General features: G+C 42.0%; 1 protein-coding gene across 1 annotated transcript; it reads left to right on the forward strand.

Annotated features, from left to right (window-relative positions):
* The first annotated feature begins 376 nt into the window (after window positions 1-376).
* On the forward strand, window positions 377-121154 carry LOC126458002 (ATP-binding cassette sub-family C member 4-like). The gene is made up of 22 exons (XM_050094775.1): window positions 377-580; window positions 6065-6287; window positions 9828-9984; window positions 10167-10305; window positions 10528-10638; window positions 17062-17295; window positions 20040-20326; window positions 38864-39047; window positions 41506-41685; window positions 43874-44088; window positions 58889-59262; window positions 60796-60875; window positions 61675-61825; window positions 70137-70243; window positions 73358-73478; window positions 76321-76491; window positions 92882-93009; window positions 95452-95697; window positions 106059-106228; window positions 110999-111128; window positions 119039-119149; window positions 119615-121154. Exons 1-22 carry the CDS (start codon window positions 377-379, stop codon window positions 119639-119641), a joined length of 3750 nt encoding a protein of 1249 aa, XP_049950732.1. The 3' UTR covers window positions 119642-121154.
* The last annotated feature ends 167204 nt before the right edge of the window (window positions 121155-288358 follow it).

The following is a 288358-nucleotide window of genomic DNA, read 5'->3' on the forward strand; positions in this document are numbered from 1 at the left end:
TGAGGATCATCATTGAAAGTATACCCATCGCACATTCCCCCCATTAATGTCCAATAATAGGTATCCTGAGACTTCTCATCAAATAGGGTACTTCGGAATCTCTGTGCCATTTTCAGTACATGGACATTCACTTCCGGAAAATTCCAGCAGTAGTGATCGAAAGACCATGTAAAAACAAAACAGCGTCTCACCTTTGCCTTCGGGGTCCCACGCTCTTACTGTGTCTTACAAGTTTGCCAGTACCACTCCTGAAAATGGCGAAAACAACGACTAAACACTGAGTGATTATTCCTCACACCGGAGAAAAACACCGGCTGCTAGAGTCAGGAAACCGCTGTCCAGTCAGGTAACTGCAAATGCCTGTTTGCCCGGCAGGATGCTGCAGCCCCTGATGTTGGGCTACCTGCTGCAGTACTTCACGCCCCCGCGCACCATGCCGAGAGAAGAGGCGGTGCTGTACGCCGCCGCCATCGTCGTCATCACGGCTCTGAGCACGGTCTCCTTCAACCACTACATGCTGGGCGCACTCAGGACAGGCATGCGCATGCGCACCTCCTGTTGCTCGCTCATCTACCGCAAGGTGAGTTCCACACTTGTCTCTGCCACATTTCTCAAGCATATCTATGAATCTGTGAACTTAAAAATTCAAAGGGACATGGAATGAGTCAGAAAGCCTTCTGAAATAAATTTACAATGAAAAAAAAAGTATCAGTACCCAATATATTGGCAATTTATTCGGAAGTGCCATCTTTCCAAATCTTCCACTTCAAGTATTGGAGCATGCTACTTAGCATGCAGTCTACAAGACTGATACTCAAACGCATCACTCCCTTCGACGGACATATAATGCGAGAGTCATACTTCTGTTCTTTGATGCGAATACTTCGGTAGGTAACCACTACTATTTTAATAGTCTAGTTCGCGGGAAGTCTTTGGTTCTGACATTAATATTTCGAATACTTCGGTTCTCCTACAGCTATTATTATTTGGAACGATGAAGAGCCGCAAAAAAAAGTAAGTAAATAAATAAAATAAAAAAAGAACTTTTGTGGACCCTAGACACAGTCAGCTGCCTCGGTTGAAATGTAGCCATTCAAGAGCACCGCATGGTTTTCAGCTCCATGACACAAGTCTAAGAAGTAGCAGCCCAGATTGTTACAGCACATTCGAAACATCTGGCTCAAGTCTTCCACTCGACTCAGGACCGGTCGACCACGAGCAGTTATTGGGGCCATGCTGTAGATAGTGTGTTTCTCTGAAATTCCGTGAGCAATGCTGCCCTTCTCAATCATCTCTGCCAGTCGCTGGACATCCAAGTGCATGGCCATTCACTTCCAGAAAATTCCAGCATTAATGATCAAAACACCATGTAAAAACACAACACCGTTTCAACTTTTCCTTCGCAGTCCCACGCTCTTACTGTGTCTTACAAGTCAGACCAGACGACAAGCGTTGCTCATTCCAACGTGCGCCAGTCTACAGGCGGTTGTACCGTATTTCCTCGGCGGTTGCTGATAAAACTGTGTTCAACATATTAAATGAGGCTCCCAGGCATGCACGCTGAGTGCACAAGACGATCCTTCCAATTCCCTGCTGCCGTTTCGCTGAGGGATACCATTACTCGCCGTACGTTCGAACTGTCTACAGGCAGTTTTCCTTTTGTGACTGTCTCTCCCGCACACATGATACAGCAGGACAAATCAAGTGAGTCAAAGTCTTAGTGTCTTGAACATCTGTAAATAAGAACCAGTTCTCAGTTTCTTAAATTTCTCACTTTTTTTTTTAAGTTGATCTGTTTCCAGTATACTTATCGGCGATGAACGAGGCTTCTACCACACTGGCTTACATGATACAAGTAACAGTTATTCGTGGTCTTGCAAAACAGACACCTCACACAGAATTGCAAATTTTTTGTCACATTAAATGTCTGACGTCGTTAGCTGACCGGCAGGCTGCCAGATTCATCATTTACTCGATCACATAGATAAACAACTATACTTAAGATTTTTCAAAATACGTTTTGAGGACCGTTTGTAGTTTCAGTATGACACAGCTCCTCCTCGTTGTAAGGATCACAAAGACAGTCATCCTCCAACTTTCGCATGATGCGTCACTGCCAAGTAACATATCTTGATGAAACTTCGACCGCTGATTGAAATAACTGCTTCAGCATAGCATAGAAGGTAACTGAAAGAAAAACACAATGAGACCAACAGAAACGACATTATCATTCAAAGACAATAATTACAATGAAGTCCCCACGATTTACGATGCTCTCCTGGACAATACAAAAGGCGGAACATGGTTCTTAACAGGGTGTGTGGTTACCACGGATGGCAGTGCACGCTTTGCAAAGTGCTCCCATGTTAGACACAAGGCTGCTAAGGATTTCTTCTGGCATCTACATCTACATCTACATACATACTCCGCAATCCACCATACGGTGCGTGGTGGAGGGTACCTCGTACCACAAATAGCATCTTCTCTCCCTGTTCCACTCCCAAACAGAGCGTTGGAAAAATGACTGCCTATATGCCTCTGTACGAGCCCTAATCTCTCTCATCATATCTTTGTGGCCTGTCCGTGAAATATTAGTTGGCGGCAGTAAAATTGTACTGCAGTCAGCCTCAAATGCTGGTTCTCTAAATTTCCTCAGTAGCGATTCACGAAAAGAACGCCTCCTTTCCTCTGAAGACTCCCACCCGAGTCCCTGAAGCATTTCCGTAACACTCGCGTGATGATCAAACCTACCAGTAACAAATCTAGCAGCCCGTCTCTGAATTGCTTCTATGTCCTCCCTCAATCCGACCTGATAGGGATCCCAAACGCTCGAGCAGTACTCAAGAATAGGTCGTATTAGTGTTTTATAAGCGGTCTCCTTTACAGATGAACCACATCTTCCTAAAATTCTACCAATGAACCGAAGACGACTATCCGCCTTCCCCACAACAGCCATTACATGCTTGTCCCACTTCATATCGCACTGCAATGTTACGCCCAAATATTTAATCGACGTGACTGTGTCAAGCGCTACACTACTAATGGAGTATTCAAACATTACGGAATTCTTTTTCCTATTCATCTGCATTAATTTACATTTATCCATATTTAGAGTTAGCTGCCATTCTTTACGCCAATCACAAATCCTGTCCAACTCATCTTGTATCCTCCTACAGTCACTCAACGACGACATCTTCCAGCACACCACAGCATCATCAGCAAACAGCCGCACATTGCTATCCACCCTATCCAAAAGATCATTTATGTACATAGAAAACAACAGCGGACCTACCACACTTCCCTGGGGCACTCCAGATGATACCCTCACCTCCGATGAACACTCACCATCGAGGACAGCGTGCTGGGTTCTATTACTTAAGAAGTCTTCGAGCAACTCACATATTTGGGAACCAATCCCATGTGCTCGTACCTTAGTTAGGAGTCTGCAGTGGGGCACCGAGTAAAACGCATTCCGGAAGTCAAGGAATATGGCAGAGAGTTCCATTCCTCCACTAGCGTGGTAGACAGCTTTAGTATGGTCGTTGGTGCATGTGGACGGGCTAAAATACATCTCCACATCGCATCCCACTCCTGCTGTGTGGGATTTAAGTTGGGGTGAAAGTGCAGGCCAGTCCGTTAGCTGCATATGCTCTCGTTCCAACAGCTCCTCCAACTGCGGCTGTTCGATAAGGTTGCACACTGTCATTCGTAAAATTGAAATAAGGGCCGAATGCATCCCTGATGAGTTGCACATTGGGAAGACGTACAATGTTACAATAACGTTGACCGGTGAGTGTACTGTGGTCAAAGATTTGGAGACCAGTACGCCCATACAACATTACGCCTCCCACACTGTAACACTTGGACCCAATACTATCATTTCGAAGATACTGGACGTGCTGTTATATGGCGATAGATGGGAACATGTAATGCACCCAGGAACAGAATATGATCATTTTGGTGACCCAGGTGCTATGGTGTGCGAAGTCAAACAGTTGCACGGGCATACTGATCTCGAAATATTTGAAAATAGTACACTCGCCCGTCAATGATGTTCTGACAATGTACTTAATCCCCACGTGGGGTTGTGTTCGACCGTGGCTTCAATTTTATGGATGGCAGTCCGCGACCGCATCGCACAGCGCAAGCGCAGGAGCTCCTGGAACGAGTGGATATTTGGCGAGTGGACTGGTTTTTCCCTTTCCCCCGAGTTAAATCCCATCGAGCACGAGTGGCATGCGTTGGGGAGATGTGTTGCAGCACGTCCACAGGCACCAACGACCATCCACGAATTGTCATCCGCCTTGGTGGAGGAATGAAACGCCCTACCAGAAGAACTCCTCACCAACCTTGTAATCAGCATGGGAACACGCTATAGAGCGTGCATTGCCTTCCGTGGTGGTCACACACACTATTAAGAACCGCGTCACGCCTTTTGTTTCGTCCAGGGGTCTATCATGAACCGCAGAGACTTCAGTGTCTTTAAATAAAAGCGTCGTTTCTGGTCGTCTCATTGGATATTTCTTTCAGTTACCATTTGTATTATAATGTAGCTGTTCTTTCTATGTATCGTCCAAGTTCATGTTACTTGGCAGTAACATCATGTGAAAGTTACTGTCGTTCTGAAGTCTTGCAAAAGTAGTGTATTTTCCAGTCGATGAAATGGTCGCAGTTGTTTCTACCTTTCAGTTAGCCCGGTCTGAGAAGTCCATGACCATGGATTTTTATTTGGCATGACGAATGATGGAAAGTCAATATCCGCGAAGAACTACTTTCTCGCACTGTAAATGGTCACTGTAAAGATCTTCGATGATCAACAAGCCATCTTCCACGACTTTTTCCAAATATTTGAAAATTCTGTCAAAGAAAGTGGAAGGTTTAAGTATCATCAATGAATTATTTTTAAGAGTTTCATGAAATATTCATGAAACCCTTGATACTTCAGCACGAAAGAAACAAAACGAACTGCAATTTCTCGATATTTACATTTAAAAAAAAAATTATGAGACTGTTTGTAGGCTAAGAAGCAATTATTGATATCAGTAACGACTTAACAAAATGGCGCTGTTACATTGGTAGAGCGAGGCTGGCACGATGCTTTAACAACTTCTTTGTGACACAATTACGAGGATAATCCCAAAAGTAAGGTCTTCTATTTTCGTATAAGTACATAGACCTGTTTATTTCTACAGCGGTTTACATCAGTTTACAGCTTGAACATTTAGCTATTTTTCGACACGATCACCATTTCTGTCGATGCATTTTCGTAGACGATGTGGCAGTTATTGTATGCCCATGTCATACCAGCTCGCCACCATGCTGTTCAGAAAGTTATCAACCTCTTCTTTCACCTTGTCGTCGGGGCTGAATCGCTGAGACCACAATTAATGCTGACAGGTACTGTGAGACTCTGAAAAAACTCAAACGGGCAATTCAGAACCGGAGAAGAGGAATGTTGAGCAAGGGCGTACACATACACATGACAACGCTCCCCCACACATTGCTCTCCTACAACAGATTCAGTGGAACATAATCACCCACCCACGCTATAGTCCTGACTTGGCGCCCGGTGACTATCACCTGTTCCCTAGGTTAAAAAAACGTTTCGCCGGAAAGCGATTCATCTCCGACGACGAGGTGAAAGAAAAGGTTCATAACTTTCTGAACAGCATGGCGGTGAGCTGGTATGACGTGGGCATACAAAAACTGCTACATCGTCTACAAAAATGCATCGACAGAAACGGTGATCGTGTCGAAAAATAGCTAAATGTTCAAGCTGTAAACTGATGTAAACCATTGTAGAAATAAACAGGTCTATGTACTAATAAAAAAATTGGAGACCTTACTTTTGGGATTACCCCCGTAGTTAGCTGCGTCTTAAATTTTAAGCCTGCCTTCACTCTCTCTCTTCTTTATTTCTTAAGTGTATATAGGTAATAGTTATTGGAATTTGATTACGTTTCTTGTCTCCTCAACAGTATATTTTGAAACATACTGAATCAATAAGCTAAGAGGTTTACGTTGCAAAAAGAGCAATAGACACAAATAACACCGTGTATTTCAGTCCTTACGGCTGAGCCGCACGGCGCTGGGTGAGACGGCTGCTGGGCAGGTGGTGAACCTGCTGTCCAACGACGTCAGTAGGTTCGACCTGGTGTCCGTGTTCATGCACAGCATGTGGTGCGCACCAGTCACCGGCTGCATCTGCGCCTACTTCATCTACTCTATGATTGGTGCTTCCGCTTTCGTTGGAATTGGCCTGGTCTTCGTCATCGTGCCTACTCAAGGTAAAGCCGTCAAGTGTCTATTGTTTTATTTTTATATTCTTGTTGTGAACAGCGAAATTATTCTAGTCGAAGTAACACAATTACTTCTGGGGACTACATAACTACTTCCACCAACTTGGATTGTATCTTAACTAAATGTGTAAGCTTGACTCAAATGCAATATGTTCAAGAACACGCATGTTTGCTGATGCTAGTTCAGTGACCGTTGTGTTACTGTCGTCTCGAATCGTTGTGGCATTACAATCTGCTCGTCCAGAACACTTTCCCTACTTCCTGTTTCCGGAATCGAGCGAATGATTTACTTCCAAGCCGCTCCAAATCATGTTCCTTTCCTGCCTCGCCACTTACATTCCACGATCATTAGACACGCTCATTTTAATGGCTACATAGCCGATTATAACGATCAGACATAAAATGAAACAGACTGCATTAACTGATGTGTCGACAGAAGTGCCGACACAGTGTGGTTTGAGGAGCCCGAAATGCACGCTATAAGCTCACGCAGGATGGCGTGAGATCTGAAACAGGATACGTAATGAATGCTATAAAGAAAAGTACGTAGCTTCTGGAATACTTAACTTTAATCCATCATTTGTATACATCGTTCTTGATGAGACATGCTTCATACGATAACTATCAATTGCTATGGCGCCTTCCTAGGTCGTAGCCATTGACTTAGCTGAAGGCTATTCTAACTATCTTCTCTGCAAATAAACGAGGCTTCGTCCGTTGCATCGCTAGCTAAGTCGTCCGTACAACTGGGACGAGTGCTAGTAAGTCTCTCGAGACCTGCCGTGTGGTGGCGCTCGGTCTGCGATCACTGACAGTGGCGACACGCGGGTCCGACATGTACAAATGGACCGCGGCCGATTTAAAGCTACCACCTAGCAAGTGTGGTGTCTGGCGGTGACACCACATTAACCTTAAGAAAAACGAACTATTCCCGCTCTACTATTCGCTTATTTCTGCCATTCCAGCTAACTGTGAGTGACAAGTACAAAATATTTATTCTGTGACTCTACTTTGTAGGTGTAGCTCACTTTTACTCAGTCTGTAACAAATTACTTACCTTCAGTTGCTTTCATTTTTATTCAAAACATATCTTAATCCAGTGATATTTTATTTGATTATACATCTCTGTTGGCTATATAACGAAAAGGTGAAAGATTATTCGGCTACACCAGAGCTGGCGCTGCCATCAATGAAATTTTATTTTATTGATCTATATTTGACAACAACAAAAGTCAAGAGTACACTTGATCTACGGAATAGTTTTGTTTACACGCATTTTGAAAAGTCGTATCCTGTGTGTGTCGTTCAAATGGATTAATTGGAATACTAAGCTATCATATATTTCTTTTGAACAGTTTATCGCCAATGGAAATTCGTTTAAATTAGATGAAGGTTTATATGAAATACATTCCTGCTTTGCAGTGCTTTACAAATAGACAGATAAATTCAGACGGGTGGTGGTTCCTATGGGACCGAACAGCTGAGATCATTGGTCCCTAGGCTTACACGCTATTTAATCTAACTTAAACTAACTTACGCTAAGGACAACACACACACCCATGCTCGAGGGAGGACTCGAACCTCCGACGGGGGGCGGGGGGGGGGGGGGGAGGGGGGAAGGAAGGGGGGGCGCGAACCGTGGCAAGGCGCCCAAGACCACGCGGCTATCCCGCGCGGCTGAAACCAGACATGGTCATGCTTTTCGTGAAGATGATCCAGCTGAAGAACATCCAAAACTGCAGTCACACATGAAAAATCGAAAACGTTCGATGTGTGGAATTGAGTAACCGGCGATTATTGGTGCATGAACGTCTTAGTATCGTTTGGGACGTTTTAATGAGGATTTTACTGGCTTTGTGCGACAGTTTACTATTTTGGATGCTGCGTGAATCCACCACTTCTTGCCAGGAACGAGACTTCACTCAAAGCAGTGGGATCCTGCAGTAAAGCCGGCCGCTGTGGCCGAGCGGTTCTAGGCGCTTCAGTCTGGAACCGCGCTGCTGCTACGGTCGCATGTTCGAATCCTGCCTCGGACGTGGATGTGTGTGATTTCCTTAGGTTAGTCAGGTTTAAGAAGTTCTAAGTCTAGGGGACTGATGACTTAAGATGTTAAGTCCCATAGTGCGTAGAGCCATTTGAACCTGCAGTAAAACAGGAAAGTCTATTTCAGCTTCTATAAGGTGCTGCCAAATCAAGACGAGACAAATGGGGAAAAAGTAAATAAAATGATTATTATTTCAAACGTAACAGCCATACGGATTGTATCCGAGCGAGCACCTGTTCATCCGAAACATGTCGACGGCAACGAATGTATTCCTTCAGGACTCCAAAAGTACGCAGATCGCAAGAGGAGACTAGTGACTGCATGGAGGATGTTTAAGTGCTCCCCAGCGAAACTTCTGCAACGTACTCGAAACATGTGGGCAGTTCCACATGCTGCCAAGGTTGTTTCGTCTACGCGCAGAAGTTTCGCTAGGAAGCCCTTACACATCCTCCGTGTAGCCCCGATCTCTTTCCATTCGATTACTATATTTTTAGAGCCCTGAAGAAGAACATCCATGGCTATCGACTTGCTTTGGACGAAGAGGTGAACGCCTGGGTACAACCATGGGTCCATAGGCAACCGCCAACATTTTTCCACGAAGGCAGTGACCATATTCTCTAACAGTAGGATAAATGTATTACTTTTGAGATAATACACAGTTTAATTACTTTTTTCCCACCTGTCTTATAGAAAGACAATGGCCACTACATCAAAGGATGCTAAAGTTTCTTTGTGATAGATTACATTGCACAGGGAAAAATAATACCTGATAAGTATTACACAATACAGATTTATTCCAACACGTATGGTTTTTGTTTTAAGTTAGAAAGATGAGTTTATTTATGTTGTCTGAATTCTTCAAGGTGTTCTATTTCCTTTGCAGGAGTCTAATATTTTCAGTTTCTCTCTAATAGTCCTTTGTTACTTCCTGTTCGATTTCAGTTATTTAGTTCTGTGCGTCTGCAACCATGGATGTAAAAAGAAACGTTTCTTTACCGCACACTATGAGTATGACATTTTATCTTCTCCTAATCATCGTCAACGGAAATTGTCAGAAGACCCTTTCATAGGTCGGTACATTGTGTAGAGGTTTTGGAGATAGATGGTAGATGTTCTCTTTACGTCTACACAAACAGTAGTTATGTTTTCCTTATTTCTCAGACATATTACACAATTTAAAAGCTACAGTGAGGCAAAATTTTATGTAAACAGTCTTATATGTGTAGTTCTGCCATTGATGTATTTTATCTGATCTGTCTAGTGATCTAATTCTTGATATGGTAATACATGACGCAAAGGCGCCAGAATCGAATGTTTTTTGTGCATCTATGTATATTTTCATTAGTTTTATCTGCTAATGACTCCCGAAACACTGTCAACATTTCTAAATAAAAACTTGTATCTGAAGTGTCAGAGCTATCATTAACGTCGTTTAACAGCTAATAGATCACACGTTTAAATATCATGTCAAAATTATCTTTCAGCGTATCTGGGCAAGCTCTCATCGAAATACCGCAGTCAGACGGCGCTAAAAACAGACAAGAGAGTCCGTCTCACGGATGAGATCATTTCCGGAATGCAAGTGATAAAGATGTACGCCTGGGAGAAACCTTTCGCTAAGCTAATTGAGCTGGCCAGAAAGTAAGTAACCACTTCCGCGCGTTATCTTAATGTGAGTAAACTGCCATTCATGCCATTCACCACTATCAGTTCTGCATCATTAAATACCGCTGCCTCATGTGATGTCATGTTAGAAATCCCTTACGTTCATCGAGTACACCTCTCCGATATGATGGCACAAATTAAAATATCGTATTTTTCAGGCTGGAGCTGAAGGTTATCATTAAAACATCCTACATACGTGGAATTTTTATGTCATTCAACCTATGCACCACCCGAGTCGCACTGTGTTGCTCATTGATCACGTTTGTTCTAACAGGAAACGACCTTACAGCAGACAAGGTAAATCATAATCATTTCCTTTAAATGAAAATTAATTTTGTAGCATTTAAAAGTTGAGTTACATGTGCATGTTTCCCAAATATTCCCATACTATACTTGCATAAAGCAGCCCAAAGTCGTTATCTAACTGGAATGCGCCCTCTCAATTACAGGTTCATAACTGCAAAGAACGAGTTTTATTGTACATATCTATCTAACCGGTCAATGTGCACGATGTTTCAGGTGTTCGTTGTTCTGACTTACTTCAATGTCTTGGCCCAGACAATGTCCATGGTTTTCGTTAGAGGCATAGCTGAATTAGCTGAGGTGCTCGTTTCAGTCAGGAGAATCGAGGTAAGTACACAATGATAATTACTGAGTGCATTGTTTTCGCATATAGTGGTAAACACATATATCCTTCGAAATGGTAGACCAAATAGTAACAAATACTCATACGCTAGGTTTTCGATATGTTTATTTTTATCTTTTCACGAAGCAAGACAGATGACTTAACAAACTTCTTATTTACTCATGATTTGAATGAGACATGCAAAGAAGTAACGAAGGAAGACTGGAGCGTTTGGCCGACATCGAGGTCATTAAGACGGAGGAGAGACCCAGTTGTAATAAGTGACAGTGGAGGGGGTAAGGCACAGCCTTATCGTAGAAAACCATGTCGGCACAACACAAATAGCTCATCCCACTCATTATAATTGCAAACGAAGATAGTAATCGATCCACTCGCAAATTACTCTCAGTGGTTACATCACGCTTTACACACGCACACACACACACACACACACACACACACAGAAGTATACAGTGATTATTGTTTCCTTTTCGTCGTATGTCTTCTCGTTATATGTTCAAGTGTGTGAATTCCTAAGGGACCAAACTGCTGAGGTCATCGATCCCTACACTTACACACTACTTCAACTACCTTAAACTAGCTTACGCTAAGAACAACACACACACCCATGCCCGAGTGAGGACTCGAACCTCCGGCAGGAGGGGCCGTGCAGTTCGTGACATCGTTATATGTATCTCGCCGGTATTCCAATGACAATCGGATCACACATGGTACATATGCAACATATTTCTGTAATGTGAAGTAAACTTGCAGCGATGACGAAGGTAAACCTGATCCGAAAATTGTCAAATCGAAATTTGCAAGTGAAAATGAGAATTTTAAGTTGGTCTGCTGACGAAAGTGAAAATCCCAGTAGAAAATTTATTTATCCACGCGACTTGCGCAATGTGCTATGTCTGCAACACTTGTTCTTTGTGGCGACTCCCAATTTTTATGCGGGACTACCAACATCGCACAGAGTTCAATCTGACGCTTTCGAAAAACCCCAGGGTTGCTCCAAAAATGCCTCAGGCAGCGAGAATTTGTGGTGTCACCACCAGACACCACACTTGCTAGGTGGTAGCCTTTAAATCGGCCGCGGTCCGTTAGTTTACGTCGGACCCGCGTGTCGCCACTATCAGTGATTGCAGCCCGAGCGCCGCCACACGGCAGGTCTAGAGAGACTTCCTAGCAGTCGCCCCAGTTGTACAGCCGACTTTGCTAGCGATGGTTCCCTGACAAATTACGCTCTCATTTGCCGAGACGATAGATAGCATAACCTTCAGCTACGTCATTTGCTACGGCCTAGCAAGGCGCCATTATCAGTTACTATTGATGCTGTAAAACATGTGCCGTCATGAGCGATGTTCACCATTTATGGATTAAAGTTAAGTATTCCACAGCTACGTCCTTTTTTGCTAGTCTCATTTCCTTGACCTGTTCCAGACCTCACGCCAGCCTGCATGAGCTAAAACGCGTGCCTTTCGGCTTCCTCTCATAGTGGGTTGGCTCTCTTGCCAATCCACAACAGAATTGTTGGCTGAAGCTGGTCACAGGTCCTGTTCCAAAAATGAACAGAATAGAGACAGAAGTGATGACACTTTCTGAAAGACATGACCATCATTTTGCAGGACAACGCTCATGCACGTACAGTGCAAGCTGTTACTGATTTGTTTGACTGATGGGGCAGCTGTGTGCTATACCACCTACTGCACTTCCCTCACTGAAGCCCTCATTAGTTCGAGTTCTAAACTGAAGGAAACACTTCACGGCATTCGCTTCAGAACTGCTACAAATTCGTCGGGCAATAAACCGGGCAGCTCGAACTATCAAACCTAACTGGCACTGCTAAGAGTATCCTACGACTTCCACATCGCTGGCAACGGGTTATACACAAGGCTGGTGATTACTTTGAAGGTCAGCAAAACTTTGAAACACGTATCTATTTTGTATGTATCTATTTTGTTCGTATCTATTTTGTACGAACTGTAAATAAGTAGTTGCCACTATTAAAGTTCCAACCCTCGTACGTTTATTAGAGCGCATAGACAAATATTTGCAAAGTTATCCCACAACCCGTTTGCCTTCTTAACTTTCGAGTCCGTCGTTCCAAGAACAGTGTTCCGTATCTCAGATAGTTTGTATCATCACTTGAGAACACCATGCATGGGAAGTTAATCACAAGGCACAACATGTCAGCTCGAAATTTACTGCAACAGTGTATTATCAAACTCAGTGTGGTGACAACACGTTGCACAAAAACCTTTTCCTGGTTTTTAGCTTTGTAACACCCTTATTTCACTTTTCTCAGTTTGCTTTGAAAGGAGTACTGGGATCACGAACGCCTATGATTGCGTTCTTGCCACTTCACAAAGAAGTGGTACCCTTCATTATTTGCTCAAGAATCAACAGGAAACAGTAAAACAACAAATGGGAACAACTGAGGTGCGATCACTGAAGATCCATAGTTCCTTATTACTCTCATCGTGGAAGCACGTGTAAACAAGTGAAAAACGGTGGAAGTTGTAATCCATTAATTTTATAATTACACTCTAAGGGAACAAAAAACGACGCATAACGATGAAATGGGGCGGAAATTGTTGGATGTGACGTAGATGTACAGAGAAGCAAATGATTACAATTTCAGAAAAGAGAATGATTTACTCAAGATAAAGAGCTTCTCAAATTGAGCAAGTCAATAACGCGCTGGTCCATTTGTGGCCCTTGTACAAGCAATTATTCGGCTTGGAATTGATTGATAGAGTTGTTGGCTGTCCTTCTGAGGCAAATCGTGGCAAATTCTGTTCAACTGGGGTGTTAGATCGTCAAAATCCCGAACTGGTTGGAGAGCCCAGCCCGTAATGCTCCAAAACGCTCTCAATTGGGGAGACATGCGGTGACCTTGTTGACCAAGCTAGGATTAGGCAAGCAGTGAGACAAGCAGTAGAAATTCTCACCGTGTGCCAGCGGGCATTACCTTTGCTGAAATGTAAGCCAGTGTGGCTTGCCATGATGGGTAGCAAAACGAGCCTTATAATATCGTCGACTTAACGCTGCGTCGCGGATAACAACTACAGGGATCCTGCTATTAAAAGAAATCGCTCCCCAGACCGTCACTTTTTGTTGTCGGGCTGTAGTGCGTGCGACAGTCGGTATGGTACCCCACTGCTCTCCGGGGCGTCTCCAGAACCCCATTGACTGGAGTAGAACTGTCTTCATTGATGAGTCCTGCTTCGAACTGAGCCCCAATGGCCAGCGAAATCGTGTTTCGAGATGCTCAACGAGACTGCGTCACCTCTCTGACTGCTGAATTACGAAGGGGATATGATTAACCACTCCAGCTAAGTTTTCGAAAAGTGTGGAGAAAGGTATAGTTTCGCCCAAACACAACCCGCACGTCAAATGGCGCCCACTTTGATGTGTGCTAAAACGTTCTGCGTACCTGTTATCAGCAATTTCAACCACAAAGCAACAAACACAATTTCACGAGATTGTCGTTACATGATTTCGAACAGTTGAATGTGATAATCGCGCCAAAAATAAGAAAAGTAGAGACGCAGTTTCGATAGGTCATTACCAACGAGAAGAAGTTCCTGTCTCTTTCCTAGGGTTAAATTGAACCCGTCCAAAACCAAAGGGGTACTGGCTGGTCATTCTAGGCTCACAAATCCGAAATATTGGGAATCCCTACAAATTTTAACTCTAAGTGGGACAATCAGCCGGAGTGGCCGTGCGGTTCTAGGCGCTACAGTCTGGAACCGCGAGACCGCTACGGTCGCAGGTTTGAATCCTACTTCGGGCATGGATGTGTGTGATGTCCTTAGGGTAGTTAGGTTTAAGTAGTTCTAAGTTCTAGGGGACTGATGACCTCAGTCCCATAGTGCTGAGAGCCATCTGAACCATCTAAATGGGACAAATATCAACTTCTCTTCTTCAGCAAAGAGTCAAGGAGTCATAGTAGATGAAAATCTAAATTGGACTGAGTACGTAACTGTAACGTGAAAGAAGGCATCAGGAAGTCTCCATGCCCTACAAAAGTATAAAAAGATCTTCCCTCTTGGCCTGAAAAAGAAACTTGTACACCGATTTACGCTTCCAGTTATTGACTGTAGCGATATAATCCTGCAAGGCCTTTCTCAGTAAAGCTCACGGCCCCAGAAACTGCTTGGCAATGCTGTGTTCGTTATATCTGTGATATTCTATTCTTTGATCACATTTCACCATCGAATGCACAGCTATCCTGGCTGCGTGCAGACAAGCACAGACATTTCCTTACCTCTGTCTTTTCTACTGTTTTATCAATGAACACTGTCTCTTATTCTCTCCTCGACCTTAATGGTCTTGTCTGAACTACATCGTAGAAACATCCGTCCCCATCAGAGCAACATCCTTTCTCTCCCACTCCATCGTTCAGTCACGTTCTCGAAGTACATCTCAGTAGTAGGAAACCGTTTCCGGAACAACCTCCTGCATTATATTACTAAATAACATCTCCAGCTTCAGAAGACAGTTAATTATATATCCAGTAAAGACAAAAAGATTGCCATTGTCGCTGCACGCACCCCTTATATACATATCTTTCCAACCTAATCTTCCTCATTTCCCAGTATCCTTAGCCGATGACGTCTCCTTAAATTTCCTTTTCCCAGAACTTTCTTTATCAGAAAACATCTATTTTATTGAGCTCTAAATTCTTCTTTTATGGGTCATTATAATTAATGTTATTAATTTCATAATTCTGCATTATTGCTATTATTATTAGCTTATTATTGTTATTATTATTAGTAGTAGTAGTAGTATTACTATTATCACTATTAGCGGCTGCAGTAGTACAAGTAATTCCAGTATTAACTTTGTTGATTCGTAGTCTACTTTACTCACACAGCTACTGCGGGCGCTCAATTTTAATACTAGTTGTCACGATAAAATTATTATTTTCCTAGGTCACTGTGGTGTAATATACACTGTATGTCTGAAACCCTTGGCCGATGTATGAGAGGGACTGTTGTTGTTGTTGTGGTCTTCAGTCCTGAGACTGGTTTGATGCAGCTCTCCATGATGAGAGGGACTGAATGGCCGTAAATCAGATCAGATTAAATAAATAAGTAGATAAATAAATTAAATAAATAAATAAAATCGTCAATTTCTTTTTCAGTTCTTGAATTATCATCATTTTGCTGATGTCCCACCAGGCCTCCTCACGTGTATTTTTGTTGTGCTAGTCTCCGTTCTTTCGGTTCCGCAACACCTCTTTTGCGCTGTAGAGCTGTATCAGGCAAGATACGTCTCGCTGGTTATTTTTGCCGCGCACGGACAGCATAACTACTGTCTCGCCTGCACGAGCAGAGTACTCTGGAATCTCTTTGCCGCGGGCCGGTCGACCTCTGCGTTTCGGATCGCTGTGCGGCAAGTTCTACTTCGGCAGCTGCGGGCAGAAACACTATATCAAGTGCGCAAGGTATAGATATTAGATTTGTGGAGCGCTCAACTGCGCTGTTATCCGCACCCGTACAAATTCCCAATCAAAAAAAGTCCAGTCTCGCCATTTTCACGAATGATGATGAAATGATGCGGACAACACAGAAACCCAGTCCTCGAGCAGAGATAATCCCCGGTCCGGCCGGGAATCGAACTCGGGACACCGCGGTCCATGCAAAATACAGCTACGAACGCTTCTGTGCACATTGGATCCGCTGCTTTACAAGTGCCATGTCAAAACGTTAAAAGACTTCGAGATCATGGTACAAACGATAATAATTTTTCCTTTATTTACAAAAAAGTATGGTTAGTTGGTTGATTCTGGTGAGGACATCAAACAGCGAAGTCATCGGTTCTATCGGATTAGGGAAGAGTGGGGAAGGAAATCGGCCGTCCCGTTTCAAAGGAACCGATTTAAACTATCATTTTGCAAGCTATGGCAATTGTGAGCACTGATTTGGGACGTTAAGAGGCCAATTTACGGATGTACGGAATGCTATTTCTCCCTATGTGCCTGACTGCGATATTTTCCGTGGGCACAGATGCCCGTTTGTCTACCATTCGTCGAAAACACCGTTCCAACAGCAATCATTGCCACGGTCTAGGGTCCATATGGTAGTGAGAAAATATCTGACAACTTTACAGACTAAAAATTTCACGTAGTTTTGAACTTCACATAGCTGCAACTAACTTGCATATTGGATGCTACGCAGAGAGAGAAAATAGTAAAAAAAACTGATTCAGTCAAGGTGACATATGAATGCATGTATTTTAATTGTTCGTTCCTGGACGTACCATATTTTCTAAGTGTTTCGGGTTCCTCGTGAAACAGTAGTCCCTCTAATAATTAGTGGCTCAAAAACGTCGGTTAACTACCCAGCCTACATCATGTAGACTATTTTGACATTTTACGTAATAACGATTTTACATTATATGTTGTTCTCACACAGGAATTCCTGGCGAATGAAGAGATCGCTGAAACGGAAACAAAGTCCCGCGTGTTGTTGAACGGAGTGGACCACAAGGAAGGCAAAGAGGAGAAGGTAGACGACGTTGCGGTCCAGTTGGAGGGGGTGACGGCCAAGTGGGTGGAGAGCCTCAGCGACAACACGCTGGACGCCGTGGACCTGCGCGTGCACCGCGGACAGCTTGTGGGCGTCGCCGGGCCCGTCGGCGCCGGCAAGGTACGGTGCAGAACGTCATCTCAGGAGGAAGCGCCTCTGTGTGCCGCCAGTCAGCTCACGCATCTGCCCTCCACTTGTCTCTACCGTTACTTGCAGTTTCATCTAGGCTGACGAGCAAAGATACGGAACGGAGAACTTCGAACTCTAGTCTAGTGAAAATACCATTTTAATTTGAGTAAATTCCTTTCGACCATTAGGCCGCGTCATTCTGAAACTGAAGCAACTATTAAAACCGACGTTTCAAAAATCCTTTCAGCTGTCTTCTTGGGGGGGGGGGGACTAAGCTGCTGGTTTCTGAGGATGGTCTACTCTATACACCGTCGTATTTCGGTATTCACGTGACATTTCCCAGAAACTAGAAGTTTGCCATGTGACAAACGAAATACGTCAATATATAAAGAAAATCATCCTCAGGAACCAGTAGTTTAGCCGCCCTGAAGGACCACGGCAAGGACGTCGACACGTCGGTTTCATTAGTGGTTCAAAATGGTTCAAATGGTTCTGAGCACTATGGGACTTAACATCTTAGGTCATCAGTCCCCTAGAACTTAGAACTACTTAAACCTAACTAACCTACGGACATCACACAACACCCAGCCATCACGAGGCAGAGAAAATCCCTGACCCCGCCGGGAATCGAACCCGGGAACCCAGGCGTGTTCATTAGTGGTTTTAGATGCGAAATAACGTGACCTAATCCCCAACAGGAGTTAATTCAATTTGATGTTGGCCGTGGAAGCTTTGTCAGTAAGGAAAATTTTGCTTTTTGAGTTTTCTTTTGGAGGTTCTTGGTAATCAGATTTGGGAGAATCAAGTGAAGATTCTTGAAACCAATGCTTTCTACCGCTCCCCTGTCTTTGGAGTTGCAGTGTTCGATACTAGCGTTCAGTCGTTTCTACACTATTCAACTGAGTATCTTAAAATTTAGCCTCCAATTCGTGCATCAGAAACCATAATCCTCAGCTGCCTTGAAAGATTAAATATTCAAATACTTCTTCAGCTCAAATTTTCATCAAATTACTGTATTTCCAACAACTACCAGAAATCAACCTGACCGAGTAACGCTGCTGTTGGAGACTGCACTCTGCGCGGGCCAGGGCTACACGCAAGTGGCTGCTGGAGTACTGGTTATTCTTCATGTATTAATGGCCCCACTAATACATATCGATAAAACGAATATCGCACTACACTAATCTGGGACCACTCTACCGAATAGGCACGTAAAATTAAGCTTCAAAAATAATTCTGTTTCTAACAGGAAACACACTGACGCTTTCCGTTGACACTTTGCGTCGTATGAAACATGTGATGAGCGGTATTGTTCGGGATGACTTCGTCTACATCTATATGTTGTGAAAATTAATTGTTGTGTCCGACTTCTTGGACACTGAGATGGCAATACAGTTAATTAGAACACTCTGAATACGTAATACTTTATTAATAAAACAAAAATTATCTTTGCTCTCCAGGCCCGGGTGTAGCTATGAAACTGCACACGTGGACTTGCGGTTCAGAACACACCACACGAGCCACGAACTGATACAAGATCAGAGTGTCCGTATTGTGGCTTCACTACAGCTACCAGAAAACTCAAGCTCGTTGACACTTGTTGACACAGTTGTAATAGCATTGCCGCGTAGGCACAGTTCAACGGAGGCGGAAGTCTTTTCACCCCCTGACGGTTGACATCGGTGTTTCACGGCAAGTAAACCGGACAACAACGTTACTCCGACAGGAACTTCCTGGAAGTGGGCAGGATCCGACCTCGAAGAGAACTGTACTCCTGGCTTCTCGTGACGTTATTTCAGAGCAGAGGCTCGGCGGTGGCACCTCGGTAACTGCGGAAGACATGGCTTTTTCCTAGTATCTCATTGGTGCATCGTGATACCGCTATGTTGTGCAGTATCTCTGCGGCGGTCGATACTTCTCAATACTCGACGACACCGCATTAATGTTCATAATATGCGGGCATAAAACGTGTTCCGAAATCCTACAACAGACCGACGTCAGCGATACAGAGCTATAGTTGTGTGTATCTTTTCAATGGTCGTTCTTGAAAATGTGAATAACCTGCGCATTGAAACTTCCTGGCAGATTAAAACTGTGTGCCCGAACGAGACTCGAACTCAGGACCTTTACCTTTCGCGGACAAGTGCTCTGCCAACTGAGCTACCCAAGCACGACTCACGCCCCGTCCTCACAGCTTTACATTCGCCAGTACCTCGTCTCCTACCTTCCTAAGCTGTGAGGATGAGGCGTGAGTCGTGCTTGGGTAGCTCAGTTGGCTGAGCACTTGCCCACGAAAGGCAAAGGTCCCGAGTTCGAGTCTCGGTCCGGCCCACAGTTTTAATCTGCCAGGAAGTTTCATATCAGCGCACGCTCCGCTGCAGAGTGAAAATCTCAACCTGCGCATTATTGCAATGACTTGGAACGCTCCCTTCCCGTAGAGATGTAGGACAGACTGCTGCTGGAACAGGAGCAATTTCTTTCACATTCGCTGTGGAGAATTGTGTAGGTATCGCATCACTTCCATTCGCCACTCCTCTTCTGAGCGATTTTACTTACTTTTCTACGCCGCAGTAGCTTATCCCAATATGTATAATTTTTGAGTTCGTGCGTCGATTGAAAGGAGAAACTGTAGATGTTCTGTGTGACAATTTCGCTAAACGGAATTAAGTATTAGTTAATAGTTGGTGTTTGGCAATAAATTAATATTTGTTAATCTGTACGTGTCACTGTTCCAGAGCTCCCTGCTGCAAGCAATCCTGGGAGAGCTGACGGTGAGCGAGGGGACGTGCAAGGCGCACGGCAGGCTGTCGTACGCGTGTCAGGACCCGTGGGTGTTCGCGGCCACGGTGCGCCAGAACATCCTCTTCGGGCTGCCTTTCGACCGGCGGCGCTACCGAGAGGTCATCCGGGTGTGCGCGCTGCAGCGAGACCTGGACCTGTTGCCCCAGGGAGACCTCACCGTCGTGGGCGAGCGCGGAACCTCGCTATCCGGGGGGCAGAAGGCGCGCGTCAACCTCGCCAGGTAACTCTGCTGTATACAACACTATAGGTTCCCACCTGCAAACATTAAGTGGCCACAACTGTTACACCACCTCGTTTGTAACAACAGGCGGGGTTTGCTCTTCACTCTACATCTACATCAACACACATACTCGTATTCTGCAGTCCTCTATACAGTGCGCTGCAGACGGTAAATCGTACCAATACTTCCGATTTTCATTCGTTTTCCATTCCCGTGTTAAGCAAGAGAAAATGACTATATGCCTGTGTACGTGACCTATTCTCTCCTACCTTATTCTCAAGATCTATCTATCTATCTACCTATGTATCTATGGCTTGAGCCTTGTCCCACAGTTACGCAGGGTCAGCCATCGTTAATCGGATTTTGCATGTTAATGGTTAAGGGGTGGCCGGATGCCCTTCCTACCGCCACCCCGTACCCTCCGGGACGGAATTAGTGTACCCCAACTGTCTGCGTCGAGTTTAATTCATGGAGAAGTGCGAATGTGTTCAGATGTCTGCGAGCCGTGTAACTGAGCCGGAACATGGGGACCAGCCCGGTATTCACCTAGCGGGATGTGGAAAACCGCCTAAAAACCACATCCAGGCTGGCCGGCACATAAGCCCTCGTCGTTATTCCGCCGGGCGGATTCGATCCGGGGCCAGCGCGCCTACCCGAGTCCATGAAGCAGCGCGTTACCTTACTCTCAAGATCTCTGCGCGAGATAAAGGATGGTGGCAGCACAATAGTCACACAGCCTTTTCCGAATACAGTTTCTCTAAATTTACCCAACGGGGTTTCGTGAATATGACGCCTTCTTGCAGAGATTCCGATTTAAGTTGGCCGAACATTTCTGTTACTGTTTCTCACTGGCCACAGCGACCTGTTACGACCGTAGCAGAGCGTCTCTGAATTCATTCGGGACCTGTTCTCATACCGTTCTGATGAGGGTAGTACACTACCATTAGTCGAACTAACATCTAGCACACGTTTTCTTTTACAGATGCATTGTATTTCACCAGAAACTTTCCAACAAATCTGTCTTCCAGGCACTTTCCTAATAATACATTTTCATATCGCTTCTTAATGTTACCCCTAAATATTTATAGTGGGTGGTTATAACTACAGTGCAACTACTCATGGGGGTCATGTGTGGACTGTAATTATCGTATGGCAACAAAACTCGGTAGGTATGCCAATGTGTTGATGCGGAACCTATTTACGTTGGAAAAAATTAGTTCATATTTTGACCACCAGGTGCAAGCCTGACGCTGTAGAACATATCGTAGAGGCCTCCAGTCGGCAGAAATTTACCCACTGGGAGGCAAAACTCTGTAGTTGTGACTTTCACATAACTAAGTTGGTGAGTCACCCACCGTCCTACAATAGAATGTTGCCGTCCGCCAACATACCTGGCCATTTGGGATTGACGGCGCGCTTCAGTTTTTAAAAAGTATCCACGTACCTCTGTGCGTTAATTCAAGCGCGCCACCATTTTCTGGCAGGATAATGCTTACCCACATGTTGCCGACTTTGTTTCGATCACGCTGTAGAAGCTTCACTCGTATTTACTTACACATCCTTCGCACAGTCCCAACCTTTCCCAGTGAGATTCCCACATTTTTGGAGCCCTGAAAAAAGACACTCATGGCCGTGGATTTGCTTTGGACGAACGCTTTGGGACAATCGTTTACCTCAGGAAACCGCAAATATTTTCCATAAAGACACTGCGTATCTTGTCTCACCGAGGGATAAATGTGTTAACAGTTATAACGATTACTTTTGAAATAATAAAGAGTTTTCAGAATGAGATTTTCACTCTGCAGCGGAGTGTGCGCTGATATGAAACTTTCCTGGCAGATTAAAACTGTGTACCCGACCGAGACTCGAACTCGGGACCTTTGCCTTTCGCGGGCAAGTGCTCTATTCTGGAAACATCCCCCAGGCTGTGGCTAAGCCATGTCTCCGCTATATCCTTTCTTTCAGGAGTGCTAGTTCTGCAAGGTTCGCAGGAGAGCTTCTGTAAAGTTTGGAAGGTAGGAGACGATATACTGGCAGAAGTAAAGCTGTGGGTACGGGGCGTGAGTCGTGCTTCGGTAGCTCAGATGGTAGAGCACTTGCCCGCGAAAGGCAAAGGTCCCGAGTTCGAGTCCCGGTCGGGTACACAGTTTTAATCTGCCAGGAAAGTTTCATATCAGCGCACACTCCGCTGCAGAGTGAAAATCTCATCCTGGAAACATCCCCCAGCCTATGGCTAAGCCATGTCTCCGCTATATCCTTTCTTTCAGGAGTGCTAATTCTGCAAGGTTCGCAGGAGAGCTTCTGTAAAGTTTGGAAGGTAGGAGACGAGATACTGGCAGAAGTAAAGCTGTGGGTACGGGGCGTGAGTCGTGCTTCGGTAGCTCAGATGGTAGAGCACTTGCCCGCGAAAGGCAAAGGTCCCGAGTTCGAGTCTCGGTCGGGTACACAGTTTTAATCTGCCAGGAAAGTTTTAATAAAGAGTTTATTTACTTTTTTCCCATCCGCCTCGTTTTCATTTGACTCCCCTTTACACATACGTTGTGTCACATAGGCTACTTCATAAAATCTCCTACACACTTTGTTAGAGGGCAGACAGCGCGATCCCAGGTAAACCATTTTTATTTATTAACAAAAACTTTGATCCATGAAATTACAGATAGCATGAACTTAACTGATTAGAACGATCAGATCTTTAGCATATTTTCAGTTTTAATCAACATAATACGTATTAGCATGGTTTTCCTTTTTAATGAAAAGAATAACGAAGCTTGTGCTTATTCAATGTGTTCCCGCCTGATGCAAGCATCTAAAAATGAACAATCTTGTCGTCTTTCTCACGTTCACCGTAGGACCTTGTCAATTTTCTGCTAGTCATATTCATTTTCTTTCGGTATTTCTGTCGTCAATCTCTTGGATCCAAGAAGCACGTATGGTATCTCTCCTGCGCAACACAATTAAAGGACCACTTTTTCGAATCCCCGTAATTGCTTCCTACTGAGATGCATTCTTTGAAATTTCGCTCAAAGGTACCTACAACCTTTCTCTATAAAGGTGCAAAAGTGTGGTGGCCTAGGACCTCACCTTCGGGGTCGACAACGCTTCAGATAGCAAAGTGTCGGCACATGCCAAAAAAATGCCACAGCTCAGAAATTAATGTGACGTGTAATGTGGGTTAATGATGTCATATTGTTAGCAAATTTCACCAAAATTCTGCCTAGTACCACTGTGGATCTTTCACCCAATGGGAAGGTCGTCCATCCCATCTTACATTTCACCACTTGTTTTGACGCCTCTGCGATAACAGACAGAACCGCGACGCCCAGCATTGAAATAACGCGGTTTTATTACAGATGGGCGAGGTAAACATTTCGGATAACGCCACTCAGAAATGACATGAAAAGGCCTCCGGGGACGGCATAAAGGGCGCCAATGAAACCACCCTTTCCTTGCACCGTGGATTCCCACACATTTCGCGGTCGAAAACGACAGTTGAAATTGCGATGAGAGACAGGGCGACGTTCTCGACAACCTTTGACACTGCTGACAACCACGAATGTTTCAGTCCTTCTATGAGGACACCGTGGGACTGCATTCCCACTGAACGTGACTCCACCCCGTTGGAGTGCAGCGCGACCGAATTTCTGCTCTCGTGTGCAGGCTGGTAACAATAGGCACCAATCAAAACCATTCGAGGGAATTTGAACATTATCCAGAGCAGCAAAGGGTGTTTGTGCATTTTCAATCTTCTTGTTTTGTGCCCTCTTTTGGCCTCATCGCCGGGTAGGGGAGAAGGGTACGACACTGACACATGCGTGGATAAAACAACAAAAAGTTCCTCTAAAACCCCCCACCCCCAATTCTACAATACCGTACACACCCACATTTATTGAGAATTTTCAAAAATATGATTTTACAGAGAAAATCTGCGAAGTAGCCCTAGCTGCCTGCAGGCAGCAATCTGGCATCGACGACGTATCAAGTGGTTTCTTACCTGAAGGCGCCTAGGACTGCTTCGCAGCTTTTCTCTGCAAAAACGAGTTCTGGAAACGTCCCCCAGGCTGTGGCTGAGCCATGTGTCCGCAATAACCTTTCTTCCAGCAGTGCTAGTTCTGCAAGGTTCGCAGAAGAGCTTCTGTGAAGTTTGGAAGGTAGGAGACAAGGTACTGGCGGAATTAGAGCTGTGAGGATGGGTCGTGAATCGTGCTTGGGTAGCTCAGTTGGACGCCGGCACGGTAGCTCAGCGTGTTCGGTCAGAACGACCAAACACAACGATCAAAAAAAAAAGTTGGTAGAGCACTTCCCCGCGATAGGCAAAGGTCCCGAGTTCGAGTCTCGGTCCGGCACACAGTTTTAATCTGCCAGGAAGTTTCACATTTTAAAAACTCTCAGTAAATGTTGATTGGGGGGGGGGGGTTTAGAGGGGTCCTTTCCTGATATATTCACGCTTGTGTCAATGTCGCACCTACCCGCCCCCCTCTCCCACCCCGTCATCACACCACAGGAAGGCAGAAAACAGGATGGCTGAAAATGAATAAGCAGCCATTGCTACTTTGGATCACGTTCAGATTTCGTCGAATGGTATTGAATGATCTTTATTGGTACCAGCCTGAACACGAGAGCGTGAACTGCAGTCGTTCTACACTCCGAAGGGGTATGGTCACGTCCAACGGGTATGCAGTCACACAATGTACTCAGAGAAAGGTTGAAACATTCGGGGGTGTCAGAGCGTGAAAAGCTGTCGTCCTGTTGCTCATCACAATGCCAGCTCTCGTTTCGATCGCGAAATGTGCGGGAATCGATGTTTCAAGGTAAAGGTTGGTTTCGTTGGGGCCCTTCATACCATCCCTTGAGGCCTTTTCTTGTCGCTCCTGTGTGGTGGCGTGACTGAAATATTATCCTCGGCCATCCATAAGAAAACCACTTTATTTCAACACTGGGCGTCGCGTTTCTGTCTTCCATCACAGAGGCATCAAAGAGGGGGTTAAATGTGGCTATGACGGTGTGTCACGAGCTTCCAGTTGTGTGAAAGGTCCACGGTGGAGCTGGGCAGAATTTTGGTGAAATTTGGTAATTTTGTGACGTCATTAACCCACCTCACACGCCACATGAACTACTGATCTGTGACCTTACTTCCACATGTGTCGATACCTCGCTGATTTTCTGTACTGCTCGCACACAATCATAGAATTTGCGAACTTTCTACAAGGTTCCCTGGAAAACCGATAGCCAGTGGAACTCGAGCGAACAACTGTGACTCATAGCCGCACACGATCGAATGCCGTTTGCGCATGTACACCTAGCTGTCACAACAGAGAGAATTCTCTCTCTTTCGCTGTTGCTCGTTCGCTTCTGTTCGCTTCAGTGCGCAGCGTAAAAGACTCTCGATGAAGGGGCTGATGGGACTATTTGAATCGGTAGAAATCAAGTGATATCTACCCGTATTAATTGATTTATGACCGCTGCTAACGTGAACTATCAGACAGCGCTGTTTATTGCATCTACATCTACGAGAGCAGAAGTGATGTGCTGGATTAACGATCGCTGAATGGTAATACGTAATTGATTTTGCAGTCATCTTATGTACTGACATGCTGTACCCATTAACCACAGCGTTATCTGCTGTCTAAAGTTGGTAGCTATTGGACCGGCGCCAATACCGATCAACGGCATTCGATTTCAATCGACGTAGCTACTCCAAACAGTGATCGTGCTGAGAGTCTTCTTAGAATACGCATACACTACTGTTATACTCACGTGACGTACTATGTAATAAAAGGGAGCTTCTTTTGCCAAAATTATTGTTTCCAGCCCTCTCACTTGCTGAAACTTCCTGGCAGATTAAAACTGTGTGCTGGACCGAGACTCGAACTCGGGACCTTTGCCTTTCGCTTGCTTTCAAAAACGTTTGACGAGCACATGGCATACTTTGCACAGCCAAGTCAGCAGGCATCCCTGGACATATTTCCGCCTCTCCCAGGCCTTTGTGAATGGCGACATACAGAAGAAAAAACAACAGATTGTGCCCCTGAAAAAGACGAAAACTACTAGAAAATTGTGATTACTACAGCAAGTTTTACACGGCGAAGTTTTTGGGTGCCTTAAAAATTTAAAGCTTTCATACAAAACAGACAATGTAGTGTACACTAATGGATTAATAGCTTCATAAAAAGTAATTATCGCTCTAGAAAACATATTTTACCTCATAATAGATTTTCACAGAGTCTTTTCTGTGATTGAAACAAGCAAAACCACTCTATAACACGACTCGTTCTTCGGGGGACAGGTCAGCGATCTTCCGTGTGAAGCTGACAATGAGAAGTCCCCCGCGCCGATTCTGTACCAATAGTAACGCATATTGGGGTAGACAGAAAAAAGGATGGCGTTCTGTTTCAGTACAATTCTGCAAAGTTTTGCATCTACCTTGAGTTTACGTCAGCGCAAGAACGCAATCACGCTGAAGGAAACGGCGTTATTTTCCGTGAACAGTGTGATAACCGAACAAACGTAAATTACGCAGCGGCTGCTAAAGCCACAGTACTCGTCATTTGGGTCGTTCACGTTATGTTGAAATATCCTTAATCTCATACGCATCCTGTGGTGTCACCGCCAGACACCACACTTGCTAGGAGGTAGCCTTTAAATCGGCCGCGGTCCGTTAGTATACATCGGACCCGCGTGTCGCTACTATCAGTGATTGCAGACCGAGCGCCGCCACACGGCAGGTCTAGTCTAGAGAGACTCCCCTAGCACTCGCCCCAGTTGTACAGCCGACTTTACTAGCGATGGTCCACTATCTACATACGCTCTCATTTGTAGAGACGACACTATAGTATAGCTTTCAGCTACGTCACTTGCTACGACCTAGCAAGGCGCCATATTCAGTTACTATAATTACTATCTCCCGAAAGGTATTCTGAACAGATAATGTTCCGTCAAGAGCGACGTTCATCATTAATGGATTAAAGTTAAGTATCAAACTAATTACGTCCGCTTTCTGAATTCTCATTCCTTGTCATGTTCCAGACCTCACGTCAGTATATTTCTTCCCTCCTCACGCCAGCCTGCGTGAGCTAAAACGCGTGCATTTCGGCCTCCTCTCGTAACACTGTGTTGGCTCTTCTGCTAACACAAAACATCCAATTCCTAAGTACATGATAAATCTGTAATGGATAGAAAATCATTAAGGTACATTAGATTACAGGAAGAGGGAAGGCACATGATAGTGCTGTAATGGACAGGAAATCAGTACGGTATACCAGATTCCAGGAAGGGGCGCAACTGCCGCACCCTGCACCGCCCAATCCACCCACCCCTTCCTTCCGACTCCTCTGACGCCCACGTGTGGCGATTTCCGCTGTAATCTGTCCTACAGTGAGAACAACATACGCGAATTTCAGCGGCAGAACGCAGCACACTTACTTTTCTTGCTATTCTCGTACTTGCAAGTCACAACATCTCAGGCGCTAGACATGCTGCTGCACGATATCGCCAATGTTTACCACTAACATGACCCATGTAAAATATGTTTTCCACCTGATGATGACGGCTAACCAAGAAAATGCGTAGCGGATTTAAAACTTCGTGACTGTTGCAGAATTACACTGTCCAGTCACATTAGTGTGACCATCTGTCAAAAGCCCGAATAACCATTTTCTGCAGCGCGGACCGCACACACAGATACAGCTGGGGACGTGAATGAGATTTTATAGTTGCGACATCCTTCCAACCAATGCTCATCTGAGGAGCTTAAATGTTGGTCCATTCCATCAGTTTCACGATAAAAACACTGGCGCGCTTGAGAATGCCACACACGTCACTCAGCTCGAGCACCGCCGTCAGAGTACTTCTCCACACCTTTCTGCTCGCCGCACATTGCCAACTTTCCCAGAGATGCGTCTTTCCCCTATCTGTCTACTTTGTCTCTCAAAGACTAATTATACTCTCTCCAGTTACATTAATGCGACCACCCGTCAAATGCCTGAATAAACAGCTTCTGCAGCGCAGACCTGTGCGAGACGTGCAAGAAGAGAGTCAGTGAGGCTCTGGAAGGCACCGACACAAATGTGGAGTCATGCCGAATCCAGCGCCGTGGCCAGTTGTGCTAGATTTCACGGCTGAGAATCCACGGCTCCAACAACCAGATCAAGATGGTCCCACAGATTCTCGATCGGGTTTAAAATCGGGGAGTTTGGTGGCCAGCGGAGCACGATAAACTCAGCCTGGCGCCCTTCGAACCACGCACATACACTGCGAACGGTGTGACATGTTGCATTGTCCTGCTGATAGAAGCCAACGAAAATCAAACTGCATGTAGAGGTGGGCATGGTCCCCCAACGGTAGATTCATACTTGTGTTGATCAATTGTGCTTTTCGCCGACCGCGGTGGCCACGCGGTTCTAGGCGCTGCAGTCCGGAACCGCGCTGCTGCTACGGTCGCAGATTCGAATCCTGCCTCGGGCACGGATGTGTGTGATGTCCTTAGGTTAGTTAGGTTTAAGTAGTTCTAAGTTCTAGGGGACTGATGACCTCAGCCGTTAAATCCCTTAGTGCTCACAGCCATTTGAACCATTTTTGAACTGTGCCTTTCAGAATCGCGAGAGCCCTCAAGGAATGTCACGAAAACATTCCCCGGCCCATAACGCTCCCTCCTCCGGCCTGGACCCTTCCGACGATTGCTGCAGGGCGTTTGCATTCAGTCCGATGGAGCATGAAACGTGACTCATCTCCAAAGCCACCTGTCTCCACTTACTGGACGCCCAGTCCCGGTACTGGCCTGCGAATTCTAGGCTTCTCACCGCTGAACAAAGGTCAGCATGGAATGCATGGACTAGGCGCCTACTGCGGAGGCCCACACGTAGCAGCGTTCGCTGAACGGTCGTTGATGGGACACTGTTAATAGCCCCTTGGTTCATCTGGTCGGTCTGTTGCTCAACAGTTACACGTTTATCGACTGTGCACATCTCCACAACTATAATTCACACCTGTCATCTATTGCTCGTAGTGCATTACAGCCACCTCGGCACTGGTTTTGGATAGCACAGATTTGTCGCGCACAGCAGCACGTCTAGAGTTTAGAGACTTAGCCATTTCGGAAACACTTCCACCCGTCGCTCGAAAGCCAATGATCATACACATTTGGACATGCGACAAGTCTCTCTGTTTCGCCAATACGACAACGACTGCACTGTTCTCCGCGTCCCCCTGATGTGCTTCATGTAGCCTCCACTGCTAGTGCTGCCACACGGCGACTGTGAGTGGTTAGTGTACGTTGACGTCGAGCATACGCTGTGGTAACATTGATTTGACTGGAGCGTGTATATATTTTTTCATTAACATATATCTTGTACTCAAACACAATGATTGATATCTGGCGGTCTGCATTGTTGAGCAGCGTTTGGTTTCGCCAATAATTAGTGTCGAACAACAGGAGTTCTTCAGCAGCATCATGCTCATTCTCTTATCATGCCTTATTTAAGCGAACTAGTGCTCCGCTCTGATAACAAGGATGTTGACGGACATCGATTCGAATCTTCATTCCATCTGATACTCCTGTTGTTCTGTTCTCAGCTTGCTGAGATCGGTCTATAAAGAACAGAGAATTCTTCAATGATCAACACTGTCAAGTTCTACATGGCTAAGCATCGAAATAGATGGAGGTCAAATAAAACTGGACTGGAAGACCTTTATAAGTCTGACACGAAATAAGTTACCTTAATTAAAGTAGCAGGAGATGTGTTCTTAATAGAAAATGCTGGTAATCACCACCACTGATACTGATGCAGAAACCACTATATTTTGTCACAAAATGCTGAATAACTTCTCAGGCCACTTTTATTTATTGCTGCATGAGCGAAGGAAGGGCATTTCAGAAATGTGGACAATGTACATCTGACAGCACAAAAAATGGCCTGGGTGATAATTGAATTACCCGCCATGTTGGATAGGAAACCAGTCTCATCACTGGTTGCACAGATCTGCTCAGAAAAGCAAAGAACACTTGTAATTGTGAGTGTACTAGAAGGATTAACACCAAATGGCTCTGAGCACTATGGGACTCAACTGCTGAGGTCATTAATCCCCTAGAACTTAGAACTAGTTAAACCGAACTAACCTAAGGACATCACACACATCCATGCCCGAGGCAGGATTCGAACCTGCGACCGTAGCGGTCTCGCGGTTCCAGACTGCAGATTAACACCTTTTCGACACTTAGCATAAGGACGCACCCTCCAAAACACGCAAGAAAACTGCGTCGCGGCATTTATAGCGTTAATTCGTGGCGTTACAGACCTAGTAAAGGCACTTCATTTCATAACAGAAATATATAAATGTCGACAGCTGTACCATAATGCATTCGTAGCTCAGAGATATACCGGTACGGTAGTTCAACTAGTTCGGTCAAAAAAAGAAGTTGGAAAAAAGTGGCATAGTCGGTGATCTACTAGGCAACTGCCTGGCGACAAAGTTTGATGTGTCCAGTTTTTTTGCGTTACTACGTTAATTCGTTTAATTACTAGAAATCACGAAATTAATAGAAAGAACACTTCACAGGCACAGCATGCGACTTAGTTACCACCTAATATCTCTTCACAGGCCTTTAACTTCAATGTCTGCAGCTTGCGAGAAAAGACGTCTATGAGGTGAGTAACAAATGTCTCAGACTCTGCCATCTACTTCCACACAGCTAGTGTAATGTTCCACAAATCATCTTGTGCTATTGACGCGGGGTCTGGTCAGTTTTCTCGCATGGTCCGAATTGTCATTTTTAGTAGGGTTTAGGTTTGGTGCAGGAAGAGGCCAAACGAAAAGGGACATCTCAATCTGTTTTACAAACAACGCTAGCACGATCGTTGACTTGCGTATAGGGAATTGGTCCTGTTGGAAACAGATTACGCCCTCAGGATGTAGTTGTCGCACTGATGGGGCCATAATATTGCTCATAAGATGGACAGCATCAAGTCAACTATCAATCTTGTGAAGCATTCCAAGTCCACGGGAACACATCCAGCCTCAAACTGCCACCGAAAGAAGGCCACTGCGACATAACTCATGGGTGTATCCGGGACTGAAACGGATGTGTTGTCTGTATACTCGTACCGGGCCATGATCCACTGTGGACTATACCAATTCGTTGGGAACATCACATGTTGCAAGTCACGACTGACATTGCCCTTGGCAAAAGTTAATCGGTAGAGTCGACCATTATCATGGAGCATCTCACTAATGGCAGCATCTTTACTAGTTAGCCCGGCCTCTCAAAGCCGGCAGCGAACCGTATCCGCCGACCTGGAAAACGCGGTAGTACGTTTCAACTGCACAGTTGACAAGTTCATTATCCTGGACAAGTGCTGTTACACGCTAAAGTCCAATTTCCACACGTCTTCTGGTTTCTCCAGTATCTCGGCAACGTATTATATATTGTCATCCCATCGACTCAGGAATGCCACCCCATGCCCTAGCCTCCGAGACTGTCAGCTTCGGTTCCTCCACAAGAGCAATGATGTGAGCACGAATAGACTGCTAGGATGAGGCATGGCGCACGAATAATGTGACTCAACTGAAAGCGATGTGGTGCAGTTATTTGACGTCAGGACAAATGTTGTGCATGCAGGCCAGAATCACTACGACTGATATTGTGTAATATCAATGAAACCGTGCAAATGATTCTTATGCATAATGTCAAACCGTGCGACCGCTACGATCGCAGGTTCGAATCCTGCCTCGGGCATGGATGTGTGTGATGTCCTTAGGTTAGTTAGGTTTAAGTAGTTCTAATTCTAGAGGACTGATGACCACAGCGGTTAAGTACCATAGTGCTCAGAGCCATAATGTCAAACAGAGGTAGTAAATTTAGTTTTCCAGCTCCAGGAAGGTCATTCTCCACCAGAAGTGACTTTCATTGATTCATAGACAAAATTCAGTCTCATATTTAGTGGCAAATTAACTGCACTTCATTGAAATGTCGACATGTGTTTCACATAATACGATGGTGGGGTCCATAAAAAATAAATTGTTAAACCAGAAAAATTTGTTGCTTGTGGTGCAAAAGAAAATCAGAGGGATTCAAAACAGGAGACGCTTCACATATCTACATCCACATCATACTCCGCAAGCTACCTAATAGTGTATGGCGGAGGGTCCTTTCGGTACCAGTATCTGATCCCTCCAACCCTGTTCCACTCGTGAATAGTGCATGGGATGAATGATGGCCCGTAAGCCTCTGTATTAGCTCTAATTTCTCGAATTTTCTCCTCGTAGTCAGTACGCGAGGTGAACGTGGGGGACATTACTATGTTGCCTGACTCCACCTGTAAAGTGATGTCCCGAAATTTCAATAGTAAATCTCTCCGTGATGCACAACGCCTCTCTTGTAACGTCTGCCATTGGAGTTTATTTAGCAACTCCGTAACGCTCTCTCGCCAGCTAAACGATACCGTGACGAAACGCGCCGCACTTCGTTTGATCTTCTCTATCTTCTACATCAGTCCTACCTGATAGGGATCCCAGATAGAATAACAGTACTCAAGAATCGGCCGAACTAGCGTCTTATAAGCCACTTCTTTCGTGGATGAGTTACATTTCCTTAAGATTCTTCCGATGAATCTGAGTCTGGTGTCTGCTTTTCCCAGTATCTGTTTTATATGGTCATTCCACTAAAGGTCGCTCTGGATAGTTACACCTGGATATTTTATAGCAGACGCTATCTTCAGCTGTTTGTCGTCAATAGTGCAGCTGTACAGCAGTGGATTTCCTTATAAAACATATGAATCCTATACCTTTTTTATTCAGCTACAAAAGCTGTTTACAACATTATATCTATTTTATTAACATGCACTATATCTATAGATAAAACCAGGATATTCTATTTGAAGAAAAGAGTTTGTGTATTCTAGGAACAGATTTGTAATACTGCCAAGATCAGTTTTCTGTAATTTTTGAGTAATGTTTCCTTGTCTGTATGTCACAATAATATATAAAAAATATGACTGGTTATATTTCATTCACATCAAAGCTGTATCAAACCTTAAATCTTACTGTGTAATAGGTTTAAAACAAAGTGCAGGGCTATAGATAGAGAGATGCTGAATGAAATACATTTGGCTGTCAAGAGAGTAATGTGTGATGCCTTCAATAATTCCTATAGAAGAAAACTGTCAAGTGATTTTTCACAAAAACCAAAGAAATTCTGGGCATATTTAAAGTCTGTTTGTGGCACCAAAGTTGCTTTCCAGTCCCTAGCAAATGAGACAGAAATGGAAATCGAGGGTATCAACTAATAGCTGAAATGCTTAACTCCATTTTCAAATGTTCCTTTACAAAGGAAAAACCCAAGAGAACTGCTCCAATTTAATACTTGTACCATTGAAAAGATGAATGAAATAAGTATTATTGTCAGTTGTGTTGAGAAACAGCTGAAGTTGTTAAAATTGAACAAAGCTCCAGGCCCTTATGGAATCCCTGCCAGATTCTATACTGAATTTGTGGCTGAATTAGCCTCTCTTCTAGCTATAATCTATTATAGTTCCCTCAAACAAACAACCATATCCCGTTCTTGGAAAAGAGCACAGGTCACATCCATCTACAAGAAGAGTAGTAGAAACGATCCACATAACTACTGACATTGTCCTTGACATAAATTTGTTGTAGAATCTCAGATCATACTCTGAGCTGAAACATAATCAGGTATCTTTAATGGAACAACCTCCTCAATACCAACCAGCATGGATTTCTAAAACATCAATCATGTGAAACCCAACTCACACTTTTCTCACAATAAACACTGAAAGCTTTGGATCAAGGTAACCAGGTAGATGCAGTATTTCTTCATCTGCAAAAAGCTTTTGACTCAGTACTACACCTATGTTTATTGTCAAAAGTATGATCAAAAGGGGTATCATATGAAATTTGTGACTGGATAGAGGACTTTTTGGTAGGGAGGACACAGCATGTTATCTTGGTTGGAGAGTCATCATCAGATGTAGAAGTAACTTTGGGTGTGCCCTAGGGAAGTGTGTTAGGCCCATTTATGTTCATATTTTATATTAATGACCTTGTAGACAATATTAATAGTAAAATCAGCCTTTTTGCAGATGATGCAGTTATCTATAATGAAGTACTATCTGAAAGAAGCTAGGCCTACATAAATATTCAGTCAGATCTTGATAAGATTTCAACATGGTGCATAGATTGGCAACTTGCTCTAAACGTTCAGAAATGTAAAATTTTGCTCTTCATAAAATGGAAAAATGCAGTATCCTATGACTACAATATCAATGACTCACTGTTGGAATCAGCCAACTCATAAAAATACCTGGGTGTAAAACTTTGTAGGGATATGAAATGGAATGATAACATAGGTTCAGTCATGAGTAAAGCAGTTGGTAGACTTTGGTTTATTACTAGAACACCAGGGAAGGGCAATCAGTCTACAAAGGAGACTGCTTACAAATCACTCATTCTCCTATCCTAGAATATTGCTAAAGTGTGTGGGACATGTACCAGAGAGTACTAACAGGAGATATTGAATATATACAGAGAAGGGCAGCACTAATAGCCACAGGTTTGATTAACCTGTGAGAGAGTGTCACAGAGAATTGAAGGAACTGAACTGGAAGACTCTTGAAGATAGGCATAAACTATCCCAAAAAAGTCTGTTAACAATGTTTCAAGAACTGACTTTAAATGATGACTCTAGGAATATGCTACAACCCACTATGTATCACTCACATAGGGATTGTGAGGATAAGATTAGAATAATAGCTGCGTGCACAGAGGGATTCACACAATATTCTTCTGACACTCCATACATGAATGGAACCAGAAGAAACCCTAATAACTGGTATGATGTGATGTACCCTCTGCCATGCACCTCACGGTGGTTTGCAGAGTACAGATGTAGGTGTAGATGTGATTCTGCCAGCCAAATTTTGTACTGTCAAGTGTAAATATTCATCATCTCCACTTTTATATTTTGGGAGGTAAGTGAGAGTGGATACCACATTCCTGGTCCATCACAAACCATCCCAGCATTGAATTGCTGTGAATAATTACTATACTGAAATTTTTGTTAGAGGATTCCAGTGATATGAAAATAGCAACAGACTAGGAGTGTGTTAACAAATGTCTACATTCTTCCACAAATACATATGAGGAAGGTTACTACCCACAACAACAAACTGAAAATGCAAAATGCTAACTCAGAAAGGATGCTCTGACTTCAAAAGTGTACTAAAACAAATATAGAAAAGTAGTGTATTTAGCAGCCATTGGTACGTATTTCTGTAATCTGGTGCAAGTCAGCATTCTAAAACTTTCAGTAAATATTTGCACATCCAAATCAAAATTCTGTGTAAACTAGTACCTGATCATTGTGTTTTTATTAGAGAATGTCTTTCCTGTTAAGCATGCAATGTAAATTTTGCAGTGCCAAGTTTCACCAAGTACCATTTGAGGCACTTTTTCCTGTCCCAAAATAAAGCTCAAGGATGTCAATGTCTGACTGTTGTTGGTTGGGCATATTGAAACCTGATTTTTTTTCTCTGATACTTAACAGCGTACTCTTGTCTTATGCATAACAAATGCAATGCCTCCCACACACCAATTTTTTTAATACAGTGTTCATTGTGTATTACACATAAAATAGAAGAAAGACAGCAAGGACGGTCTGGGCATGTCAAAAGAATTGATGAAAATATTCAAGAAAGTACTTTCATGGCAACCTCCTGGAAGGAGAAGAAGACCATGAAAATTGTGGCAAAGTGGTATCAAGGAAGCGATGGAGAGAAGCGAAATGGAAGAGGATGAGGAAAAATGTTGAGATTGAGGCATTTGGTGACAGAGATGTGTAATACAGAGACAGCAGTAGGATCCCTGCAACAAGGAAGGAGTTATTTCTGTCAAATGTCAAATCACCACTGTGGACCAAACTGAACAAGACATGGCTCGAACTCTCTGTGGCAGGTAAATGGACAGCAAGAGCTGAAGTATTTAGCATGGATGGATGGACTCTTCATTTGTGGGTATAAGTTTTTGGAGGATCTAACTTCAGGCTGAGATCTTCTTCTTTCTAGAGAACATATAGCCTTTTTAGTATATAAAAATATAATCCATGGTCACTCCCTGACATTTAATTTGCTAATCACTTTAATAAACAAACAAATGTTCACAAACACAAAACATTAAAATGTCTAATTATTATAGAGGGTGTTTCAAAGTCAGTGTGACAAACATCTAGGGGTGATAGATCACATAATGGAGAGCAACTATCATTAGAGACAAAATATTCATCCATGCTTCCTGGAGACATCAGGTGTCTATAATAATTGATTGTGCCTCTGAGAGGTATCAGGGTGTCAGTATTCTGTGGTGTTCGTGTGCAATGTGTATTGCCTATAAACTAGTCATATACTCCAAAGGAAAGTTGGTAGGTCAAGCTTCTAAAATGTCTTTTTCCACAAAGAGCCACACATACTTCAGGTTTTTTTGGTTGAAAATCTATCAGTTTATCTATCATATGCACCACAACTGGTTAGTAGTACCTGCTAGTTTGGTGAAATCATATTGTCCCATGGCTAGAAAATCAGTAAGATGGGACCTCACCTCCCAGGAAATGCCAGTGAACATTTTGTCTGCAGCAAAAGTTGTTCCCTGTAACAAGATGTTTTTCACAAAGGCTTTTAAACACCCTGTATATCTAGACACTCTTGTTTGTTGTAGAAATCACCATCACATAAAAGTGATCTCTTTTATGTTATTCACAGGATAATAGTTTGACAACTATACTTTGGATAACTTCCATCACAAAAATCATCACTAACACAACATGCAAAAATGGCTGAGGTGTTCAAAAATACCCACAAATTATTGCTTTCCATTTGATCTGTTATCAACATTAACAGATTTGCATACACGTTACAGCTGGTAGTTGTTTCTACCTAGTACGATGCCTTTGTTTTATCTAAGTTTACTGGTGCTAATTCATAAAGATCAGGTCAAAGTGCTAGTGTCATTTAATGTTACTTCAATTGGTATAGCTAGCAGGTTTTGTTACAATGCCTCAAACATAATTTAACAGAGATGTTTATACTGAACCATACTCAGTGTTGTCCATTACTTAATATCAAAATTTAGAACTGTGAGGATATGAAGGTTAGGAATTGGGTAAACGATTGGACTGTGGAGTCCTGCCAAATCAGCAAGAGGATTAAGAAATGGTGCCAGTCTGCCATATTTAGTCAAGATGCCTCTAACACAGCAGTGTCCTTGAAGCTTTAGACATTCATGTGCATACATCAAAAGCTTGTCAGGAACAATCTGGTAAGACAGTCATCATATGATGATCTTATTTATACACAGGTTCATGGTCTCAGTGTACATTTCAAAAGAAAACATTACCCATTGCAAGCCAGAATTTATTTTCTTTTATTTGCTATTGACCAATTTTGACAAGTATAGTAATTATCAAGCAACATACAAAATATCTTGTTGTGGCATGTTGCTAGAGATATTTCATATATTGCTTGATAATGACTAAACAGTCAAAACTGGCCAACAACAAATGAAAAAAAATTTACAGCCTATAGCAGACGATGTTTTCATTTGAAAAAAGTCATAATATGTGTCGAAAGACCAATAAGGTTCTTCTGCTATGGAGTAGTCAACTAATGGAAATATCAGAATTAGTACTGAACTCCTTAGGCAGTGAATACTAAGTAACTAGGATTTTTAAGGCAAATGTAGTGAAGTGATCTGTGATTTTGGCTCTTCGCAAATCATCTTGGTAAAGAATATCATGTAGAGATTATTGGGGATTCTGGTTACAGTTTTCACTGAAATTTCAGTTATGGATTTGAGTATGAAATTCGGCACATCACTGAGAATGCTCCTTCCACTAATGTAAAAATTTAGTCACCGTTGGCAATACGACAAGCTCTACATGAAATATTCTTCCCAAACTATAAGAGTGAATTTCAGTTTTCTCTCAACAGGGCAGGCAATCACACACATGTGTGACTGATGCATCACCCCTCACATAGTTACATACACATGGCATGCTTTACATTCTAATGTTTCTGGACAGATGTTACATGCATGAGCAATTCCCAGAAGCACTCAGTGTTACCAAAGCAGTGTCTGCTCAATCCATGTGAGTTCTGACATTTTCACTAGTTCATTTTTAGAATAAATCTCTCTGAAAGAAGTGCTGATAAACATCTGCAGGCACAATTGCACTAATTAGTGGAAAATTAAAAATTAAAAATTATTGCACTGCCCTTAACAGTCTTTTGAGCGCTGAGTTTCAGCAGTAGATTTGAATGAGTAGTTATCTAAAATGTAGTTCTAACTCCATACCCTGGGTGTTACTTAGGTTTAGACTCAGCTTTCAGTTAGCATCTTCTGCACAGAGTTGCTACTGTAAATACCTGTGTGAACACATATTTATAAATTAATTATAGAGGCTGATAAGATCTGGTTGTAATCATTTAATATGCTACTGTTGCCTAATAATAAGATAAGCTGTTTACTTGTGTGTTTCAGGGCTGTTTATCGCGATGCAGATGTATATCTTCTTGATGATCCACTCTCAGCAGTGGACACCCATGTGGGAAAACATCTGTTTGAGGAATGCATTGTAAAATTTTTGCATCATAAAACAAGAATACTTGTGACACATCAAATACAAAATCTACCTCATACGGATCATGTTGTGCTAATTGATGCAGTAAGTATGTTGTGAGTTTATACTCATATAACAAGAGCATTAAGTCTTGAGTGTCAAGAGTTACACCCAGAAATAAAATACTAGGTCTTATATTTTTGATTTCAACAATTTTCTAAATATTTATCTCACTGATGTGTCAGTTTTATGATTCGTTTTGTGTGTGTGCGTGGAGGTGGGGGAGGGGAGGTGTCTGTGTGTGTGTGTGTGTGTGTGTGTGTGTGGGGAGGGGGGGAGAGGTTGGAAAATTATTATGTAATGTAGTTGAGAGAAATTCATGGAAATTCTGCACCAGCATGTAAGAACTTATCAGAGAGATTGTGCATGGTCATATAAATACTGCAGATTTGACTTGTGCTGGTTTCTTCTGATGAAATGGTTCATAAAAATTGTTAAAATATGGTAAAAGTTCACCTCAAATTAAGATTCATGAGGTTATTCAGACTTTTGGTACCTCATTTGAATGAATATGTAATATGTTGAATGGTTCTGCATGAAGAAACTGACTGCTTGATGGGCTTAGCATTGATCGCCTCCCAACTGTAAATATTTGAGCATAGACATTTCAGAATCTTGTTTGTAAAAGTTGAAGTATATTCCAAAGAACTTCTGTCATCATTATATGGATTGAGATGAAACGTGCTTCCACCTGGAGATGAATCTGCAGTTAAAATAGTAAGTACCAAATATGAGAAGGAAAAATAAAAGGAAATAAAGAGTAATGTATAATCATGTTTGTCTGTTTAGAAAAGCATAAAAGAGTGTGTGGGTTTACTATATAATGTTCTTGGACCATTTGAATAGTTAGTTGAGCCCTAAAAACTACAAGTAGCATGCCAAATATTGCTCTTTCTGCTGGATACTGTTATGCCAAAAGTGCACGAGTTCAGCAAAGAAATAATTTCTTATGTACTGCAACAGTCCATAAGGGTTTGAGACAGGATTAGCAAAAAGCAGAAAATGATTAAAAAGGTGGTCTTAATACATCATGTGTTCAACATATTCCCCCGTCCCCCTCCCCACTAGACTGCAAAACACATACCATTGTGACAACCATGTAAAACTGTCAGAAAAGTTCTTCTGTGGAATGTTGTTCAACTCACATCAACTCAGCAGTGGACTGAACGTTGGTTATGCCATCAAAGCATTGAGCCTTCATGAATTTCTACACTTTGTCATTTAGAGACAAGTTCTTATTGATAACACCAAGTCTTGCCACCTGTGATCATTTTTCCCAGGAATGAACTGTCTGTGAATTGCATTTCAATCAAGTTGCAGCAGATACCCACATTCATTTTTGTCCAGGAGTCAAGGTGTGTGGGGCAAACTTGGTGCATACTTTTCTCTTTTTCAAAACGTTCTAGAGAATATCTTGAACACTTGATGTAGAAAAATTGCTGTATTGTGAATTGTGAAACAACAATGTTGACTCATTATGGTCACATGTCAACTACTGAGATTGCTTGCTTACAACAGAGTGGTCAAATGCACATCTGTTGTTACAGTTGTTAGTTCAAGCAGCCATGATAGCTACTGCACTTATGCCACTAATATGCCAGGAATAAAACCAGTCTTAGGTCTTTTTGGATGGATGGTGCATCTTATTTCTCAGATTTAGACATGTGATTCTTTTTTTCCCTGTTTCCTGAATTTAAAAAAAAATCGCTTGGAGATACAATATGCTCACCAAATGAGGAGATGACCTATGCTGTAGACAACCATAAAAAGATTCCAAAACAAATTTGTTTCTGAGCAAATAAAAAAACTGAATTTTTCAGGACAAAATGCAGTAGTTCCTCTGAAATCATATTGTGAAATCGAAATATTTTGCAACAATAAATGTTTCTTGCATTTCTTAACTCAGTATATGACTCCATATTCTCAACTATCTCACAATGAATAGCACGCACATTTTATAACAACAAAGAGGCATATTGAAAACTCTGGTATAATGTGGATAATTTAGGAGTAATGGAGACCACTCACTGAATATTAGCCTAGAAACATTTAGTTGCTGACAAGTGCACAGTTGCATCCACACACACACACACACACACACACAGAGAGAGAGAGAGAGAGAGAGAGAGAGAGAGAGAGAGAAAGGGGATGTGTGGGGGGGGGGGGGGGTGCTATAGACAGAGAGAGAGACAAAATTATGCCAAATACTTTGCTGCATACATACAAGTCTCTCATTGTGAGTTAAATAAGAATAAAAGTTAATAGTGTTTAATCAAAAGGATGCATGTACTCTCTTCATGCACAGTCCATCTTTTTTATCATTTTAGGATTATAGTTTGCATATTACTGTTAATTTTGTTTTTCCACTGCAGTTGCATAATGTTTATATGAGTATGTGGCTATTATGATCTATATATAAGGCACATTGCTGGAAATATTTCTTCTTTAAACCATCAAACAGTATCACTGATTTTGTACAATAATTATGTTTTTTATCCAACAGGGGAAAGTCAAAATTCAAGGGTTATATGCATCAGTTGTACAAAACCCAGAGTATGCAATGATGCTGAGCCTTTCAGGAAAAAACACAGATGAAGATGAGTCTGAAGAGAATAAATCATCACAAACATTTGGTAGGCAGCTTTCGAGATTCTCCAGGCAAATATCTCGAGCATCCACACGTGTGAGTAACATTTAGGGACCCATATGGTTGTCTACTTTTAAAGAGCTCCATTCTCAATGTGTGCTGTGTGTGAGGATATAGTTTACATTTGTTACTGGCATTATTCTGTTATAGCAAAAAGTACATGCATTTTTAAGAGAAAAATTTTTAACAATGGATTTCATCTTTTGCTGTATCAAATTAAAAATGCAACAGGAGTTTGCATGTCTGCCTTCTTTTCTATCAAATTTTAACTACCAAAATTACTCTATATGCTCATGTGACAATCCCATCCTCCTATACCTGAAACTATACATAACAATACAAAACAATGGCATTATATTTTCATGGATTTGTCAATAATCATCTCTTTTCCAGCTGAATCATCCAAATTATGCATTATCAGATGCTATTTATTATCCTGCCAATAGATAATATTCCTCTACTGTCTCAGAACTAATATTAGTAACTGTAGGGTAGTATTCAATTATTTCCTGATGCTCACAAGATCAAATGACACAGTTTTACATCTAGAAGGTTTAACGGTTGGAAAATACCCTGAAACATTACTATAATGACATCCATGAATTATCTCACACTAAAATTCACATACTTGTTGGATCTCTTAGTTTGTTCCTATATTGCTTATCCTCCAAATGTTCATAGCAGTTTCATTTCGTAACATTACTCTTGTCACCTTCAAAGACTCTTTGGCCAAATATTCTCTCTGATGCATCAACTCTCTACCCCCTATCTTCATTTACGTATAAAAATTTCACCTAGTAATATTGTCATCTGATATCTGTTGGTCCAAGCCTTTTTGTTTTCATCATTATTGAGGCCCCCTTCTGTTCCACAAATACTTTTCATACATGCAGCCATTCAGACATTGAATATGCAGCATAAAAATGTCCAGGAAACTCATTACCTCGTTTCTTATGATATTAATTTCCTTAGTGATTGAGAGTAAGCATTTTACTTTTAAGGTGCACCTATACAAAATGCAGTGTGGGCTACAATGCTTCTCTTTTGCATAAATATTTTTATTTATTGACTAGAGATGCGTTTCTTGGAGTCCCAGGATATTGGATACACTATTGAAATCAGCTCTGCCTTCCTCAACACAACACATCATTTGGTAAAAAATCTAACACAAACGTATATATTCAGTACACATAGTGTGGGACACAATGCCATTTTCACAAGGCATATGAGTACATACTATATGTCATGAAGTATCTGAAAACAGCTCTGGCAGTTGTCAAGATTTTACACTAAAATGAAATTCACAACCTAGTTGGATATCCAAATGTATTTATATTATGTTTCACAGGGGAAAGTTTGAAAGTATGCAATAATTTTAACATTTTTCTAGTTGTCACACTTTTGTTTTCAGTAATCATCAAACATACTTTTTCTTACCCTGTAAGTGTGAAAGGGATCTGTTTCTGTTTTAGCTATAATACTCTATACAAATACTTCATCATACTCATCAGAGCCTACACACAATGCAAACATCCAGTCAACCTGAAGCCCATTGTTGTCAGTAGGCTTCATACCTATTATTTACGGCATTGATCAACACAAAGAATAGAAGGGTATTTTGCACTTCACTTAACACTTGCCTGATATCAACACAATAGGCAGTTCTTAAAAAAATGCGAAGCTTGTTTTAAGTTACATTAAAAGAAGAAACTGACTGTTGTGTGCTGGTCTTGATCTCATGCTGTAAGAGCAAAAAAATGTCTGTTTAAAAACGGCTTACAAATGATATGAACAGTAAAAACACTTATTTTGATGGTAACAAGTTTCGGTCACTTTTTGATCACCTTCACCCATGATGGTAGGCGGTGGCTCTGAATGGAGAAGGTGTTGCAACTCCATGGACGTCAACTGGAATTAATGTCCATGGAATCACAACACCCACTCCATTCACCAGCACCACACACTATCACAGTATGGTGGTCGAGGGATGATCAAATTCTGACCAAAATTGGCTACTATCGAAATAAATGCTTCTGCAGTTGAGACTGTTTATAATCCATTCTTAAAGTACTTTAACCCAGGAAACTGTTTCTCCATGAGAAATGTTCTCAAAAATTACTAAAATGTTAGTAACATGTTGTTTTTTTAGTTGTCTTTAAACAGACCAAAAGCATGAAAATAACATATGTTTCTGTGAAGTAATATTACTCATTATTTTTTCAAGAGCGCATCTTCATACCACGGATCGCTGATAGAAGAAGAAGAGGATGAAGAAGCACCAGACATGATGGAAGCTACAACTAAAGGAGTGGTGAAAAAGTCCCCATATGTTGGCTACTTCAGATCCGGAACCAACTACTTCGTCATTTTTATGATAATTCTGCTCTTTGCTTTGGCTCAAACCCTTGCCAGTGGATCTGATTACTTTATTTCTTATTGGTTAGTCCTAAAAATTTATACTGATAAGTCATGTATTACAAATGTGTGTGGTTGTCGTAGCACTAGCTTATGTCATTTCAGTGACAACTTCTGTGTGGTGTCTGGAGTGAAGCCTATATCCTTCATATGTGAATTTTGGTCCAATAATTTTCCTGATATTTTTTTCTTTCTCCTGTGAGGATCTTCTCTCAGTCACCCTTGGTGAGTAGCATCAGAGTCTCGCAGGCGTATAGCACCTCAGGTTTGATTACAGTATGTGGTGACGAATTTAGATGGAGGTCATAAACATTTTTTGTTGTAGATACCCTGTGTTTTGTACAACCTGGTGTTCTGCATGATTTTCTCCTTTCCTGTCAGTTCGAGCACTTCCCCTAGGTATTTAAAATGTGCTGCTCTGTGAATCTTGCCATATTTTGTGTTTAAATTCACTAAGTTGAATTTTGTGCAGAAGAACTCTGTTTTTTGGAAGGAGATCTGTAGCCCTACTTTTTCTGAGCACTCTTTGAGTACTTCTATCTGCCTGATTGCTGTTGTTTAATTGTCTGCAAGTAGTGCAAGGTCATCTGCGAAGGCTAAACAGCCAACTTCCAGTTCATCCTTGGGTCGCCTAGTTGCATTGGCTTCCAGTATCCTCGTAATTTCAGCTATTTCTCTCATTCCTTAATGACTTTGTCCAATACTAGGATGAAGAGGTGTAGTGAGAGACCATCACCTTGATGCAAGCCTGTCCTGATCTCAAGAGGTTCTGAGGTTTCCCCTCTAAATTTCACTTTTGATGTCGTGTTTGTTAGTGTCAGTTTGATCAGCCACAAAAAAGTGTCTTGTTGTCCAGACCTTGTTTGTATAGGATTTTGAACAATGACTGGTGGTCAACAGAATCATACACTTTCTTAAAGTCAATAAATTTCATATGACTGGCATATTTCTGATTTTTTATTTTCAGCATAATCTTCAAATTGATGATTTGTTTTGCACAGGAGCAACCAGGTCAGAAGCCCTGCCTGGTACTTGCTGATCTTGTGTTCCAGCTGGTCCTGTGTCCTTCTGAGTAGTCATGCCAAAAGGACCTTGTATGTGACTTGTAGAAGGGAAGTGCCCCTGTTTACATCTGTGCAGTCACCTTTTTTATGTAATGGGTGAGTCAGTGTGCATTTCCAGTCACCTGGCAGCTTTTCTGATATCCAGACGTCTGTGATAATCTGTGTGAGTTCTGTAAGTGAGTGTCCTCCAAGGTTTTTCAGTAGCTTGGCCACTATACCATCTTCATCAGATGTTCTGTTGTTTTTGAGTTTGAGGATGTCTCTGTGGACCTCCTCTTGTGTTAGGGGTGGTGAGTCTGTGTGCTCCTCTGCCAGCTCTTCCTCTAGGAATCTCTCTGTGGGTTCTGGGCAATTCAAAAGTTCTGAGAAATACTGTGCCAACACCTTGCAGTTATCCTTTTTTGTCAGTGCCAATTTTCCATCACTTTTCCTGAAGCAGAGGTTCAGTGGTGTGTATCCTCGGATTTGCCCTGCAAAGATCCTGTAGAAATCTCTTGTGTTGTAGTTACAGAAATTGTCTGCTATGGAATCTAACTGTTCTTTCATGAATTTTCTTTTGAATTGCCTGATAATTTTTGAGGTTCTTTTTCATGTTTCATTGAAAGCCTGTAAATTTTCTGGGGATTTTTGTCTATTGTATTTCTGGTATGCAACTTTCCTAGTGACAAGTGCATTCTCACAGTTGGTGTACCACCAAGGCTGTTTGGTGTTCTTCTTCAGAGGAATGAGGGCTCGTGCTTTTTCTGTGATTTTCCAGTGGGAATTTTGCCAGTCATTTACACATTCTTTTTCCCATGCTTCTTTCACTTCAGATTCTTTGATTTTTCTTTGTGCCAAATTTTGGTAAGGGGGATCTCTTTCTGTACTGGATAAAAGATCGCCACATAGTAGATTTGGAACTCACACAACTGCTTGACTGGTGAGCACCAGGTTTTCTGTTTTCTGGGGTCTTTTCTGAGGGATGTCAACATGAGCTTGAGGTTGTTCTGTTGGCAGAGTTCTATGAGCTGTGTGCCATTTTTGTTAGTAAATTTATGTGCTGGATAATTGCTGACTGTTTTCCTGCATCGTTTTTATCCGCCAATCTGTGCCTTAAAGTTGCCCAGGAGGAGTTTGACGTCATCTCTTGGGACTTTGGAGATCACTTTCTCAAGGGTAGACCAGAATTTTCCTGAGACCTGTGGGTCTTTCAAATTACTCTGGTTAGTGGGCGTGTGTGCATTGATCAGTGTGTACTTTTTGTTCGCGCACTGAACCTGCGTAGTCACTGAGTAGCGCAACATGTGTTTTCATTTGCTGATGAAACAGAAAGAGCTTTCCTGTATGCAGGGCCACCATCTTATGAGCTACTTAGGTTACAGTGATGAGATTTGTGTGTGTTATGTGAATGTATTTCTGTGAACACTGTAATTCTTTATGCAAGTCAAATTTGTTCATTTGTTTTACATACCACACCTTACATTCCCCAGTGTTAACCTTCATCTTATGGGCAGCCATGTTAACTGTGCCATAAGTATTAAACCTATCTATAAAGAACAGCATCTACAATTTCAAAGTTGTCATCCATGCCTTTTGAAATGTCTCATCCACACATTTTATCCCAGTTATGATTTTCTCTTCAAATAGACTGCCAGTCATGTCAGTCTGAACATTTCATGTAAGAATCCAACAAACTCTATCCATTATCTTAGCTGCTCAAAAATTTGACAGTGTCATATCAAAGGAGCATTCCATGTGTTACATGATGCTCATTAGTTGTAAAGTATAGCCTGGATCACAATAAAAAAGTGATCCATAGCTGAGGATAGAAAGGGAAGATGTTGTCAGTTTGCCATTATGGGAAAGTGCAATATTTCTCTTGTAACAGCAGCTGTGTTGTCCATACTGTATTCCATGTTAAAATACAATGTTCAGTCCACTTTACAGGATCATAGTAGTCTCTCTGCTTTCCCAACCAATAATATGGTTATATTTAAAAATTTCATAAAAGAAACACACCACATAGAAAAACAAGTCATATAGGAACAAATCACAACAGTTATGTTACTGATCATAACTGACATCTACAGCTAGCTGGTGACCTGCAGCTGAGGCAGCAGAGCAGTATAAAAACTGCTCTTATTGGTTGTTGCTTTGGTAAACTAGATGTCAGTCACTTTGTTATTCTGGTGCAGGTATGGTTACCATCATTGCCAAGACTATGATTTACTAAAATTATGAACTGAAGGGCTATCAGTATCCTTCTACGTTCAGTTTTTTCATTGAAATGAAATATTACATTCAATATTTTCATTGCAATGAAATATTCTAATTGAAATAAAATAATTATGACTGAAAATATAGGGTAAATAAAGAGAGCTGGACAAAAGAGTGAGTGAGCTGTTTTGTGACAGTGTGAAATAGGAGCATGAGCCCTATGTCTGTAATCAATGTTTTACTCCAATTTATCAACTTCAATCATTTTTAACTATAGAGACATTGAGAGCTTCCTGTTACTACAAGGCACCTTTTAGCTCCTCTTCCCCATAATGTATCAAATGATCAAGTGTTAATTCCCCCTTCACCAAAATAACAAAAAAGATTTGTCTTCTGAAGGATTTTTGCTTCATATGAATGGTGATATCCAAAGCAGTCATTTCTGTGTCTATAGTGTGGGGCAAATGAAAGTGACCCATAGACTGGAGTTCCAGGGTACAAAGAAACACAGCAGAGGAAATGAAATACGGTACAAACCTGACTACTGCAGATGTTGAAAGTGACCACCATACATCACTTGGCACTTTTGGGCCCTTGTCTTTGAGTTGCTGCAGAGAATCAAAGCTTAACTGCTAGAATTGGTGCAATCTCATCCAAAATTTCCTGCTGAAGTTCTTGAAGACTATGAGGATTGTCGTGATGCACCTCAGGCTTGAAGGCTCCGCACACAAAGTAATCACATACTGACAGATCAGGTGACCTGGGTGGCTAACTAGGGTGGTGACCAGGCTGACCTCTGCTGACAACTCTGTCAGGCATGGTGACTGTATAAATGTGTTCCAAGGTTGAGTTGGCTGCATGAGCAGTTGCTCCATCTTGTTTGAAGTAACTGTAGGTCCTTTCCTCCTCTGTTAACGCTGCCGTAAACGGTTCCAAACTGTTGGCAATGCAACATGCCGAAGTCAGCATCTGATGCAAAAAGACGGGACCAATAATGCAGCGTGCAGACACTGTGCACCAAACCCCTACCTTGTGATAATGCAATTGTGTTTTGTGGAAGTTACTGCTGAAAAGAGGTGGCGCAGTGGTTAGCACACTGGACTCGCATTCGGGAGGACGACGGCTCAATCCCGTCTCCGGCCATCCTGATTTAGGTTTTCCGTCGTCCTTCCGAATGCGAGTCCAGTGTCTAACCACTGCGCCACCTCGCTCGGTGAACAAAAGTAGGTGAAATCTCGGCTATTTAAAAGAAATTTCAAGATATTTGTCTAGTTTAAGGGTTGTTAATGACACATACCTCAATGTAACAGTGAATATAGATGTTTATCAATTCTTCTCTTTCTCATTGAGTCTATCATAATTAATTCAGTATTCACATCTTGGAAGTCAGTAGTAATTAAAAATTATTTTAACATTCTTAATGACAATATTATGAGAAGAACAGATTGCTGCTCACCATGTAGGAGGATGTTGATTTGCAGATAGGCACAGCAAAAATCCTGTCAAACAAGTAAGCTTTTGGCCAAAAGGCCTTCTTCTGAGTTAGGCAACATACACACAGCCACTTGCACAAATGCAACTCACACACACATGACACTGTCTCTGGCTGCTGAGGCCAGTTCCTAGTGATACAATGGCAGTGTAAGATTGCTTCTCTCCATTTTCCTTCCTTGCTGTCACCTACCACAAAACAGTCAGGCATCAATGAAACTATTGCTTCACAAGAGTGTACCTGTAAAATACATAACAATACCCCCATAAAAAATTAGTTTACCATTGGAAAGACCAGATTAACATCTGATATAGTGCAAAAGTTCCTTGAAACAATGAATAACTGATCTTTTCAAAAACTAACATTTGGTTATGACATCAGCAAACTAATCAAGGGCCCAAACTCAGTCCTACCACATACAAATCAGACTAATCAGAACAGGTCTATAGAGGGTTCATAGCACAGAACTTGTGTTAATTTCACACAGGATCATAGTGTGCAAAAAAAAAAACAGTTTAGCAAATTTCAAATTTGAAAATCATTCTCTGCTGCATTGGGGATTATTTTCTAGGGCAATGTTGTTGTAGTGCTCTTCAGTCTGAAGACTTGTTTGATGCAGCTCTCTGTGCTACTCTGTCCGTGGAAGTCTCCTCATGTCCGAGTAACTACTGCAAACTAAATCCTTCTGAATCTGCTTACTGCATTTGTCTCTTGGTCTCTCTCTATGATTTTTACCCTCCTTCCTTCCCTTCAGTACTAAATTGGTGATCCTCAGAATGTGTTTTACCAATTGATCTCTTCTTCTAGTGAGGCTGTGCCACAAATTTATTTTTTTCCCAATTCTAGTTATGTGACTTGACCACCTAACATTCAGCATTCTTCTGTAGCACCACATATCAAAAGCGTCTATTCTCTTCTTGTCTAAACTGTTTATCATCCATGTTTCACTTCCGTACATGTCTACACTCTACACAAATATTTTCAGAACAGACTTCCTGACACATAAATCTATACCTGATATTAACAAATTTCTGTTCTTCCAATATGCTTTTCTTGCCGTTACCAGCCTATATTTTATATTCTCTCTATTCAATCATCATCTGGTATTTTTCTGCTCAAATAGCAAAACTCATCTACTACTTTAAGTGTTTCATTTCCTAATCTAGCTCCCTCAGCATCACCTGATTTAATTTGACTACATTCCATTATATTAATTTTGCTTTTGTTGATGGTCATCTTATTCTCTCCTTTCAAGACACTGTCCATTCTGTTCAACTGATCTTCCAAGTACTTTGCTGTCTCTGACAGAATTACAATGTCATCAGCAAACCTCAAAGTTTTTATTTCTTCTCCCTGGACTTTAATTCCTGTTCCAAATTTTTCTCTTGTTTCCTTTACTGCTTGCTCAGTATACAGACTGAATAACACTGGTGATAGGCTACAATCGTATCTCACTCTGTTCTTAACCACTGCTTCCCTACCATGCCTCTCAACTCTTATAACTGCCATCTGGTTTCTGCACAAGTTGTAAATAGCCTTTCAATCCTTGTATTTTACCCTGGCTACCTTTAGAATTTGAAAGAGAATACTCCAGTCAACATTTTTCTATTAAGTCTACAAATGCTTTAAATGTAGTTTTGCCTTTCTTTAACCTATCTTCTATGGGAAGTTGTAGGATCAGTATCGTCTCATGTGTCCCTACATTTCTCTGGAATCCAAACTGATCTTCTCAAGGTTTTTCCATTCTTCTGTAAAGAATTCATGTTAGTATTTTGCAATTGTGTCTTTTTAAACTGATCATTTGGTAATTTTCATACCTGTTAGCACATGCTTTCTTTAGAATTGTGATTACTACATTTTTCTTCAAGTCTGAGATTATTTCACCTGTCTCTTACATCTTGCACATCATATTGAAAAATATTGTCATGACTGGCTCTCCCAAGGCTATCAGCAGATCTAACAGAATGTTGTCTACTCCTTTGGCCTTCTTCTGGCTTAGGCCTTTTAGTGCTTGTCAAATTCTTCATTCAGTATCATATATCCTATGCCATATTCATCTACACACTCTTCCATTTCCATAATAATGCCCTCAAGTACATCTATATACTCCTTCTACATTATTGCTTTCCCTTCTTTGCTTTGCTTGCTCGAAAAATGGGAGTGTCCACAACAAACTCTCTGTGAAGATGTATATGAAAGACCAACAGTTTGTCACCAAGAATGTTGAAATAAACATCCTGGTTCATGTTCTTGGAGCCTAAATGAGTGGGCTCAGGTCATGGTATAAAAAGTACTACCCAAAACACCACAGAAACACCTCCAACCTAAACTGTTTGTTCTATACAGATTAGGTTCAATGCCTCATCAGTCTATATGTGTATTCAGTGTCTTGCAGGACAGTCAAAATTACAACCTGTTTGACCACACTACACACCTCCAGCCAGCTACTGTCCAGATGATATGTTGTTTGGCCGACTGAAGATGTACAGCTGTATGTATTACTGTGAGCAACAGATTCCTATGTGGTATCTAACTCAAAATGTCCACTGCAAGCATTTTGCACCACAATGTTTGCTCAGAAACTGATGAGACTGCTGTGCATTCACTGACACTGGCAATTTCTGTCAGAAGTGAAACTAGTTGTTGTTGACAAATTAGACTTGACCGTGTGGGCTGCAGATTCCTCGACTTGCGCCATAGGGTGGTGGGGTTTCGGATTAGGTCAGGAGTCCACTACACACAACAAGCGGCTACACGGGTAGCAGGGTTTGTGTGGCATGGACTGGGCGGTTTTTTTAGGTTAGATGGCCTTGGGCAAGTACAGAAAGGGCAACAGCCTCAACGGGTGCGGCGCAAAGTCAGGACATGCGGGGACCAAGCAGCAATCGGTATTGTAATTGTCAACTGTCGAAGCTGCATTGGTAAAGTACCAGAACTTCAAGCACTGATAGAAAGCACCGAAGCTGAAAGTGTTATAGGTACAGAAAGCTGGCTTAAGCCAGAGATAAATTCTGCCAAAATTTTTACAAAGGTACAGACGGTGTTTAGAAAGGATAGATTGCATGCAACTGGTGGTGGAGTGTTCATCGCTGTTAGTAGTAGTTTATCCCGTAGTGAAGTAGAAGTGGATAGTACTTGTGAATTATTATGGCTGGAGGTTACACTCAACAACCGAGCTAGGTTAATAATTCGCTCCTTTTACCGACCTCCTGACTCAGCAGCATTAGTGGCAGAACAACTGAGAGAAAATTTGGAATACATTTCACATAAATTTTCTCAGCATGTTATAGTCTTAGGTGGAGATTTCAATTTACCAGATATAGACTGGGACACTCAGATGTTTAGGACGGGTGGTAGGGACAGAGCATCGAGTGACATTATACTGAGTGCACTATCCGAAAATTACCTCAAGCAATTAAACAGAGAACCGACTCATGGAGATAACATCTTGGACCTACTGATAACAAACAGACCCGAACTTTTCGACTCTTTAAGTGCAGAACAGGGAATCAGTGATCATAAGGCCGTTGCAGCATCCCTGAATATGGAAGTTAATAGGAATATAAAAAAAGGGAGGAAGGTTTATCTGTTTAGCAAGAGTAATAGAAGGCAGATTTCAGACTATCTAACAGATCAAAACGAAAATTTCTGTTCCGACACTGACAATGTTGAGTGTTTATGGAAAAAGTTCAAGGCAATCGTAAAATGCGTTTTAGACAGGTACGTGCCGAGTAAAACTGTGAGGGACGGGAAAAACCCACCGTGGTACAACAACAAAGTTAGGAAACTACTGCGAAAGCAAACAGAGCTTCACTCCAAGTTTAAACGCAGCTAAAACCTCTCAGACAAACAAAGGCTAAACGATGTCAAAGTTAGCGTAAGGAGGGCTATGCATGAAGTGTTCAGTGAATTTGAAAGTAAAATTCTATGTACCGACTTGACAGAAAATCCTAGGAAGTTCTGGTCTTATGTTAAATCAGTAAGTGGCTCGAAACGGCATATCCAGACACTCCGGGATGATGATGGCATTGAAACAGAGGATGACACGCGTAAAGCTGAAATACTAAACACCTTTTTCCAAAGCTGTTTCACAGAGGAAGACCGCACTGCAGTTCCTTCTCTAAATCCTCGCACAAAGGAAAAAATGGCTGACATCGAAATAAGTGTCCAAGGAATAGAAAAGCAACTGGAATCACTCAATAGAGGAAAGTCCACTGGACCTGACGGGATACCAATTCAATTCTACACAGAGTACGCGAAAGAACTTGCCCCCCTTCTAACAGCCGTGTACCGCAAGTCTCTAGAGGAACGGAGGGTTCCAAATGATTGGAAAAGAGCACAGGTAGTCCCAGTCTTCAAGAAGGGTCGTCGAGCAGATGTGCAAAACTATAGACCTATATCTCTGACGTCGATCTGTTGTAGAATTTTAGAACATGATTTTTGCTCGAGTATCATGTCGTTTTTCGAAACCCAGAATCTACTCTGTAGGAATCAACATGGATTCCGGAAACAGCGATCGTGTGAGACCCAACTCGCTTTATCTGTGCATGAGACCCAGAAAATATTAGATACAGGCTCCCAGGTAGATGCTATTTTTCTTGACTTCCGGAAGGCATTCGATACAGTTCCGCACTGTCGCCTGATAAACAAAGTAAGAGCCTACGGAATATCAGACCAGCTGTGTGGCTGGATTGAAGAGTTTTTAGCAAACAGAACACAGCATGTTGTTATCAATGGAGAGACGTCTACAGACGTTAAAGTAACCTCTGGCGTGCCACAGGGGAGTGTTATGGGACCATTGCTTTTCACAATATATATAAATGACCTAGTAGATAGTGTCGGAAGTTCCATGCGGCTTTTCGCGGATGATGCTGTAGTATACAGAGAAGTTGCAGCATTAGAAAATTGTAGCGAAATGCAGGAAGATCTGCAGCGGATAGGCACTTGGTGCAGGGAGTGGCAACTGTCCCTTAACATAGACAAATGTAATGTATTGCGAATACATAGAAAGAAGGATCCTTTATTGTATGATTATATGATAGCGGAACAAACACTGGTAGCAGTTACTTCTGTAAAATATCTGGGAGTATGCGTGCGGAACAATTTGAAGTGGAATGATCATATAAAATTAATTGTTGGTAAGGCGGGTACCAGGTTGAGATTCATTGGGAGAGTGCTTAGAAAATGTAGTCCATCAACAAAGGAGGTGGCTTACAAAACACTCGTTCGACCTATACTTGAGTATTGCTCATCAGTGTGGGATCCGTACCAGATCGGTTTGACAGAGGAGATAGAGAAGATCCATAGAAGAGTGGCGCGTTTCGTCACAGGGTTATTTGGTAACCGTGATAGCATTACGGAGATGTTTAATAAACTCAAGTGGCAGACTCTGCAAGAGAGGCACTCTGCATCACGGTGTTGATTGCTCGCCAGGTTTAGAGAGATTAGAGCATGCACGGAGGCTTTCAGACAGTCGTTCTTCCCGCGAACCATACGCGACTGGAACAGGAAAGGGAGGTAATGACAGTGGCACGTAAAGTGCCCTCCGCCACACACCGTTGGGTGGCTTGCGGAGTATAAATGTAGATGTAGATGTAGATCCAGTCCATGTCCCCGTATCACTGTTGTTCTTATGCCACGTTACATTGTTATGGTATTCCTTGTAGACTCTAATATTTTGCAACAATACATCAATAAACTGGGCAACTTCATTCATTGTGTGGTCAGGGGCAAGTCCAAATACAATAGCTCCTCCCCCAAACATTTTGCAAACAATACATCAATAAATTGGACAAACTTCATTCACCATGGGATCATGGGCAATTCCAAATACAAGAGCTCATTTCTGTCATTCAGTCACATGACCAAAGTGATCCCTCTTACTGTGCTGATACCATACCATTTAACTGCCATGACATACTGACCAATGAAGTTCACAGGACCACCTTGTACTAGTTCTACACAATCCACAAAGTTCCTATTTCATTCTTTTAAGGGGATGAGTAGCATTTTGTCTGGTGAGCTTATTTTCGCATCAAATGCAAGAACTAAGAATATTATGTCACATACATGCATAAATTCCTTACAAATAACTCATAAGATATTGGAATTATTGTCACGTCTCTGTCCATTCACTCCTCAATGATATTTTTTGCTGAGCATTTAAAAAAAATGTTCTGCTTGAGCTGGGACTTCCATGATCTCAGCACAAAAACAGGCTTTTAGAGACAGAATCATTGTCTAGGATTCAGAATGAGTTTCTTATTGCTGAAAATGTTTTCAGTGTGCTTCCATGAGACATAAAGAAGGAAACTGGGAACTCATAAAAAAATACATGATTAGCTAATTCTTCTACAAATTATCTAGTTGTTTAAACTGAAGTTTCCTATTATTAAGTGTGTGACTTTTAGAAATATTCATCATAACCCCTTTCCTGTTGTTACACATGCAGATAATTTTTATTCTCTGAGAATTATTAGTTTGATCAAGTAGATATTAACTAAGCTAGCAGCAGGAGATGAAATGCAGCTGTGTAACATAACTGAAAAAGAAGTACTATACTTTTTATTTATTTATTTATTTTCCAAAGTCGTCTAATCTCTGCTAATATCTCTGTGTTAAATTTAGGCTGAATAAGCACAAAGTGCTTTGCAAAACTTTACTGATGACTTTCAGTGCTATTTTTGTTAACATATAAATTGACTCATTCCACATTCTCAGTTGTTCACTTTCACAAATGAGTCTGTAGAACATAAAGGACAAGTGACTGCTGGGGAAATGAAATGGGAAATTTTTCATTTTCTTGTTTGGTAGCACTGTATAAGGTGCATACAGGCAATTCCATATTCTTTATAGATGCCATTAATTGTGTTGTCAGTGCCTCTGTTGACAAATGTTTGCACTTGATTTAATTTAAGTGAATTATGTTCGGAACAGCATTTGAACTGCTGACACCACATGTTAGTGTGAGAATCATCATCTGAGACTCTGTATATGGGTTAGAAACCTATGGAACTGACATGATGTGTTTGAGCATCACATGTAATGTTGTGAACGATAAACAAGCACTTTATATGACACACAGTGAGGACACTGAACGGAATATTACATTTATCAGGTAATCTAGACAGACAGATAAACAATTAAAAACATTGTTTCTCAAGCCATAAACCACATGAAATTGTAACAACAGCGATTATAATGCTTTATAATTTACTACCAAACAGGTGTGGTTTCAAAAACACTGTTGCTTGAGAAGACGGTAGCTTGACTCTATGACAATTGATTTTGCTGTAGCCATACACACAGCTGACTACATTTTAAAAACCATATTCACTGGTAATGAAAAACTATGCTTTTTCCATAAACCCTAAATAAAAGGGCACTCATCTGAATGGAAAATGAGAAAATACATTTAAAAAACATATCAAGAAAAGTAGGTAAAGTAATTTTGAAGGTAGAGGTCCACTGTCAGCTACAGGACACTATCAGAAACAAAATTCCTTAAAAATGCAGGAAACAGATTATTTTTTCATGGCAGTACTCTCACACATTGGTCATAATTACTTAAAATCAGAAGTGCCAAGAATTATTTTAATATATTGGAACCCCCACTGGAATTGTAACCTCCTGGCAGATTAAAACTGTATGCCTGACTGGGACTCAAACCTTACTGATTTGTCTACACACAAGTCGCAACCTAGCTTCACAGCTTTAATTCTGCCTGATCCTCTTTCCAGTCTTCCAAACTTCACAGAAGCTTTCCATAATAAAAGGGTCCAGATTCAAGTACACGGGCACCACATAGTTTTAATCTGCCAGGAAGTTTCAAAACATTGCATATTCCGCTCATGAATGAAAGATTCATTCTGGATTTGTTGTAGTTGCCTAACCTTACACCTAATAATTTTTACCTGTTAATGTTGTGCAAAATGCTACTGAGGGGCCATTATTTCATGAATCCTGAAAAAAGGATGGAAAATGAAATGGAGAAACTGAATGAATTTTTTGACAAATGGTTGCCATATAAGAGTATTTTTAACACTTATGAATGGTGCTGCAGTATTTCAATATGTGAGGCCACTACATCAAGGAAAATGTAGCTTAAGCTTAAGTAAGTACGAGGTGCATTCAAGTTCTAAGGCCTCCGATTTTTTTCTCTGGACTGGAAAGAGTTATAAACATGCGCATTGTTTTAAAATGAGGCCGCATTCATTGTCAATACGTCCCAGAGATGGCAGCACCGTATGGCAGATGGAATTTTACCGCCAGCGGCGAGAATGAGAACTGTTTTAAATACTGAAAATGGCAACGTTTTCCTTACTTGAACAGTGTGCAATCATTCGTTTTCTGAATTTGCGTGGTGTGAAACCAATTGAAATTCATCGACAGTTGAAGGAGACATGTGGTGATGGAGTTATGGATGTGTCGAAAGTGCGTTCGTGGGTGCAACAGTTTAATGAGGCAGAACATCGTGTGACAACAAACCGAAACAACCTCGGACTTGCACAAGCTGGTCTGACGACACGATCGAGAAAGTGGAGAGAATTGTTTTGGGGGATCGCCGAATGACTGTTGAACAGATCGCCTCCAGAGTTGGAATTTCTGTGGGTTCTGTGCACAATCCTGCATGACAACCTGAAAATGCGAAAAGTGTCATCCAGGTGGGTGCCACGAATGCTGACGGACAACCACATGGCTGCCCGTGTGGCATGTTGCCAGGCAATGTTGACGCGCAAGGACAGCATGAATGGGACTTTCTTTTAGTCGGTTGTGACAACAGATGAGATGTGGATGCCAATTTTCAATCCAGAAACAAAGCGCCAGTCAGCTCAATGGAAGCACACAGATTCACCGCCACCAAAAAAATTTCGGGTAACCGCCAGTGCTGAAAAAATGATGGTGTCCATGTTCTGGGACAGTGAGGGCGTAATCCTTACCCATTGCATTCCAAAGGGCACTATGGTAACAGGTGCATCCTACGAAAATGTTTTGAAGAACAAATTCCTTCCTGCACTGCAACAAAAATGTCTGGGAAGGGTTGCACGTGTGCTGTTTCACCAAGACAATGCACCCGCACATCGAGCTAACGTTACGCAACAGTTTCTTCGTGATAACAACTTTGAAGTGATTCCTCATGCTCCCTACTCACCTGACCTGGCTCCTAGTGACTTTTGGCTTTTTCCAACAATGAAAGACACTCTCCATGGCCGCACATTCACCAGCCGTGCTGCTATTGCCTCAGCGATTTTCCAGTGGTCAAAACAGACTCCTAAAGAAGCCTTCGCCGCTGCCATGGAATCATGGCGTCAGTGTTGTGAAAAATGTGTACGTCTGCAGGGCGATTAGGTCGAGAAGTAATGCCAGTTTCATCAATTTCGGGTGAGTAATCCTTACCCATTGCATTCCAAAGGGCACTGCGGTAACAGGTGCATCCTACGAAAATGTTTTGAAGAACAAATTCCTTCCTGCACTGCAACAAAAATCGGAGGCCTTAGAACTTGAATGCACCTCGTACTAGAAATATTTTGATCTAATGGGATTACATTTTCCTGGAGACATAAAAGTGTCATCTCTACCTTCAATATGGACAGAAGCTGAAGTAATGCATCATACTTTGTGCCAAGACTGTAACTTGAACCAGCTGTAGAAGCCCCAGTGCCTTAGTGATGTAGTGATTGGCACATCTGCCTAATAAGCAGGAGACCTGGTTTCAAACCCTGGCCTTGGCACAAAGTATGATGTGTTACTTCAGCTTCTGTCCTTACGGAAGATAAATATTTTGTTTTAACCAATTTCAGAAATCTTTACAGTGGATTCCCAATTGTCTTTCTATTTGTACAGTAGCTGGAATGCTGCAATGAAATACTGCTTTGCAATGCAGATATCATGTATGTGAAGGTATCCATATATCTGTTTTACTTTCCATTTCAGTAAAAGGAATTCCAGTATCAAAAAGCGCAATTTTGTTTTTCAATTAAATATAAGTTTTAAAATAATGTCATGAGATTAACATTCTTGACATTCTGTTATCAGAACATAAAAAGTAAATACCATTTCTTTTTTTTTTCAGGACTACACAAGAAGAGACTAGAATAATGTATATGCAGAAATTGAACAGTTTACTTGATACGAACAGTTCTGCTGTTTATGATGAGTTACTGACTGAAAATAACATGACAAGCCAGGGAAATAAATCATTTAATGTAATGGAGTTTGTAACTACTAATAATGAAACAAATCAAGATAGTCTGTCGAGTGGATTGTATGAAACCGAAACTCTTATTTACATGTATGTGGCAATTATTGTGGGACTACTTGTCATTGCATTCACTCGCTCTCTTACCTTCTACAATATCTGTATTAAAGCATCAAGGAAACTCCATGATACAATGTTTACTAATTTGATGAGAGCACCTATGCGGTTTTTCAACACAAATCCTTCAGGTAATTATCTAAAAGTCATATACAAAACAATAAGTGTTATGTGATTTAGATGGCTATAGTTGCATTTACTGGGTAGTCATTTTATAAAAATATCAGCTAGTGCTAAAATGTGATACAGTAAATGGCTGTAGAAGTAATACAGATTTCTGTTAAGTCACTTACTTTGGCTAAAGGTGACAGACAGCAACCACAAGCAATGCAAAAGAATATCCAAAAAAAGCTTCATATTATTACGATACCATCAAAAGCATCAATAGGTGCCTCATGTATTATGTTTCATTATTTTAAATTAAAAGCTTTTCAACATTACCCGTGGCAGTGTGCAGTCTTACTCAACAATCTTTCATTGTTTTTAACACTGTATTTTGGTTTTGATACTGTTATGCACAACATAATGAGAAATTTTGTTCAAGTACATGAAATTAAATATACCAGATTTGAAATTATTGTTTGTCTGTAACAGATGTCTGTTATTAATTATCTGTAGAAAACAAGCATCTATCATGGATAAAAAATGTGTACAGTTTCAACTAAGATATTTAGGTACTAATGACACCCCATCTGCGCCTCATGTCTATAACTAAATGCTGAAGATAACACCAATAAACCAAAAATGAATCAAAGTCAAAGAAGGAAATAAGAATTCAATGAATTAGCAGAAACAAGTCAACAAAAATTGTGACAATAAATTCTGAGATTAACTGTGAAAGTAATATCGTTGAGAAGCTATCTGTGGATGAGAATTACAAAGAGGAAAAGAAGAGGAATGTAGCATCAATTATGAACTTGTGGATGGCTAGAACCTACAGTATATCTGAAACTTAGTTATTGTCTCCAGACACCAGTACTGGTGCTGGTGTAGTGTTTGGTATCAAGATGACTTTACTATTGAAATAAGCACTGTTACGTTCTACAGCTTGTTCAGGAATAGAATTTTTATTGTTAGCAGTGGACGTATTGGAATAGTTAATTCATTGCTCTTGCTCTTTCACATCATACTTTTCCTTTTTCAATCATCAGTCTTGATTTTCTTTACAATGAATACACTATCCACTAAGTTTTGAAAGGGAATGAATTATCATCTCTTGCTAATTTTTGTAAACTATTAACTTTACTCCTATGAATAAGATGATAATTAATGACAAAATAATAAAATTATACCATAATATTAGCTATAAAATGCCATCATTTGTTACTAAGCATTAATTCCATCATTATAAGTTTCAAGTGAACAATAGTTAGTAATTAGCAATGAATTCTCTAGCACTGAAACATGGACACTGCATTATGACTGGTGGTGTTCTAACATTGTCCTAATAGAAAATAATGCTTAAACCTGAATGACACCGTAAGTATGGGTTTGTGGCACTCACAGAGAAATGAACAGTGTCATTTAATCAGGCAAAAAATGTAATTTTTTTAATAATTACCAGACACATAAACAAAAATTTTCTGTGATTTGAATATGTGAACCATTTTGTTCCAGTATCATTTATGCTTCTACTCACTTTTTTTGTAAACATTCTGTTTCAGGCCGTATACTGAATCGGTTTTCAAAAGACATGGGTGCAATTGATGAAATTCTTCCAAAGGCTATTTTGGATGCTACTCAAGTTAGTATTTCATGATGGATTTTTTTAAAATTAACTGCATTACAGATATGATGTTTTCTATGATGTGTTGCAAAATTATTCAAGCCACAGCTTAGAAAATATAATACAGCTCTTAACATCAATGGTTTACTGATGATACTTAGTTTTTTTTCATGTCATCATAATCGAAAAAAATCATATTCATCAAAATTAACTCTATTTTTGAATTTATGCCAAAACTGAATTTGATCATATAAACTACTACACATTAGAAAGTACAGAATTTTGCTGATTACTACACTAATGATTTGTTCCAGTAATCAAAAAGGCTGCAGTTGGTAACTACCAACTACCATGTGCAAAGGTACATGTAGTTCAGCACTGGTGTTTCACCATAATCAAAAGAAGTATTAATATCTAACTATAGATAGTTACTATGTGCTGATCTCATAATTGATGTGTCATTTATATCTATGATTGTGTGATATGTAATATGGTAACAGAGATTTGATTTGAGACCTTGAGTTAGATCTCAGTGATCTTCATGAATTTTTGAAAAAAAAATATAGCAACCAAATATTTAATCAGGCTGCCTAATAGTACTAAGAGACTCTTTTTAAGAGACAGACTGATAGACAGAGAGCACCTCTGATTATCCATTCCACTCTTTAAATGCATTAACATGTGATGAATATAATTCTTTTAATCATTTCACTACTTGTGCTGTTATCTGAATGCCTTTTTCCACTGTTTTACCATTTATAATTATGTTGCATGATCAATCATTTCTCTGACTGTTTGTTTCTTTTGTAAATTCCAGATTATTATGACTGTATGTGGATCACTAATTATAGCAGTGGTCATCAACTGGGTGTATCTTATTCCTATTATTGTCATGGGTTTACTCTTTTGGTTTATGAGAAAAATTTATCTGAGGTCGTCAATGAACATTAAACGACTTGAAGGAATGAGTGAGTAAGATACATAGTATATAAATATAAGTTGGCAGAGGCAACAATTTTTCAGAGCTGGAATTAATGTGAACATTATATTAGTCCCATGCACGTGCAGAGTAGTTCTGAGCCAATGAAAATAATTGTGACTCATTTTCTTATTTATTTCATGGTACTGCAAGAATTAAATTCTGTTCTTGACAACAATTTTAAGAAAGGAAATTCTGTGATTAGAGTCAGGGGACCATGTAATGACAACCAGATGTCTTGTATATGTCATCATATGGTGTCATTCTGATGTAGTGTGGAGGAGCCTGAGGCCAGCACACCTCTCTCCTAGTGTTTATGGGCTTTCCAGACCATGGAGGCATTACTGTCACCATGAGGCTTGGTGGACTCCATTACAGTCTTCCCACCAATGGAAAATCTCTGGTAGCACCGGGAATTGAACCTAGGTTATTTGCATGACAGTCAGTTACAGTGATCATTCAACTACCAACAACTGTCACATTTTTGGTAACATAATGCTTCCTTTTACTGTTGTTTGCACAAAGAGTATCAAGACAGTTGATTTAATATTGCCTATCAGTAAGAGGAATAAATAGTTTATTCATTGACTGACATTCAATGACAGAAAAACCAATCAAAATCGACAAGATGGAATGAGATGAGAAAAAAGTAAATGATACATATAGAAATAAATTAATGCCAAGTAAATAAAAACAAACAAATATAATTTCATATACTGTACAAGGCAGCAGGTGGACTGAAATTTTTATACAAGCCATGAAAAAGTTCTAATACTAGGTTCAACATACACTCCTGGAAATTGAAATAAGAACACCGTGAATTCGTTCTCCCAGGAAGGGGAAACTTTATTGACACATTCCTGGGGTCAGATACATCACATGATCACACTGACAGAACCACAGGCACATAGACACAGGCAACAGAGCATGCACAATGTCGGCACTAGTACAGTGTATATCCACCTTTCGCAGCAATGCAGGCTGCTATTCTCCCATGGAGACGATCGTAGAGATGCTGGATGTAGTCCTGTGGAACGGCTTGCCATGCCATTTCCACCTGGCGCCTCAGTTGGACCAGCGTTCGTGCTGGACGTGCAGACCGCGTGAGACGACGCTTCATCCAGTCCCAAACATGCTCAATGGGGGACAGATCCGGAGATCTTGCTGGCCAGGGTAGTTGATTTACACCTTCTAGAGCACGCTGGGTGGCACGGGATACATGCGGACGTGCATTGTCCTGTTGGAACAGCAAGTTCCCTTGCCGGTCTAGGAATGGTAGAACGATGGGTTCGATGACGGTTTGGATGTACCGTGCACTATTCAGTGTCCCCTCGACGATCACCAGTGGTGTACGGCCAGTGTAGGAGATCGCTCCCCACACCATGATGCCAGGTGTCGGCCCTGTGTGCCTCGGTCGTATGCAGTCCTGATTGTGGCGCTCACCTGCACGGCGCCAAACACGCATACGACCATCATTGGCACCAAGGCAGAAGCGACTCTCATCGCTGAAGACGACACGTCTCCATTCGTCCCTCCATTCACGCCTGTCGCGACACCACTGGAGGCGGGCTGCACGATGTTGGGGCGTGAGCGGAAGACGGCCTAACGGTGTGCGGGACCATAGCCCAGCTTCATGGAGACGGTTGCGAATGGTCCTCGCCGATATCCCAGGAGCAACAGTGTCCCTAATTTGCTGGAAAGTGGCGGTGCGGTCCCCTACGGCACTGCGTAGGATCCTACGGTCTTGGCGTGCATCCGTGCGTCGCTGCGGTCCGGTCCCAGGTCGACGGGCACGTGCACCTTCCGCCGACCACTGGCGACAACATCGATGTACTGTGGAGACCTCACGCCCCACGTGTTGAGCAATTCGGTGGTACGTCCACCCGGCCTCCCGCATGCCCACTATACGCCCTCGCTCAAAGTCCGTCAACTGCACATACGGTTCACGTCCACGCTGTCGCGGCATGCTACCAGTGTTAAAGACTGCGATGGAGCTCCGTATGCCACGGCAAACTGGCTGACACTGACGGGGGCGGTGCACAAATGCTGCGCAGCTAGCGCCATTCGATGGCCAACACCGCGGTTCCTGGTGTGTCCGCTGTGCCGTGCGTGTGATCATTGCTTGTACAGCCCTCTCGCAGTGTCCGGAGCAAGTATGGTGGGTCTGACACGTTGGTGTCAATGTGTTCTTTTTTCCATTTCCAGGAGTGTATTACTTGTCGTCTTAGAGTAATAATTGCATTATTAAGCTTGAAAATGGGGTATTTTGGGAATAACTGTCTTCTGGAATATATATATAATGGGGTATTTTGGGAATAACTGTCTTCTCGAATAATATTTACCAAATGAGAAAGCGCTTGTAGATAGACACAATAAAAAACACAAACACACACAGAAATTTCAAGCTTTCGCAACCAATGCGGTTGCTTCATCAGGAAAGAGCAAAGGAGAGGGAAAGCCCACATATTTCGTCTTTCCCTCTCCTTCCCTCTTCTCTGATGAAGCAACTGTTGGTTGCGAAAGCTTGAAATTTGTGTGTGTGTGTTTGTGTTTTTTATTGTGTCTATCGACCAGCACTTTCTCGTTTGGTAAGTCACAGCATCTTTGTTTTTTAATATATTATTCCCATGTGGAATGTTTCTTTCAATAAAATTGAAAGAAACATTCCACATGGGAAAAATATATTAAAAACAAAGATTCCATGACTTACCAAACAGGAAAGCGCTGGTAGATAGATACAATAAAAAAACACACAAAAACACACACAAAATTTCAAGCTTTCGCAACCAATGGTTGCTTCGTCAGGAAAGAGGGAAGGAGAGGGAAAGACAAAAGGATGTGGATTTTAAGGGAGAGGGTAAGGAGTCATTCCAATCCCGGGAGCAGAAAGACTTACCTTAGGGGGGGAAAAAGGACAGGTATACACTCACACACACACACATATCCATCCACACATATACAGACACAAGCAGACATATTTAAAGGCAAAGAGTTTGGGCAGAGATGTCAGTCAAGGCGGAAGTGCAGAGGCAAAGATGTTGTTGAATGACAGGTGAAGTATGAGTGGCGGCAACTTGAAATTTGCGGAGGTTGATGCCTGGTGGATAACGGGAAGAGAGGATATATTGAAGGGCAAGTTCCCATCTCCAGAGTTCTGATAGGTTGGTGTTAGTGGGAAGTATCCAGATATCCCAGATGGTGTAACACTGTGCCAAGATGTGCTGGCCGTGCACCAAGGCATGTTTAGCTACAGGGTTATCTGATCGTGTACACCTTCCGGGTTACAGGACTGGAGTAGGTGGTGGTGGGATGGTGCATGGGACAGGTTTTACACCGGGGGCGGTTACAAGGGTAGGAGCCAGAGGGTAGGGAAGGTGGTTTGGGGATTTCATAGGGATGAACCAAGAGGTTACGAAGGTTAGGTGGACGGCGGAAAGAATCACCCTGTAGCTAAACATGCCTTGGTGCACTGCAAGCACATCTTGGCACTCCGGAGATGGGAACTTGCCCTTCAATATATCCTCTCTTCCCGTTATCCACCAGGCCTCGACCTCCGCTAATTTCAAGTTGCCGCCACTCATACCTCACCTGTCATTCAACAACATCGTTGCCTCTGCACTTCCGACTCGACTGACATCTCTGCCCAAACTCTTTGCCTTTAAATATGTCTGCTTGTGTCTGTATATGTGTGGATGGATATGTGTGTGCGAGTGTATACCTGTCCTTTTTTCGCCCTAAGGTAACTCTTTCCACTCCCAGGATTGGAATGACTCCTTACCCTCTCCCTTAAAACCCACATCCTTTCGTCTTTCCCTCTCCTTCCCTCTTTCCTGACGAAGCAACCGTTGGTTGCGAAAGCTTGAAATTTTGTGTGTATGTTTGTGTGTTTTTTTGTTGTGTATCTACCAGCACTTTCCCGTTTGGTAAGCCATGGAATCTTTGTAAGAATGTCATGATTGGCACACTTTCGGAGCCAGTGGCTCCTTCTTCAGGCAGACTTGGTGAGACCTCCATCATACAGGGTAATGGAATTCTAGTCACTGCAGAGGTGCAGTAGATGGATGATTAGAATATCAAGGAGTGGTGTGAAAGGGATTACAGCTGTCAATATGCAGGTATGGTTGATAGTTAGTGGACAGAAGTGTGATGGAGCCATCAGAGAGGTGGAGGTCATTGTCCAGGAAGGTGACATTTTGTCCTGAGGAGGACTGGGCGAAGCAAATGTGAGAAATGTATGTTGAAGCTATGTGGAATGGGAGTAGAGTATCATTGCTCTGATTCCAGATCATAAAGTCATCATTAATGAACCTAAACAAGACAGGAGTATGGGGAGGCTAGGAAGGTTTCATCCAGATGGCCCATACATGTACTAGCATAGGAGGTAGGGTGCCACGTGGCGGCCCTTGGCTCTGCCTCAGATTTGTCTGTATATCTTCTCAAAAACTAAGAGGTATGTGTGAAGATGTAATTAGTTAGATATATATGGATTGAGGTGGTGGGTTTATGCTCCTCTGCCACCAAACTGCCCTCTGGTTACCTTCTACAAATTCCTTACTTCTAACGTGGCCTCACCATCCTCCCACATTTCCTTTCCCAAGAACAGAAACTTCACAACCAACGAAAGAACAGCCATCCACAATCTCAGCAAGACAGACCAATATTTAATCATCCTCCCCACAGATAAAAGCTCCACCACCATCATAATGAATTGCAGCTATTATTTGACATTAGGGATCTGTCAATAGTCTGACACCTCCATCTACAAGCCCAGCCAGAGTGATCCCTAATATGTGTATGTATACTTTAGCTTGAAAGAGGATTTAAGCTAGTGAAGTTTTCAGTGCTGTTTATATGTTTGTTGAAGACTCAGTGCCTATCCTACTAGATGAATTGTTACCTTCACTTCTATATTACTCTAATTTTCTAACAGTTTAGCTCTTCTTAAATCTCCTGTTACATGGGTTAGTACAGTTTACTTCTACAGATGAGTATTTGAGCTCAGATCACTCTCATACAGCTCTGAGGCATATTTACCAAGCGTTTAATTAAAAGCTTACACTGACTGGAAGTTAGAAATGACTAAATATTGTATCAGTGGCCTTTATTTTACTAAATAATTTTTTTGTAAAATGAAACAATGGAAAACTCCAGGTAGGAATATCAACAATGTAGGAAAAAGACATCTTGCTGCTTACCATAAAGAAGATCTGTCAAGTTGCAGACAGGCATGATTAAAAGACACTCACATGTTGCTTTCAGCCACAGCCATTGTCAGTAAACACACACACACACACACACACACACACACACACACACACACACACACACACATGATCACCAACATCAGCAGTGGCATTCCGGGCCAAGATGCTGGAGTTGGCGGTTGTATGTGTGTGTGTGTGTGTGTGTGTGTGTGTGTGTGTGTGTGTGTGTGTGTGTGTGTGTGTGAATGTTTTGTGTGTGTCTCTCATTAATGATGATGGCTGTGCCAAAAGCTACATTTGAGGGTCTTTTAATCATGCCTGTCTGCAATCTGACATGTCTTCCTTGTAAAATGGTATTGTATACTAGGGCTAAAATTAAATGAAATGATTGTATGACAGTGATGTCTGGTAGGTCCCACCAGGAGAAGTTCAGCTGCTGATGTGCTAATCTTTTCAGTTCTTGCCACAATGGAGAAATTGCACGTCCATGATGACAAAATGATGACAAGGACAACAGACCACACAGTCTCCGAGTGGAGAAAATCTCTTACCTTGCTGGAAATCAAACCCGCGCCTGCTATATGGCAGTCAGACATGCTGACCACTTAGCTAAGGGAGCAGACACATTGGGGTTTGCACTGTTTTAAACAGAGTGGTCTTGTATTCAGGAGGATGGAAGCTCCAATCTTCATCCAGCTGTCATGATTTAGGTTTCCTGTGGTTTACTGCCCATTATTTTTATGCACATAATGAACACTTAGTTACATAAGTGTATAACTGAACCCAAATATGGTGATAGAATGGGATTAAAGTATCCTCTGACAAAAAAAAAGAAATATCAGTATCCTCCACGTTGTGGAGTAACAAATATGCAGTAAACATACAGGATGAAAAGTATTAAAACCGACAAACTCTGGGAGGTTGTAGGGGACATCAAAACGAATATTTTTCCCTAATGTCATATTTTCCTATGATGAGTATTTAAACCAGTAGAGGAAGATTTCTCTGGCAGCAAATTAATGAAACCAACAAACACTTTTCCATTTTTTTATGACCAAGAGACAACACATTAACACAACCCAATTTCAATTACAATAGATTTTCAAAAATGCCTCCATTGACACATAAACAAAGGTTACACCATTGAATCATGTTCTGTCGGACACGCAAAACCCCAAGCATATCCTGAATTGTTCCTGCTGCTGCTACTATCCGAGCAACCAGATTCTCTTCTGATGCAACAGGAGTTGCATAAACAAGGTTGTGCATCACTCCCCACGCAAAAAAGTCCAGAGGGACATGTCTGGGAATCAAGCAGGCCATGGTACAAGACCAGCTCTGGCAATCCACATTTCTGGGATTTCAGGAATCGACGCACACGAGGACTGAAATGTGTCGGTGCCCCATCATGTTGGAACCACATGTATTGTCTTGTAGGGAGCGGGATGTCTTCCAGCAGTTCTGGCAATGCTCTGGCGAGAAAATTGTAATAGTGCCTACCATTTAATGGCCTAGGTAGCAGATACAGCCCAATTAAACAGTCCCACACATTAATGAAGAACTGCACTTGATGAGCGATAGTAACTGTGGCATGTGGCTTATCCTCACTCCAATCATGCGAATTGTGCATGTTGAAGACTCCATCACGCCCGAACGTTGCTTCATTGGTAAACAACACAGAGGATGGAAATGTAGGATGCACTTCGCACTGTTCCAGGTACCACTGTGAAAGCTGTGCTCTGGGTGGATAATCAAGTGGTTCCAGGTTGTGGGCACACTGTAAGTGAAATGGAGGTAACAATTGCTCTCAAAGGACTGTCATTACATTTGTCTGTTTCATTCGCATGTTATGTGCAATTGCACGAGTGCTGATTGAAGGATCCCGCTCCACATGCTGCAAGACAGCTTCCTCAAACTGCAGCGTTCTTACCATGTCTCGGTAATCTGCTAAATGACCCAGTCTCACACAGACATCAGTACATAGCAGCAAAAGGTTGTATGATGCAGGATATGGTGATTAGGATATTGTTGTTGATAAACCCATTGTGCAGCTCGTCTATTGTGGTGCGCTATGTAGTACCACCAACCATATCAGTATACTCACTCCAGGTGTATCACTCCATTAGTAAACAGAGACAATGCACAACTACACTGGTGGACAGCAGTTGCTTACAACTGAAGAGCGTAATATGCCTTCTAACAACTAAAGAGCTTAATACAACCTCTAACAACTGAAGAGTGTAATACGGCCTCTGCCAGTTTAAATAATCCTCATAGGAAAAGATGACATTAGGGAAAAGTATTTGTTTTGATACCTCCTACAACCTCCCAGAGTTTGTCGATTTAAATACTTTTCACCCTGTATGTGTTTACAGAGATACTAAAATTTTACTAGGAGAGTTATTTAATACAGTTACACAAAATCAGATGCAGTTCCCAGACTGTAGATGTGGCACAAATGAAACTCAATATTTCAGTTTCACTTACCACCTAATTTAATGGAAACAAATAAATAATGTGATCAAGCATACAAACTGAAAATAAATGATTAAATTCATACCAGCATTTAATAGATTTACTCAGACATTTCAAGCACTACCAATAAACATCATTACAGTCCCTGACTGTCTCTAAACTTGATATTCAATTTATCCTGTCATCAAACCAGTGATATGGATCAATTTCTCCTCCACCTTTGAGTTCTGAAATTCATCTATAGAAGTTATATGGTTGTGTAACCTTAAAAATACTTTCATGTGCTAACTTTTTTTTAATTTAACAGAATATAACACTTTCAAAATCTAAGTGGTCCGATTCGATCTCATAGATACAGTTTTGGTATAAATTAGAACTGTGTAATTGTTGTCACAATCACTGTCAGTTCATTTAAAGCCTCCTGTAGTGTTAGTTGACTTTCATCTCTGTTTCATTGTCAGGTGTCTCCAGTTTTAAAAAAAAGTAATTTATAAAACTATTGACTGATTGTGCACTGTAGGTAGTCTGCATCATATGAGTTTTTTTAAATATTTATTTCTAATTCTGAGTGTTAAATTTCGGTTTTCCTGCAAATAAATACAAGCTATAATTTCATTTCAGCTAAGAGCCCCGTATTTACTCATCTTCTTGCAACTCTGCAAGGACTTACTACCATAAGAGCCTATGGTGCTGAGAGTATACTGAGAGAAGAATTTGACAAACATCAGGTAATACATTCCAGAAAAGTACAAAGATACAGTGTGTGGCTTCTGTTATTATTTTATGGGATATTTCTCATGACCACCTGAAAAAAAGTCAAGTACATACAAGCATATCTCGTTTACAGTTCATACTAACAACTCACTTCATTTTAATTTTCCTGGTGTTCAGACCAACTGATACGGGACAAACCCGAACAATGTGCATATTTGTTGGGATGTACCAAATTTATTAAACTAGATGTAATTTTACATTAAGAGTATCAGTAACCAGGAAAGTTGGTGTAAGGAGCCTAACTTTAGACTGTAGTAATACATGAAACCACAAATGAAAATATTCAATTATGTAACTTGTAAAACATTATCTTTGCTATGATGGATTGTAATATGAAATGATTACAGCTTTACTGTTGGGACCAGAACTTCTACACCTTGTAGTCAGCAAATATCTGAGATTTAAAAAAAATGCAATTTGTATTTTAGAAATTTAGTATGGAAGAGCTGATTTAATAAAAGTACTTGCGGATCATTTGCAACTTTTTTTTTTTTTTTTAAGAAAAAAAGGGGTTGTGTTTCTTAACTTGATGCCCGTTGGGAGGTGGGATGTTGTTTCTAGTATCACTGTCATGTTGCTTCAGAATTTGTGAAAGGCAGCACTGTAAAACAACTGAACTTGATTATACTGGGTGTCAAGTCTGATAAGCTTGTAAGGGAGACTCTATTGAGGAACAATTGCTAAGAAATAAACTTAATATTTTGCATTGTTTCCTTGTTAATTAACATTGAAGTTAGCCAGTCAGACTGTTGTGCACTCATATTCAAGCAGCCCACCACAGACGGTGTCACCAAACATGTTCTTTGTTTGGTTTTATAAAACTGAATTTGAGAACAATACAAAAATTGGACATTGGACAGTAGGAAGAATCAAACTTAAACCAAAGGCTGAGCAGTCTCATGAGCTATCACCTTTGCTATGCAACTGACACTAATTGCAACTGGTGGGTCGCTTAAATATGTGTCACAATGTATCTAATTTATTGTTAACAATTATTTCTTAGCGCATCCTACACTGTAACATCTTTAAAAGCTTTTCACACTGTTTATGACTACACTTTACAAAGGCAGCCCATGGACAGAAATATGAATTGGCAAAGTGACTTCACAGTGCTCAGATTACCTTCTTTGACATTTTGACAATTTAAAAACTAAGTGGGGTCTCTGAGCTGTTACCCCAAGAAAACAGGATTCAAGTATGGTATGGAGGAAAAACTTAAATGAATCTGTAGGTGGTTTTCTTTTAAGTGGTTTATTTACTATTTAGTTATTGATTACTTATTTATTTTTGACCTCATAAAATTGTTTTTACTGTGCAATTTTAGTAATGCTGCTGCATATATTTTTCAGTACAATTGATTAATTATGAACAGTAGGCATGAACAACATGCCCCTCCTTCCCTACCTTCCTTGTCCTCTGTAATAAAAGAACCTTTCCAAAAGCTATAAATGTTTTTCTGCAGTTATCTGTGTCTGTTGATGGTACATGAAATTTTACCTCCTGAACATACACTACTGGCCATTAAAATTGCTACACCAAGAAGAAATGCAGATGATAAACGGGTATTCATTGGACAAATATATTATACTAGAACTGACATGTGATTAAATTTTCACACAATCTGGGTGCATAGATTCTGATGAATCAGTACCCAGAACAACCACCTCTGGCTGTAATAATGGCCTTGATACGCCTGAGCATTGAGTCAAACAGAGTTTGGATGGCATGTACAGGTACAGATGTCCATGCGGCTTCAACATGATACCACAGTTCATCAAGAGTAGTGACTGGCATATTGTGACGAGCCAGTTGGTCAGCCACCATTGACCAGACATTTTCAATTGGTGAGAGATCTAGAGAATGTGCAGGCCAGGGCAGCAGTCTAACATTATCTGTATCCAGAAAGGCCTGTACAGGACCTGCAACAGGCGGTCATGCATTGTTCTGCTGAAATGTAGGGTTTCGCAGGGATCGAATGAAGGGTAGAGCCATGGATCGTAACACATCTGAAATGTAATGTTCACTGTTCACAGTGCCATCAATGCGAACAAGAGGTGACAGACGTGTAACCAATGGCACCCCATACCATCACGCCGGGTTATACGCCAGTATGGCGATGACGAATACGCACTTCCAATGTGCGTTCACAGCAATGTTGCCAAACACGGATGCTACCTTCATGATGCTGTAAACAGAACCTGGATTCATCAAAAAAATGATGTTTTGCCATTCGTGCACCCATGTTCATCGTTGAGTACACCATCGTAGGCGCTCCTGTCTGTGATGCAGCATCAAGGGTAACTGTAGCCATGGTCTCTGAGCTGATAGTCCATGCTGCTCCAAACGTCGTCGAACTGTTCGTGCAGATGGTTGTTGTCTTACATACATCCCAATCTGTTGACTCAGGGATCGAGACATGGCTTCATGTTCCATTACAGCCGTGCGGATAAGATGCCTGTCATCTCGACTGCTACTGATACGAGGCCGTTGGGATCTGCACGGCGTTCCGTATTACCCTCCTGAACCCACCGATTCCATATTCTGCTATCAGTTATTGTATCTCGACCAACGTGAGCAGCAATGTCACGATACGATAAACCACAATTGCGATAGGCAACAATCCGACCTTTATCAAAGTCGGAAACACGATGGTACGCATTTCTCCTCCTTACAGGAGGCATTACAACAACGTTTCACCAGGCAACGGCGGTCAACTGCTGTTTGTGTATCAGAAATCGGTTGGAAACTTTCGTCATGTCAGCACGTTGTAGGTGTCGCCACTGGCGCCACCCTTGTGTGAATGCTCTGGAAAGCTAATCATTTGCATATCACAGCATCTTCTTCCTGTCGGTTAAATTTCGCGTCTGTAGCACGTCATCTTCGTGGTGTAGCAGTTTTAATGGCCAGTAGCGTAATTTGAGAGTTCTTTCAAGTAAACTTTTCTTTCAATACAATTAAATAAATTGTATAATGAATGTAGTAAATCGTTTTGCCTACATTAGGAAATTATCTGTTAACACTAATAAGATAACAGTGAATGGTTACATTTTTACTGTATCATGTTTCAGGATTTACACACTTCAGCTTGGTATATGTTTTTGACGACGTCACAGACATTTGGATTCACATTAGATATTATGTCTACCATTTACATGGCATTCATTTCATTCAGCTTCTTATTTCTGGAAGGTATGTGTAAATTATTATTTTATAAGTTAATGCAATTATGATCAATGATAAGAAACAGTAACTGTGCAGAAACTACTGAATGTACTCACAGAATTGGTCATTGCTTGTTTTTGCCCAAAACATGCTGTGCTTAAAAATTAAGATTTGGTCCAGAAGTTGTCTCCGTTATTTGAAAATGGTATCGTCATGACACCAAGGCGTTCTAATCAGTGGATCTGAACCGGTAATTGGGTCAAAGTTGGAACAATTAGCAGCATCAAATCTCATATTTTTTATATTTTAATTATTTAGTAGATATATTGCCTTAATGCTTCAAAAACTTGTATTTCAAACTGTTCATCTTGCCTAATTCACTTAATGCCTTAACTTGCTTAAAACACAAGACCATTCATGTCTTGCAGAGTTACTACAATATATAAATGAGGATGGGGCCACAATCTTTTATTTCCTTACACATGTTTCTCAAATCATATTCTGGTCGTCATTATGAAGTCCACTCCATTTAGCAATGTTATTTCTAAAAAGAAATACAGTAGAACCCTGCTTTTACCTTCCCAGAATTAACGTTTTTATGGGTCTTGTCAAATTCCCTATGTCCACAATGTTAATTCGCATTCGATTTTGCGTTAACATTTTTATAATTTTCCCGCGATTCGCGCTTTATAAAAAAGTGTTTGTAGAGAAAAAACTGATGTGATTGCCGTTGGCCGTCGAGTAGTGTTTACAAACGTTACGTGGTAAATTTCTTGACACCATGGCGTTCTAGTCAGTGGATCTGAACCGGTAATTGGGTCAAAGTTGGAACAATTAGTGTCATATCTCCTGCCGCTGCCAGGGCCAACTCGGCGCGGTGGCTAATGGGAGTAACTAGATGAGTTCGAATGAAGATACCATGATCAATGACAATCATTTCCAACCTGTCTCTACTGCACATGCGTAGCTTCGAGATTGTTTCGATCGTCATGACATCTTTGTCGAACCATATTTAGCGTGTCTCGTCGTTTGGCCGCATGTAGCGCTACTTGACACGTTCGCTAACTCAAAAGTTTTCGGCTTAAACACAGCGCCAATTTCGTATTTTTTCGTGTTGAACAAGACGAGTTTCGAGAATTTATTCTCATTGCCATCTGCAATATTTACCGGTACGTATGTATTTTTGTGGTGTTTCACAAACAAACGGTGTGTGTGATAGTTTGCGTATGTATGGTTTTCCACATTACTAAGGAGGCACCTGATAACCGCAAAAAGACGACTACAGTGCAAGAAACGCAGAATAACACATATTCAAAATTCAAATTTACGAATCCCTCATCTTTTTCTGAACAATGGGAACAATAAAAAATTAAATAATGGAATGCACTTTGATCTCGATTTATTCAAAATAAATTTAGCTTGTAACAAGACACATTCATATTTCAGTAGTACTCTTTTTTGATGCGTTTAACTTGTTCGAGAGCCACACATTACTCAGCCTATATATGGAAAAAGTTTAAAGAGAGGCAGCTCAAAGTATGTGGCTTGTAGGGTACATGTTTTTCATGCAATAGATGACAGGCACACCATTTTATGTAGAGTGGTATCACACGAAAATGTTTGAATAGTTCAAATGACACATAAAATACCAGCCATGTCTGTTCTAATATAATTTTAATTAAGAGATTGAAATAAGTATGTGACCCAAGGCAGCCAGAGTGTATTCCAAAACATTGGTCATACGAAACCCAACTCATGCTTTTCTCGAATGACATCCTGAAATCCATGAACCAAGGCAATTCGGACGGGGCATATTTTTTTATTTCCCAAAAGCACTTCGCTCATAGCCACACCCAAATAAAACTACACATGTAATACTTACCATTGCCAAACTAATGTACTCTATTAGGTACCATAACTTTGGAGATGCATAACTACGTAAATATATTCCATTGCAAGGTGGATGCTTCAAGAGAGTTGTGGTCATTGGTGGAGGGGGAGTGGGGGGAGGAAGAGCCATTGCACCTGTTCACAGGTTGAACGCACACCGGCAAGCTGAACTATCTGCTGAAAGGGAATGTTAAACTTCACGACTCATTTGCTGCTTTTCTGAAGGAGAAGTTCTTTCATTTCTCATCAACAGTAGTACACTCTTCAGAGATTTGTTATTTTTATCCACAGCAGACAGCTGAAATTGACATTTAATGCAAACATTTCACCAAGAATGGTCACCAATGAAAGCGAAACCACTCATAATCAGGAGCGATTCTAGAAGCCGGTCGGGGTGGGGGGGGGGAGGGGGCATTTGGGGGAATGGAATATCGCTTAACAAAAGGAGAGTTGGGGTCCTCCGCCGACAAATTAGTAAAATTTGGTTTTGCTTAAAGAAGTTTTTGGTAACTGTTTTGAAGTTTAGGGTAAAAAATGTGTATTAATAAATAATAAGACGCCCATTTTAAGTTAAATGATATTTATTGGTTTAGATAGTAAGCTATTTGCTGCTCTTATTCTTTTGTTAAAATGTGTTTGAAATACGTTGCAACTTATATTGCTACATAATTATTTAAAAAATGATTGAATCTGTTTAAGTAATATATTCGCTGATTTCTTAAGTCATTTTATCCAGTGTAATATGATACTCCATTGGGGGGGGGGGGGGGGCTATAGCCATGCAATCGTAAGCTGAATGCAGAAACAAAGGGGAGGTGGCAAGGTGGGGGGCCATGGATGCTATAGCCCCCTTGCCAGCGCCCCTTTGTTTCTGCATTCAGCTTACGATTGCAGAATTATCAGATATTTCTAACTGCAGTAACTTATGTATAAGTAATCACAATAACAAAAGAAATATATTTATATGAAACTCTTACAGATCTGTTTAGTGGGCAAGTTGGACTCGCAATAACGCAAGCCATGAGCCTTACAGGCATGATTCAATTCGGTATGCGGCAGTCGGCAGAAGTGGCCAACCAGATGATGTCTGTGGAGCGAGTCATGGAGTACCTTGGCTTGGAAGATGAACCACTGCTTGAGGCGCCTCCAGGTATTATATCTGTGTCCTACCATTCTACAGCCTAGCTTTTGTGTTAACTGCTACTCAGAGCGACTGCCTGTTTTTTTAATTGCAATGGGCACCATATTTTCGTAGGTGCCAATAAGCATTCAACATAAAGATGCACTTTGTTAAAACCGTACTGCCTCATCTTTTAAGAATATTTTGTCAGAACTCACTATACTTAATATTCTGACAGCTTTAAATAGATAGAGCCTACAGGAACATTCTAAAGGTGTTGCTCTATGGAGAGCCAATACTTGGTAACAAAAATGGAAACCGTTGAAGAAGTGGGAAAACAGTTTAGAAAATATGTAAATCTTCAGGCAGTATTCTTGGATAGTACAGGGTGGTGCACAATAAGTCACTCAATTGAATTTTGACCCTACAAGTATACTACTGGGGCAATAGCTTTCAAATTGTGCGCTCAAATTCGTGCAGTTCATGGAAGTAACACCAGATGTTGTTGTGAGTTCATCGCTTCTAGAGAGCCTGTATGGGGAGAGAGTGGCCAACTGGACGATACGGCGGCCATTTTTCTGCCAAACTGCTGGCGGGAATTTTGAATGGCCAGTAGTGGAGTACACACTCACCGAATCAAAAGCACAAGACAATGTGGCGAAATCATTCGTTAAATGCCTTTCTTTACAGCTATAATATACTCATAGTAACCTACTACGTACAGCACAGGAAAATTTGATACAGTGGCTGAAAAATTATTTGTTACTTGCATTTATCTCCTTTAAAGTTCGTTTACTAGACATATTGCAATGAAAGTAACGTAAATAAAAAAAAATAGTGTATAGCATTTGTTTTGTATCGGAAGTGCATAACGCTAAAGATTTAACGTACCTGTATTACGTCAGATGAATGAAAGTCGTAAGCAGTTGTTTACTTGTGACATGCAAAAAGTGTGAGACGTATTAGTACTGTTTGTCACGTCTTCAAACTTTTTGCATGTCACAAGTAAACAACTGCTTACGACTTTCTTTTATATACAGGGTGAGTCACCTAACATTACCGCTGGATATATTTCGTAAACCACATCAAATACTGACGAATCGATTCCACAGACCGAATGTGAGGAGAGGGGCTAGTGTAATTGGTTAATACAAACCTTAAAAAAATGCACGGAAGTATGTATTTTAACACAAACCTACGTTTTTTTAATAGAACCCCGTTAATTTTGTTAGCACATCTGAACATATAAACAAATACGTAATCAGTGCCGTTTGTTGCATTGCAAAATGTTAATTACATCCGGAGATATTGTAACCTAAAGTTGACGCTTGAGTACCACTCCTCCGCTGTTCGATCGCGTGTATCGGAGAGCACCGAATATCGTAGGGATCCAAAGGGAACGGTGATGGACCTTAGGTACAGAAGAGACTGGAACAGCACATTACGTCCACATGCTAACACCTTTTTATTGGTCTTTTTCACTGACGCACATGTGCATTACCATGAGGGGTGAGGTACACGTTCGACGGGCGTTTCATAGGACGTGGAGGATGCATAAATTGGTCAGCCCGTTCTCCTGATCTTACACCTCTGGACTTCTTTCTGTAGGGTACGTTAAAGGAGAATGTGTACCGTGATGTGCCTACAACCCCAGAGGATATGAAACAACGTATTGTGGCAGCCTGCGGCGACATTACACCAGATGTACTGCGGCGTGTACGACATTCATTACGCCAGAGATTGCAATTGTGTGCAGCAAACGATGGCCACCACATTGAACATCTATTGGGCTGACATGTCGGGATACACTCTATTCCACTCCGTAATTGAAAACGGAAACCACGTGAGTACGTGTACCTCACCCCTCATGGTAATGTACATGTGAGTCAGTGAAAAAGACCAATAAAAAGGTGTTTGCATGTGGACGTAATGTGCTGTTCCAGTCTCTTCTGTACCTAAGGTCCATCACCGTTCCCTTTGGATCCCTACGATATTCGGTGCTCTCCGATACACACGATCGAACAGCGGAGGAGTGGTACTCAAGCGTCAACTTTAGGTTACAATTTCTCCGGATGTAATTAACATTTTACAATGCAACAAACGGCACTGATTACGTATTTGTTTATATGTTCAGATGTGCTAACAAAACTAACGGGGTTCCATTTAAAAAAACTTAGGTATGTGTTAAAAAACATACTTCCGTGCATTTTTTTATGGTTTGTATTAACCAATTACACTAGCCCCTCTCCTCACATTCGGTCTGTGGAATCGATTCGTCAGTATTTGATGTGGTTTACGAAATATATCCAGCGGTAACGTTAGGTGACTCACCCTGTATATACTGAATACCTCTCATAGACAACAAACGAAAAAGATTACAAAAACCAGGTAATTTTAAATGTAGGTTACTGTAATAACGATCAAATATAACAAGAAAACTACCGTATCCCTTCTACCCCACAGTAAGTAGGCCTATTAAAATCTGTCTTCAAGAGTACCTACAATTATTTACTACGAATAATGTTTCAGCAACCACGACGACTGCGGAAAACGTGCTTACAACTTGCCTGTGTCAACAGTCAGGCAATACCTTTACGAACGTCTGCAGAACGAATTACAGATGTCGAAAACAATACTGTACAATTACTAACGTGTTTACTTCAAACATGTACGCCTACCGACTTCATCAGAAAACGCTTCATTATTTCAACTCGTATTTAAGATCGCAAACGCTAATTACGTACTAAAAACAATAAACAACTAAATCGAACATGCATGCACAACGCTTAACAAGTGTCTCAATAATCGTTTACAAAAGTCCTCTGAACTTCAATTCAACTCAAAAGCACGGCGAACATAGGAAGCGCGAGATACGTTTGGCAGAAAAATGGCGCCAAAGCTAATCAACCAATCACGGGCAACTTCATCTATGGCCACTCTCTCTGTATACAGGCTCTCTAATCGCTACCGTTGTGAGTCCGCCATTTCAGTTTGCCGCGATGGTGGACAAAGGATGGTTGCCGTCGCACAAAAGACAAAGATTGTGTTACTGTTCGCGGTGACGAACAGCGTTACATTGACACAGAGAAGGTTGCGTGCTCATTTCGGCACACGGTGAGCTCCCAGCGCACAGACAATACGCAGATTGCATCTGTTTTGGAATGTCGGTGGCCACATGCACGTACTGTATGTTCGCCGCAAAACATTGAAGCAGTTCGTGTGGCTTTGATTCATAGTCCGAGTAAATCAACAAGAGCCAGTGCCGACTTGGGAATTTCAGGCCGATCTGTACGAGGAATTATTCAATCTGACCTGCACTTGTATCCATACAAGATGATTGTGGCGCATAGGCTTACTGCGAGAGATAAGGAGCGGAGACTGCAGTTTGCAGGGTGGGAAATAAAGCAAGACCAAGAGGCAGTGCTACACAACACATGGTTTTCTGACAAAGCTTATTTTTACGTGAACAGTGTTGTGAACAAACAGAACGTTTGATTCTGAGCACGTGTACCTCTGCGATTAATCCACACAAAAGACACCTATGGGGAGAAAGTGTGCATGTGGGTCTCGATGTCAAGCCATGGAATCATCGGTCCATTCTTCTTCGATGCTACAGTAACCGGTTAATGCTATGTACACATGCTGCAAAACCAGTTCTTTTCTCAACTCATGGCTTCATGCCTTCCATTGCAGTCACAATGGTTGATGCAGGATGGAGCACGCCCCCATATTGCCAACGTTGTGCTTGATTTCCTAAACGAAGACTAGGCCTTAGGGTAAAGTCAAACAGATTTCCAGAACGTTATGCAGGAGGAGGAATCTCGCCGCCCCACAGCCCGGATATTAACTCACGTGATTTCTTCTTTTGGGGGTTCCTTAAAGAGAAGGTGCACCACAGAAAACCCGAAAATGTAGTGCTGCTTAGGGATACCCACAATTGTGGAGTTATGCTGCGCCATTCCAGAAGATTTGTGTCAGAGAGTTGTGACAAATGCATGTGTGAAGTTGAAGAAGTTGCAAAACAAAATGACAGTCATGTTGAACATATGATTCATAAGGTTGTATTTCCAAGCTGTATTATTTACTTCTACATCAATAAATTACAAATTCTGTCAACAATAAATGTGTTATTCACGAAACAAATCAGGTGACTTATCGTGCGCCACCATATAGATGCACAGACTGTGTAAACGTCCAAGACATTTGTCTATTCAGCATTAATATGTTGTTTCTGTTAGACGTTTTTGTTCAGGCAAATGAGCTGAGATTATAAAAGAGGTAGTTTTTAGTGAGTTAGATCCACATGATTCCATTTGTTCTTACATGGTGTTATAATAGAGGACATCATGGACATTGAACTCTGCTGCTAGGCAGAAGAAAAAGAGCTACTGTAGAACTGAGCTTATTATTGGCAAACTCCATACAAATTGAATGATATTTTTCTGCAAAAACTCAACAAGAGACGAGGGAGGACATAAGGAACCCACTTTAAGCCATTACTAGCGCTAATAGCTTCACACGCTGACTTGTTGGTGCTGAGTCTACCTCTACAAGAAGATCTATGTGTTGGCATACTTTGTTGTCGTCGTATAGATTGAAAATCAACATTCACAAGAGTGTAAAGGTGTAAGTAAATTCAACAGTAGTCCCATATTTATAAAGAATAGTTTATCAAAGAATGGAAGGGAAAGTTTGAAAGTAGACCAGAAGAGAGCTCCCAGTTGCTTGAGAAGTAATTTGAACATTGTGATTAACAATACACAGAAAACTTGGGAAAATAAGGAAAGAAACATATGAAAGGCCTCTGCTTTGACGCGAAGAGGCTATATACAGAGACTTTGGCGCGAAACACCTGTCATGCCGTGTATTCATGAGCGCAATAATATTTGTCTGCCTCAAAGACCTGTAGTCACCTATCTGTCAGCTACAGCAGTGCATCTCTGTGTGAAAACAGTAAGGTTTTTCTTGACAGATCGTGCGAACTTTGACTGAAGCTTTCCAACAGGAAAGCTAGACGGCAGAACTCGTTTTAGGTGGTCTCGTGGCCGACACACAAAAGTAGTCTGCTCCCCTCCCGTGGTGACTGGATGAGCCGATTTACCCCATATTTCTGTGATAGTAGAATGTGCATACTGAAGCTACTTCGTACAGGCTTATAGAGAGGTTGTGCTGGCTTTGCACATTGGTGCAGCATTAACATGATTGTAAATTATATTGTTTCTCAGATCAGGGAGGATTACATTTCTGTACATCATGTCTTTTGGTGTCATATTTAATGTCGGGAATCTTAGGCATTTGTTCACGTTTTTCGCATCATTAGCACAGGTGGGGATCAATATTCATTTTTTATTCAGTCAAAATTAAAAGAAATTATTTCAATGCTCTTCCAACAGTAAAACAAAATTTCAGGAATTAATAATACGCTCTGATTTTCTGTTGTCTGTAACGGCAGATGGGAATATAAAGACCAATGACCCACTGCATTGTGTTGGTACATGAAGGTTGTTGTCCTGGAACCAGGTAATGATCATTATATTATGAGTTAGTACAGCCAGAGTTTGAAAATTATCCCTCCCCCCTCCCCCCACCCCTCCCCGTGCCTCAGTTTAATCAGTTTTTGCACGTGTTTCGTACCTCCGCATGTTTTCACTTAGGAACCACGTCCTTGAAACATATCCCACTCATTTTCACTGTATTCAAAGCTAGAGTGAAGTAGCCTGCCTTAAGCAGAGATTGCAGATGTATTAAATAAAAATATCAGCTATACAGGTAAGTGCGTGTTGCTGTTGAGCTTTGAGACGCGTCTCAGTGGAGACGGATGTATTGAGATAATTTCTGCTATCATGCTAGCTCAGAATTTTCAATTATTTACATATCGGTCAGATTTGATGTAAAGGGGTAACATTTCAGAGCATAAAACCAGCGTCGTAGCCTGTTATGAATTTCCAGATAAAGTAAGATAAAAAACATTTCGCCAAAATAAAAAAGAGTGGTATAACGTTTCAGAAAATTATTTGTCTAAAAGTAAGAAACAAAACAGATCAGAGAAACATGTGACATGCCTTTGAATGACACTTGAAATCATGTACTGTACACCTGCCGAAATGCTCCTACGTGAGTGACGTAATGAGATCTGCGAGAGGATTTCTGCCAGACAAATATCCTCTAGCGCTCTTTAAAATTCTGGCTTAAACATTGAGCAATCAAAGGCGTGTCAAATTTTTCTCAATTTTATTATTTGCATTTAGACAAATCACTGCACAAAAATTTGACAGTTCTTTTATTTTTTTTTATTTTCAAGTTTTGTTCAGAAACTATGAAATACCGTACAACGTATGTAAATACCGATCGGTATTCTGTTACTGTTAAGAGCATATAGAGTAAATCGACTGAATACAGAGACATTTCAACGTACGCTGTGTTTCGACACTTCATTGCAACAGCTCTCGTGAAATACTAGAGTTTCCCCTAAGATCACTAATCTTTTCTTAATTATCCTGGTTACTCACGGAGAACTAAATGGTATAATTTTTTTTTTTTTTTTTTTGGCAAAAATAAACAGCTAAACCTTACGCTGGTCAGTAATTTGATACCGGAAATCCCATTTGTCGATTTCTCACCCTTCGTTTGGATATGAAAATATGAATAAAAATCTGTTGTTTAATTATTTAGGGAGTCTTGTTTTCGATCCACTCAAACATTTGATTAAATAAATAGGGTGGGCTTTCACATTGCTTCCTTAGAACGCCTTCTTTTTTTATACTCATCTATCTGTTTTATTTTCTTGAAATATTTGTGTTTTGTTATGTCTGTCACCAGGATTGATTTATTCTCCTTATTAGTTTTCCCAAAAGTTTTATTCTTGCTTGTTTATTCACTTTTTCTTTGTATTATATGCAAGTTTTGTTAGACTAAATGTTCTTTTAGCAGTAATTTCGTTTAATTATCAAGCTACTTAGCAGCTGATTTAGAGACAGCTTTTGATAATGTGGACAGGAATGAAATATATTTTCTTCGGCAGTGCGATATAATCTACGCCAATAGTAAGCTGACTGGAAAAGTCACACATGTGGCCATAGTCGGGATAAGTGCAGAGCATAGTTGCTCACTGTCAGGACTGGCATTTTATTTGTGTACTGATGAGGCAATGGGGGAACTAAAAGACCATATCGATGTAGGAGCTGTTTTCTACATACAGAAAGAAAGGAGTAAAAGTCATATGGGAGTTTCTGAGTTGTAGGTTCAACCTCCTTAATAAATAAAGTCATTTTCTGTTTACTTGTGTCTGCAATCCTGAAACATTTTAGAAAGGAGAACATTTTCCATTTGGACTCTGATTAAATGTATTTATACAGCACAACCCGAGTGTCCCTTTTGTGTTATTTTAAAGTGACAGCTGTAACAACACCAGCTGATTAAAGAACATTTTAATTAAGAATACATTTTGTTGCCAAAATATAGAGCATTCAAGAACGATCATTATAACTTTGATCATGTATATTTCCGAAATGGGGTTAGGTAGAAAGGTGCAGTTTGCAGCATAATGTTCACACGCACGTAAAGAGCTTTAGTAGCCATTTAACTGCATGTAATATATTTAAGCCATATCCTGCTTCTTTCCATGTCCACTCTACCATGTCCTCATTAACGTGTGCAGCTACTGCTCTCATGCGAACTCGTAGATCCTGCAGGTCTCGCACCGTCCTCTGGTAAACAACATACTTTACAATGCCTAAAATGAAAATATTTAATGGGAATATGTCTGGAGACCTTGGGAGCCAGGAATTGGTTCCTTCTGAGCCAATACAGTGACCTGGAAATGTGTCGTCCAAAGCCTTCCTAGCTATAGAGGCCCAGTGAGTAGGGTCACCATACTGCTGCCGCATGATTTCAGGTTGCAGTTCTTTGACCTGGGGAAATGGTTGGTTCAAATGGCTTTGAGCACTATGGGACTCAACTGCTGAGGTCATTAGTCCCCTAGAACTTAGAACTAGTTAAACCTAACTAACCTAAGGACATCACAAACATCCATGCCCGAGGCAGGATTCGAACCTGCGACCGTAGCGGTCTTGCGGTTCCAGACTGCAGCGCCTTTAACCGCACGGCCACTTCGGCCGGCCCTGGGGAAATGAAAACTGTTTCAGCGTGTCTGGTTAATCATGAACACCACCTGTTTCAAATATTCTGGGTCATCATCGATGCATCTCAGAATCTCAGCTGCAATTGCTTCGCGCTTTGGCCGGTCATCAGGTTGAAGGCCATGCAGCAGCTGCATCTAGCAAGCATGAAGCTTCAGTCTCTTGTGTAGCACCCTGAGCAACCTGATTGGTGGTCGCTGAAACTGTTGAGACGCTAGACGGATTGATTTGGTTGGCTTCTCGATAAACGCAGGTTGCACCCAGTCCGCATGTGCATCACTCGTGCTCGTACACCCAGAACTGTTCCTCTTCATGGTACTTCTGTATCTTGATTCTCGTGTAGCACTGTCTGATAGTCGAACTCGATCTGACGTACTTCTGCAACATGTCGACTTGTGTGTCAGATTTGGTCTCTGTCAACAATTCCACACACTACTCCATCGGTAGCTTTTTATAAAATTATAGCTCTTTCTACCAAACTCTGAAATGTGTCAATCATTGTAATTTTTGTGGTGAATAAATACACTTAATAACAGAACAGGCACATACTGCTTCCCTTTCTAAAATAATCAGTAAGTGTTTTCTCCCACCACACACGATATCAAAAAATGGCTCTGAGCACTATGGGACTTAACTTCTGAGGTCATCGGTCCCCTAGAACTTACAACTACTTAAACCTAACCAACCTAAGGACATCACATACACCCATGACGGAGGCAGGATTCGAACCTGCGACCGTAGCAATCGCGCGGTTCCAGACCGTAGCCCCTAGAACCGCTCGGCCACCCCGGCCGGCCACACGATATCCTTCTTCTACACTGTGTGTGAGAGTTGCATCCTAAGTGTGTCTTTAGAGTATGGGTGATTGTAGCAGATTTGCGAACAGTGTAGTGTAACGCTTGCACTGTATGATGGCAGTAGAAGGGAGAGGGTGAAACTTGGTGCTACCCTTCGCAAGTAGTACTAAAGGGTCGCCAAGCTTAACGTCCCCACCATACTGACAGAACACCAATTGTGTTACATGCCCTAATTCCTTGGGACGCTGCGAAGAGTCTAGGTATTTAATCCAAGACCATGGCGCAGTTTGATGATCACGCACTTTACTGAACACGCTCATGGGTGCGGTTCGCTACGAACAGAAAATCGGAAAGATACAGTTCGTTGATGACATAGCAGTACTGGCCAAAAGAGAACAGATTCGGATTTGGAAGCTACATACAATGGAATGCGTACTAGCTGATTACTATAATACGCATACGAACAAAAATAATATTATAGACTATGATACTGGTGTATTGCAGCACGTGGATATGCTTGAGTTATACTTGGATGAGAGACTACTGAAGAGGTGGAACATTTCTACCTTCTCGGAAATGGAGTAGATAAAGAAGTAAGGTGCAAGAAAGCCACAAAAGAAAATGGTCACACCAGAGAAAAGATCTTTTTACAGACAGCTCCTAGCGTCCAAAGATATGACGCCTTAGAGCAGAAAGAAAAAACAATGAATCGCTATATTTGGTGCACAATTCACCATGGGAGTGAAGTAGGGACAATGGGGAAGATGTAAATAATACTGTTGGGAGCTCTGAAAAGCGGCGTTACAGGAGAGGGTTGAAGGTTAGGTGGATTAATCGAATAAGGAGTGAAGGCTTCTTGCAACAAGTCCACTACAAGAAGTACCGGATAGAGTACATAATGAACTGAAGAAACAGAATGGTTGGGCACATACAGGGTGGGCAAAATCAAACTCGCCCAGAATGTATTTACAACAACACGGGAGCAACGTTTTCTAGTGTTCGAATTACACTCCTGGAAATGGAAAAAAAAACACATTGACACCGGTGTGTCAGACCCACCATTCTTGCTCCGGACACTGCGAGAGGGCTGTACAAGCAATGATCACACGCACGGCACAGCGGACACACCAGGAACCGCGGTGTTGGCCGTCGAATGGCGCTAGCTGCGCAGCATTTGTGCACCGCCGCCGTCAGTGTCAGCCAGTTTGCCGTGGCATACGGAGCTCCATCGCAGTCTTTAACACTGGTAGCATGCCGCGACAGCGTGGACGTGAACCGTATGTGCAGTTGACGGACTTTGAGCGAGGGCGTATAGTGGGCATGCGGGAGGCCGGGTGGACGTACCGCCGAATTGCTCAACACGTGGGGCGTGAGGTCTCCACAGTACATCGATGTTGTCGCCAGTGGTCGGCGGAAGGTGCACGTGCCCGTCGACCTGGGACCGGACCGCAGCGACGCACGGATGCACGCCAAGACCGTAGGATCCTACGCAGTGCCGTAGGAGACCGCACCGCCACTTCCCAGCAAATTAGGGACACTGTTGCTCCTGGGGTATCGGCGAGGAACATTCGCAACCGTCTCCATGAAGCTGGGCTACGGTCCCGCACACCGTTAGGCCGTCTTCCGCTCACGCCCCAAGATCGTGCAGCCCGCCTCCAGTGGTGTCGCGACAGGCGTGAATGGAGGGACGAATGGAGACCTGTCGTCTTCAGCGATGAGAGTCGCTTCTGCCTTGGTGCCAATGATGGTCGTATGCGTGTTTGGCGCCGTGCAGGTGAGCGCCACAATCAGGACTGCATACGGCCGAGGCACACAGGGCCAACACCCGGCATCATGGTGTGGGGAGCGATCTCCTACACTGGCCGTACACCACTGGTGATCGTCGAGGGGACACTGAATAGTGCACGGTACATCCAAACCGTCATCGAACCCATCGTTCTACCATTCCTAGACCAGCAAGGGAACTTGCTGTTCCAACAGGACAATGCACGTCCGCATGTATCCCGTGCCACCCAACGTGCTCTAGAATGTGTAAGTCAACTACCCTGGCCAGCAAGATCTCCGGATCTGTCCCCCATTGAGCATGTTTGGGACTGGATGAAGCGTCGTCTCACGCGGTCTGCACGTCCAGCACGAACGCTGGTCCAACTGAGGCGCCAGGTGGAAATGGCATGGCAAGCCGTTCCACAGGACTACATCCAGCATCTCTACGATCGTCTCCATGGGAGAATAGCAGCCTGCATTGCTGCGAAAGGTGGATATACACTGTACTAGTGCCGACATTGTGCATGCTCTGTTGCCTGTGTCTATGTGCCTGTGGTTCTGTCAGTGTGATCATGTGATGTATCTGACCCCAGAAATGTGTCAATAAAGTTTCCCCTTCCTGGGACAATGAATTCACGGTGTTCTTATTTCAATTTCCAGGAGTGTAATTTCGGACCGTTGCCGGTTTTATTTGCTAAAGAGCCAGTTTCGTGACAATCTGGCTCCAAGTTTTGCAGAATAGACTTTGCTGGAGGCTTTGCCAAAACAATTCCAATCTTAAACTCTTCTTTTCCGTATACGTTATCCACAAACTGTGCTTCACATAACAATAGACAATGAACATGCGCTGTCTTATTGTGTGCTCCATTTTGCGTTGAATTCAACTGGTCACTAAATACGTTTGGTACTCTCTATCTCTCACTCAGACGTAATGACAGGGCATGCAGGAGAAACGCAAACATGTGGCAGCACCTGATTGATGCATCGAAATACGGTTGTCAGCATTTTTTTAAATTTTATTTATTTTTTACTTTAATGATGTGTATTTCTCCTTTTCATTTACAAGGTCATGCCTGTGTAAGCCACACAGGCCCGGTTCTGTTTTGGCCACCTTGTACTACGACACGAGTAGTTGATGATGCATGAGAAGAACCAGAGGGGTACACCTCTATCTATATTACCATACAAAGAGAAGTTGTTGGTTAAGGTTATTAACGAAACATCCAGAAAAGTTCATGGTCGATTTATTTCAAATTTTTAAACGGTAGGCCTACTTTAACGAACGTTCGCTTGGACACTGCTACAATTTTTTTAGATGTATATGGTACATACAGGATATCTTTTTTTTTTAACTTGAGACAACTAAATATCTTGGAAACCACCAATCGCACGAAAAAAATGTTCTGGGTGGAGGACACGTGTCTGTGCTACGACTGGCCACCACCTATTGACCACCCCTCCGGCGTGGGTGGGGTCAACTTTGTATTTTCAAATGGGAACTCCTCCCCCCCCCCCCCCCCCCTTATTTCTATTGCGTATTCTGACTACGCCAAAAAACACGTACGAATTACTCCAACCATCGCTTACCATTCGTGGTAGATGACAATGTGATAGATAAAATAAAACCAAGTGTGCCTATTTTTACAGTTAAGAACTGATGCATTTAATTTTACATTTTATTTACGATGTAAATGTGCTGTAACAGCTGATTTTCATGTTCGAAATTTACTTTAGTGTTGCAAATTTGATTGTACAGTATACCACGGTTAGCAGTTCCCACGTCTATTTACAAACTACGTTTAGCATGATCCAGGAACAACGGCGTGGATGTAATAGTGTTGAAATAACGATTTAATATGTCTAAATTTCAGAAACCCCCCCTGGAAGGTCACAATACTGGAACCTCTATAGGAAACATTATCAACAATAATCTCGAAAAGATCTTGCCTGATTTACGTGAATTTCTTTAACGATACTCTAATAAAATTCAGGTGGACATAGGCTATATGTTAAGTCACTATGTATATGTTTTCTATTAAAACTGACTGAGAAAAGGAAAATGGGGTGGTATGCAGCGCTGAGAAAATGTGCGGTTTTGTTTTCTCATAGTCAGTTCTAACTACAATAATGGTTCAAATGGCTCTGAGCACTATGGGACTTAACATCTGAGGTCATCAGTCCCCTAGAACTTAAAACTACTTAAACCTAACCAACCTAAGGACATCACACACATCCATACCCGAGGCAGGATTCGAACCTGCGAACGTAGCGGTCGCGCTGTTCCAGACTGATGCTCCTAGAACCGCTCGGCCACAACGGCCGGCTTAACTACAATAGCAAGGCATTTAAACCAGTAGATAAAATTTTCTCCCATATATATTCTTTCGTAATTTTAAACACAAATTACGTAAACAGCTATGTACTGTTTTGTTTCTTCTTCACAGTCAGTTTTAACAGGAAACAGGGAAGTTGTGTTCACGGCTTAACGGTTTAGTATTAGCCTATAATAGTACGATGGAATCTGAATCGTACGAAAGTTCGTAATCCTACCCATTTACAGGTTAAAAGCAACCGAAATCTTGTCATTAAAGCTACTATCCTCATAGAACCAGCAGCCAGAGAGGCCTCTCATAACTTGTATAACAATAAACCTAACCATTTTGCCCACTCATTTTATGTGACTTCAGTTCCGAGTCAAGGATTCGCTGTCAGCAGCAATAAACAAGACTCAAGGTCAAGGAGGAAGAAAGGGAGATTGACAACGAGAGAGGGGAGAATGAGATTAGGATGTCTATCCAATTCCCATACATATTTAGCTATTGTGAAGTATCGACAGGTTCACTAGTATTGATATAAAAGGCAGATCGTAGATGATGACGCCGGCCGAAGTGGCCGTGCGGTTAAAGGCGCTGCAGTCTGGAACCGCAAGACCGCTACGGTCGCAGGTTCGAATCCTGCCTCGGGCATGGATGTTTGTGATGTCCTTAGGTTAGTTAGGTTTAACTAGTTCTAAGTTCTAGGGGACTAATGACCTCAGCAGTTCAGTCCCATAGTGCTCAGAGCCATTTGAACCATTTGTAGATGATGACATATGTAGCAGTTATGCTGAAATGAAGAGAATAGCAATAGGAATGAAAGACTGCGACAACCAGCCTTAGGGGTGATGATAGAAGCACATCTAAGGAGTCACATGTCTACAGAGCAGCGCCGTCACATTTTCACGAACAAATGCATGGAGGTTTTTCCCTGAAGGTGTCACCTACCCACGTCCCTAAACGAGCACACACACACACACACACACACACACACACACACACACAGTCTGTCTCATTCGAAGGTGCTCAGATCATAGATGTTTTACGGATAGTCACGAGGTGTGGCGTTTTCCGAACACAGTTCGATTTAACATCTCACTTTCAATGTTCACAATGTTTCTCTTTGTTGTAGTTTACAGTAGTGTTCCCATCTGTCGCTCTGTCTTTTTCCTTCGTCTTCTGAGTGTGTTGTGCTGTTTGCATAGAGTTTGACAATCTTTTATTTGTTGTGTGTGTGTGCGTGTCTTTGGTGATACTGAGTTATTATTTAGTCTAGCTATGTTCTACATCTTTGTTTGTTATTGTTTTAATGGCTAACATGATCAATGATTTGTTTATTATATGGATTTAGTCATTTATTACTTTGTTGTTCACTTCAAGGGCTCTTAGCGTGTGAAAGTTTTCCCGTAATGTTATAAGTTTTCTGCTGTGATTGTTCATCCCAACAATTTTCATACCATGTTCTTTGTTAGAAGGTTCACAACCACGCTTTATTAGTTGATCAGGAAAGGAGAAATGACTATTTTCATATTTCCAGCTCCATGACATCTAGTTTTGAAATTTGTCTTTTTTTCCCAGATTCACTGATTTGTAGTCCTAATATTCTGACTGGTACATACCAGCTCCTTTGTTTTTGCCTGGTTTCTTTACTAGTTTCAAGAATGAAATTTTCACGCTGCAGCGGAGTGTGCGCTGATATGAAACTTCCTGGCAGTTAAAACTGTGTGCCGGACCGAGACTCAGTGCTGAGTCATAACCAGGAAACTATGTTGATGTATTTTAATATACAGGCAAACATAAATGTAAAGTAGAACCCCATTTTTATTGACAGTGACCAAAATTACCAGACATTTAAAACCCCCAGTCTGTCGTACGTTAGTCTACCACCATACATGGGAAACCTAGCTCCTGTTTTTCAAGTAGACTAATCCTAAACGGAAAAGGAAACAAAGTTTTGCACAAGCCATCGACCGTGGTTATGATATAAAACCCCTCATGTGAAAGAATGTTTGACACAATGGCATGGACTAAACAAATGGGAAAAAACAGAGAGAGGAAGTGCATCCATGTCAGATTGAGAACAGACACGGATGGCCCGAAGATAGCGTAGTAAAACGCTGAAACTGATTGCCAAATAAAATAAGATTGGAAGCTAGAGGGGTGGAAGGTGTTTAATTTGACATCCTGTATCGAACGGCCGAGTCCCGCAATCGTCTCTAAAAAGATCAACATACAGAGACTTGAAACTTCTTGGCAGCTCAAAACTGTGTGCCGGACCGAGACTGGAACTCGGGACCTTTGCCTTGCGGGCAAGTGTTCTACCATCCTTTTTTTCTTTTGTTCGTTATATTTGGTCGTAGCGGACGTCACATGACACCTGTTGAAGTTCGTTGTTGATCCTTTCACCCAGTTTTTTTTTTATTTTTTTTTTTATTGCAGAGACCAGCCAGCTCTCTGGCCGAACACTCTGAGCTACCATGTCGGCTTTTTTTTTTTAATTGCTCTGAGCACTGTGGGACTTAACATCTGAGGTCATCAGTCCCCTAGAGCTTAGAACTACTTAAATCTAACTAACATAAGGACATCACACACATTCATGTCCGAGGCAGGATTCGAATGGCTCAAATGGCTCTGAGCACTATGGGACTTAACATCTGAGGTCATCAGTCCCCTAGAACTTAGAACTACTTAAACCTAACTAATCTAAGGACATCACACACATCCATTCCCGAGGCAGGATTCGAACCTGCGACCGTAGCAGTCGCGCGGTTTCAGACTGAAGCGCCTAGAACCGCTAGGCCACCGCGGCCGGTGCAGGATTCGAACCTGCGACCGTAGCAGTCGCGCGGTTCCGGACTGAAGCACCTAGAACCACTCGGCCACCAATCTGAGCTACCCAAGCAAGACTAACACCCTGTCCTCACTGCTTTACTTCTGTCGGTGCCTCGTCTCCTACCTTCCAAACTTCACACAAGCTCTCCTGCGAACCTTGCATAACTAGCACTCGTGGATGAAAGGAATGCAGAGTGTAAATCTCATTCTGGAAACATCCTCCAGGTTGTGGCCAAGCCATGTCTCTGCAGTATCCTTTCTTCCAGTAGTGCTAGTTGTGCAAGGTTCGCAGGACAGCTTCTGTGAAGTTTGGAAGGTAGGAGACGATGCACGGACAGGAGTAAAGCTGTGAGGACGAGGCGATAGTCGTGCTTGGGTTACGCAGATGGTAGAGCACTTGCCCGCGAAAGGAAAAGGTCCCTAGTTCGAGTCTCGGTTCGGCACACAGTTTTGATCTGCCAGGAAGTTTCATATCAGCGCACACTCCGCTGCAGAGTGAAAATCTCATTCTGGATACAGAGACTTTATTATTAGTTCATTTTGCTAATACCTTCGGCCGTTATTTTTATTTCAGAACAGAAAACACCCAAAGACTGGCCATCAAAAGGGGAAATAGAGTTCCGACACATCTACATGAGATACGGGCCACAGACCGACCCTGTTATAATAGACTTGAATCTGCGGATTAAACACGGTGAGAAGGTAAGTCATTAGTCTGTTTGACCCACAGCAAGAAAAGTAAAAAGTGTATAAAGTGCTTCATCTATAATTAGACTTTTTTTACAGCTGTGACAGTTTCATACTGTTTAGTGATAAATTAACGCTACTCTCAGTGATAAAAAAATCTTTTTCGTTTCTATAAAATGCTTTATGAACTCTCTGCATTCTTCTTCAACTGCTAGTCGCAATCGCTCTTAGAACCATTTCATGCCTGCTCCATTTCCGTACTTGTTTAGTATGGAATCACTTTGCTTGTAACTGAAGCAAATTTCGTCATGCGGAAGGAATCTTTCACTCTTAAACGAAGTTTGTACAACAATGTGATAGATTAAAACTATACAACAATGCAAACTACAGCCCGTTTCCTCGGTATCGTCTTAAAGCTGAGCTGTATACGCACACCTGCCAGCTGGCTTCAATGCTTAAATTTTACTCCATGTCTGTCTTACTTTCAAGCTCCATAAATTTGAAGAACCAGCTCTGTACAGTTTGGAAAGATGAAGAGACGCACTCGAAGACTATAAGGACTAATATTTTTGGTCAGGCTCTAAGCCGTGCCCACTTAGACCAGTTGGTAAGAACATTGATGCAAAACGTCAGTGGTGCGGTTTGGAGAGCCGTCGTGGCACAACATTTACGTAGAACTACAAGCTAGTTTAAAAGCACGAACATGATGCCGCAAAATTTTTGCCACAAAGAGCTACGTAAAATGATAGAGAAAACCCGAACACCAAGAAATAACTGACGTAAATTAATTAATTTTCGGGAATACATTTCTCTCGATATTTAAGCGAATAACGTTGCAGGATCACAGATTAGTGTATATGCGAGAAAAGCTTTTGTAGATTTGGAATGCAGGCACCTTAATAACTAGTGTAACCGCCAGAATGTTGAGGGCAAGCATCCTAAGGTGCATGCATTGTGCCGTACCGGTACCATATGTCATTTTGGTGGAAGTAGTTCCACGCCTGCTTCACTTGATCGGTCAACACGGAGACGGTTGGTTGGTTGATTTGGGGGAGGGGATGAAACAGCGAAGTCAGCGGTCCCATCAGATTAGGGAAGGATGGGGAAGGAAGTCAGCCGTGGCCTTTCAAAGGAACCATCCCGACATTTGCCTGAAGCGATTTAGGGAAATCGCGGAAAACCTAAATTGGGATGGCCGGACGCGAGTTTGAACCGCAGGGACGGTTATTTCCGGCTGTGGATGATGCTGGAGTTGTCGTCCGATGATGTCCCGTACATGCTCCTCTGATGATCGAGGAGCCAAGAGAATATGTCGACTCTCTGTAGAACATGTTGGGTTACAACAGCAGTGTGTGAGCGAGCATTATCCAGTTTGAAAACACCCCCTGGAATGCTGTTAATGAACTACAGCACCAGAATGACAACGAGACTGCTCCTGCTGTCATACGAAATCGCACCCAAAACCGTAGGTCCAGTGTGTCTAGGCTGCAGACAGCCTGGTTGCAGGCGCTCACCTGGCATCCTTCTAACCAACACATGGCCGTCACTAGCACCGAGGCAGAACCAGCTCTCATCAGAAAACACAACAGACCTTCAATCCGCCCTCCAATAAGCTCTCCGTTGACACCACCGAAGTCGCAAACACTGATGGTTTGGGGTAGTGGAATGGACGCTACGGAGCGTCTGGCTCGGATCTGTGCTTGAAGTAACCGATTTGTGCCACTGTGGTCCCAACAGCTGCTCAGATTGCTGCAGCAGACGCAGCACGATGCGCCAGAGCCATACTCCGAACGCGGTGGTCTTCCCTCTTGGCAGTGCCATGTGGCCGTCCAGAGACCAGTCTTCCTGCGACCGTACCTTCCCGTGACCATCACTGCGAGCAGCCATATACAGTGACTGTATTCGTACCAAGTCCTTCTGAAATATCGTGGAAGGGACATCCAGCTTCTAGTAGCCCTATTACACGACCCCATTCAAACTCAGTGAGTAGTTGACAATCGCGTCTTCGTCGTCTTACAGGTGTTCTTGGCTAAATCAACCCATTACGTTCAGCCTCAAAGGTAACTAAAGCTCACGACCATTACAGCACATATTTAAAGCAAACCTGATTTGCTCCCTCGTAGTGGCACTACTAGCGTCACTCTTGTGTGTCTGGAACAAAATCTGGATAGGCGTCATGTTTCAGATGTACAAATACGTCTAACAACTTTCTTTTATCTCGCAAAACTCCTTCTTGGTGTTGGGATTTTTTTTTCATTAATGCATAAGTATTGTATAGTTTCATTTGAACCAGGCTCTGAAGATGGCCCGTCGTGATTCGAGATGCATATGAAGCAATAAAAATCGACTATTTGCGACTGCTATCTGTGTTGTATTGTGGTCTAATTACATAAAGAACTCCTGCGAAGCACAACACTCACTCTGCCACACACCTAGAAACCCCTTTATGCCTTGCAGGTGGGCGTGGTGGGACGCACGGGGGCCGGGAAGTCGTCGCTGATCTCGGCGCTCTTCAGGCTGGCGTTCCTGGAAGGTGAGCTGATGATCGACGGCCTGGATACAGCCAAGGTCGGCCTGCGGGACCTGCGAGCTCGCCTCTCCATCATCCCGCAGGACCCCGTGCTGTTCGCCGGCACGCTGCGCTTCAACCTGGACCCCTTCGACGAATTTTCTGACGAAGTCCTCTGGAGAACTCTTGATGAGGTAAAACACGAAGATGTTGTAGTTTATTTCACCAACAGGAGTAGTTTAGTCCACCTGTTTGTACATTGCTCAAAGAAATGCCACATCAGCCTCCAAAAAGGGTTCATTTAAATGAATATTTAAAGGAAGAGTAGTTTATATGACAACACAGCAAAATGTCAGCATCAATAAGTGTAGTCTCAGCTGTCATCAAAGTCAATGCTGTGTCATCAATTGCAGCAACCGAAACTTGTAATGTCGTATCCAGGTAGCCATGCAGGTAACATATGACACCTTATGGTAATCTATCCCCGATTACTTGTACCTATCGTAATTCGACATTGGTGAGGTTCACTACGGATACTGGATCAGTTACTGCTGCATTGCGTCTCCCACGAGCTCACTGGTGGAGAGATCTAACGAGAGAGCACAGAGCTGTTAGCTGTAACAGGTGTCACAAAAGTCATTCCCTCGTTACAAAAATTCAGAAAGCATATAATATAATTCGTAGAAAAATACTTTTTATCTTGAATTGCATGTGACTTATTTAAGTTTTTGTGTATATACATACATATAGTTATTTTGTTACAGGGCCTAGGGACGTAACAGCAGCGGAATCGGACACCATTTGCAAACAGCATGTACTCAAATCAGATGAAAGTCTAATTTGTCCCCTGATATCATGAGACACAGTAACCAAAAACAGTACAGAGAAAATTCCAGACTGATTTCTTGGGACTTCTCACGAAGGTGTTTCTCACTGTCTGAACATTCTGCTCATTGTGTCCAGGCCTGTCTGTTCTAGGGAAATCACAGATGCTACCTGTTTCCTTAAACTTCGTATACCACATCTTCATGCTTTTAACATCCGGTGGCTGTCTGTGGTATGTGGCGTGGAATTTTTTCTGTATTGTTTTTGGTGGCTGTGTCTCGTGATACCAGAAGACGTATTGGGTTTTCTCCTGGTTTGAGTACATGTTTGCAAATGGTGTCCGATTCCGCTGTTGTTACGTCACTGCGCTCTGTTGCAAACAAAGTATCAGTAACTATGTACCGGCTGATCAAAAAGTCAGTATAAATTTGAAAACTGAATAATGCAGATAGAGAGGTACAAATTGACACACATGCTTGGAATGACATGGGGTTTTATTAGAACCAAAAAAACACAAACGTTCAAAAAATGTCCGACAGATGGCGCTTCATCTGATCAGAATAGCAATACTTAGCATAACAAAGTAAGACAAAACAAAAATGATGTTCTTTACAGGAAATGCTCAATATGTCCACCATCATTCCTCAACAATAGCTGTAGTCGAGGAATAATGTTGTGAAAAGCACTGTAAAGCATGTCCGGAGTTACGGTGAGGCATTGGCGTCGGATGTTGCCTTTCAGCATCCCTAGAGATGTCGGTCGATCACGATACACTTCCGACTTCAGGTAACCCCAAAGCCAACAACTGCACGGACTGAGGTTTGGGGACCTGGGAGGCCAAGCATTACGCAAGTGGTGGCTGAGCACACGATCATCACCAAACGACGCGCGCAAGAGATCTCTCACGCGGACATTTTGTGAACTTTGTTTTTTTTTGTTCTAATAAAACCCCATGTCATTCCAAGCATGTGTGTCAATTTTTACCTCTCTATCTAACTATTCCGCGGTTTATTAAGTTTTCAAATTTATACTGACTTTTTGATCACCCAGTAAGTATACAAAAACTTGAACATGTCACATGCAGCTAAAGATAAAAAGTATTTCTTTATGTGTCATATTTTATGCTTTATGAATGTTTGTAATCATGGAAAGACTTTTGGGACACTTGGTGCTTTCCGTTCCAATACATATATACTTAGGGGAGCCTCCAGGATTTAGAAAATTTCGGAATACACCAATACACAATAAATATTTACAAAGAAAAACAAATATGTTGTGTACCTTCCACAGATACCAGCTGAGATGGTCCTGAATCGGCGTGGAATAAGTCAAAAAATCTTAATCATATTTTCATTTAAAAGGTAGTAAATAGCTTGTCACAAAACATACTACTGTTGAATATATTGAGGCGCATATGTCAGTTCTTAAGCTACAGTATCCATGTGTCATGAAATAGAAAAATAATTTTTCAATACTTATTTAAAATGAACGCATTGCTGCGGTGAATTTCCACACAACTTAGGTTGAACTAATACTCGCATTATTTGATATTAATAGTAACCCACTCAAGTACCTAGGAAGTCTTTTTAGTAATAAGAACAGAACAGATATAGAAATAGATGCCGTTTATCAAAAGCAAACAAGACACTTCTTAGTTTCATGAAAATTCTAAGAAAAAGATCACTTAGCAGTAACTTCAAAATTATCGACCATTATACCTGTGATGTTATATGGATGTGAAACATTAATATTTAGAAATAAAGATGAAGAAAAACTGTTGACATTCGAGTGAAAAGTACTAAGGAAAATTTTTGGACCTGTATACGACGAAAATAACATGGAATCGAGAATAAGAAGAAATGAAGAATTAAGAGGGCAGTACAAACACCGTAACATCCTCGAAGTGCTCAAGAGGAGAAGGTTGACTAGGACAGGCCATATAGCAAGAATGACAAAGAATAGACTACCTAGAATGGCATACAGCAGAACAATAGATGGAACGAGAGGAAGAGGGAGACCCAGAATCAGATGGTTGGATAACATTCGGGAGGACACAACTGGGATGAACAGCAACAGCAACTGGACAAACAGCGCATTAGACAGGCAAAAGTGGAAGAGGCTCATAGAGCAGGCGTATGGTCGATACATGTAATGTAAAGTAAAGTAAGTAAGTAACACACTCCCATCAGTTTATTCTACTTAGATATTTGTCAGTGGAACAGAAGGAGTTGGTCATCAATAAATCCCTTAGGCTCCTTTTAAACTGAACGTTATTAGTGTTAAACTTTTTATGGCTGCCGTCAAGTTATGGAAAATGTCTGTACCTGAACAACTGACACCTTTCTGCAGCAAAGAGATATTAAATCTTTGTGAAGATTATTCTTATTTCTTGTACCGATTCCTTGAACTGAGCTTTTGATTTGAAAAAGAGATATATTTGCAATGACAAATTTCCCCTGCTGAATGTTCCTCAGTTAACGCCACAAATGGGTCTTATTACACCTTTTTCGACCTGTAAAACTGTACCTTGTCTTGATGAGTTACCTCCCAAAAATAATCCCTTATGGCATTATGGAATGAATAAAAGCATAGCATACTAGTTTCTTTCATTTTCGTATCACCTATGCCTGACTACGCACGCACTGTAAACAAAGATTTGTTTAGTTGATTCAACGCATCAAGAATACCAAAATACAATGCAACAACTCAGAAGTTCGAAAATTATAGTGGTTAAATCGGATGTCACCTTGCTGTGTAATGATTGAGAGGAGCCTGGGATTAGAAACTTGACGGATGACAATAAACAGCTGTTCCTGTAGATCAGACCATCTCAAATCAACACGAGGGTAGAAACGTTCTGTGAAAGTATCATTAGTTTTTTATTTAATTACACATGCCATTACGGTAGTAGTTTTAATTAAATCGTCGACGAGCATGGAACGTTGTTCTCGCTCGAGATCACTAGCCAGCAGTTATATACCAACATGACAGAAGTACACTGTTTCCACCCGCACACTTGACTTCGTAAAGTACGAGTATATGAGTAACACACAATGCACGTCACATGAGTAAGCTCTTTAGAATGACATACTGTTGAAATCAGCGACATTGATAAAATAAATAACTGATCATAATACTGCCATGGTAGAAAGTGGAATGCCTTTCAATAAATTTGTAGTTGCGGCATGCAACACGAAAAAAAATTATCATAAGTCAGAAAGCTTTAAATATGATCGGGGAAAAAACAAGCTGCGACCATGGAACTCGGTGATAGCCATAGTCCTCCGCCACACATTCACCCCGCAATGCTACACATTTTCCCCAATGATGAAAGACTTGGCGAAACCTTTGTTGTAAACGTCTTCATTTTGACTGTTTACGAAATGATCAGTCTCGAAAATACCCTTTTCCTCATTACGGAAACGCTTGCTATGCAATAGGTTCTTCATACAAGGAAAGATAAAGTACAGGAGAATCCGTGAGGGAGGGAGGGAGGGGTGGCATTCACGTAAAATTTGATAACGAAAAGAACCAGCATGTGTGAGTGTGTCCTATGTAAAATGAGTTGTGGCATTGTTGCGAAGCGAAAAGCACCTCTTTAGACAGTTCATACGACACTTCGTGTTGACAACATCCCCTAACCTCGTCAGGAGATTTCGGTTTGCGCGTTATGAGCAGAGTCTGTTAGCACCACACCATAGCAATCCCAAAAAACGCCAGTATCGTTTTTCCCAATGACGGCTGGGTCTTATCCTTTTCCGGCAGTGTTTATCCCATATGTTTCTAATGCTTGCTTGACTGCTTTGCCTCGAAGACATAGCCGCCTATAACGGTAATTAAGCAGCTAAAGAAGTCATTTGGGTTCATGTCGAAATGACTGCAACGTTTCTGCTACTGTGTCCGTTTGGTGGGCTTTTTGAGTGCCTCGGAACCTGGCGGGTTGATAACTGTCATGTTCAAAATCTGTGCAAGATGTTGAAAACTGGTCCGTGACTGATTTTCATTATTTCCACAATCGTCTCGAGTGTTATACGCCGATCTTGGAGCACCAGGGCATCCACTTGTCTTCCCCTCCAGGTTCTTTTCAAACAGATGATCTGACTTCGTTCTTCGTTATTCAGACGTGTTCGACCATAGCGGAAGTGTTGGGCCACTGTGTCATATGATTGTGCATTGCTGCCAAACACTTCCTCCAATTCAGCATGGATTGTTGCAGTATTGTTCTCCTCCAGATACATAAAACGAAAAATCCATTTTATCAGTGGGTTGCGCCATTGTGTTCTGGAGTTCTAGTGGCGTCCTAAGGCACTCTATCTCGGGGATTTCAATGTATACCATGACTGCAGACATCCGTCTACACACAAATAAACGAATAGGTATGTAATTTTGTTTTTTCGAGATGTTAATTAAAAATTTATGGCTGGTCGTCATACCGGACATGACGATGCTCACTATAGCTAAGTGTACACGTGGGCGTCCGCAGAACTTTATCGAAGATGGTGCAGAGTGCTAAAATTGCCCTTTTTGATGTAGATGATTCGGAGAGTATGAGAACATGCCATGCCCCAGGTACTAATTTCAACACGAAGTATAAAAAGCGGCAGATTACCTTGATTCCTAAACAATATGCATATTTCAATAGTTATGAGTCTTTTCATATTAATAATGTGAAAACTGATGTTATCACTTTTATTCAACAACCTGTAATTTTATCAGATAATTACATGTAGGATAACCAAAGAATTATGAAATATAAGCCTAAAATATTTAAAATATTATATTCCACTAATAAATTAATAATAAATTAAATTAAAAATTATTAATATAAATATTCAAAACTATCGAGAAAATGTTGTTGGGTGTCTACAAGGATAACCAACAAAAATGCCATTTTGATTTTCCACAAAGTTGAGAAAGAGGGAATATACAAAAAAAACGACTTTCATGACATATACAATACTTTGTTTGCTTATGAAACTTCGTGTCTGATTACAGTGGAAAAAGTGCAACCAGGACAAGCATTGGACTGTATGGATGTGAGAAATCTCCCAGAACTGCTCTCTAATTGGTCGGTAGAACCGACTTTCAATGGCCTAGGATTGAACCAAGGCAGTCTTTGTCTCTTCAGTTTGTCGTATTCTTCTAGGATTGAACCAAGGGAGTCTTTGTCTCTTCAGTTCGTCGTGTTCTTGTGCACGAAGGCCAACTGGAGTGCACAATCCGTAGGTTTATGGCTGAAGGGCTGTGTTGCCCCCCGCAGAGCTTGAAAGGACCTAAATCCCTGGAGAGGACATCTTTCCGACCTAGAAATTTCATACTTTTTTCCTCTTTACTATTACAGAAAACGGTATTATCTTTTTTCGAATGATGTTTTTGCTTCCTAAATTATGTGTAGATGTACACACCTACAGTATACCATGGTGGTGTTCTTCAGAGAGTACTGCAGTAGCTCTGCCGTGTAAGACCGACTGCTTTTTACCCTCTCAGCAATTACCTCACTCAGTTTGCCTCAGCGCTGCAAATTACCAACACATGCAATGCATGCACTGTGACAGCGTGCATGTGCAATCTGCCACCGCAGCATTTGTACCTGGCGCCAGCGGCGGTCGGGCGAAGGGCCACAGTCTGCAGTTCGTGCTAGAAAGTGACAAAGAAAAGATTGAGAACACCCTTTCGGCACCTTTGTGAACAGTTTCGCATCGATCCTGACTGCAGAACAGCGATGAACTCGCTTCCACATCTAGGGATCAGCATATTTTCCCGCGAACAGCGTGAGAACCCAAACAATCCAAGGTACATGACGATTGCTAAAGTCAGAACATTTCCCGTCGGGCTCAGCAGTGTTGAACCTTCAGTTCAGTGGAGTCGCTAATTACACTACTGGCTATCAAAATTGCTACACCAAGAAGAAATACAGATGATAAAAGGGTATTCATTGGACAAATATATTAAACTAGAACTGACATGTGATTACATTTTCACGCGATTTGGGCGCATAGATCCTGAGAAATCAGTACCCAGAACAACCACCTCTGGCCGTAATAACGGCCTTGATACGCCTGGGCATTGAGTCAATCAGAGCTTCGATGGCGTGACAAGGTACAGCTGCCCATGCAGCTTCAACACGATACCACAATTCATCAAGAGTAGTGACTGGCGTATTGTGACGAGCCAGTTGCTCGGCCACCATTGACCAGACGTTTTCAATTGGTGAGAGATGTGGAGAATGTGCTGGCCAGGCCAGCAGTCGAACATTTTCTGTATCCAGAAAGGCCAGTACAGGACCTGCAACATGCGGTCGTGCATTATCCTGCTGAAATGTAGGGGTCGCAGGGATCGAATGAAGGGTAGAGCCACGGGACGTAACACATCTGAAATGTAACGTCCACTGTTCAAAGTGCCGTCAATGCGAATAAGAGGTGACCGAGATGTGTAACCAATGGCATCCCATACCATCACGCCGCGTGATACGTCAGTATGGCGATGACGAATACACGCTTCCAATGTGCGTTCACCGCGATGTCGCCAAACACGGATGCGACCATCATGATCCTGTAAACAGAACCTGGATTCATCCGAAAAAATGACGATTTGCCATTCGTGCGCCCAGGTTCGTCGTTGAGTACACCATCGCAGGCGCTCCTGTCTGTGATGCAGCGTCGAGGGTAACCGCAGCCGTGGTCTCCGAGTTGATAGTCCATGGTGCTGCAAACGTCGTCGAACTGTTCGCGCAGATGGTTGTTGTCTTGCAAACATCCTCATCTGTTGACTCAGGGATCGAGACGTGGCTTCACGATCCGCTACAGCCATGCGGAAAAGATGCCTGTCATCTCGACTGCTAGTGATACGAGGCCGTTGGGATCCAGCACGGCGTTCCGTATTACCCTCCTGAACCCACCCATTCCATATTCTGCTAGATCTCGAACAACACGAGCAGTAATGTCGCGATACGACAAACCGCAATCGCGATAGGCTGCAATCCGATCTTTATCAAAGTCGGAAATGTGATGGTACGCATTTCTCCTCCTTACACGAGGCATCACAACAACGTTCCACCAGGCAACGCCGGTCGACTGCTGTTTGTGTATCAGAAATCGGTTGGAAATTTTCCTCATGTCAGCACGTTGCAGGTGTTGCCACCGGCGCCAACCTTGTGTGAATGCTCTGAAAAGCTAATCATTTACATATCACAGCATCTTCTTCCTGTCGGTTAAATTTCGCGTCTGTAGCACGTCATCTTCGTGGTGTAGCAGTTTTAATGACCAGTAGTGAATAAATGAGAAACGGTGCGAGTATGAGACTAATGTTGCGGGTTGCGTACTTTACAGATCAAGGCGCTTCTGTTAGGTCATGCTGAACCGGCATCTTTCCTTCCAGCTGTATCTCCGCAAGTGTGATGGGTCTGAGAACTGCGACCTTGTGGTCGTTCCATACTCTTAGACTCGTTCTCTCCAGCTAAAGCGTGCAAGAGTGTAAGACTAATTGTGACTTAGTACAGAAGTTGAGTACACGAACTCCCTGTTGTAAAGTAGCACTGGCAAGGCGAAATAACCGATTATCTGGATCAGACGGCTTTAGCGAAGCTGCTTTAAGGAGACTGTGGAGGGTGTAAGATGAGAATTAAGTGATTCATTCTGTACAATTGCAAAAGTGTTCCGTTAGAGGAGGAGTGATGTCTGGCATAAGATCCATGCTATATTCGACGCTTCAAACGAAAACATGCATATATAGTGGTTGAATTCTTGTTTATTCCACCTCCAATGTAGGGAAATGCATTTGCTGCGTCAGTTGAAAACTGGACACATAGCAACGTCACTGTTATGTCTCTAATACCCAAAACTGCCCTATTCTGTATCGTTTTGGTCATGACAGCTTGCGATTGTGAGCTAATAGCGAATTGTGTAACTTATCTTTCACTTCTATAACTTTTTCAAACGCTGGTGTGGATTTATTTTAATAATTATACGCCTTTTAGAGAATGCGCTTCATCCTCTTGTCACGTTTTCTTGTTATATTGTCACAGATTCGGCAATGCTTCAAAAGTGCATGTATGTGCACCTCAGCATCGAATAAAAGGGGGGGGGGGATCCTGCCTGAAACTCAGGCGTATGTGCTTTAATTAATTGAACTATTTGGTTCCAGAGACCTTTTCTAGTCTCATACAGCTATGACGTCTACATATTCAGACTGAAGCAGCAAATAAAAATTTGTACCAAGGCTGGTATCCGAACCTGAGTCTTCTACTCACTAGGCAGATGCGCTAGCCAGTAAGCCACAATTTTTCATTTTTTTTTTTTTTATTTTGTTCGTTGGTTTTGGTCGTAATGGACGTCACATGAGATACGTTCAAGTTCAATGTTGATCCCTTCAGTCAGTTTTTTTTATTACAGAGACCATCCAGGTCTCTGACCGAACATGCTGAGCTGCCGTGCCGGCATACTCGGACAGTGGCTTTGTACAAACTGCACGGACCACCCAAGTATGCCTCCCCCCCTCCGTTCGGATTCCTCGTCACGCTTCAGCCCATTTGATATTCCCATGAACTCTAATAACATTGCAGAGACTCTACATCTATATTGCAATAGCACCTCAGCATCGAACGAAACGGGATATCCCGCGTGAAACTCAGGCTTTGGTACTTTAATCAAATGAAACTACATGGTACCAGAAGGTGACGTAGTGGTCAACACATCTGGCTACTGAGTAGGAGACTGCGTTCGAGTCCCGGGCTTGGTACAAATTTTCATTCATTTGCTTCAGTCTGCAAATATGCATCACAGATGTTTGAGAAGGTCTCTAGAACCACATAGTTTAATTTGATCAGATTAAAATTTTGAACTGATCCACGAACCAATCGGAAAGGTTGTCATGGAAAATCGATAGAAGCTGTTTGCTCTCTAACGTAAAACTGCGACAGACTGTATGGAGGCTGTGCAGAACTGTTTCTATTCGCCCCTGATTCGAAGCCGACCGGAGTGCCCGGGCGGTTCTAGGCGCTACAGTCTGGAACCGCGCGACCGCTACCATCGCAGGTTCGAATCCTGCCTCGGGCATGGATGTGTGTGAAGTCCTTAGGTTAGTTAGGTTTAAGTAGTTCTAAGTTCTAGGGGACTGATGACCTCAGAAGTTAAGTCCCATAGTGCTCAGAGCCATTTGAACCATTTGAACCTGATTCGAGCGCAAAACCATCAATGAGCATTTCCCACGATGTTAAGCAAAGACGCACTTTCTCTGATGAAGGGAGTTGTTAATAAATGTTCATTTAAGTTTATTTGCTCTTTAGACTCTCAGCGATCACCTCAGATAATTGCCCATTATCCCTAAGAGAAGAGTACACGGACTGTGAAGGCGCGCCCACGCAATCTGCCACAGCAGCGTTTGTATTCGGCGCCAGCGGCGGCCGAGCGAAGCAATCCCTGTCGACAAATACGAACATGGCGAGCCACTGCCAGCGGGGCCCCGTCCACTTGCAACTTCTCCGGCGTAAGCAAACGTTCTCGAGTCAGATCAGCTCCGTACCGGTGTGCATTCAGTTGTCAGTGATAGGACTCTGTACTTGGACAGTTAATAGTTCTGTTAACGTTTCTCTAATCTCGTCATCATTCGGCGTGCTGTTATCGGCCGACGTAGTTTTTGTGTATGCAGTGGCTGTCAATAAAGAGTGTAGGCACAGCAAGCACTTGCGGGTGATAAATGAGGACAAGCTGACGGCGGCCGTCTTGTTTTTCAGGTGGAGCTGCGCGAGTCGCTGCACGACAGCCTGGGTCTGCAGACGCGCGTGCTGGACCAGGGCAGCAACTTCAGCGTGGGCCAGCGCCAGCTGGTGTGCCTGGCGCGCGCCATCCTGCGCGACAACCGCATCCTCATGCTGGACGAGGCGACGGCCAACGTCGACAACAAGTCAGTATCCCGCACCTCCACCTCTCCACGACTCTCTGAACAGATTTCAAACCCAATGCCAAAATACTAGTCATCCCCTCAGAACAACGAGCTTGTCTCTTTGAAGCACCGTAGGTAGTGAGGAATTGGTACCACCCATCGCAGACATAAGTCATGGCAGTGAAGTGATGTGTACACTGCTTGATCAATCATATATGGATACCCATATGTAAAGCGGAATTGGTCTTTAGAAGTCACGACAGGCTGGCCAGTATAAAAGGAGGCAGAGAATATTGTGTTGCCACTATAGAAGTTGTGACAGCAGAATGGGTCGGTCAGGAGAGCTCAGTGACATCGAAATTCGACTGGTCACTGAATGTTGCTGGAGTAAGAGCTCCATCACGGACATCCCACCTCTTCTAAAGCTCCCAAAACCGAGTGTTGGTGAAGCGATTGTGCGGTAGAAACATCAAGGAACAATCACAGTTTCAGCAAACAGAACACAGCATGTTGTTCTCAATGGAGAGAAGTCTAGAGACGTTAAAGTAACCTCTGGAGTGCCACAGGGGAGTGTTATGGGATCATTGCTTTTCACTGTACATATAAATGAGCTAGTAGATAGTGTCGGAAGTTCCATGCGGCTTCTCGCGGATGATGCTGTAGTATACAGAGATGTTGCAGCATTAGAAAATCGTAGCGAAATACAGGAAGATCTGCACCGGATAGGTACTTGGTGCAGGGAGTGGCAACTGACCTCTTAACGTAGACAAATGTAATGTATTGCGAGTACATAGAAAGGAGGATCCTTTATTGTATGATTATATGATAGCGGAACAAACACTGCTAGCAGTTACTTCTGTAAATTATCTGGGAGTATGCACGTACGATTTGAAATGGAATGATCATATAAAATTAATTGTTGGTAAGGCGGGAGCCAGGTTGAGATTCATTAGGAGAGTCCTTAGAAAATGTAGTCCATCAACAAAGGAGGTGGCTTACAAAACACTCGTTAGACCTACACTTAAGTATTGCTCATCAGTGTGGGATCCGTACCAGGTCGGGTTGACAGAGGAGATAAAAAAAATCCAAAGAAGAGCGGCGCATTTCGTCACAGGATTACTTGGTTAGCGTGATAGCGTTACGGAGATGTTTAGCAAACTCAATTAGCAGACTCTGAAAGAGAGGCGCTCTGCATCGCTGTGTAGCTTGCTGTCCAGGTTTCGAGAGGGTGCGTTTCTGGATGAGGTATCGAATATATTGCTTCCCCCTACTTATACCTCCCGAGGAGATCACGAATGTAAAATTAGAGAGACTCGAGCGCGCACGGAGGCTTTCCGGCAGTCGTTCTTCCCGCGAACCATAGGCGACTGGAACAGGAAAGGGAGGTAATGACAGTGGCACGCAAAGTGCCCTCCGCCACACACCGTTGGGTGGCTTACGGAGTATAAATGTAGATGTAGATGTAGAAGACCAAGGTAGACCTCGTGTCTGAGGAACAGGGTGTGTCAGCACTGCGGAGGACAGTTATTTAAAAAATCGCTTGAAATCCGAGGAAGGAATTAATCGTGAGTTCCAAAGTGCTACCAGCAGTCCAGTTAGCACAACGAGTGTGTGTTAACGAGTTAAAAAGAATGGGCTACAATGATCGAGCGGCTCCTCATAAGCTTCACATTTCTTTTGTCAGTGTTAGGTGACGCTTGAAGTGGTGTAAAGGATAAAGAACGTCACCACTGGACAGTGGGAGTTATGATTCAAGATATGCCCTATGGCAATCACATGGCTGGGTTTGGGTTTGACGAATCCCTGAGAACGATCTCTCATCATGTATAGCGGCAACAGTGAAGTGCGAAGGAGTTGGTGCTATGGTATGAGGGTATTTTTTATGGTTAGGATGTTCTACATTTACTACGTTAACGGAAACGCTAAGCTGTAGAAGGACTTGAAAACATTTTACAGCACTGTGTACTACATACAGTAGAGGAACAGTCTAGGAATGATGATTATATCATGACAATCGAACCTGTCATAAAGCAACATCTGTGAGACAATGGTTTCCGGACAATAGCATCCCTGAAATTCGCCACACTCCACAAAGGCCTGGTCTGAATTCAATGGAACAGCTTTAGGATGTGTTTGAACATCGATTTTTCTCCACACCCAGCGTCCGACGCCACTATCTTCTTTGGTTTCGGCTGTTGGGGAAGAATGGCTTGCTGTTCCTCCACAGACATACAGACAACTCAGTTAAAGCGCCCACAGCAGCGTTTGAGCCGTCATAATGACGAAGCGTGGAGGCACCGTGTATTAACGTTCACTAATAGGTGAGCCGATACTTTTGATCACGTGGCGTGTGTATCAGTCAGTTGTGTAGAATCAGGTTACTGTGTGGATAGACGTAGGGGATATGACAGAATGGCAGAAAGGGGTTGTCGTGTTTGATGCACCCATATCCACACCATGAAACTGACAGATCTTTTGGTATATAAATGCTTACTATTACGATGTCTACAAGGAATGGTGCACCATTTGCAGTCTTGTAACACAACGTAACACTTTAAAAAAAATCCCTAACCGGAAGGGACCAGAGACGAGTGTCACGTCTTTTTTTGTGACAATCGGTTACAAACCTGACGGGAATGTCTGTTCTCAGTGAAACCCGTGAGCCAGTTTATGAGTGATCATTGCGAAAAGGACTACATGAAATTGACATTCCGAATCGAGTACACAGTGACAGCGCGTCTTAAACGGGCCAAACAACACAGAAATCGGAGTTGTGTAGTGTGGTCAGACAAGTAGCGATTTTGTCTCTTTTCAAATTATGCGAAGCATCTAGAGCACCAACGGTTCAAAGAGGCGTTGAACCCCCTCTGTGTGGACGCTTTTCAGGCCGGAGATGGTTCCGTGATGTTTGGAGGGTTTCTCATAGAATTACCTAAATCTGCTCATTCAGATTACCATGAAGATGAATCAGGACGCCCATCTTCAAGTTTTCGTACTGCGTTGAATGACCCATTAGATTTCGGTTGCGTAGCTGCAGAAACTGTCAGTAGAGACTCAAATGGAATTTATTTAGCTGCATTTCCGAAGCTAATGGTACTTGAACCAATAAAATTATTTTAAAACCTTTGGTGACCATGTGTTTCCCTTTCTTCTACATCTTCGTGATGGGGACGTTGCGGCTTCTCCCGTCCCCCAAGACGAGAACAACCGTGTTCACAGGGCAGCGTAGAGACGTTACTGGTTTGAAGAACATTCAGTCACCGTACCGCATCTCAGTCATACCACTAAAGCATCCCATCTTAATCACATATACAATATGTAGAACTCTTTGGGATAGTGGGTGAAATGTATCATTCCCACAACTTGGTAGCCCTAAAGGATCTAAACATCAGTGGGTGGCTTCAGATGGTTATGGAATAGCTGAACACCCTTTCTCGCCAAACTGAGGCCGTTTTAAACGCTACAGGTGATGTTATACAGAATTTGCGCGATGTTTTCTGTGGAGGTGGAGCTAACGTTTCTGTCCCACGTTCTAACTATATAGGTCTAGAATCTTATTGCAGACTTCCAGGACTAGTAGTAAAGCCAAATCTCTACTCCGCATGTCACCTTGCAGTGTGGTGGGTACCCCATCCTCTACTCCTCACCCAACTCCCCCCCTCCCCCTTCACCAAATGTACCCATTCTGTGAAAAAGTTCTTTGAGTTTTTCTTTGTGGTCATTTCGCTAGACTTGCAACGTACGTCCTCGTACGATCGACAATTAAAGAAAAATCAAATTCATTGTCTTAACTGGCTTTAAAGAGTTATCACAACAGTCTCTCTTTGCTAATGGTAACTGTCTGTTCTGTACTTAGTGCGTGGTGTCAGGCAATATGCAGATGAAGGCTTTGTTATGTGGGTGTGCAAGAAAGGTCTAACTGCTTGACTTCCTCTAGCGTCGAATTTAACACCATTAGACTTTTCTGGGACTATGTGATAGATGTAACTTTCCATTCCTTAACTCACTCGGTTGAAGCTCTGCTTTTAGTAATTCTAACTGCAGTAACAGTGCAGAGATTCTGCCAAAGCGGATAATTTAAGCACATGGTCTAATTTTGTTGTACATGTGTCAGGAAAACGGCATTTTCTTATCCATATGTTTCTGTTAAAACTGTTAGTCATACAGGGCCCACTAAACGTGTTAGAAGTTTCTACTAGGTATCACTAATCTTTTATATATTGTTCATGATCTTTAGTCAGTCATGATCACCAACGCATCTAGTGATGATCTGTATATCTTATGGAGATTCGAATAATATAGATATAGTTGAACTTAGTATGTTACGTTAATATATTGCGGGATTCGATTAAACAAAAAAAGCAAAGCCTTAAGGTTCTTTTTGAGCCTACTGCACACACGAATTGAGGGGACAGTCATTAAAACAAAAGCGTTTCCCGCTGCGGCAGGACGTTCTCATGAAATTTCAATCACCAAATTTCTCCTCAGAGTGTGAAAATATTTTGTTTCTGCCCACCTACACAGATAGAAATGATCATCATAATAAAAAAAGAGAAATCAGAGCTCGCATGGAAGGATTTAAGTGTTCGTTTTTCCCGCGTGCTGTTAGAGAGTGGAAAGGTAGAGAAATAGCTGACAGATGGTTCGATGAACCCTCCGCCAGGCACTTAATTGTGAACTGCAGTGTAATCGCGTGTATGTAGATGTAACATGTATTTGGATATTTATTTACTTAATTATTGATGTGGAGTTTCACTTCTGTTGCTACAAAACAAGCAATTCATTTTTCAGCACTGATTCGTTGATTCAGAAGACCATTCGCCTCAAGTTTGCGCACTGTACGGTACTGACAGTGGCACATCGTCTCAATACCATAATGGATTCCGACAAGGTGCTCGTAATGGATGCTGGTCGCATGGTGGTATGTACAAGTGTTTTTCTGGATCACGTTTTATGTTAGAGATATACAGCAAGTGGACAAAAATAGGGAAACATCAAAAACATAATCCATTACCATGCCCAATATTGTGTAGGAGAGCCGTTGGAACTGAAAACAACTACTACTTGTCTCGGACTGGATAAATACGGGGCCTGTACGGTTTTGAAATGAATTGAAATGAATTTTATAGCATTGTTCCTACAAAACGGTGGCAAGTTCAGTTAACTACGATGGAGGTGGATAGCAATCACCCACCCTTCTCTCCCAAGCAGACCACAAAGGCTCATTAATATTGAGATTTGTTAACTGTGGAGGTCAAGGAAGATGCGACGATTAGTGCTCGTGCGCACAAAACCAATCCTGGACGATGTGAGCTGTGTGAACAGCGGCCCCGTCATCTTGGAACACTGTATTACAATCGGGCAGCAAACATTGTACCGTGGGATGGACATCATCAGCGAAAATGGTCACATCCTTGGCTGTAGTTGGATCTCGCAGAATAACCTTGGAGCCCATGGAACACCTCGATACGGTTGCCCAAATCATCGTCAGATCCCTGTCCTGTTTCACTCTTTGGACGTAAATTCAGCTAAAACATGGAAACAATGAGAAACAAGAGTCATACGACCAAATGACTTTCTTCCCTTGCTCCATAGTCCAGGTTTTATGGCACTGGTACCAAGTTTTCGTGCTACGGGCACTGCACTAATGATGACACGTATTTAAAGTCCAACTCTTCCTGTGATTTCGTACTTATGGAGCTCCGTTCGTGTTGGGTTCGCGAGTGCGACATTCAGCTCTGGAGTGACTTTTTTTTGCATGTGTCGTCTCATTATTTTGTCACAGTACTCTTCAATGACCGTCTGTCACACTCTCTCAGCATACACTTTCGTTTGTGTTGTCACTTACCTGATGATGTTCTTCTGCTTTCCTCGGATGCGGTATAAATCTTCAATACGGTTCCTCTTGAAACACCAAACACTTTGGCTACCTTGATTACAGGAAGCACCCACCGTATGAGCACCTACAATTTCCCCACGTTCGAATTCACTCGGCTCCGACCTAGTGCACTCACAACCACACATAATACTATACTGATTACCACTGACACCTTCAACGTATTGAGCACATTGCACAGGTACTGTTCGTGGTCAAATACACTCCTGGAAATTGAAATAAGAACACCGTGAATTCATTGTCCCAGGAAGGGGAAACTTTATTGACACATCCCTGGGGTCAGATACATCACATGATCACACTGACAGAACCACAGGCACATAGACACAGGCAACAGAGCATGCACAATGTCGGCACTAGTACAGTGTATATCCACCTTTCGCAGCAATGCAGGCTGCTATTCTCCCATGGAGACGATCGTAGACATGCTGGATGTAGTCCTGTGGAACGGCTTGCCATGCCATTTCCACCTGGCGCCTCAGTTGGACCAGCGTTCGTGCTGGACGTGCAGACCGCGTGAGACGACGCTTCATCCAGTCCCAAACATGCTCAATGGGGGACAGATCCGGAGATCTTGCTGGCCAGGGTAGTTGACTTACACCTTCTAGAGCACGTTGGGTGGCACGGGATACACGCGGACGTGCATTGTCCTGTTGGAACAGCAAGTTCCCTTGCCGGTCTAGGAATGGTAGAACGATGGGTTCGATGACGGTTTGGATGTACCGTGCACTATTCAGTGTCCTCTCGACGATCACCAGTGGTGTACGGCCAGTGTAGGAGATCGCTCCCCACACCATGATGCCGGGTGTTGGCCCTGTGTGCCTCGGTCGTATGCAGTCCTGATTGTGGCGCTCACCTGCACGGCGCCAAACACGCATACGACCATCATTGGCACCAAGGCAGAAGCGACTCTCATCGCTGAAGACGACACGTCTCCATTCGTCCCTGCATTCACGCCTGTCGCGACACCACTGGAGGCGGGCTGCACGATGTTGGGGCGTGAGCGGAAGACGGCCTAACGGTGTGCGAGACCGTAGCCCAGCTTCATGGAGACGGTTGCGAATGGTCCTCGCCGATACCCCAGGAGCAACAGTGTCCCTAATTTGCTGGGAAGTGGCAGTGCGGTCCCCTACGGCACTGCGTAGGATCCTACGGTCTTGGCGTGCATCCGTGCGTCGCTGCGGTCCGGTCCCAGGTCGACGGGCACGTGAACCTTCCGCCGACCACTGGCGACAACATCGATGTACTGTGGAGACCTCACGCCCCACGTGTTGAGCAATTCGGCGGTACGTCCACTCGGCCTCCCGCATGCCCACTATACGCCCTCGCTCAAAGTCCGTCAACTGCACATACGGTTCACGTCCAAGCTGTCGCGGCATGCTACCAGTGTTAAAGACTGCGATGGAGCTCCGTATGCCACGGCAAACTGGCTGACACTGACGGCGGCGGTGCACAAATGCTGCGCACCTAGCGCCATTCGACGGCCAACACCGCGGTTCCTGGTGTGTCCGCTGTGCCGTACGTGTGATCATTGCTTGTACAGCCCTCTCGCAGTGTCCGGAGCAAGTATGGTGGGTCTGACACACCGGTGTCAATGTGTTCTGTTTTCCATTTCCAGGAGTGTATAACAGTGCAACCTGCAAACTTCGCTAATATCTGTATTTATGTTCAAGCATGCAATTCTCGCGGGGTTTCCATATTTTTGTCCAACCCGTATATGTTTCCTTGCCATTCTTCACTGTGAAGACTTTCAGTTAATAAGCCGGCCGTGGGTGGCTGAGCGAATCTAGGCGCTACAGTCTGGAAACGCGCGACCGCTACGGTCGCAGGTTCGAATCCTTCCTAGGGCATGAATGTGTGTGATGTCCTTAGGTTAGTTAGGTTTAAGTAGTTCTGTGTTCAGGGGACTGAAGACCTCAGAAGTTAAGTCCCATAGTGCCCAGAGCCATTTGAACCATTTTTTCTTTCAGTTAGTAACTTTCACCATAATTCACTAGAGATAGAAATTGTATTAGAAACGTTCAGCTCTTGGGACGAAGACCTCTACTGCAGTCTACACCCGTACATTAAACATACACACATAAAAAAAAGTTTTGCACCACCTCGGTTCCGAGAATTCTGGAAACAGTACAGAAAAATGGAATGGAGATCAACATAAACATCATTTCGCCTTTCTTATTGCTCATGAAAACTACATACTACGTGTTGTACCACCACACACCGAGACGTTCAGAGGTGGTGGTCCAGATTGCTGTACGACCCATACATCTAATATCCAGTAGCACATCCTCTTGCATTGATGCATGGCGGTATTCGTCGTGGCATACTATCCACAAGTTCATCACGGCACTATTGATCCAGATTGTCCCACTCCTCAACGGCGATTCGGCGTAGATTCCTCAGAGTGGTTGGTGGGTCACGTATCCATAAACAGCCCTTTTCAATCTATCCCAGGCATGTTCGATATGGTTCACGTCTGAAGAACATGCTGGCCACTCTATTCGAGCGATATCGTTATCCTGAAGGAAGTCATTCAAAAGATGTGCACGATGGGGGTGCGAATTGTCGTCCATGAAGGCGAATGCCTCGCCAATATGCTGCCAATATGGTTGCACTATCGGTCGGAGGATGGCATTCATGTATCGTATAGGTGTTACGGCGCCTTCCATGAGCACCAGCTGGGTACGTAGGCCCCACATAATGCCACTCCAAAACAGCAGGGAACCTCCACCTTCCTGCACTTGCTGGACAGTGGGTCTAAAGAGTTCAGTTTAACCGGGTTGCCTCCAAACACGTCTTCGATGATTGTCTGGTTGAAGGCATGTGCGACACTCATCGGTGAAGACAACGCGATGCCAATCCTGAGCGGTCCATTCGGCATGCTGTTGAGCCATCTGTACCGCGCTGCATGGTGTCGTGGTTGCAAAGATGGACCTCGCCATGGACCTCGGGAGTGAAGTTGCGCATCATGCACCCTATTGCGCACAGTTTGTGTCATAACAGGACGGCCTGTGGCTCCACGAAAAGCATTATTCAACATGGTGGCGTTGCTGTTAGCGTTCCTCCGAGCCAGAATCCGTAGGTAGCAGTCATCCACTGCAGTAGTAGGCCTTGGGCGGTCTGAGCGAGGCATGTCATAGACAGTTCTTGTCCCTCTGTATCTCCTCCGTGTCCGAATAACATCGCTTTGGTTCACTCCGAGACGCCTGGACACTTCCCTTGTTGAGAGCCCTGCCTGGCTCAAAGTAACAATGCGGACGCGATCGAACCTCGGTGTTGGCCGTCTAGGCATGGTTAAACTACAGACAGCACGAGCCGTGTACCTCCGTCCTGGTGGAATGATTGGAACTGATCGGCTGTCGGACACCCTCCGTCTAATAGGCGCTGCTCATGCATGGTTGTTTACATCTTTGGGCCTCTGAAAGGGACTGTGTCTGTGATACAACATCCACAGTCAACGTCTATCTTGAAGAGTTCTGGCAACCGGGGTAATGCAATTTTTTTTGGTGTGTGCAGTATACATACTTGTGTGGCTTACGTCCTTGTACAAGCTTATTTTGTTGACACCATTTGGCCGATATGGATGAAAGGAATGTAACTGTTTCGTGAAGGTGATTGATGAGTGCATTATAGTGTAGTGTCTTGTTTGTGTTGTTATTGTTTTCCGTGATGATGATGCTGGTGATAGAAGTTGAAGGATGAAACTCAGTGTTGCCACATAGCTTGCTCCTTACTACGCACAGTTTTACTCTTTACAGCGAACGTTGGTACACATTCTACGCTACTAACTTTCTATCCATTGCTGGTCGTGTGTCGTTGGTGAACTTTTAAATTTCTTCTCCACAACAGGATTCAAACTACATACCTCTAGCTCAGAACGTCGGAACTGCGTCCGCAGCTCGTGGTCGTGCGGTAGCGTTCTCGCTTCCCACGCCCGGGTTCCCGGGTTCGATTCCCAGCGGGGTCAGGGATTTTCTCTGCCTCGTGATGACTGGGTGTTGTGTGATGTCCTTAGGTTAGTTAGGATTAAGTTGTTCTAAGTTCTAGGGGACTGATGACCATAGATGTTAAGTCCCATAGTGCTCAGAGCCATTTGAACCATTTTTTTGTCGGAACTGTGTCCCACAGAACACTGGTGTTAACGCGGAAAGTGAATAAGAGCTCCGCGAAAACTATTAATAACACGGCGCTTTTCTCGACATTTTGACGATACTAATTGCTTTTTAAAATTTTGTTATGATTTCCGTGTTAGTAGTTATAATTTAAAACTGCAGTAATCACTGAATAAAAAAAGTTTTCATTTTTAAAAATTTCAGCTTCAAAATAAACAAGGTCTTGAAAATAAACTAGGTATTCCATGAAAATACTAGGATTCTCAAAGTGTTACGTCAGAGGCAAAGTTTGGTAACCTCTGCTCTAGCTGGAGATCGGTGGAGTGTGATTGAGCTCGACTATTGAGGCGGATATTTGTGTTGTGTTCTAATCCGTGTGGTGGTCAAATTTAGCTACAATGGAATCGACAAGGGAAAGCGTCGTACCGCTGGCACAAAAGGGGAAGGCGGTGAATGTTCATACTTACTGAGTAGTGAACCCCCACTCTGCTGTTCGAAATCTTAAGTTAAAAGTAGTAAGTTTTATTTTTTTACAAAGCTAAACTTGTGCGAAAATCAGAAATTTGCAATGGAGGTATCTTATTCTTCTACAAAGCTAAAAAGCAAACACTCAGGTGTGTCATAACGAAAGTTCTCTGTACACATTTTCGAAGCTTCAAAACTAATTGAAATGTTCAATAAGATTTTCTTTCTGCGCCGGAGGATGCACTGGTGTGACTGACAGATTAAAAATCTTTTCCGGACAGAGCATCGAACTGGGGACCGCCTTTCAGAAGCAAATGCTCTACCAACTGAGCTACCCCACAGCGACTACCGGTGCTTCCTTACGGCAGTACTTGCGGTAGTACCTCATTTCCTATAATCCAAACTTCACGGAAGCTCTCCTGCGAGAGCTGTAAGACTAGCACTCCTGGAAGAAATAATATTGTGGAGACATGGCTTAGCCATGGCAAAAGTCCCGAGATCGAGTCTCGATCGAGTCCACAGTTTTAATCTACCAGGAAGTTTCATATCAGCACACACTCCGCTGCAGAGTGAAAATTTCGTAATGGAAGCATACCCCGGGCTATAGCTAAGCCATGTCTCTGGAATACCCTTCCTTTCAGGAGTCCTAGTCTTGCAAGTTTCGCAGGAGAGCTTCTGTGAAGTTTAAAAGGTAGGAGACGAGATACTGCCGGAAGTGAAGCTGTGAGGACGGATCGTTAGTCGTGTTGACCACTTGCCCGCAAAAGGCAAAGGTCCCGAGTTCGAGTTTCGGTCCAGCACACAGTTTTAATCTGAGACCTTTCTTAATCAGGAGCAACTGTTATCTAAATTTATCCTCAAGAATTTCCCCTCATATTGGTGATATGAAGAATTTGCTGCCGTGTATATTCTCTGTAACTGAAACAGTCTCGTTTATGGATTGATTCTTCCTAGTAACTATCGTCCACCGATAGATCACAGCGGTTTGTAATAATATTTGAAGATGCCAGCTTACTTGTCGTAAATTCTAACACTGCATCATCTCACAGCACCATTAAAACGTAACTGTTAAATACCACGGAACACAGGACAAAATGCACATCGGCGTGGTGAGATTGTTACTCACAGCAGCCGCTGACAGTTTTTAGTCATCTCGTATATAGAGTCGTCAATCGCATTTTTTTCTGCTGTTTGACAGATATTTGCAATTTCTTTATTTGCGATGTGTAGTTGGAGTCCGCCCAAACAAATACTGCTCATCAAGTCTTACACGTGCCGTCCAGCGCCGACAGAAAGAGTCGGTTTGTTTGCCGTTACGAGCAAAATTATTATTTTTTAAAGCGAAATTTTACGTTCCAGCTCGATTGAGCGGTTCCAGATTAGTTTACTGCGAGATCAGTTTTATCGGTATGTATTAACAAGGACAGCAAAACACGAAGATAAACCAGAACTCCGGCAGCAATTACTGAGCGGGGCTGTGGCTGCTGCAGTGTTGGCTATTCTTCGTGTTTCACTGTCCCTGTTAATACATGTCGATAAAATGAATGTCGCACTAGTCTCATATTGGACCGCGCAATCAAAAGGGCGCGTAAAATTCCACCTTAAAAATCATTCTCCTCGTAACGGGAAGTAAACAGATTCTTTCTGTCGTCATGGGCGTCGCATTAAAGACTTTACGAGCAGTATTCACGTGGGCTGATTCCAGCCACACACTGCAAAGAAGAAATTGCAAATATCCGCCGAAATACCAGAGAAAATGTGACCGTCGACCCACACCAGGTGACACCCCGTATACACCTACCAGAATTTTCCTAAACACAGCAGTTGGCTTTATGGTGATGCACATATGGTCCTTCATTAATTTATTTTTAGTTAATTCGTGTTCACTGTTCTATTGAAAAAGTCATTAACACAAGTGGACAGTTATTGTTGCTAAATCAACAGAGTATGAACTGTCGGTGGCTCACCACATGTCTTCAGGTACTACTCCCGTGTTTTCACATCTGTCGGAGTATTTACGTTGTCTGCACAGCTAATTGCTTTTAAATGTTGCCTTTGACGCAGCTGGAGGCCGCGCTGGATTAGCCCAGCGGTCTAAGGCGCTGCAGTCATGAACTGTGCGGCTGGACCCCGCGGAGATTTGAGTCCTCCCTCGGGCATGGGTGTGTGTGTGTTTGTCCTTAGGATAATTTAGGTTAAGCAGTGTGTAACCATAGGGACTGATGACCTTAGCAGTTAAGTCCCATAAGTTCTCACACACAACTGAACATTTTTTTGAACGCAGCTGGACGTAATGAAAGTCTGTTAATTTAGTGGAAGCTCTGATTAGGGAAGTATCATATTACTTTATGCACACAGGAATTTGACCATCCTCACCTGCTGTTACAAAATAAGGAGGGATACTTCTACAAGATGGTGCAGCAGACCGGACCGTCCATGGCAGAACAACTGCGAAGAGTCGCTGAAGAGGTAAACTGCAACAGCATAGAATTAGAGTGAAATTTTTATGCTCCTGAATTCGCATCTCCTTGAGAAATTTATTATTAACTACAACGGAAGGAATTTCTTGGACCGTACGATACACATCGTCTTCTTCTCCTCCCCCCCCCCCCCCCCCCTCTCTCTCTCTCTCCCTCTGACAAATCCAGTTATATGACAATTCGGCCTGTTGTAAAACCCGGACTTATGGTTGCGGCGTGTACCGTAGAACAGGGCAAGCTTCCCGAAAACCTTGTTGAGAACGGGAGGATTGCAGCTATTTTTAATGCTTTCCTGGGACAATGTGCCACAGCAGAAACGAACGCCTAATGCGTGTATGTGTATCTGTTGCAGTGTGTAATAGAACAAAGCCATTGACTTGCTCCACATGTATTGTAGTGTACCCATCCGATCTTGCATTGGCCGTGTATTTCATGACTTCATTTTCTTTTCCAGTGCTATCACGGTACGATTCGCTTGTAAGGAAGCTGCAGAAGAACAAGCTGTCTAAAATGCTTCTACCATGGACATTTATTGATTTATTTAGCATGCTGAAAAGTGCTGAAAACAAATGGAATCGGCGAAAATTGTACAAATGTACTATATTTAATTTATTTTTGCAAATATATTATTTATAATTTCCCGAGGTCTGTTTAAAATAAAAGTGTAATTTTTCTATAATTATGATAGTGGTCCTGGGCCACAGAAAGTGGAGAGACGAACTGCTATGTGGAGAAACTCAATGTCTAGATTTTCAGCTTTTAGTTGTGAACTTACGAGTATGTGATTGACGTAGAAGGCACCACCAATTCACCTATGTCTCTCGTCCTTTTAGCATAGCTTGTAGCATGATACCTGACCGTGTTCCTGTCCTAGTGTTGCGTACAGCATTACAGAATAGAAATTCTATTGCGTGATTATCAAATATATATCACGACTACATTGCTGACGGGATACTAGAGGCAAATAAAACATAACGACATATTTTAGGACTGGAATACAATGTTGAGGTTGCGACAGAGCTTTTCCATATTCAAAGCGTGTTTGCAGGTATAAAGTAAACGATAATCGATTTCCTGCTTATTGATACAACCGGTTTAATTATTGCAGTCACGGAAACCTGTCTCAACACTAGAGGAATGGAAGACAGCTAGTTGACGTTTACGTTGTTCCTATCGGCTGTTCATATTATATTTCCATGTCCCAAGAAAGCGATGAGAGCTGGATCACCCAATTTTTAACCACCATAGTTTATACCTAGCATAAGCATCTCTTTGACACATATTTTGTCATAACGCACATTGTACTATTAGTGTACGATATTTCTGTAACAATACGAGGAAGCAATAATTTATTCGGATCTAGCTATTCTGATCAGCTACTCTTGTCACATTTTCTTCTTAGCAAAAATAGCGCTGGTCATTTAGGATGACAAATACCGTTCTAACCTAAAAAATTGTATTCCTTTTCGTCCGATACTCTTTCTTTCATTTTATCCTCCAAAAAAGACCCCTCAAATGGGAACTTGTTACGTGGAATCTGAATGAGAATAAAACTCGGTATTAACCAATATTTATCTCTTATACCTGCATCCATTTAAGTTTCTCGCTTCTTTGAGACAAGCAGAACATTTAATTTGTGTTTTGAAATAATGACTAGTTGATGGAATTTATTTAAAATTCTTTGTGCCATTCGTAGGAAATAAAACGACTCCTGGCACTCTGGCAATCTTGAATCGTGGAATAGAATCTCAGTGTTGATTTCCTATTTCATTATTATATCAAAATAAAAGTGAAACTTCTGAAAAATGATTTGGCAAACACCAGAATTTAAGTAAATGAATAAATCTTTTCAAGATTTGATTAGTTTTAAACGAACGTGGCAGAAAACACAACATGTAGATAGAATCAAAATTATACCGCCCTACATCTAAAATGGATTATATCAAATTCCTGTCAAAATCGCTTCCAATTTTTTCATGTCTGTATTGTGTACTTTTTATACATTCGTAAAAATCAACTGTTTTGTATTAAAATAATTTATAATGTTTTAATTGAAGTATCTGTATTACTATCTTGTTAATTTTTAGGCAAAAATAAATCAATAAATAAAACAAAAATAAAGAGAAATTTTACTATGTTTCATCATATATGTTTTACCGGTCTCCATTTCTTTTTCAGCGAAACAATACCATGCTTATTAACAGTCATAGCTACACACATCGGAAGAACATCTGGTAACGGATATCGTTCATGACTTATACGCCATATACGACATTGAGTATTCGCTGCGTAATTTCACAGCAACATCCAACAATAAGTTAGATAAAGAAGATACTTTTCAGTAATCTGTCGTGTACGTTTTTACCGTGCTGAGCTAATAGGTTACGTATATAAGTTCTCTTTATTAGGAATAGCGACTTTCCTAAAATTATCAAAAATTGTCAGATCAGTACGAGACAATAACAAATATTTTAGGCTAACATTAGTAAATGAGTACTTTTATAAATGCGGCCCTTCTGAGTACAGTTAATCCAGAAATATAGTCGTTTTGACATATTCCAATATCTAATTAACAAGATATTCGATCTGTTTCGGACGGAATACATGTTAGGTTTTAATAGCATAATAGTAATTACTAGTGGAAGAACTGATGTGCCAGTTTCAAGTGACCAAAGTTGCACGTGACCAATTGGGAAAACGTAGACATCTCTCCTCCACCCAAACCAGCCTTGTTTGCTAGGCAAGTAGCGCCAGGAATTGGAAACGATGTGAATACGATACACAAAACCTTACTCAAGTAAAGGATATTTAAGACAGTACAAGAAGTCATGACTGTGAATGATAACCCAACATTACGTCATCATTCTACCAGTATAGCGTTCATGTATCTTCCGGAACACTATGACCGCTAGGTTAATGGCTGCTTGGTCCAGCCTTATCTCACAGAAAAGCTTTATTTTGTTGTGTTATGGATTCTGGAGGGCATGGCACATGACCAGGAATAAATCGCAATATAGTTTACGCATAAATCAGGTAGTTCCTTTAGATTAGGAGGCGGAAATTTATAAGAAAAATATGGAAGAAATATGGATAAAATATCGTAATAGTTCCGGAGAAAATTTTGCAGAATCCTTTAAAAAGTATAACTTGAGAATTCTGAACACACTATTCACTTTTTCCAGTTCATGATGGGATCATACAGCAAGCACTGATAAATGTTTGGAAGAGATAAACAGTCGTGGCTGAAAAACAGTCTATTATTTTCTGCTTTGCCAAATGCGTATCGGCTTGTTTAGGGCGTCTTCAGATTGGTCTACAAATAAATTTTTTTTGCAGCCAAAAGAGTTTATCTCGTCACACGCTATTTACAGGTATATATTTAAAGATATACATTACAGGATAAATCATTGATTGATTACATCATTAATAAGCAAAAATAAAAAAAAGGGTATTTCAAGACTGTAGAGCTTTGTGGGGAACCAACTGTGGATCTAATGGCCACTTAGTTTTTCAAAGGCGACGTATCCAATTAGGAGAAAACACAAGAAATAGACAACTGAATAGCCAGAAGATTGAAGAGAAACACGAGCAGATGCGGCACAAACTCTTTCTCCTGAAGCAGTTCAGCGTAAAGGATTTATTTATACGAAAATTAGAATGTGAACTAAAAAAGATGTCAGAATATGACAATGTTGAAAGGGAAAACGAGAATGTTAAACAAGAAATTAGCAAAATTGCCCTAGAGGTATTGCGGGCAGAGAGTAAGAGTGTAGACAAACAGAATGGTCTATGGGCGTCGGTAACCTTGAGAACAGGATGCGGGAACAGAAGAATTTGTACAAAAAATGATTATCAAATAAATCACAAGATGATGAAAATTACCAGACAATGATCCAGGAGTTAAGAAACAGAATTAAATGAGAAAATAACAAGATGTGAAAACAGAAATGCATTCACAGTGAAATTTAACAGATAGATACAAAAGATAGAAGTCTGAAGGACATTTACAGAAAAGAAGAAAACATCAGTAAACAAGACAATGAAAAACTTACTTCTTTTAAGGGAATGGGAAAAGCATTATGCAGATCTAATAATCCAATAGCTGAAGACATAATCCAGTGTATAAAAAAGGAGGAATGTAAGACTGAAGAAACGCTTCGAAATATGAACATTACGACAGAAGCGAACAGCGCATTAGCCGAAAAGAAGAATGCCCGATCAAATGGTCCTGCGAATATTCCTGTGGAATTATTGAAAGTTGGAGGACACAATTTCAAGAAAAGAATAAGGCACCTTATACTCACCTGTTATCAATGCACTGAAATATCGTATGTGATTTCCATTTTCTAGATGGAGAAAAAAAGATACGAACTGAAACTTCCTGGCAGATTAAAACTCTGTGCCAGACCGAGACTCGAACTCGGGACCATTGCCTTCCATGGGCAAGTGCTCTACCGACTTTTTTCTTGATTTTGTCGTATTGTTCACTGAATTCGTTCAGAGCAGACGTCCGATGACACCCGTTCAGGCTCTTCGTTGACCCATTCACTCAGTTTTGTATTACAGAGGGCAGCTAACTCTCTGACCACACACGCTGAGCTATCATGCTGGTAACCGACTGAGCTACCAAAGCACGACTCAGGCCCCCTATTCTGTATCTTTCCGTCATTTTGCCGATCGGTTCGGTACGCAAGCGCACCAAACGGTCTTGTTTTCAAAGGAGAGGCCCAACATTATTCTGTAAGCATTTCGAAAACGATGCCGAACGGCCCTAGCTAATTGAAACGCTGTTGTCAGTTCTCCTCGCACCAACCAATCAAAAGCAATCTACATCAGATCCGCGCATGCCAACTGCAGCGCCACAGCGGCAGATATTGAAGCAGGTAGAAGCCGACACAGGCACGCTATTCTTCACAGTATCGAAAATTGTGGTTAGAGTATGTATTAATGTTCAAATTTCACTGGCCATGAGCTTCCATGAATGTATGATAATGATAGATATTGACTGTGTTCTGGAAACTGTCATAAATGTCACATATGTCATTTTGTTCTGATTCACATCGATGTCTTCTTTTGGATTTTACGTTTCGGAATTTGATTTACGAATGAACGTCACTGTCAGTTGTTCCATGCACAGCAATTTCATCTTTCATTCCTTAAACATATGGAAGTCACGAAATCGAAGATACTAGTTTCTGAGAAAACGCGCTCTTACATGTAAATAACATTGAATATTTCAGAAAAATGCTTAACTTTGACGAATAGCGAAGTGTCAGAATGTGTTACAAACACAAAGAGGAAAAAAATATTTTCGTACCCATTATTATGTAAACCTATGATATCTGACACGGCAGTTCATGCCTTATCGACTTGGCTACAACAACCAGGATGCTTTCAGCCCTTTATTCTGCAGAATTCCAGTCGCAAGAGATTCAGGCTGACTTCGTTGCCCAATGATGTGGGCGTAAGCTGCAAATGTATGAAATTTTGGAAGGTTTCCTCTATCAGGCTTCACAAAATTCCTTTGCATTGTTACTTAAAAGTTTTAAACATCTTTTGATAATGAATAAGTAAACCATCTGCGGAAAAATAGTACATGAAGTCATTAGTAATTTCAGCTAACACTCATGTGATATATGTAACGAGAGCCGACCTTTTGAAATTTAATGATTTCTTTTAAACTCTTAATTGCGTAAAAATAACAGGTACTTTGTGAGAATATTGGCCAAAACTGTTGTTTTACGTCACAATTATTCACAGTAACAACAATACAAACCATATTTCTAACAAAGAAAAATAGTCTATTATGAACTCACTTTCTACCCAGACGCGTCCTGGTGGTTCTTCAGTAACACAGTCACTAAATTCGAACCTGAAACCGCTCAATATGTTTGAAATAACAAATTCTAGATGTAAATAAGCCACCAGAACCGAACGAGAGGGCCATACCAAAATCTAAAACCTCTCGATAGAGTCATCGAAAATCGGCAGGAGGACCGATCGGTAACAGGTCTCAGAAGCTTACTGAATAGGAACTTCGGATAAAGAACCGAAAGTGACGCCACTACTGAGGCTAACCTACTGCACCGATCGGTATGAACGATGCAGAATAGGGCCCCAGGACACCTTCTCACAGCTTCAACTCTGCCAGTATCTCGTCTCCTACCTCCAAAATTCACAGAAGCTCTTCTGCGAACCTTGCTGAACTAGCACTCCTGGTAGAGACGATAGCACGGAGAGATGGCTTAGCCACAGCCTGGGGATGTTTCCAGAATGAGATTTTCACTCTGCAGAGGAGTGTGCGAAGATATGACATTTCCTGGAAGATTAAAACTGTGTGCCTGACCGAGACTCAAACTCGAGTTCGAGTCTTCGTCCGCGACACAGTTTTAATCTGCCAGGAAGTTACATATCAGCGCACACTCCGTTGCAGGGTGAAAATCTTATTCTAGACACTAACCGCTACAGATGTATTAGTGTGAACTGCATTATGAGCCGCTTATTGGCAAAATTATGGATGAGAAAGTGTGACAGAAGGCTCCCCACTATTTCGGGGAAGACCAGAGTGTGAACAGGCAGGAGAGATCCTGTAGAGATAACCTCTTTATTTTACAACAGCTAAAGGATAAATCTATAGCAGTAGCAAATGAGTTGCACGCTTCCTTTATATATTAGCAAAACTTGATACTGTTCTGAGACCAAAACTGTGGGAAGTTTTGAAATATATGGATGGCCATCTTTTACATATCATTATTAAAATGTGCAGAGATATCAAGATATTTTTAAACATCGTGACATCTATTAATTTACATGGGCTGCTCGAGTAATAGACTATGTTCTTACAAAAAAAAAATAGAAAAAAAGCCACTGGCAAGAACAAAAGATACAAGAGTCCACAGAAGCTTGGATGTATCATCATATCGCTTTTTAATCTGCAGTGAGAAAATATTTTTAAAAACATGGAAGAAACCAGTCATAAACACTCAGTGGGATGTAAGAGATTGTAAGATGCATCTACTCCAACGATATAGTGTCGTATTATTATACCAAAAGAGACTAAATGAGAAACCAGCAAGTAACAACCTAGATGGAGAATGCAGTACTATTAAAGAAATTGTAACGCACGTAGCCACTGTAGCACTAGGAACGAAAAAAAGAAATATGTTAAAAAGGGATTAACGATTACGAATGACCATATTAGCAGGCTAATAAAAGACAACAATAAGGTGTATCTAAAAATCTTTCCATTACCTAATAATGTGTATTACAGAAAGGATTATATAAGTAAGTCTCCTTTAGTAAAGAAAAAAATACGAAGAAGGAAACGAGACGTTGGGGTCGGTATGTGAGTGAACTAGACCATTATATTCATGGGAGACAAAACAAAGAATACAAAATTATAAAGTACTTGAATAAACAAGAACGAGATACTTGATAATTAAATGTAATAACTGTAAAGTGATGTGAAGGTCGATGCAACATGTCATCACCTCACACAAATGTAGGATGCTTTTCGATCGGTACCCCTGGGATTTGCAGTGGGATGATAGAGGCTAGCACGAGTGGGATGGTTGTAGGAATCTGTAACATTCTATAATAATTAGTACTGGAATACTTTAGTAAATAACATTTACATAACTTTGTCCTGCTACTGCACTCCAGGAACATAACTAATCATAACTATCTTTCTTGAATACAAATGACTCATTAACAAACATTAACTGGTTTATACCAAAAGCACCATAACACAATTCTGGTATTACATGCGTAATACATGCGCGAACTAGAGACTGCGAACCTAGCGATCTGAAGGCTATTCAAATCTGACTTCGCTCACGACCTTTAGCTGACTCGGCCGGTGCGATCTGCCAGTCTCTGTCCGTGCCATACGGCGGCGCTGCAAGCGCCAGCGAGTCCAGAGGTTGCAAGTGCTGGACCGCTATCGATTATCGCAACCTCTAGCGTGGTGTCTAAGGAATGGTTAAAATATTTTAAATGTCTATTGTACCGTCTCCTGGATATGTTACGATAACAACAAGTCAATTGTGTCAAAAACGAAGACAGATTTACATGTTTATGTACGTAAATGTGCTAGCAATGATGACATGTTATTTTGGAACGAGAAAACTCTCCATCTTCACGTGTTTTGGAGATAAAAACATTAATAATAAATATATTTCTGTGTAACAAATTCTAAGAATAACAAAGACTATGAATATACCATATCATGCAATTTCTATACCTACAATTGTGGGACAAAGACTTGGATTAATAAAATGATGAATCTGGTGTCAGCCGTCTAACCTATTAAGTGCTTTTGTATGCGGTTGGTTCTAAGCTCACGATTTTTAACAATATACGTATGAAAAGTATTTGTCTTTTAATCTCAGTTCATATCTCTTCCTCCCCTTCCACATGTGAATATAATTAAGTAAAAATAATTAATTATCTCTAGACTTCAAGTTTTATCACTGGCCGTCAGCCATTCTTTTGTCGTAATGGCGCTTTGGCAGCCATTATGTGAAATATAATTAATGACATGATTTTGGCGCTTGACCTACAAGACAACAAGAAAAAAATACTTCAAATATTTTTCTCTGAGGAAAAAAATATATTTTTACAGAAAATGTGTTATTAAATTTACACGACAAACTCAAAGGTAATAAATAATAATAAGAGCCTCAGTCTTGCTTATGAGTAAACCGCTAACTGGTAAAAATCTTGTTTTCACTGCCGTAAATATTATTCAAATCATAATTAACAGTATAAAACGTCAGTGTTTAACAAAAAATTTACTTAACATCGAGAGTAATAGTGCAGCTACGTAGGTGATTATATAGTGCCTCTCTCTGCAATAATAGCTGTTGATCGTGCGTTAACTAAGACAGTTTTAAACAAACCACGCGTGCTATTGAGCTAACCGTGTGTGTTGTCAACGTAAGTAAATTGTTACAACCCAACCTAGTACCTTTTTTCAGAATTATTTGCTTGTGTAGCAACATTGATGATTGTTAGTGTATATTTTAGCCGTTACCACGAGTGTGTGAAATATAAGTGACGTCACGACTAACAGATATTTCCATCCACTACTCCAAAAGTAACAAACCGATACTTTTCATAAAATAAAGAAAAAGAGAAAACGACGGAGAGAGAGAGAGAGAGACGATATACTGTCGATTGATAATGAAGGAAAACCAGAAATAGACACCGAGAGGAAACGTGGAAGACGAATGGAATGAGGCTCTGATATACCCTACTTACAGGAAAGGTGATAAATCACAGTGCAAAAATTACCGAGGAATAAATCTGCTACATTCCTGTTAGAAACTGTATGCTAAAATCGTAAACGAGAGATTAACACCAGATGTGGAAACACAGGTACAACACGGTTTTAGGAAAGGTAGATCATGTTCTGATCGTCTTTTCATTGTGGCACAAGTAACCGAGAAAAGAAGAGAATTTAATTTACCAGTTTATTACGTTTTTACCGACTATGAAGATGCGTTTGACAAGTTAAAGTGGGAGATGTTTTGAGAATCACTTGAGGAAACGGGAGTTCAAGCCTTTCTGATTACGACAATTTAGTGATAATACAAAAATAAAATAAGGATCCATGTTGTAAGGAATGGGACAGAATCTACAGACATTAATGAAGAAATCAAACAAGGCGGCCCATTTCCACAATTTTTATACTGACGATATCATTCGTAAATGGTTGATTTTATTAAATGCCATGTTAAGACGCGATAATTGCAATTTTATGACGATGTTGTTTGCTGATGATCATATTATAATAGGAAAATCTGAAGAAAAGGTTCAGATTTCAACATATAAACTGAGTAAAACTACTGCTGTACAGTGAATGAGAATATCCATACATATTATAAAAATGGGTGTGGGTTCCACATTCCCGTGTCAAAGGGGTGGGGTGAAAAAGCAGTGTAGCCCATATCGCGCGAATACCCATATTTTACTCCTTCAGTATTTGAGAATGAGAGCAGTTAATGGCTGACAACAAACTTTACACGTCATTTCAAATCCTTACAGAACTCTTTCTTGCTCATAATTCTCACAAAATAACGAAAGGAAAACGTTTATCGCTTGCCAATTTTCACTGTTCGTGCAGTAAAACTGCCGCACGAAGCATGACGTTTTAATTTATTATTTGTTTACTGGTAACTGTATTCGTGACACATTTTGCAGACAGTATTCGCATAGAACACTGAATGTACGAGCAAAATCATATAGTTGTTCAAAACATAGTTCAAGAAATATGAAGTCACAAACACTGACATGCGTTAAAAACTGCCCCATCATCCACAGCGTTTAAATTTATTAGTTCTTTGCTACCGACTATATTCGCAACAAATTTTGCAGACAATTGTCACATGTGTACTTGATAGTACTTGGAAAAATATATCATTCTACGACTCATAGTTCAGGGCATACGACGTCATAAACAGTGAGCTACATGAAAGTGAAACTGCAGAACGAAATTCGCTAGAGATACAGGTGAAATATGTATACAAACACGTGTGAAATACCTTAAATATATCTGAAATATATTTGACATGTACGTTCCGAGCCAAAGCCAAGGGTTAAAAGCTCATGGTAAACCCCTGGAACAATCTGAATCAAATTTGGTAAACATATTAGCAGTCGAGAAAGAAATAATAAGGGAGTAAAAACCACCAGCCTGCTATTGAGGTTTGGGGTGGGGTTATAACGTGGAGAGACAAGGGGGAGGAGCGAATGGACAGATAGAGAGGGCTAAGAAGGAAGTAGACATAGATGAGAAGGAGGAGATGGCCAAAGAGAGGGGAGGGGAAATGGAAGAGAGGGGAGGGGAGGGGATGTACAAGGAGAGTGGGAGAAATATATGGACAAAGAGAGGGAGGAGGAGCTGATGGAATTAGAGTGAGGAGGAATAGATGGACAAAGGAGGAAGGAGTAGATGGACAGAGAGTAGGGGTGAAGGAGGTGGAGAGAGATTGGGTGAAGGAGATGGACAGACATGAAGGAGGGGGAAATGGAGAGAGAGAGGGGAAAGGATTAATAGAAGACTGGAATAAATAAATACCCAGGAAACTTCGGGTACTGAGCTAGTCTCCAGATGGACAAATAATTGACCAAGTAAAAGTGTTTTAATATTTATGGTGCAATTTTAAATTTACCTGGTCAGATCTAGAGCTAAAATTGCTCAGATTCAGACCTTTCTGTGGAACTATAAAACGTACATTATAGCATAATGTATGGAAAGAAACATTAATTAATCTGTACAAAGTAAGAGCGTTGCCATGGTGACGAATGCTGGACCCTAATTCTGATTATCATCAGAGATGAAGTTCCTCCGCTCTGGGATGTCTCCTTTTTTTGTGTGTCATCAGTCTTCTGACTGGTCTGATGCGGTCCGCCACGAATTCCTCTCCTGGGCCAACCTCTTCATCTCGGAGTAGCACCTGCAACCTACATCCTCATTTATTTGCTGGATGTATTACAACCTCTGTCTTCCTCTACAACTTTTGTCCTCTACAGCTCCCTTTAGTACCATGGAAGTCATTCCCTCATTTCTTAACAGATGTCCTATCATCCTCTTTTCCACTTATTCCATTCCTCTCCGATTCTGCGCAGAACCTCCTCGTTCCTTACCTTATTAGTCCACCTAATTTTCAACATTCGTCTGTAGCACTACATCTCAAATTCTTCGGTTCTCTGCTGTTACTGTTTCCCCACAGTCCATGTTTCACTACCATACAACGCTGTACTCCAGACATACATTCTCAGAAATTTCTTCCTCAAATCAAGGCCTATGTTTGACAATAGTAGCCTGCTCTTGACCAGGAATGCCCATTCTGCCATGTCTTCCTTACTCCTACCGTCATTGGTCATTTTACTGCCTAGGTAGTAGAATTGCTTAACTTCATCTACTTCGCGACCATCGGTCCTGATGTTAAGTTTCTCGCTGTTCTCTTTTCTGCTTCTTCTCATTATTTTCGTCTTTGTTCGATTTACTCTCAATCCATAATCTGTACTCATTATATTGTTCATTCAGTTCAGCAGATCATGTAATTATTCTTTACTTTCGCTCAGGATAGCAATGTTATCACCTTTAATTTTAGTTTCACTTATTACCACCATTGTTTCTTCGATGTACAGATTGAACAGTAAGGGCGAATGACTATATCCCTTTCTTACATCGTTTTTAATCCGAGCACTTCGTTCTTCGTCGTCCACTCTTATTATTACCTCTTGGCTCTTGCACATATTGTATATTAACCGTCTCTCTCTAAACCTTACCCCTATTTTTCTTAGAATTTGGAACATCTTGCACCATTTTACATTGTAGAACACTTTTTCCAAGTCGACAAATCCTATGAACGTGTCTTGATTTTTCTTTAGTCTTGCTTCCTTCATCAAACGCAGCGGCAGAATTGCCTCTCTTGTGCCTTTACCTTTTCTAAAGCGAAACTGATCGTCATCTAGCACATCCTCAATTTTCCTATCCATTCTTCTGTATATCATTCTTGTCAGCAACTTGGATGCATGAGCTGTTAAGCTGATTGTGCGATAATCCTCGCACTTGTCAGCTCTCACAGTCTCCAGAATGATGTGGACGATATTTTTCCGAAAGTCAGACGGTATGTCGCCAAACTCATACATTCTACACACCAACGTGAATGGTCGTTTTATTGCCATTTGCTCCAATGATTTTAGAAATGCTGATGGAATGTTATCTATGTCTTCTGCCTTATTTGATATTAGGTCCTCCAAAGCTCTTTTAAATTCTAACGCTGGATCCCCTATCTCTTCTGAATCGACTCCTGTTTCTTCTTCTATAACATCAGACAAAGTTCCCTGTCATAGAGGCTTTCAATGTATTCTTTCCACCTATCCGTTCTGTCCTCTGCATTTAACAGTGGAATTACCTTGCACTCTTAATGTTATCACCCTTGCTTTTAATGTCACCTAAGGTTGTTTTAACTTTCCTGTATGCTGAGTCTGTCCTTCCGACAATAATTTTTTTTTTCAATTTCTTCACATTTTTCATGCGGCCATTCCGTCGTAACTTCCCGCACTTCGTACTTATTTCATTTCGCAGCGACTTGTATATCTAAATTCCTGAGTTTTCAGGAACGTTTCTGTACTTCCACGACTAACGTATATCTAATGATAGGTTAGTTAAAGTTGCAATATAATATAATGAAACCGACCTGAGCAACGTGGACCTCGCTTAAAGATATGGTGTGAACAATCCTATGGGTAAATTGGCCAAAAGACCTAATCCTTGAAGACGATAATGATGACGATGTAAAAAGATAATAAAATACAGATTAAAAGAGGGCCAAAATTACCAGAACGTATTAATGTCACAAGAGGGCTGAGACAAGGTTGCAGTATGTGACCCATCTTGTTCAATTTATACGCGGAAATGTCTCTCAGAAGATGGAAGAACAGCTATGGAGGAACGGGAATCATTGTTAGTGATGTACAGGAGCTTTCGTTAAGTTGAGCTGATGACCAAGTCATTCTAATACCAGACGAATACGAGTCTGCGTCCAGATACGAGTATATATCACGAATGTGATAAACGGGGACTACAAATGAGTCTAACAAAAACTGAATATCTGGCAGCGAAGAGTGACCCAAGATTTTAAGTTCACATCAGTGACGGAGCAATTATGAGACAGGTGAAATATTTAAACATGTGAGGACATATACCGACAAAAGCAATACAAAAGGAAAATACAGAATACAACTAAGCAGAAAACTAATATGCCGTATGAATTCCTCCTGGTATGACAACAACATTTCTTACAACCGCAAGTGAAGAGAAAGTTGAATAATGTTTGAAACCGTCCTGTGCTATGGATGAGAACTATGGATTTTAAATACTGACCCCAAAAGAAGACTAATAACTATAACAACAATGGAGAAAATACTAATGATGTAATAAGTGCTAGAATGAATGAGGGCAAATGAAACAGAGAGAATTGAAATAAAATCGCTGAAGTGTTATAGGTATATGCCATATTATCGACGGTCAAACAAAATTTTTGAATGGAAAGCATCTCGCAGATGTAAACGGGTCAAACCACGATGTTCTTGAAATGGCCACATGAACGAAATAGCGGACCATCACTGTGTACGCAAGGGGGATGCCTTGAATAGAGAAGTTTGGCAGAAGATAACAGGAACACAGGAAAACGTTAATAGTTGATCTTTTCATTAATTAATCCTGGAGTACTACTACTAATAATAATATAATAAATTTACAAGCAGTGGACGATCCAGCTAATTCTAATATGGTTGATACTGAGTAATCTGAGGATAGCACATCACTTGAATGCCTACCCTTGATAACCATGTAACATGATTCCGGTCTTATATGAACAATTATCGAAATGGATTCTGCGGCATCTGGAAAAGAAGGTATTCGACATGAATCAGTCCAAGCGGTCAGTAAGAATATCGACATCGTCCATAGATGACACTATATCCAACATTACAAATACAGGAACGAAAGAAGATGAGGTGAGTGTCACACATAGCAGAATACTACCATCGCTGACTGTACTTCTCACTGTATTTTTCGAGTAAACGCGAACTATCAGTACTTCTTTGTACAGAAGGATTCATCACCGTTCATCGGCGTTAGATAGAGGATCCAAAAATGACATCAGTAAATGCAAGTGTGCTTGCTTATTCCAGCACGCCTTATGGACACCTCTCAGCGCAGGTTAGCCAGCACTACACCATACAGTCCAATTAACAAGACTTCATATGGACATTTTGCATATCCCCCACTGTCTTAAACCACTCCGAAACCTCATCACTTGATTCATTCAGTTTCTAAACTAAATGTTTCAAGTTTTTTCTTAAATGTCGTTCGGCTTTTGAGAATTTTGTCTATCACAAATTTAGATTTTAATGCATGCATCTTCGGTTCTACATCTTTCACATACATAATATTGTTAAAGCCTTTTGAAACTGGAATAAGAATTACAATAAAATTTAAACGGTTTCATTGTTTTTCAGTCAGCTGATTGTGACTGCCAACATGTGTATATGTTAGATTATTGCACTCTAGAATAGGCCGCTCACCATATATAATATAAAGGATGTGTTGCACCTGGCGCCACTTACACGACAGCCGGACAAGTGTGACATGGCCCTAAGACTCCTTGTAAACATATTATGATTTAAAATTTAGTTGTGGACTGGTTTTGCAAGACCAAAACTTGAATGTTTATTTGTATATTCATCTGCACCTTGTTATGTCGTGGGATTTTTAATTACCTCTGTGCTAAAAGTTTACCCCAATACCGCGATGTGTTTGTTATACAGAATGTTTATATAGTTATATGTAATGATTCTCAGGTCGAAAACCTGCAAATTAGATATAACACAAATAAACTGTCCAAAAAATGCAACACTCTCAAGAACTTTGTTCAGTGGCACGATGGTATAATATGTGCATACTGAGGCATTGTGGTATTAGTGATTCATTTGCCACGGTCATCGCCGATCAGATGGCGCTCAGGAGGCCTGCCTGTGTGCCATCTGTTTTTACTCTGCAGGCAGTAACTGTGCTGAATTTGTCACTGATCAGTGTTTGCAAACATTCATTCTAGGGTACAACCGCCGAACGCGGGTACAAACGCTCGTGAACAACTTCAGCCATTTGAACGGGGTCACAATGTGGGCCTGCGGAAAGCTCGAGGGACGTATTGATGGGTTGCTGCAGGTGTTGGGAACAAGAAAGTATAGGTGATATGGTGCAATTTGCAGCTGTTGTCTGTGGAACACATCTGTTAACCAGGCTCTGGACGTCCACGTAGTACACACACCTGTCGACAACGACGCATTGTACTACTAGAGGCGGCCGACCAAACGTCATCCAGGACGGAAATTCGGGCACAACTTGCACCTGCTGTGCCAACAAATACCGTTGGAAACTGTCTGTATGCAGCAGCATGAAGATCACGTGTGCTTCTGACTAGGCTACCATTGATATCGTGACACCGCGAAGTGCAGATTTTCTGGTCTCGTGAAAGAGTCAGATGTAGAGTGGATGAGAGTAGCTACTGTCTTCATGCGAGTGGTGGACGTATACGTGTACGGCGTAGACCTGGTGCGCGGCCTATTCCAGGGTGCATTCACCCACGACCGTAGGCTTCATGGTGTAGGGGGCCATCAATTGCAACTCCTGGCCACATTAGGGTGTTTCTGCAGAGCAGACTAACCAGCGCCTGCTACGTGTCAAAGGTTGTTTTCCAAGTGGTACTACCATGTATTCGACAGGAAGGCGATGCGCTTTTTTAGCAGGATAATGCATATATGGCTGCTGCGACGGAACGTACACTCTGTGTTGTACAGCAACTGCCCTGGCCAGCAAGTTCATCAGATCTTTGGTCAACTGAACACATGTGGGACATGGTGAAACCGGAAGTTACTCGTTCTCCAGAGCTTGCGAGAACGGTGGTCGAATATCAACACAAAAGTGGAAGATTATTGGGACACTATCGCAGGATGCCATTCGGCATGTGAGAACAGATGCCCGCATTGCCGGCAGAGAGAAGTACTCAAGGTATTCATGCGGCTGGTTTGGCACTCTTTACTGTGGCGTGTGAGATTCTTTTGGGTTGAATTTCCTTTATATACTTCTAAAATGATGAACTACCCGTAACATCACTTGTCAATAAAATGTCCTTGTCCTTGAGGGCCTCGTATTTTTTTCCTTAAAGTGTATATATATTAAGTATATATAAATTACAACGGTGTTCATGAAGTCAGCATTGTTGTAGGTTCATTCGGCTTATATTATCAAGTCTTGTCCGTGCATTTCCCAACATAACGATAATGTGCAAAGCTTTGCAGAATCCATATAACAATAACAGCATTAAGCTAGTCGAGCAGGTGAAATGGATGGCAGTATTGAGAGAGCAGCACAATGTAAATATCACGTTCTCGGTGGTGTTGATCCACAGTCATGCAATACCTTTTAAAAGAGTAAATCATGTGTATTACTGTATTGCATCTTCTATAACATTTAGATTTCGGCTTTTATTCTATTATGAAGTACAATGTTAAAAACTGTTAGACCATTGTTACGTCATATTTGTTAAGGAAGTACAAAGCAGTTTTAGACTGTCTTAACATGCATGACAGAATAATGGCCTAACAGCTTTTAGCACTGTACTTGATAAAAGCTCAAACCTAGATAATACAGAAGATAAATATGGTAACAAAGAGTCAAATGGCGGTTTGCTCTTAAAAAAAAAGAAATATCAAGATTTGAAATTAATATTCTGTCAGTAGAGCACAAAGAAACCATGGGGAAATGAAGATAACAAAGAGGATGCATTACTAAATGAATCTATATGTTTTGTTAGCAACAATACAATGTTTAGAAGTTCTTGTGACATGGATGCAATACTGTTTCCCTTTATGTGCGTTGCACTATTCGGGATACCCATGATTTGCACCAAACGCATCAAGTTTACCAGGGCCTACAAAATATTTAGAAAAACAATTCTAAATACTTCGTAAGTAATCTTTTAATACATCAGGCATCGTCGTGTCTGCTACATTTTCACAGTTTAAACGACACAATTTGACAATAAATGAAATTATTCATTTCTTCACATTTGTCTCAGAGTAAGCTTTATTACTGTTTCTGTATCTGAAACATGTAGAAGTTTCTTTCTGACAAGCATAAGCATTCTAGAATAAAGGCATAATTTTTTTCCAGCATTAGTACAGAAGTGTCACTGAGGAGAATCGACACGGCATCTAAGTATCGCTGTTCATGCAGTGTATACGCAGATGGAAGAATGACGCCTGTAGTAGAGCCACTATAGCAAGAACTGCGAGTAAACCATAAATAGAACAATAGTATAAATGACTGAATAATTACCACTGGCATAAGTGGAAGTTGAAAATTAGTTATTTGTCCTACGATTAAATCGTAGCAGATCGCCTTTTTGTTTTTGCTACTCTCGAATGTTAATATAAAGAGTATTAAGACCTTATCAACAAACATTGGAGGATGATAAGTTCCACCCAGAGGACAGCATTTCCTCAGAAAACATATATGGGTCATTTCATGAAAAGCAGCTCAATGTACTTGTTTTAAGAGGTGGATCCTCTTTCCGGCAAGGCACACCTCACCCTTGAGTAGCGACAGATACTAATGACAGACAGGATGCAGTAATTGCGCATTGAATCATAAAGTTGGGCATTGCAGCAAATGCAGAGGCAATACTTACCACGTATGCTTGCTATTTATTTATTGAGATTCCATAACTGGAGGTGTAATAGACTGATGCATTCGGGGCAGACAAGAACGAGGCAGAGAAGGGCCGCTGCAACGGTCTCGCCCCTGGGACACATGCAGCTTGTCTTCTGAGTGCTGAGCCATGAACTCACAGCAGGGAGAAAGCGGCACGACAGGATTTCTGCGGGCGAATGATCAGGGCGGGACCCCGGTCTCTTCCGGCATAGCTGAAGCTGTGGTCGTAAAAACGCGAACCACACAGTTTCTGCCAGGCCAGTCAGCAGACAGCATGCCATAACGGTGGACGAGAAAAACACTGCGCTGGCGAGAGGATGTTTTGATAAACGTTATTCCTGGCATGCAGGAGTACTGGCTCCGGACATAGGTCACATCTGTAGAAAAACTGGCCAAAAAACATTACATTCTGTGCCGTTGTAGTGGTGTTGGTGACTGCTCCAGCAGCTGCTAAAATAACAAAACCTATTTTCTTCCTTTCTCCCATGGTGGCGAGAATGTGATGGTGGAAAGAACACTGAGACGGGCAAAAAAATACTGGACCAGCAAAAGACCTTTTAAGGAGCTGAATGAGGGAGTAAGATAAACTTTATAAATTAGGCCACTGTTGCGGCAACGCAAGAGACTGGACAGAAAATTTGCGGAGGTGCGAAAAGCTGTAAACTGGCGTGGAGAAGTGCGCTTTTATATCGAGATCAATCTTCGAATGGCGGACTGACGAGGGGACCTTCTGGGAGGTGCATCGCGTTATCAGCTCCCACTTCGCCTGATTGTAGTGTGGCTAGGCACCTATCACACGCTAAAAGCCGCGCGGGATTAGCTGAGCGGTCTAGGCGCTGCAGTCATGGACTGTGCAGCTGGACCCGGCGGAGGTTCGAGTCCTCCCTCGAGCATGGGTGTGTGTGTTTGTCCTTAGGATAATTTAGGTTAAGTAGTGTGTAAGCTTAGGGACTGATGATAATAATAGCTCTGAGCACTATGGGACTGAACTGCTGAGGTCATTAGTCCCCTAGAGCTTAGAACTAGTTAAACCTAACTAACCTAAGGACATCACAAACATCCATGCCCGAGGCAGGATTCGAACCTGCGACCGTAGCGGTCTTGCGGTTCGAGACTGCAGCGCCTTTAACCGCACGGCCACTTCAGCCGGCAGGGACTGTTGACCTTAGTAGTTAAGTCCCATAAGATTTCACACACATTTGAACATTTTTTGAACACCCTGAATTTGTAGGTGCCAATGCGGCCTCGTTTTTGAAATATTGCCTGTTAAAGTTTCGGCAGCTAACTATATACAGAAAAGTTTCGCTATTGTGGCAAGTGAGTGAGTAGCCGAGTGACAAGGGAGCGAAACACCCGTCTAGGCGACTATGGTTCGAAACCCGTCTATGGTACTTTTGTTTCCTTTTTTTTCAAATGCCTTTTCTAATTTATAATTAATCATCAAAAAAGGATTTCAAGCCTCTACAAATCAAAATTACACATTGAATGTAAAATTTTGTCAAAATTTGTCAACTGCTGCCGTTCTTCATTGTTAGGTGGAGCGCACAAAAGACCTCCTTGGTCTTCCGCCAAATGTTCAACATTGTCAAAACTGCACTGACTGACAACTCGTGAACAACTTGCACTTTTTGCTCCATTTTAAATGATAAACATGTGCCAAGCTTTCAGCTGACGAGAAATGTTTATTCGGCATTTATAACCGTCGCTACTCACGTACACAGACAGTATAGTCTCTTTATTCGTAAAACGGCAGGCACAAATAGGGGAACGCCAACAGTCACAGACCATAAACTGGATTAGGCCCAACGACGCGTCAGCGATCTGACAGGTATAAAATTTTCTAGGTAAGTAGGCAAATTTATAATGGTTCAAATGGCTCTGAGCACTATGGGACTCAACTTCTGAGGTCATTAGTCCCCTAGAACTTAGAACTACTTAAACCTAACTAACCTAAGGACATCACACACATCCATGCCCGAGGCAGGATTCGAACCTGCGACCGTAGCGGTCTCGCGGTTCCAAACTGCAGCGCCCAGAACCGCGCGGCCACTTCGGCCGGCAAGTAGGCAAATTTATATATGCCAACGTTTTGATTACGGTTAATTTCCTGTTTAAAACAAAAAATAAACGCAAAAGATTGAAACAAAATGTGACATTCAATTTGTAATTTTGATTTATAGAGGCTTGTGATTCTTTTTAATCAATTCCTTGCAAAATTTTCATGTGAAATCATAAATTAAAATAAGCATTTGAAAAAACAAAAAGAAAACAAAAGTAGCATAGACGGGCCTCGAACCAGGGTCGCCTGGACGGGGGTCTTGCTCGCTTGCCACTTTTTTTTTAAAAATCTCATTTTGTTCTTTTCGTTCGTTGTATCTGCTCGGGGCGGACGTCACAAGACATCCATTTCAGTTCGTCGTTGATCCATTAACTCAGTTTTTTTGTTACAGCCACTCGGCTACTCGCTCACTTGCCGCAATAGTGAAACTTTTCTGTATATAAAGAGCTGCCGAAACTTTAACAGGCAATATTTCTAAAACGAGGCCGCATTGGCACCTACAATTTTAGGGTGTGATAGGTGCCTACCCTCACTATAAGCAGGCGAAGTGGGAGCTCATAACTTGATGCACCTTCCAAAAGGTCCCCTCGTGAGTAGAACGGAATTACATTAACATTCGGACCGGGGATGCGGAGAAGAGCTGACTATTAAGATTTGAATCGGGATGAGAAAAGAGGAGACTTTTACATCTGGAAGGGATACACGAAAAAGAGCAGGAGTAAAACATCTCAACGATGACGGAGGACATCAGCGAAGGCACACAAGACTGGCAGTGACGGAGGGCCACCTCGAGTACACGGTTCGACGCTAGTCGGCACATCTCATGGTAAGAATACACTAATGCAACATCTTGCTAGGGACAGATGGGCATCGTGATTCGTTCGTTCAAGTATAAGCAGTGGCGTTCAGAACGGTCGTTCTGCCCCAACAGGATCGTTATCTTCAGTCACTCTCAATTCCTTGCCGTGGATGGTTCAAATGGTTCAAATGGCTCTGAGCACTATGGGGCTTAACTTCTGAGGTCATCAGTCCCCTAGAACTTAGAAAACTTAGAACTACTTAAACCTAACTAACCTAAGGATATCACACACATCCATGCCCGAGGCAGGATTCGAACCTTCGACCGTAGCGGTCTCGCGGTTCCAGATTGTAGCGTCTAGAACCGCTAGGCCACTCCCGCCGCGCCGGCCCTTGCCGTGGAATCACTGCTTACCTACCGCACTACTTCTCGCATCTGTAAGTACGATAGGCTCGCGCCGTATCCTGATTGACATCAATACTCATCTCTGAATCTCATGAATCAATAATGATGATTGTCATTAACTGAGATGAAAGTGTGAATCATAAATGTTCAACAATTTTGGTAAACATTTTTGGAAAGCAGTGATCAATTAATTGTTATATTTTGACTAAAGTTCAGTCTTGATCACATCATGTATGTTTTAATAATATAGGTAATCGGTTTCGGTTCTTTCTACAAAACCATCATCAGACCCATGGCTCCCTTAGGATGGTAGGCGGAGCTCTCCTCGCTGATCAGTTGACTGCGAAGCAGCGAGGAGAGCTCCGCCTACCATCCTAAGGGAGCCATGGGTCTGATGATGGTTTTGTAGAAAGAATCGAAACCGGTTACCTATATTATTAAAACATACATGATGTGATCAAGACTGAACTTTAGTCAAAATATAAATGTTCAATCCTTGAAAGCTGCAAACTCGAACGTTTTTTGTGAAATAAATTCTGAATATTGTAATTTAGGTTGTACTTTCACAGGCAGAAAATCTCGTGTCATAGTAAAGAATTATCGAGTCTTCAGAGAGACCCCACTCGAGATGCAGTGCTTAAGGTCCCTCGTACACCAGACCCCTTAGTCCAAAATCCGTTGTGTAGCTTCACGAATTAGAACTTCACCCTGAGGAGAGATCTGCTACTGAAACCGGAGGTCTCGTAGTTCGCTCATGTTGTTTACTTATGACATTATTAATTATGAGTCGTTAAACATGGTTATGTAACGTGGCGAGGCGAGGAGGCATGGCAACAGACGCCTTTAATATAAACGAGCGTCGACTTGTTAAACAGTAAACATCCACACCACAACACATTTTGTTCAATTTTTCCCATATTTTTCGAAAGAGAAAGCCTTCGTCGTGACTTCTTGGCGGGTGATGACACTGTATGAGAACATTGGATTCTGAAGATGTCGTGTTGCACCTCCGACCAGTATGCGTTTTGTGGTACTTGCTATGGGCAAAGGTTACATAAGCATTTGGAAGGTCTGGAGGAGTGCATGCTGCGTGTGTACCACCTTTAAACAGTATAGTCACTAGGACCAAAGGGTTCGCAACGCGAATTGATTTTGTGCAATAATTTCTATATGAAAATGCTAATCTTGCTGCCTTTCAAGCACTTGAGGTGTTCAAAAATGAGACCTAATTTGTGCATGGTTGTTCTTCAACAGGTGAAGCTGTCACAATGATGGAGTGTAAATACTTTTTAACTTCCACTTTTTACAACATGCTGAACTGGAGCATCTTACGTCAGTAGTTTCTACATACCACACTAACGGAACTGTTTACAGAATCTCTGGTTCCAGTATAGTGGAGCATCAGCACATTTCAAGACTGTTGTACGAAAGGAAAATCAACGTTTAAAGGCTGTCGGCGACGCAATCATTTGAGATGGAGCACAAGCTCGGATTGGATAAAGACAGTTTTTATAAAGAAACTACCCGAGCACTGATCACATTTGATCACACGGTAAACAATCAGGAAGGCCTGTCGGGTACTGGAAACTTGCTCCGCCAGAATGTGAGTCCCGTGTGCTAGCCATTGCGACCATTCAGTTGGGGCAACATTAGTTAGGTTAAGCCGGACCCGTTGAATAGCCAAGGTGTACACCTGTTCTAAGGTATGTTGAATTTTTTCTGGGAGGACTTCCTAGAGAATGTGCTGTAGAGTCTTTGACAGCAAACCTGGCAGTTTTAGTGACTAACACCAAGCTATTTATTTGAGGTGACCATAGAGCTGGCTGCCTTCAGAACCCCAAGTCCGGTTATCTTCACAAAGTGGCACAACACTACGGAAGTGTTAGGAGGAAGTCTTCCGATCGAGATGTCCGTTGCTTTATCTACTCGCTCGAAACAAGAGCCAACGCTTAGAATAAGACTTTTGTTTTCTGTGAATAAATTTTTTCTGGGTTTGGGACCGCATTGTCGGTATGTAAAACTACCGACGTTTCGGGCACTTTGCAAGTGACCTCTTTCAGGGTTTATTTTTTTTTTCGTTTAACAGTAAAGTTAAAAAGGCTCTCTGGCCGAAAGTTTTTCCCTGAAGACAAATATACAGTTTTTTTGGTTATGTGTACACTCAGTAGAAGTCCTAGATCTGTTGTATAGGTATGGTAATAATAAATGATTCATTTGTGTAAAGACACTGAATTCATGATCATGCTGTCAAAAAAAAAAAAAAAAAAAAGAATACGTACAGCGTTTGGATGTATATTTCTTCTACCACTTTGAAATTTATGCAAGAAGGACATCAAGCTCTATAAGGACTCTCTGTAGTGACTTCGACATTTGATTAGGAAACAGAATTTTCGTAGTGAAAAATACATTCTGTTATTCGTAACCAGGGGTCTGATTCAGTGTGTCAGCCTATATTTCAATACTCCTTGCAAGTGCTTCAGTGCAATACCCCCCGAACATATTATGAAATTCAAGAACGTGATTCAAGTGGCATTTGATACTGCAGCTCAAGAATGTGATTCTGAGGATTGTGCAGATACTGCTTTCGCCGAAAGTGCCTACTGTGATTCGGCTTATGGTTTCATACATTTTATTGAGGAACCTCATGTACTTTTTCCAAGTCCGAAAGTGGGCAAACTAAGAGTAACACAATCCAGTGCTTTCACCTTCCTAATGACAGTGGTACGTAAAGCTTGTAAATATAATTGGAACACGGAATTCCTGTTGGAAATGAGAGACTTCCTTTGGGAGTGGAAAATACGAACGTCTACAGAGAAATAACGCAAGTTATCGGTAATGCAATATTTCAGTTGCCGGCCGCTGTGTCGAGCGGTTCTAGGCGCTTCAGTCCGAAACCGCGCAGCTTCTACGGTCGGACGTTCGAATCCTGCCTCGGGAATGGATGTGCGTGATGTCGTTAGGGTAGTTAGGTTTAGGTAGTTCTAAGTCTAGGTGACTGATGACCTCAGATGTTAAGTCCCATAGTGCTTACAGCCATTTGAACCGTTTTTGAATATTTCAGTTAAAGAAAGTGAATTGTGAAAGGAAACCATCCACAACGACCGAAAAATGTAAGCTACAAATAACCTGAAGAAATGAAACTTGTGAAAGTATGAAAAACAAGTTCGATTTCAGTCTCTAGTGGCAATGAAAAGAGAAACACTTGTCTTCGGAACATGTAAAAAGGAGGGGTGGAGTTTCTATGCGATGTTTCACAATTGATGTAGTATGCTCTCTGTTTTCCTCCAACTTACTCATTCGACGATCAACTAATGTACCTCACCTGTCTCACATACCATCAGCGGAACAATCAAATATCCGCGATATTTATGTCCACTGACCTCGAAGAATCCTATGAGTTTGTACGGCATTCCAGTCTTCTTTACGAATACCAGAAATAAGCACCTCCAATCAATTATGCCCGCCTCATTGCGTCCTTCCTATCCAAAAAGCCTGTGTCAGCATCAAAAACATAAATTCCCGCATCTTACATTCCATTGCAGGGATGTCCCAAGGTTCTGTATTCTCTCCACTCTCATGTCTCCCTTTCACTGCTAATATTTTAAAACCACTACAAACTGCTCACCTACTCCACCATGCTGATGACACCGCTTTCCTAGCTCTCTCTGTTGTCCTCCAGAATTCCCAAGAGTCTCTTCAACTCTGTCTCAATCATTTCACCTCTTGATGAAGCCAGTGACTCCTCAAAATGCATCCCTCGAAATTCAGCAATAATTACTGTACAAGTTATCTGCAGTTTCGGCGTTCATGACTATTACCAAACCATTTAGCATCGTTCTATCCAATTAACAAACACTCTACTTTACCTCACACTAAAGCTTGACGTCATCTAGTAACTACTAAAACTATTGACCAGTTGAACATAGGAATTTCAGTTTTTCTCTATTATTCCCATCTACAAAACCGTGATCTCACGTACATTCTCCTACATCAGTCTTAACCAGATATTGACTCCACCAAAGTTATATCACTCCATCCTAATCCCTGAATTTCTTGTAATAGGTTGTACCAACCGCATCCATTTACCTTCTTTTACATGGATACTTCACCGCGTCATCAAGTTTCCACGTCTTTTCCCTCACCCATACAGAACACCTCTGTACATCTTGAAGTATCTGCAACATTATCTTCACTCCCTTGTTCCCCCTTTAATTTCCAATTCTGGTATGATGCCGACACATTCTACCAACCTCACAGCTGCACACGCACTATACCATCTGCACACACTCTATACCCTCTGCCAATCATGTTTTGAATGACTCCCTCTTCCAGGCAACAAAATCCACCCTTATATTTATGCACTGTAACTCATACCTCCCTATCTCAAACCACATCAGGGCTCGCCTCTCACTCCTCATATTTTCCGGTTCCTTTACTCTTTCCGCCATGGTCTGGTCCTCACCCAAGTCCCTTACACCAGTTCTGTTCCCTACCATTCAACATTTGAACCGTTTGTTTATATTCGCATCCTACAACCCTGCAAAACTCTAACCTTGTCTCTCCTAACTCCATCTCATCCCAGTGTGCCCTATTCAAATTTCAGATGAACTACTATGCCTCTTACTCAGATCTTACCTTTTCCTACACCATATTTTTTTAAATGTTGTTTATTATTACTGTTTTCAGTTTAAAAATGAACGAAAAGGAATGTTCTCGTTGGAGAGTGGAGGGTGGGAAGTCTGCATTGCTGACCGTGGGGGGGGGGGGGGGGGGGAGGGGGAGGTCTTCTTTATGGGGGCGAGGGAGAAGAAACAACAATAAAGGAAAAAATAGATCCTGCGCTGCGTAAGTATTTAATCTTTTTCTGTTCCACCTAAAATTAATCTGCAGCTGATATCGGCGGAACATTTACCACTAAAATGTCCTTGCGTTTTCGTACTAATAAAAGACGCAATATACAGGATGATTTCCTAATGATGTTACAAGCGTTCAGAGATGATGGTGAAAGGTAAATGTATTAATTAGCGGCAATGGACCCTGGTCCAGAGACGACCGAGTCGAAAGTTATATGCGAAACTCGTTCTGATTCTTCTGACAGCGAAATACACGTACCAGTACTGCTATTGCCAATACTGTACAATAGGCAACTTTCAGAGGTGGTTGTATGGACCAAAATAAGAAAAAAATGTCTAATAAACCTGGGTATTAAAATTCATATCTTAAGAGCTGTTAGCATTTGTTCATTTTCGATTCTGTGAAATATCTCTCTTCTACTACAAGCTCTTTGTTTTCCATATTTTTGGAGGAGATAGCATGGACCAGAACAAGGAAAAAAGTCCAGTAAATATGGATTCTAAAATGTGTCCTTTAAGAGTATGGGCATTTGTTCAGCAGAAGAGATGTGTTTCTCAATAGTTTCACAATAGTGAAGATGAACAAGTGCTCTTTGTGCACTTTAGAGCTCTTCCTTACTGGTCAATTTTTACTTATTTTTATCTGTACTATCCCTTACAAATATGCGAAAACCAAAGAGCTTGCCACTCGGGGTAGCCGCGCGGTCTAGGGCGCCTTGTCACGGTCCGGGCGGGTCCCCCGTCGGAGGTTCGAGTCCTCCCTCGGGCATGGGTGTGTGTACTGTCCTTAGTGTACGTTAGTTTCAGTTAGGTTAGGTAGTGTGTAGGCTTAGGGACCGATGACCTTAGCAGTTTGGTCCCAAAAGACCTTACCACAAATTTCTAATTTCCAAAGAGCTTGCACTAGAAAAGATGTGTTTCATAGCGTGGAAGACGAACAGTGTATAATTCTTAACCCTTTCAGACGATGTGGATATAATTGTGTACATTAATTTTTAGAGTGTGTTATCTGTAACAGAAGTATTTTTCCTCAACGGAAACTTTACGTACGCTTCTTTCTAGAATTCACGGGAGATGTTGGTTAATCATGTTCCACTGTATAACGGTGTATTATTACCGGTTTTGCATAGTAGTTATTGAATTATCAGTGCATTTATTACAACTGTGAATATTTGACAGTAATCATTTTAGTCCACAGAAAGAAGCCAAGTATACAAAGCATACGTTGAAAATGGGTACATATATTTGTATAAATCTTGCATCTACAATCATGAAATAATCACTTAATGGCATTAGTGCATAAAGAGAAATTCCCTGTTCTCAGAAAAAAAATCAGGTCTGAAAAGGTTACGATATGCATTTCAGAGCCCATGTTTACCAGACATTTTTTTATTGTTTTGGCCCTTACTACCGCCTCCGGAAGTTACCTACCCTAGAGTCTTAGCAACAACAGTACCATTACACATACTGCTGTTAGAGGAATGAGAACGATTTTCGCTTATTGCTTTTACCGGGCCAGTGTCCTTTACCTCGGATTGATAGATTTACCTTTTCCCATCGTTCCTGAAAATCTGTAACATAATTATGGATTCATGGTGTATTTGCATGCCAAACTAAGTGAGAAGATCAAATAAATTTAAGGACACGTTAATGTTTATTATCATAATCTGTACATTCACCCAACACTAGAGTGCGACGCAGGCTTTTTGAAATAAAGACGATATGTCTTTCATGGGAGACTGCAATTACAGTCACGAGATATATTCTTATTGGGACATCCACAGCTGTTACTTGATTTGTTAATGATAAATAAAATCCACTTTAGTTTTAATTTCAATGTGCCTGTATTTGGATGAAGGCCTGTACACTACCCAGGTTTCAGAACAATCATTCCATCTTCAGTGCTACTACAGAATTAATAAAGCCTACATAGGACACTAAACAACATACATAAACATAAAAGGCTCGTTGAGGCAGTAAACCATCAGTAGGACATTCCTGAATTGTGAACGACAAAACGTACAAGTCACGTTGGAACATTAATAAATTCGTGCAGTATTATCAGACAGGCTGTGCAGGTGAGGCATGCAAAATGTGAGGTCCACAGGTGAGACTCGTCACAAACTGGGCCTGACCAAGAAAAGAGCAATAACTCCATAAATATGCAACGATGGACGAAAATAATACAAACTTACGTCCTACTGCAAACGGTCAAAGATGTCGCAGGCAGTTAAGGTGACATCAAGGCAAATTGCCTCTACATACAACCAAAATGCCAACTGTCGATGTACAAAGTGCAACATGCCATATAAGCATTCTGAAAACCGCATGTCGAGTACAGCCAACATGACCTGACTAACAGCCGTACGGTGTACAAGAAGCCGCCCCCAGTACACATACTCCATGATTAAGCAAATTGTGTTCAGGTTTTGGTTTGATACGTATATCTGTCCTAATGTGACAGGCCGCAACATCTTCGTCCTCATACTCTGAAATTTTTGATATTGCAGTTTTCCGTATATTTTTATGTATCTTGTACCGCTTGAGGAAAACTTTTCCGAGGATGTACGTTTGGAGCATAGCGTTGGGTGTTAGTGAAGCACGGGCTGTGGGAAAATCGGAACAGAAGACAATCGTAGCATTTGATATGCGCTGCTGCAGAAGACTTTTGAAAATTAAGTGGATTGATAAGGTAAGGAGGTTCCCTGCAGAATCAGTGAGGAAAGGAATATATGGGAAACACTGACGAGAAGAGGGTACAGGATGACAGAACATAAGTTAAGAAATTGGGGAATAACTTCCGTGGTCTCTAGAGGGAATTCTAGACGGAAAAAACTTCATTCTCGGTATTACTATTTTGTCTATTTTACGTATCTTATACTATTGTTTTGTTACCATTTCCTGGCAACTGCATTTATTGCGTTTCGCTGTATATGTTTCTCAACAAATGCATTTACTGCAGTGCACTGCACTGCACATTTTTTGCTAAGCCATATGCCTTTCTTTTAGTAGTACTATTTTTCCGTATATGTATTGCGTTGCTTTGAGACATCGTGGGGGTGAACCGTGGACGTTATTAGCTGCACTTTCTCAGTATTATTACGCTTCTTTCGGTACTAGTGTATGGCATAGCCACATTACGGAGTGTGTGTACTGATGGCGCCTGCTTGCACTTCACAAGGTCGTCAGTTATCCTGGTCATACTGGCTGTACTCAATATATGGCTGCTAGAGCACTTATATGGTAAATACCTTTTTTTGAATTGCAATTGGCATTTTGGTTGTTTGTGAAACCGTTTTTGCTTTGATGTTGCCTCTCTTTAGTCTATGCCACACATCTGGTTATCTGCAGCAGGTCGTCTGGTTCCGTCACTTCCGTCCATCAGTGCATATTTAGAGATTTAACCCTGTTCTCTTGATCAGTCTCGTCAGCTGACCTCACAGTTTTCATTCCTCACCTGCTCAAGCTGTCTCACACTACTGGATAAATATTTTGTTAATGTTTCCATGTAACTTGCACATTTTGTCATTCACAGTTAGGTCGTATGGTTGGTTCACAGTCTTAACCGCCCTCTTCTGTTCATTTACTTTGTTTAGTGTGCCACCTAGACTTACAGAGGCACCTGAAGATGAAACTAGTGTTCTGAAAACCAGACAATGTATAGTCTTAGACACAAAACCTGACCACCGACCGGCTACCATAGTGATTAAATCTGAGTCATTCACTTAAGGCAGCCAATAAAATGGGTCGATCTTCAGAATACTAAGTCCGGCCATGTGAACAATCTGGCAGAACTGTAGGTTGCACAAGTGTCTGGAGAATCTGTTAGAGTGCAGTATCAGCGCATCGTCTAGTCATGAACAACGTCGAATGTAGAGTAAAAATCGTGAGTTCGCGTCCACTCTTTACGCTATTTTTTAAAAAGCGTTTCGGCTGCCACCTAGAATTAACAGTCTCGTGGAACCTCTAAGATAATTCGCTTCAGCTTCTAGGCCACCAGTAATAGCAAAAACGTGCAGAAAAATAAGGTTTAACCTTGAGAGTTTCCACGCCTACAGCGGCCACTGGCCACACACCACTGGACACCTCTTGACAAGCACCAGCTGGTCAGATGACAATGTCGTTGCGCTATGAGTGTATTTATCCACTTGAAAGGTGTAAGTCAATCTGCCTCGCACGTAATTTTGGTGGTTTGGTCTTATCAAGATAGGCAGGGTATCTTTTTTTTCAGATTCATATTTCCCATGCACAGAGGGAAGATCACTCTGCGAACATCAATTTGTTTGTCTTTATTCTCATCTTAATTATAACTGACAGAGAGTACAAAATGTACCTTTTATCGCATGTCCTAAACATGGATGATACTTCACTTTGAATCAGTGTAGGTGTAATATCAGATGCATGCAACTAAGCAAATTCAGGTGGAGGCTCTTGGTTTAGCTTTGCGGTAGAAGCCTGGGAAATTAGTTGAATATTATTTTCGAACTTCAGTTCCAGTGGCGTCAAGTCGGCTGACACTGCATTGTATCAATAAAAATTAAATTCAACTTACCACGATAACCTTACAACGAAAATCTGTTTTCACGTAACACTAAGAGTTTATAACATGAGTGTGCCTATATGGGTACAAATTAGTAAAATATTACTCACTTTGAACTTCGAAACAGCTGTGTTTACTTGCTATCCTGTGTCACACTCAAGTGCTATGGAAATATGGCATTTTGTAAATAAAAATGTGTAATCACAAAAACCAAAAATTATGTCAGCAGTAGTGCAAAAAGGCATTATCAGTTGTGCATTATCATGCTCTACCCTTACTTCGCCATTACTATAAGGGCTACTGCAAATAGTGGAAGAAGTTTTGATGGAGTAGTATTGTTAAAATTTACTTGTTGATATTCGATGTATTTGCAGGCCTTCAGCGAAACAGGAACCACGAACCAAAGACACCTTCACTTCACAGGAAACCACATTGCCTCAGCGCTAGCAAACAGCTGCAGTGTATATCTTTCCCTTATTGTCGTACTGTGGCTAGAGCAGATAAATCACAGTGTGAAATACGAGTTTATTTGCAGTTTCCATGTGCAACGACTTTCCTAGACTCAAATACATACACTGATAACGTTATATCACACTTTCAATGAAAATCACAATGGTTATTCAATGGAAATTAGATGATAAATCAAGTGAACTGAGCACGGAGTTCATATATACTAACCAGGAGCAATTCGCTGGTAAATTTATTCTGTTTTGTTGCCAAGATTTATTTATACTACCCTCAGGAAGAATACCAGCCAATGTGTTCATTCAGCTGGCTGGGAATTGACTACAGCTTGCATCTCAAAGACACAGCTGTCAAGGGCCGGAGTACTCAAAGTACATAAGTTTTGAGTCAATGAGTTTTATCATCATTTCAGTAGCTAAGTTTAGGGACTAGAGTATAGTAACTAACAATACACAGATGCGCCGATAGCAAAATAAACACTATAAATCAGAAACTGTCACAATTGTATATGTTTTTCTGTCTTAAGTATACTGAAAACTAAAGAGCTCATTCATGGGAGGAGACTCTCAGTTTTAGAGCGACCCAGACATTATACTGTAAACGTTATGAGTAAATCACATGACTCTTAATCAGTATAGGCTTTCAAAATGTTTACTTTAGTACACTGCTATTGGCACTACCTCCACAATCTAGTGAAACAAATGAACAGAACAACACGGCACTGATAGAAAAACATAAACATCCACAGAGAGACTTCATAAGCTACAAATAACCCAAAATTCCAAATCAAGATAGTCTACTGTGTATGGAAGTAATACGCCATGACAAAAATAGTGAGCTTAAAAAGGAGTGGAGGAAGTCAAACCAGCTAACATGAAAGGAGAAGCAGTTGTCATCAGAACGTGTAATAAGGAGCACAGAACGATTACAGTAATGTCTAGCAAAAGTCTTCCTGAAGCTTAATTGCCATTCACTCTATGGATAGTGAAAGAACGAAAAGATCAGCTAGTCCTAATGTTGACAATAATACCACTTCTGGTGCTTTCTCAATAAAAACGAAAACCGTCTGTGTTGAAGAGCATTTCAGCTTGCAGTACACTGAGCGTGGTGCTTATTTTCTATGCAGTACTTCGCGGTCGGCCTGGAGTGTTATCACACAAACTCTTTTCTACCATACTACTCATATGAATATTGTCGAGCTGCAATGCGTCAGCTGTGAAAGAAAGTCGTTCCCTTACAAGATCATGGTGGCAGAAAGATCATCACAGGCAGTGGCGACCCTCTCACATACGAGCAACTGTTCTTGGTCGTCTTCATATCCTGAGAAGTACATACCCTAAAACCCTTATTTATCCAAACATCTATTAATTTCTACGAACCCTCCACCTCCACTCATATTGGATCCAATGAGAACAGTTGGTCCAAATGTCCCTCAGTGAAAAAGTTGAACTTTAAAACAAACACAGCCCACGCAAGTAGAGCTAGAAGCTCAGAATCTCGCACCGAAGCGTCACTTTACCCCTTGGGTCCTGAGGAAAGTGATGGTGGTTGCAAAAAACTGACTAATCAAATTAAACAACAAAATGAAAACAAAGGAAATAGGAACAAACAAATCTTCCTATACCGCAGCATATACTACTCGCTCCATGAGACTTGACGAAAATCTCATCTTTTTGGAGCATTAGTTGCCGGGCATCAAACGGGACATACTCGGATTTAGTGAGAGGAGGATCAAAAGATGAAGCGACTAATAACCTCAAGTCTCGGACGTAATGTCTCATATTGGTGGCGTAGATCTGCTAAGTCATAAAAGGCGGAAACACCTTATCACGAAGGCCACGTCCATTTCAGACAAGGTGTTCTACATGATCTTTGAGATGAATGCTAAGACAGCTTTCACATAATCTGTGCCTACACGTCTACTGATAAAGAGCTAGAACATTTCTATAAGATCTGTCAACAGCAGAAAGTTCAGAGACCTCTACATTTTCCATAAGAATTGATTTTAATATCAAGATAGGACTGAAGTCCACAAAAAACGGTCCCTTCATTGGAAAATTTAGCTTGTCAATGCGAAGTCAAAGAGGACAAATGATGATAAATCTTAGTAACAAGGAACATTTATACTGCATGAACACATTTTACAAGACAAATCCGGAAAGGAAGTGAACCTGTACACAACTTTGCTGCACAGTTAAGAATGGAATTGATTACATCCTTGCCTTGAACATCTAAATGTCTTCAGATATGTCAATTATAAATCGCTCTAACATAGGTAGCTGCCATAGGCTAGTCAGTAGCTGCCATAGGCTAGTCAGAGACGGTATCTATATTAAGACTCAGCTCGAGAGAAAGGCATGTTGGAAAGAAAGGTCCGGCCTAAAATAAAGGAGCTGAAAGAGAAAAGAAGTCAGTTTAACCAATGCATAGACAAGAATCTACCATCAGAAAAGATGAGGGGACTAGAACTGAGCGTATCCTCGATAGAAATTAGCAGCAGTATTTGAAAAACAGTACAGTGTACTCCAAAAACGGAAAAATCCCCGGTTTAGCCTCGAAACAGAATAGATAGGATAAAGGCGAAACACGGACAGAGACGCACGCAAATAAAGAGACTATTACTCTCCCTTTCAGACATAGAACAAGAATTATGTAGGCAAAAGAACAAATATTGTCAGTTATTGTGATTCTCAGGTTGAGATATGTAGAACCGTTGTCCGTTGCCGTAATAATGGGCACACAGTTTCTAATTCGTGAGCCCGTGAATAATAATTACAGGCACGTCAATTTGACAGCGCTGAGATATCGGACTTTGTAGAGAACTAATAATTTCAGGCTCTGAAAAAGTTTGCTATCGCTAGTAGCGATCTGGATGAGATGGGAAGAAATAGTTGTTAATTGTTAGTCGACAAACCGTTTTTCCGGAAAGCGTTACAAGCACTTACAAAAACTCAACACCAGGTACGTCAGCTATGAATATTGCGACTATTATTCTTTGAAATAAACATACTTACACAATTTCGTGTTAACTTACTTATTATTAACGAAACTTACAAATGCTTACACAAGGAGTGGCCAAAGCAGGAGAGAGAGCGAAGTGTCTGTCTTTAAAGAAGAAGCGAGAGTGTCTCGAAAACAAGTGATGAACAACTTACAAGAAATTCAGAGATTGCATTTTGTTGATTTTCATCGTAATCAATGATATATAACACATATATTTAATAGCGTCTGCTATACAAAATACAAATCGCTTGGTGTATCCTTTCACTGCAAGGAGTGCCTACGTAGGACACGTATTTCATATGTAAAACAACTTGCTATACGTTTGACGTAATGATTTAGATACAACATGAAAAATTACAATTTTTTGTCTAGATCATTTTTGCGTTAGCTCATAGTTAGTCTTTACTCATGGTTTCTTCGCTTCCAATTTTCGTCTTCCCCCCCCCCCCCCCTTTTTTTTCTTTTGAGTCGTCAGAGTTACACTTTTATCCCACTCTTGAACATTTTTTTTCTTTTAATGCCGTCTCTGCTTCTTCGACGTATAGATTGAACAGCATGGGCCAAAGACTACATCCCTGTCTTACATCCTTTCTAATCCGTGCATTTCGTTCTTGGTCTTCCAGTTACGAATTCCAATCCTGCGCCAACCTTTCCGTCTGAGAGTAGCACTCGCAACCTAAGTCTTCAAATATATGCTGGATATATCCGAATCTCTGTCTTTCTCTACAGTTTTTACCCTCTACAGGTCACTTTATCATGGAATTTATTCCATGATATCTTAACAGATGTCCTATATTTGTCCCTTCTTGTCAGTGTTTTTCAATTATTCCCTTCCTCGTCGAAACTGCGAAGAACCTCCTTACTCCCTACCTTATCAGTCCACCTAATTTTCACCATTTTTCTGTAGCACAATATCTCAGATGCTTCTATTCTCTTCTATTCTGGTTTTCCCATAGTCCAGGTCTCACTGCCATACAACGCTGTATTCCAAACATATATTCTGAGAAATTTCTTTTTCAAGTTAAGATCTATGTTTAATACCAGTAGACTTCTGTTTGTCAGGAGCACCCCTTTTGCCGGTGCTTGTCTGCTTTTTATGTCCTCCTTGCTCCGTCTGTCTTGGGTTAATTTGCTGTCTACGTAGCAGAAGTTCTTAATTTCATCTACTTCGTGATCACGAATTCTGATGTTAAGTTTCTCGCTGTTCTCATTTCTCATTACTTTCTTCGATTTATTCACAATCCATATGCTGAACTCATTTGACAATGCATTCCATTCAGTGTGTCTTACCATTCTTCTTCACTTTCACTGAGGTTAGCAATATCAACAGCGAATCTAATCATTGATATCGTTTCACCTTGAATTTTAATCCCACTCTTGAACATTTCTTTTAATTCCGTCACTGCTTCTACGATGTATAGATTGAACAGCAGGGGCGAAAGACTACATCCCTCGATTTTAGTGTGTTCACTTAATTTAACAGAAAGTTAAAAAAATTATTTTGAGTGTTTCTATAGAAAGAAAATTGAGAAATAGTACCTTAATCATTTATTTCAACTAAAATGTACCTCATTCACATTGGATTGTGGAGATGCTCGTGGTAGACATGGATCAGGAGCGACGAATCGCAGGTGCAATTATGTAACGACCAAGGATCCGCCGGCAGAATCAGAAACCTCCAGAAAAGTCTGTCAGGACAATCACGTTAGAAGCTTAAATGCCGCTTTGGATAGGAGTCCGGGAGGTTGCGTCGCCGCCCAGAATTGGTTGTTCACGTAGAAAAGACATATAAATGGGAATTGGGTGATACCCCACTCGAGTTACTTGCGCGTGCAGCAGAATAAATATCATTAGTGATTTATTTGTTCGGTCTTTGATGATATTTAGGCATTGACCTTTATTGAAACTTCCTGGCAGATTAAAACTGTGTGCCGGACCGAGACTCGAACTCGGGACCTTTGCCTTTCGCGGACAAGTGCTCTACCAACTGAGCTACCAAGGCACCCGTCCTTACACTTTTAATTCCGCCAGTACCTCATCTCCTACGTTCCAAAATTCACAGAAGCTCTCCTGCATACCTTGCAGAACTTTCTTGGTGATACATGAATTGATTTGCATATTATTCCCCTTGAGTGTAAGAGAGGCCGTGTTACCATTAGCTAATTGTAGTGGTCTCACCTTGTACATACTTTGCTTACAAAATGCTGTCTGTAGCTCTTGGATTTATTTATTCACTTGATAGCAGCTAAACAGAAAATAGCAGAAACAGATGCTATAGGTGGCATCGCCTGTTTACATCATTCGTAGACTACTAAGTTGTCTTCACTCATCGATTTAAAAATCAGGAATGCGGTTTCCACATCCAAGGCACCGCCAACAATAACAGCTAAACCGCCGCAGCGGCCGGTTCAGTGCTCACGCCACCGGGAGGCTAGGCAGTAGCAGCACTCGTGAAAGATTCGTGTTTTCTGTGCGTGCATTTCTCAACACCGGTTGTCTCTCGAATGGAATAACATTCCGAGTGGACGACGGGAGCTTATCTCAAGATCGCCATAGCGTATGACAAATACACAAATGGCACATTACTGTTATTTGTATTGTATGTTAACCGGGGGCCTAGAAACGACGGAGAGTTCCGTCCCCGCCGCAGCCGCAGTGGTCCACAACCCCACGACGACTACCGCAGTCCACTTCACCCACTCCGCCGCCCCACACCGAACCACTGTTTCAGGGTTATTGTGCGGTTCGGCCCCCGGTGGAACCGCCCAGGGAACGTCTCACACCAGATGAGTATAACTTCGATGTTTGCGTGGTTGAGTAATGGTGGTGTACGCGTACGTGGAGAATTTGTTTGCGCAGCAATCTCCGACATAGCGGAAAAAGGGGAACCAGCCTGCATTCGCCGAGGCAGATGGAAAACCGCCTAAAAACCTTCCACAGACTGGCCGGCTCACCGGACCTCGACACAAGTCCGCCGGGAGGATTCGTGCGGGGGACCAGGCGCTCTTTCCCAATCTGTTATATACTGTAGTCTACGCTTGTACCTAGGACTGCCATCCGTCCCGATATATCGGGACCGTCACCTTTATAGACCTCCTTGTCCCGACATCACGAAAGTCCCGATTTTGCAAAATACTGTTACGAGCTTGGCTCAAATACTGAAGCAACGCTATCTGTTAGTACAAGATGTAAAATGCAGCCTCAGTTAGTTTTATTTATGTCAACAAGTTTATGTTGACAAGGTCGTCTCACAGGTGGCGTTGCACGTGGCGTATCGACGATGCAAACACCTTCTAGATCTGGGGCCATCATTCGTGAAAATACCAGACTTCAGTAGGACAGAGCTAGTTAAGCAGCGCCACGCGGAAGAATCGGGCAGTTCCCTTTTGAATAGCGATCTGATAAGACGTTTCTTTGTAAATGTCATATGAACAACGATTGCAATTTAGTAATGTTTGAAGTGTTTACTGCGGGTGTATAAGGCATGGAGTGTATAGTGACGTGTACTTCGATGACTTAAGTGTTATTCTCGATTGTTTACCGTCTAATAAACTTATTATAGCTTATGAAAATGCTTCAAGACAGAAAGAGAAAGTGTCACTTTTCGGATGATGACACAAAAGAGTGGTCCTTTTTAAAAAAGGACGTACGGATCAGGAAGCGTTGCGTGAGACTCGTAGCTGTTTCATCTCAGTAACACACACACACACACACACACACACACACACACACACACACACACGGAGGTAAGGCAGATGTATTTCTAAGTAGAATGTCTGCATTCATGCTTAAAGAAGATACCCAGGAAGAATTTCTCGTCACTGCTGCAGAAGTAACAAGTTGTAAGGCATCGTCAATAAATGGTTCAAATGGCTCTGAGCACTATGGGACTTAACTTCTAAGGTCATCAGTCCCCTAGAACTTAGAACTACTTAAACCTAACTAACCTAAAGACATCACACACATCCATGCCCGAAGCAGGATTCGAACCTGCGACCGTAGCGGTCGCGCGGTTCCAGACTGTAGCACCTAGAACCGCTCGGCCACCCTGGCCGGCCATCGTCAAAAATTCAGTTCTCTTGACAGTACCGTAAAACTGAATGCCGCTATGTATCCTGACTCCAAAGTGACCGCAAAGCAGTCTACAGCGATTGATAAAAGTATTGTCACACCACACTCTGTGTCCAAATGCGTTTAATGAACAATGTAAGAAAGACCATATGCCCCCCCCCCCCCATGAACCATGGACCTTGCCGTTGGAGGGGGGGCTTGCGTGCCTCGACGATACAGATAGCCGTAGCGTAGGTGCAAACACAACGGAGGCGTATCTGTTGAGAGGCCAGACAAACGTGTGGTTCCTGAAGAGGGGCAGCAGCCTTTCCAGTAGTTGCAGGGCCAACAGTCTGGATGTTTGACTGATCTGGCCTTGTGACACTAACCAAAACGGCCTTACTGTTGGGGTACTGAGAACGGCTGAAAGCAAGGGGAAACTAAAGCCGTAATTTTTCCCGAGGGCATGCAGTTTTACTGTATGATTCAATGATGATGGCGTCCTCTTGGGTAAAATATTCCGGAGGTAAAATAGTCTCCCATTCGGATCTCCGGGCGGGGACTACTCAAGAGGACGTCATTATCAGGAGAAAGAAAACTGGCTACAAACAGCATAGTGAACGCATTATTGTGGCCAAGATAGACACGAAGCCCACACCTACTACAGTAGTGCAAGTTTATAGGCCAACTAGCTCCGCAGATGACGAAGAGATTGATGAAATGTATGATGAGATTAAATAAATTATTCAGATAGTGAAGGGAGACGAAAATTTAATAGTCATGGGTGACTGGAATGCGATAGCAGGAGAAGGGAGAGAAGGATACATAGTGGGTGAATATGGATTGGGGCTAAGAAATGAAACAGAAAGCCGCCTGGTAGAATTTTGCACAGAGCATAACTTAATCATAGCCAACACTTGGTTCAAGAATCATAAAAGAAGGTTGTATACATGGAAGAACCCTGGAGATACTAAAAGGTTTCAGATATATTGTATAATGGTAAGACAGAGATTTAGGAACCAGGTTTTAAATTGTAAGACATTTCGAGGGGCAGATGTGGACTCTGGTCACAATCTATTGGTTATGAACTGTAGATTAAAATTGAAGAAACTGCAAAAAGGTGGGAATTTAAGGAGATGGCACCTGGATAAATTGACTACACCAGAGGTTGTACAGAGTTTCGGGGAGAGCATAAGGGAACAGTTGACAGGAATGGGGGAAAGAACTACAGTAGAAGAAGAATGGGTAGCTCTGAGGGATGAAGTAGTGAAGGCAGCAGAGGAACAAGTAGGTAAAAAGACGAGGGCTAATAGAAATCCTTGGGTAACAGAAGAGATAATTAATTTAATTGATGAAAGGAGAAAATACAAAAATGCAGTAAATGAAGCAGGCAAAAAAGAATACAAACGTCTCAAAAATGAGATCAACAGGAAGTGCACAATGGCTAAGCAGGGATGGCTAGAAGACAAATGTAAGGATGTAGAGGCTTATCTCACTAGGGGTAAGATAGATACTGCCTACAGGAAAATTAAAGAGACATTTGGAGAAAAGAGAACCACTTGCATAAATATCAAGAGCTCGGGTGGAAGCCGAGTTCTAAGCAAAGAAGGGAAAGCAGAAAGGTGGAAGGAGTATACAGAGGGTCTATACAAGGGCGATGTACTTGAGGACAATATTATGGAAATGGAAGAGGATGTAGATGAAGATGAAATGGGAGATACGATACTGCGTGAAGAGTTTGACAGAGCACTGAAAGACCTGAGTCGAAATAAGGCCCCGGGAGTAGACAACATTCCATTAGAACCACTGACAAACTTGGCAGAGCCAGTCCTGACCAAAATCTACCATCTGGTGAGCAAGATGCATGAGACAGGCGAAATTTCCTCAGACTTCAAGGAGAATATAATAACTCCAATCCCAAAGGAAGCAGATGTTGACAGATGTGAAAATTACCGAACTATCAGTTTAATAAGTCACAGCTGCAAAGTACTTTACAGACGAATGGAAAAACTGGTAGAAGCCGACCTCTGGGAAGATCAGCTTGGATTCCATAGAAATGTTGGAACACGTGAGGCAATACTGACCCTACGACGTATCCTAGAAGAAAGATTAAGGAAAGGCAAACATACGTTTCTAGCGTTTGTAGACATAGAGAAAGCTTTTGACAATGTTGACTGGAATACTCTCTTTCAAATTCTGAAGGTGGCAAGAGTAAAATACAGGGAGCGAAAGGCTATTTACAATTTGTACAGAAACCAGATCGCAGTTGTAAGAGTCGAGGGACATGAAAGGGAAGCAGTGGTTGGGAAGGGAGTGAGACAGGGTTATAGCCTATCCCCGATGATATTCAATGTGTATATTGAGCAAGCAGTAAAGGAAACAAAGGAAAAATTCGGAGTAGGAATTAAAATCCATGGTGAAGAAATAAAAACTTTGAGGTTCGCCGATGACATTGCATTTCTGCCAGAGACAGCAAAGAACTTGGAAGAGCAGTTGAACGGAATGGACAGTGTCTTGAAAGGAGGGTATAAGATGAACATCAACAAAAGTAAAACGAGGATAATGGGATGTAGTCGAATGAAGGCGGGTGATGCTGAGGGAATTAGATTAGGAAATGAGACACTTAAAGTAGTAAAGGAGTTTTGCTATTTGGGGAGCAAAATAACTGATGATGGTCGAAGTAGAGAGCATATAAAATGTAGACTGGCAATGGCAAGAAAAGCGTTTCTGAAGAAGAAAAATTTGTGAACATCGAGTATAGATGTGTCAGGAAGTCGTTTCTGAAAGTATTTGTATGGAGCGTAGCCATGTATGGAAGTGAAACATGGACGATAACTAGTTTGGGCAAGAAGAGAATAGAAGCTTTCGAAATGTGGTGCTACAGAAGAATGCTGAAGATTAGATGGGTAGATCACATAACTAATGAGGAGGTATTGAATCACCAATTTAGTATTGGAGGGCAGCGTGGAGGGTAAAAATCGCAGAGGGAGGCCAAGAGATGAATACACTAAGCAAATTCAGAAGGATGTAGGCTGCAGTAGGTAGTGGGAGATGAAGCTTGCACAGGATAGAGTAGAATGGAGAACTGCATCAAACCAGTCTTAGGACTGAAGACCACAACAACAACAACAACAACAACAACAAGAGCATATGGACTATCAGACCGAATGTGTGATTGGATTGAAGAGTTCCTAGATAATAGAACGCAGCATGTCATTCTCAATGGAGAGAAGTCTTCCGAAGTAAGAGTGATTTCAGGTGTGCTGCAGGGGAGTGTCGTAGGACCGTTGCTATTCACAGTGTACATAAATGACCTTGTGGATGACATCGGAAGTTGCATGAGGCTTTTTGCGGATGATGCTGTGGTACATCGAGACGTTGTAACAATGGAAAATTGTACTGAAATACAGGAGGATCTGCAGCGAATTGACGCATGGTGCAGGGGATGGCATTTGAATCAAATGTAGACAACTGTAATGTGCTGCGAATACACAGAAAGTAAGATCCCTTATCATTTAGCTACAATATAGCAGGTCAGCAACTGGAAGCAGTTAATTCCATAAATTATCTGGGAGCACGCATTAGGAGTGATTTAAAATGGAATGATCATATAAAGTTGATTGTCGGTAAAGCAGATGCCAGACTGAGATTCATTGGAAGAATCCTAAGGAAATGCAATCCGAAAACAAAGGAAGTAGGTTACAGTACGCTTGTTCGCCCACTGCTTGAATACTGCTCAGCAGTGTGGGATCCGCACCAGATAGGGTTGATAGAAGAGATAGAGAAGATCCAACGGAGAGCAGCGCGTTTCTTTACAGGATCATTTAGTAATCGCGAAAGCGTTACGGAGATGATAGATAAACTCCAGTGGAAGACTCTGCAAGAGAGACGCTCAGTAGCTAGGTACGGGCTTTTGTTGAAGTTTCGAGAACATACCTTCACCGAGGAGTCAAGCAGTATATTGCTCCCTCCTACGTATATCTCGCGAAGAGACCATGAGGATAAAATCAGAGAGATTAGAGCCCACACAGAGGCATCCCGACAATCCTTCTTTCCACGAACAATACGAGACTAGAATAGAAGGGCGAACCGATAGAGGTACTCAAGGTACCCTCCGCCACACACCGTCAGGTGGCTTGCGGAATATGGATGTAGATGTAGAAACAATTAAAAGAAGTTTCATTTTAAGGCATAGGCATCGACACATCGAACCACAAGGCAGAAAAGATGTTTCCGTGAGTTGTTCAATACTTAACTGAAACAGACGGAATCTAAGAGAAGTTGTTGAAGTTTGATTAGCTTCATATCGAAACGTCGGAGACAAGTGCAATGTTTTGTCCACACACTTTAAGGCAACTGCAAATTCCATCAGACAAACTAATCGCTTTTGTGGAGAAAACACCAATGCCAAGTCGGAGGCCTTCATCGACGCAGCCTGCGGAAAAATATAGAAGGAATTGGATGCCCTGCTCACATTCTTCACAATATTGTATCAAGCGCAACTGGAGTCCTTACTGTCGGCATTGAAATAACAGTCATGAGAACATGTTATTAGTTTTCAGTATGCACAGTAAGGACAAAGAAGCAGGAAGAGTTCTGCTTATACGTTGACGTCAATCATCGTACTCTTCTATATCACTCAAAAATAAGATGGCTGTCGTTAATCGCAGCAGTTGAGAGAGGTCTTAAGGTTTAAATTCCATTAAAACAATTTTTTGACGCCGAAGACAAGGCACCTAATATAATTTCAAATTTTTTCAGTAGTCCGATCTGTGAAATTTGCTTAGCGTTTCTGCAGTCAAACTTGGCTCTATTTGAAAAAAATTATAAAAAGCGTGGAGCTGAATAATGTCTCGATAATTGAAATAAGAAATGTATTAATAGACACTCAAAGATGACTCAATGAAAGGAAGATTACCAGTTTTATCGGTATGCAAACCAAGACGAATCCGGACGAATTAATCGTAAAGAAAGAAAACCCTAACCAAGAAATAATTAATTTTATTTTGAAATGTGAGGAAGAGACAATGGCTCTCTGTACCATAGCTTTTGATTATTTAGAGAAATGGGCTATTTCTTTTAACATTTATCAAGTATTCGACTGGATAACGCTGTCTGAAATGCCAGATTGGGTGGTGAGTGAAAACACTATTGTATATCTGACTAAAAATCGTGTGAAGATCTCTGGCAACAACTGTTTTCAGGAGTTTATGTATCTGAAGAGCTTCTTAGAAATTAAGCGTGACTCGGAAGAATGGAAGTCTAAACAGTGCATGGATGAAAGGTGCATTTACTTTATTAAGGAAATTTAAAATCCTGAATGCAATGCCAACTGCTAAAATTTTACGAGTATTTGCTTTCTATTTCCGCAACAACGGAACTGTGCAAAGAATATTTTAGCTGACGTCGGCCCAGTGGACTGATAAAAGAAATCGACTCTTGGCAGATACTGTTGAATCAATCTTACAGCGCCAGTTTAACTGCAAGCTGTCTTGTATGAAGTTTTATAAATACGTAACAGGGAAAAAGGCCTGCTGAAAACGTGAAATATTCCGAAAAATATGGTGTACCAACTACTTCAGCCGCAACACGTTCCACGTAATTGTCTTCTAAATAAAAAGTAAGTACACTAAATAAATTTTTTATTTCGGTTCTGTTCGCAGCTCGTGGTCTTGCGGTAGCATTCTCGCTTCCCGAGCACGGGGTCCCAGGTTCGATTCACGGAGATGATTAGGGATTTCACCCTACCCGAGTGGCTGGTGTTGTGTCGTCATCATCTTCATCATCATTCATCCCAATTACGGTCGGAGGAACGCAACGGTAAACCACCTGCATTAGGACCTTGCGTATTGCGGCAGTCCGGTCTCCTGCACCGTTCCCCTACGCTCTGTCAAGAAGCACGGGACTTCAGCTCCATTCCATTTCGGTTCCGCATCCCAATATAAGAGTGTCTCGACGAGGTGCCAGCAAGATATGGCAGCCTTATTTGTACTATTTACCTACACTGTTCGGTTTGCAAGGAAGTTTTAATACTGGCTGCTTGAAATTGATTACTATCATGATTCATCTCCGCCTTGTTGTATTGATATGGATACACGTTTCTAGGCCTCACTCACGTGAAATCCGGTCGGAAAACAGTCACTGACGTGTCTAATGCCTTAACATTTCGTTACAACAATTTTACAAATTTACATATTGTCTTAATATTTCATTCTCATTTTACGTAAACACAATTTTTTTTACGGATAGTGTCACCATAAATTGTTCGTAACACAGCAGGATCACTCATTAACGTTTGCCATCACTCACCAGACGCTTACAGTCATTTTAGTCCTTCTATGAAAACTGAGAGTTGGCAATACTCTCTTGGGATGTAAAGGTTGGCTACAGCGCGCATACACAAGCTCTGGAATCTAAGATATTGTTGTCGCGCCTCGCAGCGCACGGATTAACTAGTAGCAATTTGGAGGCCAGTGTAGCAGGCCGCCTGCTGTGGTGCGCAGGTGTGTTGGGCGAGGGGTCGTCGCCGAGCTGCTGTACTGCTGTGTCCGCCAGCAGCGACACAGGATTTGGTATTTAGTTGGTATTTTTTTCATAATTTGCAGCGCGCTTATTAATTTAAAGGAAAGGGTTTGTGTATGTGCGTAGCAGCAGACGGTTATTTTGATAATGATAGCAGTTGAATTCTTAAGAGGAAACCATTGTTAGATTAAGTACTGAGTTTTGTCATTGATTTCTTTTGAAATTGTCAGGGAATTGTTTCACTATGTATTCAATTGAGAAGTATTTCAGTCTGTCTCAAGAGTTTGATTAATTTGTAATATTGCTTTAATGCCACTGGAGGCAGATTTACAAACGAAGCGATTGTTCAAAGAGCTTCTAGCGTTTTGTTAATTGAATGAGAAAGAATCGCTTTCAGAATATAGTTTTTTGTTTGGGTTATCATTGATCGAGTTCAGATTTGACCAAGCCCTTTCTCTTGAATTATGTGTAGTTGTAGTAAGCAGCAGCAGCCGCAACAACAGCAGGTGCCGCCATACAGAACATGCATTGCACTCAGCACAAATAATAGATTTATTTATATTTTTGTTAAATAATGGAATGCAGCAGATCAAGCAGTGGCAGCAGAAAGACCAAGTAAGTTATTTGTTGCGCACAGTACCAATAAAAAAAAAATAAAGTTTTCGCGATCTCCGTAATAGTAAGGTTAACAAGAGTACAAGCACGAGATTTTCAGTAGAAAACACGAGATAAGAACATATAGAGCTCGCGACTTTCACCTGTCGATATGCCTGCCAGATACGTTATTTTTGGATGAGTCGTAGTTAGATATGCTTCGTCTTTCTACTGCCAACTGCAAGCTTACGCAACAGTAATCATTAGTGGAGGCACCGCATTTTGATCGCTTGCGCACTGCTTTGTTTTAACACAAAATTTTATTTCAGCAGTATTGTCTTTGAATTTGTTGGTGCATCGTGTAATAGTTAATTGAACAGTGGAAATTTTAGGATAACGGTGTATTTAGTGACATGTTTTCGTTCGTATTGCGACAATGAGGACGCGAGCACAAAAGAAAATGGAAAATAATGCAGATGCTACTGCAAACTCGAACGTAGATACGGTTGCGAACATGAAGTAGGAGCGGTTTTAAACGCAGTTTCCGAAAATTCGGAACTGAGAGTAGAAAATTCTTTTGAGAATGTTGAGATCCGGGAATTTTCGAACTATACTGCGAAGAATCGGAATGTAGGCGATAATTTGCCAATCCGGGAATTTTCGAACAATACTGCGGAGAATCGGAATGTAGGCGATCATTTGCCAACGATGCGTGATGAACAACTGTGTGCTACACGCAACTTAGGACATGACAATACAGTGACACAAACCGAACTCATTATGAGAAATTCCAGCGTTGCTTCCGCCTCTAAAGTGCAGAGTAATTTTGTTTTCCCCACTTTCGGCGGAAATTCAGGTCTGGTTGGCACTTCGATAGAGCGGAGTAATTTTGCCTTTCCTTCTGTTAGTGGAAAGGCAGGTACTGCTTCTGCTTTAACAGATAAGAGTAACGTTGTACTCCCTGCCCCCAGTAATGATGTTTTACAATTATTACTGAGTAAACTCACTGAATTTAATGACAGACAGGACAGTAAACTCACTGAATTTAAGAGTAAACTCACTGAATTTAATGATAGACAGGAGACTAAGCTCACTGAATTTAATGACAGACAGGAGAGCAAACTCACTGAATTTAATAACAGACAGGAGAGTAAACTCACTGAATTTAATAACAGACAGGAGAGTAAACTCACTGAATTTAAGAGTAAACTCGCTGAATTTAATAACAATAATGAAAGAATTTCAAATCGCTTCAGAACGAGATTAACGAAAATCTCACATTGTTTCAGGGTGAGATGAATGACAATTTAAATAGTAAATTTGAAAAAATGACCAGTCAGTTGAAAAGTCAGCTACGTGAAGAATTCAAATCAGATATTAATAATCTTGTATCCCGACTTGATCACGTACAAAATGTTGATATTGTTGAAGTGAAACGACAGATGTCACAACAAGAACTGCAAGTAGAGGAATTACCGAAAAATGTTGAGTCATTGCAATTACAGACCACCAATGAAGTTTCAAAGATAGAACCTCAATTAACGACAGTAGCTAAACAGGTAGACGGATTATCCATGAAAGTGACGGAACTGAGTAGCGGGTTAGATACGAGGTCAGATGACACTCAGCCAGTACCGATCGCGGATACCGAAGAATTTCAGTCTCTGCAACGTTTTAAACAAGGGCAGATGACAACTAATCAGCAAAACAAACGTGACGTAAAAAATATACAGGAACAGCTTGCCAGCATCGAAGAAAAGATCCATCGCAGCAATGACACGGGTAGATCCGATAATTACCAAATTGGTAACGACAATGAGCGCGTTAATTATGGAAATGCTGACCACTTTTCTCGTGGATATGACACGTTTGCGGGACGTAATGAAGGAAACGTGAGTCATGCTGTAAAAGAAGACTCATCCGCTAAGAAAAATGACGAGTTTGACTATCAGCATTTTCTCACAGTTAGGAAATTTAAAAGTTTTCTGAATGCTAGTCACGAAATCCACCCTCGAGAGTGGTTACAACAATGTGACTATTCTTTACCACCAACTGGAATTCATTTGCAGTTATCTTGAAGGAGAGCCTGCGACAAGAATGCGCTCAACAGTACGCGAATGTCACACATATGGGATTTTTATCACGCATTCTTATCTGCTTACTGGTCAAAGACTACACTAGATCGTGTAAAACATTACATCATTATGATGCAAAGCTATGAGCAGTCGAAATTTTCAACTCCAGTGCAATATTTTGAAAACATGATGCGCATGAACAGATATTTAACGAATCCGTACAGTCAGTCGGAATCAATTCGTATCTGTTTGACAAAACTGTCGATCAGATTACGCCACATAATTTTGGCAGGTAGGTGCAAAGATGACTTGGAGGCATTCTAAGCTCTTTTGCAAGAATTAGAATTTGACAACTATGATAACACACAAAGAGATAATAGTAATCATTATTGGGAAAATAATAATCCGCGGCGTGACCGTAAAGCGTATGGAACTCGGACGAACCTCACGCGTACGGGGCGGAAGAAGATAGGCGCGATATGCGGCATCAACCGTATAGCACAGATCATAGACGCCAGAGAAATGATTTTTATGATCATAGGAACTCTCAGTACAGTAATAGAGATCGCGGACCGCGAGAGCAAAGGCGTTATGGAAATGAAAATTATTTTACAAGGAATGGCAGGATCTCAGAAATTCCAATTTATAGCGTGGGGACAATGTCGAAATCAGACCACCCAACTCAAGCAATAAATCGCGGCAATACGAGCCGGCACAACAATGACTAGCATCAAGGACTACAAACGAACCGCTTGTAGCGGCGGAAAGCCGACACACAAATTATGTTAACTTTGTTGGACTGGAGGACATTAGAGACACATTATTACAAGGAAATGATAACAGCGAAATTATGTATGCTCATCCAATTATAAAAATCTCGGTAGGAAATATTCTACTTTCAGCTGTACTTGATTCTGGCAGCCCTGTGAATGTAATTAGCGAGACAATGTTTAAGAAGTGTGAACAGGCATCTGTTTGTCCAACCTTGCCACTATTAAAGACCAAATTAAAGGGAGTCATTCAAGGAAAGAGTGTAGACGTACGCAATCAGACTTCTTTAGTTTTCAGGTGTCAAGGACACGAGTTTTCTGCAAATTTCTTAGTAGTCGCTCTTTTATCAACAGAAATGATTTTAGGTGTGGAATTTCTACGTGAATATAAAGCAGTGTTAAACTTTTCTAATGCTGAAGTCATGTTACCAGTAAATCAAATGCTAGTTAGGCTTAAATTTCAAGGATGGTTAACAAAGGAGGCTGAGGAAGTGTCTTATCTGCATTTTCTCTTTCCACTTGAGGTACAACAATCAATGAATTTGTCTAATAGTTGCACAGATACCATCACTACGTTTTATTGTGAAACAGAACAACCCATTAGTACAGAACAATTAATTAAAAGGAAAGTTTACCGAGACGAAGTAGATCCTAATGCAGGCACTGATGAGTTATTTGAAATATTACAAACAAATTGTAAATGTTTTTTCTCAAAAGACAGGAACAATACGTAACTTTCTTCATGAATTCAAGGTCAAGGAACGTAATAATTTTTTTGTACCACCATACGTCGTCCTATTGACATACAGAGACTAAGTCAAACAGGAAATACAATCCATGTTAGAGCAGGGAATCTTCGAACCTGCTGTGAGTTCATATAACAGCCCATTACACGTGGTTAAGAAATGGGATAATTCCATTAGACTGGTTCTCGATTCCAGACAAATTAACACAGTAACCCAACCTGAAACCGACACTAGATGAACTATTGCAAAAATTCCATGGAGTGAAGTGGATTTACGAAGTAGTTTTTGGCAAATAGAATTAAATCCGAGGTGTTGGAAATATACAGCTTTCCTCTGTTTTGGAAACTGTTAGCAATTTCGAAAATTGCCATTTGATCTCACGTTTCGTCAGCTGCATTTATCCGTGGTTTGAATACAATATTACCGACACACTTAAAAGACAGGATCACCACTTATGTTGACGACATTTTGATTGCAGAAAATTCATGGACAAAACACAACCAAGTATTACGTGAATTGTTACAAACATTTGGAGAACATGGCATTACAGTCAATTTAGAGAAATCGGACTTCGCTAGAACACAAATCAAATTTCTTGGCCACATTGTTACAACAAAAGGCATTCTACCTGACCCAGGAAAATTAAATGCAATCAAAGAAATGCCCCTACCAACAAACAAGCGACAATTAAGAGGATTTTTGGGACTAATAAATTTTTATCGTCGTTTTATTAGCCTACAAAGCTTGTCAGCACCTAGATTATGTCAACTAACAGGTAAGAACACAGTTTGGGACTGTGATCATGATGCTCAAACAGAGTACCACGATTTGAAAACTGCACTACTGAATGCACCTATATTATCACATCCTGATTTATCACTTGATTTTTGCCTTTCGACAGATAGCTCAAGATCTGGGCTTGGTGTCCATTTGTTCCAAGGAGTTGTTGGAAATGGAATCCTTACTCAGAAAAGTATAGCTTTTGCCAGTCGAGTATTAACAAAATCAGAGCGCAACTATTCAGTCACGGAGCTGGAAGCATTAGCCATAGTATGGGCGTTTGATAAATTTCGTTACTATCTGCAAGACAAGCACACAAAAGTATACATCGACCATCGGGCATTACAGTTTCTCATGTCGGACAAATTAAATCACGACCGTTTACAACGTTGGGCTTTGTTTCTTCAGGAATTTAATTTCACTGTTTTATATATTCCAGGTTCATAAAACATCATTGCTGATGCGCTTTCACGAGCACCTGTTGGTTTAGCTCAAAGTAATGAGAAAGATTGCCTAGAAAATAATTACAACTTACTCTACATGCAGAAGGTTGCTTTTGAAAACTTCATTTCATCCTCATTAAGTGACATTGCTCGTGAACAAGAAAAGGATTCGATTTGGAAGGATATGAAAAGGAAGTGGGAGAGTCAGTCACATCCTGCTATAAGACAGTTTTATATCATACGTGATAACATCTTATTCAGACGCAGACGTCCTGACAGTCCTTCTTGGGATTTATGCATACCAGACGAACTTGTAAATAAACTCATTTGGTACACATATCTCAGTTATGCCCAATTTGGTGCGAAGAAATGTTTTCAAAAATTACGAGACACATGTTATTTTTACAATATGGAAAAGAGAATTCGTAAAGTCCTGGCAATATGCAAGTTGTCAGAAAGCAAAACCACCAACAGTGACACACAGAACACCACTATTTCCAATCATCCCAGTCAAATTAAAAGAGATGGCTGTCGTGGACATATTCGGACCAGTAATACGATCTAGACAAGGCCATTCATATGTTTTCGTAACTGTTGAGCTTACTTCGAAATTTGTCTCATTCACACCTTTACGAAAAGCTACAGGAAAATCAGTTTCCACAGCATTCGTCAAGAATTTCTTGAAGGAAGTAGGGCATGTTGACAAGGTGATTTCTGACAATGGCCCACAATTCCGTTCCAACAGTTGGCTGAAAACCTTGCGACGCAGGAAAATTAAACAAGTATTTATATCACGTTTTATGTTATCATGTAACCCATCAGAACGTATCATGAAGGAGTTAGGTAAACTTTGCAGATTGCACTGCCATCGCCAACTTAGAAACTGGGACGTACATTTATCCGATTTCCAAAACATTATCAATGAATTACCTAATGATTCCACTACCCTGCCCTACTGCTTGTGTTGAAAAATAAACAACCACCAGATAAGATAAAACAATTAGTAGCCTTCCCTGCACAGCGACGTTTAAGACACCATGAAGGGGTAAGTATAGCATTACAGAACGTCAAGAAAGCTGCAGACAGAAGAAAGAAGCTGCATAATCCACGAGTCAACGTCAAGAATTTACAGGTAGATCAAAAAGTATTGCTTAGATCGCATCGACTATCTCATAAGGGAAAATATTTGAGTAGGAAGCTCTTCTTGGTGTATGAAGGACCCTTCCGTATACGACGCATTGCACACACAAACGCTGTGGAACTTGAGACAATACGAACACATGAATCGCGAGGTCTTCATCACTTTTCACACATTAAAATTTTCAAGGAATAAGGGGGTTTACTGATCTTTAGTAAATATATGTTTGGCGAGCATAGGTGCCCCAGCCGTTACAGTATATTCTTCCGATTTTAATTTTCAGTATTGTTTCATAATCTTTGAGTAACCTGTTTATCTATTAATCTTTTACTACCAATCTATCCTGTATGAAAGACCAAGAATGAATGATTATGGAATGATTTGTATTGTTTGAGAGATTGAGAACTTTGCAAAGGGGCATTTCTGACGAGAGGATTATACCAGCTGTTGACAGCTTGCGACTGTTCACTGAAACAATGAAATTTTCGTGACTTATTTGAAGGAAAATGCAAGAAATAACTATGTACGTTTTTAGGGAGAAATAACATGAAATAACAGAATCTGTTGACATTATCTTCAGGAATAATATAGTGTATAAGTGGCTCTGAATTTAGAAGGTATATTTGATGGGCAATAGTATAATTAGGAAACCTTCGAACTGGCACTTGTTCTAATTTATGAGGTAGTTTGAAGAGTGATGATTTATGTGGATTTTTCGTGTTTATTAGTTTGCCAGGTAAGGTGTATTAGGATTGATGGACCACTCATGAATAGTGTGACACAATGAGGAAGCACTTTGCAGACATTTATAGAACAAGAGAAGGTAAGAAAGATACACTTATAAACGAAGAAACCGACAACGGTATTTTATGGAGGTAGATATAGCTTATACACATTTGCGTAAAATTTAAGTCACAGTAATGTTAAGGTAGAGTACACACTTACTTAAAATCTAAGTCACAGTAAAGACATGGCTATGAGTCACGAAAGGGGTTCTGATACAAATACACAGCGAAGTGTTGAATTATGTGATGAATGAGTGCCAATAATTTTTTTTTCTCTGTGAAATTGTGGAATGGTAAGAATGATAGTGTTGTTTCTCTTCTTATTGTTGTTAAGGTTGAATTTATTGCATTTTTTACAGGAAACATGATCGCAACGGAAGTTTTCTCCATTGTAGAAACGAAAGCACTTAACGTGACGTAATTTTGTGTAGTAGACGATATTTTCAGATCGGAGCGTAGCACGCTTACCGTTAAGGGTCGCGAGAAGAAAGACGTTCCAGAAACAGTCGGCCGTGACAAAAACGCGGAGCTACGACCTAGATAATTATGTCGTGCATTAAACGATTTCTTTTCTCTTTCCAGAGTGAAATGACTCTTACGCCAAGAGGCGAGAGTATCTGCCATATTTTATGAATGTGTAAATAGTAGTGTAACATAAGTCCATTTCTGTGGTGTTTTTCTATTTCATGATTGTAATATAGTGATGCAGTGCCGATTCCAGCACGAGGCTAATTGGAAGGTGATGATTTCTCTCTTCATAAATTTATTTCTTGTCACCTTGATGAATAAACCATTTCTTTCAGTTTATACTGGACAGATGGAGGGGTTTTGTGTGTAAATAATTTTTTTAATTATGTACTTTGTAGGTTGTTTCTTATTCCTGTTCTTTGTGACCGTCCAAGGTATGGCCACACATATTCATACAAAGACTAGGGAGGCCTCCAAACAGAGACAATGAGGACTCCATAGAAAAACGATTGAGACGCTATACCACAGACATTGACGTTCGACATCAGAAATATTGACAGTCATTACAGACTAATAATTATAAATTTGGTATAACTTAGTAATTAGAATGTAAAAATTTTGACGCAAAGTCACGTAATTATTCACTAAATTTTGTACATATTCATGAAGTGATTTGGCGAGCCGTTGGCTATACTTTTTGTAAATGATTCTGTAACTTTTATTATATATAATAGCATCACTATGGAATTACTTTTCTATTTATAGGATTATTTAAATACTTTATAACCAAAGTGTACTTAACAATTATTATAACAAATATTGTAACATTCTTTTTCAGCATCACTAGTAATGTAAAAATAGTAGGTAATTTAGAGTTCGACAGCACAGGATTTATGCCTTGAAATTAAAATGATATTTTTTTTGTGTGGTGCCACATTTGTAATGAATCGTGGTCACAATCAAAACTTTGCCACTGTAATTGGCCAAACTAATCGTAAGAAAATTAACTTGCCACCGTGTGGTGAGCCTCATATTATGACTGAATTGAAAAATACGTGCCACAAATCGGTCATTGCTGTGGCGAGAAATTTAAAGAAAATTGACTTTGCCACCGTGTGGTGAGCCTCACATTATTCATGACTGGAGATATATGCCACAAATCTGTAATTGCTGTGGCAATAGAGTTAAAGAAAACATTTAAATGAGGTTAGAGCTCACATGCCTGTTTATATGATATAATATTATTCCTTGCTTCATTTCTGTAATTAGGTTAGAGATATCGTATTTTAAATGGAGAATCTATTTTCTATAAAATATGACGTTTTCAGTATACAGAAATACTCGACCGAGACCTGTACTACATACGTTTGAGGAGGTACTTATGCAATAACGCAGTGACGTGTGGTTGTCAGTGGACACGAGGTCCCTGAGTCTGCCAACACTGTCAAACTGTGTCATCCTGGGAGAATGGACGTTACGTATGGTTGTAAGTGGACACAAGGTCCCTGAGTCTGCCTACGTTGTCAAACTGTGTCACCAGAGGAAAATTTGACTTCAGGTGTGGTTGTCAGTGGATATGAAGTCCCTGAGTCTGACTACACCGTAAATTAACTGATGTTGGAATATTAGTGTGGTTGATAGTGGATAGGAAGTCCCTGAGTCTACTGCACCTAAAACATGTAGACCTGGTTTCTTTTCACCAAAGGGAATTGCGAGCATAAAAACATACAGTATCATGTAGTCAGACCACTACTGATTAATGTCATGGAAACGTAAGTGCCCAAATGCAGAAAATAAAAAATATATATATTTTTACTGGTTATTAGGTTATGTTAGCTTATTGAAGACTATTCCATGCTTGAGTTGTTACTGTTACACGTCTGTTAAAACATGTATGCTCTTTATCTACTTATGTAAGAAACTTGTTATATTTCCTTTGATGGTTTCTTATTACATACATACTAGGCTAGCAAACTTTTCATATTATTTTTGTAAAAGGAGCCATGTTTTCTCCTTTCCAATCAATTTGGCAAGCAACATTTCTGCCATTTTGTATAAAATTTTAACATTTATCTCTTGCCTATACGCCATGCAAGAAAATTTTTTTTCTTTGCCTAATTTTTTCGTCGTTTTGTAAAAAAAAATTTACTGTTCCTTGCCAATATGTTAGGCAAGAATCACACCGCAAAATTTTCAAAAATGAGGTTGGGGATTATGAGAGTTGGCGATACTCTCTTAGGACGTAAAGATTAGCTACAGCGCGCATACACAAGCTCTGGAATCTAAGATATTGTTGTCGCGCCTCGCAGCGCACGGATTAACGAGTAGCAATTTGGAGGCCAGTGTAGCAGGCCGCCTGCTGTGGTGCGCAGGTGTGTTGGGCGAGGGGTCGTCGCCGTACTGCCGTGTCCGCCAGCAGCGACACAGGATTTGGTATTTAGTTGGTATTTTTTTTATAATTTGCAGCGCGCTTATTAATTTAAAGGAAAGGGTTTGTGTATGTGTGTAGCAGCAGATGGTTATTTTGATAATGATAGCAGTTGAATTCATAAGGGGAAACCATTGTTAAATTATTGATTTTTGTCATTGATTTCTTTTGTAATTGTCAGGGAATTGTTTCACTATGTATTCAATTGAGAAGTATTTCAGTCTGTCTCAAGAGTTTGATTAATTAGTAATATTGCTTTAATGCTTTAAACGAAGCGACTGTTCAAAGAGCTTCTAGCGTTTTGTTAATTGAATGAGAAAGAATCGCTTTCATTGATCGAGTTTAGATTTGACCAAACCCTTTCTCTTGAATTATATGTAGTTGTAGTAAGCAGCTGCAGCAACAGCAGGAGCCGCCATACAGAACATGCATTGCACTCAGCAAAAATAATAGGTTTTTTTATGTTTTTGTTAAATAATGGAATGCAGCAGATCAAGCAGTGGCAGCAGAAAGACCAAGTAAGATATTTGTTGCGCACAGGTCCAATAAAAAAAATAAAGTTTTGGCGATCTCTGTAATAGTAAAGTTAACAAGAGTACAAGCTAGAGATTTTCAGTAGAAAATACGAGATAAGAAGATAGAGCTCGCAACTTTCAAAACCATTACGCATGTGCAAAAAATAAGTCTCAATATCGGAGACACGTGGTAAAATCACTATTCGCGTAACTCCTTTGGGAAAGGAAAAGAAAAATTTTATGAGTGAGACTTGTTTTACATTAATCCTAGATCTTGGACTAGGTTACACCATTCTTTGTACATAATGCACGCATCAAAATATTCCTAGAGTGCCTGCTGTGTGACGTTACTTTCGTCTTTTGCATTGCTTTTATCATATGTAATAGTTCATTGCTATTTAGCGAGACAAAACTTATTGCTACATATACGTATGGAAATGGAAAAGAAGTCCCATGCCCCTTGGCAGATCGTAGGAGTACAATGAATGAGACCCGCACCGCCGTACTAGGCAAGGTCCTAATGGAGGTGGTTTGCCGTTGTCTCCCTCCGACCGTAATGGGGATGAATGATGATGACGAAGACGACACTACAACACTCAGTCATCTCGGGGCAGGTGAAAATCCCTGACCCCACTGGGAATCGAACCCGGGACTCCGTGCTCTGGAAGCGAGAACGCTACCGCGTGACCACGATCGGCGGACACATTTACGTATATAAACGTACAAACATACTTTGATGTGGTAATTCATAAGATTAATGCTACCTCTTCGTCGCTATTTCAACGCTATAGTAATATTCTGCGTTCTACCCTTATTGGTAATACAGTTAATTTCAATCATGGGCTTGCTCTTCACTGTGTGCTTAACAAATTTTACTGAATTTCCGACAAGGTGGACAATCTTTACTACTTGCATTTCATGTAACCATGAAAGTGAAATTGTCCATTACAAAAATATTCCTACGAATTTACTTATATGACACTCATTCCGTCATTATAAATCTTCACTTTCCATACTCGTTGAGAGCGCAATTATTGTTCACTTTCCAGACACGATAAATGTTTATCAAATTCTTGCTCATCAGGCTTAAAACTGCATGACAGAAAACTTATACTACGATGTAATGAGAACACTTATTGACCCAGATTCAGGTACATGATGGCTGCATAAAATTCCTTGATTATAGTCTAGCGCATTTACATTAGATCTTAGCTGCAGATGGCTGGTAGGCTTACAATATGATCTTTTGCCTAAATTTTATGACTACTAAACCTTTAGCAGACTATTTTTTAAGGATATAATATTAGTCGGGCTATACATGTGAAATGTGAAGTACACTCCTGGAAATTGAAATAAGAACACCGTGAATTCATTGTCCCAGGAAGGGGAAACTTTATTGACACATTCCTGGGGTCAGATACATCACATGATCACACTGACAGAACCACAGGCACATAGACACAGGCAACAGAGCATGCACAATGTCGGCACTAGTACAGTGTATAACCACCTTTCGCAGCAATGCAGGCTGCTATTCTCCCATGGAGACGATCGTAGAGATGCTGGATGTAGTCCTGTGGAACGGCTTGCCATGCCATTTCCACCTGGCGCCTCAGTTGGGCCAGCGTTCGTGCTGGACGTGCAGACCGCGTGAGACGACGCTTCATCCAGTCCCAAACATGCTCAATGGGGGACAGATCCGGAGATCTTGCTGGCCAGGGTAGTTGACTTACACCTTCTAGAGCACGTTGGGTGGCACGGGATACATGCGGACGTGCATTGTCCTGTTGGAACAGCAAGTTCCCTTGCCGGTCTAGGAATGGTAGAACGATGGGTTCGATGACGGTTTGGATGTACCGTGCACTATTCAGTGTCCCCTCGACGATCACCAGTGGTGTACGGCAAGTGTAGGAGATCGTTCCCCACACCATGATGCCGGGTGTTGGCCCTGCGTGCCTCGGTCGTATGCAGTCCTGACTGTGGCGCTCACCTGCACGACGCCAAACACGCATACGACCATCATTGGCACCAAGGCAGAAGCGACTCTCATCGCTAAAGACGACACGTCTCCATTCGTCCCTCCATTGACGCCTGTCGCGACACCACTGGAGGCGGGCTGCACGATGTTGGGGTGTGAGCGGAAGACGGCCTAACGGTGTGCGGGACCGTAGCCCAGCTTCATGGAGACGGTTGCGAATGGTCCTCGCCGATACCCCAGGAGCAACAGTGTCCCTAATTTGCTGGGAAGTGGCGGTGCGGTCCCCTACGGCACTGCGTAGGATCCTACGGTCTTGGCGTGCATCCATGCGTCGCTGCGGTCCGGTCCCAGGTCGACGGGCACGTGCACCTTCCGCCGACCACTGGCGACAACATCGATGTACTGTGGAGACCTCACGCCCCACGTGTTGAGCAATTCGGCGGTACGTCCACCCGGCCTCCCACATGCCCACTATACGCCCTCGCTCAAAGTCCGTCAACTGCACATACGGTTCACGTCCACGCTGTCGCGGCATGCTACCAGTGTTAAAGACTGCGATGGAGCTCCGTATGCCACGACAAACTGGCTGACACTGACGGCGGCGGTGCACAAATGCTGCGCAGCTAGCGCCATTCGACGGCCAACACCGCGGTTCCTGGTGTGTCCGCTGTGCCGTGCGTGTGATCATTGCTTGTACAGCCCTCTCGCAGTGTCCGGAGCAAGTATGGTGGGTCTGACACACCGGTGTCAATGTGTTCTTTTTTCCATTTCCAGGAGTGTATTTTTTACGTACACTCCCTCTCTCATTGTACAAAACACATGTGTACTTAGTATAGGGCCGTTAATTCTTCGTTTCCTCTTAACCAATACACAAATGACCAAATGCTTTTATTTGCATACTAAACGGGTTGTGTTCAGCGACTCCGATTACCTTAATCAGTATTAACCTAAGGTTGCAGTGGTCATGCTACTCGAACATTCTCCTCTGACACATCAAGTGCATGTTTTCACTGAAATGGGAGACCAGTCGTCTATGTCCAAGTTCCTGTTGCTACACCAAGAACACCTGCATACGGATTAGATACACATTCTGACGTACTCACAGCCAAGCCATTTCCTGTACGAAAACTTAATTGGTCGAGGTAATTTACATTCCCAATTTCTTAACATTATTAATTGAGCATTAAATTATATTCACTGTAATTAGCAGAGTTGTATTACTAAAGGCTATACTCATCCTATTTCATTGGTTCTGTCAATATATGCATTCAGCTATTGGAAATACTTCTTCAAGTAATGATGAGAATACAGACTTCTGATTTTCCTCATAGTTGGGTAGGCCAACAAATAACTACTTTCATGGGGAATCTGGAGATTCTGGAATGGTTCAGTATATGGGAATTTCTTTACAGTAGGTGTTCATCATCACTTCCTCGCATACGGAGGATCCTTGTATTCTGCCTAGTCTCTTGCTATACTGTTCCTTTCCGAAATTAGCGTTTTCTATGACAGAGGTCGACATTTGATTTATCTGTCCTTCCAGGGTTTCCTCCGCTCGTGGCAGACATGGAATGGGTTCAAGCACTCATTCTTTTCCTTTACCACTTTCACTAAATCATCTGAAGTGCGTGAGGTGGAATATAGAAGAAGATTATTCACTATTTATTCTTAAATACCTAGAAATTCTACTCATTTGGTCTGTTTGTGAGGGGCGCAGATCCTCATAAAATGATTAAACTTACTAAAAATCCTCTCCATGAGGTTGGCTTTTGGCGTGAACCGCGAGACCAGTTATTGCTTAATCGGCTGATCTTTCAAAAACTGCGTCCATTTATGTCTAGAGAAATTGAGTGTATTGTTGGACAAAATCGATTCACGTTTTCCTACCATAGGAATGAAGTCATTTACTATCCTCCTAATTAATCAGAGGTTAGCAGCTGATTTCGCTGCATGGAATTTAACATACTTAGAAAAGATGTCACATAAGACAACAATGTATTTAACGCCCCCACAGACAGAAGGTAGCGGCCTTGAATGGGCAATATAAAGAATTCTCAGAGGTTTTGTAGGTAATATCGGATGCATTTCCGTCCTAATACCCAGGTTCTAAGATTTTACCTTTTGGAAAAGTAGACAAACTTTCGGAGTTTGTTGCGCCTATCACAAAATATTTGGGAAATAGCAGTAATGGTTCAATTTCCTGCAACACTTCTTCGTGATATAATGCCCCCACATACAATGATCATGCCATACAAGAACCTTTTGATAGGCTGTGTGAACACACACATACCACTCGTCAGATAGAGAATCTCTCCTTCATATAACTGATGATGATGTATCTTGGGGTTATTCCCTTGCTGAAGAGGAAGCTTCACCTTACTCCACCTACGGCCATTACTTCATTACTCCTTCATTTTCTTACACAAGTCTAGAAAATATTGCTTATACTTTGAGTACAATATTGAATTCGGAGCTGTGTTCTACCAGATCTTCAAATTCGGCTAAACCTTGAGGCAATGACTATAAGGCGTCAGCAACAATATTGTCACTTCTTTTATGTAAATAATCTCAAAGTCATATGACTGAAGAAACATTGTCCAATGGGCAAGACGATTGTGTAACAGTTTACACGACATTAAGAAATACAAGGCTCGGTGATCACAGTAAACCTTGGCATTTCTCCCAAACAAATAATAGCTAAATTTTCTAAAATCCCAAACAATAGCCAAGGCCTCTAGTCCAGTTGCAGAATATCCTCGTTTGCTCTAGAATAATGTCTGGCTGGTGAAGCTGATTATCCTTACTCATCTTTTCCTTCATTGGTTATAAGTTAAAAAAGGTATACCTCCAACCCAGAATGTGAGGCATCGGAGCCAAAGTAGAAGTCTTTCGACATGTCGGGATGATACAATATATTGGAGTGTACTAATGCATGCTTTACAGCCTCAAAGTCTTCCTCGTAATGCTCAATCCAGGTCCATGGACTATTTTTCTTTAAAAGGCCTAATAAACCATTCTTATTGAACATCAGATGTGAGACAAATCGCCCAAAAATGAACATAACCTTATAATGGCTCTCAGTTGTCGTTTGTTCCTTGGAAACGATACATTTGTAGTAAGATGCAGTTCCGCAGGATCTGGTGTTATACCCTCGTATAAAATTACATGTCATAGGAAACTGATCTTGATTTTGATAAATTTGCAGTAACTCAGCAGATAAAAATTTCTGCAGTGTTTTTGTAACAATTCAATATGTTCCTGCCAAGTGGGAGTGACAATTCGTATCTCATTCACACACGAAGTGGGATCGGTAAGATCTTCAAGCACACATAAACGCAGTATATTTCCTCGAATATTCCGAGACCAAAGCCCACCAGTATGAAGATCGCATGTCGATGATGGTAAATACCTAACACCGAAAGACTTCTGTAGTTGCTTCTCCAAGTTTTCAGGACGCGATTTATTTTCCTTCTGTTGAGTATGAGGCGTACTTCCCCATCGGGCTTAGCCACAGGAAGAAATAGACTATAGTAAGGAGAGAAACAAAGCTAGATGAGGACCCTCCCCCGCCCCTCCCCCTCTCGCTCTCTCTAACATATATCGTATTCCTTGAGTCACAGCCTCTCTCTTAGACAGCGGAATTGAATAGGTGGTTTTTACGAAAAGTTTCATGGAGCTTCACCTCCATGAGGTATTCATAGGTTTTAATTAATCCTGGGTTCTTGTCAAACACCTGAATATAATTTGACAGTAAATCTTTCCACTAGTCCTGCTGTTGACGAGTAATATCGGTAGATTCCAAGATTTTATCCTGAATTAATTTTTCGTCTTCACAATTCAAAGTACTCTGATGAAACGAATAATCAACCAGTAACGATCTCGTTTTGACAAGCTGTAATCGAATGTTGTGACAATACTTATCGTGGGGCTTTGGAATTTTGATTAAATCTACAGCACTTCCTCCTCATCAACACGAATATAGCATTTACGCATCTCTACGTCAATTTTGACACACTTCTGCCTTCAGAACTCAATGCCTCCTACCGTCACGTTAAATGGGTTTGGATGTTTACTTACTGTTTCAACTAATTACCCGCTGAACCAACAAACCTGCAATTTTGAACTGGCTAACTTTGGAGCTTTCGAATTTGACTTATTTCAACCAATTATACTTTAGACATAACCTTAATCATTGCCCCAGTGTCGACCAAGATAACGATTGGAATAGTTTCTACAGAAGCTTTGATAAATGCTTGCACTATTTCCCTTGAACCTTCAGCACGTATGTGAAAACTATCTATTAATTCGTGTCTCAAATCTACATAAATCACATAAATCAGTTTCACTCCACTCAATCCCACGGCCAGAATTGGGGGGGGGGGGGGGTTAGATGTGACTGACAGGCGACACTAATTTGTTGAACTAGTCACTAACGAACGAGTCTCATTTGTGACTTCGACAATATTCACCGTAGGATTTTGATTACGCCGACCAGTATCAACATCACGATTCACACTGCAGGAATCTGCTATAGATAAGTGTTACTATATACATTAAAGGGTATCTGATTCTGCTGATTAGAATGCCACTGGTTGTTTGAATTACTTGGTGTTGTAATGAACTGAGCATTGGATTGCCACGGATTACGGTTATCGTGGTTATACCAGGGGCGTACACCATTCTTTTTTATAACTCGGATAGTGTCTGTCATCGTTCCTCCTCCTGTGGAGTGTCAATATTTACATACTTAACAACTACTGACATTTGAGGCAACAAATCCGACGCTGGCGGTCGTGATTGTTGCCGTACTGGTGACGCGGCTGCGTAGATCGATACGTTCCATTCCCATTCCTATGATTATTTTCTTTACTATTAGCCCTTGCATCTTCATTTATCAAATTAGTTCTACATCTACATCCACATGATTACTCTGCAATTCACATTTAAGTGCTTGGCAGAGGGTTCATCGAACCACAATCATTCTATTTCCCTACCATTCCACTCCCGAACAGCGCGCGGGAAAAACGAACACCTAAACCTTTCTGTTCGAGCTCTGATTTCTCTTATTTTATTTTGATGATCATTCCTACCTATGTAGTTTGGGCTCAACAAAATATTTTCGCATTCGGAAGAGAAAGTTGGTGACTGCAATTTCGTAAATAGATCTCGCCGCGACGAAAAACGTCTTTGCTTTAATGACTTCCATCCCAACTCGCGTATCATATCTGCAACACTCTCTCTCCTATTACGTGATAATACAAAACGAGCTGCCCTTTTTTGCACCCTTTCGACGTCCTCCGTCAATCCCACCTGGTAAGGATCCCACACCGCGCAGCAATATTCTAACAGAGGACGAACGAGTGTAGGGTAAGCTGTCTCTTTAGTGGACTTGTTGCATCTTCTAAGTGTCCTGCCAATGAAACGCAACCTTTGGCTCGCCTTCCCCACAATATTATCTATGTGGTCTTTCCAACTGAAGTTGTTCGTAGTTTTTACACCCAGGTACTTAGTTGAATTGACAGCCTTGAGAATTGTACTATTTATCGAGTAATCGAATTCCAACGGATTTCTTTTGGAACTCATGTGGATCACCTCACATTTTTCGTTATTTAGCGTCAACTGCTACCTGCCGCACCATACAGCAATCTTTTCTAACTCGCTTTGCAACTGATACTGGTCTTTGGACGACCTTACTAGACGGTAAATTACAGCATCATCTGCGAACAACCTAAGAGAACTGCTCAGATTGTCACCCAGGTCATTTATATAGATCAGGAACAGCAGAGGTCCCAGGACGCTTCCCTGGGGAACATCTGATATCACTTCAGTTTTACTCGATGATTTACCGTCTATTACTACGAACGGCGATCTTCCTGACAGGAAATCACGAATCCAGTCGCACAACTGAGACGATACCCCATAGGCCCGCAGCTTGATTAGAAGTCGCTTGTGAGGAACGGTGTCAAAAGCTTTCCAGAAATCTAGAAACACGGAATCAACTTGAGATCCCTGTCGATAGCGGCCATTAGTTCGTGCGAATAAATAGCTAGCTGCGTTGCACAAGAACGATGTTTTCTGAAACCATGCTGATTACGTATCAATAGACCGTTCCCTTCGAGGTGATTCATAATGTTTGAATACAGTATATGCTCCAAAACCCTACTGCAAACCGACGTCAATGATATAGGTCTGTAGTTCGATGGATTACTCCTACTGCCCTTCTTAAACACTGGTGCGACCTGCGCAATTTTCCAATCTGCAGGTACAGATCTATCGGTGAGCGAACGTTTGTATATGATTGCTAAGTAGGGAGCTATTGTATCAGCGTAATCTGAAAGGAACCTAATCGGTATACAATCTGTACCTGAAGACTTGCCCGTATCAAGCGATTTGAGTTGCTTCGCAACCCCTAAGGTATCTACTTCTAAGAAACTCATGCTAGCAGCTGTTCGTGTTTCAAATTCTGGAATATTCCATTCGTCTTCCCTGGTGAAGGAATTTCGGAAAACTGCGTTCAATAATTCCGCTTTAGCGGCACAGTCGTCGGTAACAGTACCATCGGCACTGCGCAGCGAAGGTATTGACTGAGTCTTGCTGCTTTTGTGCTTTACATACGACCAGAATTTCGTCGGATTTTCTACCAAATTTCGAGACAATGTTCCGTTGTGGAACCTATTAAAGGCATCTCTCATTGAAGTCCGTGCCAAATTTCGCGCGTCTGTAAATTTTAGCCAATCTTCGGGATTTCGCGTTCTTCTGAACTTCGTATGCTTTTTCCATTGCCTCTGCAACAGCGTTCGGACCTGTTTTGTGTACCATGGGGGACCAGTTCCATCTCTTACCAATTTATGAGGTATGAATCTCTCAATTGCTGTTGCTACTATATCTTTGAATTTGAGCCACATCTCGTCTACATTTGCATAGTCAGTTCGGAAGGAATCGAGATTGTCTCTTAGGAAGGCTCCTTGTGACACTTTATCCGCTTTTTTAAATAAAATTATTTTGCGTTTGCTTCTGGTGGATTTGGAAGAAACGGTATTGAGCGTAGCTATAACGACCTTGTGATCACTAATCCCTGTATCAGTCATGATGCTCTCTATTAGCTCTGGATTGTTTGTGGCTAAGAGGTCAAGTATGTTTTCGCAACCATTTACAATTCGCGTTGGTTCGTGGACTAACTGCTCGAAATATTTTTCGGAGAAAGCATTTAGGACAATCTCGGTAGATGTTTTCTGCCTACCACCGGTTTTGAACAAGTATTTTTGCCAACATATCGAGGGAAGGTTGAAGTCCCCACCAACTATAACCGTATGAGTGGGGTATTTATTTGTTACGAGACTCAAATTTTCTCTGAACTGTTCAGTAACTATATCATCGGAGTCTGGGGGTCGGTAGGAGGAGCCAATTATTAACTTAGTTCGGCTGTTAAGTATAACCTCCACCCATACCAATTCGCACGGAGTATCTACTTCGACTTCACTACAAGATAAACCACTACTGACAGACACAAACACTCCACCACCAATTCTGCCTAATCTATCTTTCCTGATCACCGTCTGAGACTTTGTAAAAATTTCCGCAGAACTTATTTCAGGCTTTAGCCAGCTTTCTGTACTTATAACGATTTCAGCTTCTGTGCTTTCTATTAGCGCTTGAAGCTCATGGGCTTTCCCAGCACAACAACAATTTACAACTACAATTCCGACTGTTCCTTGATCCAAGCACGTCCTGTATTTGCCATGCGCCCTTTGGGATTGCAGCCCACCCCGTACTTTCCCGAGGCCTTCTAACCTAAAAAACCGCCCAGTCCACGCCACACAGCCTCCGCTACCCGTGTAGCCGCCAGCTGAGTGTAGTGAACTCCTGACCTATTCAGCGGAACCCGAAACCAAACCACCTTATGGCGCAAGTCAAGGAATCTGCATGACCCGTGAGCTCAACAGCGAGGTGAGTGCGTGCAAGGGGATAGCACACTGAGATACTTGTGGGACAAGACACGCCTCCTTGGCTGGGAGATCTGCCCTTTCATTCCCAGCAATGCCAACATGCCCCGGAACCCAGCAGAAAGCTACAACCTTCCCCAGTCGCTGTAGTCGGAGGAGGGCATCCTGGATGGTCTGGACAATTTTGTCTGCCGGATACAAACGTTGCAATGAGTGAAGGGCACTGAGTGAATCGGAACAGACAAGAAATTTAGAAGAGGAAGAATGTCTCATGTGCTCCAGTGCCCGCAAGATCGCAAACAATTCTGCATCAAAGACAGTAAAAGTCTGAGGCAGTCGGACCTTGAGGACACGATATGGAAAAACAACTGAGCAACCAACAGAATTCCCTTGTTTCGACCCATCCGTAAAAATAGCTACATAGTCGTGGTGCTCAGATAAAATGGCAGATAATGCTGCATTAAAAACTGTGGCAGGAGTGCAATCTCTCTTGTACTGCAGTAAATCTAAAATCACTCCGGGCCTCTTCAGTAACCAGGGTGGCAGGCGGTTAAAACCTTGGATTTGGGGTTGTACAGACTCCACACCGAGGGACTCTAGTACACGTTGCACACGGATCCCAAACGGCAACGTAGCCCGGGGACGGCGGGAAAAAAGGCGGTCCAGAGGTGGATGGGCAACAAGATGGTGAGCAGGCGATCTGGGAGCTGCAAGAAACTTACAAGCCTGGAAGACCAGCAGGAGCTGCCGCCGGATGGTAAGTGGCGGTTCGCCAGACTCAGCACAGAGGCTGGGTACGGGACTGGTCCGATAAGCACCCGTGGCCAGTCGGTTCCCAGCATGGTGAACAGCGTCAAGGATCCGCAAATAAGATGGCCTCGCTGACCCATATACTGTGCACCCATAGTCCAGCCGTGAACGCACAAAAGCTCCATAAAACTGTAGGAGACGCGCCCTGTCCGCGCCCCAAGATCTGTGGCTGAGGCTCTTGAGGATGTTCAGTGCCTTCAGCGTTCTGGCTTCAAGTCACGTAGGTGTGGCAGCCATGACAACCTGGAGTCTAAAATGTAGGACAGTATCCCCCATATGCAAGGCAGGCAAAGAAAGCGACACACGTCATTAGTGCCGACATGTGGCACCACCTGCAGCTGGCTGCACCCTGTGCTCTTCATGGCATCCGGAACGACCTTTTCCACATCAGAAATGACTCCACCCGGAATGCACATGGAGTGCACACTGGATTTCTTCCCCTCCTTAGCCGCCATATCCCTAAGGGGCCCCATTACGCGCCTAACATTGGAGCTCCCAACTACCAATAAGCCCACCCTCTGCGATTGGCCTGACCTTGAAGGCTGAGAATCATCCTCTGAGTCTAGTACAAATAAAAAGTACTCTGTGGTGTCACCGCCAGACACCACACTTGCTAGGTGGTAGCCTTTAAATCGGCCGCGGTCCGTTAGTATACGTCGGACCCGCGTGTCGCCACTATCATTGATTGCAGACCGAGCGCCGCCACACAGCAGGTCTAGTCTAGAGAGACTCCCTAGCACTCGCCCCAGTAGTACAGCCTACTTTGCTAGCGATGGTTTACTGACTATTTACGCTCTCATTTGCAGAGACGACAGTTTAGCATAGCCTTCAGCTACGTCATTTGCTACGACCTAGCAAGGCGCCATATTCAGTACTAGAATGTATTCTGAACAGATAATATTGTGAATCATTTACCGTCAAGAGCGACCTTCATAATTAATGGATTAAAGTTAAGTATCAAACTAATTACGTCCGCTTTCTGAATTCAAATTCCTTGACATGTTCCAGACCTCACGTCAGTATAGTTCTTCCCTCCTCACGCCAGCCTGCGAGAGCTAAAACGCATGCATTTCGGCCTCCTCTCGTAACACGGTGTTGGCTCTTCAGCCAATACAACATATTCAAAATTGGATTCAAGTACCTCCACTAGCTTCTCTCTGATGTGAATCGGCGACTTGCCTTGAAAATATAGGTTCATCGCAGAAGCGAGTCTTGTTCAAATGTTTCTCAAAATACGTTATTAGGCTTACCTGTTTAGAATTGTATATGTCTAGATTAAACAGTTCCTCTCTTAATTTTTCTTGAACGCATTTTGACCAATACGTTTCTAAAAAGACATTTTCGAATTGTTCATACGAATGACAACGTTCTGCAATTGAAGCCCATAGGGCAGGTATAAATGATTTCGCCACTCTGTCTGAAATGGATACGGTCTTGATGAAAAGGCTTCCCTCCTGTTATGACTTGGCAGAGCTACGCCACCAATATGCGAATTTACGTCTGCGTTATTCTGAAGTGAAAGATACAGAGACACGGGGATGACAGTCGATTCACCTTTGAACCTCGTCACCCTGAATCCGATTACGTCCCATTTGATGCTCTGGAATTGATGTTCCTCACAGCCGAGATGTTCTTCGAATCTCATTGAGCGAAACAGTATAACCTGCAGAATAAAATGATTTGCTGAAGTTTTTCCTATTTCCTTTGTGTTTATTTTGTTCTTTAATTTTATTAGTCAGTTTTTTGCCGCCACCCTCATTCTCCCCAGTATCCATGGGGCAGACTGCGGATTCAGTGAGAGATTCTGAGCCTGTGGTGTGCTTGTTTAATGTCCGACGTTTTGACTGACGAAGATTTGAACTGTCTCTTTCCATAGATTGAGGTGGAAGTTTCAATAGGAATTATGGAGATTTGGACAGATAAGGGTTTTTGGGGCATGTTTTTCTCAGGATATAGAGGTGATGAAGAACAAATGGTCGTATAGAACAGGATCGCCACTGCATGTGATGATTCTGTGCCCACCATCTTGTGAGGAAAACACTTACTTACCACAGTCTTTGCATTATACCTCGATAATTCTCATATGAGTTTTGTGGCAGCCTAGAGGCGTCCTTTGTTTGAAACTATTAAGGACTAAATTAATAACACTCCCCACCGACTGCAAAGTGCTGCACAGAAAATTAGCACCGCGCCCAGTTTGGTTCTCGATGTCTTCGGCGTACTACAAGTTGCGAAATTCTTTAACATAGAAGCTTTACTTGTTTGAGAAAGCGTCAGAAGTGATAATATTATCTACAGTAGCAGCAGGTGATCTTTAGTCATTCTTTCAGTGTTTATAGAGTGAATAGCAGCTATGCTTAAGGATGACTTACGGTAAACATTAATTTCACTGTTCTGTGTTCCTTATTACACGTCCTGGTGAGAACTGCTTCTCCTTTCATATTACATGGTTTGATTTCCTACTCTCCTTTTCGAGCCCGCATTTTCGGTGATAGCGAATGTTTTTCGTTCACAGTAGACTACCTTGATTTGGAACTTTAGGCTATTCATAGCCTACGAAGTCTCTCTGTGAATGTTTACGTTATGCAATCAGCCTTGGGTTGTTATCTATTTATTTGTGTTTCTATGTTTTGGAAATAGTGCCAAAGACAGCGTTCTTAAGAAAAATATTTTCACAGTCTGTAATGATCAACAGAACTATGACTTACCCATAACGTTTACAGTATAACCACTGCAACGCTTCCAAAACCTGTATCTCCTCTTTTTAACCAGGATTTTAGTTTTCAGTATACTCAAGACAGAAAAACTCCAACAGTTGTGACAGTTATTGATTGATGATATTTATTTTGCAGCCGGTACATCTGAGTATTGTTAGTAACTACAATCTAGTCCCTAAACCTAGTTACAGGAACAGAAATAAAAGTCTTTGACATGTAGTATGAGTACTCCGGCTCTTAACAGCTGCGTTGAGATGCAAGGGAGAGTCATACCCTAGCCAACTCAAAGGACACATCAGCTAGTATTCTTCCTGCTGATACACGCATCTACTCAAAATGAAGTTGGCAACCCCGTGGCCCATGCGTTACTTCATGGTTGGCACAGAAATATTCTGCTTTCAGGTCACTTGATTTTTCGAGCAATTTCCTTTGAATAATATTTGTGATTTTCACATAAGGTGTGTTATAAGGTTATCAATGTATAATTTTGTGTCTAGGAAAGCCGTTCCACGCTGACATTGCTGCTAATCTCGTGTTGTATACTGCGACTTGTCTGTCCCAGCCATAACTGCGATAATAAGGGAGAGAAACATAAGTTCTTTTTCACTAGTTATGAGGTAATGTCGTCGCTCATAAAGTGAAGGCTGCTTTGGCTTGCAGTGTGAGTCACGCAAAATACCATATTTTTTAGTCCTTCCATGACAAAGCTGGAAGCATCCACATTAAAATTCAATAAGGAAATCTTAAGAATACACTCCATCGAAAGTTGTCCTTCAACTTCCAGTTCCTCACAGTGCAAGGTCGAAAACCTTATGATACTGCACAACTGCTATTGTGTGGCCTCACACGTGGCTGGTAGCTCGAAGTCAAACTATCGATCGTAATCTGTTCTGATCTTGACATAGCCACAGTTGTTTTGCGAAATTGTTTCTGGAAGTTTTTACTATTTCTTGTGAGTTAGAAACTGAAATGAATTATCTTTGCGGTTTCATCAGACTGACAACCGTAGCGTGCAGCCGAACTGGTGTTTAAAAACAGCAGGAAAAGTGGACTCAAAGTCACGACTTTGTGTGTACATTGCATAACATTTACCTTTAGAGCACATGCTGACAGAAGACTGTCAGAGTTCGAGAGGGAGAGGGCACTTCCTTCAGATACTCCCACGTCCTACAGTGTTGTTAGATCACAGATGTGGCTTGAGTGAGAATTGATAGGTTTGAGCGGTTTTATTGACCGCCTTAAGTGAACAACTCATTCTATCGCCGACAGGTTGTATGTCTATAAATGCGGAAAATACAACTGCAGCGAATTTCATTCGTCATGACATTGAGAAAAAGACAGTTAATTTTTTTCCTTGTCCCACTCGCGAAGTGAACATAAAAGAGAAAGAATACTACCCATGTTTGGCATCCTTCACCTGGCAGTTAACGGTGCCTTGAGCACTAGTGATACAGAAGAAGCAACGGAAGTCTGCCAAACACTTAAGTTTCACAATACGCTCAAGAAGCCTCACAAGTAAGGAAAAGGCAATGGTTAGTAGTGATTACTTTACTCAAAACTAGTGCCGTAAGCAGTAACAGTCGTTAATTGCTGTTCTGTTAATTACAAGAACACTGCTGCTAGATTGAATTCTACTAGACATAAAAGGTGTATACACTCATAACTTGTACTTATAGTTTTCTCATGTATGCTTTCTTGAATATCTCTTGTTTCCTGACTGAAATAAATAGTTACGATAAATATTGTAATGAGTAACAAAACAGCTAAAAAGAAGTAATACACTATGTGCGAAAAGTTTTTTGTAATACTTCATTTCGTAACGAGGTCACTACGGTAGTTTAATTAAATCGCTTAAGTAAATGGTTGGTTGGTTCCTTGAAAAGGAGGGATTAATATCCTTCGCTATTCTTCTCTCTCTTTCCCCGATCTCAGTTTGTACACTATCTTAATGGCCTTGCCGTCACAGGAGCGCTAAACCCTAATCCTCTTTTTCTCCTTGTAAGGGTTCAACCAGGAGACTTGTGCGAAGATTACCCAGTCTGAATCACGATAACGTAATTGCGGGAATCTTGGCTGCTCGGATGACGGAAATGAAAGTGGTAAGTTGATTATGATTAGCAGACTGGACAGTGATGTCCTCAATGATAGCCAACATCGTTTCGGTGTATTTCGGAGTGTGACGAGGGTAGTTTTTAATGGCGTATCGTATTGTCGATGTGGGATACCCTACTCCACTCACAACAACCTCCTAGCGACGTTCATGTGACATTCCAAGGCTTTCCTCTGAAAAGGAAGGACGAAGATTTAGAATACAACGTCCTGTCGACCCATATGTTATCAGAGACTCAGCAGAACCCTTCTTAAGATACTTGGAGAAGCAATGGAAGAGTTTATTGGCATGGTCGTGCAAACTTCTGAATTCTCTCAGTTCGAGTGTGGCCTCTAACAACGAAGTTACAGCTGTTTTCGTAATTTATTATCATCTGATTAAACTAGTGCTCCGCTCCATTGATTCCTACGAGACGTTAAAACACCATGTTTTCCCTTTTTTACCTTTTTCAGTGAAATTATAATGCAGGCGATCAGAAATATCCTAGACGTTATTTACTCGTTCCTTATCTTTCTCACAGGCTTGGTTAATAACGAAAGATAAACATGCATTGAATACCTTCGGTGTTACGTGATTGGTACTGACAGTCAGTGACGGAACTCTGTTATTAAAAGCTTTTATAACTTACAAAAACCACACACATAACGGGATTGTTTCGTCAGTTAAAACTGCACAATGTATTGTTATGAAATACTTATATCCTTCGATACAGATACACAGTTCTCTAGCAGTGAAATTCAGGTTCTGCATTATGATCTCAGATGAATTCTTATTCAGCAACCGAAAATACTGATGCTGGGATCAGACACTGTTCAGAATACGTATACAGTTTCCATCGATTTAGATCAGCCGAGTATATTCAGGACAAGCAAGCAGGAAGACCAAACAAGCTAAGATATACGAGGGATAAATATGATTGAAAGATTACACCTTTCTGGTATTGTAATTCCCACATACAGTATGGTCCGACCCTAAGAATTGGTATTATTTAGGTTGCTCATTACGCTCAAACAAGTCTCTGTGTAACCCTTGTCGTTATTGTTTGTTTGTAATTTGTGTAGGTTTGTTAAGTGTGCGCTGGGGTATGTGATAAATACACTACTCTATTGCCAGTAATCGCGTATCACTCTCGATCTAAACGCTTGTTTTCCCGAGCTTGTTATAGTCTCTTTGTCAGATATTCCCCTCACCCTTCTAAGTTTTTGATTTGTAACTAATACAAGACTCTGTTCACTGCTGTCTGCGTGATTACAAGCGCACGCCCAAGGTCAAACTGCAGGATACCCTGAGGTGGTTCTTCAGGCTCTGGCTAAAGGAATTGTAAGTAGGAGGAGGTTTGTTGTCTCTTTTCCTTTGGCTTTGAGACAACACAGTGAGTCCAGGAAGCCAACAGACGACATTTCTTCAGATAACAGTTTTAAAACGGTGGGAGTCAATTCTGATTCTGCAGATTCGATAAAGAAAAACTACGAGTGGTGGTAATTCATGGAGCGGCCCGTCAATTAAATGGATGTAATAAAATGATAACACATAATTTTTCACCGCGACAAAGCCCCACTGACCAACAAACATGTTGTTAGGCCAAACTTAAATGTTTCCAAGTTTACTAACAATGCTGACATCAAAAAATTGTACCAGTTTTCTCCCATAATCTCTAATTTTTCAGATGCAGAACACATGCCAGATATATGCTCGTTCATACAAAATCTTTTAACTTTGTTCTATTTAAATCAATATTTTTGAAGTATACAGGGTGGTCCATTGATAGTGAGAGGGCCAAATATCTCACGAAATAAGCATCAAACGAAAAAACTACAAAGAACGAAACCCGTCAAGCTTGAAGGGGGAAACCAGATGGCGCTATGGTTGGCCCGCTAGATGGCGCTGCCATAGGTCAAACGATATCAACTGCCTTTTTTAAAATAGGAACCGCCATTTTTTATTACATATTCGTGTAGTACGTAAAGAAATATGAATGTTGTAGTTGGACCACTTTTTTCGCTTTGTGATAGATGACGCTGTAAGAGTCACTAACATATAAGTACGTGGTATCACGCAACATTCCGCCACTGCGGACGGTATTTGCTTCGTGATGTATTACCACTGTTAAAATGGACCGTTTGTCAATTGCGGAAAAGGTCGATATCCTGTTGATGTATGGCTATTGTGATCAAAATGCTCGACGGGCGTGTGCTATGTATGCTGCTCGGTATCCTGGACGACATCATCCAAGAGTCCGGACCGTTCGTCGGATAGTTACGTTATTTAAGGACACAGGAAGTGTTCAGCCACATGTGAAATGTCAACCATAACCTGCAACAAATGATGATGCCCAAGTAGGTGTTTTAGCTACTGTCACGGCTAATCCGCACATCAGTAGCAGACAAATTGCGCGAGAATCGGGAATCTCAAAAACGTCGGTGTTGAGAATGATACAACAACATCGATGCACCCGTACCATATTTCTATGCACCAGGAACTGCATGGCGACGACTTTGAACGTCGTGTACAGTTCTGCCACTGGGCACAAGAGAAATTACGGGACGATGACAGATTTTTTGTGACGAAGCGTCATTCACCAACAGCGGTAACGTAAACCGGCATAATATGCACTTTTGGGCAACGGAAAATCCACGATGGCTGCGACAAGTGGAACATCAGCGACCCTGGAGGGTTAATGTATGATGCGGCATAATGGGAGGAAGGATAATTGGCCCCCATTTTATCGATAGCAATCTAAATGGTGCAATGAATGCTGATTTCCTACGTAATGTTCTACTAATGTTACTACAAGATGTTACACTGCATGACACAATGGCGATGTACTTCCAACATGATGGATGTCCAGCACATAGCTCGCGTGCGATTGAAGCGGTATTGAGTAGCATATTTCATGACAGGTGGGCTGGTCGTCGAAGGACGTTCACCCGATCTGAGTTCCCCGGATTTCTTTCTGTGGGGAAATTTGAAGGATATTTGCTATCGTGATCCACCGACAACGCCTGACAACATGTCGTCAGCGCATTACGGAAGGCGAACTACTCGCTGGTGAGAGGAATATCGTTACACGTATTGCCAAATGCATTGAGGTTGACGGACACCATTTTGAGCATTTATTGCATTAATGTGGTATTTACAGGTAATCACGCTGTAACAGCACGCGTTCTCAGAAATGATAAGTTCACAAAGGTACATGTATCCCATTGGAACAACGAAATAAAATGTTCAAACGAACCTATGTTCTGTATTTTAATTTAAAACCCTACCTGTTACCAACTAAAATTGTGAGCCATATGTTTGTGACTACTACAGGGCCATCTATCACAAAGCGAAAAAAGTGGTCCAACTAAAACATTCATATTTCTTTTCGTACTACACGAATATGTAATAAAATGGGGGTTCCTATCTAAAAAAAAAAGCAGTTGATCTCCGTTTGACCTATGGCAGCGCCATCGAGCGGGCCAACCATAGCACCATCTGGTTTCCCCCTTCAAGCTAGACAAGTTTCGTTCTTTGTAGTTTTTTCGTTTGACGCGTATTTTGTGAGATATTTGGCCTGGTCACGATCAACGGACGACCCTGTATAAGAAGAAACACAAAAAGTTATAAGAAAAGTTTGCCATATAAAAATGTGTTTCTTTCTGATGAAAAGCATAACATTAACAAAAAATTGTAAAGTTAATCTAAATAGGAAAGTCACTTTCTCCAGATTTTCTCAAATAGCATCCGTCAAAGCAGATTTTTCAGAGTAACAACACGTGGTAACCAAGCATGTAACTCCAGCCCTATAACTGATTCTAAGGAATGAAAACTGTGTTATCAGTTAATAATAAGAGATAGCTGCTTAGAGTTTTTTCAGTTAAAAAGTCTGGTTATACTGTGTACTATACAGGATGAACATTAATAAAAGCAGCAAACTGTGGGGTCGAATTCTTGACTGTAAATGAAAGAAAAAATGTCATATGAGCATGTGTCTGGAAATGCATCGTTGCCACGATGGCGCTGGCGAATGGAAGTTCCTCTTACCACATGCCGTGTGTTCCTTGCGTGTTATAGAATGTGTGACCGAGCGAGGTGGCGCAGTGGTTAGCACACTGGACTCGCATTTGGGAGGACGACGGTTCAATCTCGCGTCAGGCCATTCTCATTTAGGTTTTCCGTGATTTCCCTAAATCGCTCCAGGCATGTGCCGGGATGGTTCCTTTGAAAGGGCACGGCCAACTTCCCCGTCTTTCCCTAATCCGATGAGACCGATGACATCGCTGTTTGGTCTCTTCTCCCAAAGAAACCAACCAACCAGAATGTGTGATAGACGTAGCATACTATAGGCAGCAGAATGGTCTGGTATTCGTTTCGGGAACGAGCCGGGAATGTCTGTGTGTACGGCCAAGCAGATAGAAATGATTAAGAGGCAGCACGGCTATAACAGAACAAGTACCCACAGACACCAACCCCATCAAACAATGTTCGTCTGTCTGAAAGGGTCCACGATCACACAAACGCCCTAAAAGGGCTTGAAATGTTGTATGATGTGGTTGGTGTCCATGAATGTACTTCTTTTGGCATAGCTGTGCTATTTCCATTTGCCTGGCCGTACAGAAACGCTATCTCGGTTTGTTTCCAACATAAATACCGGACCATCCTGCTGTTTACACTACGATGTGTCAATTACATAGCCTGCAACACACAAGAAACACATGGCAATGGCAACAATGCATTTACGGAAATGTGTTAGTAAGACCTTTTTCCTCAATTTAGAGTCAGAAATCCGTCTCTGCAGTTTATCGGCTTCATTAATGTACACTTGATAGCAAAAGAAACGGGCCACCCCTCAGTACCAATGTGTAGGAAGCACCTGACTGTATGCAAAGAACATAGCATAACTGTGTCACAGATATCTAAACCCTCTGCAATACAGTCGACTGACTGTACACAGTGGTTACCACAAGAGACTACTAGAGAAAACTGCTCGTTACGGCAGTCAGTCTACATGTAAACTAATACCGCCATACAACGAATATTAGAAAAGACACTATTTGGCATGAGAGAGTCCTTAACGTTTGTAAACTGAACTTCTTTACAATAAGTGACATTGCAGAACTGTTATCACACTTATTAAATGACATGATGAGTTATTGTTCGTGATCCAGATTTGAACTCACTGTTAACCAAATAAAGCTTGCGTGTGTGATCGAAACTGAACAAGGCATAGAGAGACGTAAGATATCGAAGTTTTCACCAGTATCAGTTAACAAGGCCAAATTTCCCGAACCGGGAAATACACACATAAAAAAAAAAAATGGTTCAAATGGCTCTGAGCACTATGGGACTTAACATCTATGGTCATCAGTCCCCTAGAACTTAGAACTACTTAAACCTAACTAACCTAAGGACAGCACACAACACCCAGCCATCACGAGGCAGAGATACACACATCAAAAAAGTTTTGCATCACCCTGGTTCCTAGAACTCCTGAAGATAGACGCTGACTGTGGATATTGCATCACTGACACAGTCCCTTTGACTTTTCAGAGATGTCAGTAAACCCAGTAAACCCGACCAAAGAAGTAAACAAAAATGCATGAGCAGCGCCTATTACACGGAGGGAGTCCAACAGGCAATCGGTTCCAGTCATCTAACCAGGAGGAGGTAGACGGCTCGTGTTGTCTGTAGTTCAACCATGCCTAGACGGTCAATACCGCGGTTCGATCGCGTCCGCATTGTTACTTTGTGCCAGGAAGGGCTCTCAACAAGGGAAGTGTCCAGGCGTCTCGGAGTGAACCAAAGTGATGTTGTTCGGACATGGAGATACAGAGAGACAGGAACTGTCGATGACATTTCTCCCCCAGGCCGCCCAAGGGCTACTATTGCAGCGGATGACCGCTACCTACGGACTGTGACGCGGAGGAACCCTAACAGCAACGCCACCATTTTGAGTAGCGCTTTTCGTGCAGCCACTGGACGTCGTGTTATGACTCAAACTCTGCGCAATATGTTGCATGATGCGCAACGTCACTCCCAACGTCCATGGCGAGGTCCGTCTTTGCAACCACGACACCATGCAGTGCGGGACAGATGGGCCCAACAGCATGCTGAATGGACCGCTCAGGGTTGTCATCACGTTCTCTTCACCGATGAGAGTCGTGTCTGGAGGCAACCTGGTCAGGCTGGACGCCTTAGACACACTGTCCAGCGAGTGCAGCGAGGTGGGGGTTCCCTGCTGTTTTGGAAGGTGGGGGTTCCCCGCTGTTTTGGATTGGCATCATGTGGGGCCGACGTACGCCGCTGGTGATCATGGAGGCCCGTAATGGTTGTGCTAAACGTGAATGCCATCCTCCCACCGATAGTGCAACCATATCGGCAGCATATTGGTGAGGCATTCGTCTTCATGGACGACAATTCGCGACCCATCGTTCACATCTTGTGAATCACTTCCTTCAGGATAACGACATCGCTCGACTAGAGTGGCCAACATGTTCTCTAGACACGACAGTATCGAACATGACTGGGATAAATTGAAAAGGGCTGTTTATGGACGACGTGACCCACCAACCACTCTGTGGGATATTCGCCAAATCGCCGTTGCGGAGTGGGACAATCTAGACCAACAGTGCCTTGATGAACTTGTGGGTAGTATTCCACGACGAATACAGGCATGCGTCAATGCAAGAGGATGTGCTACTGGGTATTAGAGGTACCGGTGTATACAGCAATCTGGACCACCACCTCTGAAGGTCTCGCTGTATGGTGGTACAATATGCAATGTGTGGTTTTCATGAGCAATATAAAGGGCGGAAATGATGTTGATGTTGATCTCTATTCTAATTTTCTTTACAGGTGACCGAGGTGATGCAAAATTTTTTATGTGTGTAAATGATAATGCGTTTAAAACTGCACTGGGAATTCCATGAAGCTTGTATTTCCCCTGAGAAGTAACCGTGAAGGGTATGTAATATAGTGCAATGCACAAGTGTGAAACGTCATGAAGTTAAGTTGTGGTTATGAACGGGGATAGAATCCAGAACCTATGTGAATTGCTAACTAAGCGTAATCAGATGTTAGGTGTTAATTATGTTCACCAATAGCGTGATAATGGACGTGGAACGACGATTCAAATGATTTTTTCGTGCCAAGGATTCGAACCCATCACCTTTCACTATTGTCTTACAGCTAAGGATAGACGAGGTGCACACATGTTCGGCTAGATGTAACGCAACGAATAGTTCTGCGATTCCTGGGACTCAAAACCAACACATATCGTCGTAGTTGACACCACACGACGAGGTGTCAACTATCAAATTGTCTTCCTCTAGTAGTTAGGATTGCGCCGTTTGTAGAGACCTGGAGGTGTTTGGATTCATGAGGAAACAACGAAGTGATGAGACAGTGTCATCTCGAAACGATTGAAACTCAGAGAAAAATTGGAATCGGGTTCGTATCCCTGTCCAGTGACAATATTTTCAAAATCTCAGATTCATTTAACATCAGAAATGAAGGTCCTATGACCTTACATGACGATTTGTTCGTGAACTGAAATAACATTACTAGTATAGGAACACCGAGCGAGGTGGCGCAGTGGTTAGCACACTGGACTCGCATTCGGGAGGACGACGGTTCAATCCCGTCTCCGGCCATCCTGATTTAGGTTTTCCGTGATTTCCCTAAATCGTTTCAGGCAAATGCCGGGATGGTTCCTTTGAAAGGGCACGGCCGATTTCCTTACCAATCCTTCCCTAACCCGAGCTTGCGCTCCGTCTCTAATGACCTCGTTGTCGACGGGACGTTAAACACTAACCACCACCACCACTAGTATAGGAACGCTTAATAGCGACAGAGTTTCTGCAATCAAGGACTTCTGCTTCTGACAGCCAAAACTAATCCAACTCTGTTCCAGCCAGTACCGGGTGGACATGTTTAATGTTGATTTGGAACCATGACACAGTTCTGCGTTCTTTAGTTGGCGTTATTGAAGGTGAAGAGGGTATGTCTGTGCCTGTTATAGCTGGTACCCCCAGTGGGAATCGAACCCACGCCTTAGCCATTACAAGGTAGCCTCTGTCCAATCAATCACCGAATTTCACATGTTTTAGTATCATGTCTTTGTCACAATGGGTATGCAACACAGGGTACGAAAAGTGTTGACTTCCACTTGAGCTGTTGTTGTGAATAACCTATACGTTGTCTAGAAGTCAACATCATACAGTGCGAACGCGAAGTCATCATATCAAACCCATCCATTTTCTTTCCTTTATAAACCGTATCCATCTCTCATCTAAGAGCATCAGTCTGAGAGAAGGTCAGAGACAGTGTCCTTCATTTTCTAATGAGCTATTAATAGAAAAATCTTGCGGAAACATGTTTGTGAAAGGCTCCGTGGGTGTCTGTTAAGGTAAGACCAGTTTCACCGCCGTTAGCCAGCGACCGCTTGATACAGTCATCCGCCCGAGTGATCGCAACGGGTTGGGCATAGACCTTATGATCTCCAGCGGACTTTTCTGCGCTCGACTTAGCAAGTATAGCATTATGTAACGTTGCGTATGATGCAATACTATGTTTCAGCTTGCTCTGTGGCGATTTTGTGTGGCATGTTGCCATAAGTGTTTTTATCTATGGCCCTATTTTGTCCAAGTTTGTAGTATAACTCGTGCCATGACAACTTGAATATTTCTCATTGTTGACGTTATGAGGAGTGTCGTTAATGCATTGGAAAACGGAGTCTAAAGTGGAGTTAAGACTAAAATTTGTGACATTGTGCGTCGTTTGTGTTTAATAAAAGGGTGAAAGCTGTGGAGGCAATTCGGAACACATGTGCCTTGTATGGTGGAAGTGCTGATGAGTAAGTCAAGTTGTATCATTTCAAGTACGATCGTTTTGAGACAAATTAATCACCACATGTGGGAAGTCAAGGAGGCGCCGATGAAAGACGTTTCTGCGATTTACTATTGTGGTCAATGACAGCGTATCGGATAACTGGCAAGTGTGACTACCATTTAACATTCATGTGAAACTTGACATCATTAGTCTCATTGAAGTTAAAAGAAAGAAAGGAGGATTGTGGTACAACTTCTCGTCGAGAACGAGATTATACGCGAAGCAGAATCTCGAACTGGAAGGATGGGGAAGGAAGTCGTCTGTGCCCTTTCAAAGGACTGATCCTGGCATTTGCTATTTTAAGGAGGCCACCGTAAACCCATATGCGTGCGGCCTGACGGCGATTTGAAGTACCGTATGATTACTTCATAAGGAGAAAATAGTGGGTAAGCCACAACAAACATTATCTCCAATGATGGCCTGTATATGTCACAAAATTTAATGTTACTGATATACATCTGGCGGCACAAAGAAGATGTTTTGCGTTACGAACTGCTTCACAGGGATGTGTCCTTCGCAGTTGACATTTGTTGCCAACAAATGAGATGCCTTGAAGTCGCAGATTTTCAAATGCGACCCGGAATACAATACCAAGGAACCTGGTTGGCAAACATGTTTACTGCACATCTTCTAATTTGGCACACGCTTGTGTTGCCTTTCTCGTCCCTTAATGATCAAACACCAAGAAAGTTTTTTTTTTCTGTTTGTTTTGGCGATTGCACTTTAAACTTGGCTTAACTCAGAATCAGCAAGTCGCTACACGCGTGGGGTCGAAAAACTACCTGCGCATCGTCACACGATTTTCGATGATTAGGTGGAATATATTATTGACAGTTTCTCTGATATTTGTGTATGTATTGTTCAATAACGTAGCGGCAAACGCTATTAATACGCACTATACTAATACAACTGGTGTCTCATTATACTAGCATACAACGAATGGCTGTCTTAAGTAAGCATTAAGTCTTTTGACATACTTGCGTAGCTTTACAGGACTGCAACGTAAATACGACAATGTGGCTCTGAGAGTACTTGCTGTATGAAACACGCTTAACAGAGTGTTCAGTAATACGATTTCATCATGAGAATTACGTACTTTTAGTAGCAGTTCCGCAGTATTCTATGTTTCTAACCTGGCTTCTGAACGTTGCGAGACGTCTTGTGGTGACAAAATTTCTAAAGATGTCGTTCTGAGTTCGCTATAGCTGTTTGTAGCTCTGTCGGAAAGGGGGTAAAATGCTACTCTCACACCAGTTCCGAACTGAGAGCTACTGCATCTTACTCTTTGGAGTGTGTCACATTTTGATGGAGCAAGCGACAACCGCAGCGTTCAGCACCTGCTCATTACCCTTGCTATGGCTGATGCAAGGTAGACAACGAGATTAGTTGTAGTTGCTACGTGAAAGTAATCTACACAGTAAACATACACTCCTGGAAATTGAAATAAGAACACCGTGAATTCATTGTCCCAGGAAGGGGAAACTTTATTGACACATTCCTGGGGTCAGATACATCACATGATCACACTGACAGAACCACAGGCACATAGACACAGGCAACAGAGCATGCACAATGTCGGCACTAGTACAGTGTATATCCACCTTTCGCAGCAATGCAGGCTGCTATTCTCCCATGGAGACGATCGTAGAGATGCTGGATGTAGTCCTGTGGAACGGCTTGCCGTGCCATTTCCACCTGGCGCCTTAGTTGGACCAGCGTTCGTGCTGGACGTGCAGACCGCGTGAGACGACGCTTCATCCAGTCCCAAACATGCTCAATGGGGGACAGATCCGGAGATCTTGCTGGCCTGGGGAGTTGACTTACACCTTCTTGAGCACGTTGGGTGGCACGGGATACATGCGGACGTGCATTGTCCTGTTGGAACAGCAAGTTCCCTTGCCGGTCTAGGAATGGTAGAACGATGGGTTCGATGACGGTTTGGATGTACCGTGCACTATTCAGTGTCCCCTCGACGATCACCAGTGGTGTACGGCCAGTGTAGGAGATCGCTCCCCACACCATGATGCCGGGTGTTGGCCCTGTGTGCCTCGGTCGTATGCAGTCCTGATTGTGGCGCTCACCTGCACGGCGCCAAACACGCATACGACCATCATTGGCACCAAGGCAGAAGCGACTCTCATCGCTGAAGACGACACGTCTCCATTCGTCCCTCCATTCACGCCTGTCGCGACACCACTGGAGGCGGGCTGCACGATGTTGGGGCGTGAGCGGAAGACGGCCTAACGGTGTGCGGGACCGTAGCCCAGCTTCATGGAGACGGTTGCGAATGGTCCTCGCCGATACCACAGGAGCAACAGTGTCCCTAATTTGCTGGGAAGTGGCGGTGCGGTCCCCTACGGCACTGCGTAGGATCCTACGGTCTTGGCGTGCATCCGTGCGTCGCTGCGGTCCGGTCCAAGGTCGACGGGCACGTGCACCTTCCGCCAACCACTGGCGACAACATCGATGTACTGTGGAGACCTCACGCCCCACGTGTTGAGCAATTCGGCGGTACGTCCACCCGGCCTCCCGCATGCCCACTATACGCCCTCGCTCAAAGTCCGTCAACTGCACATACGGTTCACGTCCACGCTGTCGCGGCATGCTACCAGTGTTAAATACTGCGATGGAGCTCCGTATGCCACGGCAAACTGGCTAACACTGACGGCGGCGGTGCACAAATGCTGCGCAGCTAGCGCCATTCGATGGCCAACACCGCGGTTCCTGGTGTGTCCGCTGTGCCGTGCGTGTGATCATTGCTTGTACAGCCCTCTCGCAGTGTCTGGAGCAAGTATGGTGGGTCTGACACACCGGTGTCAATGTGTTCTTTTTTCCATTTCCAGGAGTGTATATTTGATAAGTCGATGACACACCAAAGTGGATTTCATTCAGAATGCATGATTGGTGTACCATAAATATATATAGCGAATCTTGCAGGATAACTCTCTGTCATTCCAGGAAGTAACAACACTATCACAGCCTCACCAGACATGTCCCACTGTATTGTCATGAACCTATCATAGTCGTAGCAGGCAACGTCTTTCATGAGTGGGCTAACTATTTAGGAGTACACTTACGCATCAACGATGCAGCGGCTTAATTACTTTTCCTACGACGTCATGAGGAGCATTTTAGTATTTGTGGTGAGGGAGAAGAATGGTAAGTGGCACAGACCACCGCAATACGTACGAAAGAAAATAAGCGTAATCAACTGAGTTGAAGATCCATTTCATTGACATCAAATGTAGCAGGACGTGTGAGCAAGTAATTTGTTCCAACGCTATAAAATATCTGTTGACACCAAACCAACGTGGATTGGAAGGCATCACTCTTTTGAGATGCAATAGGCATTTTATTCGCAAGACTTACTTCATACTGGAGCTCTCTAATTGATTACGTACTTACAGAGTTCCAAAAATGCTTTTGATATCATTCCTCATAAGCGGCTTCCACCCACATTGCTTTTCTATGGACGTATACAGGCCATAATTTGAGATAATGTTTATTTCGGCTTACCCACTTTTTTCGCTTTTTGAAGTTACCATACGGTACTTCAAATCGCCATCAGGCCGCACTAATTTAGATTTACGGTGAGCTTAAATCTATTACAGCAAATGCCAGGATCAGCCCTTTGAAAGTACACAGACGACTTCCTTCTCCATCCTTCCCAGTTCGAGATTCTGATTCGTGGCTAATCTCGTTTTCTAGTGGCCGCGCGGCATCAGGCAACATGACGCGAATTGCGTGGCCTCTCCCGCCGGGGGTTGGGAGTCCTCCCTCGTGTGTGTGTGTGTGTGTGTGTGTGTGTGTGTGTGTGTGTGTGTGTTGTTCTTGGCATAAGTTAGTTTATTTTAAGTAGTGTGTAAGTCTAAGGACCGATGACCTCAGCATTTTGGTCCCTTAGTAATTCACACACACATAATCCTGCTTCCTTTCTTTTAATATTAATTCGACTAATGAAGGCAATTGTCAGAGGAAGGTTAATTGGTCGTCACACTTGACCATTATCGGATACATTGTCATTGACCATAGTTGTAAATCTCAGAAATGTCCTTCATCTAAGCCTGTTTATCTTCCTGAATGTGATAGTTAATTTTAATGAAAACGATCGTACTTGAAACGATACAGCTTGACTTTCGTAATAGCACTTGGACCATACAGTGCACAGGTGTTTCGAATTGCCTCCACTGATTTTACCCTTTTATTAAAAACACAAACAAAACACAATGTCACAAATTTTAGACTTAACTCCATTTTAGAATTCATTTTCAATCCGTTAACGACACTCCTCATAACGTCAACAATGAGAAATAGTCAAGTTGTCACGGCACGAGCTATGCTACAAACTTGAACAAAATAAGACCATAGTTAAATACGCTTATAGCAAAATGCCATACAAAATCGCCACAGAGCATGCTGAAACATAGTATTGTATCAAACGCAACTTACATGATGTTATACTTGCTAATTCGAGAGCAGAAAAGTTCGCTGGAGATCGTAGTCTGTATGCCCTATGCGTTGTGATCACTTGGGGGGATGCAGGTCTCAATCAACAAGTCGCTGCTCATGGCGCTGAAATTAGCTTGCCAGCGAGCCCTTTCACAAAAATGTTTCCGCAAGACTTTTCTATTACTGGCTAGTTCGACAATAAGCGAAACTGTCTCTGACCTTCTGCCGGACGGATTCTCTTGGCTGACAGATGGAATAGTCTGCTGCGTGTCCTATTAAGAAAAAAATGATGATAACACTTGCGGTTGATTGGACTGAGGATTGGGATTCGAGCTCTGATTCCAATCTTTCTCTGAATCCGATTCCTTCGAGATGATACTGTGTCATCATTTTGTTGTTTCCTCGTAGTGCCAAACTCCTCCAAGTCTCTACGAACGGTGCGATCCTAAGTACCCCTTTGCGGGGTCAACAGCGACGATATGCGAGGGGTTGGAGTCCCAGACAGCACAGAACTATTCGTTGAGTTACATCTAGCTGAACATGTATGTGTCTCGCTACTGGTGGGGGAACATATTTCATGTCTATTCGTAGCTATAAGACAATGGAAAATGTGCCGTGTTCGAATTCCTGGCAGGCAAAAATCATTTGTATCGTCGTTTCACATTCCAATATCCAATTGGTGAACACTTTTAATATCTAACATTTGATTTTGCTTGGTTAACAATTCATATAGGTACTTTTTTATACTCTCCATCCATCACCAAAACTTTACTTCATGACGATTCACACATGTGCATTGCACTTTATCATATACCTTTCGTGGTTATTTCTCAGGGGGAATATAAGCTTAATGGGGTTCCCAGTGCAGTGTTAAACGTGTCGTCATTTATTTCCAGGTTCGGACATTCGGCTCTGTAAACTGATACTGGTGAACACTTTTATATTTTACGTCTCTTTATGCCTAGTCGACTCTCGATCAAACATGCAAGCTTTGTTTGGTGAACAGTGGGTTCAAAATAGGATCACGAACAGCAACTCATCATTACGTTTAATGAGTGTGATAAGACTTCTGAAACGTCGCTTATTGTAGTGACGTTTAATTTACAAGCATTAAGGACTGTCTCGTCTCTAAGAACGTGTATTTTGAATATTTAATAGATGATGGTATTAGTTTACATCTGGACTAACTGCCATAATGAGCAGTTTTCTCTAGTGGTCACTTGTGATAACCACTGCATATAGTCAAACGATTGAACCACACAGGGTTTCGGCGTTTAGAGGGCATTCGACACAACTATGTTATGGTGGTTGCATTCATCAGTGGCCCACTTTTTTTATTGTGAAATGTACATTTTGTATTTTTAATATAAGAGTCATCTTAATTAAACCAATGACAAGTTGTTTTCTTTAAAATATAGCCTTATATGTATTGGCAGTTGATGACCCCAAAAGGTTGATTTATTAAAGACTCATTTACTAAACTATGGAATGTTAATAAAAATTATCAGTTTATTCGGAATGTTACCACTTTAAACGTCTTTGCATTCTGAAAGCATGACCGATTCACAATCTCTGGTTTCCAGGAATAGCATTACTATGTACAGTGCGGGCAAGCAAGTAGGTAAGAGTCGAGTCGAGTTGCGCCCCTGAGTACTAGTATTTGTAGAGTCGTGGAGAGATGGTGTTGTGTTATGACAGAACGAGGAGCTCGGAAAGCACATGAGCTGCACAGATATTTATGTTTAAGGTGTTCCATGATGTTTAACCTGAGGAGGAAGACGAATGTATAAAGAGACAGCACTTCAGAAAAAAGTAATTTATTTGGCGTTTGCTATCTGCAAGTGCGAGTTCAATAATTACTGCAGCGCCAAAATTTCATTGTATATAATAATATGTACATGTTGGTAATCAGGGACAACTATCAGTCATTTAGATTAGTTAAATATTATTGCATTAAGAATCCAAGAAAACAAATTTTGTATTAGAAACGTTTTGTAGAAACAGAAATTATTGTGTATGATAATACTGAGAAAGACAATCCTGATTCTTCACATTAGTCTACGTTTAATTTTGTGTCATTAAAAGGACTGAATATAATTTCAAAGTATTCCTTGTTGTCATTCATAATTATTTCAGACAGCATATCCCCACTGTAAAATAATTTTTGTTTGGTAAAATTTACACTGTCTCGCCTAGCAATTTTTCCTCAAAAGTAGTTAATAATTTTGAAGAGAGGATAAAAAACTAATTCATAAAACAGCAAATTAAAAGAAATATGAATAAGAAGGCAACCAGTTGTGCAGTGACACTTCAGCTCGTCATTCTTACAGCGCAGCCAGAGCAGAGACAAGTTATCCGTTGTAAGGTAAGAATTTGTTGTACAAGCTTAGTGAACATTTTGACAACATATTTGGAGCACTTATCAGTTAGTGTAATGCCATGTAAATTCAATAGATGCGTTTTTTGTAAAAGGACACATTAAAATTACGTAACAGTTAGTCATTCTGAGTATTGTTATGAATCATTCTTTTTATGCAATATGATTTTGAGACAGTCGAATGTATTACAGCTTAATTAAAATCATATTCCTAAAAAGTAATTTGCTTAAATAAGTCCACGTTCAAAAGAAGCGTAGCTACGCCGATTCTAGATCAGAATCTGTAATCGGTATTTAGAAGCAGTTTTCAGATTGTTCGTGAAAAATTCAATTACACACAGTTTCCGCATACAACTTTTAACATACATACAGCTTTCATCTGTCGACCTTTCTGCTCAGAATACGTTCTTTTTGGTAGTTGTTTCAGTTTCGTGGTTAGATGAAGCTTTGTTCTGCAACTGCATCTACAACGTAAATTTGTTGATGTGGTTTGACCTTTTTCTTATATTTCATGTATTAGTAATAACGTGCCTGTACGCTGCATAGCATATTTTTTTCTTTTTTTGCAGTTAACTATTTATCCGAGAATTAATTATTCTTCATTGAGTGTGTTGAAAGAATTTTGACTTTTTATTTGTTATCGTCTACAACTGTGTTAACATGTCGATATCCACCACATCCAAATCAAATGTTTGAGGTTTAGGGGAAGCTGATCTTATGAGTTATTAAATGCAGAAACAATGGGCGAACAGAGGCCTGCTCATACTAGTAATGATTGTCAGGCAGATGCAATGATGGCAGACAGACAGGATCAGGGAAAAATATATTAGTAATTAGAGATGAAGGCGAGACTGTGGTAGAAGATTCCACACGTGATAATACTTTTGTAGGATGCGATTTATCACAACATACAAGTTCAGCGCTCGAAGACTCAGGTCTTGCCACTGTGATACCAATGCAAATCGATGATTTACCGCCTTCCAGTAGTCATGTGAAGATTGGTATGAAGGATACCTTGCAAGTGACACAGACGAATGTAACCCATTTCTTAGTAAATAGTAATCCTACAGTTGGGAATGGGAATATTGTCCAAAATATATCTGACATGTTTAAACAGATTACAGGAAATAGCAAAGCATAGGAAGAGAATTTCAAAATACAGGAAGAGAAATTTGTTGAGAGGCTAGAAGAGGGTAGTCAAAAATTCAGAGATGAACGCGTAATTAACTTTAAGGAATTATCGAAGCAGATTAGGAAAAAATGTCTGAGTTAAATAAAACTGAGTCCACACTTGAACAGCTGGATGTATGGAAACAGCGCAGCTAAAGAAACAAGGGGGTCAGCAAAATACAGACACACAACAATTACAAACAGAGTCAAGTAAAATTAATCAGCATCTGAGCACCGTCATAAATCAGATTGAGGAACTCACTATGAGTGTGGCACATTGATCGACAAATTCTGATAAAAAAATCTGAACATGCGCAGCCTGTCCCATTTCAATCTTTGAAACGAGTTAAACAAGGTCAGGTGACAATTAACCGGTAAACCAAGCAGGAATTAAAGATAATGCGCCAACAGCTTTCGCATGTTGAAAACAAAATCGACCAAACAGGTGACGACAATAGGCGAAACAGTATTCATTTGGCAGATTCGGACAAACGAATGGACTCAGTATGCGGGTTAGCCTATTCGTGAATGTAGCAGATTTCGGAGATAAGATAGCTGGGAGAAAGCTTGTGGCGTGAGAGCAAATTCATGTTCACATAGTAATGATAGTTTATATTACAACCATTTCCACACTGGACTGTTAGGAAGTTTTAGGTTTTCAAAAATATTGATGATGAATTCACCCTTGAGAGTGGCTATAACAATTTAGCCATTCTCCTCCACTTACGTAGCCAACTTCTCATAAATTGGAATTTATGTTCAGCTTTTTAAAAGAGCAACCAGCCACAAGAATGCGTTATTTCGTACAAGACTGAGAAACTTACGGTGATTTCTATCACGCATTCTTGTTCGCGTATTGGTCAGAGACAATGCAGGACCGTATTAGACACAGCAATGTTATGCTCAAGAACTACGATCAATTTGATTTTGCAAGTTCATGGTGTGGAAGAACCAATTTTTGACGAACCTGTCTGACGAAGCTACCGACCCGTGTAAAGCCAGGTTCACACCTACAAAAATTTTCGACGAACACTTAATGCACAAATACGAAGAGCGAAATGTACTGTGGGACCCAAAACATTAATAACGTTTCAATAAAATAAAGAAAAACGATGTGTGGCAAGAGATAACCGAATCGATAGGAATCTGCATCGAAGATACCAAGAAAACTATTGCTGTCCTCCTGGGATCTTACAGGAGAGAGAGAAAAAAGGGAGGAAATCAGTTGGCAACGATAAATATAAGTAAACAAATGTTAGGTAGTACTAAATTAGTAATTAATTTATTTGTTTGTGACTCATTTTTGAAACACTTTCATTGTGTAGTTTGTAGGAGCGACAGAGACATACAAATCAGACTGGTTTGCCTTCAAGGGTTTCGCTTTTCTTTTGGATAAAAACGAACCCAGAGAAACAATAAATCCTGAAGGTGTGTTAAGAGTTAATTATCATTTATAATTCACGCCCATACAGATTTGTTTTTATTTATGCATATGAACAACTGATTATGCATAAAGAGATTGCTTGAATTTGCTCCTGCTGTAGAAAAATAACTCACAAATTCTTCTCTGATATCCTTTGCTGTAAAGTTGCTCTACGTTAAATATTGTCCATTTCTCCAACTACCCTCTAGCAACTGTCCATTGCACCTCTGTACATAGCTTCAAAACAGTTTTGCTTAATCGAAAAGCCTCTTCACCAACAAATACGTAAGTGACATCTTCACGCATTTGAGGAAGGGGCTTTGTAGGCGCTAGTTTTGAAGTGTGATACACAATCTTGGGATGTAACTCACTACTACGGAGCACTCCTCCATCTGAAATTTGCGTGAACCAGGGCAAAAAACACTATGCTGAAAAAGCCTTCGTAATTTATGTATTCACTGCCACTAGTAAAGGGCGTTTGAAGTGTTATGTGCTTACCATTAAGTTATCCAAGAGAGCTGGGAAACTGCCAGAGTCTTTCAAAATCTTCAGATATTTTCAATCATTCTTCAGCAGTTTTGGCATCTGGAAAAAGAATTGCTCAAATAACAAAGGAAAAAAAGTGCAGCAATGAAACATTGTATTTTGTAGGAAGTCCCCTCATTAGTTATTTGTTTTCCAGATACGATTTTTGCTGATTTTCATTATCTACCTAGTTTAGTGTAAATATATTATTGTTTTAGTTAGTTTATAATCACATAATTTCTGTATTAATTTATGTAACTTGTTTATTTGTATGAGACAGACACTCAAATTCAAATTTCAGACTATTCTAAAGCGATGCCACAGGACAGAGCGCCGAGAAATTAATGGCCCCTTCTTGCAGATCAGAGGAACAGCAAAATGGATCTTTTATAAAGCGTCAAAAAACAAAGAGGAAATGAATACCGGCCCGCGACGAAGAGGCTTATAAAATTTTGCAACGTCTGTGGGAGCAGAAGACGCCACAAGAAAATATGCTAAATACCTTGCAGAGAAATTAAATAATTTTGATTCTGTGACAAAGTCAAATTAGATTCATAAATTTGATAACCTGTTGTATGAAGTTGAGATGATCATGTACTCAAATTCCCCATCTGCAAGTACAGGTACACCATAAAATTCAACAAATGGCTCGAACATAGTGAGCGATGAAGAATTTGTGAATCCATCGACATCAGTTTCATCTTCGCCTACGAACTTGGAAGAGAACACTTTATTACCATTAGTAGTATTTGTGCATTTCACATCTTCGCAAAATATTAAATGAAAATTTAATTGTATAGTAGTATAACTGACTATTACTCACCTTTATATAATCCTTTAGTGCTTCAGCTAGAGTTCTGCAAACTGTGTGCACAACGAGAGATGTACATTATTTCGATATTTTGGAGAGATGCTGAAGGCTTGTGTATGAATCTCCTGTTGCTAGAAATCGTAATGTTAAACCAACATTTCCTTGACTGATACTGACTCGCTAAATGTAGTGGTATGTTTTGCAGTTGTTGGTCCAATCAAATTAATAAGAAATTCAAAATCTTGCCCAGATGCACACAAAATTTGTTTGCACATGCCTCTAGTTTCGTCCACAGCCAATATATTTAACAGACTAGCATCACCTTCACATCTTCCTTTTCTCTATGCATCCGTTCCACTAGCGTCTTTTTTTCTCTCTGTCCCTTTTTAGTAAATCACACAACACGATAAAGGCTGTATACTTTCTCCCTGCTTCAGACATAGTTAACTCACTCGTTCGTAAATAATGAAGTACAGATACACTCGCGCAACAAAAACAAATGGAAGCGTCCACATGGAGAGCTCGATGCGGCGCAAATTCCTTTGATGTTCGTCAGGAAACCGACACAGTCTGGAGAGTGGGGGTTGAATGCCAAAAAAATTCTTGCGTGCGTTGTCACGTCCACATATAGGCGCAGGGGTAAAATTTTATGCTGTGCGTCGCGTTCGGCGCAAATTTTTATAAGTGTGGACGAGCCTTAAGACACACAGTGCTGGTGGGTCTTTATAAAGACGACATCGAAACACGCAAGGGCTTGTTGCAAGAACTTGAATTTGATAAGGATGAACGGCCGCCACATAATAACCATTATAACAGTCACAGGCATAACTACCGCCCGCAGCATAATGCGGAACTGCCACCGAGTAACAATCATTACCGTGGTACTTACAGACTAAATTACCGCCCGTAGCGTGACCAGCTGCTGCTACACTGACATTCGAGAGAGCAATTTTATGATAATCGAGATGACGATAGACATGAGTGAGACATCAGCCTTCAGGGAAAACAATTCGCATTCCAGAAGTGGTTTTCATAATCACGGAGGTCACGAATGCAGAAGCAGGGACCGCGCCCCTTGGAAATGAAGTAATTACGGAAACAGGAGTCACCTCTGCCGCGACAGCTACGGCGAACGACAATATCAGAACGGGCGACATCAAACAAGGTTTAGCCCACTGACAAACAATACGTTTGCGACACAAAAAACATTACGACCACCTGTATAAGTATATTACATGTAGAAAACACCGGAAATATTTTGTCAGACGGGAAAGAAACAATAAATATAGTACATTCAGAAAACACCGGCAATGCTATACCAGAGCGGAATGACAGTAGTCAAAAAACGTTTTCTACTGTGGGTGAGATTGCCGAGTCATAGACAGAAAGCACTCAGTTTATCCGTAGGTTTCAGAAATGCACACATGAAACGTAGTTAGTGACAAGTCGAGATTGGTATACAAAATTAATACAAGCTGAAATAACACCAGAAGTAAAAGGAAATAAAATGGTTCAAATGGTTCAAATGGCTCTGAGCACTATGGGACTTAACATCTGAGGTCATCAGTCCCCTAAAACGTAGAACTACTTAAACCTAACTAACCTAAGGACATCACACACATCCATGCTCGAGGCAGGATTCGAACCTGCGACCGTAGCGTTTGCGCGGTTCCAGACTGAAGCGCATAGAACCGCTCGGCCACTTCGGCCGGCAAAAGCAAATATGTGAGGATTAGCGAATGCGTTAGGGAAAGACACTGAAAACTCGAGGAGTAGGAATAGTGATTTAAGAAAGAATATCACTGTAGTAGTTTTATCAGAAACAGACATAAATGATGAAATAGGAGGCTTAATATAAGGGTGGTTACTGGTAAAAGATGGGATAAACAAAACAATCAAGATCACGATGAGAATAATAAAGAATAGGAAATAGACATTTTTAATTGGCAGGAAGATGACAAGATTTCTGGTTGATATCAGATGTGATGAAAGTATTATAGAACAAGAAGAGTTGACAGGGAATAGGAATAGTCTTGAGTGGAGCTAACAGCCTTGTTTTTGTTGGCATGTTGTAGTAGTGCACGGTAGAGTCCACACAGAATAACGTGGTCGGTAGATGGGCAATCAGTGGGGCTTGTGTTAGGAGAGCGGACAACGGGCAGGTGCTGTAGCGGAAATGCCGAGTGTTGGAGGGAAAGTGCCTTTCTGAACTGAAGCTTACACTCACATTTTTTGTAAATATTAAGTGGGGCCCTTCCACACCCACATTTGCATGGTGACCATTCAAAAGATGCTAGCCCTACTCTGGTTACTATCTAAACTAAATTCCGCTGAAAATGCAACAAAGCAGTGACTTACTTTCGCCTAGCTTGCTAACCATTCTTAACTTCCGGAGAAGCGCCATGAGCGGTGAATTTTGGGTAAAGCCTACACATTTCCCTCGTTGCCATGTTAAAATTTGCTTCTTTTGCCAAAACACAGCGGAGTATACACAGTGTCACCTTGTAAGAGGTCCATGATTAAGGAATTTGTTGCTAGCGCACTCGAGCAGATGTAATTTCGATGGATTGCTCACGCGCTGCCTGCGATATGTAAGCTATAAGAGAATCTCAGACCAGAGAGCAGTGTTGCATGCAGTAAGAGCAGTGTGTAGCAGCTGTAGTAGTAGTAGCGAGCAGTCCTGTGTATGGAGTTGGCTGAGCCGGTCGTGGGGAGCGATGGCAGAGCCTGAGCGTTGTAGTATAAGGTAAAAGCAGCCTCGCGCATATGTATTATTGTTATATCAAGTCCCATGTAAATGTTTTAAAAAATCTCTTAATAATAATCTTTCTTATAAAAATTAACTTTTGACAATCATTGATCTCAATTTAAAGAATTTACTAATTTCTCCAATCCATGGTCATTCCGATTATTGTAAAGAAAAACCAGTTATTTCTTTTTATACATGACAAATCTAGCGGCCAGCATTGCACAGGGCTGTGCTAGAAAAGTTTCTTATAGGAGCAGATATATATGCGTTATCCGGCGAGCTTGAATTTCAGTTTATTCAGAATGATCTTTCAGGGCCATGACGCAGCACTGCTGACGTCCAAATTCACCAGTTTAGATTCACAGTCAGTTAATTATTGAAAGGTTATAAGTAAGCCACAATTTTATTAGGAGGTTAGTCACATTGTATTATTGGTAGATTACACTAAATGTGAATGTTATATAATTATAAAATTTACTGTTGGGAGTTTATTATAAATTTTATTTATCTGTGGGGAGGTAACACTGAATGTGAATCATATAATTATATTTATTACTGTTGGGAGGTTATTGTATAATTTATCTGTTGGGAGGTTACAACCTCCCTAATGTGTTGTGCAGACGCAGTTGTGAGAGAATTCTGGAAAAGTGGCTTATTAAAATTTTTAAGTGAGGAATTGAGAAAAAAAAGGTCAGTAGCTTATGAAAAAACAAACCCTCGTTGCCAAAATTTATGTATCCTATCTTCACTTACGTTGTTCCAAAACCCATTGCATTTCTCGTTTCATCAGTTATCGATGGCCCTTAAAAGTAATTCTTTCATTGAAAAACTCTGTAGTTAGTGGAATGACACGGTAATTAATGAGTGTTACATAACAACCATACGTCAAAATATTATCCTCTTGGTGTGCTATCATTTGCCAAAATCTCATTTCCATATCTCAATCCGTTGATGAAATTCGAGCAAAGTTGCGTATATTTCACTGGCTTTATCGCTGGCGTGACGCGATCGCAAATGAGTGTGCCACATCAGATCAATTTTCTCGAGAATGCTAATAAATAGAGACCCCCACAAATGTAAAGAAAAATTCAATATGTTAACTAAATTTCATAAGCAGCAACATATTACGTAATATGCACCAAACGCAAAATCATGGCGACCCTTATTTTTCATTTCAAACTTTTTCGAGTTTCGTGCGGTTTCGGACGAAAACTGGTCGCTGCGCTTCGACCACAGTATCCTGTGCGGACTCTATTGTTCCAGATGAGTGAACTTTATTCGGTTTCCAGATACATTGTTCTTCTCTTTTTATTGTTTATAGAATAGGATAATAGCGGCAATTACTTTGGAAAACCATCCAGAGGAAGAGTAAAGAAATGTCTAATAAGTAATATGAACTGGTTGAAAATAATATGGCAACTAGAATTACGTACAAGAAGTACACTATAGCAAATAATAAGGATATTCCTGTGATAATGTTAGTATAGTATGTTCATGCTGCAGCACTTTCTTTGCTGGATCATTTGTTAATTTTGTGTGCGAGGACATGACTTAAAATTTCTTGAATTATAATTGATGACATTTGGTTTTGGAATATTTGCTAACTCCGGTTGATCTTGTGAGGAAGAGAGAAGTGAAATACAGCTTGGCTGAAGGCGTGAAAAGATATAGGCACATACAAGGTAAAAAAGGGTTAGATAACTGAAAGAGGAGATTTTAAGGTAAAGAAGCAATGAGGTGAGAGAAAATGAAGTTTATATTATGAATTAAAAAATACTGCTGTGAGTATATATTATAAGACATGAGTAATGATGAAATGGAGGGAGTATATATAATGAAATCGAGAGAAAACAGTATGTTGAGAAGAATAAGGTACGGTTATTACAAATTTTATATGGTAGGATATGAAAAAGGATAAAAAGCACTAGGTATGTTGAAGCTTGGCGAGAGAAATTCTTCATGAGTAATTAAAGAAATCGAAGATTGTTCTGGTGCATGAAATAAGACAATGGTAATTTAGTGATGTATCAGAGAGTAGCTTTGTTGTTCTGGTCTGTTTCTCGCAATAGATTTCCAAAAAAGGTAAGATTCAAACTGCCATTGGGCTGATGGCGCTCCCATTGCCACAAAAATGGCTCTGAGCACTATGGGACTCAACTGCTGTGGTCATAAGTCCTCTAGAACTTAGAACTACTTAAACCTAACTAACCTAAGGACATCACTCACATCCATGCCCGAGGCAGGATTCGAACCTGCGACCGTAGCGGTCGTGCGGTTCCAGACTGTAGCGCCTTTAACCGCTCGGCCACTCCGGCCGGCCCACTGCCACACAAATAGAGTAATTATAGTCTACATTTTATCTTACGATATGATAAGACGTTACTACACTTGAGCACAAAGTTAATATACATTTAGAAATAAGAATATTGAGTGACGACTGACCGACGTTTTCTGTAACTGTAATATTTACTCAGATGATGTGCACGTAGTAGTTACCAGAGCCATGATGATCACTTTTATTTTCCCATAACCTTGTGTCATATGTGTTGTAGTTTCATCTCGTAGTTAGAATCTCTCTGTAAGTAGAAGCACTGAAGAGTGCCCTGTAGTTTGTTTTCCTTTTGTGATTATTTACCAATTAAGATCTCTACACAATGTAAATGGTACACCAGCCTATAAGTACACGTGTCCGTATTACTCTGTATAGCTACGGAATAACTTTGATGTAAGTTCACCTCATTACCCATAGGCACTATGTCCACAATTATGCAATATGTAGAAAACTCTAAGGTATTATATGCAAATTCTGTTTTTATGAGATAGCTGATTCTCAGTACAGTTAATTAATATGTTTATATCTACTCGGCGTAGATCCCTCAGAGTGGTTGGTGGGTCACGTCGTCCATAAACAGCCATTTTCAGTCTACCTTAGGCATGTTCGATATGTTTCACGTCTGGAGAACATGCTGGCCACTCTAGTCGAGCGGTGTCGTTATTCTGAAGAAAGTCATTCATAAGATGTGCACGATGGAGGCGCGATTTGTCATCAATGTCATCAATGAAGACGAATGCCTCGCCAATATGCTGCCGATATGATAGCACTATAGGTTGGAAGATGGCATTCACGTACCATGCAGCCATTACGGCGCCTTCCATGACCACCAGCGGCGTACGTCGGCTCCATATAATGCCACCCCAAAACAGCAGGGAACCGAACCACCTTGCTGCACTCGCTGGTCAGTGTGTGTAAGGCGTTCAGCCTGACCCGGTTGCCTCCAAAAACGTCTCCGACGATTGCCTGGTTGAAGGCATATGTGGCACTCATCGGTGAAGAGAACGTGATGCCCATCCTAAGCGGCCCATTTGGCATGTTGTTGGGCCCATCTGTACTGCGCTGCATGGTGTCGTGGTTGCAAAGATGGACCTCGCCATGGAAGTCGGGAGTGAAGTTGCGCACCATGCAGCCTATTGCATACAGTTTGAGTTATAACACGACGTCCTATGGCTGCACGAAAACCATTATTCAACATGGTGGCTTGCTGTCAGGATTCCTCCGAGCCGTAATCCGTAGACAGCGGTCATCCACTACAGTAGTAGCCCTTGGGCGGCCTGAGCGAGGCATGTCATCGACAGTTCCTGTCTCTCTGTATCTCCTCCATGTCCGAACAACATCGCTTTGGTTCACTCCAAGACACCTGGACACTATCCTTGTTGAGAGCCCTTCCTGGCACAAAGTAACAATGCGGACGCGATCAAACTGCGGTACTGACCGTCTAAGCATGGTTGAACAACAGACAACACGAACCGTGTACCTCCTTCCTGGTGGAATGACTGGAACTGATCGCATGTCGGACCCCCTCCGTCTAATAGGCGCTGCTCATGCATGGTTGTTTACATCTTTGGGCGGGTTTAGTGACATCTCTGAACAGTCAAAGGGACTGCGTCTGTGATACAATATCAACAGTCAATGTCTATCTTCAGGAGTTCTGGGAAACGGGCTGATGCAAAACTTTTTTTGATGTGTGTACATTGGTTTGAAATACTGCGTTGTTATAGAAAATGGGAAAAGTGATAGGTGCTATTTTAATAACAATGCCGACAGAAAAGGGAAACAAATACATGGCATATGAAATGGCACAGCCTTGCTCTGACAGTGTCCCTGTTGCCGTGCGGCAAGGCTTAAAGTAAGCGTGCAAATGCAGTGTGCAAGAGTTGCCCCCATCTGTTCTATACGGTAGTTCCTCGCTGTCGTTTGCAGACATCCGTTGTATTGCAGTATGGCGCGAACCCTAGTCTGGAAGTGTTTTTACGATGTGTCGTAGCAATGAAGTGCAGTGCTTCATTTATTTTAAAAGATTAAAGATTTGTCTGCCATTTCTATGAAGTAACAAACGAGGAAGGAAATTACGGCAACAGTAATAAATTAAAAACTTAACAATGGTCTGCTGTCTGTGTCTATATACCTTTATCTGCTTTTAGCCCTTGAAAAACGGAGTAATAAACACGAAAAAGAGAGCTCTTCGGCCTCAGTTTTCACGCTTTAGCAACGACTATTCATAATGCCCATAGAGTGATAAGATCCCCGATTACAAATGATTTTGAGCTGAGTTTCAAAAACTGAAATTCAACAGAAGAATACTGGTGATTTTTGTATGATTTAACCAATTATCATTTTTCGAGAAAAGCAACGAACTAAGGTTTCTTTTATTTGCCTTAAATATTTTAATTCTATGTATCTTGAAGCTGTGAGAGTCTCAAAATGTTTAAATCTTTGTACGATTTCTACGTTCATTACAGGAACCAATACGAATGAAAAAACTAAAATCGTTTGTTTCAAGAAAAGGTTATTTTGAGCGCTTCTAACAGTCACATTAGAACTGGCTTGGAAAAAAATGTAACCGAAAATCGGTAGTTTCAGCGATAAACGTCATCTCTATCTCTGAGCCACCATTTAGCGCACATTGTTTTACATGGTGATCGGGGGTTGTACGTAAATTCATGGGTATTTCTCTAGTATCTTTATGTCATGAGTGCGTAAGCGCCATTTTACTGTTTGCAATTATAACCATGCAATAATGAACTAACAAAACTATTCGTAACGGCTTTGAATCTGGAGTGCCAACAGTGTAGAGAGAACCGACAAACTGCGTTGAGGACAGGATGTTTTGTCTATTGTCTCAGTTTCAAATCCAGTAGGTACTAATGATCTTAGCCTTCCCTAGAACACCTGCACATGGCGAACCGTTCCTACGAGAATAGTATTAAGATGCACTAGGAATCCATGTAAATGAGCATGTTACGTCTTGTGGCATTAAGCGATAAAACTCTGAAGTGCAGTCTGGGAACGCAGGCGTTAGAGATGTGACCTTCAGCGGTATGTTTCCTGTGTGCCTATTACCTTAATTGCGGCGATCTGCAGGTGGGCGTTTTAATGGTGACGTAAATAATTCTACGCCGTTGCCAATGATAAGTAATGAGTGAAGGACTGTCTTATTGAAAATATGAACCATGACCAGCAAAAAATAAATGTAAATCTAGAATGGCATTGTAGGCTGAGAAGTGAAGTTAAACTGGGAACGTCTTCTGTGTTCGCATCTACTGACACCGTTCTTTTGTGATCAAAAGTATCGTGACACCTATTAGTGGACATCAAAATGAGGTGTGTCACCCTTCGCCCTTGCGACGGCTTCAACTATGCCGAGGACAAAAAAATGACTCTGAGCACTATGGGACTTAACATCTGAGGTCATCAGTCCCCTAGACTTAGAACTACTTAAACCTAACTAACCTAAGGACATCACACACATCCATGCCCGAGGTGGGATTCGAACCTGCGACCGTAGCAGCAGCGCGGTTCCGGACTGAAGTGCCTAGAACCGCTCAATCACAACGGCCGGCTGCCGAGGACACTTTCAGTGACATGTCTGAATGTCTATCGAGGAAAGACAGCCAGTTCTTCCTCAAGAGAGAAACAAGAGAAGGAGTGATGCTGGACTCTGGGTCAGCCGAGTAATCAGATAACTTATTCCAAAGCTGTTAATTTGGCTTCAGAACAGGTCTCTGGAGAGACCAGTCCATTTCAGGAATGTCATTGTCCTCAAACCATTGCCTCGTAGATGGTGTTTTATGGCAGGGTGCACTGTCAAGATGACACTGACACCCACCGCTTCTAAGCTGTTCGTCCACTATACGGGGTGGTCCATTGATCGTGACCAGGCCAAATATCTCACGAAATAAGCGTCAAACGAAAAAACTACAAATAACGAAACTCGTCTAGCTTGAAGGGGGAAACCAGATGGCGCTATGGTTGACCCGCTAGATGGCGCTGCCATAGGTCAAACGGATATCAACTGCGTTTTTTTAAATAGGAACCCCCATTTTTTTACATATTCGTGTAGTAAGTAAAGAAATATGAATGTTTTAGTTGGACCACTTTTTTCGCTTTGTGATAGATGGCGCTGTAATAGTCACAAACATGTGGCTCACAATTTTAGACGAACAGTTGGTAACAGGTAGGTTTTTTAAATTGAAATACAGAACGTAGGTACGTTCGAACATTTTATTTCGGTTGTTCCAATGTGATACATGTACCTTGGTGAACTTATCATTTCTGAGAACGCATGCTGTTACAGCGTGATTACCTGTATTTGCCACATTAATGCAATAAATGCTCAAAATGATGTCCATCAACCTCAATGCATTTGGCAATACGGGTAACGACATTCCTCTCAGCAGCGAGTAGTTCGCCTTCCGTAATGCGCTGACGCGTGTTGTCAGGCGTTGTCGGTGGATCACGATAGCAAATTGTCCTTCAAATTTCCCCACAGAAAGAAATCCAGGGACGTCAGATCGGGTGAACGTGCGGGCCATGGTATGGTGCTTCGACGACCAATCCGCCTGTCATGAAATGTGTCATTCAATACCGCTTCAACCGCACATGAGTTATGCGCCGGACATCCATCATGTTGGGAATACATCGCCATTCTGTCATGCAGTGAAACATCTTGTAGTAACATTAGTAGAACATTATGTAGGAAATCAGCATTCATTGCACCATTTAGATTGCCATCGATAAAATGGGGGCCAATTATCCTTCCTCCCATAATGCCGCACCATACACTAACCCGCCAGGGTCGCTGATGTTCCACCTGTCGCAGCCATCGTGGATTTTCCGTTGCCCAAAAGTGCATATTATGCCGGTTTACGTTACCGCTGTTGGTGAATGACGCTTCGTCACAAAAGAATCTGTCATCGTCCCGTAATTTCTCTTGTGCCCGGTGGCAGAACTGTACACGACGTTCAAAGTCGTTGCCATGCTATTACTGGTGCATAGAAATATGGTACGGGTGTAATCGATGTTGTAGCATTCTCAACACCGACGTTTTTGAGATTCCCGATTCTCGCGCAATTTGTCGGCTACTGATGTGCGGATTAGCCGCGACAGTAGCTAAAGCACCTACTTGGGCATCATCATTTGTTGCAGGTCGTGGTTGACATTTCACATGTGGCTGAACACTTCCCATTTCCTTCAATAACGTAACTATCCGGTGAACGGTCCGGACACTTGGATGATGTCGTCCAGGATACCGAGCAGCATACACAGCACACGCCCATTGGGCATTTTGATCACAATAGCCATACATCAACACGATATCGACCTTTTCCGCAATTGATAAGCGGTTCATTTTAACACGTGTAATGTATCACGAAGCCAATAGCGTCCGCACTGGCGGAATGTTACGTGATACCACGTACTTATACGTTTGTGACTATTAGAGTGCCATCTATCACAAAGCGAAAAAAGTGGTCCAACTAAAGCATTCATATTTCTTTACGTACTACACGAATATGTAATAAAAGGGGGGGGGTTCCCATTTAAAAAAACGCAGTTGATATCCGTTTGGCCTATGGCAGCGCCATCTAGCGGGTCAACCATAGCGCCATCTGGTTTCCCCCTTCAAGCTAGACGAGTCTCGTTCTTTGTAGTTTTTTCGTTTGATGCTTATTTCGTGAGATATTTGGCCTGGTCACTATCAATGGACCACCCTGTATACAGTACACAGTACTATAAAATGCGTTCATATCCTTCTTTGGCATTCAGCATTTTCGTTAGCTCAATAACAGGCTCTCGACGTAACCACCAAAAACACCCCCGTATCGTAACATCACCACTTTCGCACTTGACTATTGGCACTACACATCATGAGACTTAACATTCTCCAGGCATTCGCTTAGCTTTAGCTACAGAAATGTTGCTTATGAGGAGCTGCTTGACCAAGATGCCTTGATCATTTTAACTCTCTACGCACACTCGATATGTTAGCTGGACTGCAGGTAACACTTTGGAACTCAAGAGTTGCTCCTTTCGCTGATTTCACGTGATTTTTTTCCCTCTCTTCAATGCTCACCGGTTCTTGTTCGTCAGTACACGAGATCTACCTGGTCTTAGTTCAGCTGTGATTGTTTCTTCACGTTTCCACTCTACAATCACATCTACAAGGGATGCTTTAGATGGTTTAAAATGTCCCTGACGGATCTGTTACCAACATGGCATCCACTGGCTAATCCACGTCCCTGAGCTCTCCTGACCCTCGCATTCTACTGTTACTGCTCCTCTACTGACAGCACGATACTACCCTATCCTTTTATATTGGCGGGTCCTCCTCCGGCGGCATCTAGTGGCCGATTCCGCATTACATGGGGGTGTCCGAATACTTTTGATCAGATAGTGTATTACTGTTGTGTCTTTCGCGTAAGTGTTCGTGTAATTGGGTGTCATCTGTGCGTGTAGGGCACAGGGTCATGTTTGTGTAGTCGTCTGTAAAGAAAAAAGAATAACAGATCAAGGAGGGCCTTGCGTAGGGCGTAAATAGTTATGTAGGCATGTAGGATGGCATTAAACCAATCAGATGGCTGACAAACACCCCCCCCCCCTTTCCCCGAAAGAAAACACTTAGCAACAAAATCGTCAGTGTCCTACATGAGTCAGTACCCATCGATAAATGACAGTCTAGATCGGAAATAACTGTGGGACTTAACATCTGTGGCCCCCTAGAACGTAGAACTACTTAAACCTAACTAACCTAAGGACATCACACACATCCATGCTCGAGGCAGGATTCGAACCTGCGACCGTAGCGGTGGCGCGGTTCCAGATTGAAGCGCCTAGAACCGCTCTGCCACTACGGCCGGCCCGACAACGAGGAGTGTTGGTCTGTGGTGCCATTTCACTTCATGGCAGGACCTCTTTGGTTGTCATCCGCGGCACCCTTGCTGCACAGCGGTACGTCGACGATATGCTACGCACCATTTTATTGATCTTCATGCCAAGCCATCTTAGGGTACATTTCAACACGATAACGCCCTTGCGTGCACGGCGGGAGTTTCTACTGCTTGCCTTCGTCCTTGCCAAACCCTACTGACCGGCAAGTCTGCTGGATCCCTCCCTAACTAAGACCGTCTGGGGCAATACGGGTAGGCCCCACCAAGCAGCTCGAGATTTTGACGAACTGACGGTCCAGTTGAACAGAATTTTGCACAGTATCCTTCAGAAGGGCATCCAACAACTCTGTCAAACAATCCCAAGCCAAATAACTGTTGGCATAAAGGCCAGAGGTTGTTTGCTCAGTTTGTGTAGCTCTTTCTCTTGAAAACATCATCCAACTTTTCTGAAATTGTAATCATTTGTTTGTCTGTACATGTGCATCACATCTTGAAATAAATGTCCCATTCGGATAATTCCTTCACGTCCATCGTGCTTTCTTTTGTCTTACAGTGTTATTTTTGTGAGAAGACCTTAACTTCACCCATGGAATTGTCAAAACAATTAACTCACCATAACATATTATAAATCTTACATAGGATGGTTCTAAAAGAACGTTACAGCTTGAGTTACTTACAGAAGTTTATTGAGAAGGCCCATAAACGCAGCAGATTTGTTATCTCGCTGCAAAATACTGCAGTTTTCATCCCATACATTCACTTTGACTTTACATTCCTCTTTAACTTTCACTTTGGCTAAATGTGACTGCCGTTGGACGTATGGCGAATTTCTTGCCACACTTTATTCAGCATATCCTGTGAAGTCTGCCATTTTGATTTTCAACTTGTTGTCGTTCCTAGTGACGGACTTCGGTAATACAATAAGTGAATGAAACGTTTACTACGAGCTGGCACCTTAACCACAAGTCGAAGACGTCTCAGTAGAATTCTGCATCTAAGTGAATTTCTGAGTCCTTGTAGAATGACCATATTATAAACATGACCTGTAACAAGGGAAACATGTGAAAGTGTGCGCAACAACCGGTTCAGACTAACAGGTTAACAAGTTGAAACACGATTTCATTGGAGATTTATTTTCGGAATGATCTGCGCTCTCCTGGATTTCCTCTTATTTTCGTTACCACTTAGCCCGTCTAGTACGAGCTCCGCTGTACTCAAGTTAGCCAATTTATTTTATTTAACATTCTGGCTGGTTGCCCTTATTATCGCCGCAGTCGTCAGTTACGTAAGGGTGGAAAGTCGTGCGCCTCGCCTGTCTGTGAATTTTGTGAACTTTGTTCTGTGTGTCATCGTGTTTCAACTGTTTGCACTGTATTTTACGGGGCGGAAAGTAGTGAAATGCCCAGAATCTGCCTAAACGGACGTAGGAAATTGCCTTGAACCCACAAGGGGCCGGCCGGTGTTCCAGTCACAATCGTTAGTCAGCCGCGCCGCTTCTGTTCGCGTCTGAGTCCAATGTGCTATGCGTTATGCTACAGGAGTAACTGCGCTCTGTTGGATCATCTTGCGATATCTGCATCTACAGCTGCATATGTCTTTCTTCAAGTTCAATTTCAAATAGTAACAACAGCAAGGGCATTTTTAAAACACGATTTTAAAAACTCTGAACTTAGAAAGAAGCACTTCACTAGCGGCCCTGTGATTGGTAATTCATTATTGAAGGATAAAAAGAATTTGTCCTAGGTTAAAACAGATTTGAAAGCCAGATACGTCCCAGGAAATGTATCATGGGTAGAAAATAGCATATACGTATGCAACAGCTTAAAATAGAGTTGTTCTAGGAAGTAAGTAGGCTAAAACTAGAACTAGGATGCAATACCCTGATCTAAAAGCAGAACAGAATGTAGGTCACGGGCTTTAGTCTCAGTTCTGGTGGGTGCATACCACTGGCTTTCACGGGATACTTTGCCTCTGTCTTCAAACGCCTACCAGGTCAGTTTTTTCATCGCCTCTCATGGGCGAAACAAACCATGATCATTCTACTTTTCGTTTTGTACGTTCAATATCCCCACTTAGTCCTGTCTGGAATGTGTTCCATATACTTGAGCAAAATTCTAGAACGGGTCGCTTCTGTGTTTTATAAGCAATCTGTTTAATAGAAAGACTGGATTTGCATAATGCTCTACCAATGAACCGAAGTTTACCATCTGCTTTACGTAAGACTGAGCCTTTGTGATCGTTTCATATTATATTCCAAAAAATTGTTATACCCAGGGATTTCTTTCAACTCATTGGTATTGTAGTAGAAGGCTACTACTATTTTCGTTTTTCGCAGCGCACAAATTTATATTTCTGAAAATTTAACGCAAGTTGCCAATCTTTGCAGCACTTTGGAATCTAATAAGGATCGGACTGCGTACTTGTAAAGCTATATTTTAGACACTACTTCATGATAGATAACTACAACATATACCAACGTCTGAGTTTAATGTCTATAAATGTTAATAATGTCTATAAAGTCTAAATGTTAATGATGTCTATGATGATGATGATGATGAAGTTCCATACTCCGTGACGGAGCGTAGGGTAACGACACGGGAGACCCGCACCGCCGTACTAGGCAGGGTCCTAGTGGAGGTGGTTTGCCATTGCCTTCCTCCGACCGTAATGGGGATGAATGATGATGATGAAGAAGACGACACAACAACACCCAGTCATCTCGAGACAGGAAAAATCCCTGACCCCGCCGGGAATCGAACCCGGGACCCCGTGCTCGGGATGCGAGAACGCTACCGCGAGACCACGAGCAGTTAGAATGATGTCTATAAAGTCATTAATGTACTTCATGAACAACATTACTTCTGCGTCTGTCGATGAGTCTCTATCCAAGAGAGCATGCTGCGTCTGCCCTACCACGAATTTCTCAATCCAGTCAGAAATTGCGCTAGATATTCCATGCGATCGTTCTATCGATACAAAGCGTACGCCACTTAATAAAAAAAATTTAAAAAACGTGGTGAAATTGATAGATCAAAACTAAGTATGTGCAGAAGCAGTTTGTATCTCGTTCGCTCGGAGCCAGAGGCTGAAGATCTTTTCATGTTTAGAAACGGTAAAGTCGTAACGCATTGTAGACTGGGAGACTCGAGGGGTTGCCCACCCGCCTGCTTGGAAAGGCTCTCCCTCTCAGATCATAAAGGAGCCTTTTCTTCGCAAAGCGTGGTGTTGTGTTTCAAGCGTATCTGCCCAGTGTGTGTGACTGTGGCGAGTGCACGTAAATCTTAACTGTCGTGTTTTGTGCTGTTGATGAGAATGAGTAGGGGAAGAGAGAGTCTGAAAACGGGCGGCGTCACATATAGCCCAGTCTTCTTGAATAGGGGCAGGAGGATCGCCAATCTTAATCTCCCCATCAGACGGATGGACCACCATCAACAGTGGCTCATGCCCTTCCTCCGTCAGTCATGGCGAAGTGCTATGAAATTTATCTAGGACGTTGCGGTAAAGTCTGATGACTAGGAACTGAATGCCACTACCTCTCCAGCCTTTGCTGGTCAAATACTGGAAGTTCTTCCACCAGCATGTTTCGTACTGAATACCTCCATGACGACAGCCACCGTAAAATGGCGCCTTTGCCATCTGACTACTTAGATGGTTCCTCGTTTTTATGTAGCATGAATGACTGTGTGAATGCTTACGTTGTGTAAGCGTTCTTTGTGTTGTAGTCCATACATAATAACTGAAGTCAATGCACGCAATGAAATTTGAGGCCCATTTCGGAAAGCATAAAGGAGCTCGCAGGATGTAACATTCCGTCAAATGAATGAAAAAACGTCAGCAGTGCCTTATGTAGATGTTTCGTAAGGCATCATACAGAGCTTGAAATTGCGCCCTGAGGCATTGATACAGAATTTGGCGATCAGGTCTGTACGCCTTCATCTCCCCTCTACTTGGTAATATTCCGTAGATGACTATGTCCTTCACTAGCTGGAATCCATACGTCATAATGATTTAGGCATAATGATTTACGCCCTTCACCATGAATGCGAGTAAAAATTAAAAACAGGGGAAAAATTCGTGCACCCACCGAGCTTTTCATTTACTTACGGTTCATGCAATGGGCTATGTATCTAGCACGAGTACTCCTATAACGATCGCGCTGTGTGAACGGCACATATGACATCATGTACCATTCAGCCGTCTTGTCTGCAGCTGCCATAGGTTGCAGCAACTGTGGTTATATAAAATGTTATTATGTAGTGAAAGTGACATTCAGTCCTACTTTTTGTTAATGGTCGTTTCAAGGTGACAGAGATCTGCATCAACTGCTGTGTTGGTGTACTGCGCATGCGGTAGCAGTCTATCATGTGATTTAAAATCCTTAGGTTGCTTGCGAAGTGCTCTGCGACATCGATCTATTCCATACAGCGCCTCTTAGAGCCTACCACTGGCTGAAACATAATTTTCTTACTAAGCAAATACACAATTATGTTCTTCTAAACTGATACTACTTTATGCTGTGCTGGTTTCTTTTTCATAGTTTATTGCATTATATCTTTTTTCAGTTTCCTTTATTATCTGCTCATGTTGAGGGTGATTATAATTGCACTTCCGCTACTTGAAAGGGCACCCATGAAAAACAAGTGAGGATAGAAAAATTAAATTTTTCAGAAACATTTATAAGGACATGTGGAAGAGACATAACGAGTAAACGATTGAAAGAAACACATTTTAATTTCCACGTGAGAGTGTAACATTTGTTAATACGAGGGCTGTCCAGAAAGTAAGTTACGATCGGTCGCGAAATGGAAACGACTATGAAAATTCGATAAAGCTTTGCAAAGGTGTGTTGGGCAGTGTCTCTAGTATGACTCTAGGTAGAATTATGTCGCTCTTTTCATTCCTGAGGTCTTAGTGAGCGCGTAAAGATGTCTCCCGCCAAGTACGAGGGCCTGGGGAGAATTTTCCCCTGAAGTTATGCAACCAACATTACATAACTGTCGTGCGGTTTCTTCTTCAAGACAATTCTCAGCCTCATTCTGCAGGGGCAATGAAGATGTTAGTGCATCGTTTCAATTGGAAATGTTTGGTTACCCACAATACAGCCCGTAATTGTCTCCCACTGAGTTTCATCTCTGCTCAAACGAACCGCTGGCTATGAAGACAACATTTTGGCACAGACAACGAGCTTTAGGCCAGCGTAGAGAATTGGCGGAAAGCACTGGCGGCTGCCTTCTATGATGAGGGTATTGGAAAGTTGGTACAGCGCTACGACAAATGTCTGAGTCAGAACGGTGACTACGTAGAGAAGTAGCTGAAAGGTGTAGCTAACTGTTACAAATGAAACATTTCTGATTTTCACTGTGATTTTCATTTCGCGATCAGTCGTAACTTACTTTCTGGACAGCCCTCGTAGTTTACGTTCCAGGATACAAACGCTGCTCAATGTAACGACCATCTGGATTCACGACAGCCTGCATGTTTGTATGGACACCATTTCAAAGTTCTTTTCAACATTTTTCGAACGATGAACCAGGCAATGTTCGACTGTCGTGTCAAGACTCGTCCACCGCTTGATGATCGCACATTGTCTTGAGAATTATCAGCATGGCAACAATAACTTCGTCTGCCTGTTCCAGGAGCAATTCCCAAATACCCAGTTAATTTGAACTTTCCAAATGTCTGTTATTCAACCTCGGTGCGAAGAGAGGACCTCTCCGCATTCCTTTAATGCATCGATACTCACGAAGAGCAGCATTACTGCTGTTGCTTTTGCGAAACAGCTTTACGAGTAAAGCCCTGTTCACCTCGTTACCTATCCATTACCCTGCTGATTGGCATCATTGTCACTAAGGGTAAAGTTCAAAACTACACCACAGAAAACTGATGGACCGTGCAAGACGACTTGTGCGCCTACATAGTTCTCTGTATTAGTAGCAATATTGTCTATAGCTTTATAGACCGTCTGAACCTGTAATGAACACTGATGCCTGTGTTTCTGCACTACGTCGCCGTACCAGTACCTAATGGCAAGTCATGACAGTAACATTAATAACAACGCAAATCCGGCAGAACGCAATCTGAGCATCATTCAAAAATGGTTCAAATGGCTCTGAGAACTATGGGACTTAACTTCTGAGGTCATCAGTGCCCTAGAACTTAGAACTACTTAAACCTAACTATCCTAAGGACATCACACACATCCATGCCCGAGGCAGGATTCGAGCCTGCGACCGTAGCGATCGCGCGGTTCCAGAATGTAGCGACTAGAACCACTCGGCCACTCCGGCCGACTGAGCAGCATTCCTATAAACTCAGTTACCCATGTGGTAGATAGTTTTCTGTGTACACTAGCTCAGTTAGCGTAAGTGTAATAACAACAATCCAGCATGCGCTGCTTGATCTTCAGATCAGTACCTTACTTGTTAAAAAAGAATGGGATATTAGGATTTCACCTTCTCCATGCAGCCGTCCCGAACATTTCACAATGAACGCAGCTCAAATACGAAAGATCGGAGATATTCAACAATATCAGAAACTGAGTCCGCTGACGCAAAACACCTTGTTATTCGTTTATTTGTTTATTTTTCCAAACTAGTTTCGGCGCAAATATCACCACCATCAGTGATTTTTTTAAAACTAAAACATGCTCCAAAGGATAAACAGAACACCTCTTAAACCAGAAATCCACACACAGGAACTAAATATAATCCAACAAATTGCTGTTGAAAACGACTACAAAACAGACATCATAAACCAACTTAACAACAAGGTAAAACTGAAACATGCAGTACACACAGACAACACAGGAAAAAGAGAGAGTTGGTACACACTATTTTACACTAACAATAAAATCACATAGAATAGGAAACATCTTGAAAAAGCAAGGGATTCCAATAACATTCGGAACAAACAATACACTTCAGAAAGTACTAAGACCAGTCAGAAAAACCGCAGACTAATTCAGAAACGCTGGAATATATCAACTCACTTGCAACTCCTGTCAGGACCAATACATAGGGCAAACAAGCAAAAACTTCCGAACGAGGTACACAGAGCACATAAGAGCTATAAAGAGTGACAGCACACATTCAACTTTTGTAGAACATCTAATGAACAGAAACCATAACGCCACTGATATCGGAAACGATCTACACATTCTGAAAAACAGCAACAGTCTATACTGACAACCAACAACGGACGAAAATTACTACATACTAAAGGCTATAGTCGAAGGGAAAGATGTAATAAACGAAAACACAACACTCCTTATCGCTCTGAGAGTACTGTCCAAGGACACAGAACAGAAAGCACAAACACGCAAAAGAACCACTTCCCCATCACGCACAGAGACATAAATAAGGAACAGAAGTCGTCGTAACTCGCGCTACAGTTTTCAAAGCCTTTCTCGCCAAATGCGATACACCTCTCGCAACATACGCGAACAGCAAGACGGCGTAATATTCTTGATCATAAACAAAGTGCGAAAGTTTTGTTTTTGTGTGTGTAGTATCAGCTGCATACCATCCAACGAAGTAACAGCTCAGTACACACCAAATAACTGGATTCCACTACTCTACCGCAACCCCAAGTGTATATTGCTGTCATACGAAGTTCACCTTTCAGTATTTTGTTTACTAACAGCCGCTCACACAGTTGCAGATGACATGATATTCGCTGAGTAAAAACGGCAACAGAAAAAAAAGCGCACAGAAAATATGTCGCAAACAGCGACAATAATTCTCAAAAACATGCTGTAACATACAATAAATAAGGCAGTATGAAAGTATCCATAGAAAACTATATTTTCAAAAAAAGGAATAGCAAAAATGTAATAATGTGCCACGGCGTTTGTATAACCATGCTATTTTCTGCCTGTTTTATATTTAAAAAACCCACTGATGATGGTGATATTTGTTACCGAAACTAGTTTGGGAAACTAAACGAGTAAACGAATAACAAGGTGTTTTGCATCAAGGCGGACTCAATTTCTGATATTCTTGTTTTTCTGTGCAAACACGGACCAAATGAAAGAGTTCCAAGATAAGATTATAGGAGATATTCTACACTCCTTAAACTACACCCCACAGTCTATAATATCGCTGATTGTTTTGTGAGTCGAACAGGGATGTTGCTTAACATCCAAATTGGAAAGTACACTCTAAGAGAAAAAAAGCGAGCGGCGCACCACGAACGAATTACACGAATGGGACGAAATTCGATAGATGTAATGTACAAATAACTGTAATTTCTGAAAAACTGGATGATTTATTCAACAGAAAGAGCTCCACAAAATGAACGCGTCAATAACGCGTTGGTCCAGGAGGGCTTGCCATAAACGGCAACAAAACGGGGCGCAGAGAATCTTCGACGTACCGCTGTGCTGTAAGGGTGTTGCGGATGAAGACCAAAGGAGTCGTATTACGAAAAAGGAATGACACCCCACGCCCTCGCTCCTGGTCGGGGGCCGTATGGCGGGCGACAGTTAGGTTGATATTCCAACGATGTCCAGTACGTCTGCAGACACTTCTTCACTGGTCATCAGGGCTCAACTCGAAGCGGGACTCACTGAATACAGTTCTACTCCAGGCAATGAGAGTTCAGGCCGAAGACGTGTATGGAGACGCCATGGACAGCGGTGGGACACCAACCTGATGGTCGTACCAACCTGATTGTCGCCCGTTATAGGGCCTGACAAACAGAAGTGATGGTCTGGGGTTCCATTTCTATTCATAATGGTTCAAATGGCTCTAAGCACTATGGGACTTAACGTCTGAGGTCATTAGTCCGCTACTTCAACCTAACTAACCTAAGGACAACACACACATCCATGCCTGAGGCAGGATTCAAACCTTCGACCGTAGCAGCAGTGCGGTTCCGGACTGACGCTCCTGGAGCCGCTCGGCCTCAGCGGCCGAATTCTATTCATAGCTGCACCCCTTTGGTTGTTATCTACGGCACCCTTACATCACAGTAGTAGATCGACGATATTCTACGCCTTGTTTTCTTGTCCTTTATGGCATTCCATCCTGGTCTTTCATTTCAGCACTATAATGTCTGTCCGCATTCGCCGAAAGTTTCTAGTACTTGTCTCCATGTTTGCCAAACCATACCACGGCTAGCAAGGTTGCCAGATCTCTAACCAAATGAGAAATTTTGGCGCGTTATGGGCGGGACCCTCCAATTAGCTTGGGATTTTAACGATCTAGCGCGCCAGTTGGACACACTTTGGAGCGATATCCCTCAGGAGGACATCGAACAACTCTCTCACTCAATGCGAAGACAAATATTTGCTTGCGTAAGGGCCAGACGTGGTCTAACGAGCTACTGACTTGCTCAATTTGTGAAGCTCTTTCTCTTGAATATAACCTCAAACTTTTCTGAAACTATAATCATTTGTTTGTCTGAACATCTACATCACATTTACCGATTTACGTCCGGTTCAGATAATACCTTCGTGGTAGCCGGCCGGAGTGTGCCGAGCGGTTCTAGGCGCTCCAGTCTGGCACCGCGCAACCGCTACGGTCGCAGGTCCTGCCTCGGGCATGGATGTGTGTGATGTCCTTAGGTTAGGTACGTTTAAGTAGTTCTAAGTTCTAGGGGACTGATGACCTCAGAAGTTAAGTCCCATAGTGCTCAGAGCCATTTGAACCATTTCTTAAACCTTCGTGGTACGTCGTTCTTTACGTCTTGGGGTGTATTTCTTCTTTGTCGTAGATTGGTAATTTTTCTTCACAAAATTTGAGTACTGTTGATAGTGCAGTTGTCTAGTGTACATCATTGTGATGACTGTAGAGTGTAATATCGTGTCTTTGTGATCAGAGAAAGGAGAGGGGAAACTCTGTGCCGGCATATATCATACTCCTATCGAATAACAATAAGCAGAGCACTAACTGTGATGTCTCCTTAAACAACAAAGAGCGTTAAGTTCCATCTATTGGATTAAACTGAAGTTACTTTTTTTTCTTAAGAAAATTGCAAGCATAATTTAGTAAGAGCAAAAATAATATTTCCCGCAGGCGCCTTATCAAATTTACGAGACTATGAACTGTTGGAATCTCGCCTCCGCTTTTGTGTAAGAATTCGGAAGTTTAAGTAATAAGTAACTATGAACAGTTGACAACAGTGTCACTACTAATTTACCCATTCATGCACTCCAGTCCACGCACGGTAGAAGAATCCATGCAATGAATAAGGTTGGAGCTCATGCCTTTTGCCAACTGAAAAGTTGTTTTTTATTTCACATCGAGTAACACCGCTCGCCATAGCGCTTTATGGAGTGTCTACCTGTAACTCCGATAAGTCGTCTTTTTTTTTTTTTTTTTTTTTTTTTTTTTTTTTTTTTTTTTTTTTTTTTTTTTTTTTTTTTCATAAGTCTACTGACTGGTTTGATGCGGCCCGCCACGAATTCCTTTCCTGCGCTAACCTCTTCATCTCAGAGTAGCACTTGCAACCTACGTCCTCAATTATTTGCTTGAGGTATTCCAATCTCGGTCTTCCTCTACAGTTTTTGCCCTCTACAGCTCCCTCTAGTACCATGGAAGTCTTTCCCTCATGTCTTAGCAGATGTCCTATCATCCTGTCCATTCTCCTTATCAGTGCTTTCCACATATTCCTTTCCTCTTCGATTCCGCATAGAACATCCTCATTCCATACCTTATCAGTCCACCTAATTTTCAACATTCGTCTATAGCACCATATCTCAAATGCTTCGATTCTCTTCTGTTCCGGTTTTCCCACAGTCCATGTTTCACTACCATACAATGCTGTACTCCAGACGTACATCCTCAGAAATTTCTTCCTCAAATTAAGGCCGGTATTTGATATTAGTAGACTTCTCTTGGCCAGAAATGCCTTTTTTGCCATAGCGAGTCCGCTTTTGATGTCCTCCTTGCTCCGTCCGTCGTTGGTTATTTTACTGCCTAGGTAGCAGAATTCCTTAACTTCATTGACTTCGTGACCATCAATCCTGGTGTTAAGTTTCTCGCTGTTCTCATTTCTACTACTTCTCATTACCTTCGTCTTTCTCCGATTTACTCTCAAACCATACTGTGTACTCATTAGACTGTTCATTCCGTTCAGCAGATCATTTAATTCTTCTTCTCTTTCACTCAGGATAGCAATGTCATCAGAGAATCGTATCATTGATATCCATTCACCTTGTATTTTAATTGCACTCCTGAACCTTTCTTTTATTTCCATCATTGCTTCCTCGATGTACAGATTGAAGAGTAGGGGCGAAAGGCTACAGCCTTGTCTTACACCCTTCTTAATACGAGCACTTCGTTCTTGATCGTCCACTCTTATTATTCCCTCTTGGTTGTTGTACATATTGTATATGACCCGTCTCTCCCTATAGCTTACCCCTACTTTTTTTAGAATCTCGAACAGCTGGCACCATTTTATATTGTCGAACGCTTTTTCCAGGTCGACAAATCCCATGAAAGTGTCTTGATTTTTCTTTAGCCTTGCTTCCATTATTAACCGTAACGTCAGAATTGCCTCTCTCGTACCTTTACTTTTCCTAAAGCCAAACTGATCGTCACCTAGCGCATTCTCAATTTTCTTTTCCATTCTTCTGTATATTATTCTTGTAGTGCAGCTTCGATGCATGAGCTCTTAAGCTGATTGTGCGATAATTCTCGTACTTGTCAGCTCTTGCCGTCTTCGGAATTGTGTGGATGATGCTTTTCCGAAAGTCAGATGGTATGTCGCCAGACTCATATATTCTACACACCAACGTGAATAGTCGTTTTGTTGCCACTTCCCCCAATGATTTTAGAAATTCTGATGGAATGTTATCTATCCCTTCTGCCTTATTTGACCGTAAGTCCTCCAAAGCTCTTTTAAATTCCGATTCTAATACTGGATCCCCTATCTCTTCTAAATCGACTCCTGTTTCTTCTTCTATCACATCAGACAAATCTTCACCCTCATAGAGGCTTTCAATGTATTCTTTCCACCTATCTGCTCTCTCCTCTGCATTTAACAGTGGAATTCCCGTTGCACTCTTAATGTTACCACCGTTGCTTTTAATGTCACCAAAGGTTGTTTTGACTTTCCTGTATGCTGAGTCTGTCCTTCCGACAATCATATCTTTTTCGATGTCTTCACATTTTTCCTGCAGCCATTTCGTCTTAGCTTCCCTGCACTTCCTATTTATTTCATTCCTCAGCGACTTGTATTTCTGTATTCCTGATTTTCCCGGAACATGTTTGTACTTCCTCCTTTCATCAATCAACTGAAGTATTTCTTCTGTTACCCATAGTTTCTTCGCAGCTACCTTCTTTGTACCTATGTTTTCCTTCCCAACTTCTGTGATGGCCCTTTTTAGAGATGTCCATTCCTCTTCAACTGTACTGCCTACTGCGCTATTGCTTATTGCTGTATCTATAGCGTTAGAGAACTTCAAACGTATCTCGTCATTCCTTAGTACTTCCGTATCCCACTTCTTTGCGTATTGATTCTTCCTGACTAATGTCTTGAACTTCAGCCAACTCTTCATCACTACTATATTGTGATCTGAGTCTATATCTGCTCCTGGGTACGCCTTACAGTCCAGTATCTGATTTCGGAATCTCTGTCTGACCATAATGTAATCTAATTGAAATCTTCCTGTATCTCCCGGCCTTTTCCAAGTATACCTCCTCCTCTTGTGATTCTTGAACAGGGTATTCGCTATTACTAGCTGAAACTTGTTACAGAACTCAATTAGTCTTTCTCCTCTTTCATTCCTTATCCCAAGCCCATATTCTCCTGTAACCTTTTCTTCTACTCCTTCCGCTACAACTGCATTCCAGTCGCCCATGACTATTAGATTTTCGTCCCCCTTTACACACTGCATTACCCTTTCAACATCCTCATACACTTTCTCTATCTGTTCATCTTCAGCTTGCGACGTCGGCATGTATACCTGAACTATCGTTGTCGGTGTTGGTCTGCTGTCGATTCTGATTAGAACAACCCGGTCACTGAAATGTTCACAGTAACACACCCTCTGCCCTACCTTCCTATTCATAACGAATCCTACACCTGTTATACCATTTTCTGCTGCTGTTGATATTACCCGATACTCATCTGACCAGAAATCCTTATCTTCCCTCCACTTCACTTCACTGACCCCTACTATATCTAGATTGAGCCTTTGCATTTCCCTTTTCAGATTTTTTAGTTTCCCTACCACGTTCAAGCTTCTGACATTCCACGCCTCGACTCGTAGAACGTTATCCTTTCGTTGATTATTCAGTCTTTTTCTCATGGTAACCTCCCCTTTGGCAGTCCCCTCCCGGAGATCCGAATGGGGGACTATTCCGGAATGTTTTGCCAATGGAGAGATCATCATGACACTTCTTCAATTACAGGCCACATGTCCTGTGGATTCACGTTACGTGTCAGAAAGAAGTACTGCGGGAATATTCAGTATTTAACGCTGCCGTATGGTCTCGTTATGCGTTTCGGCGTTTTTTCTTTGTGATATTCACGCAGCTATTGATCTACGTATTTCTCTGAGGAACAGAAATGCTCAGGAAAATGTAGTACACAAATTGCAGGTTCAACGAGCCCGACATAGTTGTTGAATGGCGTACGCATCTTACAACATCAATAAGACAGATAAAACTGTTCAACACAATAACATTCAGATACGTTTTTCTGAAACGTGTGGAGCCTCTACACAAGGATTTCCAGCCTTTCTTATCGGTGTATATAAAGTACGGAGTTTAACAACTGAAGTTAAATCGCGAAGGTTAGAGTGCTTGCAGTGTTCAGATACCAAACATTTTTATTCTACCAGACATTGTTTGAAATGGGCCTCAGTACCTATGGAGAACAACGTGAAGAATAACAGCAACTATTCACTCTTTGCGTACCTTTTGTTATACCTAGAAGCGTTGCGGGCTTACATGTAAGTCTGCCAAACGACGTAAGTTGCATTGCGACTGTACACCAAAGACACATGAACATTACTGGAATGAGAGGCTTCGTACTGAGTTCGGAATGAAACATAGCTGCAGCATTGAAAATCCAGTCCACAGATTTCTACTTAAGTGTGTTGAGTCATACGAAGTTTTTTAAAATGTGTTTAACATTGTTATTATTGTTACCAAAGTAAATTGTTTTGTATACGACACTGATGAGGTGACATACAACTGAACAGTCTGGAGCCCTTAGTTACTGTGCACTGTACATTTCTAAATATGTAATTAAACTAGCGACCCACCCTGGCTCCGCAGTATATATGACCGGACAACTCGTCTGGCGAAGCAGCTTTGGAGTCTATATACAGACCTTCCTCATAAATCGATCTACCTATTAGTGAAAATAGAATCAAAATCCCTATGGTAGTTCGTGAATTACCCTTCACGTATGGACATAAAGCGATGAGAGACTTAATAATACGTAAAGATTTTAACTTTTATATGTAACGTACTTAACCCTTTGTGTCTCAACAATATAAAAAAAATTTAAATTTTTCTCAAATTGAACTTTATCGTCAAAGTTAGCAACGAACACAAGAAGAAATTGGCAAAACGGAAACTTTTTTTTTAAGGAGGTAATTTTACGTTGGGACCACTGGGACATACAGTTTTCAACCATCCAAAATTTCATGAGATAAGTTTGAAAGCAATTTCGCATTTTTGCTATACATACTCCCACAGCTTGAAACTTCCATGAACTCATAATGCTTAAAACAAATTACACTACTAAATAACAAGCAAAAATGGACCGACAATTTAATAACTTTGTATCAAACGTACGAGGGTCTTTCAGCAAGTAATGCACCACTTTTTTCTTGGAAAACTTCGACTGAAAAAGTACGGAATTTGTTGTGAGACATCGTGGAATATTCCCGCTTCATCCTCTACAGCTGCATGACGCTCCGACAGGTAGCGGCACTATACGCATCCTTCAAAATGTCATCTGTAAACGGAGGTGCGTTCCTAGCAGAGAGCTGTCATTGAGTTTCTTTTGGCGGAAAACCAGACCATCGCAGATATTCACTGGCACTTGTAGAATGTCTGGGAAGACATGGTGCGAACAAAAGCAAGGTGAGTCGTTTTGCGAGGCATGTCATCATCTTAACGAGGTCGCGCAATCCTGTCCGATTTTCCGCGTGCCGGCTGGCCACACACAGTTGTGACTCTTGCAATGCTGAACTTGCGGATATCATTCTAGATGATTGGCGGATCACAGACATCTTGACACTCAAATGAACGTCTTTGTTGGTAGTGCTGACACACTCGTCCACCAGTTCAGGGACTCAAAGATGTATGCCTGCCTCGGCACACGTAAAGTGCTGTACAGGAAGCAGCCAATCATCCGCAGATGGGCAAGTGGCCTTCATCAGTCTACGTAAATGGTTGGTGATGTGGTCTCCTTCTTAAGGTCCTGCATGTGCCATCGGGGACACGTACCGCAACAGTAGTTGCCATGGCTAATGGTCTTGCAGCCTCAACTTTTAGGGGATCCACATAAAGTCTCCACTGTAGCCAATCAGAAGAAATTTCCTCACGCAACGTCCTCCTCCATTTGACGATCTCCTATTTTTCAATCCCATAGTTGTTTTACCTTCCCGCTCTCTGATTTTTGTTACTGTAACCAGACACTTCTCAGCCTCTCCATCCCTTCAGGTACATTCCTAGTTCACTGAATGAAAGCAAATTCGTACAGTATTTCCCACAGCCATTCGTCTCTCAATATTATATGTACTGTCTGATTCTGAGAGAAATTCGTATCACCATCTGTCATTACTGACTGTGTGTCATCCGACATGATCCGGAGGTCCTTCACCGTTATAATCAAATTTATTACTCGGTCTTTGGTTTATCCTTGTCACGGAGCTAACGTACAGTTCGTGTCCAATCAGATACATTGTCTCCTTGTGGGCTGTATTTATTTTGGATTACGCTGCTCCTTACGTTTTCCCGTTATTGATGTGTCCCAAGAACGCTGCCACCCCTGCAGACACCGTACTTTTTAATGTCTTCTTCGGATAGCATGGTTGCTCCTACATTTTTCTTCGTTCTTTGGGCGTCTCGGTTCTTCAACCAGTACGTTGCCCCCTTTTTAGTAACTCGATGGACTAATACCAGTGATCCCAGAATAACTAAGAGGCATCTGGCCGGTACAACTCTATATCCATCTGAAATGTGCAAAATCACGTGTCGTTGCCCACGTATCAGAATTGGTGCTTGTTTCAATTGCAACCTATGAGCCCAGATGGTTTCTCCATTCCCTGCATTAGCTGTTGAAATGACCTCATGACATATTCAGATTTTCACATTTTTGTTCCATAGGGCCTAATTTTTTTTGAACAGACAAGTAGAATATGGAAAAAAGTATAAAATCGACCAGAGACTATTCCGCTTTTATTGAGGAATGGTTCTTGAAGACGCCCTTTAAGCACTAATAAACTGTGTTTAAGCGCGCCTAGGTAGCGTCCATAGCACGTAACTGTAGATATCGTCTAGTTAGCATGTTGAATCTCTTGCTACGACCAGCAGAAGTTCATCTGCGTAGATAATGCACCCTCTAGCTTCTCTCATACCAAAAACATCTCCCAGCGGCTCCCCCAGGTCTCTTATTTCTGTTGCTAAATTTCTTACTTTTAGTTGAATAGTCACTGAGCTCTAGAGAAGGAAATAATTTTGTTTTGCGACAGGCCTAAGAACTATCATTAGGGTGTCACTCTTCTAGTCTCGGCAGTCTGATTGCCTCATCACTTTAGTTATATGTTCGCGCCGGACTGAATATTTCTTCTTTGTTATAATGAATATTCCTCTCGTTTGTGCTCTTCATATCTCTAAAGAAGTGGGAAAGGCAAGAAAAAGTAGAAACGAATAACCCTGGAAGCAGTGTCATTGGTACAGCTGAATGGCAAATCGGATTTCTACGATTACTGAGGTATGACGATTGTGGCCACAAGGTCGCAGATTGCTGCACCGCCTCGGGCAGGGTGAGATTTCGATAAATCTCCTGCTGGAACAAATAAAAAAGTAAGTCTGACAAACATACGAATGGAGTATTCCTGAGGCGGTTGAGAATGGAGAATAACAATTACTAAGCAGTAAAACTAGTATTATGCAAGTACAAATGAACAAAACATGCAGTTCGAAGAAAACTGCAATATGAAAATGTAACGTGAAAAATTTTAATTACTGTACGAAGGGGCTACGGGTATATTAACGACAGTAAGGAAAGTTAAAAGAAAATTACCCCCTGGGCAAAACTGTGGGAAACGCTCTCTGTAAAAAGAATTAATAATGTTCCACGAAGAATGTGGGAAGCGTGTATCTTCCACAATATCGAGGACGCAGGCAAAAGATTACATTTCTGAAAACATTTGGGACATCGAACGATGTGAGATAACACCGTTTCGACTATGTGTTTTATCTCTCAAATATGCCACTGACTCTACGGATTCTTGGTAGGCACATCCCAGTCAGTTATCCTGAATAATTGGCCTCAATAAGAAATGTACACTGATGAGATAGAACAACGTGAACACTGCCCAATGCGAAGCTGAATTTCTGGTGGCGTTGCGGCCACGTGACGCAGTAATGAAAGTAAATAAGCTGACCAAGACGAATGGGAAATCATTCGACTGACGATACGGTCAGAAAACTGGAAAACTCGCTGACATAAGGCACTTTGAGAGATTGTTACAGTCATGTGCCAGGGAGTAAGCATCTCGGAAACGGTACGGTGCTACTGTCGTAAGCATGCATGTATGGAAAGTGGCTGAAGGACGGTGAAACCACGATTAGGCGACAAGGTGTCGGGCGTCCACGCTTCATCGCAAAACATGAACGACGGAGGCTTCCGCATCAAAGCCGTGCAGGCAGCGATTTGTGGGCCATCTGACGGTAGAGGTCTAGGCACAAGTTCTCGAAGCACACTGTTCGGCGCACATCGTTGAACATGACGCTCCGCATCAGGCAAGCCATATTTGTATACGTCGTCAACTACAATCGCAGTGGGCATGGAATCATCAGGATTGGACCGTGGATTAATGAAAGCGTGTCACCTGGTCGGATGAGTCGCGTCTCTTGTTAAGGGGTGACGTCCATGAAATTGACCGAAAATGTCAGTTTTAAATTTGTGTTTTATTTATCAGTAGAACTCGTGGACAATAGGTTCCCAGAGTTTCAATGATGAAATCGCATCTAAAGTGGCTGACAAATAATTAAATGTGTGACGCGACCTTCCTGCCACGTCCACTTTTTGAAGCAACACTTCGATACTACCTCGTTTGACAACAGTTCCATGGGTTAAATTCAAGCAAACTTGCACGGGATACATCGAGACGGCTGTGTTATATACTCTTTGGTTTTATAGATCATCTATGACTCTTTTCAGTATCTTAGAAAAAATAACAAACCACTGCTTCGTTCATGAAGAAGCAATTGTTGTGCTATCACATTTTCATCTGCTACAGTTGTCAGAATTGTAGCTTATGATGCCAATCTTGTATTTAATGACGGGAACGTAGGGAGCATTAAGGTAATAGAGAGAATAAGCTTCAAGATAGGAACTTTCACTCAATACATAATGAGAAAAATGGATTTACAGCGCCTCTCTGCAGGTGAAAAGGCAGTTGAAGACCTGCTAAAGGGAAGAAGGCAGAAAACAAGAAAACAAAAGAGAAGTCTCGAAAGGAAAGAGATTTGTGAGTCAAATATGGGACCTTATGAAGAGGTGACACAAGAATAAACGTTAGGTTGAACGTTAAATTAAATTTCTTGAAAAATATGGTTTTTATAGTTTATGTACCTTTTTCTAAGAAACAGTGATCGACATAATTGTGAAATTTTATTCACTTATTTGTATAAGCCCAATAAATTTTATCTCAAGAGAAAATTTTGAAATTATGAGTGTAGACTGAAATGTTGAGCAAACTGTTTGGAATTTTGCATGAATTTTATATTATACTTACAAACTTGTTATTAAAATTTATTAAAATTCTTCTGTTCGATATATTCAAAACATTTTGCGACAGAGACGTAATATATGCAAAGATATTTAACAGAGATAATTTTGTAGAAGTCTCTTGAGTAGTTTCTGAGAAAAAGGTACAATTATTGTTTTTTAAAATAAAATTTTTAAATTACATAAAAAAGTTAAATATATGTAACCCAAGGAAATTAGCGATAAATGTGATAATATCATGTAAAGGATGTTACAAAATTTCATTGCTTTATTTTAGAAATTTAGAAATAGTAGATTTGGTGCATCTATTAAATAGAGAGTGTTTTTCATGACGTCTCTCCTTAAACCATGTCTACGGACGTCTGCTAGCACCAAATTCGGCCGACCTGAATCCGACAGAATACGTCTGGGATGCTACTGGGCGCCAGTTCTGCACCCACTAAGCAGCGGTCCTCAAGTTATGGGAATTGCGTGACTGATGCATAGACATAAGGTGCCACATACTTTCGAAAACCTATCAATGACTTGTCGAACCCAAACCACTCATGTTCGCTTCTGTACTGCGTTATAAAGGTGTATAAACACGCTGTGAAGCAAGTGGTGATAATATTTTGGCTCATCAGTACAGATATATACCAAGAAATGATGCATAGGCGTCCACAGCATAAAAGATTTGTTCTGACAGAGCAACAAGTACTTGCATATTGTTTCCGGACTATTCTGTTGTCTTCAAGAAATTTCCATTTCTGAAGATTAGTAAGTGACTGGAATAAAACGAAAATAAATTTTTCCTTAGGTATAACAAATCAAAGGTCGACGGAAATGTGTAGTACACAAGTTACTACACAGAACATGGTGAAAAATCTTGGCTTTTTTTTCAGGATCCGTGATAATCTCCTGAAATAAGTAATGTACGTTAATTCGCCTGTGACCATGTTCCGAAGAGATCTAAAGTGGTACAATTCAGGATGAGATTAAAATTCAGACTCAAAGAATAGTATTGATAAAATTCGTTGATGAAATTTTTATATTCAGTGAAAGTTCTGGAGAGTTACAGGAATTAACAGCCAGATGAGCTCAGAATAGACGAAAGTAGTGAGGAGTAACAAATGAAATTATGGATAAACTTGACATCAATATTGGGGATCACGTCGTAGAAAACCAAAGGAAATTTGCCTTGAAAGCAAATGCATGATGGACGAGGTAAGGGAGATATAGAAAGCAGACTAGCAAAGAGAGCGTTCCTGATCAAGAGAAAACTGCTGGTGTCAAACAGAGGCCGTAATTTGAGGAAGTAAATTCTGAGAAAGTCCACCTGAAGCACGGCGTGGTGTGGAAATGAATGATAGACTTTGGGAAAACCGAAAAAGAAGAAAACTGGAGTGCGTGAGTGTGGCGTTATAGAAAGAGAATGACGATTGAGTGGACTGATAAAATAATAAATGAAAGTCTCCACACAATGGGCGAGAAAAGCAATATGTGGACTATGAGTGGAAGAAACAGAATGATAGCATATTTCGTAAAACATCAGTGAATAATTGGCGTCCTACTAAAGGGATCCGTGTGGGGCAGAAACAAGAGAGATACAAAATGGAGTATATCCAGAGATGAAGAAGTTGTTACTAGAGAGGAAGTCATGGTGGGCTGCATCAAAGGAGCCTGAAGACTGATGAAAAAGAGAGAAAGATTCCGCAGACCAATTACCTCCAAACATTTATTGACTGCCTCTCTTGCTTGTGGGTTTGGAACCGTCATCAAATTAGCCTGAACAAAGGTCTGATCGAGTTTGATCAAGTCTGAAGTATGAAGCGTATATCTTTGTCATCTGAATGAATGTAATGATTATTTATTTGTCCTTTGTACTGTTGTGCTTGTATTCCTGTAAACCAGTATAGACGCAATCGAGAGATAGTTTAAATTCGGTGCCAGAATAGCCTATTCCTGTACTAACGGATCTGCTGACCCCATCATCCCCGTTCGACGAAAGGATCGCCTGTCACAGTGTCACATTGTCTCGTTTTAAGACAAACTGCGATTTACATTCCAATCCAGGACTTTGCTACAAAATATGACCATCAACCATGTAATATCACGTCCTCTCCTCCCCTTATCCATCAAATAATGCTGAAGAAAATTTATTTGATTTTCAAGTTCCGAACTGGCTCCACTGCGACAACCACTAACAAACTATACTGAAGAAAAAGAAAGAAAGAAATCGTATGAAATTATTGATTTGGCAACCCCGTCTAGGATGGACCAGCGCCGGCCGTCGTGGCCAAGCGGTTCTAGGCGCTACAGTTTGGAACCGAGCGACCGCTACGGTCGCAGGTTCGAATCCTGCCTCGGGCATGGATGTGTGTGATGTCCTTAGGTTTAGTTAGGTTTAAGTAGTTTTAAGTTCTAGGGGACTGATGACCTCAGAAGTTAAGTCCCATAGTGCTTAGAGCCATTTGAATCATTTGATGGACCAGCCTTTTGGCGTAATTATTTCTATCTGACGCCATCTCGGCGACTTGCACATCTTGGTGATGAAGATGAGATGAAATGGTTAGGGGAACAGAAATACTCTGTTCCCAAACCAAGAATCTCTCACATCCGGCCGGGAATGGAACCAGAGACCCCTTGAACTAGAGTCAGCGACGCAAACCGCTGGGCTACGAGCTGCGGACAGAGGATGCTATAGTGAGTAACTTTGACTGTAAAATGTGGAAGACAAATGTTCGAGACATTAACGATACTATTTTGAAAATTTAGCATGCCCCAATCTCTCAGTTGACTTAACACGTTTCAGAGAAGTTGGCACAGCACTTATTTCGCGTTGACCATTGAATGAGTTAAATTAGGTATGAAATCGTTTGAACCCTATCACAAAAGTAAAAAAAAATAGTAATGAAATGCAGCCGAAGTAAATCAAACAACACAGAGGGAATTAGTATACGAAATGAGATACTAAAGTAGACGAAGTTTGCTATTTGGGCAGCAAAATAGCTGCCAATGACCAAAGTTGAGAGGATATGATATAAAGTACAAGGTAACAATAGCAGGAAAATCTTTTTTCTGAAAGTGAAATGTGTTAATCCGTTCATATTATTTAATGGATGCATGAGAGAGAGAGAGAGAGAGAGAGAGAGAGACTGTGTTTTCGTCATCTCCTCCTAAACAACTGGACGGACCTCAACCAGACTTGGTGCACATATTCTTTATTGTCAGGCAACAATGGCTGTTGGGGTAAGAACCAGCTACCTAACATAGTTCAGGAGATATAAGTTGTTTACTTTTTCTTTGGCTTACAGTAAAACTGATTAAGCACACCATCTGCTCAACAACACATCACACAGTAAAAGTGGATAATACAAAGATATATTTTTAAAGAACGTACCACTTAAATATTTTAAAGAACTTTACACTCTGTTCTCAACGAATTTTCGGGTGGTATCCACATCGTCTCTGAATGTACCTATAAACTGATACCATTTTGTGACATATATCAGGAGATACGACGTTATAAACACGGAGATGCGTGAAAATTTTATGCGTCATGCATTCCTTTTAACACATTTATTCTTTACTACGAAGACTCTCCTACAGTCGAGTGAAATTAAGAAAATCCCTGACACCTGGCTGCGCTTTTGACAGCTTTCAGTGGTATAGAGACGTTTACCAAATAGCGTTGTAGACACGTGAAACAGCTGCGCCCAGCGTGCAGTAACTGTCCGGTATTATGTTTCTTAATTTTGATACTGTACTTACAAATTTTTACATTACGCATATTTCTTTGCACTTCTGTTTCATAATTTCAAAAAGGTGTTTTCACGAATACATGGAAACGAAATTTTTTCGGTACTTCATTACAACCACAGTTCTTTTTTTCATCTCTAATAGAAAATTCGGAAAATGAATGCGCTTACAATGTCGGGTTTGTCACTTAGTACTGAATATAAATTCAAGTATCAGGACATATTTTTTGAAGGAATTTTCTGGAGCGAAGTGTAATATGGAAATGGAACGTGGAAGGTAAGCAGGTCAGCCAAGAAGAGAAGAGTAGACAAGATAACTGATCCAGAGATACTGAATAGAATTCGGGAGAAAGGAAATTTATAGTATTACTTGACAAGAAGATCGAATCAGCAGACGGGGCACGTCAAAGAATAGTCCATTTGGTTATGGAGGTAAGTGTGAGGGGGAAAACATTGTACATGAAGACCAATCTATGCAGGATAAAGAGACCTGGCCAAGATACACTAGCTTGGAGACCATCACTATCCTCAAAATGAAGACAACAGCAATAGCTACTGTTGTGACTTGGCAAGACAGCCAAGTCACTATGAGAGGAAGCCGAAAGGCACGCGCTTAAGCTTACGCAGGCTGGCGCGGGGTCTGGAACATTACAAGGAAATGAGAACTTAGAAAAACGGACGCAGTTGCTGTAATACTTAACGTTAATCCATAATTGTAGAACATCGCTCTTGATTACACATGCTTCATAAGATAAATATCAAATGCTATGGCGCCTTGCTAGGTCGTAGCAATTGACGTAGCTGAAGGCTATGCTAACTATCGTCTCGGCAAATGAGAGCGTATTTGTCAGTGAACCATTGCTACTAAAGTCTGCTGTACAACTGGGGAGAGTGCTAGGAAGTCTCTCTAGACCTGCCGTGTGGTGGCGCTCGGTCTGCAATCACTGACAGTGGCGACACGCGGGTCCGACGTATACTAACGGACCGCGGCCGATTTAAAGGCTACCACCTAGCAAGTGTGGTGTCTGGCGGTGACACCACAGCTACAACAACAACAACTTCAACTGTATATGTTATAGAGATGTCTGCGGCTTTGAGCGAGGGCAGTTGGTTGTCTAGGAGCCTACCCCATTCTACTTGGTTTCCACTAAACTACTTTTGAGGACAGCTTTGAAAAGGTGACGACGTACATCGACTGAAAATGACGCACAGACCACTAAAGAAAAATGCGACGATTTCTGATGGTTGTTTCTGTTTGTTATGATCCTTTCGTATTTCAAGTGCATGTTTTTGATATGTTGTTTTTCATCTAGCAGATTTAGTTTGGCCTTCCTCCTTTCGACACAAGAGGTAAGTGATGTGTTCTAAAACACAGAAATCTTACAATAATTGGAGCCATTTCACAATTTCTTGGAGTAAGTTCACCGAAAGAAATTTTAGACCTTCATACTGTACGAAATGTTTTGTTTGCTAAATGCTGCAAACTTGTTCATTAAAAAAGATATTGTATAAACATTACCTCATGAGCTCCCACATATACCTTCATAAATTATAAATTGAAATTAAGTTGGATGTTACTGCTCATAAGGGCCTCTGAGTGCATGGTTGAATTGCTGGGTGATGGCTATGCTAAGGTCTTGGGGCCAACGAACGCATTTGTCGCATTTATCATAAAAATCTAGCCAGAAAGTTCATAATATACACCAGCACGAATCAGTGGCGTAAAGTCGTGTTGACAACATACAGCATTTTTACGAATTAGCAGAACTGGGTGTATTAACTTTTATTCAATATTTATCATAGCTTAATAACTGTTGATTGGCGACTCCATGGAATGCTGTGTGCACCAAGACCATATACACTACTGGCCATTAAAATTCCTACACCACGAAGATGACGTGCTACAGACGCGAAATTTAACCGACAGGAAGAAGATGCTGAGATATGCAAATGATTAGCTTTTCAGAGCGTTCACACAAGGTTGGAGCCGGTAGTGACACCTACAACGTGCTGACATGAGGAAAGTTTCCAATCGATTTCTCATACACAAACTGCAGTTGTCCGGCGTTGCCTGGTGAAACGTTGTTGTGATGCCTCGTGTAAGGAGGAGAAATGCGTACCATCACGTTTCCCACTTTGATAAAGGTCGGATTGTAGCCTATCGCGATTGAGGTTTATCGTATCGCGACATTGCTGCTCGCGTAGGCCGAGATCCAATGACTGCTAGCAGAATATGGAATCGGTGGGTTCAGGAGGTTAATATGGAACGCCGTGCTGGATCCCAACGGCCTCGTATCACTAGCAGTCGAGATGACAGGCATCTTATCCACATGGCTGTAACGGATCGTGCAGCCACGTCTCAATCTCTGAGTTAACAGGTGGGACGTTTTCAAGACAACAACCATCTGCACGAACAGTTCGACAACGTTTGCAGCAGCATGGACTATCAGCTCGGAGACCGTGGCTGCGGTTACCCTTGACGCGGCATCACAGACAGGAGCGCCTGCGATGGTGTACTCAACGACGAACCTGGGTGCACGAATGGCAAAACGTCATTTTCTCGGATGAATCCAGATTCTGTTTGCAGCATCATGATGGTCGCATCCGTGATTGGCGACATCGCGGTGAACGCACATTGGAAGCGTGTATTCGTCATCGCCATACTGGCGTATCACCCGCGTGATTGTATGAGGTGCCAATGGTTACACGTCTCGGTCACCTCTTGCTCGCATTGACGGCACTTTGAACAGTGGACGTTACATTTCAGATGTGTTGCGACCCGTGGCTCTACCCTTCATTCGATCCCTGCGAAACCCTACATTTCAGCAGGCTAATGCACGGCCGCATGTTGCAGGTCCTGTACGGGCCTTTCTGGATACAGAAAATATTCGACTGCTGCCCTGGCCAGCACATTCTCCAGATCTCTCACCAACTGAAAACGTCTGGTCAGTGGTGGCCGAACAACTGGCTCGCCACAATACCTCAGTCACTACTCTTGATGAACTGTGGTATCGTGTTGAAGCTGCATAGGCAGCTGTACCTGTACACGCCATCCAAGCTCTGTTTGACTCAATGCCCAGGCGTATCAAAGCCGTTATCACGGAGAGGTGGGTGTTCTGGGTACTGATTTCTCAGGATCTATGCACCCACATTGCATGAAAATGTAATCCCATGTCAGTTATAGTATTATATATTTGTCCAATGAATACCCGTTTATCATCTGCATTTCTTCTTGGTGTAGCAATTTTAATGGCCAGTAGTGTACGTGAAATTAGAAGGAAGGTCAGCGTTGGCCGTAATATTGATGGTTTATTGGTAGCAAAATCGATTTTCAATCACATAGTGATCATCTTCAGTGCTGTGGTGTACAATTTAAGCTCATAGGCACTGGTATCAAGTTATTATCAGTATCCAAAGCTAAGGAGCGATCACAATAGCTATTTATTTGTATTTTAATGAATGTCTGGGCGAGAGCTTAAATCTAACTGGAGCAAAATCTTGCATTCTGAATCTCGTAAACTTCCGGAAAAATCTGGGAAAATAAATATAAGTTCATTTAGAGTACGTTTAAAGTTCAAGTTCCGCAACTGCGAACTAAACACATCAAAAAATGGTTTGCATCACCCCGGTTACCAGAAGTCCTGAAGATAGACGTAGACCGTGGATATTGTATCACAGACACAGATCCTCTGACTGTTCAGAGTTGCCACTAAACCTGCCCAAAGATGTAAACAACCATGCATGAGCAGTGCCTATTAGACAGAGGAGGTCAGACAGCCGATCAGTTCCAGTCATTCCACCAGGAAGGAGGTACACGGTTAAAAAAAAATGGTTCAAATGGCTCTGAGCACTATGGGACTCAACTGCTGAGGTCATTAGTCCCCTAGAACTTAGAACTAGTTAAACCTAACAAACCTAAGGACATCACAAACATCCATGCCCGAGGCAGGATTCGAACCTGCGACCGTAGCGGTCTTGCGGTTCCAGACTGCAACGCCTTTAACCGCACGGCCACTTCCACCGGCGAGGTACACGGCTCGTGTTGTCTGTAGTTCAACCATGCCTAGACGGTCAATACCGCAGTTCGATCGCGGCCACATTGTTACTTTGTGCCTGGAAGGGCTCTCAACAAGGGAAGTGCCCAGGCGTCTCGGAGTGAACCAAAGCGATGTTGTTCGGACATAGAGGAAATACAGAGAGACAGCAACTGTCGATGACATTTCTCGGAGTGGACCAAAGCGATGTTGTTCGGACATAGAGGAAATACAGAGAGACAGCAACTGTCGATGACATTACTCCGCCAGGCCGTCGAAGGGCTACTACTGCAGTGGATGACCTCTCGCTACGGATTATGGCTCTGGAGGAACCCTGACAGCAACGCCATCATATTAAATATTGCTTTTCGTGCAGCCACAGGACGTCGTGTTAAGACTCAAACTGTGCGCTATAGGCTGCATGATGCGCAACTTCACTCCCGACGCCCATGGCGAGGTCCATCTTTGCAACCACGACACCATACAGCGCGGTGCAGATGGTCCCAACAACGTGCCGAATAGACCGTTCAGGATTGGCATCACGTTCTTTTCACCAGACAATCGTCAGAGACCTGTTTGGAGGCAACACGGTCAGGCTGAGCGTCTTAGATACACTGTCCAGCGAGAACAGCAAGGTGGCAGTTCCCTGATGTTTTTGGGTGGCATTGTGTGGGCCGACGTACGCCGCTGATGGTCATGGAAGGCGCCGTAACGGCTGTACGATACGTGAATGCCGTCCTCCGACCATATCGGCAGCATATTGGAGAGGCATTCGTCTTCATGGACGACAATTCCCGCCCCCATCGTGCACATCTTGTGATGACTTCCTTCAGGATAACGACAGAATATTTTTCCAGACATGAACCCTATCAAACATGCCTGGGATTGATTGAAAAGGGCCGTTTATGGACAACGAGACCCACCAACCACTCTGAGGTATCTATGACGAATCGTCATTGAGGAGTGGAACAATGTGGACCAATAGTGCCTTGATGAACTTGTGGATAGTGTGCCACGACGAATACAGGCATGCATCAATGCAAGAGGATGTGCTACTGGGTATTAGAGGTACCGGTGTGTACAACAATCTGGACCACCACTTCTGAAGGTCTCGCAGTATGGTGGTACAACTTGTAGTGTGTGGTTTTCATGAGCAATAAAAAGGGCGGAAATGATATCTATGGTGATCTGTATTCCAATTTTCTGTACAGATTCCGGAACTCTCTGAACCGAGGTGATGCAAAAACTTTTTTTGATGTGTGTAGTTAAAATTATAAGATAATCTCACTCGCAGACAACTGCAGTAAGTTTTCAGGGTTCAGACTAGTTCGCCTAATGTGAAATATTTAAAGTACACAAGCGGAAAAATTTGAGAGTATTGGATAGCGTCACACACGAATATCGAATGCCTGCGATTCAACACTTACAAAAATTTCGAGACGCGACCTACTGTCGCTCGCACACACTGCCGTCTCCCATAAGACGTCTGCCGATCTACTGCTCCTGAGAAGCATCGTATCATCGGCTGACCTCCACTGACCGAACGACACCGGACAAGGTAGCTGCCGGCTCTTTAAGCTCTCGGTTGGCTAAGAGTCAAGATCAAATACTTCCCACTTCCAGAACGTGCTTAAAAACTATACGTTTTTTTGTTTTATACGTGTGTCGTACATAAGTAAGTAAGCAAATTTCGTTAGTCTTCAATTGCCGTTTCCGGTTTTTCATAAATGTGAAAATCTCACCATGCGTTGTCAAGTTTCAAAGATCCTTTTAGACATCAAACCTTTAACATTAAATATCTTCAGTCTGGAACCGCGTGACGTCTACGGTCGCAGGTTCGAATCCTGCCACGGGCATGGATGTGTGTGATGTCCTTAGGTTAGTTAGGTTTAAGTAGTTCTAAGTTCTAGCAGACTGATGATCTCAGATGTTAAGTCCCATAGTGCTCAGAGCCATTTGAACCATTTGAACAAATTCCAGCAGCAGCACTAATAGCTTAAATACGAGGGCGTATTTTTACCTAGGTATTGGTCTTATTTTTGTCTTTATAATCATGTTACCGGCATCTCAGTAACTAATCTGAAACAGTTTTTATTGCCTTACGTAAAATTTGTTCTACTCACTTAGTGTGCAGTTGATGGTTCCCATCGGACGCCTCCCCAGGTGGTGGATAGGGGAATGCCCATCAGATATGAGGGGTACTGAGGAGCTAAAATGCTCAGGGTGGAACAGAACCAGCACTGCTGCCTTGTAGTCGGTCGAGGAATCTACAAAGGCAAAGGAGGGAGGCCCCTAGCGAAAAAGGCCGAGTCCTCCAGGAAGGGGGTTGTACTTAGGGCTAATGATCCGATTACGGAAAAGCTTTAAGACTACAAACAGGGGATTTTAATGTTTTCAAATCTACAAGTGATGACAGTGCCCTTCAGCTAATAAATTTCGCTACAGCGACGGATGTGATTATTAGCACCCACTGACTTCCCTCATAAAGGTATACATAAAGAAACCTGGAATTCAAATGATGAGAATACAGTAAATCAAACTGACCATGTTCTCATAGATAACAGACACAGAAAGGCAATGACAGATGTACGATCCTTCCAAGAAGCGGAAATGAGGTCGGACCCCAATCCAGTAGGAAGTATAATGAGAATTAAGTTGAAGGCAGCACCTGAAACGAAAATGATGTCGGGAAACGTGACCAAATTTCATATGAAAAATGTAATAGGGACAGAAGAGATACTAAAATATGAAGTTGATGTTCCAACCCTATTTGAAATCATAATATGATCAGTAATGAATACTCTAATGGAATAAAAGACGTCGTCTCCACAGCAGCAAGTAAAAACCTACAGAGAGTAAAAAAAGAGAGGAGAAAGTGGTTTGATGAAGAACACCCCGAAGCTAGAAACAAAGCTGTGAAATCACCCGAGAAAAGACCACCAGCAAATAAGAATCCTGAAACAGAATTTACTTATTGGCAGGCACGGGCACAAAAGAAGACTCATAAAATAAATCGTAAGAAAAAGAAACAACACCTAAAATAACAGATTGAGTGTAAGCACGGAGATCACCCAAATAATAATATCCACAAAAAGCGAATGGCGCATTAAAGAGGTTTTAATTCCTAATCTGAGGTGATGGACGAAAAGGATGGTAATATGACTACTGACCATGCAAAATTTTATCAACAAAGGGTAGAATATCTTGAGAATCTGCTAAACTGTTCTGATCCAAAATCAGCAATTAAAAATTCCAGCAGCAGCCCTAATAACGACAATAACGACCAATTTCCAGTATCGTCACATGAAGAGGTGTTCATCTACATCTACAACACATATTACGCAAGCCACCGTACAGTGCGTGGCGGTGGATACGACGTATTACCACGTGTCATTTCCCTTCTTGTAGCACTTACAAACAGAGCGACCGAAAAAGGATTGCCTAATAGCCTCCGCACAAGCAATAATTGCTCTCATCTTATCTTCGTAGTCCTTAAGCGAAATGAGCGTTGATGGCAGTGGAACCGAGCTGCAGTCGTCCTCAAGCTATTTGCATGTAATAATCGGTAAACAAGAATTTGAACGAAAAGTTCAAACTTCTAGCCACAATGATATATGAACAAAACCAGAGACAAGTAGATGTTAAAATAAGATTGCATAATGCTAACAGACTCTATTACTCCATACAAAAACTGACAATGAAAACTAAGATGAAACTGTATAACACATTCTCAGACCATTCCTAACCTGCAGAACAGAAACATGGAATTTAACTAAAAGGGAAGAACACCAATTACAAGCATTTAAAGACAAAGTTTATAGGTTCAAATGGCTCTGAGCACTATGGGAGTTAACATCGGAGGTCATCAGTCCCCTAGACTTAGAACTATTTAAACCTAACTAACCTAAGAAAATCACACACATCCAGGCCCGAGGCAGGATTAGAGCCTGCGACCGTAGCAGCAGCGCGGTTCTGAAGCGCCCAGAACCACTCGGCTACAACGGCCGGCCAAAATTTACAGGAAAATCTTTGGTCCATACTATGATAATGAAGCGCAAAGCTGGAAGAGAAGACGCAACACTGAAAAAGACGTGCTATCACAACGAGCAACAATAATCGTCATAGTAAAGTCCAGAAGATGTCAAGGGCAGGCCATCTGGTGAGAATAAGAGAGGTCCTAGTGGTTTCAAGGATATTCATGGAGAAGAACAGAAACATGGACACTCAGGAGTACTTGAGTAAGTGAAGTTAAAATAATATGCAACAGGACGGGCATAAGTAATTGGCAGGAAGTAGCACAAGAGAGAAGCATTTGGAAGCAAAATTGTGAGATCGGCATACGAGCTTCGAGTCTCTTAGAAGACAGAGGAAGAAGAAGAAGTCACTTAGTACAAGGACGGCGGTCAGCCTCTCCACGTTTCTCGCCAGTGGCAGGGACGCATGGATTTTTACGATCGTTCATTCTGAGTACGCTGTTGCAGCACAGAAATGTAAAGGACAGAAATGAGAAAAAATCCACAAGCTCACTCTCACTGCGACAGGCTAATTCAAGTCATGCCAGAGACAGAGGCGGAAGCAGGAAGCGAGCCAGTATGTTGCAGTGGGTCTGGTCGACGACATTGTCTGCCCAGTAAGGATACGCATTCAGGAGAAAGTAGACGCGACCGAAAACGAAAGGAAGGGAGACACGCATGTTCATTAGCTCTTGAGACATGTTGCAAGAGACTTGATCTCTTTTATAAGAGCACATAGTGAGGGATCGATAGAGCAGCTAACAGCCTATTAAGTGAGTATAGCAGAATAAGGACACATCCGGTCATTACGAGCCGAGCCTTGCGTCCAAGTCCCATGCTAGCTCCCTTTAAATAATCATGAGTTGATCATTGGGATCGATTGCATTCACAGTAACAGCACTTGACTCTGTGATCACTGGTATCGCATGTTCATTAGCTCTTGAGACATGTTGCAAGAGACTTGATCTCTTTTATAAGAGCACATAGTGAGGGATCGATACAGCAGCTAACAGCCTACTAAGTGAGTATAGCAGAATAAGGACACATCCGGTCATTACGAGCCGAGCCTTGCGTCCAAGTCCCATGATAGCTCCCTTTAAATAATCATGAGTTGATCATTGGGATCGATTGCATTCACAGTAACAGCACTTGACTCTGTGATCACTGGTATCGACTGCATTCACAGTAACAGCACTTGACTCCATGATTACGTACTGTAGTGAATCTATGTCCCAGATGCTCCAGCACCAAAGAGCTAACAGACACTGTCTGTGGGGGTATCGACGCCAACATTGCTGGGGTGGAGGTACTGAGACGAACGGAAACAACGAGCAACCAAACGGTGGGGAGCAAATTTGAAGAAAGTCAACTGCCAGCTAGTAGCTGTGATGCCATAGTAAGCGATGTCGACGCAGTTGACCAAGAGGGCGGTTGGTGTCTTTCCTACTGCGAGAGGACAGCGGCTCCAGAAGATACGCCGACAAGGACTTAGGTTGTTGCAAGAGAAAAGGAGCACTATTTGTGTGCCTTAGTGGTGGGCGGTAATTGTGCTCAGCTGGTCGAATTCTGAGTTGTGCGAGTGGAGTGAATACACAGTGAATGGAACAAGCATTGCGGTTTCAGTGTAACGGTTACTGGCAGTTATATTTCGCACTCAATACTGTGTGTTTCGTTGACGTGTTCTTCTTGTACACAGTGGATGTGCATTAATATCTCTCGTGAGAAGAGCTCTGTAAAATCTGCTGTGATTATTACATTGCGAACATGATTAAGATTAATTTTTTTCATTTTTGTTTGGAGATTTATGTAGCTGCTGTGACTTTAGGATAGGTAGAATTCTAGATTTTTTTGGTAACAGTGTTCGCAGTAGTGAGTAGCTGGTGGAGGGAGTGATTGATAGAAGTAGAGGCGTATTTTATAGTGAGGAGGAGGAGATTAGTGTTTAACGTCCCGTCGACAAAGAGGTCATTAGAGACGGAGCGCAAGCTCGCGTGAGGGAAGGATGGGGAAGGAAGTCGGCCGTGCCCTTTCAAAGGAACCATCCCGGCATTTGCCTGAAGCGATTTAGGGAAATCACGGAAAACCTAAATCAGGATGGCCGGAGACGGGTGTGCTAACCACTGCGCCACCTCGCTCTGTATTATAGTGAGTGAATATACGCACTGCTGAGCGCTACGATTGTGATTTTATGGTTGGTACTATTTTGTTCTGATCGAGTGCTGGTTCTTGTAATCTGCTACATTGTGTTTTAGACGGCCAAAAGCCCGAATATTGTGAATTGTACATTGTTTTGTTATTGCTCCCGATTTTGCAGTCACTGGGGCAGTATTTAATATCAGATTGACTTACTATTATATAGAAGAAATTATAATTTGTTTAAGTTAGTTTGGGGCCCAGTTTCTCAACCCCTATAGATGGGCAATATACTTGAGGTCACTCTAGTTAATTTCTACTTCTGGAAAATTTGTTTGAGCTTAATATATGTTTATCATTATAACGAGCCCACGTCTGCACAATCTACAGTCTAAACCCCACTCCACCCATATCCTGCACTATAGACCCAAATCACTTACAGTCAAGTGCCAAATGACTTAGTTATTTGGTCCTATACTTTAATATCGTAAGATACTTTTGAGGATTTTCTTTCCTTACGCCACACTGACAGGTGTGTGTGTCCTAGAAAAAGCTCATAGCACTCCCATAGGAAATGGCAAGCAATCACTGACACGTTAATGACACGCAGAATGAAACATGTGATGCCTCCCCTCCCTCCTCCCTCCCCCCCCCCCACCACACACACACACACACACACACACACACACACACACACACACACACACAAAGAAGTTTCTAAAGCTACCTGATTCGAATAACATCTACAAAGTACTCACACAAAATGGGTTTTCATATATTCTGTGCAACAGGACGAGAGAAAAGCGGCTTGCATATCTGAAAACAGTACGTAATGTATGAATGTACACTGTCATGAAAGCAACAGGTTGCGTCAGTATATGTTAGATTTACGCTTCCAGCGTCCATTTATACAATGGCGCAGTTTCTGCAGCTATGCACACATAAATTCAGGATGCAGAAAATAGGTAAATAGTTGAAAGGTCATTAAACCTAAGCCTGAAATTTTATTGACCGTAAAATGAGAACAGTTCAGTGACGCAGTGCTACGACCTACTTTATATCAGTGTCCAGCAACACAGGATCACTCATAGCCTTACCTCAAACAAATCCCCAGTGGCTGGCTGCAGAGAGATTGTACTTAATTACAATAATCAGTGTCCACTACTCTGCATTTGAGTATTGATTGGTTGTTGAAATTGACTAAGAATGGCATACTTTAATATCATGGCAACACAAGACGACGGTGCGGTACTGTGCCACATTCAAATAAAACATATATGGGAGAATAAGTCTCTGGCAAATAAGTTTGCAGGCTGCCAGAAAAAAAAACCGCAACACCCTTAAGGACTTGATCATTTTATTCGCAAGTTAGGTGGCAGGTGGTTCATCGCTGTAGGATTACATGATAACAGATTCGGACTAATTGAAAATCAAATGTCACAGTAAAGAGTACCCGCACTGTCTAATCAACACACAGCGTACCTCCCCCCGGCGGAAACGCAAGTGTGTTTTCTCACATACAAACAATCGTGAAGGTGCTGACTGGCATCCTTAAATAAACTCCCGCAAGCATTTTACGCCTTTTGTCGCTTTCGGCATTAGTTCTTGCAGGCCTTGGAGAACGAACAAGTCCCCGCTCCACAACGTCCCGTATGTCTTCAATAGGCGAGAGATGTAGTGATCTTGCGGGCCAGGGTAATTGTTGTACGCCAGGAAGAGCACGCTGCATTGCAGCAGCCGCATGTGGAAGTGTACTGACGTGCTGACAAAAGCACATCACCTTCCTGTCGAAGAAAAGGAAGTGCCACCAGGATAACAGTGTGTGCAGTGTCGTAGTTACTGGTTACTTTACCCTGCATAAATACCGAATGTGACCGCGAATTGTAACTGATGGTCCTCCACACCGTGAAGCCTGGAACTGCAGCTGTGTCTCGTGAACAAAAGCATACTGGAATAGGTAGCTCCCCCAGTTCTGCTCCGTACACGTGTACATCCATCACTCACATACAGACAGAACCTACTCTCAATCACTGAAGACGACAGAGCACAATCCCACTCTCCAGCAGTCAACTTTTTCACGACACGAGAGTAGCCATGCCTAGCAGTCGTGGTGTCAATGGTATGATAGCCAGAGGCATACGTTATCTTAATCCTTCAAGCAGACAATTCCCAATGGGCTCTGCCGACACAGCAGATGTAACATATGCCAGAATTTTGCCCCTGGATGATCGACCATTGCTGCTCGCACAGTGTGTCGATCTTGATGTGCGTCTGTACTACATGGGCATTCAGAACCTTGTTTGCAGGTGTTGCGATGTTCCACAGAATACATTTGAAAGCAGTGACACACCTCTGATACACTGTGCCTAACATGTGCAGCAATCCAGCGATACGTTCATTCAGTTTCCAGCAGACCAACAATACGGCACCGCTAAAATGGCTGAAGCCGATCAACAAGAATACATACACGACGGTGAGGCATGGTCGTGCCCTAGAATGAAACTTTTCAATCACTGTTCACCTCTGCATTCGACACAGTTACTCCTTGCAGAGTCAAAACAGAGGGTGCACAGACAGGACTCAGGAGCGCCTTCTAATCACCGATGACAGTGACAAATGAATCACTAACACTACAACTTCTGCATACGCCCATATCATGCTTCTTATTAAGAACAAATCACACAGTTTACAACTTCGTGAGAATAATCCACCCAAAACTTCTCGTTATACAGAGTGTCCGAAAAGACTTTCCCTGATTACATAAATTGATAACTCAGGCTAGAAGTAAGATACAAATATGAAACTTGTGTCGAATTGTTTACAACTATCAAAGTTTTTTTTCTGTTTTAGGTTCGCAGTACGTAAGTAGTGGATAAGGTGCAGTGCCCAAGAAGCCATGTTAACCAATCAGGAGAAGACACAGTGTGTCCTGTGGTAGCATGAGACACGATCACCAACCACAGTGCAGAGACACTTCCAGACAACATTTGGAAGGAATCCACCTGATGTCAAGAGCATTAAAGCATGGTATGAGAAGTTCAAGAACACAGGATCGGTTGCTGACCTTCAGAGGTCTAGTCGACCAAGAACCTCAGCAGACAGGGTGGAAGCTGCAAGGCAGTCTTTTCTGCGAAGTCCGAAGAAATCGGTGCGCAGGGCCTCACGTGAATTACAGATGCCAAAAAGCTCTCTCCATGACATTTTACACAAACGTTTATTGTTTCGTGCATACAAAGTGCAAATCGTTCAGGCCTTGTTGCCCAATGACAGTGCACGTCGATATGACTTTGCAGTCGAAATGCTATCACGTATTGAGGGCGATGATGGTTATCTCAGACGAATTGCCTTTTCCGACGAAGCGATCTTTTTTGTCAGTGGAGTAGTGAATCGCCATAATGTGCGCATGTGGGGTTCACAACCTCCTGGCGAGGTCATGGAGTGCACCAGAGGCAGTCCAAAGGTGAATGTTTGGTGCGCGCTATTGCACGATCGAATTATCGGGCCATTCTTCTTCGCTGACGCTGCCGTCACATTTGCAGTGTATCTGGACATGTTGCAACTATATGCTGTTCCTCAGCTGCGTCAGTATCACCCCGATGTCTTGTTTCAGCAAGACGGTGCACCGCCTCATTGGGGTTTGGACGTCCGTGCCTATCTCGATATGACCTTTCCTGGGCGATGGATTGGTCGTGATGGGCCAACGGTTTGGCCTCCACGCTCTCCTGACACAACCCCATTAGACTTCTTTTTATGGGGTTATGTCAAAGACGAGGTCTACCGAACACGTGTACCAGATCTTGAAACCCTGCGGCAACGGATAACCACAGTCGTTGAATCGATCCTTCCAGTGATGTTGGCTGATGTGTGGACGGAAATTGAATATCGCCTAGATGTGCTACGTGCTACCAAGGGTGCTCATGTGGAAGTTTACTGATGTGTGAAAATAACTTTGATAGTTTGTAAACAATTAGACACCAGAATGAAATTTTCACTCTGCAGCGGAGTGTGCGCTGATATGAAACTTCCTGGCAGATTAAAACTGTGTGCCCGACCGAGACTCGAACTCGGGGCCCTTGCCTTTCGCGGGCAAGTGCTCTACCAACTGAGCTACCGAAGCGCGACTCACGCCCGGTACTCACAGCTTTACTTCTGCCAGTATCTCGTCTCCTACTTTCCAAACTTTACAGAAGCTCTCCTGCGAACCTGCAGAACTAGCACTCCTGAAAGAAAGGATATAGCGGAGACATGGCTTAGCCACAGCCTGGGGGATGTTTCCAGAATGAAATTTTCACTCTGCAGCGGAGTGTGCGCTGATATGAAACTTCCTGGCAGATTAAAACTGTGTGCCCGACCGAGACTCGAACTCAGGACCTTTGCCTTTCGCGGGCAAGTGCTCTACCATCTGAGCTACCGAAGCACGACTCACGCCCGGTACTCACAGCTTTACTTCTGCCCGCGAAAGGCTTCTTAGGAGGACGGATAATAAGTCTTATACCTCGTCTTCCCATGACTGCCTGTTTTGCTGGATATAGCGCAGCGGAAAAGAAGGAATACAGTCAGCGGCTCATCACCTGATTTACAACATTTTCAGGTTATCTTTTCTTGGAGAGCGCTGACCATGAACCAAAACCGATATTTCGGAGCAAGTACTTCAGATGATTAATTTCGAAATCCAAGTGGTCCGCATCAGAAACAGGTTTTGTTCTTTGTATCAATGTATGTACAACTGCTGTCTTTTGGACTGGATGATGAAAACTCTGGGCGCAGAGATATAAATCAGATAGCGTTGGTTGCTGCACGATGTGCAGCCGAGATGTCCATCCGACTCTCCTCGTACCAAAACATCTAAAAATGGCAGCCTTCCTTCTTTCGATGTCTCGACAGTGAACATCGTCTGTGGACTATATACCCTGTAAGGCCACCACAGCAGTTTGGACAGTCAGTTGCTCCTAACGAAGACGATGAAGGTAGTCGTCAAATTTTGAAGTTTTACCCTGAAATGACGCAGCTAAAAGTCCAAGAATGCCATCGCAAAAGATTTCGTTCTCACATTTTTTTGTCATTAGTTTTGTTAGGTGTAAAGTCAGCGCCGGAACGCCAGTCGGGAACGATATAGAAGAGACGGCTGAGGGAAGAGGTCAGCCAATCGCACGCTGACCGACCTCCTTCCAGTACGACAACGCGACAGCAGCGGCCCCAAGGTGAAGAGGAAATTAGCGATGCGATCGACTGGTGGCAGTCCATTTCGATAGCAGCTTCAAAGTTAGACACTTCATTAGCCAACGCAACATTAGCCACTTCGTCAGCTGAATCATCGTAGCCTCTTCATTAGTAATCTCTAAGTAGCACATTCTTGTGTTTGTCTATTCTGAAGAAGACTCATTATTTTGCATGTCGCCCTTTGTTTGCGACATATCTATCGAAGTTAAGTATTTTGTACTTGTCTTGTTTTAATAAAACTCATTAGTACGAGTTCTTTGATTCTCTGTCTAGCGAACCGAGTATGCAGAATTCCTAGACACAACAACATGGTGACGGGGTGAATGAATAACATGGTGCCGAGTCATAACATAGCGACAACCTGTTAACGTTTCGAACCAAGACCTACCAGCTGTCTGTCTTGGTCTGTCGTGGGATTTTGTGTTTTGCTGGCGCCTTAATTCTACCTTGTGTTTTCTTTGCAGGGGTGTGTTTACATGTTTTAACAGTCTCATTTATAGCGTTTTTTTATATTCAGTGTTTTCAGGGGGGCATGGTAGAATTTATCTTTTCTTGTGTGCTTATTTTTATTGCTTGCATTGTCTGATAATGTTGTTGTTGTTGTTGTTGTTGTGGTCTTCAGTCCTGAGACTGGTTTGAGCAGCTCTCCATGCTACTCTATCCTGTGCAAGCTTCTTCATCTCCCAGTACCTACTGTAACCTACATCCTTTTGAATATGCTTAATGTATTCATCTCTTGGTCTCCCTCTACGATTTTTAGCTGCCCTCCAATACTAAATTGGTGATCTCTTGATGCCTCAGAACATGTCCTACCAACCGATCCATTCTTCTAGTCAAGTTCATACAGTAAAGCTGCATGCTCTCGGGAAAAATTACGTCTGTAGTTTCCCCTGCTTTCAGCCGTTCGCAGTACCAGGACAGCAAGGCTATTTTGGTTGGTGTTACAAGGCCAGGTCAGTCAATCATCCAGACTGTTGCCCATGCAACTACTGAAAAGGCTGCTGCCCCTCTTCAGGAACCACGCGTTTGTCTGACCTCTCAACAGATACCCCTCCGTTGTGGTTGCACCTACGGTACGGCTATCTGTTATTGCATTTGCTATTTCAAAATGAGCAACCGACCTCTCCCATCCCCTGCTCAGGCGGCTCTGCTGCAAGCGTTATATGCAATGCAGCTAACACAGATATTTCAGTTTCAGATACAGCAGATTACAACCCTTCTAAACATGGTACAGCAACGAGTGCAGCACGACCAACCGACCAACATGCAACAACTGTAGCTCCAAAGGCAATACCGCCTTTTCGCCAGTTTAACAACAAAGAAGAGGAATGGCTGAAGTGGTTGTAGCAGTATAAAGCCTACATCATTCATTACTCACAAAGTATCAGCTACTGTGAAACTACATTACTTTTTGTCAACGGTAGTTGAAGTGCAGTCTTTCGCCTCATTCAGAAATTGTTTCCTAACGCCACTCCTAGTGAACTTTCCTATGATCAGATTCTAGGTTCTCTAACTATTAAGACCAACAAGTGAATGTGGTGGCAGCTAGGTAACAATTCTTTCGTTGCAAGAAATGGTCAGAACAAAATTATCACGAGTGGGTAACAAATTTGCAGGGTATGATGACGAAATGGAAATTCAAATGTGCTTGTGGTGTTTTATGTTGTGATGCGATCGTGTACAATGTAACTGATATCAACCTTGGAGAACAGATTTTGAAATAGTCAGATCCATCATTTCATCACGTAGTGCAAATTGTAGATCAGCTCGCATCAGGTGGCCGATAAATTTAAGCTGCCACCAATTTGTCAGGTTCAGCTGTCCATTGTTCACGAGTGTCCCGGTAGGCAGCAACAGTACACGCGTGCCATGCCAAGTAAACAGTTCCCTAAACTGGCAGCTACATCAGCGAATAGAATTAAGTAATACCGCAGAGCTATTCACGGCACAAACACCAAGATTTCCCATCCAGACAAGCACAGTGTTATGCTTGTGGCAAGAAAGGTCACATGCAATCTTTGTTTGCAACGGAACAAAAATAAGAATTCTGCCCACTCACAAAAATCTAGTCACAAGGCCCATGTAATCAATGCAATGCTGCAGGCATTAACAAAACTAGCAAGCAAACAGTTTCTTCAGTGCTATGCCAGTCCAACAAACTTTGTTCATTTGCATCTTGGTGGAAAACACGCAAAATTTCAGTTGGGCACGGGTGCCTCTGTTACACTGCTGAAGCGTAACACATATGAACTGTTAGGCTCCCCATGCCTGTCTAGAACTAGCATGGACCTGAAGGCTTATAATGGACACGACATTCCCGTTCTTGGAAAATGTACTTTGACTGCCATGTATCACTCGCATATGCGAACTGTGATTTTCACTGTGCCATGAGTGTCTGCATTCAGTGCCAAAGACAGTGCAGCTACCTTGCTGAAAGAATTCCCGGAACACTTTTCTGAAGGGTTAGGCAAGGCTAACAATCTTGTTATACATATTAATCTGAAAGACAATGCTCAGCCGAAATTTTGGCGGGCCAGAACTGTTCCCATTGAACTGCGGGACAAAGTCGCTGATCAACTTAAAGAATTGCAAGATAGCGGAGGTATTCCACCCCTACAAGCTAGTCAAGGGGCAAGTCCACTGGTTTTGCTCCCCAAACTTTCAGGTCGCATTCGCCTCTGTGTTGACTTTGTCTACAGTCAATTCACAAACTGTGATTGATGCTTATCCACTGCCACGCCCAGAGGATCTCATGGACAGACTAGGAGCTGGTCGCTACTTTTCAAAAACTGATTTGCGCGAAGCATCCACTAAATGAAGAATCTCGAAGTGTGTGCCGTGAACATTCATTTAGGCTTGTTTAAATGTTTGCGTTAGGCTTTTGGCACTGCTTCCGCACCCGCCATTTTCCAACGGTATTAAGAACAACTGACTGCTAAAGTAACAAACTATTCAAAATATTTTGACGATGCCGTCGTAACAGGTCGTACACATGAAGAACACATTGCAAATTTGCGTGCTATGTTTCGTGTGTTATCTGATGCAGAACTAGAGTGTCGACTGGACAAGTGTGATACTTCTAAACCTGAGTTGCAGTATCTTGGTCACGTAATAAAGAGTCAAGGTGTACATCCTCTTCAGTCACATTTGTTGGCCGAACTACTATACTCGGTTCATGCACAAATCGCTGCTCCATTGCATCGCAAGAATGCCCCCTTTGTTTGGACACATGAGTGCGAAGAAGCTTTTCAAAAAACTTAAATAAGCATCGCTCAGTGATCGATGCATGGTTCACTTTGATCCTGACACACCGGTTGTGTTGCAAGTTGACGTTTCTTCTTAAGTAATCGGTGCAGTTCTTCCACACAGAATTAGAGGTAAAGACAGGCCTATTGCTTTCGCATCAGTATTGTTGTCCAAAGCTCAGTGTAACTATCCAAAAATAGAGAAAGAGGCATTGGCTATTGCGTATGGTGTCACCAAATTCCACGACTATTTGTATGGCAGGAAATTCTACTTAGTAACGATCACAAGCCATTTCAGTCCTTGTTTCATCCGATGAAGTCTGTTTCTGTATGAACTGTCCAAAAATTGTAATGACGGGCTTGAAGTTTGTCTGGAAACCAGTACGAGATTGTGTATCGTCAGACAGCTCAACATGATAATGTGGACGCACTTTCTCGTCTTCCGATTGGCCCTGATACAGTTTTTGACACCTCTGCTGAATCTTGTTGTCATATCGATGCTCAGGATTCTGAATTGCTTCAATCCTCTTCTCTGAACTGCAGGAAAATTCCACAGGCAACGGAAGCTGATTCTGATTTGAACGTTTTGCTAAAATACATTCGCACATCTTGGCCTCGCTCATTGCATAGCATAAAGAACTCTGTAGTGCGCCGATACTTTGCACGTCGGCATAGCCTCGCTATACAGCAAGGTGTGATTCTTTTTCAAAATGACAGTGGACAGTCACGTTTGCTGATCCCCAAAGCTTTGCAAAAAGAAGTGTTGTACTTACTTCACCAACGACACTGGGGGATGGTTCCTACTAAACAGTTAGCGCGTCGACACTGTACTTGGCAAGATATGGACATCCAAGTAGAACAGATTACGTCACAATGCCACGCATCTGCGGAAAATTAGTCCGCTCCACCACGAAAATTCTCTGCTTGGCCTAAGTCACAATCATCATGGCAACGTGTGCACACAGACTTTGCGGGACCTTTTTGGATTGTGGTAGACTCTTATAACAAGTTTCCTTTGCTGTGCCAATTAACGCGACAACATCACGTAGCACAGTTCAGGCGTTGTCCTCTATTTTTTGCCTCGAAGGTTTGTGTCGAACAACGGCCCTCAGCTCACCTCAAATAAACTTGAAACATTCTGTGAACGCAATGGTATACAGCATCTAACTAGTGCACCGTTCCATCCACAGTCAAACGGCGAAGCGGAACGTTTTTTCAGGACCCTCAAGAAGCAGATGGTCCAACTTCCCACCACAAACGCCAGGGATCAGGCATTGCAACTGTTTCTCGTCTCTTATCGTTGGCATCCACGAGAAGGACCATCGCCGGCGGAATTGCGTTACGCCCGCCGCCATTGGACACTGCTCCACCCTCAGCGCCTGGGACCGAAGGAAGGCCGCAAGTATCGCTTCGTGCCGCATGATACTGTGTTTTTCCGGGTTTTTGGCGGTAGCAGACAGTGGCACAAGGCGACTTGGCGCATGCATGTATCTCATTTCAGGCCCATACGGATTGCAGAACCGACATCGCAATCAAATTCACCACTGTCGTGCGCACGGTGATCGTTCTGTATCACTTCCTCCAGGTTCACGGATTCCGAGCACAGTGCGGCCACAGCAGACCCAGGAGGTGTCATAACGACACCGCGGGACGGCCCCATGGAGACAGAGCCTTCGCCTTCTCCGCCTTCTCTCATCCTACCGATGGAACTGGACCCGCCCACACCGCAGCAGCCGACACCTTCTTCTACGTCAGGGATTCCCAAAGTGGTCGATATCGACCCCAAGGGGTCGATATCGGTTTTCTAGGGGTCCACATAAACGAAAACTGATTTTGGGGGTCGACGAGGTCTAAAAATCGACCCCTATTAAATTAACACAAGTTCTTATTTAAAACTTTCAAGATAGATAGGTACTGTATTGTTTATGTTGTGTTACGTGTACTAAGAATAATTAATATGTTTGTAGGAAATAGCATTGTTGTAGTAATGTAAAGTCTCAAGTTCGTACAAGATGAAAAACTCGGGAAGTCCGTGTGGACAAGTTTGTGCAAGATAATGAGTTCGAGCGTACGTCTTTCACGCGCGTTTTGACTAGCTCTCTATTTGACGCTTACGCGATTTAACACGAACGAATTCATGATCAAGTCCAAACATGTTCCTGATATTTTACTATTTAATGAGCTTGCACTTGGGTTGAAAGTTCATTTGCGTTTTGAAATTCGTTGGAGCTTGAACGATAATAACTCATATAAGTAATCTTTTATTTCAAGAGATTACAAAGTTATTACATAGCTAAACTAAGTGAAGTAAAGTGACTGAAAAAGTGGTAAACACAATAATGTTTTAAGTTAGCGGAGCATTATGAATAAGGGGGTTGATCTTAAAAGTAAGTAATTTGGCCTTGGGGGTCTGAGGTAACAGTTCATTTTGGAAAAGGGGTCACTTGTCCAAAATAGTTTGGGGATCCCTGTTCTACATCTTGTTATGGGCCTCAGAAGGTGGACACATCGAAGGCCGGATGGCGGGGTACGACCGGAAGTTTGACGTCCCCTTGTAATGGCACTTGAATTACGCAACCATTACGGTACCTCAACTCAACCTCTCGATACCAGCAATATTCTACTGTGTTTCTGTAAAGTAGTTAACATATTTCTGAGACAACATTCAGATTTGATTTCATTAATGTAGAGGTACTTTGATACATCGATATGTTTATATTGCAATGGTATTATTCTTATGTGAATTCTCCCTTTTGTCACTATGATCTTTGACGTTCTTGTAACTCTGACTTTTGGGCGCGTAAGCGGTTATTAGAGAGTCAAGTCTTGGACGTCATGTTGGAAAGACGCAAATTGTAGTCAGTTTATAAAATATCAACTTTAACAGTGAGGAAGATATTTTCAAGCATGTTTTATTTTGTGAAGTGAAGTGATATTGCAACAAAAGTAATAAAAAAAGAAGCGTAACTTAAATTCTGAGTGCTGGTTACTTTTTTACATCACTATTGTCTTAACTTGCAAAAGTTTATTCTTCAACAATGCTTTGTGAAACACATGTATAAAACTTTTGAATACCGCAGAATAACACCTAGGCCTCTTTGCATCCGAGCTTGGAATCATCACTACCTAGATTTTTCAACGATTGAGCCATGAGTTCACAACGAGACCAGTGTGGGAAACACGAAAAGATGAGTGCCTAGTTTAGTCATTATTTCATGAAATGACTTTATTAACTGTGCTCTAATGACACCTGCCTCATAATATAACTTTGTTGTTGCCCGAAAATGCCATATTTAGCAGCGTGAGCAAAACTACAAATCATAATTAATTTTTGACCTTTGTTGGGATAGGGTTGTTAGACCCTACATCCACAGCTTCCGGTTCATCAGAGCGGCCACGCTCCTGGGTTCCTGCATACCCCTCCCCCCCTCCCTCCCATCCGCCCCCTGTGTCATGCTCCATATACGATGACGGTCCGTCGCTTTGTGTGGGGAGGGGGGGGGGGGGAGAGGAGAGGGAGGAGACGAATGTTACGGCGTAAAGTCAGCGCTGGCACGCCAGTCGGGAACGACAGAGAAGAGACGGCTGTGAGAAGAGGTCAATCAATCGCACACTGGCCGACCTAACTACAGGACGACAACACGACAGCGGTGATCCCTAGATAAAGAGGACGTAAGGGCCGCGCCCGACTGGAAGCAGCCAACTCTTATAGCGACTTCAATGTTAGCCACTTCGTTAGTCGACGCAGCGTAGCCTTTACCACTAATAATCTCTATGTAGCACAGACTTGTGTTTGTCTGTTCTGAAGAAGGCTAATTACCTTAAATGTTACCCTTTACTTGCGACATATCTATCAAAGTTAAGTATTTTGTACTTGTCTTGTTTTAATAAAACTTATTAATACGAGTTGTTTGATTGTTTGTCTAGCGAACCGAGTATGCAGGTTTCATAGATACAAGTTTTCTGATTGGTCTTACGCAGCCGACCACGATTTCCCCTCCAGTGCCAACCTCTGCATATCAGAGTAACCTGCGTCCTCATATAATGATTGTCTGCATTTCAATCTCTACCTTCTCTACAGTTCTTACCCTACACAACTCCCTCTAGTGCCATGGAAGTAATTCCCTAATACCTTAACACATATCCTATCATCCCGTCGCTTCTTCTTCTCAGTGTTTCCCATATGTTCCTTTCCTCTCCAGTTCTGCGGAGAATCTTCACATTCCTTACCTTATCAGTCCACCTAATTTTGAACATTATTTTGCATCTCAAACGCTTCAGGTCTCTTCTGTTATGGTTTCCCTACAGTCCACGATTCACTACCGAACAATGCTGTGCTCCAAACGTACTTTCATCTTCCTTCAAATATTGCAAAATATTACAAAATTACAAATCACGAAAAAGAAATAATACGTGTGGTGAGGAGCTGAAAGAGCTACTTAACATGTATCTTTCAACACTACACACTGGCAACCCCGCAAGCTCTATAGTGTAATTTCAGAACTCTAGAAGAGGCGAATGGAAAACTAGTTGCCGGTCGGTGTCGCCGAGCGGTTCTAGGCGCTTCAGTATGAAACCGCCCGACCGCTACGGTCGCAGGTTGGAATCCTGCCTCGGGCATGGATGTGTGTGATGTCCTTGGGTTGGTTAGGCTTAAGTAGTTCTAAGTTCTAGGGGACTGATGACCTCAGATGTTAAGTCCCATAGTGCTCAGTAATTTCAACCATTTGTAAAACTAGTTAAAACTTGATCCTAAAGTAAGGCCGGACACCACATCGCACCCCTTTCGTTTCCGCCTGCTAGTCGTAATGTGAACAGTTAAACAATCTGGAAGTTCCAATATCTACTACAGGAACTACGCTTTACGCTTTCAAGGTCTTACGAATAAATGTATCAAGATTTTAATAGGCGTGGATTCTCTGATCTAGGTTTTAATAGGCTTGGATCTCTCATCGAGGATAACGTTTTATTTTTGGCGTTTTCGTTAGTTTCGAAGTGCTCTTTTCCGTCTCTAACTTCTCATTCGATTGTTGCTCTTCCTTACAGACGATTAGATCCAGTGTCGGAGTGATTGGTGTAGTCAGATTTAGCAACCCACCCCCCTCCCCCCCTGCGCTCCAATAATCGTCCCACCGTCATCAGCATTAAAATTTAGAGTGATAAATAATTTTGTTTTAAGATTTCCATTTTTAAAAACTCGAAATATTTACGAACTTCCAGCATGCTGGAGTAACTTAGGTCAGCAAATTCTGTTAATCAATATATCGAAAAATTAGTCCAAGTTGCAGATATTTTATTTTTCATTCGGTGGCTAGTTTCGGTCCGAGAGCCATTTACAAACCAACATAACAAAGTCACATTCACAGTGCATACAGATAATTGACACTGTGAATGTATATTACACATTTTGTTGACATCTTCGGAAATGCCATTTTTTGCTTTGTTATGTTGATTTGAAAATGGGTCTCTGCCGGAAACTAGTTATAGAATGAGAAACAAAATATTTGCAATCTGGACTGGTGTTTCGTTCTACTGAGATATTTACCGTTTGTAAATGTTTTATTGTACAAATTTTCAGACAGTGAGACCATTGGTACGGTTTATTTCCAACAAAAAGTTTTTGTAGAATTATGAAGGAATTCTCAGTGCTGTTCCCTCTCGGAGAAAGAAGCTAACTAAACATGCTTTCTCTGTACCAATCCTCTCCCTAGCGACACTTGTTTCACTCACACCCTGCACACGCTTTTAAAAACAAATTAAATGTGCGCACTACACATAGGCCTACTGTTTGTAAATCACTTCATTGGATTCCCATTTTTGAACTGGAAGACTTCAGGCTGGAATGCTTTGTATCTGCCAGCTGCTACTGCTACTATTACTACTACTACTACTAATACTACTAGTAATTATAATAATACAATGGAGGCCGTATGCCAGTGTAGCAGCCAATACATAGCAAATGTTGTTCTGTCAATTAGTTCGTTTGTTGGTGCGAAGTGAATAATGAAGCAATTTCTAGTCTATTGCAGGAGCTACCTACAACTCTGAGAAGTCATTTTCACAAGATATTTAAGCATATGTGATATATATCTCAATTTTTACAGTCTTAGGTGCATAGTACAAACGAATGTGTATTGTGCATTGTGTATGGAACCGAGAATCTAGAAACGCCGGAGAGGCTTCATCCCGCCGGAGCCCTCAGTGGTTCACAACCCGACAACAGGCCACAGCAGTCCATCCACCCGACCGCCGCCCCACATCGAACCCAGGGTTATTGTGCGGTTAGGTTCCGAATGCCCCCCCCCCCCCTTCCTCCTCCTCCTCCTGGGAACGTCTCATTCCAGACGAGTGTAACCCCAAATGTTCGCGTGGTAGAGTAATTACGGTGTACGAGTACGTGGAGACAGTGTTTGCGCAGCAACGCCGATGTAGTGTAACTGAGGCGCAATAAGGGGAACAAGCCAGCATTCGCCGAGGCAGATGGAAAACCGCCTTAAAAACGATCCACAGGTTGGCAGCCTCACCGGACCTAGACACTAATCCTCCGGGCGGATTCGTGCTGGGGACCGGCACGACCTCCCGCTCAGGGGAAAAATGTGTATAGTCGGTACTATGTGAGGAAGATGACATTCATCCTTACGTTTCACAAGCTGTAATCCCCCTTTCCCCCCAACACAAGACTGTATGCTTAATGCTTGTATTCGAAACAATACGTAAGTATTGGTGACTTATGTAACTTCCTTACGAAATAGTGATAATAGTAATAATATTTAAAAATAATGTAGTTTCATGACCAAAATATAATCGAACCCTTTTGTTAGAGGGTATTTACCCCCAAGTTGGGAACCGCAAACGTAAGGTCACTGACCTCATCACAAGGTTCCATAATCATAAAACGTCACGCAAGAAATAATCTCGAGTTCTGTTCATCAAACTGCTAGTGCCCTCCCTCATTGTAACATGTCGGCTGAAAGCTCCCTAGGCGAGTTGCCAGTGTTTTCCAAGGAGCTCCAATGTGAAAAACCGGTTATTCCCTGCAGGGCGTTTCGAAGTTCTATGCCGATATTGCCTCATATCCAATATTTACATCGTTATTGTTGTCGTTGTTAAGAGATTCCGACGTCCTTCCGCAGCAATCATTGCGTCGTGTGAATAACAAACAATCGCACGCTTGCAAGGACATACTAGTCAAGGTGAACTACGTCGACCTGGACCTGGTTGTTAATGAGTCTACTCTGTTCTAAAACTTGTTCCGGACTGATTCGATTAACCTCGAATGTTCCGCCGAATGTCATTAGTAAAATTCGTTAATTTATTTTTCTTGCCTCTCACATCGGTTTTCCTTGAACGCGAGACTAACGAAACTTCATTCATTTCTTATTTGCACTATGTTCGAACATCCTCGTCCATCTGTCTACATCATACTTCTGTATTACGACTGAAGTGTTCACTACCAGCTGAACAAGAGGTTTCGCTGATTTACGATTTCGTATCTCAAACTGTTCCTCATTGACATAATAAATGACTAACACTGTGGTGTCACCGCCAGACACCACACTTGCTAGGTGGTAGCTTTAAATCGGCCGCGGTCCGTTAGTATACGGCGGACCCGCGTGTCGCCACTGTCAGTGATTGCAGACCGAGCGCCACCACACGGCAGGTCTAGAGAGACGTACTGGCACTCGCCCCAGTTGTACAGCCGACTTTGCAAGGAACGGTTCACTGACAAATACGCTCTCATTTGCCGAGACGATAGTTAGCATAGCCTTCAGCTACATTTGCTACGACCTAGCAAGGCGCCATAGCTTTAATAATTAATAGTGTGAAGCATGTATCATCAAGAGCGATGTTCTACAAATGTGGATTAAAGTTAAGTATTCCAGGAGCTACGTACTTTTCTTTATAGCATTCATTACGTATCCTGTTTCAGACCTCACGCCAGCCTGCGTGAGTTTAAGCGCGTGCCTTTCGGCCTCCTCTCATTGTGTCTAGGCTGTCTTGTCTAGACACAACAAACACCAAGTATGCCATCGATTTAGGCAGATAAAAATGCAAAAAGTTGTTTTTGTGGGTCATTTTGTTCCTGACTTGGGGCGTTTGTGACATGTTATAACGTATACATACAACATGCAATAGGATTAGGCTTTCTCGCCTGCAACTTTTCCAATCTACATCATATCTGACACAGATTTTCGTGTGCCATCACACATATACTATTACAACATGTCACAAATGCCACTAGTCAGGAATAAAATGACCCACAAAAACAGCTTACGGACGATTTTTAACTCATACGAAGATGAATACCTCGCCACACCACCACACAAATATGACTTTCAAATGTTTCCTTTTCGCGAACAGTGTTTGCGTGATATGTGTACCCTGTTTATTGTTGTGTCCATGATACCTACTTTTTCTCCTTTTTGCTTCACATTAACAATCAATATGGATCCAAATAGCATGAAAAGTGTTAGTGAAACTGAGTCAAAGAAGACTAATTGTATTATAGTAAAATTAACTATAAGAATGCTGTCCAAGTTTCTCATCTTGACAAGTAGTAAAAACGGTGTTATATATGCTGCTAAGGACTGGTTCTCTTGACAAAAATATATTTTAAATTGTCAAAAGAACTAGAAAATACAGTGTTAATGAGAAACAGCATCTGAAACAAAATATAATATGGGAGAAGACATTTGTTTAGCTTGGTAATTTAGTGACGTTATTGTAAAAGCAAATACAAACGATGCTAGCGAATCCCAATTTAAGGTTAGTCGAAATTGTTTCCAGAGATTTCGTCTACGAACTGAAGTTTATAGTGTACTTCAGCATACAGGAGTAGGGGAGAGAAACAAACCACCTACAGGAAAATGAAGGAGACCAAGCTGATATTAAGCAAAGAAGGGAAAACTGAAATTTGGGTGAATACACAGAAGGGAGTCACACCTAGTGATACGTGGCTGGCGACCACGGGGCCCCGAGCTGAGTCCTGGCATTGCTTCCACTTACTTATGCCAGGCTCCTCACTCTTATCTTTCCTATCTGGCCACCCTCGGCCAGCTCTTGTTCTTTTCCGACCCTGACGCTATTAGGTTTCGAGGGCTAGGGGTCTTTCATTTTCCAACCTATACTTCTCATGCAGCGTCTGACCCGGAGCGGGCGGCTGCAAAAGGCGTCTGTATCCCATGTTAGGGGCGGCCTCCAGAACTGCGGAAGGCAACGGAATACCACCGCAGATTATCTTCCCTGCATAATGCAGTCTCCATTTTATGCACAAAAATGGCTTCCTCTCATGTTAAATCAGTGTCCGGAGGTAAAATAGTCCCCCATTCGGATCTCCGGGGGGGGACAACTTGAAAGGAGGCAAAAAATCAGAACGAGAATTTGGTACCTGGAATGTCAGAACTCTGCTACAAGCAGGAAAACTAGAAAACCTTAAAAGAGAGATGGAAAAGAATCATATGGACCTCGTAGGAGTTGCTGAGGTAAGATGGAATGGACATGGAGAGTTGCAGTCAGATGCATGTGTATTCTACTACTCAGGAGGAGAAGTAAAAGGAATTAATGGAGTAGGAATGATTATGACAAAGGAATTGGCTAAATGTGTGGAATATGTAGACTATGCAAATGACCGGGTTATTGGTGTAAGGCTGAAAGGAGCACAAAAAGATTTACTGATTGTCCAGGTGTATATGCCAACTTCAGAACATGATGACCAAATTGTAGAGGAAACGTATTATGTAATAGAGAGAATAATGGACGAAAATAAAATATGCTGCAAAATAGTAATGGGAGACTGGAACGCCATTGTGGGAGAAGGGAAAGAGGGAAACATAGTAGGCAGTCATGGTCTTGGAAAGAGAAATGACAGAGGTGAATGGTTAATTGACTTCTGCAGGGAAAGGCAGCTGATAGTGGCAAACACATGGTTCAAGAACCATAAGAGGAGGCTCTACACTTGGAAATCACCAGGGGATAAATATAGAAACCAAATCGATTTTATACTGGTAGAAGAAAGATACAGGAATGGAATCAAGAAGGTGCACACATTACCAGGTGCAGATATTAATAGTGACCACAACTTACTTATGGCAGAAATAGAAATAAGAATGAAAAAACTGAAAAAGGCGACAACGGTGAAGAAATGGGATCTAGAGAAGATAAGGTCCAACAAAGAACAAATTACAGAAATGCTGTCTCGGGACTTTCTAAACACATTACGAGACAAAGAAGCACCTGATAATGCCAACGAGTACTGGAATATGCTGAAAGAAGGAATCATTAAAGCAGGACAGCAAAATATAGGATATGTAAAAAGGAAAAGGTCAAAAAAACCATGGGTCACACAAGAAATGATTTCCAAGATGGAGGAGAGAAGAAAATTGAGAAACAAGAACACCGAAGATGCAAGAAAGATATACCGAAGGTTAAATAACGAACTGCGAAGAGAAACAGAGCAGGCTAGAAAAAAATGGCTAAAAGAGGAATGTGATGAAATTGAAGAACTGGACAGGAAGGGAAGATACGACTTACTATACAACAGAGTAAAGGCTATGACATGGGAACAAAACAGAGCAGGAAGTGCTACTATGGAAATTTTGAGTAAAGACGAAGAGGTAGTGTATAAAGATCGTGACGATGTCCTCCAGAGATGGGAAGAATATATAAAAGAGCTATATGACACAAATAGCAAACCAGAAACTCTGAAACTTGAATCACACAACAGTGTAAGTGATGAAGAGAAAGGACCGACCATCATAATGGAAGAAGTAAAGTCTGCCATTGCTGCAATGAAAAATGGCAAAGCAGTAGGTACAGATACAATACCGGGAGAAATACTAAAATGCTTGAACCACAATGGAATAAGAGAAATATTGAGGTTATGTAATAAAATATATGACAGTGGTGAATGGCCTGAGGACTTTTTGACAACAGTAATGATTCCATTACCGAAAAAACAAGGAACCAAGAAATGCAGCGAGCACAGGACAATCAGCCTCATTTCACATGCAGCCAAAGTGATGTTAATAATAATTAATAAAAGACTTGAAAAAGTAATAGAGGAGAATCTCGGCGAGGAGCAGTTTGGCTTTAGACGGAATACGGGCACCAGAGATGCAATAGGGCTCCTACGAATCTTGGGAGAAAGATTTACTGAAAAAGGAAGAGACCTATATATGTGCTTCATCGATTTAGAAAAGGCATTTGACAATGTGGTTTGGGACAAGCTGGCGACTATTATGAGGGAAAAGAGAGTGGATTGGAAAACCAGAAGACTTATAAACTCATTGTACCTTAATCAAAAAGTTTCAGTTAAAGTGAGAGGAGAAAGTACAAACTGGATCAGACTAGGGAAAGGAGTAAGACAAGGATGCTGTTTATCACCTACTCTTTTCAACCTGTACTTGGAAAAAATAATTGACCAATGCTCATTAGATGACAAAGGAGTAGAAATTGGAGGAAGAAGAGTAGGGTGCTTGAGATTTGCTGATGACATGGTCCTTCTAGCCACAGGGGAAAAAGAATTACAGGATTTGGTGGACACCATTGCAACTAACAGAAAAAATATGGAATGAAAATTAACACAAATAAAACAAAAGTATTGGCAATAGGAGAAAATAAGGAAATAAAAATTGTGCTGAATGGAGAAACACTAGAACAGGTGCAAAATTTTAAGTATCTTGGAAGCAGGATAGACACCGACTGGAAGTGCACCACAGAAATTAAAACAAAGATAGCAATGGCAAAAGAGGCGTTTTATAAGAAAAGGAGAATCTTCTGCAGCGGTATGGACAGAGAACTCAGAAAGAGACTCATAAAATGTCTTGTATGGAGTGTTCTTCTATATGGCGCTGAAACATGGACTATGAGGAAAAAAGACAGAGAAAGGCTGGAGGCTTTTGAGATCTGGACATGGCGGAAGATGGAAAGAATAAGTTGGATGGACAGAGTACAAAATGAAGAGGTACTGGGAAGAGTGGGAGAGAAAAGGCAGTTACTAGATGTAATAAAGAGAAGAAAAGGAAATTGGATTGGGCATATATTAAGAAAGAATGACGGACTGATAAAAACACTTTTAGAAGGTTATGTAGAAGGGAAAAGGAAGCGAGGAAGGAAGAGATTCCAGATACTGGATGACATGATGGACGGTACAACATACAGCAGCCTTAAGAAGGAAGCAATGGATCGCAGAAAATGGAGAGGCAAAGGACCTGCTAATATAGCAGATAACTGATAATGATGATGATGACACAGAAGAGTCACAAAAGGAAACTGAACATAAAGAAATTATTGTGTAAAGATGAGATGAAAAATATAATACAGCGAAAATAATGTGACAGAGCTCTGAGAGTTTTAAGTAGAAACCAGTCCCGTGGAATATACGCCATTCGCTCAGAATGATTGAGCCCCTTGGAAGAGCCAGCGATGACAAAATTAATCCTTCTCGAATGCAAGAAATATAAGACAGCTGAAATATCCTTATACTTAAATAATCAGAATATAATAATTCCAATGCTAAAGAAGGCAAGTGCAGACAGATGTGAATTTGCCGAACCATCAGTTTAATTAGTCATGGTTGCAAACTACTGAGATTTATTCACAGAAGAATGGAAAAAATTATGGAAGCCGACAACGGGGAGGACCAGTTTGGTTTCCGCAGAAAAGTAGGAACGCACTAGACAGTACCGACTCTACGCGTTAACTTAGAAGATAAGTAGAAGAAAGGCAAACTTACGTTTGTAGCAATTGTAGCTTTTGACAGTGTCGACTGGATGACACCTTTTGGAATTCTGAAGGGAGCAGCAATAAAATACAAGGAGTGAAAGGTTATTTGCAACTTGTACAGAAACCAGATTGCAATTGTATGAGCAAAAGGACCTGAAAGAAAAGCATTACATGAGAAGGGAGTGAGAAAGGGTTGTAGCACATGTTATTCAGGCTGTATATTGAGAAAGCAATGAAGGAAACCAAGGAGGAATTTGGAACGGGTGTTGAAGCTAAGGGAAAAGAAACGAAAACTTCCACATTTGCGGATGATATTATAACTTTGTCAGGGATGGGAAAGCACTTGGAAGAGCGGTTGCACGGAATGGATATTGTGTTAAAGGAAGTCATAAGATGAATATCAACAAACGTAAAACAGTGGTAATCGAATGTAGCGAATTAAATCTTATGATTTTGAGGAAATGAGATTAGAAAATGAGACAATAAAAGTAATCGAAAGTTTTGCTATATGAAGAGCAAAATATCTGACAAAGGCCGAAGTAGATAGAACATGAAGTACAGACTGGCAATAAAAAAAAATAGTGTTTCTGAAGAAGAGAAATTTGATAACATCGAAATAATTTTAACTTTTAGAATTCTTTTTCTGGAGGTATTTGTATGAGGTGTAGTCTGATACGGAAGTGAAACGTGGATGCCGAACAGTTATGACCAGGAGAGATCAGAAGCTTTTGAAATATAGAGTTCCACAGCAATACTGAATGTTAGATGTGTACATCGAATATCTAATGAGGAGACACTGAATCGAATGTGGGAAAAAAGGACCTTACAGTACAAGTTGACTAAAAGAAGGGATCGGTTGATGGGACACATTCTGATGCACCAAAGAAGAGTCAATCTGGTAATAGAGCAAGGCTGAAGAGTAAACATTGTAGAGTGAGATTAGACATGAATACGATAAACAGGTTCAAACGGATATACACTGAAGCGTCAAAGAAACTGGTATAGGGATGTGCATTCAAATACAGGGACATATAAACAGGTAGGACACGGCGCTGCGGTCGGCAACGCCTCTATAAGACAACATGTGTCTGGCACAGCTGTTAGATCGGTTACTGCTGCTACAATGGCAGGTTATCAAGATTTAACATACTGTTAAATCAGCGCACGAGCGATGGAACACAGCAGCGATGAAGTGGGGATTTTCTGGTACGACCATTTCACGAGTGTACTGTGAATATCAGGAATCCGCTAAAACATCAAATCTCCGACATCGCTTCGGCCGGAATGATATCCTGCAAGAACGGGACCGACGGCGGCTGAAGAGGATCGTTCAACGTGCCAGAATTGCAACCCTTCCGCAAATTGCTGCAGATTTCAATGTTGGGCCATCAAAAAATATCAGTGTGCGAACCATTCAACGAAAATTCATCGATATGGGCTTTAGAAGCCGAAGGCCCACTCGTGTACCCTTGATTACTGCACGACACAAAGTTTTACGCCTCGCCTAGGCCTGTCAACAGAGACATTGGACTGCTGATGACTGGAAAAATGTTGCCTGGTCGGACGAGTCTCGTTTCAAATTGTATCGATCGGATGGACGTGCACGTTATAGGGAAAACCTCATGAATCCATGGACCCTGCATGTCAGCGCGGGACTGTTCAAGCTGGCGGAGGCTCTGTCCTGGAGTAGGGCGTGTGCAGATGGAGTGATATGGGACCCCTGATACATCTAAATACGATTCCGAAAGGTGACATATATGTAACCATACTATCTCATCACCTGCAGCCATTCATGTCCATTGTGCATTCCGAAGGACGTGGGCAATTCCAGCAGGAAAATACGACACCACACACGCCCAGAATTGCCACAGAGTGGCTCTAGGAACACTCTTCTGAGTTTAAACACTTCCATCAGCCGCCAAACTCTCCAGACATGAACATTATTGAGCATAACTGGGATGCCTTGCAACATACTGTTCAGAAGAGATCTCCACCCCCTTGTACTCTTACGGATTTATGGATAGCCCTGCAGGGCTCACGGTGTGAATTCTCTCCAGCACTACTTCAGACGTCAGTCGAGTCCATGCTACGTCTTGATGCGGCACTTTTGGGTGCTCGCGGGGGCACTACGCGATATTAGACATGTGTACCAGTTTGTTTGGCTCTTCAAAATGTTCAAATGTTTGTGAATTCCTAAGGGGCCAAACTGCTGAGGTCATCGGTCCCTATACTTACACACTACTTAAACTAACTTATGCTAAGAACAACGCACACATCCATGCCCAAGGGAGGACTCGAACCTACGGGCGGTGGGGACGTGCAATCTGTGACATGGCGCATCAAACAGCGCGGCCACTCCGCGCAGCTTTTGGCTCTTCAGTGTAGACTGTAGATATGCAGAGATGATGATGGTGAAGTTTGCGCATAACAGACTAGCTTGATGAGCTGCTCCAAACTTGTCTTCGGACTGTAGACAACAACAATAACAACAACAACATGTAAAAAAGCATATAGCTCGGCAAAAATCAGAGATGTCAAGTTGAAGAAAATTTCAGACTTTATAAGCTCTAAAAGTTAAGTAGCCTACTTGTTAACTGCGATGAAAGGGAACTTCCTTGAGGAAAGTGATGAGAATGAAATGTGTAGAAGACTGTGCCTAGCGATAGACAATGAAGGAGTTTACTTGTACGGTAACCCGAGTGGCGATTGTAAGAGTACGCCTCTTTCAGTTTACCAGCCTGAAAAAACAGCTTACTTAAACACAGTAGAAAACAAAAGAGGTAACTTACGGTGCTCAGGAAAAATAGCCCGGCATGGATACGAACATGGAGTGGTTGACTGAAGATTTTGCGTGAACTGTCAAGAAGTACCTGAGTAAACTAAATTACATCATAAGTATCTCCTGGTTACGGACAACGTTCCTGTTCGTCTTTGAATGAAGGAAGACGACTTCGATGTGAAATATGATGTCATAAAAGTCATATTTCTGCTTCCTTACAGCGCTCCTCTCACCCAGCCTAACAGCACGAAATCCATTGACAAGGAATGGATCAGGGTATTTGACAATACGTTTCTACGACGTTTTAATAAAGAAGTCTGAAAGGCATAGCAAGGGGTCTAAGTATAGATCTTCAACTATGATCTGATCACAGTTAATTTTTCTTACAGAAAGAGTACTTGGTATTCACATCACCTGAAAGAAATAAAAACGTTCACCTATTCAAAATCCGTACTTTAGTAAAAATCTATGGTTCATCTTTTTTCATAAGTCTGTGTCTCGTCTCTCTGCACGTAACAGTAAATTCGGATGGTGCTAGAACGGATCCCAATGACAATCGAATAGGCCACATTATCCGGAAAAAGACTCAAAACCAAACAACTGCAACCGGAAGTAACTACTTTGTTACATAGTAATGTTTTCAACCTTGCAAAGATGAAGTATGAAGAACAAGGCATGCATTCAAAATCACCTACTTGCCCGAATACCTACATATGTATTATTTATTAGCTAATTTCTTGGACTTTCATTCGCATGACATAGACATTTGGTTAGAAATTGTGGAAAGATCAGAAGGAACAGGAAATAACTTTGACGATTCTGTGAACTGTTATTGGAAGGATGATTGTTGTGTTAATTAAATTCTAGAACTAAAAGAGAATAGCTACCAAGTCCAAAGAAAATTTTCTGTGAAACAGTAAAGACTGTAAATTGTTTGGTTAAATGAAAGAGTTAGAAAACGCTTAAACTTAAGCAGTGTGCAAAGTCTGTTTCGTTTCGTAAAATGTAAACTTGATTTTATAAATGGAAGAAAGATTACCGTGTAATTCGAGACATGCTGCAGAATAAAACTCGCAAACGGGTGAAATAAAAAATATTCGAAAGATCTAGAACTAGAATGGCTCTGAGCACTATTGGACTTAACTTCTGAGACCATCAGTCCCCTAGAACTTAGAACTACTTAAACCTAACTAACCTAAGGACATCACACACATCCATGCCCGAGGCAGGATTCGAACCTGCGACCGTAGCGGTTGCGCGGTGCGAGACTGGAGCGCCTAGAACCACTCGGTGACACAGACCGGCAACTAGTTTTCCATTTGCCTCTTCTAGAGTCTTCTACACATTTCCTTCTCATCACTTTCCTCAAGGAAGTTCCCTTTCATCGCAGTTAACAAGTAGGCTACTTCACTTTTAGAGCTGATAAAGTCTGAAATTTCCTTCAACTTGACATCTCTGATATTTGCTGAGCTATATGCCTTTTTATATGTTGTTGTTGTTATTGTTGTTGTCTACAGTCCGAAGATGTTTGGTGTCGCTCATCAAGCTAGTCTGTTATGCGCAAACTTCACCATCACCATCTCTGCATATCTACAACAATCTACACTGAAGAGCCAAAAGCTGCGCGGAGTGGCCGCGCTGTTTGATGCGCCATGTCACAGATTGCACGTCCCCACCGCCCGTAGGTTCGAGTCCTCCCTTGGGCATGGATGTGTGCGTTGTTCTTAGCATAAGTTAGTTTAAGTAGTGTGTAAGTATAGGGACCGATGACCTCAGCAGTTTGGCCCCTTAGGAATTCACAAACATTTGAACATTTTGAAGAGCCAAACAAACTGGTACACCTGTCTTATATCGCGTAGGGCCCCCGCGAGCACCCAAAAGTGCCGCATCACGACGTAGCATGGACTCGACTGACGTCTGAAGTAGTGCTGGAGAGAATTCACACCGTGAGCCCTGCAGGGCTATCCATAAGAGTACAAGGGGGTGGAGATCTCTTCTGAACAGTATGTTGCAAGACATCCCAGTTATGCTCAAAAATGTTCATGTCTGGAGAGTTTGGCGGCTGATGGAAGTGTTTAAACTCAGAAGAGTGTTCCTAGAGCCACTCTGTGGCAATTCTGGGCGTGTGTGGTGTCGTATTTTCCTGCTGGAATTGCCCACGTCCTTCGGAATGCACAATGGACATGAATGGCTGCAGGTGATGAGATAGTATGGTTACATATATGTCACCTTTCGGAATCGTATTTAGATGTATCAGGGGTCCCATATCACTCCATCTGCACACGCCCTACTCCAGGACAGAGCCTCCGCCAGCTTGAACAGTCCCGCGCTGACATGCAGGGTCCATGGATTCATGAGGTTTTCCCTATAACGTGCACGTCCATCCGATCGATACAATTTGAAACGAGACTCGTCCGACCAGGCAACATTTTTCCAGTCATCAACAGTCCAATGTCTCTGTTGACAGGCCTAGGCGAGGCGTAAAACTTTGTGTCGTGCAGTAATCAAGGGTACACGAGTGGGCCTTCGGCTTCTAAAGCCCATATCGACGAATTTTCGTTGAATGGTTCGCACACTGATATTTTTGATGGCCCAGCATTGAAACGTGTAGCAATTTGCGGAAGGGTTGCTCTTCCGTCACGTTGAAGGATTCCCTTCAGTTGTCGTTGGTCCCGTTCTTGCAGGATATTTTTCCGGCTGCAGCGATGTCAGAAATATGATGTTTTACCGGATTCCTGATATTCACGGTACACTCGTGAATGGCCGTACGCGAAAATCCCTACTTCGTCGCTGCCTCGGAGATGCTGAGTCACGTCGCTCGTGCGCCGACTATAACAGTACGTTCAAACTCACTTAAATCTTGACAACCTGCCATTTTGGCAGCAGTAACCGATCTAACAATTGCGCCAGGTACTTGTTGTCTTGTATAGTCCTCCTTTAAAGTCAGTACCGCCATTAGACTGTTGTTTATTTGTAGTGCCACATTTACACTTACATAGTTATGATATCGGCTTTAGACCGCCATTATCAAGTGTTTTAAGTGTTATAAATTGCCTAAGATGGCGTGCTGTCCTATTAAAACACACTATTAGACACACTGTCTAAGAGTCGATATTTCATGCAGAGCCTATTGCTTTGTTTCATTACTGAGTACACCATCTTGACTGCCGTTCGCAGCGCCGTATTCTGCCTGTTTACATATATTACAGTCAACTGCTACTTGCAGTCATAGCACTGTCTCTGTTTCCTATTTCGATCAGATACATTCGTATAAGCCACTCAGTTCTGCCTACTACATACAGCATGGCTCTGAGCAGGAATGCTCAAAGCTTAAATTGTATGGAGTCAGTGACTGCATGGAATGGTTCAACAGCTGTACGCAGTCACTCAGAGTGTTGTCACTTTTTACTGCAAAATAAAGATAGAAATAAGACCTGAAGGAGAATTATAATTTTGCTCAGCAGAAATTTCCCATATTTGTCAGGAACTATTTGAGTAATGTGATATTAAACACAGAGACCATTGTCATTTCACCGATGCATTCCGAAGTGCAGCAAATTTCAGTTGCAACATGAACTGCACACTTCACTATACAGTCTCCGTCATTTTACAGAATCTCAGAGATTACTAAGGGCATTATTTGATCACGTATGTTTGCGAAATAAACCAACAGATGACGATACCATTTCCCTTCTGCCATCTAATATGGAGAAATATAAATACGAAAAGTATTTGCACTGCAGTATAAATTCCGATTTATCAATTCCTTAAATTTCTTGACGTGCTCACTCGAAAAGTATACGAATTACCTGAATAAGATGAACTAAAGATAATGACGACATGGAGGACATATTTTGCCGATGATTGAGAGTTTAATCTAGTCAACAAGAGAGGAAATTTTTTTATGAGTATGTGAGCAACGAATATCGCCTACCCGCAATGAAAAGTTTCAAAGTTCATTAACAGACGAAACGAAAAAAGATGCTGAATACCGAAGGTGCATGGAATATAGGCTATTTGGTATGGTAGCAACTATGAAGGAGCGGTAGGACTCCGGGTGAACATTAAATCAGATATCCTTTAAAACAAATTTATTAACAATCCATTCTTATTCAGCAGTTATTAAAAAACGTATTCTCCAATCCTTTTTATTTTTTCTTCTTTTAAAGGCTTACTCTTAATTAATAATATTTACACTGAATCAACATCAAGTGTAAAAAACCCGGTGATACAGTAGTGTCAAATTTGAGCCCAAAGCAATTACAACATGAATTACAAGTTTTAACTCAATCTCGGTAACTACTTGTGATAAATGTAAGAGCCCCAATGCTATCTTAAAAGTGCATATAGTAGCCCTTAAACAAATTTTTAACAACAAACTGACAGCAATCCACATATTAAAAACAATATTCAAATGAACAGAGTTCAGCAAAAACACTTGAAATACAGCGCGACCACCTTACTTTTCTTGTGCCACAATTTAAAATTTGCTGACTTACTGTACATGAATACCGAACAATTTTAGAACAAGTTTAGGTGCAAAATGAACGCCAAACTAAGAGACGTGAACTGTTCAATAACGAATAGCAATTACTTAACTAATTATCAAGAATAAATCTGCAGCATTAGAAATCGTCGCTGACACCTGAGTGGGTTTTCAGAGCCGCAGTCTTGCAATCTTAATTGATTTCGTACATCAGTCTTGCGCACGCTTTCTAGTACTACATTTCATACATCATTAAATTGGCGTAATAAGACCTGAAACATAAATCAGTTACCACTGGTCTCACACATAAAAATAAAATAATGGCTCCCACCACAGCAAATTCAATGACAAGCTTGCAACAAAAACCGTTTAAACATACAAATGATCAGTCACAAAATAGTGGAACTAAACGAGCCCAGAAGGACAGAATCAATTACAATTTTGCAGGAGGATCAACTAAAATACATCGATGTATAAGCAGTCAATAGTAAAGTTACTCAGATTCACGTGAAGTTATCCAGTAATCGTTTTTAAATGCAACCAGGGGGCAGTGACAGTATAGTGACGGCTGTACAGATCTCCAGCCGTTGCTGTAACCGCCGATCTCCTTCGGACAACATCAATATTGTGCAAGCGAAGTGCTATTGCATGCAAAAGGGGACCTTGTTTCCAAATTACAGCTTTCCGGACAACGGCTCTCAACCACAACTAGGCCGCGCTATCTCTCCAGGTACGGCCAAGTCGTTTTCCGGCACACACGGGCTGCTCCCAGCACAGGGCCCCGCTAGCCACGCTCCTCGTGCCGCTGCTAACTGAAGACTCCCGTCGCCTCCTCGCGGACTACATTCGCACCACAGGCCTATCTGGCAAGGAGACTCTACACAACCAGCGGTTCCACCAGAGTCACAAAGTCAAAGAATACCAAAACTTTGCGGAAGTTTCGACGCGAGGCACATTATTAACGTGTAAAACGCTTTGAGGCTATTCCGAATCATGCTTGAAAATTGACGTATTTTTCCTTGCAGATGAGTTCAAAAACTTTCGTAGTCTTTTCCTTAAGACATGCTAAATGGACCCTGCACATTACATTACTTCGCCTTGCGGGCTTTCAATAATAAATGAAATGATGAGTGTGGTGGCCCTCGACTACGTACCCTCAGACTCAAAGATGAAATATTAAAAGTTTTGGCTGCTTTCGTAGTCTAGGGGCTGGGATACGCAGTTGTCGCATTACAAGCCAAATATTGCTGAGTCTACAGTATACAATATGGATATACACATGAATCTAATGGTCGAAGGTTCCTATCACTAGGCAATAGCGAATGTAACGTAAAAATTTATAAATAAGAGATTGCAATAAATAAAATCTGCAGGTACTATCTTAACGAATGTTCAAATGTGTGTGAAATCTTATGGGACTTAACTGCTAAGGTCACCAGTCCCTAAGCTTACACACTACTTAACCTAAATTATCCTAAGGAGAAACACACACACACACACACACACACACACACACACACACACGTGCCCGAGGGAGGACTCGAACCTCCGCCGGGACCAGCAGCACAGTCCGTGACTGCAGCGCCCATGACCGCTTGGCTAATCCGGCGAGGCTACTATCTTAACGACTTTAAATGATGAGTACGATAGTAGAAGTACTTTTGAGAATGCGGTATATTTCTGCAAAACACTTATTGGCGTCGATGGTCCAGCAATTGAATAAAATGTAAGTTGAATAACAGGGAAACAATAGATTACTACTTCACGTAATTGGTTATGAACGACAACATAGCTCGCGAGATATTCACGTCTAAACACATACTACATCTTCACTGTAGAAACCACGGAAATCTCACACCTTCAGAAGTCGGCACTCGGAAGCATTTCTATGTCCCGCGATCACGCGCAAACCGCTCCACACGCTCCGAGTCTTTCCTGAGACCGTGTGTCAGTCGCGCCGTCGCGTCCAGCCCCTCCCGTATCCTGTTGGTTTGTTTCGGGGAGAAGACCAAACACCGAGGTCATCGGTCTCATTGGATTACGGAAGGACGGGGAAGGGAGTCGGCCGTGCCCTTTCAAAGGAACCATCCCGGCATTTGCCTGGAGCGATTTAGGGAAATCACGGAAAACCTAAATCAGGAATGCCGGACGCGGGATTGAACCGTCGTCCTCCCGTGTCCTGTGCCGTACTGTTCCTCACGCCACACCTGTTCAGAACTGCCTTGTATCCTCTTTGCTCCTCTTTGGAACGATCGCTGTGATTGGCTAGAGCGCTCCCGCCCTGTCTCCAAGCTAACGCACACGCAAACATAAAGAAACACATTCGAAATACTGGATTTACATTTAAATGACTTGAAATTAAATAATTATTTCAACGGATGGACTATAAACACGCTCTAACATACATTATTAAATACATACACAAGCCGGCCGCGGTGGTCTAGCGGTTCTAGGCGCTCAGTCCGGAACCGCGCGACTGCTACGGTCGCAGGTTCGAATCCTGCCTCGGGCATGGATGTGTGTGATTTTCCTTAGGTTAGTTAGGTTTAAGTAGTTCTAAGTTCTAGGGGACTGATGACCACAGATGTTAAGTCCCATAGTGCTCAGAGCCATTTGAACCATTTACATACACAAATTAAATAAACACATCAAAGGAATAGCAACAAAAGGTAGGCCATTAGCCTAATGTCTCTGTGCTTTCTAAAACACAGTAAATATTTAACCAACTTCTTCATGAATAGTATATATCGGATATAAACAAAGACATAGACGAATAAATATATTTATAAGCATGCTGCTACCGATTTTTCGTGTAATTGTGGAGTGTCGGTTTGTCACAGTCAGTGTGCTCCCTGCCACCGTTGGATAAGCAGCTGCAGCAGCAAGTCGTATACTCCTAGCTCACTCATTTGTTACATAGTTTAATTCTTAATTTCTTTGCGTGTTTTTGGTACTTGCATTGTTTAATTCATAAATTTCGGGCGTATTATAGTATTTGGGAGTTGTAGCTTCGCGTTTTAGTAACTGAATAGTGCAAATTCGCGTAGTCGTTTGTCTTCTGTTTTTGTTTTGAACGGCCAGTGTCGGTTGGTCACAGTCAGTGTGCTCCCTGCCACCGTTGGATAAGCAGCTGCAGCAGCAAGTCGTATACTCCTAGCTCACTCATTTGTTACATAGTTTAATTCTTAATTTCTTTGCGTGTTTTTGGTACTTGCATTGTTTAATTCATAAATTTCGGGCGTATTATAGTATTTGAGAGTTGTAGCATCGCGTTTTAGTACCTGAATAGTGTAAATTCGCGTAGTCGTTTGTCTTCTGTTTTTGTTTTGAACGGCCAGTGTCGGTTGGTCACAGTCAGTGTGGTCCCTGCCGCCGTTGGATAAGCAGCTGCAGCAGCAAGTCGTATACTCCTAGCTCACTCATTTGTTACATAGTTTAATTCTTAATTTCTTTGCGTGTTTTTGGTACTTGCATTGTTTAATTCATAAATTTCGGGCGTATTATAGTATTTGAGAGTTGTAGCATCGCGTTTTAGTACCTGAATAGTGCAAATTCGCGTAGTCGTTTGTCTTCTGTTTTTGTTTTGAACGGCCAGTGTCGGTTGGTCACAGTCAGTGTGCTCCCTGCCGCCGTTGGATAAAAAAATGGCTCTGAGCACTATGGGACTCAACTGCTGAGGTCATTAGTCCCCTAGAACTTAGAACTAGTTAAACCTAACTAACCTAAGGACATCACAAACATCCACGCCCGAGGCAGGATTCGAACCTGCGACCGTAGCGGTCTTGCGGTTCCAGACTGCAGCGCCTTTAACCGCATGGCCACTCCGGCCACCCGCCGTTGGATAAGCAGCTGCAGCAGCAAGTCGTATACTCCTAGCTCACTCATTTGTTGCATAGTTTAATTCTTAATTTCTTTGCGTGTTTTTGGTACTTCCATTGTTTAATTCATAAATTTCGGGCGTATTATAGTATTTGAGAGTTGTAGCATCGCGTTTTAGTACCTGAATAGTGTAAATTCGCGTAGTCTCCTTCCCCCGCCGAGCAGTGTCAGCAGTGCGCAAGTAGCAGCATTACTGCATTTACTAGGCAATCTTGTATTTTAATAACCGTTTAAATGTTGTCGATTTATTTGCGCTCTCTGTAGATTAGTTCAGACGTTCTTTGCAAAACAGTTTTTAGCATGGATAGGGACTGCAACTGCTGTGTTCGGATGCAGGCTGAGTTGGCATCCCTTCGCTCCCAGCTTCAGGCAGTGTTGGCTTCAGTCACACAGCTTGAGGCTGTTGCCAATGGGCATCACTGTGTGGGTCCGGATGGGGGTTTGTCGGGGACGGCCAGCTCGTCCCACGCATCTCCCGATCGGACTGCGACTGTGGTTGCCCGGGATACTGCCCGCGTTGAGGATGATCCCTCACCTGTGGTAGAGTGGGAGGTCGTCTCAAGGTGTGGCAGGGGGTGAAAGACATTCCGGAGGGCTGAACGGAAGGCCTCTCCAGTTTGTCTGACGAACCGGTTTCAGGCTCTGTCTCAGGCTGATACTGATCTTCGGCCTGACATGGCTGCTTGTCATGTTCCAGAGGTTGCCCCTCAGTCTGCAAGATCCGGGCGGTCGCAGAGGGTGGGCTTACTGGTAGTTGGGAGCTCCAACGTCAGGTGCGTAATGGGGCCCCTTAGGGAAATGGCAGCAAGAGAGGGGAAGAAAACCAATGTGCACTCCGTGTGCATACCGGGGGGAGTCATTCCAGATGTGGAAAGGGTCCTTCCGGATGCCATGAAGGGTACAGGGTGCACCCATCTGCAGGTGGTCGCTCATGTCGGCACCAATGATGTGTGTCGCTATGGATCGGAGGAAATCCTCTCTGGCTTCCGGCGGCTACCTGATTTGGTGAAGACTGCCAGTCTCGCTAGCGGGATGAAAGCAGAGCTCACCATCTGCAGCATCGTCGACAGGACTGACTGCGGACCTTTGATACAGAGCCGAGTGGAGGGTCTGAATCAGAGGCTGAGACGGTTCTGCGAC

This window comes from Schistocerca serialis, chromosome 2, assembly GCF_023864345.2.
Source record: "Schistocerca serialis cubense isolate TAMUIC-IGC-003099 chromosome 2, iqSchSeri2.2, whole genome shotgun sequence".
Classification (NCBI taxonomy): Eukaryota; Metazoa; Arthropoda; class Insecta; order Orthoptera; family Acrididae; genus Schistocerca; species Schistocerca serialis.

What these genes read in the sequence shown, in the direction of transcription:
- LOC126458002 (XM_050094775.1), top strand. Translation starts at nt 377, where the DNA reads ATGCTGCAGCCCCTGATGTTGGGCTACCTGCTGCAGTACTTCACGCCC. An exon ending in GCGCGCGTCAACCTCGCCAG is followed by an intron (nt 20,327 to 38,863) that starts GTAACTCTGCTG and finishes TGTGTGTTTCAG; the next exon opens with GGCTGTTTATCGCGATGCAG. An exon ending in ACGGCCAACGTCGACAACAA is followed by an intron (nt 106,229 to 110,998) that starts GTCAGTATCCCG and finishes TTCATTTTTCAG; the next exon opens with CACTGATTCGTTGATTCAGA.